Source organism: Schistocerca piceifrons, chromosome 7 (genome assembly GCF_021461385.2).
Source record: "Schistocerca piceifrons isolate TAMUIC-IGC-003096 chromosome 7, iqSchPice1.1, whole genome shotgun sequence".
NCBI classification, from domain to species: domain Eukaryota; kingdom Metazoa; phylum Arthropoda; class Insecta; order Orthoptera; family Acrididae; genus Schistocerca; species Schistocerca piceifrons.
The window spans coordinates 10,188,714-10,477,071 of NC_060144.1; the positions used below are offsets into that span (position 1 = coordinate 10,188,714).

The following is a 288,358-nucleotide window of genomic DNA, read 5'->3' on the forward strand; positions in this document are numbered from 1 at the left end:
ATGCCTTTGGCATTTTTAAAATTAATGTTATTGAGTCTTAAGTGTTGGCCTTCAGCCGATTCTGAATTTAAGTTGTTTTGCTCTTAAAGTGTCAGATTCTTTGGGCCTTCAACCTAATCATGGAACTGTTTTAGGATAAGGTTTTGCCTTTTAAATTTCTAATTTTGGTTGAGCTTTATTGGCTTTCAGCCGTTTTTAAATTAAAGTGGTCTTGCCCTTAAGGCATGAGAGTGTACGGCGCATTCAGCCGCTAATAAAGTTCCAAAACTAAAGTCGTGTTTTTTTTTATTTTTTTCTTGGCTCTTGTGATGTTTGATCAAATAAAAGGTTGTAAGTTCGAGTGTAACTAACAGCCGCTTATTTTGGCCACTTTCCACAACTTAAACTACCTGTCCTGTCCTGCGGGGTCAGCAGGCCGTCTCAACCACTGAAGTGGCAAATGACTGTGTTGTGGGGTCAGTGAAATGCATGCTACAGGGCGTCTATCTCGGAACTGTCCTTGAAGTAACCGATTTGTAACGGTTCGTTGTGTCAGGTTGCTGCTGCAGATGCAATACGATGCGCCAGAGCCATGCGTCGAACACGATCGTCTTCTCCCCTCGGTAGTGCCAGGATAACAAGGAGCAGTTAACAACAGCTGTGGGCCAGCATGTCTAACAACAGAATACAACGGCTTTATGACATCCCCCCCCCTTCCCCCAGCCGAATCAGTGCATGTATCCGGGCCAAACGCGTAACATCATAGTGGTAAGTCGGCTCTTACGGCCAAGCACTTTGTAAATTTGAGTCGATTTTGAAAGCACTGGAATAACATGACATCCTCTCTAAACCCGTGGGGTTTCATTCCGTTTCCTCGTCCCCTTCTGGGGCAGTGCAGATCACATTACTTTACGAAGTGAATCGCTGTGTTTCTGTTACAGACATACTCTGCTGTCAAGTCGCGGACTCATTTCTCCGCATCTGTGTGTTCACTGCCATCAAGGAAGACAATAACTTCTTACCTCGCTTTTCTGAGTAAAGGAGGCATTTGTGGATGTTGTTCTTTACCATCTCTGCCGAATACACTTGCAGAGTAACTTGGAGAGGAACCTGAGAGCCACTGCAGACGAGTTCTTGTCACACTGACATCATATCTGCTCTTTTTCCCTCAAGCACGCAAGCGAATCGGCTGAACTTCAAATGCTGGTGGGGTAAAAATAAATGTGTGGATGTGTATCTGAGTGGGTGTTTGGCGTTTAAGAAACGCCAAAATACGCCGCGCAAGTGCCCAGACATCGGACGCTGGACCACAGTGGAAGCGGTTGTGTCGTCCACTCCACAGCGGGTGCAGAGGGACGAATCGGCTAGATGGATGCAATGCAGTCGATATCGGTTAACTTGTTTGCCATGATATACCACGCTGATTGAACGTTGGATTCGAGAAAGTGGACGTGGACCGCTTTCCATATGTGCTGCCACAAGTACTGGGGATACTTAATTTCGATGGGGTTGGGTGGGCGGCATTGTTGTAACACTTTGTAAACTGTTTTCTTCTGTAATAACTGTATAAGGAGTGAAGACCGGTAGACATAACTGAAGTCCAGGAAAAATCGCCAGATATGATAAAAGTGGGATGGGATGGTCGAGATCAAAACTGGGGCAGAAAATGAGACCAGCGCAGTCTTGGAATAGGAGCCCAGTGAGACTTTGCGGGCAACGATGCCAGAGTTTGAGTTGGGAGCTGATGTACAGCGCCATGACTCTGATCGGCACATGTATTAATCCCATCTCACCATGGTCCTGTGGGAGTGCAAGGGAGTCATATTGCACTTTGAATAACACCCCTGAGCTGACGAAGGACGTCGAGCCAGGAGAGTTGGGACCAGCAGTATCTGAGCCACGTGTGGTGTCCGGGAGGCACGATAGATGTTGACATATTGGGGGCGTTCATCCTCAGTGCGCAGATAAGGAACAAGGCTGTTGGCATAGGCCATGGAACACAAACAGTGCCCGTGCAACATCTTACCTTCCAGAGACTGACGCAGTCCCTGGAGCAGGGGTTCCAAAGCGAAAACATATAAAATCACGGAAAGGGAGCAGCCTTGCCAGACAGATCGAGCTATGACAAGAGGTGGCGTGAGGCGGCCGTTGTACATGATTCTGGACGTTGCGCCACTCAAAAGGCTCAAAATGACTGTGATAAAATGGGGGGGGGGGGACCAATATGTTGAAGAACTGCCCGAAAATAGCAGTGGTCTACACGGTCGAAGGCTTGGCTGTAATCTAGCAATGCCAAGGCACCAGGGAGCCATTGGTGACGAGTCGTGTGGCCAGTTAAGACCTGTGTGACCTCCTCAGTGAAGAACGTATGTCAGTCATGATGGCGGCTAGAGCCAGACGGTGCGTAGATGTTAATGATACACATGCCAAATAAGGTGAGGGTCATACCCTATGCATTTGGGAGGTATGCGACATCCTCTGCAGGGAGCCAGTCGTGTAGGAGTATGGCGACGCCACTACTAGTGTCGGAGGCATGAGAAATGTTGAAGTCAGTGACGAGCACCTCGTGTAGGAGTGCAATATCAACATCCACAGAGTAGATGGTATCTCGGAACATGGCTAGTTTGTGAGGGCAAGATTCATTGTGGTGACACGCTATTGCTGTGTACGGTTCCTTGTAGTTGATGCAGAATGCGTGGTGGAAGCATCATGCAGGTGTAGACCCAGTAGGCCTGTCGCAGTGCACACGATTACTGGCAGGGCGCTGTCTCAGGCACCTCGGAGGGATGCTCTCGCTCGGACATGCTGGTAGTCTGATCTGCTCCTTCTCCAACATCATCAGTATAGGATACCGACGCCGAAGACATGTGACAGTCGTTTACTGTCGGAGTGGGGGAAGCAGGCATTGTGACAATGGCTGTTGGATATCTGTCGTCCTCAAGTACTGGCAACATTGAGTTCGTGTTCTGGACTGAGAGAGGATTCTTCACGGGAGGGGCGTCAGGAGTGGTCATACCATGTGACGAAGCGATATGGAAGGTTGCCATCAGACATCCAGTCGTCATCTTGCGAGATCATCTGAAGGAGGGCGTCATCGGAGCGTGTTCGTCGGCGTTTCTTGCGCTTCCTGGGCGACTGCTGTTTCCTAATGTGTTGTTTCGAATCAGAATGTGGTCGCCCATTGTCCGACGTTATACCCACCCGGGTAAAGGCAGCAATCAGCACGACATCTAGTTCGATGTCCGGGGTTCAGGCAGGGTCGTCCGCCAAGGTCCTCAGAGTGAATGTTTCCGGTGCGAGCACTGTTGGTGACGCCTTGCTGGTTTCGTCGGTGTGTTGTGATGCAGTGGGTGTCGTTGACGACATTTCAGGCATATCCTGAAGTGACGTGACAGGAAGGGACATGAACGTCGGTGCCGCGATCACTTCCCCCAGCGGTGTCTGTATCAAATGTCGGCGTAAACATTTGGACTGGATACTTCCTGGCCAAATAAAGAGCACGTTCATGGCTGGCCATCATACATGACATTGGCCTGCACACCGCCAATCATCAGGTACGAAGTAACATGTTTTGTCAGCTCAATTTTGATCTGCCAGACGCCATTTAAGAGGACATTGTATGTCCTATACCGTCAATGTTAAATTATCGAATTTTGTGACCCATTATCTTGGAAACTTTTTAAGGTGCCAACTTACAATTTTCCATAATTATTGAATGCTCCTTTCTATATACACTGAACTAGAATTATTACTAAAATTATTGGTGGGGCATGTTATGTTTGTTTTTTCAAAAAGTCAATTTTTTCACAGAATTTTGTGAATAAATGAACATTAAAATATCCTGAGTTGTTTTGTTTTTATTATTCTTGTTTCATTTGTGTTGAATCTCACACTTGGGGTGCTGTGTACATTTCATGTCCCTACCATCAGTACTTTTTTAGAAAACGGATCATTTATTGCAAAATATGTAGTTCAGAGATATTGAGGTTTAAAACTTTTTTATTACAAATCCTTGTACACACGTTTCTGCATCTTTTATGCACTAGCATTGCCCTGGCCCACAGTCTGTGTCTTCTTCAGTGTCACAACAGCCCAGTCCTTGCCTCCTCCTTTGCTTTCTTTCATCTTTTGTCATTTACTGAGCAGCTAACTCTGCTTCACATACACGAAACTCATCCAGTTCCCGCAGTCCTTTAGCTGAATTCTGTCCGAATCTTACCCCTAACTTCTCCAGAACCTTAAGTCTTTCATAGTTCCCACCATTAGAAGTTATTGCATCATCAGACATTGCTAATGTTAGAGTCATAAGGCCAACAAATACATTTTTAGGCACACGGCACCACGCAACATTACTGAAGGCCTCATTCACATTCTCGGTCTTGTGATATAAACACTTCTTTAGTATCTCAGGATTTGCCAAATCTCTGCAAATAGGTTTGATTGCCTCTATTACTGCCAAAGGAAGAGAATGTGTATGTGTAAATTCATGCAGGGCGCCAGAAAATTCAGCTTGATTTTATTTACACCAAGTGTTTGGTGGAGGTGGACACAAAGCATGACATGGCTTTTCATCAGTTGATATTCGATGAAAGAAAGTGCTCCAAACAGCTCATTTCATCTTCTCGAAATTGTCACAGTTATCTCTTAATGGCCTTCCCATAATATTCCTGTAATTCATCAATTACTCTGCCCGTTAGTCTTCCAGCACATTTTATTGCCTTGCCATCAGACAGTTTTGTGTTACCCAGCTTGGTTTTTAGGTTACGCAGACGAGTTCCCATCCTTTTCTTGACATGTCCTACACTCACAAGTTTTTGTATAGGAATATCATATGGCTTACTGTTTTGTACTGCAATGAAAGCCTTGCTGTCTCCATCACCTAAGTAATTCACATATCTGACAACCCTCTCCTTCTGCAAACGCCGGAAAATGTTAACTGCTCCTTTTACCTCCATTACTCCACTTGTGCCATCACAATGCTGCTTATGAAGTAATCTGTTCTGGTTCACTGTACAACCTTGGCGGTACTTACTGAGAACTTCAAAATCCAAAACTTTTCTAGTGTCAATACTTTTTACAGATGTAAAGCCATTTTTAGAACTAAACCCACGCTTTTGCCAGGATCCATCAATAGAAAGGCTGATTCCTGTGTCACCTTCATTTTGTTCAACAGCTTCTGATGTAGCAGCAACCATTGATTCTTCAGCCACAGCATTTACAGAGTCCCCAATTGCTGTTAGATATTTCGTATACCTAGAAGGTAGTTTTGGCAAATTCAACACAGTGCGGAGAACATTACCAGCCCTTGTACCTTTACCAATGCATCTAAGGCCATAGACCACTCTCACATTAGTTTCATACAATTCATTAACTGAACACTGATGAAGCATGAAATGTTGTTTCGTTTTTGCGCTTCTGACATTTAATAATTACTTTAGACACAACACCTATTCTAACTCCAATATCCTCATAAAGTTTTCCTTCGCCACCACAAAGACAGCAAGAGACAGTTTCAGAAAGAACTTGTGCAAGGAATTGCAGATCAACAATGACGTTGCCCATAATATCATTACTTTTACCACTGACACCCGTTTCTAAAGCTACTTTCCTTTTGATGCACTAGACGGCGTGGTCACTTCAGAAACATTATCGTGGTTTCCTTCACTGCTAGCACACATGTTTTCAAGTACTTCAGAAGAAAATGCGGGTCTCACATGTCTGTTACCCGCAAATTTGCTTTTCTTGAAGTTAATTTTACGCTTAGTCATTTTATTTACATATAAAAAGCAATAGAAGTTAGCTTACTACAAAAATAGAAGATAATCGCACTGCATTCAACGAAAACTAGTATCAGAAACAAAGGACTGATCTGTTTAATCGTAATGCCAACTTCTGAAAGGTAGCGGTAGGCACAAAACGAAGCAATTCACAGCCTACTGGACTGTGTAGTTCCCAAGATATGACTGCTCAATGGTGGCAGTATATGCGTAGCCGCGACAGTCACACGTCAGTATTCAAAATATTATTTGAAGGTCTTACAACTGTCTGATTTTAATGTACTATATACCAAAATGTCCAAATTATATTATGGAGTAGTAAACGGGAAATGTCAAATTTCAACGATTTCATGTACAATGTCCCCTTAACACTGGGTAGGTTGTAAATGTTTGCCACTTCTCCGCGAGGTGACACAAAACGTTTGAATATCGCTAGAAAGCGGCAAAGACCACCTCCTGAGGCACCTCAAACCGGAGCTCAAACACACGCAAAGTTCGGAGACCGAATCCCGCGTGGTCCACTGTCACTGCACCTACGTGTCCATCAGAGTGTTTCAATTTTAGTCCGGCGGCGTGTCGTCGGACTTCAGCGCATAGCGCCTCCGTCGACATCTTGATGTATACAACACTTCTTGTCATGGAAAAATGTATTCTGATCAGGTTCAGAGGGTTCAAACCCAGATCCTCTCGTACGAACTGTTCTACTTCAAAAGCTATTGGTCGTGGACGTTCGGCCTGAAACGTTACTTAGATCGTTGCACAGCGGTAAGTGTGCGCCATGAGGTACGGTGACAGTGGACCCTTATAAACACGAGAGCCGCGGCGCGGAAGCAACACACCACGGCTCAGAGCCGACCAGTTGTCCACTATCCACTCGCTCGCAGCTTTCGATTGAGTCTCACAAGAGTCGGGAGTAGTGTGCATCCACACTGAAATTACCTTCAGCGGTCTATGATCACAGACATTACTATATATATATACACTCCTGGAAATTGAAATAAGAACACCGTGAATTCATTGTCCCAGGAAGGGGAAACTTTATTGACACATTCCTGGGGTCAGATACATCACATGATCACACTGACAGAACCACAGGCACATAGACACAGGCAACAGAGCATGCACAATGTCGGCACTAGTACAGTGTATATCCACCTTTCGCAGCAATGCAGGCTGCTATTCTCCCATGGAGACGATCGTAGAGATGCTGGATGTAGTCCTGTGGAACGGCTTGCCATGCCATTTCCACCTGGCGCCTCAGTTGGACCAGCGTTCATGCTGGACGTGCAGACCGCGTGAGACGACGCTTCATCCAGTCCCAAACATGCTCAATGGGGGACAGATCCGGAGATCTTGCTGGCCAGGGTAGTTGACTTACACCTTCTAGAGCACGTCGGGTGGCACGGGATACATGCGGACGTGCATTGTCCTGTTGGAACAGCAAGTTCCCTTGCCGGTCTAGGAATGGTAGAACGATGGGTTTGATGACGGTTTGGATGTACCGAGCACTATTCAGTGTCCCCTCGACGATCACCAGTGGTGTACGGCCAGTGTAGGAGATCGCTCCCCACACCATGATGCCGGGTGTTGGCCCTTTGTGCCTCGGTCGTATGCAGTCCTGATTGTGGCGCTCACCTGCACGGCGCCAAACACGCATACGACCATCATTGGCACCAAGGCAGAAGCGACTCTCATCGCTGAAGACGACACGTCTCCATTCGTCCCTCCATTCACGCCTGTCGCGACACCACTGGAGGCGGGCTGCACGATGTTGGGGCGTGAGCGGAAGACGGCCTAACGGTGTGCGGGACCGTAGCCCAGCTTCATGGAGACGGTTGCGAATGGTCCTCGCCGATACCCCAGGAGCAACAGTGTCCCTAATTTGCTGGGAAGTGGCGGTGCGGTCCCATACGGCACTGCGTAGGATCCTACGGTCTTGGCGTGCATCCGTGCGTCGCTGCGGTCCGGTCCCAGGTCGACGGGCACGTGCACCTTCCGCCGACCACTGGCGACAACATCGATGTACTGTGGAGACCTCACGCCCCACGTGTTGAGCAATTCGGCAGTACGTCCACCCGGCCTCCCGCATGCCCACTATACGCCCTCGCTCAAAGTCCGTCAACTGCACATACGGTTCACGTCCACGCTGTCGCAGCATGCTACCAGTGTTAAAGACTGCGATGGAGCTCCGTATGCCACGGCAAACTGGCTGACACTGACGGCGGCGGTGCACAAATGCTGCGCAGCTAGCGCCATTCGACGGCCAACACCGCGGTTCCTGGTGTGTCCGCTGTGCCGTGCGTGTGATCATTGCTTGTACAGCCCTCTCGCAGTGTCCGGAGCAAGTATGGTGGGTCTGACACACCGGTGTCAATGTGTTCTTTTTTCCATTTCCAGGAGTGTATATATGAAGGAATGCGCACTCAAAAACACCATAATCAGTTTCTGGCATTTCCTATAGTTTTTGTTGTTTTTAGGCGTGAGGTTCTATTTTATATAGCACTTCTAAATATTTCGCGCTCTACACATTGAAATTCTATATAGAACATTGCTGTCAATTCTTCAGTTACAGAATTATATCAAGAGTAAAATGCTATATACGTTTTAGAACTGTTTACATAATACATGGACTATTAAGCTATACTTCGTTGGCTGTGCACCATCTTGTACCTTGAAAAAGGAAAACGTCTTTTACCTTGCCCCATGTGATACTTCCAAATCCGCTGACACTCTTTAGTGTCTTATCGATTTTACCTGTCATGAAATGTAAATTTGTTTTAGTTTGCTGTAGCTTCCATTATAAAATCCATTTAACTTGTAACTGGTTTTAATAATTCTTAGATTTCATTTACTGATTATTTTATAGGATTTGACATTGTCAATAAAATGGAAAAGCGTTCTTAATTATCAACACAGCATATATTTTTTATCGCGAGTTTGTAAAATGATGTGACTGGCTCGACTGTGCCAGAAATCATTCTCAAATCTAGAACAGTCAGAAAAAATTTTATTCATAAAATTTCTATCTACTTAAAATAAATAAAAGAGAAGAAAGTGACAAGGGACATACTAGAACATATCGTTACAGAGTTAACTCGTCACGTGTTGTACGATCGAGCACTGAGTTAATAGAACTGCTGTGTGTTTCCTAATGCTGGTATTCAAGATAAAAACAAGCGCGAATGTGCTAGAGAGCACCACTGTACGCACAACTCTGTAAGTGGATTTATGATATTAGGACAAAGTTAAATAATATATACAAAAACCTTGGCACACTAGCTTATGGTACTGAAAGAGTTCAAAAACTGATAACAGTAAAATATAGGGAGAGTATATGAGAAGATAAAACAATAATTGTGATGAGCAGGCTGCAAACTGATAATGGATGGTGCTCCTTAGAAATCCTTTATTTTTATAATGTACACAGTGTATGTACCTCCAACATCTCATCAGAAATATATTTACTCCCTGTTTTAGATCTGAAAATGATTGCTAGCACAATCGAAACTGGTCATATCGTTTTATAAACTCGCCATCCAGACAAATAAATATTTCACTAGTTATTAGTGTGTAGCAGAGTAATAATGTAACAGATAAACTATCATATAATTTACTGACAAGATTTTCTTCATTGCAACGATTCTAAATTTGAATCCAATATTTATTTCTTAGGTACATAATCGATGGAAGTAGGAAGTACTAAAATGTTCAAGTAAATTCGGGAATACAGAAATGCAAGTCACTGAGGAATGAAATCAATAGGAAGTGCAGTGAAGCTAAGGCAAAACAGCTGCATGAAAAATGTAACGAAATCGAAAAAGAAATGATTGCCGGAAGGACTGACTCAACGTATAGAAAAGTCAAAACAGCCTTCGGTGAAATTAAAAGCAAGGGTGGGAACATTAAGAATGCAAAGGGATTTTTCACTGATAAAAGCAGAGGAGAGAGCGGATAGGTGGGAAAAGTACACTGAAGACCTCTATGACAGGGAAGACCTGTCTGACAACGCGAAAAAAAGATAGTGGAGTCGATGTAGAAGAGAAAGGAGGTCCAGCATTAGAATCAGACTTTAAAAGAGCTTTGGAAGGCTTAAAACCGAGTAAGGCAGAAAGGACAAACAACATTCCAGTAGAAATTCTAAAATCTTTGGGTGAAGTGACAACAAAATGACCCTGACTTTCGAAAAAATATCGTCCACGCAATTCAGAGGACTGCAATAGCTGACAAATGCAAGAATTATCGCACAATCTGCTTAACATCTCATGCATCCAAGTTATTGACAATAATAATTCACAGAAGAATGGAAAAGAAAATTCAGGATGTGTTAGATGACGATCAGTTTGGCATTAGGAACGGTGAAGGCACCAGGGTGGCAAATCTAACGTTGCAGTTGATAATGGAAGCAAGAATGAAGAAAATTCAAGACAAGTTTATTGGATTTGTCGACCTGTAAGAAATGTTAGACAATGTAAAATTGTGCAAGATGTTCGAAATTCTGAGAAGAAAAAAATAGGGGTCAGCTATCGGGAGAGACGGGAAATATACAATATTCACAAGAACCAGGAGGGAGGAATAAGAGTCGGAGACGAAAAAGGAAGTGCTCGGATTAAAAAAAGGGGTGTAACACAGGGATGTAGTCTTTGGCCCCTACTGTTGAATGTATACATCGAAGAAAAAATGACCGAAATAGAAGAAATGTTCAAAAGTTGAATTACAATTCATGGTGAAACGATGCCAATGATAAGAGTGACTGATGACACTGCTATTCTCAGTGAAAATGAAGAGGAGTTTCAGGATCCGCTGAATGGAATAAACAGTCTAATGAGTGCGGAATATGTATTGAGAGTCAATCGAAGAAAGATCAAAGTAATGAGAAGTAGCAGAAATGAGAAGAGAGAGGAACTTAACATCAGAATTGGTGATCACGAAGTAGATGAAGTTAAAGAATTCTACTAATTGGCCAAGAGAAGTCTACGAGTACCAAACATAGGTTTTAGTATTAGGAATAAACTTCTTAGAATGTACGTTTGGCGGACAGCGTTGTATGGCAGTGAAACATGGAATGTGGGAAAACCGGAACAGAAGAGAATCTTAACTTTGAGATGTGGTGCTACATACAAATGTTGAAAATTAGATGAACTGATAAGATTAGGAGTGAGCAGCTTATGCACAGATCTGGCGAGGAAAGAAAAATATGGAAAACACTGACAAGAAAAAGGTACAGTGTAATAGGACCCCTATTAAGACATCAGGGAATAACTTCCACGGTACATGAGGGAGCCATAGAGGGCAAAAACTGTAGAGGAAGACAGAGATTGGAATACATCCAGCAAATAGCTGAGGATGTAGGTTGCAAGTGCTACTCTGAGATGAAGAGGTTAGCACAGGAGAGGAATTCGTGGCAGGTCGCATCAAACCAGTCACAATACCGATGACTCAAAAACGTTACATGACCATGTTGTTCCTCGGAACATGTTTTTAGAGTTGGAAAAACCTTAACTTTCTGTAGTATTTTTTGTAGTTTCCCAAAAAGACTGCCATCATTTAAAAATGGAGTAAGCAAATATATTACACTTATATTGTGGTGGTGACCAGCGGCGATATTCTGAGAAGTGTACCAAGACACAGCACTCTTACCTACTATGAGAATAATTTCCAGTGAAAACAAGACCACGCCGACCAGTTTTAGTCCACACATGGCCTTGAGAATGCAGTAATATCAACGCAAAGAAAATTGTAACACCCCACCCGTCACTTAGCTGGTTTATGCATGTGTTCACCCCAACTAATTGACTAACAGATCAACAGAGAGTGCAAACTGCCGCAATATGAGATAACGCAAAAAAGTAATATGGCCCTGTGACTCCTGACTGAACTGCGGTGACAGTGTTGACATTAATTTATTCAGAATTGATCACTTTTAATTAAAAAGGGGTGCACATTGATGTTTTATTCAGCTATTGAACACCAGATGCAAATGTGGAACATAAAATTAATTAAGAAAGTGACTTGGGATTTCAACTACTTGATTGAAAACAGAAGCAGTCGATTAGCACAAATTTATTTTTACTCAAGACCTTAAATCATGACACTACAATACTCTCCTTGCGTTTGTGTGGAGTAAAGCGTGATACCCAAAAGTAATTCCTATCGACTGACCCAGGCGTAATGCAAAGTGCGAGAAGAACTCTACAATACACGGCCCATGAAACCTTCATGGAAACTTTGCCGACGTGATCCAGCAAATTAATCAGTGGCCGGAGCGGGTGCAATATCACCGAATACAGCGTGGCGGAGCAGCGTCGTTGTGGGTAGTCGGCCGACCTCGTGGTGCTGCAAGACTGCGCCCATCTATTCACTCCTAGCTATCTTGCTCAGTACATAGCTGAACCAAAACTTCCTATCTCCAAGCTCAATCGTTCCCTTTGCTAAGTCCTAAACTGCAGAGATGCTCACTCTTTCTCAGGCAAGCTGAGTCAAGAACACCACGTCCGCACTCTAGGAAAGCTGGGAATGGAAGACCTCTACTGAGACTTCTTCCAGTCCACTCTTCACCTCGCTTTCCCCTCCACCAAAATCACTTACGCCAATTGCAGCGCAAGTCGCGTTAATTATGCATCACTTCCCAGCACCGACCAATGCCTGCCCTGGGAAGTGAACAAATTCCCACAAAATTTCCCTTCCTCTCAGCTTCTTCTGTTTAGCTCCCCCCAGGCCACCCATCAAGGTTAGTGTCTGCACAAACACCAAGTTTTCCGGAATTCTGACTCCCAGGAGAGTACTTCAAATTCCTTCGTCCTACATTCCCATCGGAGACCAGCGTATTTCATGCTGTTGCTCTTTACCTGATTTACTTCAGGCTCTGCGGACCGTGAATTCACCATGAAGTTGCTATAGTCACGAACACACATATTTTGACCTCTGTTGACTGTTCCTCCTTAGCTTTGCGCAGCTTTCTTGCATGTTTCACAGAAAACGGGACAACAGACATTTATCAACAGGCGTAAAGTTCTCCTTCTGTTTCCCGGTACAGCAGCATCGGGTTGGGGTCAACCATGGTGAGCTCATCTTAAGACGGCTGGAGGCCGCGCACCTTTACTGCTTTCTCAGAGCTTGATCCACCCTAAGCTGCCTATTGTCGCTTCCCTTAGCCGCTCCCCTGGCCGGCCACGCTTAACTCTAGATGCTTCCCTGGGGTAAACTAGCATCCAGTAAATCGACTCGTTTCCACAAAGTTTTCATGTTGTGTGACTTACTTTAAAACCATCACCCGACATTAATTATTCCACTACGTCCATACTATACCCTCTACAAGATGCATTGTGCCTTGTCAGTCATTTTGTTCAGCCCTACTGCTCACTCAATTTGAGTTAGGTGATCTTTAATGACTCCATGTAAGGGGCATAGTTCTTGCCATCTTACAAAATATGCCCTTTAGTTATAAACTGTTATAATGCTTCCGTCTGTTAAAATCTTGTCATGTGAACTCATATAGCGTGATGTTACTTTTTTAAACTGTTTGTGAACTTTTGAACATTAATGATAAAATGTTGATTTGTGCGACGAGTTTTGATAACTTTTCCTATGATTTTTCTGACTGCTATAAAATGTTATTGAAAGAACCTGCTACATGCTAAATTTTAATTCTGACCACCGAAATTACCAATTCTTTATCTGGGAAGATTTACTTTACAACATATGTGTAAAAACTGTTCTTTGTTACCCTTAAAATGATGGTGAGCTCAGCTTGTGTGCACCAATCTTTTCTTGAAGTTATTACAATTGTGAGTGATTAATCGAATCAATAGACCTACAGTTCTTACTGCTTTAGTTATCACTTACTTCCAGTTTGTTGTTGTTGGAACCAGCTGTTATCACACAGCCTTACGATTGATTGCACAGCATTAGTTCACTCTGTCAGCACTTCATGAAACAGAATTTTCTCATTGACATGTCGTTACTATCTTATGCGTTCAGTATTCTTTCGAAAATTGGTAAATAACTCAATTCTTCTATAGTACTCCCAGATCGTCACTTCCGACACTTCTGACACCTGTGGTCTCTCTTCCTTGGTGTGCACACCCTATACCGACCTCTTATGAGAACTGGTGAGGCTAATGAGCGGTTGTGTGACGTAAGTTCAGGATTTTAGCCTAACGGGAGGCATGCTAGGGTAGTCTGTGCAGTGGCGGTGGCCACTGTGTCCAGATTGTGTAATGGTCAGCACATCTGCCTAGTTGGCAGGAGACCCGATTTCGAAACCCTGTCTGGCACAAGTTTTTAACTTGCCCCATTGATATAAATCAATGCTCACTCACAGCCGATGTCTTCATTTTCTTTGTGTCTTCATTTATAGTGGCTTCAGGATCAAAATGGTGTCTGTTATTTTAGACGTGTCTGAAAGATCAGAATCACACATATATTTGCTTTTTGAAATTGCCTCATATTACGTTGTTCACATCACTTGGTAAGTTTTCAAACATTTTAATGGCTGAATACATCATCACTACTTTATGTGGCACAAAGGTTGAGGGATGAATGCTGTAACTCATTTCTCTTTCTAGTATTATATTTATTAATGTTGCTGCTGTTTTTCAGCTGCGACTGATACCTGACAATAATCCCCATAAAGGAGTAAATATACTGTATGTCAGTTGTACAGAAGCCCAACTGTTTAAGGACCTCTCACACAATGCAAGCTTTCATGGCAGCGGTCTAATGATGTCACGAAACGAACGTTGCGTGGATACGTATAACAGTTCTGCTTGCTGAGCTTGTTTCGGTTTGTACTGTTGACTGCATCTTTATAGCCTCTGATGACGTTTCCAGCATTGGAAGACGAAACGTTACACAGAAAAATAAATCATGATCATGCCCCAATGCCCATAAAACAAAAACCACTATGTTTAAGCATCTGTCTAGTATATGTTTTAGAGTGAACAGTACGTATTATCCTTATTACAAGCTTCTGCCTAACAAACACTTTCTCCTCAAGTGGAGTTGCCCCACAATAAAATGGTATAAGACGTAAGTGAATGAAAACAGGAAAACCAAGCCAATGGTTTAGCATTTTCGTCTGTAAAGTCTATTTATTATCCGTAATGCAGAAGTTTCAAAACTTTTACTTTTTAGTCCAGTAACTTGTGAATTTCAGCTGAGGTTCTTATCAATATATTTACCTAAGAATTTAAAAGACTCTACTTAATTTATTTATTTTCCCTCGTGCCCAATTTCTGATTGTATCTTGTAATGGTACTTGAATTATGTAACCATCACGGCACCTCACCTGAACCTCTCGATACTAGTAATATTCTGCTGTGTTTCTGTTAACTACATAACATATTTCTGAGACAACATTCAGATTTGATTTCATTTGTGATACATCGATATGTTTTATTGCAATGATATTATTCTTATGTGTATTCTTTCTTTTCTCACTATGATCTTTGACGTACTTGTAACTCTGATTTTTGGGCACGTAAGGGATTATTAGTAGTTGTTAGAGAGTCGGACCTTGAAAAAGTCAAGTCTTGGACCTCATGTTGGAAAGACGTATATTGTAGTCAGATTATAAAATGTGAACTTTAACAGTGAGGAAGATGTTTTCAAGTATGTTTTGTATTGTGAAGTGATGTTTTGTATGTTACGTGATATTGCAATAAAAGCAATTAAAAGGAAGTGTAACTTAAATTCGGAGTGCTGATTATTTTTTTTACATCACTATTGAGCTAACTTTGAAATGTTTAATCTTCAAGAATGGTTTGTGAAGCGCATCTACAAAACTTTTGAATATAGCAGAATAAAACCTAGGCCTTTTTGCATCTAAGCTTGGAATCATCACCACCTAGATTTTCTACGATTGAGCCATGATTTTACAACGAGACCAGCGTGGAAAACACGAAACGATGAGTGCCTAGTTTATTCATTATTACATGAAATGATTTTAATAACTGTGCTCTAATGACACCTGCCACATAATAACTTTGTTGTTGCCCGAAAATGCAGTATTTAGCTGAGCACCACCACAATCATTATTAAATTTTGACCTTTGTTGTGGTAGGGTTGTTAGAATCTACAGCACTGACGCAGTACAGAACTACATGTACTGTTTTATGTGCAGCCAGTTTCTACCTATGGCTTACCACATCCGTACATTTGTTGGAAAATGCTGTACACGTATTTATTTTATTTAATTGTGCGTCATTGGTCAGTTTCTGCCCTACAAGCCGCTCTCAAGCACTGTAGGTGCCAATACGTCTTAATGTATCTGGTTATTTAACAGCAGACTTGGCACTTCTGAAAACGAGCAAGAGTCAATCTTGAAACAGAATGTTTACTGAATATCGTAATAGTCATCGTAGAAACTATTAATACGTTTTTAAACATCATACGTGTTCACTTCCGTAGTTTTTTAAGGTTCCAGTAGCATCTACGATGAGCATTACTGAATCCAGTAAACATTCTGCTTTAAATTTCACGCCTGCACGTATACGATATGAGTCAGGAGGAAATGTACGTGTTTTGACGGGTGGTAGCATTACTGATTCTGAACAAAAAACATGATGTGGACATATGCCCTATTCCGAATGGTTTCCGAGATAGAACACTATTAACGTACATTTCTATTTATTTTCTGTATTATTCATTGTCATTGTTTACAATGTTCCACAGTAATATATAGGAAGTTGAGACGAACATTTTGATACAGGACGCTTGTCGTCTATCAAGTCGGAAAACTATCTCGAACTGGCATACAAAAAGTACCTAAGCTACAATGCACGTGCGTCGCGCAAGATTTTCAATATTCCTGCGACTTCTTTGCGCAAAGTGTTAGTCCTAGACAAAAGATAAGTAGGACCATTTTTTGTAGCAAATTTCATTTAGTTTAATTGTGTACTGAGACACGTTTTCGTTGGAATGTGCGGTATTCGAGTTATTAAAGAAAAACGTACAAACGTGATATTAAACGTGTTATGCCTCGCAAACCATTCGCAATAGGCCTTATGTCCATACCAAGTTTTTTTGTTCTGGATCACTAATATTATCGCGTCTAAAAGCATATAACATTCCTCCTGCTCGTTTTCAAGACTGCCATATCCGCTGTTAAAAACAACATATATTAAGTCGCAGTGACACCTAAAGCACTCGCCATTGACCTGTAGAGCGAAATACGTGTAAACAACAGCCACGGTGGAATCTGTTCAATATCTTTCAATGACAGTCCAGTTTGTATTTGTCACAATAATTTTACCTACATTTCCAAGTGGTAAAGTTTATTCATTAGGTTGTGCAATAAGGTTATCACGAAAACAATTATTCGACTGGATGTGGAGATGCGTGATGGTGCTGAAACTCGCAGTCTCGCCAAAGAGTAACAGTGACTCAGCTGCGCGGGAGCCACGACCTTAGTGCCTGGGACGAAACACAGATAGTGACAACAGTTACGCAAGGAGAGGCGGCCGCAGCTTATAAGCGACTGCGTGCGGGGGGTCCCGCAGTGCATCACGGACAGCCATGGTGAAGGCGCGCAAGATCGTGATCGCACGCGTATTCCAGGGGGAGCCCCGGATAGAGGACTTCCGCATCCAGGAGGAAGAGCTGCCGCCCCTCCGCGATGGGCAGATTCTCGTCGAGGCCGTCTACATCAGCGTCGATCCGTACCAGAGGGCGCTTAAAGACAAGCACCAAGTCGGCAGCACCATGATTGGATCCCAGGTAAAGTTTCTGTAATACACCTTACTGCTAAGGCCGGTATTACACTATCAAATTTCTTTGTCAAAGATTTGATCAAAGATGTGATCCAATATTCCGTCTAATATATTTGACAAAGATCTTTGACGTAGCGCTAGAAGGGGTATTACACTGTCATCAAATTTTTCGTCAAAGTTCAAGATGGCTGACAACAACTTGTTATTTAACCGCAGCAGTTCTACGTACTCCAATGGCATTGTGTGCACATGCGGAAAAGAAGTGGGGGGAAAAAATGGAACCATACATACGAGGTTGACAGTCTTAAAAGTCCTGGGATTACAACTTGATAATAAATTCAGTTGGGGGGAGCACACCACAGAACTGCAGAAAGGCCTTAACAAATCTGTGTTTGCAATTCGAGTGTTAGCAGACATAGGCAACATAAAAATGAAAAAGCTTGCATACTTTCATTCCATAATGTCATATGGGATAATATTTTGGGGGTAAATCTTGAAGTCAAACAAAAGTTTTCAAGGTCCAAAAGCGTGTAATACGTATTATTTGTGGAGTAAATTCACGGACCTCCTGCAGAAACCTCTTCAAAGAACTGGGTATACTAACTACTGCCTCTCAGTATATTTACTTCTTAATGAAATTTGTCGTAAATAATATATCTCTTTTTCCAACAAACAACTCAGTTCATACATACAATACCAGGAACAAAAATGATCCGCACAAGGACTTAAAAGCACTTACTTTAGTTCAAAAAGGGGTCCACTACTCAGGAACACTCATGTTCAATAATTTGCCAGCAAACACAAAAAATTTAGTTAGAAATAAAGATCAGTTTAAAAGGAGCCTGAAAGACTTACTACTGGCCAAATCCTTCTACTCCATTGGCGAAATTTTTAATAGAAACAAATGATGTATTGTATTTATTCATACTATTAGTATTGTTATTTCAGCTTAAAAAAATCGACATGTTCCACATCCACGAGGATCTCCTCAGCACGGATCTATGGAACGAAAAACTAATCTAATCTGGGTGAAGCCGTGGGTTTCACGACGACACGATAAAAGCATTCAACAAAACTTGTTACGTGAGCTTACAGTGGAAGACGTCAAGTCGTACATCAATTACTTAAGAATGGATGAGCATACATTTCTGTATGTGCTCAATGAAGTGTATCCTCCTATCACAAAGCACAACATTCACTTAAGAACTGCTACATCTTCAGAAGACAGGCTCACTATAACACGCCGATTCCTTGCTACAGGAGAGGGTTATGTTAGTTTGCGTTAGGTTAGGTCAGGTTAGGTCTCCAATCTTCTTAATCTATTTTTGTATTCAGGGTGGCTCACGTTGTAAAGCGCCTCATCAGCTTCAGACATCTCTATTAATTTTGTAGTTGTCGGCACACACCAATGGTATTTACCGGCAATGGTTATAAAAACACTACAGACGACAGAACGCTGCAGCGATGCTAGCGCTCCATGTGGTAACATGTCACATTGCAGTGAACAGAAGACAAGCGCTTTCTTTGATCAAATATACAGCGAGGCCCTAGATTTGATCAAATATTGGATGACATTTGACAAAGTCCGTATTACACTATCAAATATCTTTGACAAAGATATTGGACAAAGATTTTGGACAAAGAAATTTGATAGTGTAATACCGGCCTAACCCATTGAAAATAATACGCACTGATTGTCAGAGACTGCAATGTCTCTGACACATTATTACAAGAACGCTGTATGCAAGAACACACACACACACACACACACACGTAAATAGAATCACTGACTTTCTATCGGGCTATCACGGCTTCTGCATATCACTGAAAGCAAAATAAAGAGGATGTGGTGTGTTGAAGTCGATGAACCTGTTATAGCTACTTGCTTCGTAATTGCTTGGCTGATTTGCGGGAGGCGACCAAACAGAGATATAATCGATACCATCGGGTTAGGGAAGGAGGGAGAAGGAAGTCGGCCGTGCCCTATCAAAGGAACCATCCCGGCATTTGCTTGAAGTGATTTAGGAAAATCCTAAATCAGGATGGCCGGACGCGGGTTTGAACCGACGTCCTCCCGAATGCGAGTCTGGTACGCTAGCCGCTGACTCACCTCACTTGGGTTCGTAACAAGGACTGTTTACTTTTGAGCAGTGGTAGAGTAAAAAGTTTTGCAGAATTGTTGAGTGTAAGCGACCGTAATTTGTTATAAAGTAAAAACAGAAATCTTTTTAGACATTGTAACAGATATTTCACTTAAATCTTTTTCCTGCTGATTTATTTAATTTGATGATAAACGATGATGAGTGAGAATAATATTAATAGCTGTGTATCACAATTAAGTGGTCTAGTTGAAATGATTTCGTATAAACTAAAATACTTTGTATGTTACTAATTATTTCAAAGGATTATGTGACAAGTAATTAATTTTTTTGTTTATGGTATTTTGTACCTGAGTCAGCAAAAACGATGCTGTCGTAAATTGGATGTCTTATATCCTTATGTCGTTAAGTTAAATTAATTTATTTGTTAATGTCATTTTTTGTTCATCAGAACCATACAGTTCATTGGTATTTTCCTACGTCTACTAAGTGTCCATATATATATATATATATATATATATATATATATATATATATATATATATATATATCTTGGCCAGTGGTCTAGGAGTGGCGTCTTTGATTAGCAATCAAAACGCCCGTGGTCCCGCGTTCAAACAACGCCGCTGCCCACGGTGTGGGAAACTGTCAGCCACTGCGTTAAAGACACATAAAGTGCACGCACAGGACATGTGGTCTGTAAACTGAGAAAAGTTCCGTGATCTCAACAGTTAAACATTAGATATAGAGAATACAAATCTTAGCGACCAGCCTAGCAGGTGAATCGCTGCTCTCTATACACGAAGCAACGCAATACTGCGTCATTATCACGCTTTCTGGCCACCTGTTACTTGTTGGGGTGGGGTGGTGTATGATCTTGCCTGCTCACTAAATTACGGCAGCGTGAGCCTTCATATACTGCGTGATGAAACGTGATCTGAAATGTGGCAAACGCCACATATTGTGTCTTTGTGTGTGTGAGGGGGGGACGGGGGGGGGGGGGAGGCAATTGTAGCAGGCACAAATGAATGTAGCACGTAGGTTGCAGTAGTTGTGCTGACATGAAGAAGAGATATGTGCAGGGTAGACTCTCATGGAGAGCTGCATCAAATCATACTTCCGACTGAGGACCACAACAATAATGGACCACTAAATACGCAAAGGAATTACAAACTTTGGCTGCGAAGGGGGAATTTATTGAAATCGATTGGCGAACAGTGATTTGAACCCGGGCCTTCAGCTTACTAGGCAGACTCTCCGACCACTGAGCCATCTGGACACAGGGCTCATTGCAGCTGCACAGACTACCCTAGTATGCCTCCCGTCACACCCAAATTCTCAGCCTACCCACACACTACAAATACAGTGTCCCATCTCAATTATCCTCACTACTAGTGGCATTTCACCGATTCCCGTAAGCTGTACATCTGCACTGAAGAGGTCATTGGCAATATCGCCTTAATTTCTTCCGGAGATGTCTGAAAGGACAGGCGCAGTTTTCGATCCAGCAGCCATTACGTGTTAATACCTAAAGAAATTGCAGATCTTGGCTGCGACCACGATATTGATTGACATCAATGTAGAAATTTGAAAATTTGTAACGGGCTGGGATTCGAAACTGGGTCACGAGCTTACTAAGCTACATTTGTAGTGCGTGGATAAGTTGAGAATTTGGATCTGACAGTAGGCGTGTTAGGGTAGCCCGTGCAGTTGCGCTGACCAATGTGACCGGAAGGTGTAAAGTTCAAAGCATCCGTCCAGTAAGCAGAGAACCAGCTTTCGAGTCCCAGTCTAGCACAAATTTTCAACTTTCCCCATCGATTTGAGTTAATGCCTTCTCGCAGCCAGGTCTGTGATTTCGTTGTGTATTAATTCGTAATGGCTGCTGGATCAAATATGGTGTCTGCTCTTTCGGGTATCATTGAAAGAACAGACATCACATACAGTCCACTAAATCTTTGTAGTACAGTCAGGCTTCATTTTACCATAAACCACAGTTCGACTTAAAGGTTTCGAATGTAGAATGGAAAATATCAGGCCTTGCAGAGAATCGTGTCAATCGCTGCCAACAGGTGGCCCGCATCGTGGAGAGCCGTGCCGCGGGCTTCCCCGTGGGGCGGCACGTAGTGGGCTACTGGGGCTGGCGCGACCGCACCGTGGCCGACGTGGGGCCGGACACGCCCTACCTGCTGTCGCCGCCCATGCTGGTGCCGGACCTGGGGCGGCTGCCGCTCTCCCTGTCCCTCGGAGTGCTGGGCATGCCCGGCATCACTGCCTACTTCGGCTTCCTGGAGATCTGCCACCCCAAACCGGGAGAGATTGCCGTGGTCAGCGGGGCGGCAGGCGCTGTGGGCTCCATAGTGGGACAGATAGCACGTCTCAAGGGGTGCACCGTTATCGGCTTCGCTGGATCAGACGCTAAGGTAAGACAGTATTTCCATTTTGGATTTCGGCACTTATGACCCGTTAGAAGCTATCACAAAATGGTCTCATCAACTCTGTGACACTTGTTCAGGTTCCTATACAGTCAAGAGATGTACGAAGTAGAAATGAAAGGAAAGTGCGGTTAATCTGCAGAGGACTCTGCATATAGGACACTAACGCGACCTATTCTTGAGTACTGCTCCTGTGTTTGGGATCCATATCAGGTCGTATTAAAGGAAGACATCAAAGCAATTTTAAGGCGGACTGTTAGATTTGTTACTGACATGTTCGACTGGTAGTGTTACGGACATGCTACAGGAGCTCAAATAGGAATCCCTGAAGTAAGGTTACATTGTTTTCGAGGAACAGTATTAAGACATTTTAGAGAACCGGCATTTGGAGCTGACTGCTGAACGATTCTACTGCTTACAGCATACACTGAGCGTAAGGACGACGAAGATAAGATACGAGAAATCAGGGCTCATACAGAGGCTTATATGGTTCAAATGGCTCTGAGCACTATGGGACCTAACATCTGAGGTCATCAGTCCCCTAGAACTTAGAACTACGTAAACCTAACTAACCTAAGGACATCACACACATCCATGCCCGAGGCAGGATTCGAACCTGCGACCTTAGCGGTCGCGCAGTTCCAGGCTGAAGCGCCTAGAACCGCTCGGCCACTTCGGCCGCAGAGGCTTATAGACAGTCGTTTTACCCTCGCCTATTTGTAAATGGAACAGGGAAGGGAATGACTAGCAGTGGTATTTATGGCGGATTGCGGAGTGTCTAGATGCAGGTGTAGAGCATACACTGACGAAAAAAAGTGAAGCATCCAGAAGGACTGGTAGATATCACCGTAACTTTGTACACGTACACGCTGTTGTCGGGTGTGTAACTGATGAGAGCTCCTTTTCTCTTTGACAGGCAAAGCATCCATTTGACAGCATTCGTGACGCGTATGTTTCGTGTTGTTACCAGGCCAGGTATTGTATAAAACAGAATCAGATGACGAGTGAAGGACACGGAGATGTAAAGTACATGTATGAGACAGCGTTATCAGCACCTGACAGATGTCGGTGTAGATATGTGTGCCTGAAAGGAGCCTCTTTGTGGGTCTCTGTATGTCGGGCTGGTCGAATGAGGTAATATTTGGGTTTGTGGGGTTTTCGGATGTGACAGTGGCTTAATGTTGGACTAAATGTAAACGTGAGCTCAGCCACTCTCATTGTGAAGATGCTGGTTTACAATATCTGACCACTACAACGGAGGGATGCCGCACTGTGCACCAACCACATCATAATCCCTTCACATCTTCGCCTACCATCTGAGACCAAGTAATGGACTCCCTGCGACATTCTGTATCATCCTGCACCATTGGTTGGAGATTACCAACAGCCAGACTAGGCAGTTACCGTCTCACGCATGCCCTGACGTTAAGACCACAACACAAACGGATACGTTTGGAATGGCTCCTCGGCTGCGAAGCGTAGTCTGCTGAATGGTATTCCAATCTGTTCAGCAGTGAATCACGGTTCTGATCTACCCCGGACGAGCATCATTGGCGTTAATGGCGGAGAGGTTCCATTCTTTTGATGTTATGGAGAGGCCTGGCAGTGTTACTTGTGATGTCATGGTGTGGCGAGCCATCGGGTATGACTACAGATCATGCCTGGTATTGATTGAGGGAACTTCGGCGGGACAGTGGTATGTCAAAGACATCATATGTCGTTGTATGCTACCTCTCATCCTATAGTATTGTGGTGCCAAATTTCAACAGCACCGTGCCCGTTCAATCATGGTATGTGTCTCTATGAACGTCAATGTCATACTGAGGTATGCCCATGACCAGCGAGATTTCCTAATCTGTCCCTGACAGAACATTTGGGGAACTAGCTCAAAGGTCAACATCGACATAGCGCGAGAATCAAGGATAACAAGGACCAGTTAAAAGGAGATTGTGGGCAAGCTTGCCTCAGGGAACGATTCAACGATTTTATGACACACTACCCAACTGAAACAGTGCTCGCTTCTAAGCTGAAGGGGGGAGGGGGGAAGGAGGGAGAGGAAAGTTTCAAAGTCATACTAATAAGTAGGCTCATACAGCCAAGTTATTCGTAGAGCTGAGACGATTTTTTAATCGCTTAAATAATATCACATACTTTCTCAGCCCGTGAAGTTACGTTCCGTTTCTTTCTCTCCTTCTGGATGCTTGTCAGACAATGTGTGTGTGTGCATTGACTACAATATTTAAGTTGACGTACGGTGTTCAGTGCAACATTCTTGGCTGTTTGTGTGGTGTGTCACACATACAGAACTGTATTGAGTGATTGGCTGCTATAAGGAATGCTGGGAGGGTGAAGCCTTCGATCTGTACTCGTATTATTGTCAGTAAAGACGTATATGAAAAACAGAAAAGAGAGTGAAACTCGGGATGCGTTCATAGTCACTTCTCTTCAGTGAACATGTACAGGATATCTATTTGATGAATGGATGATGATGAATTTCATACAGCATCTTCACTCCGTATTTTCGAATGAGAGATTTTAATAGCAAGTCAGGGTATAAGGATAACATATGCTGGCTATAAACTGCACCCCACTCAAATTCTCTTTCTTATTCACTTTGTTAATAGTCTAACTTGAAGTTTGCAAATCGTTTTTCACCACAAAGGTGCTAGCCAGCTACCGCCTGCTCGACTACTGATGTAGAAGACCCATACCGGCATGTCATTGTAAGGCTGTCGTATCAAATATGTACAAAACTGTTGTTTATATTCATTGCAGGATTTACTAAAATGCTCTACAAAACAGAAATTTAATACTGAATGAGATGCAGATAGTGACACAGAAATTTTTTCTGTACTAATCATCTGGTGTCTGGTTGCACAATCGCACTATTCCCATATCATGTGTAACTTGCTTTCATCTAAAGTTTGGGAAATGTTCTCGGTGGTTTGTAACGGTTTTGTGATGGATGATACAGCAGAATTATTTTCATCGGCCTCTCGTATTTCGCAAGCAGAGCCAATTTCATGTAGCAAATATCCTGTAAAGAAGCTGTTTTTAATATATCAATGTTTAAAACATCATGTAACTATGACAACGCACAGTCGGTAAAAGTATCATGAGTCGCGAAAACGGTATGTGTATTATGACTAGACCACGGATTTTTAGGTCGCAAAAAAGTGTGTTTTAGGCACCTAAAATAGGCTCCTTCAGTAGTTCATTTAGGCTATATAAAACCTAAAATGAGCTCTAATAAAAATGATGCAGAGAAAATAAAAATAAATTAAAATACACGGTGTTGACAGTATGAACATCTTATTCGTCATTAAAACAAGGAGAATGAATATTTACACAGTTACAGAGCACAGCAATCTACAACATTAATGTTGAACATAACTCCAAATATTTTTTAGTTCCTGCAAGATAAAGAACTCCGTAAAAAAGATGTGGCAATGGTTTAATTAATACATTCGTAGTTTCACATATTCTGACCATAGTTGGCTTCACAATAAATAACCAAAATCTTTTCTAGGTTTTCTAGTGAAAAACTGTGGCGCTTGTCAGTCAGAATCAATTTATACGTTGAAAAAGAACTTCTACATCAACAGATGTGCCAGGAGTGTACTTCATTTTCGGCACATGTTGGACAGGAATGCTGCAGTCAGGAGTGCTGGATTTTCCACTATGTCGGCAGCTGCACACAACTCCTTCAGGCCAGTGTTCTTCTGCAAAACCGTTTGCACTTTTGCCCGTCTTTTTCCCCTACTTCACCTGGCGCTTCATTAATTTTCATTTTGACTTCTTCAAGCAAAGAAATATTGTCGTAGATAGGTCTCCCTGAGCCTTCTAATTGTGAAATTATTCTTGCCATAAATGTGTAGTAGGGCCCTGATGTAAGATAAGTCCCGTTTTAAAGAAAAATCTTTGAGTAACTCCATTGCTGCAGTTACGCATGCAGCATCCTCCGGTATATTTTCAACCATCTTCTGGACAGCTGAGAGATGCGTACTGTAGTATTCTGCTGCTATCAGCCACGTGCCCCAGCGGGTGACAACAGGCTCTGGCGGCAATGGGACATCTGGAAGCAGTTCTTTGAATGCCTGTATTCTTGATGGTGCCTTAACAAAAATTTTCTTCACCTTAGATATTACTTTATTTACTTTAGGAAAATGTAGCCCTACTTGCTCTGCTATGCGGTTGATCCCATGCACTACACAAGTTACGTGCAGCATCAATGGGTAGAATACTTTTAATAGTTGAAACGCTGCTATCATATATGCAGCAGCATCAGTGACGGCCAGAAGCACCTTATTCTCATCCACTCCGTTTGGGTATAGCACCTTAAGCCCATTGTTCACAAACTGTGCTGTTGTTTGTTGGTTAGTTTTTGCAAGCTGTTTTGAGTAAGTCAAACGAGCCCTGGATGGAGCATCTGGATCTAGCTTGCCAGTAATCAGGTTTGCAATGTAACGGCCAAGACTGTCAGTAGTTTCATCTACAGAAATCCATATACAAGATTCTCCAACATCTTCTCGGATTCTGTGCAACGCAGCATTGTAAGCTGAATCCACATAATTCTTACGTAAAGTGGACTCTGCAGGAATAGACTGATGGCAGCACTTCCCAAGAAAACCTCTGAAAATAGGGTTCTCTAGTTTCCGAAAGGGGATGTTTGCTGCCGCAAGTGCATTACACAAATCACTGCAGAACTTGTTTTTTCGGAGGATTCACCAGATTTATTGGTTAAAAGAGTTTGCTTCAATTTTGACTTTCGTTCAACATTAGCTTTATGTGCGATTCCATCTTCATGCTGAGTTAAGTGAGATTTTTTAACACTCGAAACCTAATACGAGAGAAAAGGGAAATGCAGTTTAGAATCGCATATAAAGAGTATTTCGTATTACTAAAGGATAGCAATAAAAAAGAATCCTAAGTGACAGGAAAATAAGAAGTCTAAGAAAAACATCAACTAACCTATAAAGAGTATTTGGTATTAACAGGGATAGTGATATAAAAAAATAAAAAAATACCGAAGTGTTAGGCAAATACGAAGCATGGGCGCATATCAACTAGCCACCTTGCTGCACGCTGGGCAGAAAATATTTTTTTCCATCTGTCGTATAGTGTGGAAAAACTTGGAGCCACTGTATTATATGATGAAATAGGCACTTTTTAGGATATTAAAGCCGAAATAGGCAAAAATAGGCACTAACGTCGAAATAGACTTTTTTAGGTCCTATAGAATTAACGCTATTAAGTGTAAATAGTTATGAAACGCATAAGTACAAATTTTTATGCAAATAGGAACTCAGGAACAAAATAGGTTTTTACCTAAAATCCGCGGTCTAATTATGACCATTCTGGAGTTAGTTAATACCGCAATTAACAACACAGGACATGCATAAGCACCTACTCAATAAATCACAATCGTTATCTCAGTCATTTCGACAGTTCTGTGTATGGACCAAAGAACGTATCTTTCAGGAAATTGATTGATGATCAAACATTTCTTGGGCCCTTGAATTTCCGAAATTATTTTTCTGTAAGCTCTTCCCGAGAACGCTTGCTACTCCTTACCCTAATTTTGTTTCTAAATGTTCTTTTACATACTAAGCGGAAATACGTTGTCAGATAACTGTGAATATGAGAACGGTGTCCCTCAAGCTAGAGATTTCGTTCATTCATGAAGTCTCAGCAACAATGAGTCATGTCCGGAACCATAAAACCACGATGGAGGCAGGCAGTATCGGGCGTCGCCGGATTCGGTATTAGGTCCTATACTCTTTTCATTGTATATCAATGATGCGTCGTCAGTTTTGTCCTAATGCAAATACCGTGTGTATTGTATATAAATGCAAAACCAATAAACCCGAAAACAGCTATCGAGCTCCTCAATACTAACTTGTGTAAATTATCAAAATGGGCGCAAAATACAGCATCCAAAACCCAAGCGGTACTGGTTGGTCATTCTAGGCTGATTAACCGGAAATATCGAGAATCCCTACCGTCTTTGATCCAAAATGGGAAAAATATCAACTTCTCTATCTCAGAAAAACGTCTACGAGTGAAAAATAGATGAAAATCTAACCTGAAAAGAGCGCATAACTGCAATGTGCAAAAAGACATCACTATATCTCCGTGCCATACGAAAATATAAAAAGTTCTTCTCTCTTTACCTGAAAAAGAAGTTGTGCAAACACCTATACTTCCAATTATTGACTTCAGCGATGTTATCCTGCAAGGTCTTGCTCAGGGAACGTCACGGCGCCTGGAAGTGGTTACGAATTCCTGTGTTCGCTATGTGTATGATATTCTATTCTTTGATGGTATTTCACCATCATATGCTCAGCTATCCCGGCTGCGTGCGGACAAGCGCAGAGATTTCCATACGGTCTATCTTCTCTGCTGTCTTATCAACGTCCACTGACCTTCATATCTCTCCTTGACCTTAATGCTCTTGTCTGAATGAAATAGCAGAAATACCCGTTGCCTAGAGAGCAAAATCCTTACTGACCCACTTCATAGTTCAGCCACTTTCTCGAAGTCCTTCTCAGTAGCAAGAACCCGACTCTCGAATAACCTCCATCATTACATTAGAGAACTGAATAACATCTCCAGCTTCAGAAGACTTAATGACACATCTACTAAAGCAAAAATAAGGATTACAATTGTCCCTGTACGTATTCGTTACCCTTGTACATCCTTCTTCCCAACTCGATATTAATCTTTTCCCTGTATTCTTAGCTGGTGCAATTTCCTTAAATATTTCAATGACGATATAATGTTTTCTATCTGGGTAAAGCGTTTGATCAAGTTTCACGAGAGATAAACTTGAGTCCTCTATTACCCCACGTTAAAATAAATTCCGTTCAGTTTAATATGCAGCTAGCAAGGAATCTTGTTGTTGCAGGTCATTGAATTATTATACCTCGCGCTAGAGAAAGCCAGAAAGAAAGAAAAAGGTAAAAGAAGTTTAGACTAACTATTGAGTGATATCTGCAAGTTATCTCTACTCAGTTTTGGAGAAGAAACACATTGCATTTAATTAGTTATAAAATGGTGTAAGATATCGATGTATTTCACTATTTCTGCCTGGGACTTCATGCCAGGTCGAGTTGCCGCACTACTCCGTGCAAAAGGAGGTCCGACACGAGTAGAAGTTATCCGATGACTTTTGTCACCTCAGTACACATACACACATCCTGACAAATTCGCCATTAGAGTGAATTCGAAATCTGAGACTGAACTGCCATATCTCGGTTTACGTGGAACTATCAACAATATGAATAAAGCTTATCATCTTCCATGTTTGCATTCAATAAATCTTTTCCTCATCGACTGTCTTTTACCATTGTTTACAGTCGAAGTCTTCAATTACAGTCGACGTCATCATCGTCCGCCGCCCCCCTCCCCCACCCCCGCATCACCCTTCCGCGCCTTTTTCTGTCCGTATGTGAAGGCTGATCTCTGAAACTACTGCAGGGACCGTGATACGGTATTCACTTATAAACAGACTGATTGACTAGGAGAGTTCGTACGTATAATTTATTAAATTACCGTTACGCCATAGAAGTCGTCCAGCCGCAGATATATAATACTCCGCGTGCGAAGCTGCGGTAGGGTCGCCAGTAGTGTAGTAAACATACAGCATGCAAATGTGATTTATATTAAAAGTTTTTACAATACGCAGCGCAAAGGAAAAGTGTTGGTCGTATTGTATTGGTAGGAAAGCTGGTCATTCGGAATGAGCTGGAAAAACGAAAGAAAAACGAAAACTTAATTATTTATACAACGTCAAAACTTCTTCTTGTAGTAAAATACACTGAAAAACCAAAGAAAATGGTACATCGGCCTAATATCGTGTAGGGCCACCGCGACCACGCAGAAGTGCCACAACACGACGTGGCATAGACTCGACTAATGTCTGAAGTTGTGCTGTAGGGAACTGACACCACGAATCCTGCAGGCTGTCCACTAACTCGTAAGAGTACAAAGGAGCGGAGATCTCTTCTTAACAGAATGTTGCAAAGCATCCCGGATTTGCTCAATAATGTTCATGCCTGGGGCGGAACTGTTTAAACTCAGAAGAGTGCTCCTGGAGCCACTCTGTAGCAATTCTGGACGAGTCGGGTGTCGCCTTGTCCTGCTGGAATTGCCCAGTCCGTCGGAATGCGCAATGGACACGAATAGACGCAGGTGACCAGACAGGATGTTTACGTACGCGTCACCTGTCAGAGTCGTACCTAGGCGTACCAGAGGTCCCATGTCACTCCAACTGCACACGCCCCACGCCATTACAGAGCCTCCAGTACAGTCCCCTGCTGACATGCAGGGTCGATCGATTTATGACGTTGTCCCCATACCCGTACACGTCCATCCGCTCGATACAATTTGAAACGAGACTGCCGGCCGCTGGTGGCCGAGCGGTTCTGGCGCTACAGTCCGGAACCGCGCGACCGCTACGGTCGCAGGTTCGAGTCCTGCCTCGGGCATGGACGTGTGTGTTGTCCTTAGGTTAGTTAGGTTTAAGTATTTCTAAGTTCTAGGGGACTTATGACCTCAGCAGTTGAGTCCCATAGTGCTCAGAGCCATTTGAACCATTTGAAACGAAACTCGTCCGACCAGGCAACATGTTTCCAGTCATCAGCAGTCGAATGTCAGTGTTGACCGGCCCAGGTGAGGCGTAAAGCTTTGTCTGGTAGTCATCAACAGTACACGAGTGGGCCTTTGATTCCGAAAGCCCACATCGATGATGTTTCGATAACACCACTTTCAAACTCACCTAAATCTTGATAACCTGCCATTGTAGCAGCAGTAACTGATCCAACAACTGCACCAGACACTGGTTGTCTTACATAGGCGCTGTCGACCGCACCGCCGTATTCTGCCTGTTTACATATCCCCGTACTTGAATACACATGCATGTACCAGTTTCTATGGCGCTTCAGTGTGAATGGCCTCTCTTTTGCAGGTGAAGTGGCTGAAAGAGGAGCTGGGCTTCCACCACGCGTTCAACTACAAGACGACTGACGCCAAAGAGGCGCTGAAGCGCGTGGCGCCAGACGGCGTCGACGTCTACTTCGACAACGTGGGCGGCGAGCTGAGCAGCGCGGTCATCAACAGCATGCGCATGTGGGGTCGCGTCTCCATCTGCGGCGCCATCACTGGCTACAACTCGGCCGACCTCCCGAAGGCAACCATCATCCAGCACGCGGCCGTCTTCAGGCAGCTCCGCTTGGAGGGATTCATGTACAGCCGGTGGCACGACCGCTGGGATGAGGGCATCTCGCAGCTCGCGCAGTGGATCAGGGAGGGGAAGATCAAGTACCACGAGACTGTCACCGACGGCTTCCAGAACACTCCTAAAGCGTTTGTCGGTATGCTGCAAGGCGAGAATCTGGGCAAAGCTGTTGTCAAAGTGTAATGGGCATCGGCGTACCGGACTTGGGTGCATTAGCAGAAGCACAGACAATTTGTCGCTGCATCCTGTACAGTGAACTACAAGAGATAGTATGTTCTTCACTGAGACATAACATTCTTCTGTGAATTATGTTTGTCTTTTTAGATTCTCCACTAGATTTTACACCATGACTCCAATTCACGTAAGCAAATAAAAATTAATGTAATAGAAACACTTTCGTCTGTTGTGTCCATTATTTAACAATACACCAATTACCACACGTGAGCGTGAAACTACGGAAAACGTCCAGGTATCTGCTTAATGAGTTCGTTTCATGTAGTGTTACTTCAAAATCTCTCAATAACAGCGCCGTTGGAGGCATGCAATTCCTTCTTCTGTGAACTGTGCAAGTACTGCAGTGTGGACTCTAATGTAACTCTGGCTATTTTTCGAGCCATTGTGGGCGTCGTCCTCCTTCAGCGTATACCAGATTAGGTATACGTTTTCCACTATTTTTCTACACGTTAATGACAGGATAGAAAACTATCTAGGTTAACATAATTGTGAAATAGTTGAGTCCCATGATGACTTTCTAATGGACGAAACTTTCGTATAGTTAGGACACGACATTCATGAAGCACCCACTTGTCGCTAATCAGGTCATCGAAATAAGAATATTGTATGCGCCTACGTCAGATTATGGTAACACGAACTATGTATGCAACTGTTTCTACTACAGTAAATATGACCAAGAAAAAACAAAATACTTTATATTTACAATACTTTATTCTTCTATTAACACCCAGTCACAAATATAACCGAGTCTCGTTAATAATATGCAATACATTCCTTGAAAGGAATTACAGATAATTTTCAACATACTTATAATCAAGTGAGACCACTGTTAATGTGTACTGTTTAACAGAACTCGATAGAGAAACAATGGCGAAGCACTAGCCAACATAAAATTACAGCAGTTACGATACACGCAAGGCGAAAACATAAAAGTGCAGCAAATAATGAAGGGAAAAGGGAATACAGATGTCTAGAAATGAGATTGAGTGAAAGTGTAAAATGGGTGCGCAGGAATGGCTAGAGGGTAAATGCAAGGCTGAAGAAAAAATGGTTCATATGGCTCTGAGCACTATGGGACTTAACATCTATGGTCATCGGTCCCCTAGAACTTAGAACTACTTAAACCTAACTAACCTAAGGACATCACACAACACCCAAGGCTGAAGAGGCAATGTAACAACGGGACAGACAGATGCCACCTATAGGAAAATGGAAGGGTACTTTGCAGATGTTTCAATATCAAAAACTCATACGGCAAGCCAGTTCTATGCGAAGAAGGGAAAGTTGAAAAGGTGGAAGTAATATGTAGTGGGCCTGTACGAGACAAACGAAGTTGAAGGCCAGATTATAGAAAGACGAGAGAATACAGGTTAAGGTCATGTGGGAGATAAGACCCTGCGAAATGACTTTGACAGAGCTCTGAAAGACGTAAGTGGAAACGAGACCCCTGGAGTAAAAGACTTTCTCTCAGGACTTTTGAGATCCTTAGGAGAGTCAGTCATTGCAAAACTATTCCATCCGATGTGCAAAATGCTTGAGGCAGATCAACTATCCTCAGACTCCAGGAACAATGTAATAATTCCAATTCCAAAAAAGCCAGATGCTGAAAGGTGCGAGTACCGCCGAAGATCATTTTAATAACTCATATTTGCAAAAAACTGACACGAATTGTTTACTGATAAAAAGGTAAACTGGTACATTGAGCAAGCTGTAAACCAAGGAGAAATTTGGAAAGGAAATTAAAGTTCAGAAAGAAGAAATAAGAACTTTGCGGCTTGCTGATTACATTGTTGTTCTGTCAGAGACATCAAAAGACTTGGAAAGAACATTTGAGGGAAACGGACAGTGTCTCGAAAAGAGATCGTAAGATAAACATCGACAAAAGTCAAACGAGGTTAATGTAATATAGTCGAGTTAAATCAGGCGATGCTGAGACATTAAAAGTAGTAGTTGAGTATTGTGATCTGGGCAACAAAATAACCGATGTGGCCGAAGTAGGGAAGATGCAAAATGTAGACTTGCAATAGCAAGGAAAGCATTTCTGTAAAAGAGGAATTTGTTGACATCGAATATAAATTTAAACAATAGTAAGTACTTTGTGAAGGTATTTGTCAGGTGTGTAACCTTTGCGGAAGGGAAACTTGGACGATTAGCAGTTAAGACGAAAAGAGACCAGAATCTTTTGAAATGTGGTGCTTTAGAAGGATGCTTAAGATCAGACAGCTAGACCGAATAACAAATGAGGAGGTACTGAATCAAATTGGGGAAAACAAATTTGTGGCACAATTTCACTAAAATGAGGAATCGGATGATAGGACACTTTCTGAGGCAGGAAGGAATTGTCAGTTTGGCTATGGAGTGAAGTGTGGGCGATAAAAATTATAAAGGAAGACCAAGACTCGAATACAGTAAGGAGTTTCCAAAGAACGTAGTTTGTGGTATGCACGCAGAGACAACGAGACTTGGATAAGATAGACTAGCCTGCAGCAGAGCAGCATTAAACCAGTCTTCGGCGCAACAACGTCGTACGTGCCTATAAACATCTCCAGCTTCAGGAAATCATCATCAAAAATGATAGACGTAATAGTAGACTGTTTATGGCATACTACCTGTGAGAAAGTTTAGTTACTCTCCCACGTTGAATTAAAATATAGTAACTGGTTTAAATCAAACCTTAGTAAACGATTGCTATTGTTATAATTCAGTTTTTTAATCTCACATATATATTACGTCTCTGGATACCCACTGCTACAATTTACGCATTCTTTAAAGAAAGGTACTGAAACTGATTCGAGCCATTCACTTTCCCATATATATGCAACTTAATCGCTTAAATATGAAATATCTGCCTGGCGGAAAACCCCTCTGAATATTCTTTTTTTTTTTTAAGTTTTACGACTGATTCATCGCCATCATCAGCATTTTGATAACTTATCCTTTATACAGGCCTCGACTAGCCTTTCGCATGCATTATGATATGCACGTTGTTGCTTCATTTCTTATAATGTGATCTTCCTGTCTTCCATTAGTTCTCCTCTTATACAGTGTATAACAAAAAGGTATTCCTCACACGTAGAGGTAGAAAATATGTCGTGTGAAAATGGGTCTGGAAACGCTTTATTTCCATATTTGTGCTTATTATTTACTTCTCTTCATAATCTCGTAAACCATGGAGAATAGCAGCAACAGAACCTACCAGCGTTACACGAAACGTTTTCTTACATGAAATATCCAACATACTTTCTTGGTTACTGTATGCAACAGTTTTCTAAATGAAATGTTCAAAATGTCCTCCCTTATAGTAAGATTACATACATCAATTCACCGTCGTGTTAAATCTCTCAAGCCCAGATGTCTCTGGAGGATTGCTTACCCCTGGAGAATTGTTCACTGTCTCACAGCCTTACACAATACGGGCGCGAAGACGTTGCATTTTGTACCGCGGTTCCGTACACATGAGCTTTCAAATGTCGCCACAAATAAAGATCTAGTTGGTTTAGGTCCGGAGAGCGTGGAGGCCAAAGAGTTGGTCCATCTCTGCCTGTCCGTCTGTCACGGAATGCGTTATTTAGAATCCTGCGAACATTAACACTGACAATGAGAAGTGGAGCAGCTCCGTGCGGCATGAAGTACGTGTTTTCTTGCAATTGTAAAGGCATGGACCTATGTTCTAGCAGAACAGATAGAATATTCTCTATAAAAGTACGGCAAGTTTCTGCGTTGAGCATGAGTGGAATAACTTGAGGCCCTCACAGTCAGCAACAATGCCGGCCCAATCACTGACAGAAAATGTTTGTTGACAATGTGTCTCCAGGAATACAACAGCGCGTCGGGGATTCAATGCGACGGCGAGTTATCCTTGTAAACGGCGGGCATTTTCTACATTTTGTTTAGGGAAGTATTTCATATTGTAACCGAGAGGGTATTTTGAAAATTTTATTTAAGTAAATGTTTCATGTAATGCTGGTACGTTCTGTTTCCGTGTTTTCCATTATTAATATGACTAAGAAGAGAAGTAGAAAATGAGGTCTAACATGGAAATAAAGGGTTTCCGAACCCACGTCCACATAACATCTCTTCATCCTCTACGTGTGAGGAAATTTTTCCTGAAAGTCTGACCACATTTTTTTCTTACAAACTGTATTTTGAAGTGCATCAAATAACTTCCTCGGCCCAAATGCCACCCATTCGCCTAGCAACGTGTTCAGACCACTTCCATTAAATTTTTGGTAAGTGTCATAATTACTACTTCCAGTCCAGTCTGTTCCCTAAACAACTTCTACCATTTTCATATCCTCTTACTAATGTCCAACCTACAGCTCCCCATTTCTCACATTAGTCCTTGCAACATTGACGAATTTCTAGACGGACTATGCAACAAGCGTTTCGCGGCCGTAATTCAACTATAACTTCTCACAAATCCGAAAAAAAAGGATAATTCACTCGATCAGACAACGAACTCAATTTCTTAAATGAACGACACACGTGACAAGAGAAAGAGAAGAGAAATGAGAGCTGGACACTGGCTTCACCTGCCTTCAGTGCACTTAAGTGGTATTTTATCTGACAAAAGTTAGCGCCTATTGAACCATTTTTTAGTAAACAAAGGGAATGCTTGGAGTAACGGCGCTACACTGCGCAACACTATTAAAAAATCACTTTTTCGAAACAACGTAATTGTCTCATAGAGACGCATAAATTTGAAGTTTGTCTCACAACCTTCCTCTGTAATCGTGCAAAATCTTGACGCCCTCCGACGTCAGCCTTGAGCTTGACGGCGTTTCAAACAGCAAGATGTCGACTTGTGCGGAAAAAAAGGCCACAGCTCAGAAGCCCGTGTGAAATGTAAGGTGGATTAATGACGTCACATTGGCACCAAATTTTACCACAACTCTGTCCATCGCCATTGTGGACGTGTCAGACGATGGGAAGGTCGTCACAACCGCTCTCTCCAACATTCTTTTGACGCATCTGCGATGGAGTGCAGAACCGCGACGCCCAGCATTTAAATCACGCAGTATTCTTATGGGTGACTAAGCAAACGTTTCAGAGATACCATCACTCGGAATCGACAAGAAAAGGTAGCTCGTGGCATAAAGGTTGTCAATGAAACCACCCCTTTCTTTGGAGTGTTGATTCCCATCGAAAACGACTGTTTGCAATACGATGATCAACAAGACGACGTTTTTGACAACGTTCGACGTGCTGAATCTTCCTCGACGCTTCAGTCCTTTTGTGATGACCTCATTGGGCAGCAAACCCATTGAACCTCGCTGGTAATCCCCTACAGATCAGCACATACGAAAATGTTAGCTAGAATTCAGTTATGTGCAAAAAGCTGTAGCAGCAAAGAAACAGCTCTCGAATAAAATGAAATATGATAGTGGATACCAATCGAGCAAAAGGAATCGCAGCTCAAGTTGTCAGTCTTATCGAGAAATATGCGTCAAACATTTCTCCCATCGCAGAGTAGATCTTTGTGGTAATCAGAAATACACACGAATGACAGAGTACACAACATGTACACTGGTGTACAAAATTAAAGCAACAAGCGGAAATTTTGCAAGGTTGCGTTTACTTTGCCACAAAACAGTGCAAACAGGTGATAGCAAAGTAGAAACAATGCAAAGAACACACAGCGAAAACATCTACAACTTGTATAACGGTAGACAAAGATGTTCGTCGTTTTTCCCAACTTAACGGATTTGCACACGCATTCCGACAACTAATTAATGTGCTCAGTACGGGGTTTGACCACCTCTGGCAGCAATATAGGCCTGCCAACGATAGGGCATGCTGTGAATTACACTCCTGGAAATTGAAATAAGAACACCGTGAATTCATTGTCCCAGGAAGGGGAAACTTTATTGACACATTCCTGGGGTCAGATACATCACATGATCACACTGACACAACCACAGGCACATAGACACAGGCAACAGAGCATGCACAATGTCGGCACTAGTACAGTGTATATCCACCTTTCGCAGCAATGCAGGCTGCTATTCTCCCATGGAGACGATCGTAGAGATGCTGGATGTAGTCCTGTGGAACGGCTTGCCATGCCATTTCCACCTGGCGCCTCAGTTGGACCAGCGTTCGTGCTGGACGTGCAGACCGCGTGAGACGACGCTTCATCCAGTCTCAAACATGCTCAATGGGGGACAGATCCGGAGATCTTGCTGGCCAGGGTAGTTGACTTACACCTTCTAGAGCACGTTGGGTGGCACGGGATACATGCGGACGTGCATTGTCCTGTTGGAACAGCAAGTTCCCTTGCCGGTCTAGGAATGGTAGAACAATGGGTTCGATGACGGTTTGGATGTACCGTGCACTATTCAGTGTCCCCTCGACGATCACCAGTGGTGTACGGCCAGTGTAGGAGATCGCTCCCCACACCATGATGCCGGGTGTTGGCCCTGTGTGCCTCGGTCGTATGCAGTCCTGATTGTGGCGCTCACCTGCACGGCGCCAAACACGCATGCGACCATCATTGGCACCAAGGCAGAAGCGACTCTCATCGCTGAAGACGACACGTCTCCATTCGTCCCTCCATTCACGCCTGTCGCGACACCACTGGAGGCGGGCTGCACGATGTTGGGGCGTGAGCGGAAGACGGCCTAACGGTGTGCGGGACCGTAGCCCAGCTTCATGGAGACGGTTGCGAATGGTCCTCGCCGATACCCCAGGAGCAACAGTGTCCCTAATTTGCTGGGAAGTGGCGGTGCGGTCCCCTACGGCACTGCGTAGGATCCTATGGTCTTGGCGTGCATCCGTGCATCTCTGCGGTCCGGTCCCAGGTCGACGGGCACGTGCACCTTCCGCCGACCACTGGCGACAACATCGATGTACTGTGGGGACCTCACGCCCCACATGTTGAGCAATTCGGCGGTACGTCCACCCGGCCTCCCGCATGCCCACTATACGCCCTCACTCAAAGTCCGTCAACTGCACATACGGTTCACGTCCACGCTGTCGCAGCATGCTACCAGTGTTAAAGACTGCGATGGAGCTCCGTATGCCACGGCAAACTGGCTGACACTGCCGGCGGCGGTGCACAAATGCTGCGCAGCTAGCGCCATTTGACGGCCAACACCGCGGTTCCTGGTGTGTCCGCTGTGCCATGCGTGTGATCATTGCTTGTACAGCCCTCTCGCAGTGTCCGGAGCAAGTATGGTGGGTCTGACACACCGGTGTCAATGTGTTCTTTTTTCCATTTCCAGGAGTGTATGTCATCAGTCTCATGTTGAGACACGGCATGCATGCAATATCTTCCGTTTCCTAGAAAACTTCAACCACCTGTGCTCTGTGAGGTCGAACATTATCGTCCACCAATACAAAGTCTCGGCCCACAGAACCTCGCAACAACCACACATAAGATACCAAGACCTCGTCACTATACCTGACAGCAGTTAAACCTTGCAGATTCACCCATACAATTTCATGAAGAGGGGCTCGAGTGGTCAACGTAGTCCCTGCGACAGTATTAGGGATCCCCTTCGATATCGCTCTCTTTCCACAGTGTTTGGATTCGAAATCGTTCTCCACGTTACCTCCAGAAGCGAATGCGTCGAGAATTACTCTCCAGACCAAATTAGGACTCATCTGCGAAAAGAACATTGGCCCACTGTTTGACTGTCCAGGTGGCGTTTTGACGACTCCATTCGAGACGTTCCCTTGTATGAGGATGCATCAGAGGCACACATACGGGTCTCCGACAATGACGGCTACTCAGCCGAAGCCTTCTGTACAGCATTTGTCTCGGTACAACACGTCCAGTAGATGCCGCGAGGTCACACGTCAGTTGCTGCGCAGTACTAAGGCGGTACCGTCGTGCCCTTACAGCCAAATAACGGTCCTCTTTCCGATGTCACATGTGGTTGACCCCTCTGTGATACAGTTCATAGAAACAACAGAACGATTCACGTTAAGACTTCGGGCCCGGTCAGTTTGCGACTGTCCTGCTTCCATTCTTCTTATTGCCCTCCGCCGCAGAGAGTCTGATAGGCGTCTTATCTGTGTCATACTGCACCGTCTGTGACTGTATACACGGCGACTGTGAAGTGGAAGCACCCGGCGAACACTAACCCCTTTGATAGATGAGTTGACGTCATCGTTGACACGGTTGTCCGTTAATTATAATACTATCTTCCGTGCAGAACACGATTGTACGGACATCTGTTGACATTTTGTATGACTATACCGTGAATTAAACACAAGACGGGCAAATAGCGGTTTGTTACTTTAATTTTGGACACCAGTGTGGTTGCCAAAGTCACCAATGAAATATGTGGAAGTATTGGTTCGTCATTACACAGATTCACTTGCGAAACAGCATCAACAGTCTCGAAGATTCTGTGCTACTGTTTGTCAGTAATCGACCGATCGAAACCACGTCTTGTCAGCGTGAGGGAACTGCTTCTGCCCGACCGCGTGCGATATCCACGTACAAAACATAATGCTACCCTTTGGGTGTTGGGGCACTCTCCAAATACGCCATCGCAAATCGAAAAGCTAGAATTGATGAACATCTATCCTATACCGATTCCAAATTTTGGCATACAGCTGGAAAAAGTATCCACAAACCAACATTTGTCAAATATATTACATTTCACGGTTACTGGACCATCGTCAGTGCGACATCTCGTACAGTAATCAAATCAACAACTACAACAGTGAAAGAAAACAAATTAACTTCAACCTCAGAACAGATTTTCACGGTTTGAAATACATGGCATCTATGAAAATGCAGTGAATGTGAACACTAGCCACGCCAAGGATTTGTTCCACATTATTACTGATGATTATCTATTCAGTCTTTATAGTATCAAGTCTACTGAACAGAAATTGGAGATATGAAAAGCTACGAAAACAAATGTGAAAGTTGTGATGAGGTATTTCCCATTACTTCGACCGGGGAAAAGTCCCGTGACGAAGTGGCGAATTTGAGCGTTTCTGTGTAAGTTTCCTTAAGGTACATTAAAAAGGGCCACAAAGGTTCATATTGGGCACAACATTGCCCGGCACTGTTGTTAGGCAGCCTAGTCGGCCACGCGAATTGCAGTCACATCTTCCACAACAATGCCAGCTACTGTTGTCCGGCAGTATTCAGAGGAATATATTTCCGGGTCAGATATGTTCACACGGGAACATTATAGCCGTGAAATGGAAGAAAGAGAGCTAGTGGAAGTAAGTGCGGCTCTCCTTCATTTGTATACCACAATGAAAAAAATGGGCATGAAAAAGTGAAATCCGGCTTTGTGGTTCCATTATTTTGTAAGTAACTTTAAGTCGTGAACTGATGCTGGATACATAGCATTCCCAGAATACTGAAACACGAGTTTAAATACATCGTCTAAAACAGGTAGTGCGAGAGCTGGCAAGGCCAACACGAATATGAAAGAAATATACCAGCCACAGCTAGACTTCCGATCACCCTTCACTTTTGGCTACTGGCGATTCATCCAGACATTTGATGTACACATATCAACAAAAGTTTTACATCGCCCCGATATGTTGTGCAGGTGGGTTGATATTGCGACTGTTGCAGGAGGTCGTCCGGGACGTTGTTTGTAAACATACACACAGTTACCATGAGCGCTACCTACAGGTAGAATGCCTTGTTTGAATGAACTGCAGCATTTCAGTTGAAAGTAAAGCACCGGTAGGGACGCATAACAGACGTCCGTGGAACAGTGAACATCCTTCGTGCCGAAAAGGACAATCGCGATGTATTGTTATGTGTGCCTCACTGCTTTTTTTAAAAACTAATTTGTGCCTGATTTTATTCTGAGAAGCTCAGTAATGTATCTAAATACCGTAAATGTAAATGTGATTCAAAAAGTACTTGAAGTGAAGTGATGCGCAGCTGGACAGCAAGAAACTCTTTAGCGCGAAAGCCCCGCAACGATAGTATTAGAGAATCTTTGAGTATGGACTCTACATGTATATTAAAAAAAGACAATTGATTTATTAAAAAAAAGAGGACTGTTAATCTGTATCTTGTGGAAAGAGGACGTGTTGCTAGCTCGTCGCTCAGAACGTATTGTTACATTTAATGAAAATTGATATCTTAGTGATAAAACCGAGTAAAGTATGTGTAAGAGTTGCCAAACATTTATGTATACGAATTTTCTGGAAGTGACGAATAGAAATATCTTGATTTTGGAAAAGGAGGTGAACTTCATTGTCGTCACTGTCTATCAATCGACAGAATTATAAGTGTAATGGTTCAAATGGCTCTGAGCACTATGGGACATAACATCTATGGTCATCAGTCCCCTAGAACTTAGAACTACTTAAACCTAACTAACCTAAGGACATCACACAACACCCAGCCATCACAAGGCAGAGAAAATCCCTGACCCCGCCGGGAATCGAACCCGGGCGTAGGAAGCGAGAACGCTACCGCACGACCACGAGCTGCAGGCATCCACAGATTTGTGAAAGCAGTAACTGTTTCTCAACTATGTATATTTACTTTGCAACTCTGTATATTGGAAGAATTTACCATTAAAAATTTGGAAATCACTGGACTAGGATGTACATTGTGATGAGACATACAAAAAGCATATTGTCGACTGATATTGAAAACCTCGTATTTCAGAAAAGTTGTGTGTGGTTTTCTCATTTAATATAGTTGCTTAACAATATATGTGGTTTCTTTTTTCCTCACTAGAGAGCAGCACATGGGTCATTACAACTCATTGTCTTACTAATAAGTTGAAATATAAGGTTTTCTGCCTAATAATGCAATAAAAATATTTTTGTTTTATTTCTGAGAAACACAGTTTTCATTCTAAGCTGATGAAATGATGCAGATGAGTCAGGGGCAGTACATCAGTCACCCCCTTTCTTCAATGTTTCTACGTACTGTGGATTAATGCATGTCACAGAATGCTCTACCCAAGGCTTATTGTGAAGTTCAAAGAGTGATGCAACCTTTACAAAAATGAAGTGAATTCTCAGTAATGTACCTGATGTCACCATCACTTGTATAGCTGAAGTTATGGTCCCAACTGCTGCCTGCACTCCCTTTATTATTATATGATCATCTTTTCCAAAATCTTTTGCCAACGGGTTTAAATAACAGGTGACGGCACTGAGCCCTTCACTTGGCTTAAGTGTACTTGTTACCTAGTAAACAAACAAAGAGTTCTGTACCATTTCAGTCATTCCTTGCCCACACTGCTATCATGTAGTAAAACCTTCATGGTCATCCCAGCCCTTTACTTTCTAGTCTTGTCTTGCATCTTAGGTCCTACACTACCATTCTGCTTTTGGACTTGGGTTATCAGAAGACTTCTGTACATTCACAAAGAAAGAAACTCTATCTCCAGAACATTTCTAATGATTTAGCAGGCTTGATTGTAATAGGTTTCTAGTCTTGCCCTTACATCATTACTGCTATCTACATTTTACAAATGTGATAGTATTTTCAGTGTAACTGCCAAATCAGATTGAGGTTTCAAGACTGGTTGCTGTTTTTGTAGCTTTGTGTGGTGACAGTAGCAATCACTGCATCTAAAATAATGGGCATCACTTTTTGTGGAGCCTATACCACAACATCCCTCACAAAAATAACACTCATATTCTTCACACTTATTTTCTTTACTGATGATTCTAAGGATGTTTATCAACATAAATGAAAACTGAGTCTTAAGCCAAAACATGCTGAACTAAGTTCTTCAATCAGATTATGAATGTGTTGGTCCAATTCAGGCTGTAGTCCATTATGACGCCAAGAAATTATATATCTCCTTTCATTTAGTGCACGAACATTAATGTCATTTTGTGGCACCACCAAATTATTCTCCTTTGTTCATTTGCTGTTGCATATTGTGAGTATTTGTAAGAGTAAAACCTGAGAAATGATGGAAAGTAGAATAAAATTTGACATAATACAGATACAGATGTGATTTGAAATGGAGCAAAGGAAATAAGTATGTCCTCTTCAAAGGAACCACACCAGCAATTAGCTTAAGCAACTACAGGAAAACGAAGAAAATCTATACAAGGGGATTTCAGTCAGACTCCTTATGAATATGTATCCAGTGCTTTCATTACTGTGCCACTTCATTTAGTATTACAGTTTAACCTGTTTGCTGTGAAGTAGTGTCAGACCAACACAGCTGTCATCTGGATGGTAACACAGAGTTTGTATTCTTCTGCTCACTGCAGATGACAAGACACACAGATTAGCATGAGCACAGGAACATTGCCTTAGGCAACACAAAGCACAGAAAAAGATTGCTGGGACTAATGAGTCATGGCACAAATAGGTACATGCCAACAGCAGGGTAATATGTTGAAAACCCTCGATCTTTGTCAAAAGGCACTATTCATGTGGTTATAGCGGTGGTCTCTAGTGGGACACATTTACACTGGATGAAATGGTGCCCTCAATGTCTGATTTAGAAACCTACTTCCTTACCCTGTGTATAAAACTGCCTGCAATAAACCACACATTGTGTGTGCTTTGTCTTTGTGATCACCTTCATATGTATTAGTCAAGTAATTAATAATACTGCTGCAAGCTGTGCTGCAGCGTAGTGATTAGTATCACTGACCCATGCACCAGCAATTATTTGTTATTTAGTGTTTCTCATTTCTGGAAAACAATGCACTGCCTGATCACTCAAGAGTAATACGAGAATGGTTTGAGAAACACTCCTTGTGAATTGAGAGTGCTTGTGTGGCTTCCTAAAGCAATCCAATGGAGCATACATGGTGCCAATAAGAGGGACATGCGCACTTCGACCACAGTTTCAACTGATCTCTACGGGCCTTATTACAATATTCCGCCAGCACAGCTAGCCATGCCACTGGAGGCACTGTTCCTATTACACTAGGCTGCCAGCACCACAGCCAACTGTACCACCAGCAGCACAACAACCACATGATGTTCAGGCTACAGTAGTTCAGCAGTTCTCACCATTTGAACAGTCTGCTTTCCTCACACACTTTTCTGCACACTATTTCATTTGCTTCAGTATGTCTAGTGAACTGCAGAGAGTCACTATGGAAAGGAGTGAAAATGTAGACATGCAAATGGTGAATACATGAAGCTGGAAGAAGTGCTGAGAGAAAGCTGGAAGTTATTGGGCACACAAGTGAATACTGAAGATTTCATTTGTGCAGTTGAACAACATCCTGCTATTTGGGACACCAGTTCTGAAGCTTACAGTAATTATCAGTTAAAACTAAATGCTTGGAATGAAATTATTTGTTCACTCCTACCGGATTTTGGGCAGCAGGCCTTGGTTGATGGGAATAACCTTTGTAAGTATTTAAGCATTATATTTATTTGACCTTTGTAAGTATTCAAGCATTATATTTATTCGTAAATCCTCGCAAGTATAATGTTTTCGTTATGACTACAGAGAAAACTGAATGCTTGTACTTCTACTTTTTTAAATCATAACATTATCCTTCTACATTATACTTGAGAGGATATCCTTCATTTTTCTCTATAACAGCAAAATAATTCAAAAGGTTATGAATTTTTAAAATAGCTGCCTTTATTTACTTATTTTTGCTAATATTCAAATCTGTGTTAAAACATCAAGCAGACTATGCCCACCAAACTATAATTATGATAAATAATATGTACATGTTCTCACTTCAGTGGTTGTGTTGTTGAGTTCATTTATTTAGATTCTGTCCGTTTTCCAAGGTACAGCTCTTGCTTCACTGACAAAATAATTGCAAAACTTGTCTCAGTTGATGGCCTTCACTCCATTCTTGTAAACCTTCGACTGACCAGGTATCTCCAACTTCGAAACCATCACATTCTCTGACAAACATATGCAAAACACAGCAACTCCGTATTATGGATTCACCTAAATGAAGGTCAACATTCAATGGTTGATGGAAAATTCTCCATTTATTGGCCAAGATTCCAAACAAACACACTATATTCCTTTGTGCTCTTCTAAGTCAGTAGTTATATACACATCTGGTGTGATGGCTTCTTTCCATCACAGTGGTGGGAGAGCACTGTCATTCCGGTTCTCAAGCCCGGTAATAACCCATTTGATGTGGATAGCTTTCAGCCCATCAGCCTCACCAACATTCTTTGTAAGCTGCTGGAACGTATGGTGTGTCAGCGGTCGGGATGGGTCCCGGAGACATGTAACCTACTGGCTCCATGTCAGGGTGGCTTCCGCCAGGGTCGCTCTACCATTGATGATCTCGTGTTCCTCGAATCTGCCATCTGAACAGCCTTTTCCAGATGACAATACCTGGTTGTCATGTTTTCTGATTTATGAAAAGCATATGACACAACTTGGCGACATCATATCCTTGCCACATTATACGAGTGGGGTCTCAGAGGCCCGCTCCCTATTTTTATCCAAAATTTCCTGTCGCTTCGTACTTTCCATGTCCAAGTTGGTGCCTCCCATAGTTCCCCCCATATCCAGGAGAATGGGGTCCTTCAGGGCTCTGTATTGAGTGTATCTCTATTTTTAGTGGCCATTAACAGTCTTGCAGCAGCTGTAGGTTTGTCCGTCTCACCTTCTCTGTACGCAATTGACTTCAGCATTTTGTACTGCTCCTCCATTACTGGTGTTGTGGAGCGGCACCTACAGGGAGCCATCCACAAGGCGCAGTCATGGGCTCTAGCCCACAGTTTCCAGTTTTCGGCCGCAAACTCGTGTGCCATGCACTTCTGTCGGCCTTGTACCATTCATCTGGAACCATAACTTTATCTTAATGATGATCCACTCACTGCAGTGGAGACATTTATTCTTAGGACTGGTTTTCAATGCCCAATTGACTTGGCTTCCTCACCTTTGTTGTGTTAGGCGGAAGTGCTGGCAGCACCTCAAGTCCCTCCGCTGCCTGAGCAACACCAATTGGGCTGCAGATCGCTGTACGCTGCTGCAGCTCTACAGAGCCCTTCTTCAATCCTGCCTTGACTATGGCAGTCTGGTTTATGGTTTGGCGGCACCCTCAGCAATGCGTTTACTCAACCCAGTGCACCACTGCGGCAATCACTTAGTGACAGGAGCTTTTAGGCCAGAGTCCCCTATAGCAGGTTAGTTGTGCACAACTGCTGTTCGTAGTTCTGCTGCACATCCGAATTACTGTCTCCTTTTCCCACCCATGGCGGTTCACCTCCTAAATCGGTGGCCCAGGTCAAGGTTTCCAATTGCAGTTCGTGTCCAATCCCTTCTTTCCAAACTGGAGTCCTTGCCTTTACCACCTATCTTGAGGTTCATTCAAACATACACCGCCATGGTGTACACCTAAGCTGCAGCTTTGCCTGGACCTTTCACATGGCCCTAAGGACCCAGTTAACCCCGCGGCTCTCCGCTGGCACTTTCTCTCGAATCTTGACATGTACCGAGGCCATGAAGTGGTTTACACCGACGGCTCGATGGCTGATGAGCATGTCGGCTTCGCGTATGTCCACAGAGGGCATATTGAACAGCATGCCTTGCTCGATGGCTGCAGCATTTACACTGCCACGCTGGTGGCTCTATCTTGTGCTCTTGAGCACATCTGTTCATGCCCTGGGGAGTTGTTTCTTCCATGTACTGACTTCTTGAGCAGCCTACAAGCTATCATAAAGTGCTACCCTCATCATTCTTTGGTAGCGACCATCCAGGAGTCCATCTATGCCCTGGAATGGTCCAGTCGTTCAGTGGTGTTTGTCTGGACCCCAGGTCATGTCGGAATCCCAGACAACGATGTTGCCGACAGGCTGGCCAAACAGGCTACACGGAAACCACTTTTGGATATCGGCTTCCCTGCAACTGATCTGTATTCAGTACTATGCCCCAAGGTTTTGCGGCTTTTGGAGACGAATTGGCATAACCTCAGTATGCACAACAAACTGTGTGCCATTAAGGAGACTATGAATGTGTGGAAGACATCCACACGGGCCTCTCGCTGGGACTCTGTGGTTCTCTGTTGGCTCTGCATGGCCACGCTTGGGTGAAATATGGCTAGCTCCTGCGCCATGACGACACACCTCAGTGTTGGTGCTGCGCCCGGCTGACAGTGGCACATATCTTGGTAAGCTGTCCTCCTTTGGCTGCCGTGCGACAGGCTCTTCAGTTACCAGACTCATTGCCATTCATTTTAGCTGACAGTGCCACATCGGCTAATTTAGTTTTACGTTTTATACGTGACAGTGGGTTTTATCATTCTATATAAGTTTTAGCATATGTCCTTTGTCCCTTTGTGTTCTCCACTCTAATGCTTTTAGGCTGGATGCTTTAATGTGTCGCAGAGTGGGTGGCTTTTCCCTTTTATTCTCGTGGTCGGCCAGCCGCAGTCATCTGCTCTCTCGTTTTTATCCCTTCTAACTGTTTCTTGCTTCACTCTGTGGTTTTCTTTTCCTGTTTTGTCCGTAGTAGTGATGGTTGTTCTTCTGTCATTCCTCTGTTTCTTCCTTTCTCCTGTCATTGTGTTGTACATCTCCTTTCTTTTCTTCTTTCCCTTGTGTAATTATTTTACTGGGAACAAGGGACTGGTGACCTCGCAGTTTGGTCCCCCCTCCCCCTTTTAAACCAACCAACGATACCCACATCCACGAAAATGCATTTGTAGTTGGCATCGCACATAGCGAGTAGCATGACTGAGAAAAAGTTTTTGTAATCATAATACAATGAACCACTTCCAGTTGGCTTGATTACTCGCACATGTTTTCTGCCAGTGGCTCCAATGCAGTGCGGGAAGTTTGTTTTTTCATAAAAACCAGCAGCTATCTTAAGCCAAAAATCTGTGGTAAGGTCTGGAAAGCATTATCGTTTAACGTTTTTCCAGATGGCATCTAAAACCTGTCTTACAAACACTGAGATTGCAGGTTGCCTTATTCTGTACTGGTAATGTAGATCTTGCATCAAAGTTCCCGTTGCCAGATATCTGAAACAAAATTAAAAAAAGCCTTATTCTGAACTGGTAATGTAGATCTTGCATCAAAGTTCCCGTTGCCAGATATCTGAAACAAAATTAAAAAAGCAGTTCAATCACTCTAACATCTCTGTATATAAAAAGGAATGTATGTAAGGAATGTATGTATGTTTGTCCTGTATGCGTTCCTAAGCCATTCATCTGATTGTGATGAAATTTTGATGAGTTGCCCTACGTATGCCCACGAAGGTTGACTAGCCAAAAAAAGAGAAATACGACACATTGTTGAGGAGATATGACATCATAAACAATGAGATGCCACCACGGGAAAATACCCAGATTTATGTACCCAATATTTCAGAATGAGAGCGCTTAGCGACTATTCTCTCTCTCACCTTCTAATGTACTTTTTTTTTCAGTGACGCTCATTCAGAAGAAGTGGAAATCCATCCGCCCATGTTACATGAGAGAACTTCTTTGGGTAAAGGCTATCAAAAGTAGTTCAGCTGCAACCAGGAAAAAAGAGTACACCTATTTTAAACAACTACGTTTTCTAGAAACTGTGGTGAAAAAAATCTACAACACACCTGGCCGAAGAAGAAATTGTGAATGAAGGAGAAAATGAAACTTCGATTTCGTTTGGTAATGGATCTACATGTAGGATCTCTCAGCACAAATCTAAAAAGAGAACCAGCAACAACAATGAGCTAATTGAAGTTCTAAAGAGAAAGATTGCACGAGAAGTGAAATTTCGCACTTTTGATGAAACATGGATCTACATGTAGGATCTCTCTATGTTAACTGGGAATCATAAAGTACTGTTGACAACAAATTAAAATTCTGGGAAGACATGATTTCTCTCGTCGCTGTTGCCCAAAAACCTGGTGAGCAAGAATGGTAGCAAATGGACCCTTCACTCCTCTGCCACCACCATCAATGCTACAGTATTCTATACAACCACAGCCTATGCAAATACATGCTTGCCACAATGGCTGATGGAAGAACAGAAAACAGTGTCTCATCCAGGACTAGTGAATCAACAACAACAAGTTCAATTTTTCCAGACTCAATTTCAACAATGCCTAAGTGCAAACATGGCCTTACAATTTCCTCCATGTGCGCAGGTCACATCAAATGAAGATTCTGATAGTCAAATGAGTGAACCTTTGTTCTTCAATATGTAGTGTGTGTGTGTGTGTGTGTGTGTGTGTGTGTGTGTGTGTGTGACATACAATGTACAAAACGTTTGGAAATAAATGTTCTTACCACTGTTCTTTTTGAAAATTAATGTTCTTATTACTGTTCTACTTTTAGTCATACTTTGAATCAATTTCCTTTTGACATAGTAAGATAAAAATATTGAACTAAAATATTCATATTTTTTAAAACTTTAACCGTTTTCAAAAGTAATTGATATTTCCTAAAGAAAAACATTTAATAACTTTCAATACAATTTATCGGTTTTCCTGGTAATATCAGCCTTTATTAACGACAATAACTCAAAGAAAGATGATTTAGACATTTGAAGGTAATTTAAAAATTGTATTTTAAACACAGTTCATCAAAAAGAGAACAATACAACACTTCAGATTCTCTTAACGATAGCATAGGGTGCACATGCATCTTCCTCACCCTTCGCCTTCTCCTTTTCATTGAAAGTGCTACGAGGACCATGCATGTATAGTTGTCCATGTTCCCTGCTCACTAGTGCACAGCAGACTGACGATTTGGAGGTTAAACCGAGCAGTGGTGGCAGACTGGCTGCACTGACTGGCGATCCAGTGTAATAGACTCCGTTTGACACAATGTCCCGCCAAGACTCTCTGCCACTAGTGGCGGCCAACGTGGTGGTGGGGGAAAGTAGCCAGTCAGCAGCCAGCTTCTGGTGGCACTACTGGCTGCACTAGTCTAATAAGCTCCGTAACAATCTATTCCCAATGATGAGTAGTGCCACTGGTGGCATGGCTGGCTGCCTAGTGTAACAAGGGCCTATGAGTTATGGGTGGTGTTGAGCACTAATGGATTAGGATGGTTCCCTAGCACTTTCATCTCATTTCATGAAATCTGAGCCATGACACAAGGCCACCATTGTAATGACCTGCACATTATTACACCTCTGCCACCACTAGTGCAGCATGTCACACTTTCTAAGTAGCATGCCATTTGGCAGAGACCTGAGGGGGAAGGAGGGAGGAAGACAGTAGTGTTTAACATTCTGTCAACAACAAAGATATTGGAGATGGAGCACGAGCTCAGATTAGGGAAGGACGGAGAAGGAAAGCAGCCATGCCATTTCAAAGGAACCTTTCTGGTACTTGTCTTAAGTAATTTAGGAAACCACGGAAAACCTAAATCGATATGGCTGGACACGGGTTTAAAATGACATCTGCCCGATTGCAGCCCCTGGCAGGCAAATGCTCTTTATACTGCCATGCACCAGCTCTGGTTGAAAGTGCTGTACCTGTCACTAAACTGTATTGTGCTGCTTATGTTTATTCTGTCACACCATTACCTACTAAATAGCTATTGGTTTCTCACGACAGTGTTTTTATTGTGTTCGGTGGTAGAACACAGGTTGCGATGAGTAGAACTTCCACGTGCTCAACTTCAGTGCACGATTTTTCATATCACTTATGGCTGCAGTATTTCAATTGCTTCTACAGCAGCAGCTGGTTACTAGTGCCTCCTTGAACTACGTCATGACTTTACTGACAGTACAGTTTTCACCATCTGCAGTGTACCCACCACCATTTTCCACTGTCCGACAGCTCTGCTACAGATTGGGAAGTTTATAACGACTGGCTCCACCGGCACCACATTGCATTCCGAGTGACGGGTGAGGATACTTGTAAGATTTCATTTTTCTTGTGGATTCCTCCTCATACGTACAAGCTGTTATGTCAATTAGCCCCCTTTGCTGCACCCAATTTCACACTCCTTGATGTCATGTGTAGTCTGTTGTCTTCTTATCTTTGCACCCATACCATGTCATTGCTGCTCACATCAGAATTTCCCCTTGCTGCAGGCAGCCATGTCATTCTCTGTGTCACTTTCTTTCTCAAACACCTAATGATACATATGCAGATTCCACGATTAGGGATGTGATCATCTGCCTAGCACCCAATAAGAAAGTTCACCAGTGAGTCCCTTAATAGGAGGACCCTTTTTTGGAACAAGTTATAAAAACTGTGCAGTCCTTTAATGTCTTCCACACTGTGAGCCATCAAATCGAAGCGATGCGGATGATGATTTCATTGATAATGAACTGCATTGCCACATAGCAAAAGACTTGCTGGGCGAAGAGGAAGTCGCTGCCATTCCTGTCAGGAAACCTAGCCACAACGGACAGCTCCATTTGCAACAACAAGGGCACTGTGCAGCACTTCCATTATGTCCTTCTTGCTTTGTGGAACATGCGAGAGATGCATGCCCGAGGTGAAGGGCATTGTGTCACAAATGTCACAAGAAAGGCCAAATTGTATCAGTTTGTTGTTCTCAGCCTTTGTCAGAACACATGGCATATATCTGTTATTGGTGAATTTACTGCCGCCACACTTGAACCTTCAGCTCGGGAACATTTTTTCCAGGCATGGTCTGTATCTGTGCTCTTACATTAACAAGTAAAGTATGATTTGGATCAGCTGGTGTCACTAGCTGTCGTTTGACCAATTTCAACGAATGAGTGGGCTACAGCATCAGTGATTGTCAAAAAACTGTCTTGTCAGCTCTGACTTTGCAGAGTTATTGTCAGTGCACAGTCTATTACTGATACATACCCTCTGCCTGAACTGATGAATTACTTGCAAAATTGGCCGGGGTCCAATTCTTTTCCAAAACCAACTTAGCAGAGACATACCTGCAGGTTCCATTACATGATGTCTCAGAACAATTGCTTGCAGTAAACATGCCTTTTGGTCTTTATCAATATCAATATTTACTGTTTGAGCACCTGGTCACAGTCTGCCACAAGTCTTCAAATCAACAGACAGCACTCTAGCTGGCACCCTTGCTGCCTTGTGCTGAAAGTCACAACTGGAAATACATCCAGCCAACATGACAAAATGTGATCATAATGACATATTGCAGGCATCACAAGCAGACACAGATCGTGGAAGGTCAAAGCTCCAGATTTATGAAGCAATTCCAACAAGTAAACGTAACAAAGACAACTCTGGGTGATTCTTTACCATTGCAGACATTGTTATCCCACCATCATGACACCAATTACAACCATCAGTATAGGTGGTCAGTTAAACTGTGAAAGTTTTGTCGACTGCTGTAATGCTACTCATGCTCACAAAAGAAATCTACTTGCCAGTGATGACCATAACAATTGTATGTGGTCAGGGAGAACTTTGGATCACTGACTGTCATGAGCACTCATAGGGACAGCTGAATAAGTCACAAAGTGCCACAACAAAGAATTGTGCTGCCTAATACACTTAACGCAATGGATGAAGCTACTATCACACTGCCAATAAGATCTGGCCAGAAATAGGAACGTTGGTGAATGTTAGCTGTTCTGCGACAATTTTCAGATCTATTGATCTGATGTAATTACATATTTCCTGGAAACATATTGAGTGTCAACTTTGTCTTTGATAAGGATGGAAGCTGAAAAAATTGAGGATGGATCTGGAGTAATGAATTAAAATTGCAGATGGATGCTGAAGTAATGAATTAAAATTGTGTTAGCCACAGTGCCAGGATGGTGTAGTGGATAGCACATCTGCCAAGTTAGCAGGAGACCTGGGTTCAAGTCCCAACCTTGGCATGAATTTTAATTCATTACTTCACCTTCCATCCTTATTAAAGAATTCCCAGATCCTTTCAAATCTGGAGTGGAGAAGAGACAGACCAAGCAGCCCATGGTAAAACTTTGTATTGATAGTGGGGATCATTCACCAATTAGCCAGCACTTGGAAGTGTATCGTTGTCTGAACAATGGATAACTTAGTAGGAAGTGGGGAAGATGCTGCAAGATGATAGCACTGAAACTTCAGAGAATTCTTGGTCCACTCCTGTTGTCCCTATGAGGAAGGATGGCACACGGTGTTTCTGACCTGAAGGGTTCATCAGGTCGATTGATGCGATGGGCACTGAGGCCCCATGAGTACATTGTCACAGTGGTACATGGAAGCAGACACAAATGCAAGGACACCAATCACCCTTCAGGGAACCCATTGCCCAAACACAGTAGTATGGATGAAATCTTGAGTTGTCACTGCATTAAATGACATTGCTGCTAAGCAGAGGGAAGATCAGCATCGCTGAAAACCACAGAAGTCTTTACAAATGAAGAACTGAGCAAAGAAGAATTCCAGCTAATAAACAGAACATTGTATAAGAAGAAACATGGTCTGATAGGGTGATAAATGGTTGCTCATCATCCAGTTCATCTATGGCCAGCTATCCGGAAGTTTTTCCATGATTCTCCAACATTTTGTCACCTGGGATTCAAGACAGAATCAGATGCTGGTATCACTGGCTAGGTATACCAATCCGTAAGACACTATATGAGATACTGTAAGGAATCCCAGCAATATAAGCACGTGCTTTAATTACCTCTGGGGCATCTAGTACCAATTCCACCTCCAGCTGCATCATTCTGTCAAACTGGAATTGATCTCTTGGGGAGGTTCCAAAGGTCAAGAAATGGGAATTGATGGGTAGCAGTTTGCACTGACTACCTCACCAGCTACACTGTCACCAAAGCTGTGCCAATACATGAGGCTTCAAAAGTTGACAGATTCCTGGTAGAGGGTATCTTTTTGAAGCATGGAGCACCCCATATGATGAGTCCTAATCACTGGAATGTTTTACAGCCGAGGCTAGTATTAGAAAACATTATGGCATCTACCACTGGATGACAGCTGCCTCCAACATACAGACAAATGGCCTCACAGAATGCTTTAAGACACTGGCAGATAACCTCTCAATGTACGCTGAGTTCAAACAGAGAGATTAGGATACAATACGACCTGTCATGGCATTCGTATATAACACAGTGAAGCAAGAGACTACAGGCTTTACAACATTTTTGCTGCTGACGTTCAAAAGACAGAAACAAGAATGAATACACTGTTCCTGTTTCAACAGGAAAATATTCACGATGACTATGTGAAAGACTTCATCACCAGGACTGAAGAAGTGTGCCCGACAGCTTGCATATGGTCCCTGAACACCCAGAAGCATGGTCCAAGAACACTCTAACACCACACGCTGTCCAGTGAGACCCAGTCTTGGAGACTTTGTATGGATTTTTACATCTGCGTGGGGAAAGGTACTAACACAAACTTTACTAAAATGTTACTTTAGAGTGAGAGCTGTGCTGCATGTAGTGCAGTGTAGCAGTTAACAGCATTAGCAGGCATACCACAGGTCACCAATTCAAACCTAACCACTAACGATTATTTGTTATTTAGTATTTATTCTCTCTGGAAAGTTCTCAAAATTTCTTATGTTTGTGGGTTCTGGAATAGAGGATGTTAATATAAATGCCAGCACTCTCTGTCCTGGTGTTCAATTCTGTTCCAGTTGTACATTGATGTGGGGGTGCAAAAGCGTGTGATAAGACTCATTTGTGGTGTAAATTAAGGAACACAATGTAGAAACCTGTTCAAGGAACTTTGTATTCAGACCACTGCTTCTCAGGATATTGATTCCTCAACAAAATTTGTTGCAAGCAATATATCTCTATTTCTAACCAATTGCTCAATACATAGACTAGGAATAAGAACAACCTACATAAAGACCTAAAATCACTTACCTTCATCCAAAAAGGGGTCCAATATTCAGGAACACACATTTTCAATAAATTGTCAGCATTAAAAACTTGGTTTCAGATAATGCACAGTTTAAAAAACAGTATAAAAGACTTTTTGATAGGCACTTCCTCCTACTCTATAGACGAATATCTTAACAGATACTGTTAAGCCAGCTTAAGTGAAAATGTCTGTTAGAGATAAGTTTTGACAGCACTCAGTCACAACAGTGAGGATTAGGTATTTCGTGTATGATAAATTTGTTAATAGTGAATAACAATGTTTCATTCTGACAGTGTGTTAATTCTGTAAATATTAGCTGTTCCAGTTTACCTCATTGTATTCACTTATTTTGACAATCTCCTGACAAATGACCAGGGTAGTAAATATTTTATGTTACACTTTGACATATTCCACACCCACGAGAATCATCTCATTTCTTGAGTCTATGGAATGAAAACTGAATCTAATCTAATCTAATCATAAAAAATGTGCTTTCAGTGCTAAGTGTTGTACTTCATTGGCAACCCTGCTTTTTAGTTTGTCTTGATTCTGGTTATGATGTGACAATATAGAATTCCAGAGCGAAGTCTGCATAAATTTACAGTAATCAATCTGGTTCTGACTTGTGAAACTGTTCAGCCAAACATAGAAAGACATTTCATGTCAGGATAAAATAATTATTCATCTTACATTTTAAAAACTGATAGACCATTTCAAATGGCTACCTGTGTACAAAACTGCACATCACATCCTTCAAAATTCACAATACCTGTATTACACAAAATTTCTTATCAACAGTATTGAGTTGTAATAAAATTTCCAACTTCCATAGAAATATAATACTGATCTTGCTTCATGTATCACAATACATATATGTTTATATGCAATAGAAAAAAAATAGGCCTTACAAGCCAAAAGCCTTTTTTGTTGTGCCTATCTGTGAGTCAGGATCTCCGCTATATGGTGAGCAGCAACTTTCCTTTTCATAATATTTTTACATTCCATCCTGGATTTTCCATTGTTTGATCAGTGAAAAATTTAGTTAACATGCGAGACATTAAGTAACTCTGTTCATAAGTGACTTCGAACACTTATTTTGATTCATTATAGTTCTTCTCATTCATATTGAAGCTAAATGACTAGATAACTGCAATACATCACTTTCTGCAAAATAAATAAATTAATAAGTAAGTCATACATTTCTGACTGCATCACATCCATACTGACTGAACAGTATCTTTGAATCATTCATTTCAACAGTGTTAGTTCAATAAAAGACAGTTTTTCAATAAGTGAATAAGTTTTTCATGATTTTTGAAATGCAACAACAGAGTTGCAGAGTGACTAGATGAAAATAATCATTACATGAGATCTTGGGTACGAATGTATACAAGTACTGAAATAAACTAAAACAAGTATACCACTTGATACAGTTTGATTTAGATCTTCTGTTGGTTTCTTTAAGTCTGACTTGGTTTAGAATGTATTACTTCAGCTGCTGATTCAAAATAAAAATTAAAATAAAAGTATTTTCTAAACTAGCAGGATGAAAATGTGTGAAAAATGTAGTTAACCTTCATATATGTAATCAAACCAGAGAATCTGCTTACAAATTAGATAGCTGGAGGCTGAAAAAGGAAAGGACTGCGGGTATACCAAAGCAAGTTGCTGATATTTAACAAAATAATTTCAAATTGCCCATCTGAAGATTTTCATTTTAAAAAACTTCTTGGTTCTAATTACAGCACTGCCTCCATCTAACATAAATTCTCATATAACTGTACACAGTTTGATCATCAAACTTGAAAAACACACAACATTATTTCAATAACACTCAAACTGTCTCTCTACTTTCATTAACATTTCAAACAGTAGGAATGAATCATAGTAAAAAGATCAGGACAAGGCTGACCAAATACTCTGGTGACAATTTTCTAGCAACAGTCATATTATGAATTACTTGACTTGTAATTCATTACTTCTCTTTCCTCATCGGGTTTTGTGTACTACTCAACAGGTGAATTTTGTATTACTGCCTCTGTCATCAGATAACTTGTTGTGAGTGATCATCTTTGGTGACTGTGAATGTCTTGTGATCAGTCATACAGTGGGGCATGACTTTCCATATTGTATAATAATAGGCTTTCCCTTTAAGACATAGCCATTAACAGTTTCTAATGCCTTTGTTGCCATGTCAGTAGCTGTAATTATCAAAATTATAATGAATCAGTTAATAATTCCACAAAATGAGAAAAATGACTTGTCAATGTGAAATAGGTTGTATATGCAACCTACTTGGAAAGGTAATGAAAGCTTGGCCTTTCATTCTGCCAGTCATCAGTCTGTAGATAATTCTCTTGTCTTCAGATGATTCAAATAAGTTAAATATTGATACCAGATCTGACTCTTTCACACAGCCAGGTAAATTCTTGAGAAACAGCACCTAGAAGTTACATTATTAGGGAGTATTTTGAATACTGAAAAGCCAACACAAAGTATAAGATGTTTAATGAGGTACGCACAATACTTACAGGTGATGGTAAGCCTCTGTCATAATTTTGGAATCGAGGTAGCTGTTTAATCTGTTCCAAGTTTAGTCTGTTATTCTGAATCTCACTTAATGAAACTACTTGTACTTCACTGCTATTTACATCTGACAACACAAAAGCTTGACCTCCACATGTATCTTTCTCTTTCATGTCAGTTTTATGTTTGGGCAATGCATTTAACTGCACTATTTTACCATCTTTTATGGTGTATAATGTTTCAGGTTTACAAGTATACACACGTGTTTCATTTATCTGTTTTGTATTTTTCTTGGCATTCTTACAATCTTCTTTTCCCATTGGGCTTTCTTTGACATCCCAAAGTGTTGAATGGTGATCGTAGTTGTAATGGCAGTGTGAATTTTCAACAGCAGAAGGGGCACTTGATTTTTGTGGATAGGTAATTTTCTCTTTCTTACGTCTTTTTCTTAAAGAACCAAACAACTCTTCCTCAAGTTCTTTCAGATGATGAATGGGATGATTACCAGGCCGTGGGTCAGAAATTGTAGCCTTGCAGGATAGTGCAAACTGCAACAACCTTGTGTGTAAACTTTCTGGCTTTACAGATAAACTCAATTCTTGTTCATGCCTTCCAACTGACAACCTGCAAACAAAATCACAAATGAGTAAATCTAACTAATGACCAAATGCTTCTTTAACAATCTCCATCCTAATGTACTGTGAAACATGCAACTCATCAGCTTTAGAAATTAATATTTGTTTCATAATGCTGTTTATTCTGAAGTTATGACACTGTCATGAAATTAATTTACTATGGACACAATTATTAAAATAAGAATTAAGTTGCCTGTCTCTGCAGCAATGACTATAAAACACTTACATCATACAATATTATAATCCACTACAGACTTCATACTTACTTAAAAAACTGTTAAGATTAAAATTTTGAGTAATAATAATAATAATATGGTAATATAGGTATGTAACAAAAGGGAAAGGCAACCACTCGCCTACACTGGACCAATGAATGGCACACACAAATGACATGGAAAGGATAGTTTGCTGCCCACCACTTAGAGGAGGCATTGATTCGCAGACAGGCACAATGAAGAAGAATGCTAGAAATGCTCAATTTTTCAGATTTTGGACTATGTCTCTCATCATAAGCATAAGCATAAACTCTCTCTCTCTCTCTCTCTCTCTCTCTCTCTCTCTCCTCCTCCTCCTCCTCCTCCTCTCTCTCAACCATCAACAGTGATACTTACGACACAACAACTCTACATTAACAACTTGCCTACAATTATAGCAGATAAAAATGAAGCTACCTTGTTTGCAGACTTTACAATTTAGATGTTGCAAATTCAGGCCAGGAAGTGAATAATAAAAGAAATATGCTCTGGAAGAAAGCCACCCCTGTTCAATAAATTGCAATAAATTAGAGTACAGCCTGTTTCTTAAACACAGTGGTGTCTATATTCACATTCAGATCTTCTACAAACATGAAACAATCAGTGACACAAAATAAACAAGATTTCTGTGATTTGGGATAGGTGTCAAGCTTCCATGAAAGCACATATTCATAACTTCCTGCAGAAGCTGCATGGAACTACATCTATGAAGTGAGATGGTGGCCTGTTTCTTGTCATGTTTTATCCTATTTACATACTGAATTTGCACCCTAGAGTCTCTGACTTCATTCACTTTACGATTTGGTGTTTGTTTGTTGACTTTTCACTCATACTGGATGTTGATTATGTGAGTCGTCATTGCCTGTAGCAATGTAGATTACTCATCTCTCTGTACCTAGTCTAATATTTCATTCTTGTTGTAGCTTTTCCTCCTAATGTATCCAGTCTGGATCATGGGATCTCTTCTTTGCTGTGGACAGAAACAGGTAGAACAGTTTGCACACTCTTGAGGAGCTCCCTGTCACTCAAAGTACAAGTTTTCACTTTAGTGGACCACATGGCCAGCTGAGCAAATGTTTCAGTGATTATCCTCCAGGTACCTTGAACAATGGGCAGTGGAATGGTCTACTGGTGTCTACAGCACAATGGGAGAGAGAGTGAGAATTCTGCTTGCTAATAAACCTTTGGTGGGGTCCTCAGCTGTCTACTTGGCATTATTGTTCTGTATTTTGGTCTCCAGACATCATTTCCAAAAGTGAAATATATAATCACACTTAGGTCTGTGAAATTTCCAAACCCTGCCCTTTCTGTGGCAACATTCTGTGAAACTCTACAAATTCTCCAGAATTTCTGACAAATAAGTCTGGCTGTAGAGATGGGGCGACACTTGGTTCCCATTTCTGTAAAGAGAAATCTCATCAGCGGATACATCTTTCATGTGGTAGTGGGAGCTCGTGAATGGACTTCCAGATGGCTCATTGGAGGAGCACTTAGGCCCTTTCTGGAACTATATAGAAAAGTTGTACCAGGGGCCTTTCTGATAACTGAGGGAAGGCTTTCAAAATTTAGAGAAGCATTCTTGTTCTGACTCTCATTCTGATTCTGTTTCTGAGGTCTCATGTGGACTCTGGACTCTGATTTGGATTCAGATTCTGTGTTTGTACACGTTTTTTTCACTTTTTTCTTTTGGCAAGTTTCTGAAGTTCTCCTGTGAATTAACTGGCATCCGCAATTGCTAATCAAGAAGATGACAAGATCCACCACACGGGATCATAGCACCTTGGCCCAGGTCAGCAACAGTTAGCAGCCACAGCAGCATGGTACACGGTGACTTGTCTGGAGCTGTCTCACTCGCAGTCATTCTATGGCCGCATCTGCAATGCACACCTCCAACTTTGGTGATTGTGAGATAATGAAGGGAAGAGCAGCTCACATCTGTTTTCTCACACTGGTATGCATGTTCTCTGCAATCTAAGTCTTGTTCCAAAGGGACGTCTTCCATAAACACTCATCTTTTGATTCAGTACTGGGTTAACTCAATGGAGTTACCCATTTGGTAATGATTCTTTCTGTTCCATATCCTTTATTTATTGATCTGCTGTGTGCTCTGTTTGGATTCATATTCTTCTTTTTCATATTGTTATGTTTTGCAATCATGGTTGAAAACTTTTTTGTGTCATTTATGTGTCTAGGCAACATGTAAATCATAATTGTCCAGCATCATGCTGCTGGTGACTCTGATAACCATTCATTTTTCTGATCATTGTTTTATCTTATTTAGTAAAATTCAGTCTCACATTTTTTGAAATCTCAATGATAATGTGTTTTGAGTAAATTGCACATTGTTTCAGTAAATCTAATGTTTACCACATCAAACTCTATCATTCAGCAACTGTTAAAGTAAATTAATCAATTGAAATGCCCAGGTCCTTCAACCATAAGCAATGATGAGGCCCCTGATGGGTCAGGATCTTATCAAATAACATTTCCAATGTTCATTTCTCAAGTAGCCTGTCAATTTCGTGGGGGTAATATATCATTTTACTTGATCTGGATTGATATAATTAGCAATAATCTAAACTGCACACCTATGGACAATATGATGAGCAAGTGGTCATGTTCATAGCACACCTGGATTCTGGTTACATTACAACATTGTTAAGGCTTTTGTGGCCACTTGTTGACAAATTTGACCATTTGTTTGATAATGTTCTGATGTTTTGCCAGCACAAGGGGGTGGCATTGTCAAAGCTTTACCCTCCATTGCTCGTGGTGGACTCCAGAAATGATGGATAAAGCTTTGACAATGCAAGCCACTCGTGCTGCCAAAACATCTGGAAAATTATCACACAAATGCTGGCCAAAGAACCTGAGACAGAAGCCAAAAGGCAATTTAATAAAAATATTGTCAGAAGTCAGCATTAGTCGTACACTGAAACTTGCTTCCTTTGCGTAATTTCAATATTTGATGTCATATGGTGTAGGATAACCAAACCAATAAAGTATGCTAAAAAACCAGCACAAGCATATTTCTAACAAGAAAAAGTCTTGTACATGAAATTAAGATACACTTTTAGCATTGTATGCTCTCCTATCGTATCTGCACTTGTCATGCTGTATCACACTAACTCATTGGTAAAAGAAACTATGGAAAATTATCAAGTACACCGCAAATCTGTATGAAATACAAGCCTGCGTATGTAAACATAAAGACTTATTAAGCTAACTATACCAAACTTACTGAGCTGATTTCTTAGATAGAGACATAAATAACCACAATATGAAATCAGAACTGATTACATAAAAGATAATATTATTTCTTCCGAGACTGTATATTTGTGTTAATTGAAGCCACTATAAATACCCATATTTAAGTGGACCATCCCTGAATATACATTATATGACATCTAAATAAACAACCAAGGCATCTAAATGTGTGATGTATTGCACAATAGGTAAACATGTTTGTAAGAGCTCTGCAATACTGACCACATGCTGATGAGTGAGAACATGTACCATGCAGTTTTGCAGGACTTGCACTTACTTGTTTATTAATCATGTGATCCAATATGTGATAGAGGTCTGGTCCACTTGAAAATGGTTATATTTCTGAAGCTGGCCAGTTTAAATAAACAAACAATCTTAGCAGAAATAATGCCACCTTTCAAAAAAATCAAAAGGCAAGTGGACAGAGGAATTTAAATTTGGTTGGGAGAGCTTAGATGATGATCTGTGCAGTGGTTGACCAAGATGTGTCACTACTCCAGAAATCACTGCAAAAGTGCACAAAATGGTCATGGAGGATCGCCGATTGAAAATACATGAAATTGCTCTTGCTTGCCAAATGTCATCTGAAAGGGTATATCACATTTTAATTGAAGAATTAGAAATGAAAAAAATCATCTGCATGATGGGTGCCACAACAAGACAATGCACGCCCACACACACATGCCGTCACCAAGGCAAAATTACGTGAACTAAGGTATGAATTGTTGCGACACCCACCTTATTCACCTGATATGGCTCTATCAGACTTCCATCTCTCCCCAAAACTGAAAATTTTTCTTGGTGAATGAAGATTTACTTCAAACAAAGAACTGATAGCCGGAGTTGACAACTATTTTGCAGGCCTGGAGGAAACACATTTTTGAGATGAGATCAAGGCACTGGAACATCGTTGGCCCAAGTGTGTTAATCTACAAGGAGACCATTGTAAAATAAAAAAGTTTCAGTGATGTAAGTACTTTTTTCTGTTCTGTTCTGAGAACTTTTCAAACCACCCTTGTACAATTCTCTTTTGCATAAGTTTGTATTTACTGTTTTCATGTGTGGGTTCATCTTCTGCCTAGCTTCATAAGCGTATATATTATAGCTATGTCTCAAGATACTTACCTTTTTTAAGATGCTCCCTTTTGTGAAAATTAGTATTGCGTATACACACAAGCAAGGCAGTGGCAATATTTTGAGAATTTTAAAAAGGGGTTACAGGAATCCTTGCATTTAGCTTTTTATCACCCTGATAATCTTTTACTGTATTTTAAATGTTTTTGTAAACTTTGTGGAATTCCTTTCAAAAATTATTCTGTACATAAGGAGTGACTGTATACTACAATGGTACATTGTCAGCACTGGTGAGCAGCTTGTATTCTGACTGAGGATATGTGAAATTAGCTGAACATTAAATGCTGTACAGACTTAAATAATTGAAATAACATATTTGTTACCTTTTCTCCACTTCCTGCTCTCGTTCATTCAGTCCATTGTTTATTTTTGAATGTATAAGTAACAGTTGTGATGAAAGGATAGATTTTTCAACTTTTTTGTATTTTTGTGAGAAATGATCCTCCCCAAGTTCATAATCTAGTGCCATTTCCACTTCTTCATTGGAGAGCCCAAATGACTTCAAATCCTCTATATGAGCGGCTTTCTTGGCTGTTTCTTCAAACTGCTTCAGCGAGCTTTTCCCAGATGTTAAATTTGTAAATGGACAATATTCAGAGGCTTTTTCAAAATGTTTTTTGTCTTGCAGTTGCCTGAAACATGTTATTGTTAAAAATCAAATGTAGATGGTTTGGCAGCATTCACATGACTCGTAGTTAATAACAAAAGAAATAATACACAACTGAGATTTCTTTTAAGTACTGGTAATGAGATTAAAGAATGTAAATTTTATAAAACCCATGAAGAAGGACAATGTAATGAAAAATACAGTCCAGTCTGTCTATAAGAAGTCCATTATCAGCAACTTAACTATTGTCAGTTTTATACATAAATAGTTAAATTGTTCTTATTCCAATTATTCTCCTAACTAATATAAAAGTAAACTGAAAAATATTCAGCAAACACTCACTCTTCTAATGTAATGTTTTTGTCCAACTGCTTAGTGACCAGCTCTTTGATAAGTCGGTCACCTGCAGATTCCACATGCTCGGTGGGTTCATCTGCTACTGTGGATTTAGTTTCATAGAGCTTTGCTCTCGTACTCTGTACCTTAGCCATTATCTAGGAAAAAAAAGTTCTATTATAATTAAAATTATTCATTATGTCATAGTTAATGTGACATTACAATGATCACAGGTATATTTAATGCAATTTAAACTATGGCTGATAAGGGATAAAGTCACATTACTCCAACATTACGTGAATCTCTCAGACCTTTTACAGTGCAAGTAAATCATGTGGAAATAAATAGGATAGGTTCAGAAATTAGAACAGATACATGCTATGAAGAAATTCATGAAATATTACACACATTTATCATAGAGACACTAGTGTAAGGATGAGCCAGATAGTAGGGGGTTTTATTTTATTTTTATTTGCTTTCAAAAGTTACTTTATTCGCTTGTTACAGTCAAGCCTCAGCCAGCAGCGTTGGCTGCCTGTAATTTTCTCATCCCACGATCTGGCAACAGAAAGTCAGCAAGCATTTCGATCACGTGCTTCCTCCGTGTGCTGATGAGATAACGTCGCCCAGGCAATGACGCTGACCAGGCCACACTCTGGAATTTTCCATACCGCCCCCGTGGGTTCCTTACACTAGTGTCTCTATAATAAATGTGTGTAATATTTCATGAATTTCTGACCAATCAGGGCAGAGGAAGCCGTGTGGCCATGTTGGATGTACCCAGCCACCCACCACCGGGCCACTGTCTCTCTGTCGCTTGCCCTGTAGCAGAAAACATCTTCTGCCCTTCCCAGTGCGGCGGCGCCATGGACTTTGTTAGCAGTAGCTGCCAAGCCATTCGGACGTGGCCATTCTGGCTCACCCTCACCACCCTAGGCTTGACCATGGGACCCATGCAATGCATTTACTTCCAATAAATGGCCTTTTATCTAAAACTGTCCTAATGGTTTATTACCGTCCACTGACTTCCACTCCTAAGCCAGCTAATCTTGTACAAAACTGGTGTCAGAATCAGGATACGTTCCCATATCGACTTTTTTGCTAATCCAAATTCTTTCCGCAAATGTAACTTACCAATAGCCCGATGCCACAGTATCTTGCACTTCAACACACTTCTATCGCCGAGCAGTTCACATGCATAGAATGTGCTAGCCAGCCGCCACGCTCTCCTCACACAGACCACGGCTGTGTTAGTAGAAATGCAATGGGCACGCGCTGCAGTGACGTGGCCACTTGAGTCTGCTGGAACTGGCTACGTAAGCCGGATGCCGTCACGTCATTCGCCGTCATGCCAGGGGCCTGCCGCACCGTGCCGGCGAACCAACGCCACCCGCCGTGGCATGGCGCGAGGGGTCCGCCGCCCCCACATACTAGCCGAGCCGCCGTCATCCACCGCCAACACACCTGCCACCGCCCGAGGGTCCAGCAGCCGCCCACCCGCACCTATGTCAGCCGCCAGCCGAACCACCGTTGCCCACTGCCATCACTCCATCACGCTCTTGTTGCTGCCAATGCATCGCGCTGATACAACCTTCATGTAAGCTGCAGCGTTGCTTCAAACATTAACATCACAAGCCGTCCGCCACTGGATTAGGTTATTTTGTGACCTCTCTTTTCTGTAATAGTCATTTATTGGGTCACTAGTGCCCCTAATTTTGCAAACATGTCGATGGGTACAAGAGCAATGGAACGGGATACTCCTGAAGAGGCAGCGCAGTGAAACCCGGAAAGCATGTGGGGGCAGGCCCCGTCACCCACCTGCACCCGTGACCAGAATAATACACCGGCTGAGGACCCGAGAAAGTAAAGAGATGGAATATGTTAGTGTAAGTGGCATACTCGGGAACAAAGTAGTTAAGATTTTAATTGACACTAGTGCACAAATTAGTGTATTATTTGTAGATAGAAACTATCAAAGGGTGCTGCAGCCACCCCAATTTCATATCAATGGCCTTGGTGAAGAAATAATTGTCCCTGCAGGTTCATGTGTGGTGAATCTGCAAATAGATGAGAATAATTACAGTCAGGAGATGGAAGTAGTAAGGCTAAAAAAATGCGATTTTGACATCATATTAGGGGATGACTTCTTACACCACTATCAGGGGATGGTGAATTATCAAACGCGAACTGTGCAGTTTGGTGAAACAATTCATCATTTTGGCAGTGTACCAACCCATCAGACACGAGGAAGCCGTGAAAGGCACTGTTCACAGTCTCTCATAAAACTGCGGATGTGGGGGATAAAAACTACTGAACCTGTAAGGATAAGAGGTGGAAGTGGAAAAATTCTTTGGATAAATGTCAAGAATCGGAAGCAGCCAAAGACAGACATTCTGGTGGATTCACTCACCCAGAATGATGTATTAGATCATCAATCAGCTCATATTAAGAGAAGTATTTGCTGAGCGGAAAGAAAACAGAAAGCTTTTGCAATAATGGTGAGTATAGATAACTTTGGTGTGAAAGATGTTGTAATACTGAAAGGTACTATTGTTGCTAGTGGACAGGAGATCTTGGAAGAAGCAGGAGGAGCTGAAATTCCACAAAGTAAAGATGTGAAGGGACGAAGGAGAAAGAAGTGTCCAGTCAGAGAAGTGCATTACGTCGTGTCATCATTGAAGAATCAGTTGATGGAAAAGTTGAGTCATTTAAGCATTGAGGAGAAAAAGATGTTGCAGCCACTGTTAGAGGAATTTTCTCGGTTGTTTGAAGAGAAGCAGTTTCTACCGGCCACGAATTTGGTTCAACACAAAATTCCGCCCGGTGAAGCATGGCCGATTGCGCAAAAGTCGTATCGTATACCATATCATTTGCAATCTGTAGTCGAAGATACGATTCAGCAGCAATTAGCAGCAGGAATCAATCAGCCCTCCTCAAGTTTGTGGGTGTCCCCTGTGGTCGTCGTGCCAAAAAAGCCAGTAAATGGAGAGAAAGCCTATTGTCTATGTGTTGATATGAGGGCAGTAAACCGAGTAACTACTCCGGACACATACTCCTTACCGCATATTGACGAAACATTAGACTTAATAGGTAACTAAGTTTTTTACCACCCTTGATTTGCCCTCTGGATATCATCAAATCCCTGTTGCACCCCAGGATTGCCCCAAAACTGCTTTTGTTGTATCTACAGGATTATAAGAATTTGTAAGAATGCCATTTGTTTTGAGGAATGCACCCACCATTTTTCAAAGATTCGCAGATCTGTTGCTGTGGAGACTGAAACCCACAACATGTTTAGTATATTTAGATGACATTATTATTTTTTCTAAAACTATAAAGGAACATGCAGAGAGACTAAGGGATGTATTGGAAAGGTTGGAAGGAGCTCACTTTAGTGTGAAACTGGAAAAGTGTGCCTTTGCCCGATCACAGGGACAATATTTAGGACATAGAATACGTGGAGGTGTCAAACCGGATCCCCGTTTAACCACAGCAGTAAAGGAATTTCCAACACCAACAAATATCAAAGAATTACAGTCATTTTTAGGCCTTGCAAATTATTACACACGTTTTGTGAACAATTATGCTACCATTGCTAAGCCCCGACTAAATTATTGAAGAAAGGAGTTAGTTTTACCTGGATCAAGGAATGTGATGAAGCCATGCAACAAATTCAACATGTTTTAACTAGAGCCCCTGTACTAGCATACTCCGATTTTGAAAAACCATTTATTCCTTCGGTAGATACCTCAGATTATGCTGTAGGAGCCATTCTGTCACAAAAAATCGATGGAGAAGAACGACCAATTGGTTATGCGTCTCAAAGCGAAATTGAATTACAGTACAACTGAGAAGGAACTCTTAGCGCTCATGTTTGGTGTAACCTATTTTCGGTGCTATTTGTATGGGAGAAAATTTACTGTCATTTCGGATCACACCACATTACAGTGGATGCTGAACCTGAAAGATCCTAGTAGCAGGTTAAATCGTTGGGCTTTAAAATTGAGCAAATTTGAATACAAGATAAAACATAAACCAGGCAAGTTGCATCAAAATACCGATGCGTTACGCTGGAAAGTTAGAGTGATCGTTACCAATGATGTTTCTATTGAAGAATTGAAGGAAGCACAGCAAAGAGATGTTCAATGTCAGAAGTATGAAACTTGGCCTGAATTTTCTGTCGACGATGGGATTTTGTACCGAAAAACCCCACTGGGTAAACTAGTAGTAATTCCGAAAGAACTACGTCCCAAGTTAATAGCACAATGTCATGATAGCCTGCAAGTAATGTCGGTTTTCATGACACCAATTGCCAAATAGCCGCCCGTTATTCCTAGGAAGGCAGACGGCGAGACGTGCAAAAGTATATACAAAATTGCTTGCCCTGCGTTAGGAAGTCATTGCCACCTCAAACAAAGGTACCTTTGCAGCAAGAGCCAGAAGCCACTTGTCCTTGGGCTTTAGTAGCAGTAGATATTGTTGGTCCTTTCCCCTTGAGTCCACAAAATAACAGATATATATTTTCCATCATGGATCATTTTTTCAGATTCTTAATTCTTGTTCCCATACCAGACATGTCCGCAGAAACTGTAGCTCATGCATATGTCACCCACTTGGTATTACCATATGGAAGTCCTGAAGCTGTACTTACAGATCAAGGCATGAATTTTATGTCAGCATTGTTTACAGAAGTCTGTCGATTATTGCGAATCAAAAAGTGGAGAACGACACCATTTCACTCGAAAGCGAACGGACACCTAGAGTGAATCCACTGCACAGTTACACGCATGCTTTCTTACTATGTCAATAAAAATCACACTGACTGGGACAGGTACGTCCAATACGTCACATCAGCATATAATAGCCATGTCCATGAAGCTACAGGATATTCCCCTTATGAAACGGTATATGGCCGACCTATGAATTCACGTTTTGAGATTGACAAACTGCCCCCTGGAATTAAATCCAAAGACATGAAAGGTTTGGCACAACGTTTAAAAGCCATTTGGAAGAAAGTAAGAGGGAACAATGCAAAAGCTACAGCCCAGCAGATAAAGAGGAATAATGAGAAAGCCAACATGCCCGAGTACAAGGTTGGAGATTTAGTCATGTTACGCAATCCAGTAGTATAAAAGGGGAGAACAAAGAAGTTTACACCTACGTATGAAGGACCGTATCGTATCACGTGGCTTACTTCACCAGTAAATGCGGAAATTCAGTTAGCAGAACGCACAGTGATCGTTCATTTTGACAGGTTAAAGTTATATAAGGATTCCGAGCCAACCCCGCTCGACAGTGAAACAGAGCCTGTTACACCAGTACCGCAACCAAGAAGGCAAGAGAGAAGGTAGTATAACCACCTAGAGCACAACCTAGGTGTGCTCTAAGGTCAAAATATCCCTACGGTTTACGCTCCAAGGACTAAGTCCAACATGTTGTTGTTGTTGTTGTTGTTGTTGTGGTCTTCAGTCCTGAGACTGGTTTGATGCAGCTCTCCATGCTAATCTATCCTATGCAAGCTCCTTCATCTCCCAGTACCTACTGCAACCTACTTCCTTCCGAATCTGCTTAGTGTATTCATCTCTTGGTCTCCCTCTACGATTTTTACTCTCCACGCTGCCCTCCAATGCTAAATTTGTGATCCCTTGATGCCTCAAAACATGTCCTACCAACCGATCCCTTCTTCTAGTCAAGTTGTGCCACAAATTTCTCTTCTCTCCAATCCTATTCAATACCTCCTCATTAGTTATGTGATCTACCCACGTTATCTTCAACATTCTTCTGTAGCACCACATTTTGAAAGCTTCTATTCTCTTCTTGTCCAAACTATTTACTGTCCATGTTTCACTTCCATACATGGCTACACTCCATACAAATACTTTCAGAAATGACTTCCTGACACTTAAATCTATACTCGATGTTAACAAATTTCTCTTCTTCAGAAACACTTTCCTTGCCATTGCCAGTCTACATTTTATATCCTCTCTACTTCGACCATCATCAGTTATTTTACTCCCTAAATAGCAAAACTCCTTTACTACTTTAAGTGTCTCATTTCCTAATCTAATCCCCTCAGCATCACCCGATTTAATTTGACTACATTCCATTATCCTCGTTTTGCTTTTGTTGATGTTCATCTTATATCCTCCTTTCAAGACACTGTCCATTCCGTTCAACTGCTCTTCCAAGTCCTTTGCTGTCTCTGACAGAATTACAATGTCATCGGCCAACCTCAAAGTTTTTACTTCTTCTCCATGAATTTTAATACCTACGCCGAATTTTTCTTTTGTTTCCTTTACTGCTTGCTCAATATACAGATTGAATAACATCGGGGAGAGACTACAACCCTGTCTCACTCCTTTCCCAACCACTGCTTCCCTTTCATGCCCCTCGACTCTTATAACTGCCATCTGGTTTCTGTACAAATTGTAAATAGCCTTTCGCTCCCTGTATTTTACCCCTGCCACCTTCAGAATTTGAAAGATAGTATTCCAGTCAACATAGTCAAAAGCTTTCTCTAAGTCTACAAATGCTAGAAACGTAGGTTTGCCGTTCCTTAATATTTCTTCTAAGATAAGTCGTAAGGTCAGTATTGCCTCACGTGTTCCAACATTTCTACGGAATCCAAACTGATCTTCCCCGAGGTCAGCTTCTACCAGTTTTTCCATTCGTCTGTAAAGAATTCGCGTTAGTATTTTGCAGCTGTGACTTATTAAACTGATAGTTCGGTAATTTTCACATCTGTCAACACCTGCTTTCTTTCGGATTGGAATTATTATATTCTTCTTGAAGTCTGAGGGTATTTCGCCTGTCTCGTACATCTTGCTCACCAGATGGTAGAGTTTTGTCAGGACTGGCTCTCTCAAGGCCGCCAGTAGTTCTAATGGAATGTTGTCTACTCCGGGGGCCTTGTTTCGACTCAGGTCCTTCAGTGCTCTGTCAAACTCTTCACGCAGTATCGTATGTCCCATTTCATCTTCATCTACATCTTCTTCCATTTCCAGAACATTGTCCTCAAGTACATCGCCCTTGTATAGACCCCTCTATATACTCCTTCCACCTTTCTGCTTCCCCTCTTTGCTTAGAACTGGGTTTCCATCTGAGCTCTTGATATTAATACAAGTGGCTCTCTTTTCTCCAAAGGTATCTTTAATTTTCCTGCAGGCTGTATCAATCTCACCCCTGATGAGATAAGTCTCTACATCCTTACATTTGTCCTCTAGCCATGCCTGCTTAGCCATTTTGCACTTCCTGTCGATCTCATTTTTGAGACATTTGTGTTCCTTTTTGCCTGTTTCATTTACTGCATTTTTATATTTTCTCCTTTCATCAATTAAATTCAATATTTCTTCTGTTACCCAAGGATTTCTACTAGCCCTCGTCTTTTTACCTACTTGATCCTCTGCTGCCTTCACTACTTTATCCCTCAGAGCTACCCATTCGTCTTCTACAGTATTTCTTTCCCCCATTCCTGTTGACTGTTCACTTATGCTGTCCCTGAAACTCTGTACAACCTCTGGTTTTATCAGTTTATCCAAGTCACATCTCCTTAAATTCCCACCTTTTTGAAGTTTCTTCAGTTTTAATCTACAGTTCATAACCAATAGATTGTGGTCAGAGTCCACATCTGCCCCTGGAAATGTCTTACAATTTAAAACCTGGTTCCTAAATCTCTGTCTTACCATTATATAATCTATCTGATACCTTTTAGTATCTCCAGGATTCTTCCATGTATACAACCTTCTTTTATGATTCTTGAACCAAGCGTTAGCTATGATTAAGTTATGCTCTGTGCAAAATTCTAACAGACAGCTTCCTCTTTCATTTCTTAGCCACAATCCATATTCACCTACTATGTTTCCTTCTCTCCCTTTTCCTACTGTCCAATTCCAGTCACCCATGACTATTAGATTTTCGTCTCCCTTCACTATCTGAATAATTTCTTTTATCTCATCATACATTTCTTCAATTTCTTCGTCATCTGCAGAGCTAGTTGGCAAATAAACTTGTACTACTGTAGTAGGCGTGGGCTTCGTGTCTATCTTGGCCACTATAATACGTTCACTATGCTGTTTGTAGTAGCTTACCCGCACTCCTATTTTTTTATTCATTATTAAACCTACTCCTGCATTACCCCTATTTGATTTTGTATTTATAACCCTATATTAGAAGAAGCAAAAACTTTGAGTTTCGATGACATTGTAATTCTGTCAGAGACAGCAAAGGACTTGGAAGAGCAGTTGAACGGAATGGACAGTGTCTTGAAAGGAGGATATAAGATGAACATCAACAAAAGCAAAACGAGGATAATGGAATGTAGTCAAATTAAATCGGCTAATGCTGAGGGGATTAGATTAGGAAATGAGACACTTAAAGTAGTAAAGGAGTTTTGCTATTTAGGGAGTAAAATAACTGATGATGGTCGAAGTAGAGAGGATATAAAATGTTGACTGGCAATGGCAAGGAAATCGTTTCTGAAGAAGAGAAATTTGTTAACATCGAGTATAGATTTAAGTGTCAGGAAGTCATTTCTGAAAGTATTTGTATGGAGTGTAGCCATGTATGGAAGTGAAACATGGACGATAACCAGTTTGGACAAGAAGAGAATAGAAGCTTTCGAAATGTGGTGCTACAGAAGAATGCTGAAGATAAGGTGGGTAGATCACGTAACTAATGAGGAGGTATTGAATAGGATTGGGGAGAAGAGAAGTTTGTGGCACAACTTGACTAGAAGAAGGGATCGGTTGGTAGGACATGTTTTGAGGCACAAAGGGATCACAAATTTAGCATTGGAGGGCAGCGTGGAGGGTAAAAATCGTAGAGGGAGACCAAGAGATGAATACACGAAGCAGATTCAGAAGGATGTAGGTTGCAGTAGGTACTGGGAGATGAAGAAGCTTGCACAGGATAGAGTAGCATGGAGAGCTGCATCAAACCAGTCTCAGGACTGAAGACCACAACAACAACAACCCTATATTCACCTAACCAGAAGTCTTGTTCCTCCTGCCACCGAACTTCACTAATTCCCACTATATCTGACTTTAACCTATCCATTTCCCTTTTTAAATTTTCTAACCTACCTGCCCGATTAAGGGATCTGACATTTCACGCTCCGATCCGTAGAATGCCAGTTTTCTTTCTTTTGATAACGACGTCCTCTTGATTAGTCCCTGCCCGGAGATCCGAATGGGGGACTATTTTACCTCCGGAAAATGTTACCCAAGAGGACGCCATCATCATTTAACCGTACAGTAGAGCTGCATGCCCTCGGGAAAAATTACGGCTGTAGTTTCCCCTTGCTTTCAGCCGTTCACAGTACCACAACTGCAAGGCCGTTTTGGTTAATGTTACAAGGCCAGATCAGTCAATCATCCAGACTGTTGCCCCTGCAACTACTGAAAAGGCTGCTGCCCCTCTTCAGGAACCACATGTTTGTCTGGCCTCTCAACAGATACCCCTCCGTTGTGGTTGCACCTACGGTACAGCTATCTGTATCGTTGAGGCTCACAAGCCTCCCCACCAATTGTAAGGTCCATGGTTCATGTCCAACATGCCATGTAATTAACTGGAAAAGCCTTTAGTGAAGCAAGAAAATTAATTGACGGGAAACCGCCATAATTGCTATGCATTTATTTAAGTTGTTTATTGTAAGCATGTTAGCGGTAAGTATTCATAAGTATTGGCAACAATTGGTAATAGAATTTAGGATGTCACATGTTAATGGAAGGGATTAAAGTTTTTGTAATCATTCTGTCTTGCATCACTTAATGTCTCCAGTAATGTTGTCGTAGTGGCAAAGGACTGACAGACACTCATTAGTAGTGGAATTAAAGGAAAAAGTTGTCCTCATCAGTAGAACACGCTGGGTTAGGAATCAATTAATCTTTCAAATGGATTCACACTTAACCTGTTGAGTCAGTGGATAGTAAACAGAAACAGCTGCTAAAGCTCTACCACAGTAACATGTTAGCAACACGCCTTTGTAACTGCCATTAGATCAGTGACAACATGCTGCCATCTACCTACAGTTTGAAATATGCCATAGTACGTATATGTTTATACTAAGCACTCACACACAGATAATAACAATGTTAAAGAGGGAAAAAACAATTCAGACACAAGAGAGACAGTGGTTTCAATTAGCAAGGATACATAAGTCTAAGTTAAACACCAAATATACTACTCCTTTGTCCCCCCCCCCCCCAAGTGCTATTTTATTGCTTTCACAATACTACGCTGAGGAGATGACAAGATAAGTATTACGATACTACGTGTTTCTGTATATTAAATGCCAAAGAGAAAGTCACTTGGTCAACACCATGCGAGACTGCTGCTCACAGTTTGTTCACAGACTGCAGGCCTCGCCCTTCCCTGCCACCTTGTGATGTTCCAGCTTACCCCTCCCTCTTCCCTGCAGGCCCCTCTGCCAAATGAGCAGCCATTAGAGTCCCCCCCCCCTCCCCTCCTCCCCCCCCCCCCTGCTCCCTTGTGATGCGTACCCAGCTCCCACCTCTACTGCCGGCGCAAGCAGCGTCTGAAACTCTCCCTCACCAACACGTCTTAGTTGTTCAGACCGACCTCTCGTCTACCTCCTGCACAAAGAGACTCCAGCCCCCACCCCCACTCTCCCCCTCCCTCCCCCCGGGCTACACGTCTCCGCAGCATGGACCAAGTTCCCACACTATGCTTTAGTACATTCATGCGGTTGCAGCATAACCAGCCAATCCCAGAAGATAGTTATGAAAATAAACCCACCAGCCTAATATTGCCCTACAGATTTCACTAGTTTTACCCAGGGATAGAAATCTATTCATGTCATCTATTTGAATTCTTAGTAAAGAACAAGAAACAAGAAAGTGAGGGAAAAAAGAGAAATGTTTTGTGTGTGTGTGTGTGTGTGTGTGTGTGTGTGTGTGTGTGTGTGTGTAAACACTGCCTAATCCACCCAGACAGGAGACATTGGGATCTCAAATTGGTCTCCAACTATGCTATATTGCCACCCTCGTAGTTAATAAACAGATTTATATGGTGTCAAGGAAGCCGGCCCTTGCCATGATATTTATTCGGTAAGTGACCGCTGTGTGGAAAACAATCAGTCAAAAGGATCGAGTTTGAAATGCCATCATAAAATAAAGTAAAGTAGATTAAAACCCGAGTTAATACCAATTCAGAATAACATCCCTAACATTATTGTACAGTTCAGAAGTTATTAGCTACTAGTTCCAAGTAAAGGATATCTGAGAGAATCAAGCCATCATCCCAACTCATGCAGAAGTATAAAAATTCATAAATTACATACATTTTAGATGAACAGAGTTTCTAAGTGAGTAAATTAATCATGATAGTTCCACAAACTTTAACAATTGCGTTATCTGAGCCCCTTGAAAAGAAGATCCTTCATGAATAACTGTCGTGAACAACATAAGCTACGTCTGGGAGAAATTCAGTGACCGCCCAGAGGAACATGACTCAGCACATCGAAAGGAACACCGCCCAGCCTCCACAAGAACAAAGGCCCATTCTACCCTCCACCCCCCCACCCCCACCCCCTGTCGGGACCCAGCCATCTGCTCTGTATCTAGCCCCAGGCAAAAGAAACGACATCGGAGAAAGCCCACACCCCTGCATCACCTGAGCCGTGTTGCCTAGTGCGGTAAATAATGTTAGCAACAGCAAAAAGTATCCAAAATGTCTACACTTTATACGAACCCATAACCTGCAAACAGTCACTCGAGAAGCCACCCTCGCCTTTATCTACGATATTAAGTACGCGAGTTACATTGGTAGTCGCCATTAGCGTCATAAAACAACCACTGAACCCGCCTTTCGCAGAGAATTATTCTAGAGTTATTTAGTGCTCAATGCTCTGCTAGTAGGACAGATCCAGTGGCCACGGCTACCAGCACTGATCTCACACCGGTTAGAGCTGGTCATATCTGTAAACTCAGCACTCTGCAATCGTATGAGCGCGTCACCTGCTGCATCTCCAGCACCTCAAGTAGCACTGATTCTCAAGACAGAATTCTTAACCACTGTATGACGAATACTTTGAATAACTTTATACACATTTTCAATACTAAGGAAACTGCTTTCCTTCCTATACACTCTACACATGACAAATGAACTCTAATTTTATTACAAACAAAAACTTCAACAGGTAAGTTATATTGGCGTCAACGAGAGGCAACCAGTACCGGTGTCAACGAATATTAGGAAGCAGGTAGGTAAGAGAGTTAACAAAAGAAACAACAAACAAAACTCAGAACAAATGGCTAGGGAACTGCCAACAGTCAACCTTACGTAGTTATGAGACCCAAAGTACAAAATGATGTAGGAAATATCTTACCAAATGTTGAATAATATTAAGGAAGGTAATGGCAATTATTGATCTGATAACTGAAGGAGGTGTACAACCACTTTAAATTAAAGCCTTGGTAATGGAAGTTTTAACATAACACTGCACTAATCTGCAGCATTACTAGTAACATTGGCACAACTTTGACAGCACACTTGTAGGTGGACATTCCAGAGACGTGTTGTTCAGTATGGAGATACAAACAAAAGCATACAAAGAAAAACGAGAATATTTACACTTATTTTGCTACAAAATGTAACTGGAGAAAAGCGAAGTTTTGTGTAAGGGAAATAATATTTTGCACTTTTGCTTCTGTCGCGGTTTTGCCACCGCTTGTGTCGCTACGATGGGTTGCCATTTACTTATGTTTAAGTACTGTTTTTATTATTGTTCATTTTACCTATGTTTTATTATCAATTATTAGAGAGTTTTGCTAGAACTTTACCAGCACCAGTAATTGTGTATTTGGGTCAATAAACCTAGTGTTTCCACGTGTCACTGTGTTACTAGAATGATGAGGATAATTATTTAATTTTTGGGATTCCAAGTATGCCAGAGTAAGTTCCTGAGTACTGCCAATTATTTAAGTGTTTATTAATAATGTTATAGGTAAGAAACTATTTTGAAAGGGTAATTTAAGATGTAACTATGCTTTATTTCATTTGTATTTGAATGCTTAATTGGAGGGACATGCCACATGCCTCCCCACATAATAGATAATGTAAACGCAGTGAATAACTCCCACACAGCAGGAGACTTTGGCCATACATCTCGTTTGTTAGATAAACCAGAGAACAGTACCCGCAAGTGCACGCATCTTGCGTGACGCGACTGGCAATCGCGTGGATCCCTAGCTGTCTATGTCATTCCCTAACTTCTCAATTTCGAGGCATAGTCCATCCTACCCACTTTCATCTTTTAACTTTCAGCAGAACAACACATGAAGAGTCATGCACAACCCGCAAGGGCACATACCTGATGTGATGCAACTGGAAATCACGTGGAGCCTAGCTGTCTATGTCACTTCTTGACTTTTAAATTTCGTGGCATAGTCCTACCCACTTTCATCTGTCAACTATCAACCAAACAACGTCTTTTAGAGTTTATTATCCAGGCGTATTCCAACACAAAACTATTCAGTTCATGTGAACTAACACAATTAGACTTCAATCTTTCATGTCGTAGAAGAGTTCACGAGAACAGTGTTCCGTGCTTTCTGACGACCGCTGATCAGGCACTATCAGACGTGAACCACGTCTAGCCTGCAGCTAACCACCAGTAAGCAGAAATCTCAGTTCAAAACTTGAGCTTTCTTTGACTCCACTGTATTTTCCGAAGGATCACCGGCTATTGAAGCAGTATTATTTAACCGTATGACGTGTCTCAGGACACTGCGATATACCCAAGGATAGATGGATTTGTAAGCAACTAGCTGGGTCCGATGAGGCCAGCACCTAGGAGTTATAGAGATGGCGAGTTTAGTCATCGCAAATGGTGAGAGGATGAAGATGGCGAATTTGGTCACAAAGTAAAGTTAGTTAGTTAGTTAGTTTTTTTTTTTTTTTTTTTTTTTTTTTTTTTTTTTTTTTTTTTTTTTTTTTTTTTGTGAGAGATTCGAGTTTTAAAAAGAAGTATGTAGCAGCTACCCTGGAGTCGCAGCATTGTCGTATACACAGTTAAGTAGGCAATACCATCGTGTCAACGATGTGCCGTGCACTATACCTTCATAAAGGAAAAGTCCTTCAGAAATTATGCTCAATTTAGTCATTTCTAATTCAATTCCTTGCGCTTTCTGTTTCCACTGTGGAAGTCTCTAGATTCTCACTGAGTTTTGTTTTTCTCCTCTCGTTATCAACATCGTTGACATCCAACAACACAATCTTTGTATCCGAGACTAGGAAACCAACCTAGCATACGAACCTATCTGTTCCTACAGGAAAAGTAATTCCTCCAGTACCTTGCATGTTGTGGTTAGCGCCCGCAGAGCGCCCAGCTGATCGATTTACTCTTTCAATTTTCGGTTTCGTAAATCAATCGCCTACCTATCTCTTTCATCTGTGCGTCATTGCCTCTTATATTTCCATACAACTACCATAGTATAGCAGCATTCATCCTGCACCCAGCCTACTCTCAGGCTATTCTACTTAGTGTAATCAGAGGTCCAATCAATGTCATGCTCTTAGACTGTCCACCCATTCTTGCCCAGTGAACGGTACAACTGCAGTTACACTCCCCCCCCCCTTTTCCCTGGCATAAGGGTTATGCAGAATTGCTTTACAGCACTGCTGTCCGCTACTTTTCCCTGGCATTGGGGTTAAGCAGAGCTGTTTTTCACTCACCAACACAAACAAGCATTCACATTAGTAACCCCAGATATTTGACACTGTCTTCCCACGCTAACACTTCCTACTATCGAGGATATGTGAGTTTCATAGTCCCAGGCAACGAGATGCCCCACCTGCACAAAACTGGTGTCATTTTTCTTTGTCATTTTCACACATGACTTTGTGGCATTTAGCAAATATAATGTTGCATGAGAAACTTCTTCTTATAATGTGAACATTATCACACTTGGATGGTCAGCCCAAAGAGGCATCTAACTTTGTTTATTTATTGATATGAAATACAGCAGATATCCTTGTCATTAGCCCGGATCGCCAAAGGCATACCACAATGTCCCAAAGTCAGTTACATGAATGCATACATGCTCATAATTTCATGTGACGCAAAATCGCCCTCCGAAACCATCCTACAGGATGAGAGATCAACCTTTTCCGGGGGAAGCACCAACCACCACCCTGCTCCCTAACTGTCGTTCACCTTATGGAACCCTGGTTCAGGGCTGTTAACACAAACCACCTATACGCAGTAGACCAACCTACGATATTAACCCTTCATTGCTATGAACACAACTTCCAGTCACAGACATATGAGATAGAAATCTCAAACAGTGGATTTCCAGCAAACTGTTCTTATTGTGATGTTATCACGCCACTAATAACCTTTCATGCCACTATGGCTTACTCCCTTAGTATTTGCGCCCATTTACCTACGTTTTTTCTGCCTGATAGCTCATTTGTGGTACCTCTGTCAACGGATCTGCCTACTTGTCCAATATATCAAATGATCACCTCTTAACATCAATTAATGACCTCTTAAAACATGAGGAAGGACAAATTTCTTACAATCGCCTGTTAGCACACTTAAATGAATGGCAGACAGCCACTAAACTACATACAACCATCATACCCAGTGCCACGGTAACCCCGGTCACTGCTATCTTATTATTATACTGATATGGACCTTGTTCAAAAAGGGATTTTGCGAACAGTTAAGACCATCCCCTCCAATGGTTCCAGAATCTCAGCCTCAGGGCGAATCTCGCCCATGACTCGAAGGAAAAACCTATCAGGCATGTGCCCTCCTTTACTTTTAGGAGTGCAACGGTGATATCAACTAATGTGAAAACTTGTGCTGCATAGTGAAGGGCTCCCCTAGTGCTATCCCCTTTTTAAATGTGTGTGAAACGTGTGAACCTCCCCTCATACCCCACTGCGCTGAGTTCCAGTGAATGGGCCCGGCCACCGCCACACCCCCTTCTCGCCAGCAGCTCGCGCACTACTGATGACTACACAACAAGCTGCCTCATGCCACTCATCCTTACGTGTTACGTCAATAGTGATATGTTCACATTTTCAACTTATTTAAGTAAAAAAGACACTTTAACTTCATTTCAGAAACAGAAACACCCGGGATGTATGCCCGATTCCAACTAGCACTTTTTTTAAGGTGATCACACTTGTAATTAATATAATTTTGTTTTGATGTTTTATAATGTTTATTCCTTGTTCTTGTATACACATAATATTGCTGAAGTGTGTAAGCCCCTTTGTGACCCCTAGGAGGTCTTAAAGTCTCTATACCCATCCATAGTTTAAGGCCCCTGCCGTCTTCTGTGGGAGCCTTTAACAATCAACTACTGTTTACATTTAAATGGCCATCATATAGAGTGAAATCACATATGTTCTCCACTGCCACAGAAGGGGTGTAAGGATGAGCCAGATAGTAGGGGATTTTATTTTATTTTTATTTGCTTTCAAAAGTTACTTTGTTCGCTTGCCTTTGCCGGCAGCGTCGGCTGCCTGTAATTTTCTCGTCCCACGGTCTGGCAACAGCAAGTCAGCGAGCATCTCGATCACGAGCTTCCCCTGTGTGCTTACGAGGTAGCCACCCACCACCTGGCCACTCTCTCTCTCTCTCTCTCTCTCTCTCTCTCTCTCTCTCTCTCTCCCCCCCCCCCCCCCCCCTCTCTCTCTCTCTCTGTCTGTCACTTGCCCTGTAGCAGAAAACATCTCCTGCCCTTCCTAGTGTGGCAGCGCCACGGACTTTGTTTTCAGTAGCTGCCACGCCATTCAGACTTGGTTGTTCTGGCTCACCCTTGCCTTCCTAGGCCTGACTATGTGACCCATTTCAGTGCATTTACTGCGAATAAATAGCCTTTTACCTAAAACTGTCCTAATGATTTATTCCTGCCTTCCACTCCTAAGTGAGCTCATCCTGTACACTAGTTTAAACATATGTACTTCATGTTAAAGAAGGAACTATCAAACTGGCACAGCTGTCAAATGGCATGAATTCGTCCAGATATGCTGATGGCCTCCCACTAGCATAGACAACTTTGCCAAGCACAGTCTCTGGCTATCTTTGCAAAGAGAAATAGGCCAAAGTAGCTCAGTTTTTAAGAAGCCTTTCAGCAAATGCTGCGTACTGTCTCAACATATCGGTCATGTAATGATCTTGGATTTCTCATGGTTTATGGTATTCTTAAGTGCACAAATATCATAGCTTCAGTCTGTGGTTGTGTGTTGCCTTGGAAAGTGTTGAGAACAGTTGGTCATTCTTGACAAACTGGACTTAAGAATTGTTTCAGTACAGCTGCTCTCTTGAGTCACTCACAAAATGAATCCACTAGTGAAGAGTCCTGGTTGTTGCTTTTTTTCTTAATAAACTTCAGTTTTCTTTTTGCATTCTAGCCAATATATTTGGCACAAAAGATGCTGTCCTGCAATATAAAAATCAAACAGTTCTCAACTGATGATGTGCACCACAGTTAAAGAAGTTTTTTTTTAAGATAATGGTAGAACTAGTATGCTTCTACCAAGATTAATTACTTGGCAGTAGGAACCTAATCTTCATCAATGTCAAATTGTTAAATATTATGGTAATAATGAAAATTTCAGGAAGGAAATAACATACGCCATTTGTATCTCCCTTCTCAATACTTCACTACGGACTCTTTCCAAGGGTGCCCATGTCTGGGGCAAGGGAGGGGGGTGGCGGGGGTGGGGGGGGGGGGGGGGGGGGGTGGGGGGGGGGGGGTGAGGTGCGTGGGAATGCCCCTTGGCAATCTGCTGCCCCTGCCCCCAACTCTCCAGGAAAGGAAAAAGTATGGCGCAATCATGTGTTTTTCTTTCAAGAAAGTGCCCGCACAAACTATTGTATGGGCATTCTTGACTCTTTTTTTTTTTTCCCCCCCTTACTCACATTTTTCTTACACATACTCAAGTTATGGTACATATAGTCAGTTTTAAAAGGCTCATGTTATATAAACAGTCAAATGTGAAACACTGTACCAAGATTTATTGAGAAATTATGTCATTTGATACTTATAGCACTAATGTGACATATTTGTACACTTTTTATTATAAAATTCCAAAGCTATACTCCTTCCATATGAAGTTTCAGTTATGATTGTTGTTGTTTGCAGTTCTCCACAACAGTCTATCCTGTTCAAACCTCTTCATCTCTGCATAACTACTGCAACCTACATCCATATGGACTATTTCTTGACGTTTCAGGATGAGATTTCAATAACACGGTGCCACAAATTTATTTTTCCCCAATTTGATTCAATACCCCCAAATTAGTTGCCTGATCTACCCATCTACTTTTCAACATTATTCTGTAACATCACAAATCAAAAGCTTCTATTCTCTTTTCGTCTGTATTTTTAATTGTTCACGCTTCATTTCCATACAGAGCTACACTCTAGAAAACACTTTAATTTACATTGGCTCTTCTAGAAATGCTTTTCATTCTATTGACAGTTGTGTCTACTTTGGTCACCATCACCTATTTTGCTACACATATACTAACTGTCTACTTCTAGTGTCTCATTCCCTTAGCATCAACTGATTTAATTGATCAACACACTGTTACCTTTAGTTTACTTTTGTTGTTCTCCACCTTATAACCTCTTTTAAAGACATTATCCTGTCAGTTCAATTAATTGTCCGAGGCCTTTGCCGTCTCTCAAAGAATCACAAAAAACATCAAGAAACCTCAGAGTTTTGATTTCTTCTCTCTGAAATGTTAATTCTCTTTCCTTACCTGCTAGCTTGATTTAAAAACTAAAAGTCATGGGGAATACGAAACAAACCTAAATCATGGAGAATACGAAACAAACCTACCTCATTCCCTTCAAAATTATCCCTCCTTTTAATACTGACTCCTATAAATGAGCTAGCACTGTGTCTTTTTTGTACAAGTTGTAGACATGTTCCACTCCCCGTGTTTTAGAAAGGATACTAGGAAAGTTTTGCAGTATGATGTAACAACAAGTCACAGGAGGCTGATTGCTGCTGTGTTCTGAGAATATTTAATATTTGCACTGTGGCCACTGTGCCAAGTCTGTGGGCGCAATCGTTCAGTAGCAGGATTGGTTTGAAGTGCTTACTGTGGCGTTGTGGTCACAAAGTGAGATTCAGGCAGTTTTGCAGTACAACTTTGCACATGGTTTAAACTTAGACCAGTGCTTTGAAGAAACGACTCTTGCACTTGGTGATGTGTGTGCACTTTGTGCAACTATATTCACATAGTACAGAGAATTCCAAAGAGGAAATTTCACTCTGGAGGATGCGAAGAGGATGGGAATGCCATGATCATCAGTTATGGAGGAAAACATTGGTGCTCTTGGAAAATGCTAGACGAAGACAGGCAAGTAACCTGTAAGCAGATAGTGGATACCTTGAGGCTACGTGCACCAGTAATTCATTTCCAATTCTGTGTGATAATTTGCAAGTAAAGAATAAAGAAACTTTGTTGTCTCTGTATGCCATGTAGACTACAGAAGAGCAGATGACACAATGTGTGAGAGATGTTAAAGAAGATTTCTATGGGACAATCTAAGTGTTTGAATAACATTGTGACAGGTAACAAGACTTGGATGTATTATTATGTAATGCTAAGATTCAAAACAATGTTTGGGTCTTTGAAGATGATGACACACCTGTAGCTGTCAGAAAATCCTGATCAGTAAAGAAGAAAATGATAGTTGTTTTTTTTTCTTTTCCTCCAAAGTGAATGGAATTGTGGAGTGTGTTGTTTTGGACACTTAGAAGACGGTCATGGCTAAGTGGTGCATTGAGCAGTGCCTGCTCAAAGTCATCCAATCTTTGAAGAACCTGTGACCGAATTGAAAAATGGACACTAGGTTCCTCCATCATGACAACTCTCCAGATCACTGCACCAAAACATGCACCAAATATTTGCAAGGTACAGGATTGAAACTTCTTGAGCACCTTCCTTACAGTCCAGACCTTGCACCTTGTGACTTTGCACTGCTCCTACATGTGAAAATGAAGTTGAAGGAGTGCAGTTTTCAAGTGATGAGGACCTCCTGAGGGCTTGGGACAATGAGTGTGACTTACTCCCTACAGAAACACAGAAATTACGTCAAAACAATTAAATAAAGGTGTATTGCATAACATTCCTAGTTGTTGTTGTTGTTGTGGTCTTCAGTCCTGAGACTGGTTTGATGCAGCTCTCCATGCTACTCTATCCTGTGCAAGCTTCTTCATCTCCCAGTACCTACTGCAACCTACATCCTTCTGAATCTGCTTAGTGTATTCATCTCTTGGTCTCCCTCTACGATTTTTACCCTCCACGCTGCCCTCCAATGCTAAAGTTGTGATCCCTTGATGCCTCAAAACATGTCCTACCAACCGATCCCTTCTTCTAGTCAAGTTGTGCCACAAACTTCTCTTCTCCCCAATCCTATTCAATACCTCCTCATTAGTTACGTGATCTACCCACCTTATCTTCAGCATTCTTCTGTAGCACCACATTTCGAAAGCTTCTATTCTCTTCTTGTCCAAACTGGTTATCGTCCATGTTTCACTTCCATACATGGCTACACTCCATACAAATACTTTCAGAAACGACTTCCTGACACTTAAATCTATACTCGATGTTAACAATTTTCTCTTCTTCAGAAACGATTTCCTTGCCATTGCCAGTCTACATTTTATATCCTCTCTACTTCGACCATCATCAGTTATTTTACTCCCTAAATAGCAAAACTCCTTTACTACTTTAAGTGTCTCATTTCCTAATCTAATCCCCTCAGCATCACCCGATTTAATTTGACTACATTCCATTATCCTCGTTTTGCTTTTGTTGATGTTCATCTTATATCCTCCTTTCAAGACACTGTCCATTCCGTTCAACTGCTCTTCCAAGTCCTTTGCTGTCTCTGACAGAATTACAATGTCATCGGCCAACCTCAAAGTTTTTACTTCTTCTCCATGAATTTTAATACCTACGCCGAATTTTTCTTTTGTTTCCTTTACTGCTTGCTCAATATACAGATTGAATAACATCGGGGAGAGACTACAACCCTGTCTCACTCCTTTCCCAACCACTGCTTCCCTTTCATGCCCCTCGACTCTTATAACTGCCATCTGGTTTCTGTACAAATTGTAAATAGCCTTTCGCTCCCTGTATTTTACCCCTGCCACCTTCAGAATTTGAAAGAGAGTATTCCAGTTAACGTTGTCAAAAGCTTTCTCTAAGTCTACAAATGCTAGAAACGTAGGTTTGCCTTTTCTTAATCTTTCAATCTGCAGTTCATAACCAATAGATTGTGGTCAGAATCCACATCTGCCCCTGGAAATGTCTTACAATTTAAAACCTGGTTCCTAAATCTCTGTCTTACCATTATATAATCTATCTGATACCTTTTAGTATCTCCAGGATTCTTCCAGGTATACAACCTTCTTTTATGATTCTTGAACCAAGTATTAGTTATGATTAAGTTATGCTCTGCACAAAATTCTACCAGGCGGCTTCCTCTTTCATTTCTTAGCCCCAATCCATATTCACCTACTATGTTTCCTTCTCTCCCTTTTCCTAATGACGAATTCCAGTCACCCATGACTATTAAATTTTCGTCTCCCTTTACCACCTGAATAATTTCTTTTATCTCGTCATACATTTCATCTATTTCTTCATCATCTGCAGAGCTAGTTGGCATATAAACTTGTACTACTGTAGTAGGCATGGGCTTTGTGTCTATCTTGGCCACAATAATGCGTTCACTATGCTGTTTGTAGTAGCTAACCCGCACTCCTATTCTTTTATTCATTATTAAACCTACTCCTTTATTACCCCTATTTGATTCTGTATGGTTCATGGGGGGGACTTTCCTAGTACCCTTTATATATCTGTTACCTTCCACATTTCAAGGAGTATATTCCAGTCAATACTCTCAAAAGATCTCTTTCAATGCTATAAATGAAGGTATGCCTTTCATCAGATTATCATTTAAGACAGGTTGCCTGCCCCTACATTTCTTTGGAACCCAAAATTAATCCCTGCCCCCCAATCCAACACAGCTTCTAGCATTCTTTTGTAAACAATCTGCATTAGTACCTTGCAAGCAAGACTTACTGAACGGATGATATTCACACCTGTCAAACTTGCCTTCCTTGTAACTGTGACTGTTACATCATTCTTGAAGCCTCTGTCTTCTATATCCTGCATACCTAGTAGAACAGTTTCGTTGCAGTTGGTTCTCCCAAGCATCTCAATAATTCTAAGAGAATGTTGCCTACTACAGGTGTCTTGATTTGACTTACATCTTTCAGTGCTCTGTCAAATTCTTCTCGTTGTGCCATACCTCCCACCGCATTATCACATAATACTTCTATTTCCATAAATGGTCTTCAAGTTGCCAAAGTTTTAAATTTTGCATATAAGAAATAATTCATGCAGGATAACTGTATAAACATGCCATCATCTGACCATCAAACACACTCCCTCATGGACTGCATAGTAATAAGCATCCCTGGCCTAGAGAAACAACTGGACAAGCTGAAAACAAATAAGTCGCCAGGTCCTGGTGGAATCCCAATTCAAATTTACAAAGAGTACTCTACAGGATTGGCCCTTCACTCAGCTCACATTTATCGTGAATCTCTCACTCGGTAAAAAGTACCAAGTCGTTGAAGAAAGCGCAGGTGACTCTTGTATATAAGAAGGGTAAAAAACTGGATCTACAAAATTACAGACCAATATCCCTAACATTGGTTTGTTACACAATACTTGACATATCCTCAATTTGAAGATAGCAAATTTTCTTGAGACCAAGAAGCTTACGTTCACAAATCAGCATGGTTTTAGAAAGCATCACATGTGGAGAAACTCGGCTTGTTCTTTTCTCACATAACGTAGTGAAAACTATGGGTGAAGGATAACAGGCAGACTCCACGTTCCTAGATTTCTGAAAAGCATTTGACACAGTGCCCCAACGCAGACTGTTAAAAAAGGTATAAGTATATGGAATATGTTCCCAGAAAAGCGAATGGCTCAAAGACTTCTTAAGTAACAGAACCCAGTATGTAGTCCTTGACAGTGGGTGTTCGTCAGAGATAAGGCTATTTTCAGCAGAGATCCAGGGGAGTACGATGTGACCACTGTTATTTTCTATATACATAAATGATCTTGTGGACAGGGCAAGCAGCAGTCTGCAGCTGTTTGCTGATGATGCCATGGTATATGTCAAGGTATCATAGTTGAGTGATTGCAGGAGCATACAAGATGACTTAGACAAAATTTCTAGTCGGTATGGTGAATGGCAGCTAGCTCTAAATGTAGAGAAATGTAAGTAATGTGAATGATTAGGAAAACAAACCCATAATATTCAAGTACAGCTTTAGTAGTGTGCTGCTGCTTGACACAGTCACATCAATTAAATAGCTAGGTGCAATGTTGGAAAGCAATATGGAATGGAATAAGCACATAGGGATTGTAGTAAGGAAGGTGAATGGTCGACTTCAGTTTACTGAGAATTTTGGGAAAGTGTGGTTTACGTGTAAAGAAGCAGGGGGTGGGGAGAGGGAGCAGGAGGGAAGATGACATTCTTTTCAAGGAACACTATTGAGAAAATTTGCAGAATTGGCATTAGAAGCCAACTGCAAAGCGATTCTACTGCTGCCAACACACATTTCACATAAAGATCACGAAGATGCAATACATTAAGTCTTATACAGAGGCATATAGACAGTCATTTTTCCCTTGCTCTATTTGTGAATGGAACAGGAAAGAAAATTACTAGTACTCTAGTACTGGTACCTTCTGCCACATACTGTACGGTGACTTGTGGAGTATGTATGTATATGAAAAAGTTTCATTCTATGTATAGATCTTCTAATGTTCCATCCACCTTCCAGCAATCCGTTCATAGCTTAGCACTGTATTGTGATCTCGGCTTCTGATAGTCATGCAACTGCATCTCTTTTCTCCGAAGGTTTCATTAAATTTCCTATTCACAGCATCTGTCTTTCCTGTAGTCACACATGTTTCTAAGCCTCTGCATTTCTCCACTGCCACTTGCCATTTTCACCTTCCCATCAGTCACATTTTGCCTGGTTCACTTATCCTCTTTCACCGATTAAGTTTCTAATTGTATCAAAGAAACTAATTAATTATGGATGTAAAGACTGGCCAGTTCTTACCACTTGTGTCTGTCATCTCCAGCTCTCACCTCCTCCCATTCTTTTTTAACCTTTCAAACCTATTCTGCTTTCACTCCCAAAGAAGGAACTAATAGTTCCAGAATGTAGGACAGTCTCATCACTTTCACTTTTATGTGTGGCTATGGGTAGTACTAAGCATTTTTCCTCCTAGTTAGTAATTCTGTCTCAAAATGAAATATTTTGTGTGTTATACAAGGATTTCTACATGTCATTGTCTTTTTGCCTATTTGGTCCTCCACTGCTGTCACTGTCTTGTCTCATAAAGCTATTCATTCACCATCTACTATATTCTTTTCTCCTATTTGAGTCAATCATTGACTAATATATGGTAAGTAATAGTGGTGCCTTTCAAACTTTCAACAACCTCTGATTCAATCTGTTTATCCTTCATTTTCAAAACATCTGCAATTTAGTGAGTGTTAATCTGCAGTTCATAACTACTAAATTATGGTCAGTGTCAACATCTGTTGTTCTGTTTAAAATCTGTTTTTGAAACCTATGTCTTATTAGTGCATAATATTACCAGTGTCTCCAGGATTCTTCTCTGTACAACCATTCATGATTCTTAAATCAACTGTTAGAAGTTAATACTAAAACAGCTTATTTAGAAAAACAAAAGGTATGGCAAACATTAGTTTTGATGGTCTTTAGAAACCAAATTAATGCATTATGTTCTACTGAATAAAGTTCTGCCCTTATTTTTTAAAATTGTTCTTTGGTTTATATTCTCTTTATTTAATCTCTGTATCTTTATAACTACTTATTCAAAAGAAAGAAAGAAAGAAAATAAAAGTAGTATATAATTTTCACAACAAACACAGCTCTTAATGAAAAACTATGCAAATCTATGTTAGTATTTGTAATTTTTCTAAAATATTAAGAATGAATTTATTGATTTCACAGGTTTCCATTGAATGTAATGGGACAGTCGTGAAACATTGACTGGTTGGTTTAGTCTTTTTCATCACCAATATGCACTAAAGTGTACTATGTTCAATAAAATACTAATACATATTTTGTCCCCAAACTTCGTGAAATCTTTTGAACCTGATGCCACAATAACAACTTTCATGTCAGTTTCATTAATTATTTTCCCACGCTGTTTCTTATGTGGCTTCATGATGCTTGAGTGACACCATTCTACTGTTTTCCAAAGTGGAAAAGCTGATATTATAACTTCAAATTGAACAAATATATTTCAAGGAAGACACAATACATGAAAGTCACAGATCAAGAGCAAGGCGTGTGTACACTTTAACAGTCAAATCGTAACTGAGTCCGAGTCTAGCGGCCGCTGGCTGGCTGGCTGGCCGGCGCAGCTGCTGCATGACTGGCAGACAGCGCCAAATGTGGAGGATGTGCGTAACTGCGCGGCGGCACTTTGAAAGATCGGCGAGTCACAACATATTAGGGATCAGTGAGTCACAATATATTAGCGCACACAGATCTTGGGGCTGGCCTATGGAGATAATTCACTGAATCAGTTTGCACTGCTCTGCAATACTTAAGGATGAGGTAGATAAAGTAACACAGTGAAACCCCTATTTTACATTTTCATGTGGTCGAAACTCAAAACGCAAAATTGAGGAAAATGCAGACTCGAGGAAAATGTTAAAACCCCAAAATATGAGTAAAAACATATGTAATTGGCATATGTGATTAAAAATTGTTATCCTCTCATACACATTGTATAAAACCTGTATAACTGAAGGAAATGAAATGTACAAGACAATATTTATGGAATAATTTGTGGTAGTGAATTTCATCAGTTCTTAAAAAATCACGGATATGTAACAGCATGTAAAAACTTGTCAAAAATTGAAATTGATATATGAGTAGATGGTAGTCAACCTATTTTCTGACATGCTATGACCACAAATAATACGTGGAAACATTAAAACGAAAACTGTGAAGTATGGTAAAAGGTGTCAGAATCTAATGTGGGGAAAGGGGGGGGGGGGGGGGGGGGGGGAGGTATGTTTTCCTTCTGTAGCTAATGACAGTGCAGCATATGCTGGTGATGTGAACACTATGACCTCTAGTGAATTGCTTGTAAAATCTCCATGTTCATTGTGCCAAGCAGTTGATGTGGTGTACTTTGCAGTATCGCCAACATGTGCTGTTTGCAGTTTGAACTCGTTGCTTGCGGGTTTCATGACAGCACATACAAGGTCTGTTCAAAAAATTCTGGAACTTTGTCCACAAAATTTTTATGCGCTTATCTTTTACTTTTTGTGCATGGTCTCCTTCAAAACACTCTCTTCCTCAACTGATACACCACTGCCAATGCTGTTTCCACTTTCAGAAGCAATCTTGGTATGCCTCTTGCCAAATTGCGCACAGCGGCGTCGGTGAATTTTCTTTTATCTCGTCTGTCATTGCAAATCTTCATCCTTTCAACTTGGTTTTCACTTTGGAAATAAAAACAAAAAAAAGTCAGCAGGGGCCAAGTTTGGAGAGTATGGAGGATGAGACAGTACAGTGAATTATTACTATTATTATTACTATTACTATTACTATTACTATTACTATTACTATTATTATTATTATTATTATTATTATTATTATTATTATTTCTATATTTCTCAGACCTTAGGTCTGGTTAAAAATGGAAAGTAACGCGGACCTTCATCAAGCATGACTTCCTTTTAACTGTACGGTATATGTTACATTGCATTTAGGAACTTTCGGGTAATTGAACATGTATCAATAATTACAGATTTCTGTAGTCGTATATGTAAGTTTGGATGTAGCTGTATTGCGTTGATGTACTGGTGGATATTGTGTGGTATCACTCCTGTAGTTGATACTATAATTGGTATAATGTCAACTTTATCCTGATGCCACATGTCCTTGACTTCCTCAGTCAGTTGGATGTATTTTGAATTTTTTCTCCTGTTTTCTTTTGTATATTTGTTGTATTGGGTACAGATATTTCAATTAGTTGTGTTAATTTCTTCATTTTATTGGTGTGTATGATGTCAGGTTTGTTATGTGGTGTTGTTTTATCTGTTATAATAGTTCTGTTCCAGTATAATTTGTATTCATCGTTCTCCAGTACATTTTGTGGTGTATACTTGTATGTGGGAACGTGTTGTTTTATAAGTTTATGTTGTAAGGCAAGCTGTTGATGTATTATTTTTGCTACATTGTCATGTCTTCTGGGGTATTCAGTATTTGATAGTATTGTACATCCACTTGTGATGTGATCTACTGTTTCTATTTGTTGTTTACAAAGTCTGCATTTATCTGTTGTGGTATTGGGATCTTTAATAATATGGTTGCTGTAATATCTGGTCTTTATTGTTTGATCCTGTATTGCAATCATGAATCCTTCTGCTCACTGTATATATTGTCTTTTCTTAGCCATGTGTTGGATGTGTCTTGATCAATGTGTGGCTGTGTTAGATGATACAGGTGCTTTACTTTCTTCGTATTTGTTGATGTTATGTGATCTAAAGGGTTGTAGAAGTGGTTATGAAATTGCAGTGGTGTAGCCGATGAATTTATATGAGTGATTGCTTTGTGCATTTTGCTAGTTTCTGCTTGTTCTAGAAAGAATTTTCTTAAATTTTCTACCTGTCCATAATGTAGGTTTTTTATGTCGATGAATCCCCTTCCTCCTTCCTTTCTGCTTAATGTGAATCTTTCTGTTGCTCAATGTATGTGATGTATTCTATATTTGTGGCATTGTAGTCGTGTAAGTGTACCGAGTGCTTCTAGGTCTGTGTTACTCCATTTCACTACCCAAAATGAGTAGGCCAATATTGGTATAGCATAAGTATTTATAGCTTTGGTCTTGTTTCTTGCTGTCAATTCTGTTTTCAGTATTTTTGTTAGTCTTTGCCTATATTTTTCTTTTAGTTCTTCTTTAATATTTGTATTATCTATTCCTATTTTTTGGTCTGTATCCTAGATATTTATAGGCATCTGTTTTTTCCATCGCTTCTATGCAGTCGCTGTGGTTATCCAATATGTAATCTTCTTGTTTAGTGTGTTTTCCCTTGACTATGCTATTTTTCTTACATTTGTCTGTTCCAAAAGCCATATTTATATCATTGCTGAATACTTCTGTTATCTTTAGTAATTGGTTGAGTTGTTGATTTGCTGCTGCCAGTAGTTTTAGATCATCCATGTATAGCAAATGTGTGATTTTGTGTTGGTATGTTCCAGTAATACTGTAGCCATAATTTGTATTATTTAGCATATTGGATAGTGGGTTCAGATCAAGGCAGAACCAGAAAGGACTTAATGAGTCTCCATGGTATATTCCACACTTAACCTGTATTGGCTGTGATGTGATATTATTTGAATTTGTTTGGATATTAAGTGTGGTTTTCCAATTTTTCATTACTATGTTTAGGAACTGTATCAATTTAGGATCTACTTTGTATATTTCCAATATTTGTAGTAACCATGAGTGGGGTACACTATCAAAAGCTTTTTGGTAATCAATGTATGCATAGTGTAGCGACATTTGTTTAGTTTTAGCTTGATATGTCACCTCTGCATCTATTATCAGTTGCTCTTTACATCCTCATGCTCCTTTGCGACAGCCTTTTTGTTCTTCATTTATAATTTTGTTCTGTGTTGTATGTGTCATTAATTTCTGTGAAATGACTGAAGTTAATATTTTGTATATTGTTGGTAGGCATGTTATAGGGTGATATTTAGCTGGGTTTGCTTGATCTTTAGCTTTCAGATAAGTTATTCCATGTGTAAGTGTACAAGGTGCATTCAAGTTCTAAGGCCTCCGATTTTTTTCTCCGGACTGGAAAGAGATAGAAACATGCGCATTGTTTTAAAATGAGGCCGCGTTCATTGTCAATATGTCCCAGAGATGGCAGCACCGTACGGCAGATGGAATTTTACTGCCAGCGGCGAGAATGAGAACTGTTTTAAATACTTAAAATGGCGACGTTTTCCTTACTTGAACAGCGTGCAATCATTCGTTTTCTGAATTTGCGTGGTGTGAAACCAATTGAAATTCATCGACAGTTGAAGGAGACATGTGGTGATGGAGTTATGGATGTGTCGAAAGTGCATTCGAGGTTGGGACAGTTTAATGAAGGCAGAACATCGTGTGACAACAAACCGAAACAACCTCAGGCTCGCACAAGCCGGTCTGACGACATGATCAAGAAAGTGGAGAGAATTGTTTTGGGGGATCGCCGAATGACTGTTGAACAGATCGCCTCCAGAGTTGGCATTTCTGTGCGTTCTGTGCACACAATCCTGCATGATGACCTGAAAATGAGAAAAGTGTCATCCAGATGGGTGCCACGAATGCTGACGGACGACCACATGGCTGCCCGTGTGGCATGTTGCCAAGCAATGTTGATGCACAATGACAGCATGAATGGGACTTTCTTTTCGTCGGTTGTGACAATGGATGAGACGTGGATGCCATTTTTCAATCCAGAAACAAAGCGCCAGTCAGTTCAATGGAAGCACACAGATTCACTGCCACCAAAAAAATTTCGGGTAACCGTCAGTGCTGAAAAAATGATGGTGTCCATGTTCTGGGACAGCGAGGGCGTAATCCTTACCCATTGTGTTCCAAAGGGCACTACGGTAACAGGTGCATCCTACGAAAATGTTTTGAAGAACAAATTCCTTCCTGCACTGCAACAAAAACGTCCGGGAAGGGCTGCGCATGTGCCGTTTCACCAAGACAACGCACCCGCACATCGAGCTAAGGTTACGCAACAGTTTCTTCGTGATAACAACTTTGAAGTGATTCCTCATGCTCCCTACTCACCTGACCTGGCTCCTAGTGACTTTTGCCTTTTTCCAACAATGAAAGACACTCTCCGTGGCCGCACATTCACCAGCCGTGCTGCTGTTGCCTCAGCGATTTTCCAGTGGTCAAAACAGACTCCTAAAGAAGCCTTCGCCGCTGCCATGGAACCATGGCATCAGCGTTGTGAAAAATTTGTACGCCTGTAGGGTGATTACGTCGAGAAGTAACGCCAGTTTCATCGATTTCGGGTGAGTAGTTAATTAGAAAAAAATCGGAGGCCTTAGAACTTGAATGCACCTCGTATCGGGGAATGTGTATGGGTCTGCAATGTAACTGTTAAATAATTTATGATATGAATATAATAGAGGGAAACATTCCACGTGGGAAAAATATATCTAAAAACAAAGATGATGTGACTTACCATACCAAAGCGCTGGCAGGTCGATAGACACACAAACATATACACAAAATTCCAGCTTTCGCAACCAATGGTTGCTTCATCAGGAAAGAGGGAAGGAGAGGGAAAGACAAAAGGGTGTGTGTGGGGGGGGGGGGGGGGGGGGCGCGCGCTTCTTCCCTCTTTCCTGATGAAATGAAGCAACCGTTGGTTGCGAAAGCTTGAATTTTGTGTGTATGTTTGTGTGTCTATCGACCTGCCAGCGCTTTCGTATGGTAAGTCACATCATCTTTGTTTTTAGATATGTTTAAATAATTTAGTTAGATGTGAATGTGTTGCGGTGAACTCCTTTAGCCAGAAATTTGCTATTTTATCTTTTCCAGGGGCTTTCCAATTGTGAGTAGAATTAATTGCTTGGGTGAATTCATGTTGCAAAATTATCACTTCAGGCATTTGTGGTATCATCTTGTATGTGTCTGTTTCTGCTTGTATCCACCGTGCATGCCTGTTATGTTGTACCGGGTTTGACCATATGTTGCTCCAGAAGTGTTCCATGTCTGTTGTGTCTGGTGGATTGTGTATTTTAATGTGTGTGTTATCCATTGTCTGGCAAAATTTCTTTTGGTTTGTGTTGAATGTTTGGTTTTGTTACCTTCTATTTTCACTTTTTTTGTATCTTCTAAGTTGTTTGGCCAATGCTTGTAATTTCTGCTTCTTTTCATCTAATTGCTCTATCGCTTCTTGTTGTGAGATTTTACCTAACTTTTTTCGTTTTTTTTTCTGACATTTCATTTCTTATAAATTGTGTTAGCTGTCCGATGTCTTTACTCAGTTTTTCTATTCTGATCTGTAGCCTGTGTTGCCATGCTGGTTTTGTGGGTTTCTTCTGTGTGTTGGTTGGTTCTAATCTCTGCCTAGTGTGTACATTTAGTGTAGTGGGTGTGCCTATATAAACCAGTCATTGCAACTCTTCCATAGTTGTGTATTCATTTATTTTGTTGTGTATGATTGTGTTGATAGTTGTTATTGTTGTTTCGACTTGTGGGTTATTTGGTGGTCTATGCAAGAATGGTCTAATGTCTGTATTTGCGTCTTTGTATTCTATATATGTCAGCTGAAATTTTTCTTCTATATCTAACGTGTGTCACTTCGTGTTCTATTTGTGCTTGTTCTGGTGGCTGTCTTAAGATTTCGTTTTCCTCTGATTGTTTAATGGATGCGTGTTGTTCTTTGTTTGTTTGCTCTGGGATGTTTGAGTCCATTACTGTATTTTCTTCTTCTTCTGATTGCACATTATTTTGGTCTAGTATTTGTTGTACTTGTTGTTTGATGTTTTCTAATTCTGACTGGGGTATCCTGTTATTTTTTATTATTACACGGATCTGATCAGCTAGTCGTTGTTCTGTTAAAAAATTTAATTCTGGGTATCTGGTAATAAATGTTGTGTATACTTGTGATCTGTATCCAGTTGGTTCCTAAGTTTGTTGCTTGGTAATAACAGAACATGAGGTGTCGATTAACTTCATCTGACCATCTCATCCTCTGTCTTTGTTTTCCTTCTAGGGTGGTTGCAGGAAGCATATCCTACAAAACACCTCTATTTGGATTTAAATCATTTTCAAGTTGGCTAGCAGTGTCGTTACCATTGTGGGCGGGCATAGGGTTCAAGCGTCGTCCCCGACCATGACGGCGCTTGTCCGAGGCTTCTTTAGTTCTGTCCTGAACCAACTAATCACACTAAAAGGGGGGTTAGCCCTATTAGTGGTTTGTTCTTTTCGTCGCCTTTTACGACTGGCAGAACATACCGGAGGCCTATTATTATTATTATTTTATTTTTGCTATAGTTACACACCAATAGGGATGAATGTGTGGGTACACTATCATGATGCAAGTGCCATGAATTGTGTCACTACATTTCGGGCAATTTCCTTCTCACATTTTCTCGCAGGCATTGCAGCATATCCCGCTAGTACCATCAATTAACAGTTTATCCCTGTGGCAGAAATTCATGACAAACTAATCTTTCAGAGTCAAAGAAAACTATCAGCATGGCTTTGATATTTGACCTAACCTGACGAGCTTTTTTGGCCTTGGAAAACCTTTTCTGACACACTTGAAGACTGAACCTTGGTAACAACATCTTAATAATAGACTCACATCTCATCAACAGTTATGATTCTCTTAAGGAACATATCGTTCTGATTTGTGCCATCCAGAAACTCTTCACAGACTGAGGTGAAGGTCTTTCTGGTCTTGACTCTTGACCCATGCGACGAACTTGGTGGCAACACAACGCATTCCAAGATGCCGTGTCAGGATTTCATGACATGATCTGATTGAAATGTTACTTTCTTCCGCAATCTCTTGAACAACCAGTCTTCAACTAGCATGCATAATTTCACTGACATTCCTGACATGAGTGTTGTAGGTAGACATTGGAAGGCATCCTGGACGAGCATCATCTTCAACTTCCGTCTGGCCACTTCTTAACTGTTTCAACCATTCGTAACACCGAGTATGGCTTAAGCACTAATCACCGAAGGCTTCCTGGATCATTTGATGTGTCTCTGTAAAGGTTCTTGAGCAGGGCCGGTGCAAGGCACGTGCGAAATGTGCGGCCGCACGGGGCAGCACTTTCCGAGGGGCGGCAAATCTGTCCCCCCCCCCCCTTTTTTTTTTGGACAAACTCAACATTCATGCCCAAGAGGGGATTCGAAACCAAACATATGAGGGAGTGGCTTCGGGAACTGTGGCATGGCACCTCGACTACCTGCTGGCCGTCCCTGTTGAACAAGGGGAGGGAGGAGGACTAATTTCTTCCTCGCCATTGTGGCAGCACCGTCGTGTTTACGCCAGAGGAACAGAGGGGGAGGGGGGGGGGGGGGAAGCAGTCTGGCGTACACGCCAGTATTGTTATGAGTGGAACGCCGCCAGCCTGTTATGTGCCATGCATTTACTCACAACTAATTTTGCAGAAGACGAAATCTAATTTGGAAATTCAAATGCAATGTTCGATACTGCGGTTACATGTTAAGCCTGAAGCAATTTTGCTAAGGCCTTCAATGGTAGTTTCCGAGTGTTTTATTCTTCCCAGATTATGGAAAAAAAAAAAAAAAGGTTGAACAATTACTACAGTCAAACATGTCCAACACCTACAATGGCTAGAAGTATTCCGAATGGGTAAATACGCTGTGAGTAATTACAAGGGATAAAGACATTGCTAATAAGCCTGGCAGTAGTTGGGTTTTGACATATTTTTGAAAATTTTTGGTATCCGTTTCTGAGTGATAGTTGAACGTTTTGGTTTTTGAGCCATGAAAGACCTGTCTCCGCCTGCATGAACAACAATTAAACTCTGACCGGCACTTTTGTTTGACAATACTACTCGCACACTATTACTTTGTCAACATTTATTTACTGTATTATGCGTGTGAATCCATGTTTCATCTTAGTAAACTACTGGTCGCTTTGATTCTGATGAAAACATGAGAAAGTATGGTCTTTTAGCAACAATGCCCTCTCGTGCGCACAAAACAAAACGTTAATTTTGACACCTTCTAAAACAAAAATCCATAGACAGAACATTGCTTCTAAGTGATTCCTTGCTAGCTTTGAAGCTCATTTCTGTTTGACAAACGTTGTGCAGTTTTCGCAAAGTTCGTATTTCTTTCTATTGTTCACAATGCCATAGAAATTGCTGCCTGATAATACATTTGTCCACATCATTGGTCACAGACTTATTGTTTTGTCCAGGAGACAAGACTCGATGGGGTATACGATGTCCGAATTCGGGAGCATTTCCAGGGATTTCTTCCAGTGCCCAATTCTTCAAGCTCCACTTTGACGCAGGTCGTACTCAAGTTCTTGGAAGATAAAAAAATCCTATTGTGTAATATGAGAGGGTAAGGATATGACAATGGAGTAAATATGAAAAGAAAGAAATCTGGTCTCTAGAAAAGAATTTCAGATATGAACAAAAGAGCATTTTATGTACCATGTAGCAGTCACTCATTGAATCTTGTTGTAAACGATGCTAAATATGCTGTTTCCATGTTTTTGACAGTGAAAAGCTTGTATGACTTCTTCTCGTCCTCCGTTCGACTTTGGGATGTCTTGAAGAAGTATCTGCCTAACCTGTCGCTGAAGCCACTGAGCAACACTAGGTGGTAAAGTCGCATCGATGCACTTACTCCCCTGAGGTTTCAAATTGGAGGCGTTTATGACGCACTGGTTCAGATATCACAAGAATTCGAAGGCATTACCGCTCATGATGCAATGTCACTTGAGAATCAAATAAAATATTACACCTTTCCCACTTCTCTGGTAATCTGGTACGACGTTCTGTTTCACATCAGTGAAGTGAGTAAGACCCTCCAGACCATTGACATAAATGTTGCTGAGGCCCTTCGAAATGTTTGAAAAAACGAAAGCACATTTTGAGACCTGCAGAACAGAAGAAAAGTTTGTGTATTTCTTGACAGATTCCAAAGAATTGGCTACAGAATTAGAGCTAGAAGAGCTAACATAACCACGAATAAGTGTTTCCCGGCGACGAAGTAAGAAGCCAATACACTTTACCTATGAAGGAAGGGATGAGACAATAGAAAACCCAACAAAACATTACAAAATTGAATTCTACTATTATCTTTTAGATATAGTAACCACATCTTTGGATGAGAGATGAAATCAACTGAAATCTCATTGTGATTATTTTGATTTTCTCTACGACATTGGCGAGCTGAAGAAAGCACCTCCTGGCAGCCTGGACACAGTGTCGAAACCTCGAAGCGATTTTGCAAGATCATGAGTCAAGTGACATTGATGCACTGGAGTTGAGGGAAGAACTAAAAGTGCTTTCAACATTGTTGAAACCTGGAATAGGTCCAAAAGAGACTCTGAACTTTACAGGAAGACGTAATTTTTGCCCTAATGTTAACATTGCTCTGAGAATTCTCCTAACACTCCCAGTGACAGTTGCGAGTGGAGAGAGGAGTTTCTCAAAACTGAAACTGATAAAGACATACAGCTGATAAATGATAGCCAAACTCATTTGAATGATCTTGCAACAATATCAATTGAGCACGAGCTTGCAGTGGACTTAAATTACACAGATAGTGTGAAAGAGTTTGCACAAGTAAACGCCAGGAAGGTTCGATTTCTCTAGTATTTTTTAAAATTTTTATATTATGATCAGTGTCTTGGTTATTGTTGTTTCTTATTTTGTTCAACATTGAATAGTTATTGTAAATATTATTGTTCAAACCAAATTATCGTTAAATTGTAAATATATTTTGTTTTCCATTGAATACATTATGTGTTCACAACCACTGAAAAATGTTTATTTACTTTAACTGTACGGCCTTGCCACAGTGGCTACACCGGTTCCCTTGAGATCACCGAAGTTAAGCACTGTTGGGCGTGGTCAGCACTTGGATGGGTGACCACCAGGCCGCCATGCGCTGTTGCCATTTTTCGTGGTGCACTCAGCCTCGTGATACCAATTGAGGAGCTACTCGACCGAATAGTAGCGGCTTCCATCAAGAATACCATCATAATGACCGGGAGAGGGGTGTGCTGACCCTACACCCCTCCTATCCACATCCTCCACTGAGGATGACACGGCAGTCGGATGGTCCCGGTAGACCACTTGTGGCCTGAAGATGGAGTCGCAATAAATAAACTGTAAGTTCATGCCGTGCGGAATTAGCTGAGCCGTCTAAGGTGCTGCAGCCATGGACTTTGCGGCTGGTCCCGGCAGAGGTTCGAGTCCTCTCTCGGGCATGGGTGTGTGTGTTTGTCCTTAGGATAATTTAGGTTAAGTAGTGTGTAAGCTTAGGGACTGATGACCTTAGCAATTAAGTCCCATAAGATTTCACACACATTTGAACATTTTGGTAAATTCACAAGGCTTATTAAAATTAGCTAGATTTCTTCAATCAGGTCTGTCTCCATTTTTCAGTTGGTGCCCAGCGACTGTTTTGTACAAATCTGTGGAGAACGTCACCAATCAGGCGCACTCTTTGTTTTTATTTTTATTTTCCAGATCTACATAGATTTCGAGCACAGTGCGGCTATTCTCAATGCTTTAAGTTATGTCTACATCTATACCGTCATGCTAAACATAACTGTCAACATGACGGTTTAGATGTAAGCACATATTAAAAGCTCTGGGGCTGGCCAGTCAGTGGCCGAAACCTAGGTAGATCTGAAAAGTAAAAACAAAAATTGCAGTTGATTGCTGACATTTCCTACAGATTCGTTTCGTAAAAAAAAAAAAAAAAAAAAAAAAAAAAAAAAAAAAAAAAAAAAAAAAAAAAAAATGTGGGGGGGGGGGGCAATTTAGCAACTCGCACGGGGCGGCACTTGGGCTTGCGCCGGCCCTGTTCTTGTGTCACACAAAATTTAATGTAGATGCATTGCCCCCCTAACCCTGCCATCTTGAAATTGGCATACTGGTTGACACAACAGTCTACACATTACAGCACTCAACAATAACTAACAGGCATAAAACAGTGAAAATTCAGGCTGTTACACTTCAAACACAGGCACATGCAGGGATGCCAACTGAATTTCGCTCCAACGCACCATTGGCACGAAATTATGAATGTTCCAGAATTTTTTCAAACAACATCGTACATACAAACAAGCAAGTTTTCCTTCGCATGTGTTACTTATTTAAACAACGAATGTGAAATAAAGTTTAACCTGCTGTGATTTCAATGTCTATGCGTCCCAGAACCTGTTACATTTACAACAATCTGTCTGCCATCACAACGCACTAAATACCATTGAGGACTGCAACAAAGACAAACAAGCCATTGCACAACTGTTCACTGAACACATGGAATAACCAACATTGGCTGCAATCAGTAGAGGCACAAATGTTCCGGATTCTGTCGACAGGTTGCAAGCAGAACTGCAGTAGGTAGTGAAGGGTGTAAGAGGTAAACTAATCTTTGTGGAAGCCGTTGTCACTGGATACCGATCACATCAGCCGTACTTTGGAACAAGCCATCAAGTAAGCTTGGCTTGCCAATTATCACTATATGCTAGAAGCCACTGAATTAGCATGACATCACCACACTATAGAACTATTGGCTGCAAGTGGAAAAGTTTTAATCTGGCCTTGTTTACTGTATTTCACAGTTTTCAGCTTATTTCAGCATGTAGCTATAAATTGGTGCTATTTCCCAGGTGAACATAAATTGAAAGAACCATCAAAAATGCGCATTTTAAGCTATAATTTGTGGCCGTAGTTTATTGGGAAATGATTCAATTACCTCCTACATCATTAGCAAAAGTGATGATCTTTTCAAGTCCTCCTGGTGCCCTACAGAATACCTAGTGGCAAAACCCACTCTTTTTCCTAATACGTCTAGTATATGACATAAAATTTTGAAATTCTTTTCTCGTTTGTTTGTGATTTCATTATGTCAGTTGACATTATGAGTGTTGTGAAATGGCTACCTAGGAGGAGAAGAATGAAATTCTCGCACTGACTTTGATTTATAACTTCTGTGCCTGTTTATAATCCAGTACTTTAGGAATTTTGAATGTTTCATAAGCTAAGGTCTTTAGACGACTTGTGTGTGTTAGTGTGGTGTAGTGGTTGCGCTGGCTTTTAGGTGAAGTAACAAGTCACTAGCCAATACGAGCTCACTAGCCAGAAATGGCCGACATTTCCTCAATTCTGACCACACACATTCTTTGAGACTCAGTATTTGCATTTAAAAGGTTGACGAATTATATTTTTGCTGAATACAGTACATTGGAAATACATGAAAAAAGACAAGACTGAGTTATAAGTGGTACAAGAAAAGTTGGCGGCTGTGTCCCTTTGTCACGTACTGACCACACACATTCTTTGAGACTCAGTATTTGCATTTAAAAGGTTGACGAATTATATTTTTGCTGAATACAGTACATTGGAAATACATGAAAAAAGACAAGACTGAGTTATAAGTGGTACAAGAAAAGTTGGCGGCTGTGTCCCTTTGTCACGTACTGGCTCAGTCCAGATTGTCCATTACTGCTATAACCTAGCAGTAGTTGTATCATAATTGCACATTGAAGCTAAACATTGACAGTTGTGATGGAAATGCCAATTATGGATTACATCAGCATTTCCTCTCTCATGTCTCCCCTCTTGTGCAATGGCCTAAAATATTGCCTTTACTTTGGCATCACCTTCAGTGTGAACCCTCTGTCTTTTGTGCAACTTATAACTTGTTCAGGCACATCAAATGTCAACAGTAACAATACAGGATAAAGTCAAGCGGGATGTCAAATATGAATGTAGAATCGAGGTAAACCTTACTAGGAAAAGGCATAAAACTGGGGAATTTTTTGCATTGATCCTATGGGTTTTTCACAAGAGCTATGAATTTATGGTGTAGAATCAGAACAAAAATGTAACATCGGAGAACGTAAAATCAAATTTCCACTGTATAACATTTTAACTACTGGCTGAAAATGAAAAAAAAATGTGGGAGCACATTTCCAGGGATCTCCCAGTCGTGCTCACAAAGCTGGATGTCACATGACGTGAGGTCAGCATGACTACAGTGCCAAATGGGTCTGGCAGTTGAAGGAATGGGAGAAAACAGTGTGTGTCAACCAGTGAGCAGTTTCGTAGCATTGTGGTGGTGTCTCCCATTGTACCCTGGTCCAGAGACAATGTTTGATGGCTTCATATTGGGAAGAATAATCAGGAAAACAGAATGAGGATGATATGCGACAAGTGTAACCCAGCAGTTTTCTATTGCTCACAACACTGTTTCACGTGCATGGGTAGCACTCCAAATCGTGGGCACTGCTGCTCACAGGAGAAGAGGTTGGTCAACCACTGTCAACTATAACAACAGATGATCACTACATTGTGCAACAGGCAAGAAGGGACCCATGTCAAACAGAAGGTGCAATTGCAACCACATTTAACAGAAAGCAAGGCAGACAATCTCATGCTTCATCATGGCACGGCAAATGTATGGTGGTGGTCTCTCTGCCCGGCGATCAGTTTGTTGTGTTCCATTGCACCCACACATTGGCAATGCCGTTTGTGATGGTACCAAAAGCACTGGGTCTAGACCAACAAGGAAAAGGCTATTTGCTCTTCTTGAATGAGTGCAGATTGAGGCTGAGTAGTGATTCTGGATCCACCCTCACATGGAAAGTGGTGGGAACATTTAATGTAAGCAGGAAAATTGCCGAACATGAGCATTTTGGTGGTCTAGGTGCTATGGTGCACAGAGGCATAAAGTTGGGTGGCCGTACATATCTTCAGATTGTTGAATGCAGTACATTTTCCAGTCAGTGTTATTGTGATACTTGACTCCTCCTCCATGTGCATCTTTTCAGGGATGCTTTCTGCCCCAACTTCAGTTTTACGCATGACAATGCTTAAACATAACGAGGTATCTTGAAGAGAATGACCACCTCAATGCCAACCAGTATGGATGTCGAAAACATCGATCATGTGAAACCTGTCACTTTTCTAACATGGCATATTGAAAGCTTTGGATAGGGTAGATGCAGTGTTTCTTGATTCCTGAAAAGCATTTGACTCAGTACTCTCAAAAGTACAATCATATGGGGTATCAAGTGAAATTTGTGACTGGATTGAGGACTTTTTGATAGGGAGATCACAGCATGTATCTTGGATGGAGACTCATCAGATGTAGAAGTAACTTCAAGTGTGCTCCAGGGAAGTGTGTTGGGATCCTTGCTGTTAATGTTGTATATTGATGACCTTGCAGACAATATTAACAGTAAAACTAGGATTTTTTCAAGTGATGCAGTTATCTATAATGAAGTACTATCTCAGAGAAGCTGCATAAATATTCAAACAAATCTTGATAAGATATCAATGTGGTGTAAAAACTGGCAACTTGCTCTAAATGTTCAGAAATGTAATATTTTACACTTCACAAAATGGAGAAACATAGTATCCTATGACTATAATATCAATGAGTCACTGTTGGAATCAGCCAACTGATACAAATACCTGGATGTAACATCCTGTAGGGATATGAAAAAGAATGATCACATAATAGAGAAGGAAAGTTGCCACTCACCATATAGCAGAGGAGACGTTGAGTCGCAGATAGGCACAACAAAAAGATGCTCACAATTAAAGCTTTCGGCCATTAAGGTCTTTGTCAACAACAACAACACACATACACACACACACACACACACACACACACACACACACACACACACACACACACACACACACTCTCTCTCTCTCTCTCTCTCTCTCTCTCTCTCTCTCTCTCTCTCTCTGCAGTCTCAGCCAACTGAAGATGGTTTCAGTTGCCTGAGGCTGCAGTCGTGTGTGTGTGAATTGCGTTTGCATGTGCGTTTCTTGTGCCTGTCTGCGACTCAGCAACTTTGCCATATGGTGAGTGGAAACTTTCCTTCTCTAATATTGTTACATTCCTTCCTGGATTTTCCATAGAATGATCACATTAGTTCAATTGTGGGTACAGCAGGTGGTAGACTTTGGTTTATTCGTAGGATACTGAGGAAGTGCACTCAGTCTACAAAAGAGATTGCTTACAAATCACTCATGTGACCGGTTCTAGAATATTGGTCAAGTGTCTGGGACCCTTACCAGACAGGACTAACAGATGATACTGAATAGACACAGAGAGGGGCAGCACGAATGGTCACAGGTTTGTTTAATCCGTGGGAGAGTGTCACAGAGATACTGAGGGAAGTGAACTGACAGCCTCATGAAGACAGACGCGAACTATCCCAAGAAAATCTATTAACAAAGTTTCAAGAACCGGCTTTAAATGATTACTCTATGGATATACTACAACCCTCTGTGTATCACTCACGTAGGGATCACGAGGATAAGATTAGAATAATTACTGCATGCACACAGGCATTCAAACTATCATTCTTCCCGTGCTCCATATGTGAATGGAACAGGAAGAAACCCTAATAACTGGTACAATGGGACATACCTACTTCCACACCCCTCATGGTGGATTGCAGAGTAAGCTGTAGATACAGATGTAGAACTGCATTGAACAGTGCAGGTTGAGCAACTCTTAGAACAACATGGTATTAGGTAAATGGACTGGCCTGCCAGTTCCCTCAACTTAAATCTCATCAATGGGTAGACGTATTGCAGCACACCCACACGAACCATCGACCATTGAGCAATTGTCAACCAAACACCTTCCACGATAACTCCTCACCAACCTTCTGGCCAGCATGGGGTGTGTTGTAGAGCATGCAATGCTGTACATGGTGATCACACACCCTATTAAGAACCAGGCCCCGTCTTTTGTAATGTAAATGGGACCATCGTGAATCACAGGTGCAATTATTGTTTTTCGATAATAGTGTCATGACTATTCACCCCATTGCTTATTTCTTTCAGTTACCTTCTGGACTATACTGTAGCAGTTTTTTCTATGTACATCAAATTTTCATCCAGCTATGTTACTTGGTAGTGACATATCACGTGAAAGTTACTTTTGTATCCTCAGTATAATTGTTCAGACATTTGCTCATGCCATGTATGCTGCTACAGAATCTGCCCAAGTTTGACTGTGAACTATCTATTGTAAATATGTTGGACATCCATCTGTTACTCAGCCTATTGCCCCATTGAGCAAGTCAAAGCCTCTTATTATTCATAATAATCCTGACATAAGAATTGTGTGTAGCTTCTGGCATGTCTAACAAAACATGAAGTATATCTAAAAACAAAGATGATGTGACTTACCAAATGAAAGCGCTGGCAGGTTGACAGACACACAAACAAACACAAACATACACACAAAATTCAAGCTTTCGCAACCAATGGTTGCTTCATCAGGAAAGAGGGAAAGACGAAAGGATGTGGGTTTTAAGGGAGAGGGTAAGGAGTCATTCCAATCCCAGGAGCGGAAAGACTTACCTTAGGGGGAAAAAAGGACAGGTATACACTCGCATACACACACACATCCATCCGCACATGGTATGTGCATACACACACACACATCCATCTGCACATACCATGTGCGGATGGATGTGTGTGTGTATGGGAGTGTATACCTGTCCTTTTTTCCCCCTAAGGTAAGTCTTTCCGCTCCTGGAATTGGAATGACTCCTTACCCTCTCCCTTAAAACCCACATCCTTTCGTCTTTCCCTCTTTCCTGATGAAGCAACCGTTGGTTGCGAAAGCTTGAATTTTGTGTGTATGTTTGTGTGTCTATCAATCTGCCAGCGTTTTCATTTGGTAAGTCACATCATCTTTGTTTTTAGATATATTTTTCCCACATGGAATGTTTCCCTCTATTAAAAACATGAAGTATGCTTGATAAGAAGTCTTGAGACACGCCTTTTCATTTGTAGTCCTAATTTTATGTATGACAGTGCAGCCACTAATGTTAAGGAAAACTGGTGCTTTGAGTTACATGTTGTAACTGCTGTTTATCTACAAGTACCAAACTGAGATTTATGAAAATCATGTAAGTAAATCACTAAGGAAAGAAAAGGGGAAATAACTTGACCCTGTAATGACAGGAGCAGGTTGTTATTGTCATCTCAAATCAGTATATACAGTTACTGCAGATATTGTGGTGCTAAACTGTTCTGCATCAAGTTCACACTACCAGCTACGCAAATAAAATTTAAGTGCAGATCTAGGTATCGAGCTAGGCCATAGCAGTGTGGGGAATGTGAAGTTATTACTTCAAGTAGGGCTTACCAATTTTAAAGCATTGCAGAGAAATATTATCATTTAAATGTTGATAAAGCAGCTGCACAAATAACTACATTGTTGCACATCCGTGTGACTGAGCCAAATGCATTTACAATTATAATGTACACCATCAAAACGTAAGGCCTAATTTTCATGTTATGTGAACAAGTTACAAATAGTATCAGAAAATTAGATTCTTTATTAGCATTGTCACTCAAAACTTGAAATGTTATGTACAGTGATGCCTGGTGTGGTACTTATCTGATAATTTGGGATGAACAATACTTTATGCTGGATCATTGCTTATCAAATTTTTATGAACACCAGAACATTCTATACAATATGATTGTAGTTTGTATTCTCTTCAGAATTTTTCTGAATATTTTTCCAATTACACACTGGTAGCACATTTTCATTTCCAATGCCATTAAGCCCCAGAGCCATCTCAATGAATATTACATTTCAAGTCAGTAAATGCTTTTGTTGGTTTTGGATGCTAAAGAAATTAGTGAATGAGAAGACTTACAACACCCAGGTAAAAATGAGCAAATATGTTAAGAAAACATTATTTAAATGTGAATCATTCACTCTGCTGTGGAGCACATGCTGTTTTGAAACTTCACAAACTGTCCACCATGAACTACGGGTTGTTTCAGAAATGAAGCTTTCAATTTGCAGCACAGGGTCTGCCATCTTGAGACATTCAGACAGATTTAAACTATGGGCAAGACCAGAACTTTAAATCGTAATCTTGGCTTTCGCAGCATTCCAGAAACAACCCCCAGTCATCCATAATTATCCTCAGAAATTTGTATCATTATGGAAAGGCTCTTAAGATACTTCAGTGGAAGTCTAGGGGGTATTGGTACCAACTCTGTACAAAACAGTCTTTGCCACAGGGAACTGTAGATCAGCTGCACAAGTACAAAATAGAGCTGCTGTCCTCTAATTACCAGAACAAAATAGGAGAATCTAAATTCTACTTACTTCTTAGATTGACAGATAACTCATTATAACTTGTTTCTGATTTGACAGTGGTCTCCATCTTTGCTTAAATTTATTTTATGGACGTAAGGCCAAGGTCAAGGCATAATTCTCTGCCTAACATTTTGTCTCCCACTGCTGGAGACATCATTAGAGGTTTTAATGACTCAGAAAGCAGTTACAGACTGGAACAGGCTCAATAAGCTGAACTTTTATATGTATGCATGTCACGAACTGACTGTTGCTCGGATACTTATAAACAGTTTAGCTTACTGAGTTTCTTCGAGTCTGTAACTGCTTTCTCAGCTGTTTAAGCCTCTGTGATTATGTTTCCAGTGCTAGAGCATGAAATGTTAAGCAGAAAATTGTGCCTTGGACCTCAACCTTACACCCATGAAACAATTCTCAGCAGTTACACAAATACCAGCCCTAAACACCTGCAATCTAAGTCTTTATATTTTATTTGTCCCTTGACCCCGTATAACAGGTCCCTAATCCTGAATAATCTCATTTTTTGCTATTTTCTGTCTTACTGAAGAAAGCTGGAATGTATGTTTTCATTTTTCGCACACTTGGATAATATAAACTTTTTCTGTTTTATTTGATAGTAGTTTCATTTCAGAGGTTGTTTTTCCCACAGACATTGAAATATTAGCAGTTGATGCCTGTATTAGATGATTTGACAATTTCATCATTAATGGTTGTTACAGCAGAATATTATTAAACTGATTGACACAGCAAAGAATTGGATGAAACATGTGAACACCAATGATTATAGCTACCAGTGGAAGAAGAAAGTGGAATTAACACGCAGCACTATTCGCATTAACCCCAACCTGCTTTCATACCTTACTACACATCGCACAGGGTTGCTTAATAGAAAGGTGAGCCAGACCCTGAATGAATTTGCGTGCTGATATAAAAACATTCTCCGATACACCACCCAGGCTGAGCACAGTTCTTAGATAGTACTCCATCTCAATATCATAATTTCCAATAAAGACCAGGTAAAACATGAAGACACACCCACAGATCAGCTTTCACTGGGCGCGTGACACAGAGGAATTTACTCTCTGAGGATGGCATATGTTTGTAATGTCAGGTAGGGCATCTGGTCACAAAATTATAATAAGAACAACTGTCAAATCAGAGACGGACAAACGCCCACTGTGAGTGGACTTACTATAGATGGGACAAACACTGAAGGAAAGAAAGATATGTGACTAAAGCTTACTATACTAATGAAACCATACACCGAGTTTCATGAAGTGGTAACATGTCCATAGATGTGAATGTCCTCCTTTTGCTTTAGTACTTCTAGCTGAACCTACAAGGAAGTGAAACATGGACAATAAACAGTAAAGGCAAGAGAAGAATAGACACTTTTGAAATGTGGTGTAACAGAAGAACACTTAAGATCAGATGGGTAGATCAAGTAATGAAGTACTGATGAGAAAAGAGCTTTAAGGCACATGACCAAAGGAAGTGACATGCTGAGGGGACACACCATATGACATTGATGGATGTCTGAAAGGTAAAAATTGTACAAGGAGACGAAAGCTTGACTACAGCAAGCAGAGCATGTGGCTATAGGTTGCAGTAGTTATTTACAGAAGTAGAGATTTGCAAAGTATAAACTAGAATGGAAAGATGCATCAAACCGGTCTTCAGATTTAAGACTACAGGAACAGTTCAAGATCATATTACAAAACATTTCAATTTTACTGTTACCAATCGGACTTGTCATTTTGATGGTGAAGGACTCTGATAATTACATTACACTCGCTACACACAAAGAGAAAGCTTAAGTCACTTTAACAATCTGTAGCAGGCCTTCTTTGAAACATGTTTGTCAATAATCGCCTTGCGTAGCTACAACGTGTAAGTGAAGACAGCCATGCATGAATACCCACCCACCTCCCCACGGGTCGTAACCCCTGCAACCCTTATAAGATAAAGATGTTTCAGTAGCTGATTAGTGTTTTTTGTCTTTTAAAAAAAAAAAATCTCATGGGATAGAACGAACAGATCAGAAAGATAAATATAATAAACTAAAACAGAATTTCGAGGAAACAGATAATTAAAATAAGTAATAAGTGTTTTTAAATTAAAAAAAAAAAAATCTCATGAGATAGAACGAACAGATCAGAAAAGTAAATAAAATAAGATAAAACAGAACTGGAGACAGCCACACTCAAACCAAACTCCGCGCCTTCATGACGTCACACACAACAACACCCTTACGTCACGGGTCAAAGCCGACGCGTTGGATCGGACGCTTCTGTCGACCCGGTATTAGTCTCGATCAATGACAATGTAAATATTTGTGTGTTTTGTGAAGCAACATTGGCGCAGCTTCCTGTAAGATGTGAAGAGAAAACAAGGGGGCATGTAAACGGCTGGTTGTAAGTACCCAATATGAGGTCAGCTGAAAATGTGTTTTGTAGCAAAGATTTTAAGTAATTGTGCCAGATTTTGATGTCAATGTAGTCACTGAATGCAAAATATTTGGAAAAACAATAGTAATAGTCAGAAAAGTTTGCAAGATATTCCCCACAACAAATAATAGTGGCAAGGTACTTCGTGAAAATAACTATTTCGACATCACAACTACTACCACTAGTCATCATGCCATGACAAAAAGGTGGGGGGGAGGGGGGGGGGGGGGGGAAGAGAGAGAAATACATTCTGCATGAAATGTTTGTTGCAACAAGAATTATAGTTATTCTCACAGCATCACATTTGTTGGTTTTGCCAACTCACAAGTAAACTGTCACTTTCCAATCCAGCCTAGACTTCAGATTGCTCCACAATAGTCACCAACACAACTGTTCTTTATTCAGCTATGTCACTAAATAAATTTCTCAGCCAATAAGAGGGACAGAGAGCAAATGCCATGTCAAACTACATGCAGTGGGAAATAACTGAAATACTGTAACTTACTTTTGTATTATATTTTTGAACACATAGGAAAGTATTAAAACTGTGGTGGCAGGGAGTCAAAAGAAATCTTTCACAACTCCAACATAACCATGAATGACCTCTGAATAGTGTCAAATGGTTTGAATATTGGCACTCAGAATTCATTGTCTTCCCTTGATTTCCTAAAACTACCCTACATTTATTATATAAACAGCAATGTTGCCAACCAACATCCCACAGAGTCAAAGCACTCGGATTAGAACTGCTCCTATTTGAAGCATTACCTGTATAGTAATAGCACAAATGTAGACATATATGGATCTGCTGCAGGTCAATCTTTTATCACAACCTCTATTTGGCATTCACATTCATCAGCTTCACCAACTCACAGACAAACTATCCTCTTCCACACTAACCTAGGCCTCATACTCTCACCACAATCAGTATTTCAAAGGATGTGCAGAGAGGGGGTGGGGGAATGGGACAACTGAAGTTACACTATGCACAGAACCCTTAAGCATTCCCCTCCCCTGCATTTTTCAATATAGCATGAACGTAAAAATTAGTCTTCGCTACCCATCAATCTGTTACCTCAACTAGATTTTCTACTTTCATATCCCTAAAGTTTGCCAGCGCACAACCAAATAGTCACTGTCCGAACTAACCTAGACCTCGGGCTGCACTACAGATAAGTTGTCACAATAACTCAAGATGTCAGATGGTTCCAATACTTATTTCAACAGTTTCCCTTTTGTTCTAGCAGCATCACTGATTTTTGATAATACATTGATCTACTGTTGCATAGTCATTCAGACATAGAACTTTCAGACATAGAACATCAATACAGTCCTTATTACTTTCCTATTGTGCTCTGATTGCACATCATTTAACTGATGACACTGTCAATGTAATTCTAAGTGTCACAAGGCATAAGGATATTAAAGGACACCAAATGCAGTGCAGTTCAGGCAAACACAACTTGCAATATTTGACTGGTTAATCTTTTTGTGACATTTACTGAAAGACAAATACAAAAATCAAGGATATACATACATATATATATTTCACTTTTAGTTTTGATTCTTGCACTTTCATATATATATTTATCTATGTATGTAAAAAGAGAAACAACAGATCACAAATGAGCTGGTTGTTACAGTCAATGAGCGAAGCACTACTGGGCATAAAGGTAACAGTCTGGTATTTATGGAAGTTTAAGACATTTTTACACCTTAGGGCTAATATTCAGTCTTAAAATTACACCACTTCATGAAACAATAACAATGAAATAGGCACATAAAGCACTTAAGTTTCAATAAGAGAATGTTGTTATTTTTCATCTTGCCGTCTTCTCTTCATACTTTTCTTTTTAATACCTCTATTAATAGAGTCACCATTATTTCCTGTGCTACTTTCAAGTGATGCAGTATCCAACAGTTTGTTGATAGCAAACGTATATAGGTCTTTATTAATTTTTTTTAGAGCTATTACTTCACCTTTTATGCTACCTGCTTCTGCTACTGCAACCATAGGTACTGCGTCGAACAATGTGGGCGATTCACATAAATCCACCTTATTCATAATTTCAATGCATTTGTTTTCACTGTCAACGGATTTTTGAAACCCATTCAATACAACAGTAGGTTTCCAGTCTTCTATAAACATTTGTTTTGGGCAAATGGTAAAAAAAGCATTGTACACAGGCCCCTTATGTTGCAACACCCTTTTGCATTGTCCACTTGGAATGTCCCACACGATGACTTTCATGTCTGTTGAACTTGAGAGCAGTGTCCGACCACCAATTGACGATGACAGACAGGTAATCATTTTATCATGTCCAACAAACTTTTTTGGTGTTTCGTTAACTACATGGTGCACATCTCGAGGAGGATGGCTGATATTGAATTCCTGAATCTTTCCACTATTAGTTCCAACAAAAACAACAGAGTCCGTACCATCAACAGTTACAGCTGTTAGTGGTGCATCAAATAATAAAGACAACAACAATTTACCTGATGCCAGGTCATATATTTTACATGTTCGATCAAAAGACACAGACACTAGCAGAGCTCTCATGCCTCCTGGACCAATGAAAACGTCTTTGACCGGCAGGCTATGATCAAAGAAGGTGTATCGTGGTTCTGCTTCTCCTGGCACCGAGTACATTTCATTGGCGAACTGGGAAATCAAGTAAGCGAGAGGCCACACAATTACTCTGCAGTCTTCTCCGCCAGTAACAATGTGTGTACCGTCATCAGTAAACTTTAAACATGTGATATCCTGGAAGTGACGATTTGCCACTGCCATAAGCCGTCCTGATGCTATCTGCCAGATATGGAGTCTCTCAGCTATTCCTGCAGCACAGTACTGAGCATTGGGAGAGACAGCCAATGCGTTTACACAGCCTGAACACAACATCCTTCCAGTGCCCAAATTTATTGTTTCTTGGCTATTAAGTGGCCACGCATGTATGAGTGGTCTTGCGTTGTCAGCCGATAACAAATAATCATTTCCCAAAAGACAAAGCGTATGGGGCGCTGAGACACCGCCACCTTTATAATACATTAACGAAGTTCCGTTGTTGGGATCCCATACACAAGCGTTCCACAACTGACCTGAACCATCACTTGTTATGACTACCTCAGTTGTATCAGTCATTACAAAACTCTAAATAGTTGTGTCTAACGATGACGATTTTCAACGTTCGCACTATACAGTCACTACAGTACACTTACCACGTGCAGAAGCAAGTCGCATTGGTCCACTGCTGAAGTTTGTTGTTCTGCTTTTCAGCTGTTAACAGTACAACAGTAAACCAACCTTTCCATAACATTGTATCTGAAATAGAACAGAAAACCAGTTCTCCACTCACAGAGTAGGTTTTAGGATCGTAAATGCAGAAATTTATATTTACTGCTATATGAGTAGAAAAGTTATACAAAATTAAAACTTTATATGAAGTACAATTGAATCTAACATTGAAAGTCAGTGCAGGCATAGTTGGATAACCTGCATTACAAGAGTAAATTAACCAACGAAATATAATCATTGTGTGTGTGTGTGTGCCTGTGTGGTGTATGAAGTGGAGATTCGAAACATGTTTAAAAAGTGAGGGAGATCGACTGCTATTTCTGATAAATAACTATATTCATTAGCATAGTTTATGCATTGCGATCACTGCTCAAAATTCTCTCTTCTTCATTGTGTGTGTAAATGTTCCATGTCTCCATTTTCAGATTCGACGAGAAAGAAAGCGTGACGGGAGTGCAACAGCTCAAATCATCCGTACAAAAAGGGATCAGAACAAAGCTCGTAGATCAGTATCCATACCTGGAGAATTACGTTGACTCGGTCCTTCCAAAGAAGGATACATATCGGATTGTCAAATGGTATGTTCTTACACAAAATTTGCTGCGTGGTTACAATCGTCATTCTAGAAATTTTGTAGGCGTGATAAATCGAGAATAAATGTAAGGTAACTACTTATCTACCTGCCTTCCGTTGTTGTGAATTTCAGCTTGTAATCTCAGGCACATTTACTCTTCAAACTTAAAATCCAAGTGACCAATACTATATATAATCATAGGCTTGAGATTCGTTGATTATAGAAGGAAGTAGCATTAACAGTCGTAAACACGAAAGTTCAACGGTAACTGTTTGTGACGCGTACATTGTGATTTGTTATGCGTTTAGAGAAGGCGTAATATATTGCTGCATGACAGTTAGGTCACTTGAGTAACGGTGCTCCCAGTTGGCTTGCAGTTTCCAGTACAGTTGATATGTATTAGCATTTAGAAATGAATTATTACAAATTTTGTCAGAATTTGTTTCCTGCATCCTACACCGTCAAATTTTTTTTCCATCGCGTTCAGAATACAGAATTAAATATATAGAGTGAAAGCATAAGTATAATAACTATTGCAATTTGTGGTCTGTTGTCAATTACTTGTGGCATTTTCGTACAGGTAATGAAAATACTTAAAGAAACAGTTAGTGGGTAATAGACTATTTGATTCAACTCGCGTTTTTATACAACCTTCTTTTTTTTTTTGTAATTTGTTGTTTCTTCGCTATGCTTGCTTTGATCAACTGAGGTGAGTGGTGACAGTCTTACAACGATCATTGGTTTTATACAAGCAGGGTTTCTCATTTATGTCGAGTGTTATGCCGTAAGTTAAGGAGCGAAATTTGTAGAATTTGATGATGAACATGGATTTGTCATCATTTCATGGTATAGCTTGAATAGTAACAAATTTAACCCTGTAGTGTATGTTACATGCAATATTGGGTGTATGTCTGCAACAAACTTTTGGATATTGACTAGATGATTTGGTAAATATTAAGCACATGTTCATTGACTAGTGTATCCAGTGTACATTTTGAACCTAGATGCCATCTGTTTGTCACTACTGAAACTTTTCTACCCCAAAAAATAATAGTTAGTAAGGCAGTAGTGTAAATCTATGTAGGGCTACGTTCAACAGTTCTTTTCATTAGCTCAACAGCTTTGTATCACATGTATATTCCGTCCTTTTTCAGTGTCATCCGGATGCTAGGGTAATATTTATTTTGAAACTTTAACGTCTCATTTTTCAGTATTCCATGTTTCCATTCCCAATTCTTCTTTTGTTGACATACTTCATTGCACACACTAAATTTTCAACCTTATATACTATCTCCGACTGTTTACTTTCCTTCATTTGTGGTTTCTTTGTATCCTTGTGTTCCTTTATAATTTTATCATGAGATTTCTCCTCTTTATTTTTAAATATTGCATAATTTCTTTCATGTGTCTCTATCCCCAGTAAAGTTAAGCTCTTTCTCTCAATCTGTACTTTTGCACACCTTGTCAGATTGGTTCAAGTGAAAGTGCCAATAAAGTTGTACTAGCCTACAAAGAGAACCCCGAGGAAGTCAGAGTGGTATGAGGAAATGGGGGTATGCAGAGAGGGGGGGGGGGGAGAGAGAGATAGAGAGAGATAGAGAGAGAGAGAGAGAGAGAGAGAGAGAGAGAGAGCTTTATGCATTGCTTCATTTTGATTCTCAGTTGTCTAGGAATGCTTATATCATAGGCAATTTCAAAACTTGTATTTTCTCATAAAAATAATTGATTTTTCCTTATTAGTTGTGCTATTTTTATTTAGCCATGACCACATAGAAATATTGGTCAATACTTCTGGTGAGCTGCTGTTTTTCCGGCACCGGGAAGGTCCATGGATACCGACATTACGACTTCTGCACAAGTGTGAGTACTGACATTTCTTTTATTATTAATTTGTACAGTTTTGTGTTAAATGTGTGTACTCTTCTGTCTGTATATGGGCTCAGCTCAAGCATGCAATTGTGCTCCTTGGCTTCATAAAGATTTGTTTGTCACTTGAAGAAAAGTGACTCACTGATTGTGTTTCGTATTTTGGCAAAATGTAAAATACTTGCAGCTTGTACCTACAGTCTGAAGATGCACACTGCCTGGTTGAAACCAGTTACAGGGACAAAACAGTGCATGGGAGCTGCCAGCTTAATACAAGGAAAATGTAGGTCATATATACCAACATACGAGAATCCACGTGTATTTAATGAGAAGAGGATAGGTAGGCAGCCATGAACTTGTTGAAGGCACTAGCCCACACACATATGAAAACTTTATTCAGGATGGCTAGGCGCGGCATGATCCTTCAGCCTCCCAAATCTGATGCCGGAGACTTAATGAAAACACTGCGTCATTCAGTCGTACCCAATGTTCAGTTCTGTTATGTTGGTACTTACTTGGAACACCTTAGCTTATTAGCAAGAAGAATAGTTATACACTGTTCATTTAATTTCTCCAAACTTTTCACTGCACTTACATTACACATTTGCAGAAGTCTTTAGGACCACAACTGTGCTGACACATCTGTTAGTTTCATGTCTGTTTTTCTGCCTGTTTGAAAAACCGATTTGTCATATGCTTATGATTAGAGACTTGTACACAGAAAAATTATGACCCATCAGTATTACGCACAAGTGATAACCAATTAATGTATTATTATTAGTATTCTTCTTCTTCTTCTTATTATTATTATTATTATTATTATTATTATTATTATTATTAGTTGTAGTAGTAGTAGTGATGTCACCATGCTCAAAACTAGTAGTAGTAGTAGTAGTAGTAGTATTCCCTCTGTGAGTTCACTAAGAAAACTTTTAAGTGTATAGTGTACATTATTTAAGAGGCAGGCTTTGACGTTAGGCTTTGATGTTTTAAATAAATGTCCTGTAGTTCTCTATTAGCTCCTTGGGCAAATGTTCTACAACTTTGATACCTAATATAAAATTCTGTTTTGAATTGTTTTGTGTGGTTTTCCGTGATAAATATAATTCCAAACAGGCTGCTCTTGTTCCATGATTGTGTGCAGAAAGCTATTTGTGACTTCATGATGTGCTAAACAGATAGGAACATGAAGTTTCTTGGTGCAGTAATGATAGCAATTTTTTTAAATTATGGAACTAGTACCAAATAATGTCATTACAATGAATCCATCCATCCATCAAGATTACTGGAGACTGGGATTGCATGTGTACACTTCGGCCAGAGATGTCACCATGCTCAAAACTTCTGTTTCGAGTGAATCTAGCATGATGATCAAAACATTGATCATAACACCCACAGAAATAAAATTACCAAGCAAACCAATACACAGACTAAATCCAGTGAAATAACTGTGACAACCATGGGGGAAAACCACACAAAAATGCCAAAAATAAAACCCAAAAAATTATACAAAATGCACCACGAGATCGTGGTATTCCAATCTCCATTTAACCTATATTGCCCAATCCTAGACTATACTCCGTTCATCATAAGAATAAACCTGATGTAAACAAACACAGTGAATGGGCAGAAGCCGCAGCACTAGTACCCTGGTGGTGTTACACTTTGGAAGTAGGTCCTACTTATGTATTAGATATATTATTACTAAGTTACATTAAATAAAACTCTTAAGATATTCAAAGGTATTAACAGCCATCAATTTTTTCTTAATCACACTTCAGCTATGTAATTTTTATTGCAAAAATTATCTACAGTCACAGCCGCAGCACTGTTGTGCTCTGATTGTCGCACTGTTAATACGTAACATGAAAATGGTCAAGGCTGCTTTCTTTTCCATAATGAAAGACACATGTGGAACACAGTTAAAAAGTGCTGAGAAGTAGGTTGTTGTTAATGTTTTTCATAAATTTACGGTAATAATTGGCTTTGAAGTTTCTTGAGGGAATGTATTAGATATAGTTGAGACACAAATACACATTGCATGTATAGCAGAATCGGTAGCGTATTATAGTCTGTCTGTAAACTCATGAGCGAGCAGCGCTTTTGGTGGGGGAAGTGGCCTTTCCCTGAAGAATGCTGCCACCGGCCTACAGGGGCACCCAAAATCTGTTGCCCATCGTCTGTCTAGCGTTGTAGATGGGCGTGCGGTGATATATGTTGTTTCTGCTCGTGAGATCTTAGTTGCCAGTGCCGGTGAGTTAACTTTGTATACTTATTGATATACTTCGATATCCGGAAGTGATGGATAATTGTCTAGTATTGCAAGAAAATGTGTAGAATACGAAGAAGTGGACGTATTTGCAGAGTAACGAGCGTTCGATCGTCTCTTATGTTATTACAGCATGTATTAAAGAGGCGACCCAAAAGGAACTGTTGGCTAATGTTACCAGTCCCAATCAAAGGACTGCAATTTATGGAAACGTCTGCCTCACCCAATAGGACGCATAAGTAAGGAACAGAAAAAAAAGCCGCACGGTTTATTGGAATCGCCACGAAGGAAAATTAATAATTTTGGGAGGAAACCCATCGTTATAGACAATTTCAAAATCATGTAAAACCTTTGATGCTTATGGAACACTAAATCTCGGTCACTATTCATCGATTTGAAGACATATTGCTTAAAACATGTGTGCAATAGCTATTCTAAACACTGCTGAAATTTCCTTCGAAACATGTGCACAGATTCTGGACTTCTAAGCAAAAAGCTTGACATACGAGGTGCATTCACATATTAATTTTTATTTTTTTGGTAAGAACTTTATTTTTTAATCTACAGCAATTTTATCCTCTTCAAAATATATATTACATTATATACAATTATGCCAGTGCTTTTTCCAATTCTCGGAACACTTTAGGAACTGTTTCTTCGGGATAGTTTATAGGTCTCTTAATTGTGCATTTTTAATCTCATCCATGCTTGTAAAACTGCTGTCTTTTAAGGCCTGCTTTGAAATGCTTATACCACTTGTCTGCCCTTGGTTTACTCATAACAGGCTCACCAAAAGCAATATTTACCATTTCTAAAAATTTCATACACTTTATTCCATTCTTATAACAAAATTTATTCCATTCTTATAACAATATTTAATACAGATTCTCTTAATTTATTTGTATGGTACCAAAACACATGTAACCTTTCTGACAGCAGACAACAGAGTAAATACCCAATATGCGTAACATTGTACACATACTTTTGAGGCATGTTTATGAAGACAGTGACAAAAAAGTAGTGCAAATCAGACTAATACAACACACAAAATTATAAGTTTCTGCTTACTTTTTAAACACTCTTCGTGTTGGAAGAATTGTTAAGTTTCAGTGCAGTTCTTCAAAGAAAACTTCTACCTTTTAGTAGAAACACAACATAAGAACAAGCCTTAAATTCTACAGACTGATTGCATTATATGGCGTTCGTTTTACAAATAGCAATAGAGTAACATACATTCACATGAACAGGCATTTGGTTCTGTGTTTGTAGTATAATCCTGACTTCCGTTCTTATGTTAGTATTATTTAATCTATAATGTTGTGTTTTGGAGGAAGCTATTGTTTTTTGTTTTCCTTATGGTCTTAATGCATTTGTCTAAAAATAAACGCAGCCTAGACGTATTTGTACACAGCATCGCCACAGGTTTAAAGCGCGTGCCACAGCAGGGACGGTACTACATTGTGAAACAGCCTGTAGAAGCGCCCTATGACATATCTGGGTAGGCAGAGTGGGGACTCGCTTGCTCGATTTTCAGTTTACCGACAGACTATAGATTGGTAACAACACACTATGGTTTGGTGGTACAAGTCTCGCCTCAGTCATTTTTTTCTCGTTCAATATGAAATACCTGCATCTCATAATTTTTTATGAATAATGCATGTCTTCATGTTTCTAACTACATATTGAATGCAAAATTCCTGTTTTAATTTCAAATATAAATTCTTAATTATCGATAATTTATGAAAGAACATTAATAAAGGTTGCTTAAATTAAGAAAACATAAGTTTAATTTTTTTAAGGCAAAAATGAAAAACCAAATACTCTTTATTTGGATGTGTGTATTGTTTTATACGGCTGAAAGCAAGGGGAAACTACAGCCGTAATTTCTCCCAAGGACATGCAGCTTTACTGTATGATTCAGGACTGAAGACCACAACAACAACAACATTGTTTTATACCACAGATGTAGATAAGTTGTGTAAAAACTTGAAAAACAATCATTTTCACAGCATCAAGCACACCATACAAATACTACCTTTTACATTTGCCACTGTACCATTATGATATGAACCCAACAGAACTGATCTGGAGCCAAGTTAAGGGATTCGGCCTCAGAAATAACAAGATAGTTAAGCTGCCAGACATACTGGAACTAACGCCTGCAGCTTTTTCACGTCACACCGAACACTGGTGGGGGGTGGGGGTGTAGAATGGCAGGTCGTGAAAGAAGAGGAGAAAATGCGGCACTTTAATGGCTTCGTCGATTCTGTTGTTGATCGACTTGTTATCAACGTAGCAGATGGCAGTTCCAGAAATGAAATGTTTTTCTCAAATTCGGATAAGAAAGGAGCTAAGAGATTACCAGACGACTGACTGCAGTTAATACCTTCAGTGGCTTCAGTATTCACCAGTATGGTGAAATACCTGCAGTATGCTTTTGCATCGCTCGTAGCTTACTCAGGAAAATTACCTAAGTTGGGAATTTTCATCTCACTAGTTTGTAATTAGAATACTTTGTCAGGTAGGAACAACAGCATTTTATACTTTCTGTCTGGTCACCCAAGAAGCGCACAGTAGTTGTGCCGAATATTATTTCATTCCCTTTAAAACTTAAATGACATTCAAGGCTATATTGTTTCTTTTCGGGTATCGTTTATGTCTGAACTACAACTGCTCACATCATTGCAGGTTAGTTGGACTGCTGGCTGGCCAGTGCTGTCCAAGTTTAATGAGTCAGTAAAGCTGTTGTCCTGCGTTATCGCTTCACCTATGTGCGTGTAACACAGCATAAAACGTATCCTTGTGATCGTACTTGACTGTACTGGCCAAAGCTTGGCTTCCGCTCCATGCGAAACAAGAGATTCAAGTAAACACAGAATAATACATGGCGTAATGTTTACATCAGGTTTATTCTTATGATGAAGAGAGTATGGGATACCTCCCTTCCCCCCCCCCCCTCCCCCCGCCACCCCACCCACCCACAACTAAAAAGCTGGCATCCCAGTCTCCATTTCACCAGTATACCTCAATCCTAGACCATGATACCAATGTGTGTAACACCATCCCCCTCCCTCCCCCACTTTCCACAACTTCAAAAGCTGGTATCTCGATCTCCAGTCCACTTTTATAGCTCAACGCAGTTACGGTATTGGCAACTTTAATGTTGCAGTTAGTAACTGAATGTGCCATGGATGATGGGAAGTGAACATGACAAATGAGGAGTCGGTTAGCACAAGACTGTGGAATCCACGAGAAAATAGTTTTCGATGAATGTCATAAGTGGAGCAATGCCTTTTAATTAAATTTTAGGAGAAGGTAGGTGGTTCAGTGTTTTTAATTATATCATAGGAGATGGATAGGGGATCAGTGTTTTTAATTAAAACATGGAAGGAGGTAGGTGGATTAATGTTCATAATAGTCGCACTTTAGACATACACTACTGGCAATTAAAATTGCTACACCAAGAAGAAATGCAGATGATAAACGGGTATTCATTGGACAAATATAATATACTGGAACTGACATGTGATTACATTTTCACGCAGTTTGGGTGTATAGATCCCGAGAAATCAGTACCCAGAACAACCACCTCTGGCCGTAATAACGGCGTTGATACACCTGGGCATTGAGTCAAACAGAGCTTGGATGGCGTGTGTAGGTACAGCTGCCCATGCAGCTTTAACACGATACCACAGTTCATCAAGAGTAGTGACTGGCGTATTGTGACAAGCTAGTTGCTTGGCCACCATTGACCAGATGTTTTCAATTGCTGAGACATCTGGAGAATGTGCTGGCCAGGGCAGCAGTCAAACATTTTCTGTATCCAGAAAGGCCCGTACAGGACCTGCAACATGCGGTCGTGCATTATCCAGCTGAAATGTAGGGTTTCGCAGAGATCGAATGAAGGGTAGAGCCATTGGTTGTAACACATCTGAAATGTAACTTTGACTGTTCAAAGTGCCGTCAATGCGAACAAGAGGTGACCGAGACGTGTAATCAATGGCACCCCATACCATCATGCCGGGTGATACGCCAGTATGGCGATGACGAATACACGCTTCCAATGTACGTTCACCGTGATGTCGTCAAACACGAATGTGACCATCATGATGCTCTAAACAGAACCTGGATTCAGTCGAAAAAATGACGTTTTGCCATTCGTGCACCCAGGTTCATCGTTGAGTACATCATCGCAGGCACTCCTGTCTGTGATGCAGCGTCAAGGGTAACCGTAGCCATTGTCTCCGAGCTGATAGTCCATGCTGCTGAAAAAGTCGTCGAACTGTTCATGCAGATGGATGTTGTCTTGCAAACATCCCCATCTGTTGACTCAGGGAGCGAGATGTGGCTGCACGATCTGTTACAGCCATGTGGATAAGATGCCTGTCATCTCGACTGCTAGTGATACGAGGCCGTTGGGATCCAGCACGGCATTCCGTATTACCCTCATGAACCCACCGATTCCATATTCTGCTAACAGTCATTGGATCTCGACCAACGCGAGCAGCAATGTCGAGATACGATAAAATGCAATCGCGATAGGCTACAATCCGACCTTTATCAAAGTCGTAAATGTGATGGTATGCATTTCTCGTCCTTACGTGAGGCATCAGAACAACGTTTCACCAGGCAGCGCTGGTCAAATGCTATTTGTGTATGAGAAATTGGTTGGAAACTTTCCTCATGTCAGCACGTTGTAGGTGTCGCCACCGGCCCCAACCTTGTGTGAATGATCTGAAAAGCTAATGATTTGCAAATCACAGCATCTTCCTGTTGGTTAAATTTCATGTCTGTAGCATGTCATCTTCGTGGTGTAGCAATTTTAATGCTCAGTAGTGTATTAATAAACAATGATCCACCTACCTTCTGCCATGATTTAATTAAAAATATTGATATTACTCGGCTGTTATGTGGGCACCTAACAGTACAGTTGAAATTTTATGTCATATTCTGTTTTATATGACAACATTCCACACAATATATTCCATTGTGCCACAATGCTATTTCGTAGTTTCACATCATGATGACTGTAGCACAACAAATGACAATAGCGTACCTCGCAAACACATCACCACAGCACAATTAAATGGCTAGAGTATGCCACCTCTTCATACACCGCACTCTCTACAAAAACATTTCACTTCTGCTCAAAAAAAAAAAGCAATCACCACACACACACAGCAGCTTGATGAGGTCACACTACACGGTGCAATGGGTCACTGGAGGTGGTATCCTACAATCTTGTATACCCCATGCATGATACTCCGTACATCACACCAAAATGGAGAACTTTCAGGCATGTGAAATGAATCAAGGCTTGGGTTAACGAAAGAGGACACTCTTAAAATCTTAGTCTATACACTAGATTAATAATAAACTATCACTATACTGCTTGATACTATTTCTACTTATTCCATGTGAATGTAACCCAGTAAATTTGCCATGAAGCAGCTACTTCTGGAAAAAATGACTCTGCTTTCTTAATTTCATTACATAGATGGTGGCAGGTTTTTTTTCTGAAGTACTGGCTTTCCTGTTAAACTACTAGGTTAAATTTAGCCAGAATAAGCACAAGTAATAGCGTAAGGGTGAAATCAAATAAAATTGCTGTTACTGCTACTAATCATCATGCAGTGGATGAAGTCAGAGGTAAAAGTAATGAATGAGGTCCTCTTTCATTAAATGAAGACTGCTGGCTTAATAATGTAACATGTAATTAAAATACATAAATAAATATTGAGCTACATAAAATATTGGTGATTTTTTATTTCTATAGATCATATCAAAATCAAAAGAGAATAAAATTGATTTTTGATGATAACCAGTCATCAGATAATGTGGGGGGAAAAACTTTTCCATTACTTTCCAATATCACTGTACACATAATATCTTATTCCACTGTTGACTCAACAGCTTTAAACAAGTAATCAGTTATCAAAAGTTAAATTAAATGAAGTTTCGCTCTTGGTTCCTTAGAATATGAAAGCACAAATACAAATTCAAGACATAGGAAAGCAACTTGTGAGTCTTCCAAGACAATGACAATATGTTCAAATGAAAAGAATCACTTTCAATAGGATATAAAGAAAATATTTTCAAATAACTGTAATGAACAAGAATTAGGACACTATCTCATGCTGTTTGGAAAACAAATTCTCAGGAATTATGACAAGACGCTCGCATATAACCGCTCCTGGATTTTTGTAGCACGGAACCCATGGTTGTGGTAGTGACTGGCATACTTTAATGTGATAATTTTCAGAGCTATCATATTCTCTGTGTAGTTATTTAACATAGGGATTTAAGATTTTGGCTTTCAGTTATGGTACATCCTTGATGACATGCTGAGGCAACACTTATAGTAGCATTAATAAAGGCTGCTTTCAGAACAGATCTTTCGCTTTGCTAGAGTGTGTGCTGTGTTGAAATTTCCTGGTAGATTAAAACTGAGAGAAACTTCCTTCGCATGGGGGAATGCACTAACTGAGGAATTCAGGCACAACTTAAAATCCATCCTCATTGCTGTTATAACCTTAAGGTGAACAAATATATTTCAAGGAAGACACAATACATGAAAGTCACAGACAAGTAAACAGAGTAAGACGTGTGTACACTTTAACAGTCAAATCATAACTGAGTCCAAGTCTAGTGGCCGCTGGCTGACTGGCCGCTTAGGTGGCGCAGCTGCTGCATGACTGGCAGACAGCGCCGCATGTAGAGGACGCGCGTAACTGCGCGGCGGCACTTTGAAAGATTGGCGAGTCACAACACTTTTCCCCCCTTTGAAATTGTTGCACAGGTCTTGACGGAGGTGGCCTGTAGATTGCTAACCTCCATAGGTGTTGTTTGACTGGCCATAAGGTCTCGAGGAGGAGGCTTCCCGTACGGACGGAAGTGTCCCCGATGATAAAAGGTCGAGATGACAGGAGACGTGGGGGTCGAATCTGCTGGGGCCCTGTGCACCAATCGGCCCGTTGCAGCAAGTCTGCTTGTTATAACAGGCGACATGGGCGATGTGTCCGCGTCCGGAGGAGGAGGAGGAGGCGAGTAGAGTTGCTCCGACATCTGGTTCCTGCATGGGCATGTCTCTTGGTGGCATCAGTTCTTGTGCTGGCACCGATATGATGGTGAGAGGACTGCATTGTGAGGAATGAGAGATTACAAGTAGAGCCGAAGGTGGTGTAGCGGCATCCAGAACAGGCTTTGCCGGAACATGAGGCCGAAGCTGGTCCGAATGATGCACTGCAACACCCGTGTCTGTCTGGGTTTCATACAGATGTTGGCCACGGTGTCGTAAGATGCGGCCAGGACTCCATTTTGGCCGCCTGCCGTATCCCCATACCCATACAAGGTCAACGGCGGTGAACCAGCCAAGCGAAGGCACCCACGGCCGGGAGGTGGCAGGCTGCAGAAGATGAAGCAGCGAGCGGGGCTGTTGGCCATGTAAGAGCTCAGCCGGGCTGTGGTCGCCCGTGGGAGTGAAACGGTAAGAAGCCAGAAATTTGAGAAGCATATCATCAGCTGCAGAAGAAGTCTGGACTTTCCTCATCTGAGCCTTAAATGTGCGGACCAGTCATTCAGCCTCACCGTTTGACTGTGGGTGGAACAGAGGGGCCGTGACATGCATGACACCGTGACGGGCACAAAAATCTGCAAAATCAGAAGAGGCAAATTGCGGACCATTATCAGTGACAAGAGTAGAGGGAAGGCCTTCCAAAGAGAAAATGCGAGCTAGATCATTGGTGGTTACCGTGGTGGTAGGCGACGTGCCATGGACAATGAAAGGAAAGTTAGAGTAGGTGTCAATAACGAGAAGCCAGTAGGTACTTAAAACAGGTCCCGCGAAGTCAGCATGAATACGCTCCCAGGGCTTCTCGGGCGAAGGCCATGGTGACAAAGATGACTTCGGGGCGGCGGCCTGTGACGCACAAGGGCCACAGGCAGCGACCATGTGTGCGATTTCTGAGTCGATGCTGGCGCGCCAGAGATTTTGTGTGAGAGACACCCCAGTGCCCTTGGTGAAGGACGCACAAGACTGAAGCACGCAAAGACGCAGGTACCACAACACGCGGTGAAGCATTTTCGGTGGAAAGGAGGATAACACCATCCCTAGCCCTGAGGCAGTAACGCAAAGCGTAGTAGTTCTGCAACGGATCAGAAGTCTTAGCGGACGGACGATCTGACCAACCCTTCTGAATACAGTGTAAAACCCGGGAGAGGGTAGGATCAGAACCCATAGCAGCCGGCAGCCGGTCCCCGGTGATAGGGAACCCGTCCACAACCCGCTGCTCGGCAACGTCCAGGTGGAAACACAAAAGTTCGTCCCTATCGAATGCCTGATCAGGACCCATGGGAAGGCGAGACAGAGCATCAGCATTTGTGTGTTGAGCCGTTGGCCAGAAATGAATCTCATAATTGAAACGAGACAAGTAAAGAGCCCAACGCTGGAGGCGGTGTGCAGCCTTGTCGGGAAGTGACGTTGATGGATGAATAAGGAAACAAGTGGTTTGTGATCCATAACAAGATGAAATTTTGAGCCATAGAGAAAAACACCAAACTTATGAAGATCATAAATAATGACCAAAGCTTCTTTTTCAATTTGAGAATACTTTTGTTGGGCACCCGTGAGCATTTTGAAGGCATAAGCAATGGGTTGTTCAGAACCGTCAGAAAAACGGTGCACAAGGACTGCACCGATCACATATTGAGAGGCGTCTGTGGCAAGAACAAGATATTGGCCAGGTCGATAAGTAGCCAGGCACGGGGCCTGTTTCAGCATAGTCTTCAATTTCTGGAAAGCTGCATCGCATGACGCGGACCAGTGAAAAGGCACGTTTTTATGCAACAGGCGATGCAACGGCTGAGCCACCGAAGCAGCAGATGGTAAAAACTTGTGATAGTATGCTATTTCCCCCAGAAGGCCTGCAGTTCCTTAACAGATGTAGGGCGAGGAAGGGCATCGATCGCAGCGACAGTTTGCTGAAGTGGACGAATACAGTCCTGGGAGAGTTGAAACCCCAAGTACGTGATAGATGCCTGAAAAAAATTTTGATTTCTGAAGATTACACTTAAGACCGGCAGCCTGTAAGACATGAAAAAGTGTGTGGAGATTTTGGAGATGTTCGTCAGTGGTGGAGCCAGTGACAACAATGTCGCCCTGGTAATTTATACACCCAGGGACAGTGAGTAATAATTGTTCCAAGAATCGCTGAAAGAGAGCAGGGATGCTGGCAACCCCGAATGGTAATCGTTGGTATTGATAGAGGACGAAAGGCGTGTTAAGGACAAGAAACTGCCGGGAAGCAGTGTCGAGAGGAAGATGATGATAAGCTTCTGACAGGTCAAGTTTAGAAAAATACTGGCCTCCAGCAAGTTTAGTGAACAATTCTTCAGGTCGAGGCATAGGGTAAGTGTCGATAAGGCATTGAGCATTTACAGTGGCTTTGAAATCGCTTCAGAGACGAATATCACCATTTGGCTTAGCAGCAACAACAACAGGAGAGGACCACTCACTGGAAGTGACAGGAAGCAAGACCCCAGAAGCAGTGAGACGATCCAGCTCCCGTTTGACCTGATCACGAAGGGCAACAGGAATGGGCCGAGCCTGAAAAAACTTAGGCCGAGCAGTGGGTTTGAGCGTGATATGAGCTTCAAAGTCGTTTGCACGGCCTAACCCAGGAGAAAAATGGGACAAAAATGTCATCAACAAGGAACTGAATTGAGCGTAAGGAATAACATCAGAGACGATATTGAAGAATCGTCTATGGAGAACCCAAAAACGCGAAAGGCATCGAAACCAAAAAGATTCTCCGCGTTACTATGGTCGACCACAAATACGCGAACAGTGCGAACGACAGATTTGTAAGATACCTCGGCATCAAATTGTCCCAAGAGAGAAATCTTCTGTTTATTGTAACTTCGTAATTGCCGAGTGACAGGTGACAGGATTGGAGAATCCAACTGAAGATACGTTTGAGCATTGATGATAGTGGCAGCAGAACCAGTACCCACCTGCATGCGAACATCTCAACCAAGTATTTGGACAGTGAGGAATAACTTCCCTGAAAGGGAAGTAGTACAATTAACAGACAACACAGAATGAGAATCAGCGTCATGTTCATGAACATGAACATCATGTATGCGGTCGGATTTGCAAACGGATGACACATGACTCTCTCTCTCTCTCTCTCTCTCTCTCTCTCTCTCTTTTTTCTCACACGGATGCCTCTATTTGCCCTCCAGCAGCGCGAGAAATTTCAAAAGACTGAGCGATGGATAGGACTTCATCTAGAGTCGGATTTCCCAACTGAAGGGCACATTGTCTAACTTCTTTATCGGGCGCCGAGATCGGATAATAGCATCCCGTACCATGGAATCGGTGTAGGATTCTTTGTGAACTTCAGTAACAAATTGACACTTTCTACTGAGGCCGTGATGCTCAGCAGCCCAAGGGCGATAGGATTGAATCAGTTGTTTTTGACAACGATCAAAGGCAACACGGGAGGCTACCACATGTGTTTGCTTTTGAAAATAGACGGACAGAAGGGAGCACATTTCAGCAAAGGACAAAGACGCAGGATCTTTCAAAGGAGCCAATTGCGACAACAACCGATACATTTGAGGTGAAATCCACGAAAGGAACAGAGACTTACATGTTTGTTCATCCGTGTCATGAAGTGCCAAGAAGTGCTGTCGAAGACGTTTTTTGTAATCAGACCAGTCTTCAGCCGTCTCGTCGTAAGGAGGAAAAGGAGGGAGGGACGATGGCGAGAGACGCCCCGCATTTGATACCGCGACGAAATCACGAATTGCATTTGTGAGAAGCATTTGCTGTTCTATGAGACCTTGCAGTAGTTGCTCTAAAGTAGCCATGGAAACCTGTGGGTCAATGATGGAAAAGAAAATTCACTACCTCGTCGCCAGTTGTTATAACTTCAAGTTGAACAAATATATTTCAAGGAAGACGCAGTACATGAAAGTCACAGATCAAGTAAACAGAGTAAGACGTGTGTACACTTTAACAGTCAAATCATAACTGAGTCCGAGTCTAGCGGCCGCTGGCTGGCCGGCTGCATGTTTGGCAGACAGCACCGCATGTAGTGGACGCGCGTAACTGTGCGGCGGCACTTTGGAAGATTGACGAGTCACAATAATTGCTTCATTTCTCCCAGTACCCCTCTCCTTCCCTCTCAAACTTCAGGACTATAACTTGTGGAAGATCTTGCAGAGAAATCCTGTTGCTACAGCCTAAAGAATGGTTTCCCGAATGAAACTTCCTCTCTGCAGTGGAACATGGGTTATTTTGAAACTTCTACATCTACATACATACTTAGCAACCCACCGTACAGTGTGTGGCCGAGGGTACCTTGAACCATTACTGTTGTTTTTGTTGTTGTTGTTGTGGTTGTGGTCTTCAGTCCTGAGACTGGTTTGATGCAGCTCTCCATGCTACACTATCCTGTGCAAGCTTCTTCATCTCCCAGTACCTACTGCAACCTACATCCTTCTGAATCTGCTTAGTGTATTCATCTCTTGGTCTCCCTCTACGATTTTTACCCTCCACGCTGCCCTCCAATGCTAAATTTGTGATCCCTTGATGCCTCAAAACATGTCCTACCAACCGATCCCTTCTTCTAGTCAAGTTGTGCCACAAACTTCTCTTCTCCCCAATCCTATTCAATACCTCCTCATTAGTTACGTGATCTACCCACCTTATCTTCAGCATTCTTCTGTAGCACCACATTTCGAAAGCTTCTATTCTCTTCTTGTCCAAACTGGTTATCGTCCATGTTTCACTTCCATACATGGCTACACTCCATACAAATACTTTCAGAAACGACTTCCTGACACTTAAATCTATACTCGATGTTAACAAATTTCTCTTCTTCAGAAACGATTTCCTTGCCATTGCCAGTCTACATTTTATATCCTCTCTACTTCGACCATCATCAGTTATTTTACTCCCTAAATAGCAAAACTCCTATACTACTTTAAGTGTCTCATTTCCTAATCTAATCCCCTCAGCATCACCCGATTTAAATTGACTACATTCCATTATTCTCGTTTTGCTTTTGTTGATGTTCATCTTATATCCTCGTTTCAAGACACTGTCCATTCCGTTCAACTGCTCTTCCAAGTCCTTTGCTGTCTCTGACAGAATTACAATGTCATCGGCCAACCTCAAAGTTTTTACTTCTTCTCCATGAATTTTAATACCTACTCCGAATTTTTCTTTTGTTTCCTTTACTGCTTGCTCAATATACAGATTGAATAACATCGGGGAGAGGCTACAACCCTGTCTCACTCCTTTCCCAACAACTGCTTCCCTTTCATGCCCCTCGACTCGTATAACTGCCATCTGGTTTCTGTACAAATTGTAAATAGCCTTTTGCTCCCTGTATTTTACCCCTGCCACCTTCAGAATTTGAAAGAGAGTATTCCAGTTAACGTTGTCAAAAGCTTTCTCTAAGTCAACAAATGCTAGAAACGTAGGTTTGCCTTTTCTTAATCTTTCTTCTAAGATAAGTCGTAAGGTTAGTATTGCCTCACGTGTTCCAACATTTCTACGGAATCCAAACTGATCTTCCCCGAGGTCCGCTTCTACCAGTTTTTCCATTCGTCTGTAAAGAATTCGCGTTAGTGTTTTGCAGCTGTGGCTTATTAAACTGATAGTTCGGTAATTTTCACTTCTGTCAACACCTGCTTTCTTTGGGATTGGAATTATTATATTCTTCTTGAAGTCTGTGGGTATTTCGCCTGTCTCATACATCTTGCTCAGCAGATGGTAGAGTTTTGTCATGACTGGCTCTCCCAAGGCCATCAGTAGTTCTAATGGAATGTTGTCTACTCCCGGGGCCTTGTTTCGACTCAGGTCTTTCAGTGCTCTGTCAAACTCTTCACGCAGTATCATATCTCCCATTTCTTCTTCATCTACATCCTCTTCCATTTCCATAATATTGTCCTCAAGTACATCGCCCTTGTATAAACCCTCTATATACTCCTTCCACCTTTCTGCCTTCCTTTCTTTGCTTAGAACAGGGTTGCCATCTGAGCTCTTGATATTCATACAAGTGATTCTCTTCTCTCCAAAGGTCTCTTTAATTTTCCTGTAGGCAGTATCTATCTTACCCCTAGTGGACATGCCTCTACATCCTTACATTTGTCCTCTAGCCATGCCTGCTTAGCCATTTTGCACTTCCTGTCGATCTCATTTTTGAGACATTTGTGTTCCTTTTTGCCTGCTTCATTTACTGCATTTTTATATTTTCTCCTTTGCCAATTAAATTCAATATTTCTTCTGTTACCCAAGGATTTCTATTAGCCCTCGTCTTTTTACCTACTTGATCCTCTGCGGCCTTCACTACTTCATCCCTCAAAGCTACCCATTCTTCTTCTACTGTATTTCTTTCCCCCATTCCTGTCAATTGTTCCCTTATGCTCTCCCTGAAACTCTCTACAACCTATGGTTCTTTCAGTTTATCCAGGTCCCATCTCCTTAAATTCCCACCTTTTTGCGGTCACATCAAATGAATTCGCAATTGCAAATAAGAACTACCATCAGCTATAGAATGGAATGATGACAATGAAAATTTGTGCCGGACTAGCTGCCTTACCATTTGGCTATCTGTGCACGACTCATGGCCAGACCCGAACTTCCATATCTCGTCAAACATGCGTCCGAGACGCAATCAGAATAACACCGGCGCTGCAATATCGTACATTACTAGTCACTTCCTTTCTTGTTCCAGTCGCAAATACAGCGAATGGAAAAACGACTACCTGTACAACTCCATAAAATCCCTAATTTCTCTTATCTTCGTGGTCTTTACGTGAAATGTAGATAGGCAGCAGTAGAGTCGATCTGCAGTCGGGTTCAAATCCTGGTTCTCTAAATTTTCTCACTAGTGTTTTGTGAGAATAATGCTGTCTCCCCTTCAGGGATTCACATTTGAGCTCACGAAGCATCTCCGTATTACTTGTGTTGTTATCAAACCTACCAGTAACAAACCTAGCAGACCGCCTCCGAATTTTTTCAATGTCGTCCTTTAATCAGAGCTGTTGGGGATCCAGACACTCGAGCAGAACTCAAGAATGGGACGCACAACTGTTTTATACGTGGTCTCCTTTAAGGATGAACCACACTTTCCGAAAACCGAAGTCGGACATTCACCTTCCATACTACTGTCCTTACATGCTCATTCCATTTCATGTGATTATTAATTGACATGACTGTGTCAATTTAAGTGTGTGGGAAAACTCCTGAGAAGCTCAGAAAGTAATGAGATTATGGTTGGGCAAATTTAATTATTTAATCCATAACCTTCAGTGTTTGTGCAATACACTTTCCCTCATTGCTTTGAGTCCAGGCATGTATCTTCTGAATTTTCTGAAGATAAGACAACCAAATTAATTTTTTGACATGTTCATCCCTAAGTCTGCTATAATCCGTAGTGTGGATGAGGCAGAGTTTAAGATGATCTGTAATGTGTTATGTGTAGCCTTGTTCTTATCAGTATAAACTACTATCAATTTAGAATATTCGGTTCCATTTATTGGTTTTCTCTCATGTATTATTCCTAACAATCAGCAGAATGGAGAAAGAAATTCCCTGAGTGAGAGCATAATTTAACAACTGACCATGATGATGGTAATTAAGGGCAGAAGATACCGTGAAAATTATGATAACATGAATTTTTTGTTGGTCACAAAATAATTTGAAGAATGCTTTCTTTGAAAATATTTTAAACCAAAGCCTTGTTTAAAAGTCCAAAATGTCAGTTGAAGTGGCAGCTTGCAGACAGTAACATTTGTTGCTTTGTGATTTCTCTTCTTTGAATTCACAAGCCTATGTACTTTTTGCCCCATTACTGTGAGCATTTAGCTATTAGCTCTATTTGTTGCCTTGCATTCAGTAGTTTACTGTAGCAATAATGTAACACGTGTATTTTTTGTTTATGAGCAAAGAAATGCTGAAATTGACATCCAGAGTTTCCAAGAAAAGGTCTGGAAAACCTGAAAGAAAGAAAATAATGAATATAATGAAGACAAAGATGAGGTGACTTACCGAACGAAAGCGCTGGCAGGTCGATAGACACACAAACAAACACAAACATACACACAAAATTCAAGCTTTCGCAACACACTGTTGCCTCATCAGGAAAGAGGGAAGGAGAGGGGAAGACGAAAGGAAGTGGGTTTTAAGGGAGAGGGTCTTTAAATATGTCTGCTTGTGTCTGTATGTGTGGATGGATATGTGCGTGTGTGCGAGTGTATACCTGTCCTTTTTTCCCCCAAAGGTAAGTCTTTCCGCTCCCGGGATTGGAATGACTCCTTACCCTCTCCCTTAAAACCCACTTTCTTTCGTCTTCCCCTCTCCTTCCCTCTTTCCTGATGAGGCAACAGTGTGTTGCGAAAGCTTGAATTTTGTGTGTATGTTTGTGTTTGTTTGTGTGTCTATCGACCTGCCAGCGCTTTCGTTCGGTAAGTCACCTCATCTTTGTTTTTATATATAATTTTTTCCCACGTGGAATGTTTCCTTCTATTATATTGAATATAATGAAGACAGCATTAAGTTTGTATATGGCTTGTGTACTATTGGAAAGGGGTTAACAACAGGAAAAACTTTAGGTCATTACAAACTTGGTAAAATTTCTGGAATATAATTGTTTACTGCAGGCTGCTTGCAAATCAGTGGCAGTGGAATCTATCATAGATGCAGTGAAAGAAGCTGTGAATTTAAAAGATGAGTGCATAGCTCTAATGTATTAAAAAAAACTATAAGTGCAATAAAATTTTAAACTCAGTTTCCCATAACTTTTGTTTTTAACAGCCTAATGTACATTTTCTCTGAAACCATTTATCCCAGAGTAATATCTGGTATTGGGCCGTGCGGAAGTTGAATGCCCACCAGAACAAATGGATCTTGGTGGCCAATAGAGGGCAGGGTCGCTGCAGTGCTGTACTTGCCTAGCACAGGCGCCACTGTCTCGCCGTGTGAATAATACACCACCTAATAGTGCCCTCACAGCCGCCATAAATACCGCCATGCATTGATCGCTCGGTCATTCGTGTACTTCGTCTGATAGCGTTCATTACTGTCTTCACCATACTACTGACTACTTGTCACCAATTTTGTCTGATATTGGCTTTCCTCTCTGGTCGATTTGGATTGTGGCTCGTGCTTGATCTGTTGACAGCATTGTGTTGAAAGTTTGTCTCATTTCATTGTAGCGTAGATTGCTGTTGCCATCCTCTTGTTGGGTCCGCCATATGTCTGCCCTGTTGCTCAACTCTTGCCATGGATTTGAGTCCCGACCGCAGGTGGTCTTCCCACCTTGCATCGTCGTCATTTCTCACCTGTTCTCTGATGTGTGCACAGGTGTCAGGTGACTCATGGACATAGAGTAATGAAAGTCTAACAGTCAATTTTCTTGGTATATGTGCATGAAATGGCACTTCTTTTTAGCTTACTAGCTGCATTAAAAAAGGAGTATTGAAACATTTTTCAGAATGGCGATTTTAACATATTATTCATAAAAAATCATCAGCTTGTTAATGAATAGTGTAAAAGTACACACAAGAAATTCATTTTTCTCCTGTTATTACTTCCTAAGAAAATGTGCACTGAACATTATTAATTTAACATGGCGTAGATAGACAAGACCTTCTCCCCTTAATTCATTTGGAGAACACACAACATACCCGTAGTAAGTAGTACACATCGTACTGTTACTTTACTTTCCATGTGAGAAGAGCGTTATCGATCATGTCTATCCAAACCATGACGGATAGTGGTAAACCATAGGCAAGTGTCAGCAAGGGATGGGAAGGAACACCAAATACGTTCATTGTGTATGTGGAGGAAGGAGGGGGGGCGTCACTTAATCAACATGATAAAGAGGCTGTTCCGGCAGCCATTGAGATAACAGGGTGCAGCATGCCTCAGAGAAAATTGAGAATACCAGACTTGCTTAATAAGTTTCAATGAATCTCACAATTTGCACTATTGGAACTAGAACTGATCATGGCCTCCTGGTTCTGCATTGTGTTATAGTCTTCCAATAATATGTGACAAGCTAGCCTGTGACTTCCTAGACTTGAGCCACACCATTGAGAACATTATGGTCCCCTTGAATGTGTGAACTATATGTAGGAGGCTGCTACCCCTGGTAGACGACTATGTGTGGGGTGCATACATGGATTTTTAGGTGAGATGACTCTCGATTCAGTCAAAATAATGATAGTTGTCAGAGACATAGGCAAGAGTATTACAATTCCAGGGATTAACTGCCGAAGCATTCACAGCCAGTTTCTGGAAATCCGGGAATTTCAAACACGTCAGAAAATCGGAAATATATGGGAAATTTGGGGGGGGGGGGGGAAACCTGAAAAATTCTCATTTTTGTCTCAGTAGATGAAATGGTTTATTTACTGAGGTGTCATGCATCATAACTGGCTGGGTGCAGTCGACTACGTGCGCAACTTCCCTACTACCCTCATTACTACTACTTCTCCCCTTCGTACCATTCCCCTCAGCTTGCAGTCAGTGTTGCCACCACTTCTAGCTACTGGCCTAGAAGCTGCCAACAAAAGGCAGGGAGGCATGAGAAATGGTTTGTTTTGATCTGATTCTCAGAGACTGTAGACGCAGTGGCTAGAGAGGGCAGTTGTGTGCGTAAGTTTTTGTGCGTGCATGCACGCTCTTGTTTTCTGATAAAAGCTATGGCTGAAAATTTAGTTGTGAGAGTGTGATTGTCTTTTCTACATGCCTATCTATGGTTCAGCAATCATCTTTATGGTGAATTGCCACCTGTCCTCATTATTATTAATTCTCAGAGTTTTTGAGCAAGTTATCTGTTGCATGGATTGATCACCGTGGTCTCATTTCATCAACATGTTGTCTGTGGCTCATTAAAATAGCTGGCCACACCTTTCCGTGATGAGCCAAAACCGCAGGCTGTTCCTGCGGGTATCTCTAATGGATTGGGCCTGCTAATCTGGGGCCATTCAGTTTCCTCTAATGTGCAGGCTCTGCCCGTTGGATCTAATCTCACCGATCTGCCCGTAGACCAGGTCTGTCTGTGTGTGGCGTAATGCAGCGGATTTTCATGGTTTATCCATGGACCGAAGACTGCAGTTGTCCTCAGAAGGCCAGAGGCCATGGGCAATGGAATTCAGGAATTGCGATTGTCTCACCACAAGTAAGTTGTACAGTGTGGTGTTTTATAGAGATTTATTTGTTCTAGTACATTGTGGCACTTGAAAAGTACTTTATACGTTAGAAAGTATGGATGATAAGAAGAAGAAAATTGTATCAGCCGCTGGCAGATGGGGTGCCATGTACTCGTATACTTCTTGAAAGAAAAATCACTGAATACATGTAAAATAATAGATATAACTTGGTGGGTAATAACCGACAATAACAAACATAGGCGAACCAACTAACTATTATCAGTCACCTACAGTGCTGGTTTACACAATCCCTCGCTGCCTGAGGTTTTTCTGAGGTTATTTCTGAAATCACTGAAGGTACTTTAAATATGTCTTGTGATTCCAAGGAAATGCGTGTTTTTGTCAGCAAATGTGTTTCATTTTATTAAAACAAAATAACATAATTGGGCTTAATGAAACACGCATACCATTTGGATTATTTCCTCCATGTGTTGTTGTTGTTGTTGTTGTTGTTGTTGTTATGGTCTTCAGTCCTGATACTGGTTTGATGCAGCTCTCCATGCTAATCTATCCTGTGCAAGCTCCTTCATCTCCCAGTACCTACTGCAACCTACATCCTTCTGAATCTGCTTAGTGTATTCATCTCTTGGTCTCCCTCTACGATTTTTACCCTCCACACTGCCCTCCAATGCTAAATTTGTGATCCCTTGATGCCTCAGAACGTGTCCTACCAACCGATCCCTTCTTCTAGTCCAGTTGTACCACAAACTTCTCTTCTCCCCAATCCTCTTCAATACCTCCTCATTAGTTATATGATCTACCCACCTAATCTTCAACATTCTTCTGTAGCACCACATTTTGAAAGCTTCTATTCTCTTCTTGTCTGAACTATTTAGCATCCATGTTTCACTTTCATACATGGCTACACTCCATACAAATACTCGATGTTAACAAATTTCTCTTCTTCAGAAACGCTTTCCTTGCCATTGCCAGTCTACATTTTATATCCTCTCTACTTCGACCATCATCAGTTATTTTGCTCCCCAAATTTCAAAACTCCTTTACTACTTTAAGTATCTCATTTCCTAATCTAATTCCCTCAGCATCACCTGACTTAATTCGACTACGTTCCATATCCTCGTTTTGCTTTTGTTGATGTTCATCTTATATCCTCCTTTCAAGACACTGTCCATTCCGTTCAACTGCTCTTCCAAGTCCTTTGCTGTCTCTGACAGAATTACAATGTCATCGGCAAACCTCAAAGTTTTTATTTCTTCTCCCTGGATTTTAATACCTACTCCAAACTTTTCTTTTGTTTCCTTTACTGCTTGCTCAATATACAGATTGAATAACATCGGGGAGAGGCTACAACCCTGTCTCACTCCTTTCCCAACAACTGCTTCCCTTTCATGCCCCTCGACTCGTATAACTGCCATCTGGTTTCTGTACAAATTGTAAATAGCTTTTCGCTCCCTGTATTTTACCCCTGCCACCTTCAGAATTTGAAGGAGAGTATTCCAGTTAACTTTGTCAAAAGCTTTCTCTAAGTCAACAAATGCTAGAAACGTAGGTTTGCCTTTTCTTAATCTTTCTTCTAAGATAAGTCGTAAGGTTAGTATTGCCTCACGTGTTCCAACATTTCTACGGAATCCAAACTGATCTTCCCCGAGGTCCGCTTCTACCAGTTTTTCCATTCGTCTGTAAAGAATTCGCGTTAGTATTTTGCAGCTGTGACTTATTAAACTGATAGTTCGGTAATTTTCACTTCTGTCAACACCTGCTTTCTTTGGGATTGGAATTATTATATTCTTCTTGAAGTCTGAGGATATTTCGGCTGTCTCGTACATCTTGCTCACCAGATGGTAGGGTTTTGTCAGGACTGGCTCTCCCAAGGCCGTCAGTAGTTCTAATGGAATGTTGTCTACTCCCGGGGCCTTGTTTCGACTCAGGTCTTTCAGTGCTCTGTCAAACTCTTCATGCAGTATCGTATCTCCCATTACATCTTCATCTACATCCTCTTCCATTTCCATAATAGTGTCCTGAAGTACATCGCCCTTTTATAGACCCTCTATATACTCCTTCCACCTTTCTGCTTTCCCCTCTTTGCTTAGAACTGGGTTTCCATCTGAGCTCTTGGTGTTCATACAAGTGGCTCTCTTCTCTCCAAAGGTATCTTTAATTTTCCTGCAGGCTGTATCTATCTTACCCCTGGTGAGATAAGTCTCTACATCCTTACATTTGTCCTCTAGCCATGCCTGCTTAGCCATTTTGCACTTCCTGTCGATCTCATTTTTGAGACGTTTGTGTTTCTTTTTGCCTGCTTCATTTACTGCTTTTTTATATTTTCTCCTTTCATCAATTAAATTCAATATTTCTTCTGTTACCCAAGGATTTCTACTAGCCCTCGTCTTTTTACCTACTTGATCCTCTGCTGCCTTCACTACTTCATCCCTCATAGCTACCCATTCGTGTTCTACTATATTTCTTTCCCCCATTCATGTCAATTGTTGTCTTACGCTCTTCCTGAAACTCTGTACAACCTCTGGTGTAGTCAGTTTATCCAGGTCCCATCTCCTTAAATTCCCACCTTTTTGCAATTTTTTCAGTTTTAATCTACAGTTCATAACCAATAGATTGTGGTCAGAGTCCACATCAGCCCCTGGAAATGTCCTACAATTTAATACCTGGTTCCTAAATCTCTGTCTTACCATTATATAATCTATCTGATACCTTTTAGTATCTCCAGGGTTCTTCCATGTATACAACCTTCCTTTACGATTCTTGAACCAAGTCTTAGCTATGATTAAGTTATGCTCTGTGCAAAATTCTACCAGACGGCTTCCTCTTTCATTTCTTAGCCCCAATCCATATTCACCTACTATGTTTCCTTCTCTCCCTTTGCCTACTGTCGAATTCCAGTCACCCATGACTATTAAATTTTCGTCTCCCTTCACTACCTGAATAATTTCTTTTATCTCATCACACATTTCTTCAATTTCTTCGTCATCTGCAGAGCTAGTTGGCATATAAACTTGTACTACTGTAGTAGGCATGGGCTTCGTGTCTATCTTGGCCACTATAATACGTTCACTATGCTGTTTGTAGTAGCTTATCCATACTCCTATCTTTTTATTCATTATTAAACCTACTCCTGCATTACCCCTATTTGATTTTGTATTTATAATCCTGTATTTACCTGACCAGAAGTCTTGTTCCTCCTGCCACCGAACTTCACTAATTTCCACTATATCTAACTTTAACCTATCCATTTCCCTTTTTAAATTTTCTAACCTACCTGCCCGATTAAGGGATCTGACATTTCACGCTCCGATCCGTAGAATGCCAGTTTTCTTTCTCCTGATAATGATGTCCTCCTGAGTACTCCTCGCCCGGAGATCCGAATGGGGGATTATTTTACCTCCGGAATATTTTACCGAAGAGGACGCCATCATCATTTAACCGTACAGTAGAGCTGCATGCCCTTGGGAAAAATTACGGCTGTAGTTTCCTCTTGCTTTCAGCTGTTCACAGTACCACAATAGCAAGGCCGTTTTGGTTAGTGTTACAGGGCCGGATCAGTCAATCATCCAGACTGTTGCCTTTTGAAAAGGCTGCTGCCCCTCTTCAGGAACCACATGTTTGTCTGGCCTCTCAACAGATACCCCTCCGTTGTGGGTGCACCTATAGTACGGCTATCTGTATCGTTGAGGCACGCAAGCCTCCCCACCAACGGCAAGGTCCATGGTTCATTCCTCCATGTAAAAACAGTTAATTATCAAAGACGTTCATGTTAGTACTTAAGATTTTTGCTCGTATCATGAGACACCATCTATTTGCTAGTTCTTTTCTAGATATTTCCTCATTTGCACAATTGTTTCTTGTACTGTGGCTGAAAAGACAAATTGTCAACTTACACCTTAATTTACCCTTGAGATCTCAAAAAATTTGTCAGGGAAAACTCCTAAAACTTGTCTGGAAATTGGGGAAATATCAGGGAATTTCACTTGGGGAAACTTGTGGTAACCCGTACAGCAAATTGTTGAGAGTTTGAAGTACTCTTAAAAAACAGCAAAGCTCGTATAATACTAGGTATCAAAAACTGGTTAAAACCCGAAACTGAAAGCACTGAGATTTGGAAAATAACAGAAGACTAGACTAGTAGTAAGTTGTGGTGTATTTGTCGCAATAGACAAGAAAACCATATTCACCAGGATAGAAATTAAAGCCACATGTGAGATTGTCTGGGCAACAGTCACAAGTAAACCTCCCCAGAGATACACTTCAGTTTTGATCGGCTTTGATTATGAGCAAAATAAGAGAGGCAGATTTTTTAATACATGTATCAGCTGTTAAGGAGATGAAACATCCCCTTGAAACAAATTGAGTTTAATATTTCTGAGTGAATACCATTGAAACAGAAACAGATTAAAAAAGTTCTATGGTTTTTAATGTACATTAGCGCCCATATTTGTCAAAAAAGTAATTTGTTCGAAATTCCCTCCCATTCAGCACTTTTTGACCCAAACAATTCTGTGCTTCCTTCTTATTGCACATTTTTTTACAATAAAGTTACAACAATAATGTACAAACCATTTCAGATATAACATATTTAAATAAAGATTGAAAATAAAAAATACATAAATGTTAAAAAGAAAACACAAATATATCACAAGGTACTTTTTATTTTATTAAAAGAAAAAAAAGTAGAACAATGTATATACAATATAAATTTGGAATATATATATCTGGAAATGACTTATTAAACAACACAATATGGCAAATGGCATTGATAGTGACACATACCGGGAATGTGTAAGTGGTGTAGAGATATTTTTACCTTATTTCTGACAAATACATCTCTGAAACAGCACTGTATCACATTCGATTGAATTTGCTATTAATGATAATATATGTTTTTCTGTTAGTTGAAGGTTGAAATGAAAAACAAAATAGTGCGGGGGAGAGGGTTTTAAAAAAAATGGCTTTTTCAACAAAATGGGTGCACCATTGTAACATACATTTTATTTTAAATTTTTCTGGTATCTGTTACTGTTTCAACAGTATTCATTCAGAACTATTTAAAAAAATTATTTTCAAGGGGGTATTTCACCCACTTACTAAAAAAAAGGTGTGTGTTATTTTGCTCTACACTACAACATGTTCGAAGCCAATCAAAATAGAAGTGTATACCTTGGGTAGGTTTACTTGTCCGTATCAAGTGTGGGCACAGAGTCATAATCGGATGCTTGTATCAAACACCTGACTTGCCTCCATATTTAACCAGGAACTCAGTTCACTAGTATGGAAGTTCCATAATCATACCATCATCGGAGGAGGAAACTTTAATAATTAAACAATCAGTAACAAAGTGGTGTCCTTCTCTTAAAACTATTAGAACAGATGGTTTGGAGCCCAAGTCTTCATGGAAATTATTGGATCTAATGGCAACAAGCTGATCACTTTGAGGATATATCTACATAGGAACTGATAACACTGACAATTAGGCAGTGGTAGCAACAATAATTACCAAATTACAAAGGGCAACTACAATAAGTTGAAGGGTTTACATGTACAGAAAACTACACTAAGTGATCAAAGGTATCCATACACCTGGCTGAAAATGACGTACATGTTCTTGATGCACTCCATCGGTAATGCTGGAATTCAGTACGGTGTTGGCCCACCCTTAGCCTTGATGAGAACTTTCAGTCTCGCAGGCATACATTCTATCAAGTGCTGGAAGGTTTCTTGGGGAATGGTGGTTCATTCTTCACAGAGTGCTGCACTGAGGAGAGGTATCGATGTCGGTCAGTGAGGCCTGGCACGAAGTTGGCGTTCCAAAATATCCCAAAAGTGTTCTATAGGATTCAGTTGAGGACTCTGTGCAGGCCAGTCCGTTACAGGGATGTTATTGTCGTGTAACCACTCTGCCACAGGCCATTCATTATGAATAGGTGCTCGATCGTATTGAAAGATGCAGTGCCATCCCCGAATTGCTCTACAACAGTGGGCAACAAGATGATGCTTAAAACATCAACGTAGGTCTGCTCCATGATAGTGCCATGCAAAACAACAGGGGGTGCAAGCTCCCTCCATGAAAAACACAACCACACCACCGCCTCCAAATTTTACTGTTGGCACTACACACGCTGGCAGATGACGTTCACTGGGCATTCGCCATACCCACACCCTGCCATCGGGTCACATTGTGTGCCATGATTAGTGAATCCACACAGCGTTTTTCCACTGTTCAATCGTCCAATGTTTATGCTTCTTACACCAAGCAAGGCGTCGTTTTTCATTTACCAGCGTGATGTGTGACTTATGAGCTGCCGCTCGACCATCAAATCGCAAGTTTTCACACCTCCTGCCTAACTGTCATAGTACTTGCAGTGGATCCTGTTGCAGTTTCGAATTCCTGTGTAATGGTCTGGATAGATGTCTGCCTGTTACACATTACCACAAGTGACACCAAATCACCTGACCACGTTCAAAGTCCGTGAGTTCCATGGAGCGCTCCGTTCTGCTCTCTCACGGTGTCTAATGACTACTGTCATTGATGTGGAGTACCTGGCAGTAGATGGCAACACAATGCACCTAATATGAAAAACATATGTTTTTAGGTGTCCGGATATTTTTGATCACACAGTGTAGATAAAGATGCAGTTGCATCATATCTCAATAAGGAAATTGAAACATTTATAGCTTTAAAGGAGCATGCAGAAGAACTTTGACTCAGGTTTAGAAGAATCGTTGTTCATACATTTCGTAGATATGTACCTAGTATGGTGAGAAGGGCCCTCGTTGGTATACAGTCACTGTAAAGAAACTTTTAAGAAAGCCTGTAGATATTAGGTGCAAAACAAAGCCTATAGAGCGGCAGATAGTGATTCTGACTGAAATGATTTGGCTTTCAAGAGGGCAAAGCATGAAACCTTCAGCGACTACTATAGCAGAATATTACTGAAAGATCTCTAATGAAACGCAAAGAATTTCTGCTCATATGTAAAGGTTGTTACTGTCCAGACGCTCATGGACGAGACAGGATCTGAAACTGAGGATAGCAAAGCAAAAGCAAAAAAGCTGAACTCATAAGGGGACTGCGCCCACTTGCTGTCACCAGTTTCATTCAGATTTATGGTTTTTCCATAGATTGACCAGAAATGTAAGTGACAGAAATGGCAGCCCCAGATGGGCAAGCATTTGGGGGGGAATGGCATTTTTGGCATGGATAGGGCAAGGCATAAGCCATTTATGCTAGTGTACATTCCAGTTAGCCATTTGTGCCATGGGAAGTGTCTGGAGTTGTAAACCAAAGGTCATCGGATCAAGTACCTGTGCAGAAATCTACTTTTTTCCATTAGTTACACTGCAAATAAATCAAAATACTGCCCAAGATATTCTATTTACTAATATTTTTATAAAAAGCATGAAAAGGAAAGGCAAAGGATAAGTTCGGATTGTAAATAAACTTTCACAAAGGGACTGCAAGACTTACATGAGAACTTTTTATATAAAATTACATACAGGCACTTTATTATTTTACAGTTGATGATTTATGTGTGCCAGGATGATGATTATAGTAAGCACAGGGTGTAGTGGTTGTTGACATCTTGCAATCATTATAAAATTGCATTTTTACAGTTTCACAAATGTTTTAAAGTTTATATTGAAAAGAAACTCCATTTACATTGATTGCACAAATAGTTCGACAGCAAACGATGCGTAATGCATCATTTTGCCAATTATTGAAATTGGTGGGGATGGCTGGTGCTGTAAGATGTAATGTATTTTGATGCAGTCTTCTTGAAGTGTGATGGCTGATTTTACCTGCAGCATGACCCTATTATTTGCATTCAGCTGCTGAGGGCTGCTCGTTGGTTGAAATGAAAGTAATGGAATACAAAGTCCTGTAAACTTCAGTTACAACCCTTTCTTGGAAAGTTATTTGTGAAGTCCTTGAAGAAATACAACCCTTTCTTGGAAATTTATTTGCAATCCTAAATTTTACTTTGTCCATCCTTCTCACACCTTTTATGAAAATATTAATATGTACAATATATTGAGAATTGTTTCAGTTTATTTGCAGTGTAAGCAAGTTAAAAATTGAAAATAAAAAATGTTCCCATTTAGCCGATCGACCCCACGACCTTCAGATTACCATTCTGTACTGCACCAACCACTGGCCAGAAACAACTCTGGCATAATGGTCTCGACCCTCCCCCGACCCACAGCAAAAATGCAATTTTTTTCAAAATGCGTGGCCATCTGGAGTACACGCTTCTGTCATGTTCATTTCTGTCCACACTCTGCGCAAATTAAAAAATTTGGACAAAATCGATGTAGACAAGTAGGGGGATCATTTTCCAGATGTTCATTTACAAAGGAAAACCTAGTAGTATTACCTCGATTTAATTCCCCCGCTTCAAGTGTGAGTGATATAATATTAGTGTCATTGGTGTTGGGAAACGGGGAATTGCTAAAATTGAACAAAACTCCTAGGACCCAATGGAATACAAATCAGATTCTATACCAGTTTGTGGCTGATTTACTTTCTCTGTTAACCAACATGCCAACATGCTGTCTATAAGAAGGGTAGCAGAAGTGATCCATGAAACTACCAATCCATAGCCTTGACATCCATTTGTTGTAGGATTATAATGGAAATTCCTGGATGGAATAATATGTAAAATGAAGACAATCACTTACCTATAGCTGAGTGATGTGTGGTGCATAGAAACAGTATTTGCACTATTTACAGTATCCAAACAGCAACACCAGTGGCCATGGCGAGACTGACTGTTGATTAACAGTAGCAGTTGCCTGGGCAGATTGGGGGGGGGGGGGGGTAGTGGGAGAGTCGAAGGCAAGTCTTTTAGCAGATGACTCAGCAGCTGCGCAACAAGGTAAGAATTGCAGAGGGGGCATATGTGAGGCAGAGAGAGAGAGAGAGAGAGAGAGAGAGAGAGAGAGAGAGAGAGAGCGCGAGCGCGAATATGCCCACATGAGGGAGGGAGGAAGAGTGATGGGAGAAGGTAGTACACAGTCTGGAGGAGGAGAAATTGTGTGTACAGAATAGAACAGGGGAAAAGTGAGATGAGGCAGTGGGAAATAGGTTAGTGGTGGTTTAGACCAGGGGGATTATAAGAGCACATGATATGCTGGGGACACCGTTCACACCTCTGTAGTTCAGGGAAACTAGTTCTGGAAGGAAGTATCCAAGTGACTCACATAGTGAAGCAACTGTTAGTCATTTGTGTTGTGGTCTGCAGCACGTTCGGCAACTGAGTGTTTAAGTTTGCTGTCGTCCTTTCACACTTGGCCCTGCCTTTTATAGAGTAGGAAATGACTGCGACTGGACTGTGGTAAGAGGTGGTGGGTGGCTGTGTAGTGTTAGCAGTTAGCCAACACTACGAACACTACCTGAGTGAGGAAGCCGACATGCACGCGTTAACCCACGCAGGCTAGAGATAGGTCTGAAACAGGATACGTAATGAATGCTATAAAGAAAAGTACGTAGCTGCTGGAATACTTAACTTTAATCCATCATTGTTGTACATCGCTCTTGACGATACAAGTGAGACTCTGTAGATACATGCAATGTTACTAATGGCGCCTTGCTAGGTCGTAGCCATTGACTTAGCTGAAGGCTATTCTAACTATCTGCTCTGCAAATGAGCAAGGCTTCGTCAGTGTGCATCGCTAGCGAAGTCGTCCGTACAACTGGGCGAGTGCTAGTCAGTCTCTCGAGACCTGCCGTGTGGTGGCGCTCGGTCTGCGATCACTGACAGTGGCGACACGCGGGTCCGACATGTACTAATGGACCGCGGCCGATTTAAAGCTACCACCTAGCAAGTGTGGTGTCTGGCAGTGACACCACAGGCTGTATGGGGAAGATCTTGCACTTATGTCGATCAAAAGGGAATGACTCATGGGGTGCGGGACTGGAACAGAGATATTCTGAAAGTTGAGTGAGCAGTGGAACACAGTTTTGGGTAATGTATATAGGGTTTTGGATAGGATACCATCACTCATCTTAGGGCATAGTGAGAGGTAGTCAGTGTCCTCATAAAGAATAGGGTTGAGCTTTTCAAGGCCTGGGTGAGACTGCGTGATTGAAGCTCAGTTACGTCCTTCACCAGGTTTCTGACTGCCTCTCACTGTGCCATTCTATCCATGTCACCCAAAGTTGTGTTCTGCTGCCAACGCAATCTACAGAATGTCCTTGTCTATCCCTATTTGAATCCTGCTCCCAATCCTCCTGCACCCTCCCCCCCCCCCCCCCCTCGAGTCATACACTTGAGATAGAGTGAAGTGCGAGACCTGTTCCTTACCCCCCACCCACCACCTCTTACTGCAGTCCAGTCACAGGCATTTCCTACCCTGTAAAAGCCAGTGGCAAATGCAAGAGCAGCTATCTTATGTAACAACTATTCTGCAATTACTGTGCAGCGTTCTATGTGGGCATGACAAGTAACAAACTGTCTACTTGCATAAATGGCCACTGCCAAACTGTGACAAAGAGCAAACTTGACCGTCCAGTTGTCAAACATCCTGTGCACCACAATATAAACGACTTACAAAGCTGCTTCACCATGAGAGCCGTTTGAAAACCACCTTCCAGCACTTGTTTCTCTCAACTACGCAGGTGGCAATTCTCTCCAGCATATCCCACACTCACACAACCCCCTGGCCTAAATCTCCACTAACCTGTTTTCCACTGCCTCACCTCACCTTTTCCTTCTCTCTTCCCCTCCAGATCGTATACTGTGCGGCCCCCCTTCCCCCATCCCCCATGCTGGTACTCTCTCTCTCTCTCTCTCTCTCTCTCTCTCTCTCTCTCTCTTACACGCTCTACCATCTGAATTCCTTCTGTCTTTTTGTGCAGCTGCTGTGCCATCTGCCAAAAAACCTACCTCACACTATCCCGCTATCACCTCCTTGCCTCTTGCGTCCTTTCCTAATCTGGTCAGGCAACTGCTGTCGATAATAAACAGTAAGTCTCACTGAAACCACTGGTGTGCAAAGTTGTGTGTACACTTCTGCTAGAGAAAGAGTGAGAGCTCGAAAGCTAGTGTAAATAATGTTTTCTGCTTCATGTTCGTATGTGCCACATTTCAGTTGACTATGGGTGAGAGGTTGCCTTCCCTTTATTTTATATATTTGTTGTTGAATCTTAGAACATGTTCTGAGCTTAAACTGAAGGAGGCGTCTCAATCGGTATCACCTCCACGCAAACCAGTTTATATTTTGAAAAAATAAGATGTGTGAAACCCAACTTCCAAGGCAGTCATGTGGATGCTGTATTTCTTGACTTTCATAAAGAATTTGGCTCAGTACCACACCTATGCATAATATCAAAAGTACAATCATATGGAGCATCAAGTGAAATTTGTGACTGGATTGAGGAATTTTTGGTAGGGAGGACACAGCATGGTATCCTAGATGGAGAATCATTGACAGATCTAAAAGTAACTTCTAGGCATGCTTCAAGGAGGTGAGTTGGAGCTCTTCTTCTTCATGTTGTATATTAATGATCTGGCAGACAAAATTAATAGTAACGTCTGATTTTTGTAGAAGATGCAGTTATGTATGATGAAATACTGTCTGAAAAAAGAGCTGCAGAAATATGCAGTAAGATCATGATAATATTTAAAAGTGATGCATAGACTGGTAACTTGGTTTAAATGTGCAGCAAAATAAAGGTTTGCACTTCACAGAATGGAAAATGTTTCTTATGACTACAATATCAGAGTCACAGTTAAGATCAGTCAACTTTTACAAATACAGTCGAACTTTCTTGTAATGACATCGGTTACGACGACAACTCAGCTATAATGTCGTGATTTCTGTGGTACAGCCATATTCCTCATAAGGAACATTCTTCTCATCCTTGCTTAATATAGCAAATGTATATGCATTTACCTTGTATATAATGTGATTTTCAACCTCAGTTAGCTACAAGATTTTCCAAGAATCAGTGTACTGTAGAATGAAACCTGTTGTTGTAATATGGCAATGTGACATAGTCTTCTCTCTGCCCTTCTATCAATGATGGGTGTTGTATAGACCCCTCACCTCATTGCTGACCTAGCACATTCATACTACAGTAGTGATGGCAGTTGCAGAACTCGCCAAAGTACGCATGATGTCAGTTTCCATAGCAGTTTGTTGCGAAGTGCATGCATTTTAGAACAGCATGGCTAGTAAAAGAAAAGTGAAAGTGATTCATGAAATTGAGAACAGAGCTAAAAAGGTTGATGTGTGTCATTAATTTGGCCCTGTAATTTCCACAGTCTAAATGATTTGTATGAACAAGGATAAAATCATTATTGTGTTTGAACAAAATGGATATAAAATTAAGCAGTTACGAAAGCTGAACAGAGCAACATGGTTGAAGTGCTGCTTAAGTGGTTTAAGCAACAGAAAAACATCAGTGTACCCATTAGTGGACCTCTTGTTATGGTGAAAGCAGAATAATTTGACAATAAATTAAAAGATGAGAAATTCGTGTGCAGCAGTGACTGGATTGACAGATTCAAGCAACGTCACAGCATTATTTTTGGCAAAGTGGGCAGTGAAGCCAACAGTATGAATACTGGAACAACCCAACAGTCGCTCACTGCCACATGGCCTACAGTTTATAAAGGATGTGCAGACTGCGACATTTTTAATGCAGATGAGACTGGCATTTTCTTTAAATTGACACTTGTCAAAACTCTAAAATTCAAGGGTGAAAAATGTGTTGGTAGCAAGTTGTCTAAATGAATAACAGTTCTGGTTTGTACTACTCCAGATGGAACCGAGAAGACAAAATTGCTCACGATAGGTAAATAAAAAAATCTAGGTGTTTTAAGCATGTAGAAAATCTGCCAGTGCACTTCAGTGCTAATAAAAATTCCTGGATGATTTCCAAGCTCTTTGAAGTTGAAATAAGATGTTGGGATCAGGGCTCAGAAAAGGAAGAGACTGCTTCTTGTTGACAACTTTCCAGCACATTGTGCTCTCTCTCATCTGGAGAATATTAAGCTGCTTTTTTTTTTTTTAATTTCTGCAAATATGATAAACTTATTGCAGCCAATGGACCAAAGAGTAATTGGGAGTGTGAAATTCCACTGTCACAAGCTCGTGTTAGTGAAAATGATGCAATGCATTGAGAAAAGCAGTTATTCTATTACACTGATGGGTGTGATCAGATGCATTACCAGAGCTTGGAACCGGGTCACAGCCTAAACCATCAAGAAGTGTTTCTGTCGTGCAGAAAGTACGACAGAAGGAATAAATGCCATATAAATGGAAGATGTGTTTGATGATGCTGATCTGCTGCTATCTGCAGTATTGCCACAAATCAACTGTGATACTCCCACGAGTGTGACTATGAAATGCACACAATAATAAATGGTGACCTTGTTACAACTGAAGTGAAGTGCAAACTAAAGATGAAACTAAAAATGAAGTGAAGAATCAGGCCCACAGTGACATGAAGTGACCTACAGAGGTGAAGAAGAAGAGGGAGAAGGAAAGAAATAAAGTGCCTTTCCCTACTGTGAGTGATGCTTCAGAAGGCATTAGAATTGTGAACATATTCTATGAAGCTAGGGGAGGAGAACAGTGGAATTGCAAATGAAGTAATGAATGTAGAACATAGAGCATGTATTAGGCAAATAGATTACTTCACTCCTAAATAAAGAAGTTTGTTGAGTACTCAGCATACAGCTGTATACACTGTATTCATGTAAGCTTAAGGATGGATACAATATGTAAAATAAATTTATTTATTTATTTTTCCCCCCATTTGCCACCGATTGAAATATGAATCTCGGTTGCAATAATACTTGTTTATAACAACATAATTTTCAGGGTCCATTGAGTGTTGTTATGAGCAGGTTCCGCTGTACCCAGTTGTAACAGTTTGTTGGCATATGAAATAGGACAGTCACATAAGCTCTGTGATAGATAAAACACTTGGCAGACTTCGGGTCATTTGTAGAATACTAGGGGAATGCAATCAGTTCACAAGGGAGATTAGTTAGAAAACACTTGTGATCCAGTCTTACAGTATTGCTCTAGGGTACATGACCCCTACCAAATAGGTCTAACAGTTTATTGACCATATACAACGAAGGGTAGAATGAATGGTCACAGGTTTGTTTGACCCATGGGAGAATGTCGCAGAAATGTAGAAGAAATTGAACTGGCAGACACTTGATGATAGGACACAAACAATCTGGAGAAAGCCAGCTTTAAATGGTGAATTAAGGGACGTATTAAAATGCCCCATATATCGCTCCCATATAGATCGTGAGGAGAAAATTATAGTGCCGACAGTGATGTTCAAACAGTCATTTTTCCCACAAGCCATTTTTCAGTGGAACAGAAAAAAGCCGTAATAACTGGTACAATGGGAAATACCCTCTGTGCCACACATTTCACAGCGGTTTGCAGAGTGCATGTGTAAATTTACATTTATATGCTCTTCAAGCCTCTTCCATTTATTTCTGTAGAGTGAATTAGTTATAGGTTCAGATATGATCCTTAGTCGTCTTAGATATTGCCTTTGTAACCTAATTCTTGGTCTTTTTTGTCCTTTCATTCGAACTATTGTTTTGTGGAATGTTATTGTGAGTAATCTTTATCTCCAACATTCTTGCTTTGTGATCAGGACAATTGAACCTTCTCTTTACTGCTAATGAAGGTGACTGTCATAGGCACTATGGAAGTTAGCACTAAGTGATCTTAATCCTTAAGATGCTGATATAGCTGTACAGCATTCTGTTAGCTGCTGATACAGACATGTGTACCTAGATCTGTTTTGTTGTGTTTACTGAAAAGACTCCGTATTGTTAAATGACACTTGGACTGTCACCCGTGGAGAGTGAAATGGAACGTCAGGACGACCGCAGATCTGTTCTGTTAATTTGTTTATTCCAGCCTTCAGCTGTAGTACATCAGATACCGCTTGGTGGAGGTGTCCAATTGCCTCTCATGGGAAACAGTAGATGTCTGGTGTTGTTGACAGTACAAAGAGTGGGGCCAAGCATGACATCACTCAATGTTGCTGTCAGCAATGTCTCTGGCTGCAACAGTGATTGACACCATGGCAGCACAGCTGACGATAGCCATGAACTTTGTCCTGCGAGCAGGCGGGTTCCTTGTGACTGAGGGCATACTGCCCTGTCTCGTGGGCAAACAGCAGGGATGTTGTTCCGGGTGCCTCAGGCTCATCATGTAGGCTGTGATACTGAGATGAGAATGCTTTAGTACATGAATTGCTGAATACTTACATGCCTCAGACTATGTTCGTTTAGGGCTTGGGGCATACACTCTAAACATTTCTGTGGTGACAAGTGAGGAAAGGCTTTCATCCTTCTGCATAACACTCCTGCCTGCCTATGGTTGGCTCTGTTGCAACTCATTTCCACTCTGGCATATTTTTGACCAAATACGGTTGATACACTACAGTACATACTTGATGTGATCAACTATATTGAAAGTCAATCCATCTGCCTTGAAAGATGTATCACTTCAGATTTTCTGTCTTCCCCTCATTATCATAGTAATGTTTTGTCAGCTCTTTTTAATAGTTTTGCATAATTCAGTTTTATTCTGTTTTGGAACTACAGCAGAGTCCCACTAATCCGAACCCCTGGAACCTGAACATGAAAAATGTTAGTGTAAGTATGGAAAACTGTGCAGTACACTGCTGTACATACACACTATTTTAATTTACACTGTACAGTAAACATGTATTAGAAAAATTGGCAAGAAAACATTAGGTTTAAACAAGGCATAAAACTGAAAGAAAAGCTGTCAAACTTACTAAAGCACATTTTATCCCTACTTTTTAGATGACAAAAACTCATTGCTTTTTGGCGTAATGAAGACAGTATGTTAATGTGACGCATAGTTTTGCGCCATTGTCTCATAAACATAAAAAATCAGCAAGTGTAACAGTGGGCTGTTGCTCCAAATAATGTGTAGTGCGAGGTCAAGGGCTTCTGCTGCGTCACTATGTGGCACCAGCTCTCCTTTGTTGCATTCAGGCTCATTGTCACTTCCGTCACAGTAGTCAACTTCTTCCTGGTCTTGAGTCACAGCAGAACTAAATCAGCGTCAGTAAGGTTCTCCACACATGCCCCATCTGCTGCCATCCACTCATCGGTGTCTCCTTCACTAGCTGCTTCACATCCAGGGATTGTCTGTATCATTTGTAGTAGATTGTCCTCTTCATTTTTCAACTAGGTTGTCCTGAAATTCAAGGGATGTCTACAGTTTTCTCCACGATTTTCTCAGAGTATTTTCTGAAATATCCTGCCATGCCACAGCGGCCCAATAAACATCATCTTTCACATTGGTCTTTTTTATTTTGTCCACTAAAGGAATGCTATCATCTTGGATCACCATTCTTAAAAATTGTTTTCTGTAAATCAGTTTTAATGTTTGCAGTATGTCCTGGTCCATCAGCTGTAGAAGTAGTGTAACATTCGGTGACAAAAGCTTCACCAAAATTTCTCCAACACACAATTCCTCAGTGTTGGCGTGAGATGTCGCGTTATCAATCAAAATGATTGCATGGGGAAACAGTATTTCCCTTACAAAACTGTCGAACAGAGGGAACAAACTGGCTGTGAAACCATTCTTTGAACAGTTTACCATCCATCCATGTTTTTTTTCTTGTTGCAATAATATAGCAGATTTGCCGGTCAGCATTAAAGGCAGCTTGTGATTACCAGTAGCATTGCAGCACACTAATAAAGTCACATGATCTTTGCATATTTTAAAACCAGGAGCATGGTCTTCTGCTTTTGATGCCAGGCTTTTTGTTGGCAATGCCCTAAAATTAAGGCCAGTCTCGTCAGCGTTATAAATTTGTTGGGGAGAATACTTTCCCTCTCTTATCATTTTTTCAAACTCATCCAAGTATTCCTTCGCTGCATCATGGTCAGAAGAAAGCTTCTCTCCAGTAATTGTTAGCTGACAGATTCCATGATGGTTTTTTGAATCTGTCCAACCAACCCATACTCGCACTAAAAGACTCATCACCATTCATTAAATTGTTCGGGTAAACAGCTTTCTCCTGAACCAGTACTCCACTCAAAGGAGTTCCCCTTTCTCTTTCCTGCATAAACCAAAGGAAAAGAGCTTCATCCACTTTATCGTACTGGGACTGTTTCGAGGTCTGCCGAATTTTGAGTGTTTTTCCCAAAGACAGTGCACAGGACTGTTCAAGCTTCACTCGGTTCTTCTTTCAATCACAAATGGTTGCTTTACCAACACCCAGTTCTGTTGCCAGTGTAGATACATTCTCACCATTTTTTATCTGCTTCAGAGCGTTCAGTTTTTCAGTGAGAGATAACGTTGTATGTTTCTGTTTATTCGTGATGAAAATCCGTACACCACTACACCTGAACAAATACAATACAACTGTTACATTTGCCAGCAATCGCTAAATAACATAACCAAGTGCTTTGCGAGCCATCTGGCAGTGCACTGACCTCGGACACTACAAAGGTCTCAACAATGCACAAAAACTGGGGCAGGCAGTGAGAGTGAGCCATTGTTTCAACACTTGTTCCCATTTTTACCATGGTGTACCTACTTATCTGCTTGGTATACTTCATTCTAGAAACTGGTCACTGTAATTCTGGCTAATCTGAACAAATCGGTAATCCAAACAAGGTCGGGTCCCAACTAGTTCTAATTAACAGGACTCTACTGTGCTTATGGTATACTTCATTCTAGAAACTGGTCACTGTAATTCCGGCTAATCCGAACAAATCGGTAATCCGAGCAGTGTCGGGTCCCAATTAGTTCAGATTAACAGGACTCTACTGTGCTTATTAATGCTGCACCATTGATGTAGGCAAGTCTAATAATGTTCATATTCTGTAACTAGATTTGTTGTGTATTAGTTTTAGTAAATCAGTGTCCTCTAAGATGAGGTTTATAATACATGTGCAGTGGTGGTTCCTTGTCTCTGTCCAGTTTAGACCTTAAAATTATCTGATTCTTCTACCAGTGGCTTTACATGGCATAAAGTTTTGTCTATACACATAGTAACCAATTTGATTAATCATGAGTTTATTTAAAATTCTGTCATTCTGCGAACAACACTGTCGTCCCCACTGGGATTAAGTATTACTCTGTTATGTGTGTATGTTGTACGTTGGAGAGAGGTGGAAGAATAAACAAACAAATTTTATAGTTTCACACAATTATAGCTTTCGGCCATTAGGGCCATTGTCAGCAGTAGACACACATACGTGCGCGCGCGCACACACACACACACACACACACACACACACACACACACACACACACACACACACGTGCGCCAGTCTCAAAGAGCTGAAACTACACTACGAGCAGCAGCACCAGTGCATGATGGGAGTGGCGACTGGGTGGGGGTAAGGAGGAGGCAGGGGGAGGGATAGTATGGTGGGAGTGGTGGACAGTGAAGTGTTACAGTTTAGACGGAGTGCAGGAGAGAAGGTGCGTAGGGGGGAGGGGGTAAGTAGCGGAAAGGAGAGAAATAAAAAGAAATTAAAAGACTGGGTGTGGCGGTGAAATGACGGCTGTGTAGTGCTGGAATGGAAACAAGGAGGGGGCTGGATGGGTGAGGACAGTGACTAACGAAGGTTGAGGCCAGGAGGGTTACGGGAACGTAGGATGTATTGCAGGAAAGTTCACACCTGCGCAATTCAGAAAAGCTGGTGTTGGTGGGAAGGATCCATGTGTCACAGGCTGTGAAGCAGTCATTGAGATGAGGGATATCATGTTTGGCAGTGTGTTCAGCAACAGGGTGGTCCACTTGTTTTTTGGCCACAGTTTGTCAGTGGCCGTTCATGAGGACAGACAGCTTGTTGGTTGTCATTCCTACATAGAGTGCAGCACAGTGGTTGCAGCATAGCTTGTAGATCACATGACTAGTTTCACAGGTAGCCCTGCCTTTGATGGGATAGGTGATGTTAGTGACCAGCCTGGAGTAGGTGGTGGTAGGAGGATGTACGGGACAGGTCTTGCATCTAGGTCTGTTACAGGGGTATGAGCCATGAGGTAAGGGATTGGGAGCAGGGGTTGTATAAGGATGGACGAGTATCTTGTGTAGGTTCGGTGGGCGACAGAATACCACGGTAGGAGGGTGGGAAGGATAGTGGGCAGGACATTTCTCATTTCAGTGCACGACGAGAGGTAATGGAAACCCTGGCGGAGAATGTAATTCATTTGCTCCAGTCCCGGATGGTACTGAGTTAAGAGGGGACTGTACCTCTGTGGCCGGACTGTGGGACTTTCAGAGGTGGTGGGAGACTGTAAAGATAAGGCACGGGAGATTTGTTTTTGTACAAGGATGGGAGGATAATTATGATCAGTGAACGCTTCAGTGAGACCCTCTGTATATTTTGAGAGGGACTGCTCATCACTGTAGATGTGACGACCACTGGTGGCTAGGCTGTACAGAAGGAACTTCTTGGTATGAAATGGGTGGCAGCTGTAGAAGTGGAGGTGTTGCTGGTGGTTAGTAGGTTTGATATGTACGGAGGTACTGATGTAGCCATCCATGAGGTGAAGGTCAACATGTAGGAAGGTGGCTTGTCGGGTTGAATAGGACCAGGTGAAGAAAATGGGAGAGAAGTTGTTGAGGTTCTAGAGGAATGTGAATAAGGTGTCCTCACCTTCAATCCAGATAGCAAAGATGTCATCAATAAATCTGAACCAGGTGAGGGGTTTCGGATTCTGGGTTTTTAGGAAGGATTCCTCTACATGGCCCTCAATAGGTTAGCATAGGATGATGCCATGTGGGTGCCCATAGCCGTACTGCAGATTTGTTTGTAGGTAATGCGTTCAAAGGAGAAGTAGTTGTGGGTGAGGATATAGTTGGTCATGGAGACTAGGAAGGAGTTGTTGGTTTGGAATCCATAGGGAGTCTGGAAAGGTAGTGTTCGATAGCAGTAAGGCCATGGGCATTAGGAATGTTAGTGTACAGGTAGGTGGCATTAATAGTGACAAGCAGGGCACCGTGTGGTAAAGGGAATGGAATTGTGGAGAGTCGGTCGAGGAAATGGTTGGTATCTTTTATATAGGAGGATAGGTTCCAGGTAATAAGTAGAAGGTGTTGGCCTATGAGAGCAGAGATTCTCTCAGTGGGGGCACAGTAACCGGCCACAATGGGGCGTCCTGGGTGGTTGGGTTTATGGACTTTAGGCAACATGTAGAAGGTGGGAGTGCAGGAGTGGTAGGGGTAAGTAGAGAGATGGACTCTGGGGAGAGGCTCTGGGATGGGCCTAAGGATTTCAGTAGTGACTGGAGATTCTGCTGGATTACTGGAAGTATCTGACAGCTGATGGAGTCCTTCTGCCACATAATCCTTAAGGTTCTAAACAATGGTGGTGGAGCCTTTGTCAGCAGGTAGGATTATAAGGTCGGGATCAGTTTTTAGATAATGGACTGCGGTTCTTTCTGCGGATGTAAGGTTAGTTTGCATGTTGAGGGATTTGGGGAATGATGTTGAGACAAAGTTAGAGGTTAAGAAATTCTGGAAAGTTAACAGGTGGTGGTTTGGAGGCAGTGGGGGTGGATCACGGTTGGATGGAGAAATGAACTGAGTAGGCAAGGTTCAATATTGGTCTTAGGTTGAATCTGATTGGTCAGGTTGGTGGCGAAAAAGTGTTTCCACTGTAGGGACTGGGAGAAAGAGAGAAGGTCTTTAACTAGTCCTGCATGGTTGAATTTGGGAGTTGTTTTTGTTGTGCCTGTCGCGACTCAGCATCTCCGCTATATGGTGAGTAGCAACTTCCCTTCTCTGGTATTGTTACATTCCATCCTGGATTTTCCATTGTTTGAAATGTTGTGGTTTCATGTATAACTGGTTGTTGTTGTTGTTGATGTTATAGTTTAGACAGTGTAATATTGCTTTCTGTCTTATTTTGAAATTATCATACTTTTTCATTTGTTAGCACTTGATTATAAGGAGATTCTTCGTTTTTTACATTAGAGCATTGTTGAACTAGCTAGCTAGCAGTTTAAGATACTTTCTTATAAGTTACAGGTTTCTGGGATTTTGTTTTTTTTTTTAACTGATGTGAGACATCAGATAAATAAGAACCAGCAAGTAGTTCTGACGAAACTCATAAGATTTTACCTTTCATTGTTGGCTATGCCAGCTTGATTTATGTGTGCGTTACTCATCCATCGATTTTGTCAGGCACCTAGCACACATCATGATGTATGATCGTTTCTTTGTTACAGATCCATTCCTTTTGCCATGGGAGCAGGTTGATAAGGGAGCTATTCGATTTGTCCTTAGTGGTGCTAACATTATGTGTCCGGGACTTACATCTCCAGGAGCCAAAATGACTCCAGTTCCAAAGGGAACAATTGTTGTATCCTTTATTTCATATAAAACTGTGATTTAATGAATTTAAGTTACTGGAAGTAAACGACTTGAACATGTTACACAAGCCAAATATAACATCATGTGCCATTATCGTTGCTTAAATGATGTTATTGTGCTTTCAGCTGTTTGTGATTTATTGTATGATTGCAGTTTTAGCACTGTTCCAATTGTGGTATTATGCCATTGTCAAGCTTCTATAAACATAATACAATGTAATGAGAACAACATAAAGTGGGTTTAATAGTATGTACAACCAATTTTGTAGTTTGTTGACATTCGTATATGAACAAGATTTTGATTGATAGCTTTACATTAAGCAGAAATAACAATGTAATATGAACATCAAAGAAAAATTTGTCAGTAGTACTATAGTCTGAAAAAAATTAATTGAAATGATAGTTGACACTTCACGCATTGGAGCTGGTTTCCTCCAACAGCAATTATTGGTCAGTTCACTTCCAGTTCCTTGTCTGGCTTTTTTCCTTGATGTGTTTGGAAGCCAGATCCTGGGTCTGGCCTTCTGAAATTTTTTGTTTCCAAATCTAATCAAAATACTTTAATTACTATTTTTATTCAGTTAATTGGTTTAAATATATTTTTTTCTTTCATTGCTTATACTTTTTGCCTATCATTTTCACCATTGTATTGACTTTTTACTTTACTGTTATTTTTCTTGTCGTCATTCTTTTTTTCGTTTGGAATCTATCTGTGTCATCCATAATCAGCAACCAGGTGCCAACCAGGAGTGCTCATCGGTTGGTAATGCTGCAGCTTGTGTAGCAAGTTTAAGGATAGTATTAGGTAACCAATGACAGCAAGAAATTAAAGTTTGCTTTTACCACTGAGACAAAAATTTTTACGCCTTGAGTTTTCTTGTAGAGGTTAGCTTCAATTGCTGTGAACAAAGCAATTATGATTGTAGTTCTGCTGCAGATTGCTGACAGCCTTTTCATGGATACATCGCACACCACAAGGTTGTGGTTAAGACAAGTTTAAATTCAGGACTGCAAATTGCGTCATTTGCCATATTTCAGTCATTGGTCACCTAAAAATGGGTTGCCGACAGAGCATCTTGCATTTCCATTATACGGTGTGCCAGCCACTTCCAACAGTACTTCATGTTGTACATTAACAGCATTATTTTGTGATGTGACCATTTTGTTTGTGTGTCGGTAATGATTGAGCAGTAGCCAGCAGCCAATGTAGCAACATTGAAGGGGCAAGAGATAGACATCAACTGTCAAGTAGTTTTAATCAGACTATAGTCAGTATTCCATTTCATGTACTGCAGTTTTGAGTAGATTATACAGGGCTATTACAAATGATCGAAGCGATTTCATAAATTCACTGTAGCTCCGTTCATTGACATATGGTCACGACTCACTAGAGATACGTAGAAAAACTCATAAAATTTTGTCCGGCTGAAGCCACACTTCAGGTTTCCGCCGCCAGAGCGCTCGAGAGCGCAGTGAGACAAAATGGCGACAGGAGCCGAGAAAGCGTGTCGTGCTTGAAATGCACTCACATCAGTCAGTCATAACAGTGCAACGACACTTCAGGACGAAGTTCAACAAAGATCCACCAACTGCTAACTCCATTTGGCGATGGTATGCGCAGTTTAAAGCTTCTGGATGCCTCTGTAAGGGGAAATCAACGGGTCGGCCTGCAGTGAGCGAAGAAACGGTTGAACGCGTGCGGGCAAGTTTCACGCGTAGCCCGCGGAAGTCGACGAATAAAGCAAGCAGGGAGCTAAATGTACTACAGCTGACGGTTTGGAAAATCTTATGGAAAAGGCTAAAGCTGAAGCCTTACCGTTTACAATTGCTACAATCCCTGACACCCGATGACAAAATCAAATGCTTTGAATTTTCGGCACGGTTGCAACAGCTCATGGGGGGACCAAGCAGCAATCGGTATTGTAATTGTAAACTGTCGAAGCTGCGTTGGTAAAGTACCGGAACTTCAAGCGCTGATAGAAAGCACCGAAGCTGAAATCGTTATAGGTACAGAAAGCTGGCTGAAGCCAGAGATAAATTCTGCCAAAATTTTTACAAAGGTACAGACGGTGTTTAGAAAGGATAGATTGCATGCAACCGGTGGTGGAGTGTTCGTCTCTGTTAGTAGTAGTGTATCCTGTAGTGAAGTAGAAGTGGATAGTTCCTGTGAATTATTGTGGGTGGAGGTTAAACTCAACAACCGAGCTAGGTTAATAATTGGCTCCTTTTACCGACCTCCCGACTCAGCAGCATTAGTGGCAGAACAACTGAGAGAAAATTTGGAATACATTTCACATAAATTTTCTCAGCATGTTATAGTCTTAGGTGGAGATTTCAATTTACCAGATATAGACTGGGACACTCAATTGTTTAGGACGGGTGGTAGGGACAGAGCATCAAGTGACATTATACTGAGTGCGCTATCTGAAAATTACCTCGAGCAATTAAACAGAGAACCGACTCGTGGAGATAACATCTTGGACCTACTGATAACAAACAGACCCGAACTTTTCGACTCTGTATGTACAGAACAGGGAATCAGTGATCATAAGGCCGTTGCAGCATCCCTGAATATGGAAGTTAGTAGGAATATAAAAAAAGGGAAGAAGGTTTATCTGTTTAGCAAGAGTAATAGAAGGCAGATTTCAGAATACCTAACAGATCAAAACGAAAATTTCTGTTCCGACACTGACAATGTTGAGTGTTTATGGAAAAAGTTCAAGGCAATCGTAAAATGCGTTTTAGACAGGTACGTGCCGAGTAAAACTGTGAGGGACGGGAAAAACCCACCGTGGTACAACAACAAAGTTAGGAAACTACTGCGAAAGCAAAGAGGGCTTCACTCCAAGTTTAAACGCAGCCAAAACCTCTCAGACAAACAGAAGCTAAACGATGTCAAAGTTAGCGTGAGGAGGGCTATACATGAAGCGTTCAGTGAATTTGAAAGTAAAATTCTATGTACCGACTTGACAGAAAATCCTAGGAAGTTCTGGTCTTACGTTAAATCAGTAAGTGGCTCGAAACAGCATATCCAGACACTCTGGGATGATGATGGCATTGAAACAGAGGATGACACGCGTAAAGCTGAAATACTAAACACCTTTTTCCAAAGTTGTTTTACAGAGGAAGACCGCACTGCAGTTCCTTCTCTAAATCCTCGCACAAACGAAAAAATGGCTGACATCGAAATAAGTGTCCAAGGAATAGAAAAGCAACTGGAATCACTCAACAGAGGAAAGTCCACTGGACCTGACGGGATACCAATTTGATTCTACACAGAGTACATGAAAGAACTTGCCCCCCTTCTAACAGCCGTGTACCGCAAGTTTCTAGAGGAACGGAAGGTTCCAAATGATTGGAATAGAGCACAGGTAGTCCCAGTCTTCAAGAAGGGTCGTTGAGCAGATGCGCAAAACGATAGACCTATATCTCTGACGACAATCTGTTGTAGAATTTTAGAACATGTTTTTTGCTTGAGTATCATGTCGTTTTTGGAAACCCAGAATCTACTATGTAGGAATGAACATGGATTCCGGAAACAGCGATCGTGTGAGACCCAACTTGCTTTATTTGTTCATGAGACCCAGAAAATATTAGATACAGGCTTCCAGGTAGATGCCATTTTCCTTGACTTCCGGAAGGCGTTCGATACAGTTCCGCACTGTCGTCTGATAAACAAAGTAAGAGCCTACGAAATATCAGACCAGCTGTGTGGCTGGATTGAAGAGTTTTTAGCAAACAGAACACAGCATGTTGTTATCAATGGAGAGACGTCTACAGACATTAAAGTAACCTCTGGCGTGCCACTGGGGAGTGTTATGGGACCATTGCTTTTCACAATATATATATAAATGACCTAGTAGATAGTGTCGGAAGTTCCATGCGGCTTTTCGCGGATGATGCTGTAGTATACAGAGAAGTTGCAGCATTAGAAAATTGTAGCGAAATGCAGGAAGATCTGAAGTGGATAGGCATTTGGTGCAGGGACTGGCAACTGACCCTTAACATAGACAAATGTAATGTATTGCGAATACATAGAAAGAAGGATCCTTTATTGTATGATTATATGATAGCGGAACAAACACTGGTAGCAGTTACTTCTGTAAAATATCTGGGAGTATGCGTGCAGAACGATTTGAAGTGGAATGATCATATAAAATTAATTGTTGGTAAGGCGGGTACTAGGTTGAAATTCATTGGGAGAGTCCTTAGAAAATGTAGTCCATCAACAAAGCAGGTGGCTTACAAAACACTCGTTCGACCTATACTTGAGTATTGCTCATCAGTGTGGGATCCGTACCAGATCGGGTTGACGGAGGAGATTGAGAAGATCCAAAGAAGAGCGGCGCGTTTCGTTACAGGGTTATTTGGTAACCGTGATAGCGTTATGGAGATGTTTAGCAAACTCAAGTGGCAGACTCTGCAAGAGAGGCGCTCTGTATCGCGGTGTAGCTTGTTCGCCAGGTTTCGAGAGGGTGCGTTTCTGGATGAGATATCGAATATATTGCTTCCCCCTACTTATATCTCCCGAGGAGATCATGAATGTAAAATTAGAGAGATTAGAGCGCGCACAGAGGCTTTCAGACAGTCGTTCTTCCCGCGAACCATACGCGACTGGAACAGGAAAGGGAGGTAATGACTGGCACGTAAAGTGCCCTCCGCCACACACCATTGGGTGGCTTGCGGAGTATAAATGTAGAATGTAGATGTAGAAGAGGATGCATTCAGTGCGAAACTTGTTTTCAGTGATGAAGCAACATTTTTTCTTAATGGTGAAGTGAACAGACACAATGTGCGAATCTGGGCGGTAGAGAATCCTCACGCATTCGTGCAGCAAAGTCGCAATTCACCAAAAGTTAACATGTTTTGTGCAATCTCATGGTTTAAAGTTTACGACCCCTTTTTCTTCTGCGAAAAAAATTTACAGGACACGTGTATCTGGACATGCTGGAAAGTTGGCTCATGCCACAACTGGAGACCGACAGCGCCGACTTCATCTTTCAACAGGATGGTGCTCCACCGCACTTCCATCATGATGTTCGGCATTTCTTAAACAGGAGATTGGAAAACCGATGGATCTGTCGTGGTGGAGATCATGATCAGCAATTCATGTCATGGCCTCCACGTTCTCCCGACTTAACTCCATGTGATTTCTTTCTGTGGGGTTATGTGAAAGATTCAGTGTTTAAACCTCCTCTACCAAGAAGCGTGCCAGAACTGCGAGCTAGCATCAACGATGCTTTCGAACTCATTGATGGGGACATGCTGCGCCGAGTGTGGGAGGAACTTGATTATTGGCTTGATGTCTGCCGAATCAGTAAAGGGGCACATATCGAACATTTGTGAATGCCTAAAGAAACTTTTTTAGTTTTTGTATGTGTGTGCAAAGCATTGTGAAAATATCTCAAATAATAAAGTTATTGTAGAGCTGTGAAATCGCTTCAATCATTTGTAATAACCCTGTATATAGCACTACAGATTGACTCATCTGAAAGTGTGCACTCATAATACATTAGATTAAATGTCTAAAACAACTGAGAAAATTTTTATTTCTGAGGACTGTTTGTTCATTGAGTGTGTAACGTGGTTGTTCTTCGAAGGTGCGATAAAGTTCAATTTCTTGTAGAATGCTCAGTAATCTGCCTTTCTGTACCCTCTGTATTACCGTCAAATATTCCTTGGTTTTATGATTGTAGTTTTGTACATGTGCACTAAATGAAGATTTACAGCTCTTTATTAAGTTTGTGTGCTCTCTCATTCTGGTGGAGAAACGTCAGCCTGTTTGACCAACATTAGATTTAATAAATCCCTCACTGTGTAAATGGTTCTGTTTTGTGAGTGGTGTGTCAGACTATTCTCCCAATATCACACTCCAGCCATATGTTTACATATTGTATCTCCGTTCTGTTTCGTAATCGACCACTAAATAACATCAGTAGCTAACTCCAAGCTTATATCTACAAGTAGCTCATTTATCCCGCAATGTCACATTTTCCGACAGTTTACCGCAACAAATCATACTAAAAGATGCATTTTGGAGAGATATTTAATGAGGAGTGTATTAGCATTATTGCCTGCTTTGTCTTTGATGGTTTCATTTCTGTACTTCAGATGTTTAATGTTTTGTGCATCCACACCATGGCGTTTGAGTTTGCATAACAAAACAGTGATGTTTCCATGGTGTCATGGATATTGTGCTGTGATCATCTGACATGTGCAACTGCCTTGTTAATTTATATGTACCACATTTATCATATGTATATTTGTGTGTTAAGTAAATACGGATTTAAGTGATACAGGACATTAAAGATGTGCCCAAAACATGTCATTTGTAGTATAGTTTCACGTGCTGAAGTGTCAGAAAATTATTAATGCACTTTTGATTCCCTTAATTCATTTGTTTATAGATGAAATCAGCTCCTCTCCACTTATAGACTGCAAAATGGTGTATGGCCATGTTATAGAAATTTGGCTGATTCAGTAGTTATTTTTTTGAGAACACATCTTAAGCATATAAAGTTTGTCCTCATTCGTTGTATTACTTATGAATGTTTTCACTCACTTTAATGTAGAAAAGCAGCGATCTGCATGTCCTGTCATGATTGGGAAGATTAATAGTATCTGCAGAAGTTTGACACTTCCAGGAAAAGCTTTTCCCATATTATTTGCATAAAGTAAGTTCAGCAAGGTTAAAGCACCTGACACTTTCATAAAATCCTTTCCACTGTACAACACATTCAGTTCATGATGTAAGTGTGAAGACTCTGGTTTAATCAAATTGATAACTGCTTTCAGTTCTTTCTGTAGGAAACAACTTTAAGTTTAAAAAATGGTGACTGTTCAAACAGTGGTGCAGTTGACAAGTTATCATTAAAATTTAGTCTCTCACTGATCTGAGTTGCGATGTGGTAACAGATGTCTCGTGCATGCACCTTTCTTGATTCAGTGAAATGCCCCAATTTTGCAGTCAGTTCTGTCTGTTCTCAGTGATTGTTAATTTATGATGAGGCCCTAACATTCTGGAGAGAAGCTGCAAAGCGAGATATGTATTAAACAGTTTTCACTGCATCGTTATTCCTTTGGATTAGTCTACTGAACAGAGTGCCACAGTGAGGCATGACTTTATCAGAAAATGTATCCAGAAGAGGAGATCTGCATCTTCAGGAAAGACTTCAGTCCCCTAACGTTGTGTATCATCCTGTGATCATAAGTATCACCATCATTTTTTTCCATACACACAACAATTTCCTTTTGGCATTTGCTTTTAGTAGTTACATTCCATGATTTGAAATTCCATGTGATTGAATGAGGAATAGGTTTCTTCACGCTCTCGTCAAGAATGGCTGTGCGTTTAGGAGACTCTGGGAAAAAGGTAAAAATTCCTTCCCCATTCCGGCCGGAGTGGCCGCGCGGTTAAAGGCGCTTCAGTCTGGAACCGCACGACCGCTGCGGTCGCAGGTTCGAATCTGGCCTCGGGCATGGATGTGTGTGATGTCCTCAGGTTAGTTAAGTTTAAGTAGTTCTAAGTTCTAGGGGACTTCTGACCACAGCAGTTGAGTCCCATAGTGCTCAGAGCCATTTGAACCATTTTTTCCTTCCACATTGCTGAAGAATATCTGTACCTGCTTGTTGCGTAACACACAACATTCAGTAATTAAATTTATTTAATGTGGATAACTGTGAATAAAGCGAGTATTTTCATAACTTCTTTAATTCTGATTTGAACTTCACTTTTGTGGCCACTTATAACAGGAGCATCGTCATAACACCGAGCTATCAGTTTTTGAGGTGTTTCGTTTACGTTCATTTTCTCTAGCTGACTGAGAACAGCTGCATAGTTCAAACATTGTGACCAGTTGTGACAAATTTGCACAGACTGTTGTTTTGTCGATTTGAGTGCATAGAAATTTTTCTTCGACAATTCTCTCCTGATGAGATTAAGGCGTAACTCATTCCAGCAGTTCATTTTGAATTGTTTTGGACAGGCCTAAGGAAACCCCATTTTCTGATTTTTCAATGTGCTGCCTAAACACACTGTTCCGTTCTGAAATCTGGCTAACTAATCTCGAAAAACTCCAGAGTTTGTAGAGAATTTCCTGTTTTGTCATGGCCCCTTAAGGCTAGCTCAAATTTGCCACAGAATTTAATGCAGTTATCTGTTCAATCAATATATAACAGTTTTTTTGATATATTTTTATTATAAGTCTTTCCATTAAGGTGTTGAGCATTATCTGTTTGGCACATAATGGCAGCTTTCCCATTGAAAATTGAATAAAACCATTTAAATATTTTTCTCTGGAATTGTGTTTTTTCACCTTTGTGTGAACATTTTTTAAGTTTGTAAAGCTATTTTCAGTCCAAGCACTCTGACTAATATGTGTCACAAGATAGGTGAAACAGAAAAAAATGTGTTTTTCACTTCATAACCACTCAGCAGCATTGTACAGTGCTGTGTTAAAACTGCATGCATACCCTTGCTTGGATTTCCTCTGTTTTTGTTCATAACCAATGCTGAGATTTGGTCTGGGTGCTCAAAGTTCCTTCGTTTTCATCCTAACCATATGTTCCAAATTTTTACTTGATAAATTGCACATGGAATTCACATTGTGTTGTTTTTGAACTCTTGGTATGTTGAAGTTATTCCCTAAAAAGTAAAATCTGAAAACACAGTCAGCAAGCAAGGAAAATAAAGTAGCAAGATATATTTTGTGAAACTCACTAGGTGGTGATACTCATGTAACTGTACTCAGGTGCACTCTGGCGAGACATTTGTGAACTTATTCCAATAATGGATGAAATAGGCAATTGCAGAAACAAAAACTCTATCAGAACAATAATACTAAAAATTGTTTCGCACAGTTCCAGTGTTGTTGTTTCACAATTGCAAGCCCATACCTATTCCTTTCTTATAGCTTCATCTAAAAGAGTGATAATTTGTATTGTTATAGATCCAAGTAAGCAGCAGTAATGTAAAATAAACAGCGAGCTAGGTGAGCAAAAATTACTTTCCGTGGAAGAAAACTACCCATATTAAGGGCTAGTAACACAATCCTATAATGAGGCAGTTGTCTATGAGATAATTAGTAATTGAATAAGCGGTTGGCTTGCTCTTTAGTGCTATGAGTGGGTTATTACTATGGGGTAACATATGTCTGTTGTAAGAGAATGATATGATAGTTCATTTCAGTATTGCTTAACTAAGCAGTGCTTTAGCTCATGTTATTTAAGTTTGTCTTATTGCTGTTTATTTAAACCAAGATTAAACAGTCATTTTGCTCATTCACGTCTAATCTGGTAACATAAAGACAGCTATTCTTTAGCTGTGTACAAAGTATGCCACACGCCCACTCGTGTTATGAAAAACAGTGCACCTGAGGGTTAATGGCACATCAAAGCATAACAGAGGTATACAGAAATAGGAATTTGATGATAAAATGTTGGGAACTCTGTTTGTGTCCTTTTAACTGAAGGAGTGGGATGTGAAAATTATTTGCAGGTTGGTAGGACTTCCTTTGGCTGAAACACCAGATCCTTCAGGATGCCCATGAGAGCTATACTCTGAGAAGCCATGCTTCCAGACCTTCTCTACATAGACCTGGGTGGCATTTCAAGGGGGGCCATTTCAATATGCACCATGGGGTGACTCCTCAGAACCTTTAACTACGAATCGCGCCTGCGGTGGACAAAATGTATACCAGAAGATTGCATAACAGATGCAACAATATAGATAGTGAATAACATTAACAGTATAAACAGAAACAGAAAAAAGAAATATCTTGCTTTACATTATTATGGTACCATATTGGACAGAATACACGATAATTTTTGTAAAACTAATGTACAAATTGGATTCTGCACAAACGACAAAGTAGGGAGAATAGTTTGACACACCACCCACAAAACAAAACCATCTACATCCTCATGGATTTATAAAATCAAATGTGAAAATTTCTATGTTGGGTGAACAGGTAGATGTTTCTCCACCAGATTTAGAGGGCACACTAACATAAGTAAGAATTGTAAATCTTCTTTTAGTGCACATGTACGAAACTACAGTCATAAAACCAGCAGCTTGAGGAATCTTTAAAGGTACTACATAGGGCAGAGAAAGGCAGATTATTGGATGCTCTAGAAAAAATTGAATTTTATAGTGCATTGGAAGAGCAACCACAGTACATGTTCAATCAACAAACAGACCTCAGAAATAAAAATTTTCTCAGTTGTTTTAGACATATACCCTAACGTATTATAATGCACCTTTGCAGATGTGTCAGTTTGACATGATGTATACAGGTCACTTAAAATTTCAATATGTGAAATGGAACATTGACTAATTTTGCTCACTAGTTGTTCTTTGATGTGCATGTTGCATTTTTATCTGTACTTAATGTAAACCTACATGTCAAAATCTTGTAAATATATGAATGTCAAAGAACTACAAAACTGGTTGCACAAACTGTTAATCCCATTTTTCATTGTTCTCATTACATTGTGTTATGTTCATAGGGGGCTGAAAAAGGCGTAATGCCAAAATTGCAATTGTAAAATAAAACACTAACAGCTGAAAGCAAGATGACACCATTTTAAATATATGCATATGACAAGAAATTAATTGTCATTGTGGTAGTGGTGTCAAAATTTTGAAGAGAAGAGATAATTACAGCAAAAAAATTATGAATGTAAGCCGTCAAATGAATTATTTTGCACCATGGGTTTTTGAATGTGTCTTGCAACATTACACATTATTACAAGGGCCACCAATTTAAGTTTTATGAAACCAAAGAAAGATTTTTTTTACAAATTATTGTATTGTTTCTCAGAACTTTTGCATATATTTGGACCAATACTACAGACATTTCTTCCATTCTGATGTTGGTCCCTCAAGACAGTAGTTCCCTGTTCACACATCTTTTGTTTGAGAGACAAAGAGAGAAAGTTGTTGGGAATTTATCTGATGAATATAGGCAATCAGCCATTAATTCAATATATTTCTCCATCAAATAATTGATTGTTTTATATGCTGTCTTACAGTTGACATTGTCACGTTAAAAATGTTGCACAGTTTTGAATGTTTTTCCCGATCATTGACTGCTTGCTCATGAACAGATTGCTTGTGAACTACTTAGCGACGTTAACTATTCTTAGATCCTCTAAAACGAATGGTTGTTACATCTCCAATGCAACTAAAGAAACAGGTGATTTTTTTTTTCATGGAAGAGCTTAGTGAATCAACCTCTTTTATTGGTTTCAGCTAATCTTGGAACACCAAAACAGTAGATTGTTGCTCTGTTTCTGGCTTGTATGAATTTGTCAAAGTTTTATCTTGTTTTATTTTGTTGTATACGGATTTTACATTTCTTCAGTGAAATGTTTTTGAGGATTACTTAATACTGATAGAATCCAACCTGTTTTTGAGCTTTGCTGAAATTGTCTTCAGTCATGTTGCACATAGCATTTGTTTTTGTTGCGGTCTTCAGTCCTGAGACTGGTTTGATGCAACTCTCCATGCTACTCTATCCTGTGCAAGCTGCTTCATCTCCCAGTACGTACTGCAGCCTACATCCTTCTGAATCTGCTTAGTGTATTCATCTCTTGGTCTCCCTCTACGATTTTTACCCTCCACGCTGCCCTTCAGTACTAAATTGGTGATCCGTTGATGCCTCAGTACATTTCCTAGCAACCAATCCCTTCTTCTAGTCAAGTTGTGCCACAAACTCCTCTTCTCCCCAATTGTATTCAATACCTCCTCATTAGTTATGTGATCTACCCATCTATCTTTAGCATTCTTCTGTAGCACCACATTTCGAAAGCTTCTATTCTCTTCTTGTCCAAACTATTTATCGTCCATGTTTCACTTCCATACATGGCTACACTCCATACAAATTACTTTCAGAAACGACTTCCTGACACTTAAATCTATACTCGATGTCAACAAATTTCTCTTCTTCAGAAACGCTCTACATTTTATATCCTCTCTACTTCGACCATCATCAGTTATTTTGCTCCCCAAATAGCAAAACTCCTTTACTACTTTAAGTGTCTCATTTCCTAATCTAATTCCCTCAGCATCACCTGACATAATTCGACTACATTCCATTATCCTCACTTTGCTTTTGTTGATGTTCATCTTATATCCTCTTTTCAAGATACTGTCCATTCCATTCAACTGCTCTTCCAAGTCCTTTGCTGTCTCTGACAGAATTACAATGCCATCGGCAAACCATAAAGTTTTTATTTCTTCTCCATGGATTTTAATACCCATTCCAAATTTTTCTTTTGTTTCCTGTATTGCTTGCTCAATATACAGATTGAATAACATCGGGGATAGGCTACATCCCTGTCTCGCTCCCTTCTCAACCACTGCTTCCCTTTCATGCCCCTTAACCCTTATAACTGCCATCTGGTTTCTGTACAAATTGTAAAGAGCCTGTATTTTACTCCCTGTATTTTACCCCTGCCACCTTCAGAATTTGAAAGAGAGTATTCCAGTCAACATTGTCAAAAGCTCACATAGCATTTATAATTGCTGAAATAGCAATTGACTTTGGTTGACCCGCACAAAACTCATCACTAGTGGAAGCAGGACTGCAACAAAATTCTGCAAATCCATTATAAACAGATTTTTTGAAGATGACAGATCACAAAAAGTTGAACAAATGGATTTAACCGATGACTGTCTGTAATCACCCTGTCCCTAATACTTGGATATGTGCTGTGACACTGTTCCACCGGCATACTACACTTCAAATATTGTGCCAACAGCATCTGCATGGGCCAGCCACCAGAGGCTGCCTACAGTGGGCCACGTAACTTGTGCACATTGCACAGCATCTGTCATGTAATCTAGTCGAGCCCTCCTCTTTATAAGTGTAGGCAGCAAGCTCTCCCTCTCATATTGTGCTCATGCTTATTGTCAGTAACTGCTTGTATCAATACGTGGATTAGTTATGTGTTTGTGTCTCATGTTCTCAACTGTTGTTCGCTTGTATGTGGAAGAAGAAGAGACTTTGACTCATTGGGGCTGTGCTGTTGTTTGTGTCTTACACTACCACACAATTGGCGAATAGTGTGGTATTTACTTCCATGTGCTCAGTCTATTTGGTCATTCCTTCTGTACTTCTTTCCATGGAGGCAGTGCGCCAATCTCTCCTCAAACTCGTTGGCCACATTGACTATGTAGGCTTCCGCTCTGTCAGCATGCCTGCCGCCCTTTACCCCTTACGACAACACATCTGAAGACTGGGAGGCTAATGAGAAGTGGCTTCAACAACACTTCTTCACCTTGGTGTCAATAATATAAACACTTGTAAGACTTTGTTCCTTTTATGGATTTCTTCTTGGAATTACCAGTTATTGTGCCATTTAGCCCCACTCCAGAAATCTGTGTTGAATTGTTCTACAAAATGTATAAGTTGTCAGATTACCATTGTAAATTTGTGAATTCATTGCAGTGTGTGTAGAGTTCTATCGTGGTCATACACAGGCCTTCCAGTCATACAGGGCTTGGGTAGCCAAACTTCATTGTCTCCATGCAAATGTCAGTTTGTTACCAATGCTCATCATGGTTCTGCTGTCCGTGATGTCATCATTCAGTTGGCTTCTCACAAGGTTGTGCATCAGTATGTGCTACAATGCAAGAATCCATCTTTGCCAGAAGTGTTAAATATTACTTTATCTTTCGGGGGTATCTCGTGTCGCTGGTGATCAGATTGAGGCCTGGTGTGACATTGTTGCAGTGACTCCTGTTTCTGATCTTTGGAAGTCAGTCAATTCTCAATGGGGAGCCGTAAAAACATGGCCTCTGCACCACACTGGAGAGTGACTTGTCAATCAAAGCATTTCCATCTTGGCAATAATGTTCCGTGCAACACGACAGGGGTGCGTGGTCTAAGCGCTGGGCGACTTGCAGCAACTGTAGGACTAAAAGACATATCATTGTGTTTTGTTCCCACGCCCAATGCGAATGTGGACATGGATGTTAATTGTGTCTCTCCAGTGCTTATGAATCATAACAAACTTGTTATTGAAGTGGGAGTGATGAACAAAGTGTTCAGACTGCAGGTGGACATGGGTACAGCAGTGACTTAACTGAACTCAACCACTTTCATGGATATGGGATCTCTGGAATTGTCTTCAGTTACTTGATGTTCCGTGGGTTACAACAAGCAGTGTATTCCAATTTTGGGGCAATTTACAACTTCCTCCAGGCGCCCCCCTGCGGGTCCGGGGTAAGAATAGGCCCGAGGTATTCCTGCCTGTCGTACGAGGCGACTAAAAGGAGTTTCAACCGTTTCGGCCTTCCATGTGATGGTCCCCCTTGGGGTTTGACCTCCATTTTTCAAAATTCTACAGAAGTATGAGCCTTCTGGGGAAGGACACCTTACGTGGTGTACCACTGGTCCTAAGTGCACTAAGACCTTGGCACTCAGTATTGTACCGGCGTTGTAACCATACCCATTATTCCTCAAATTGGGCCTAAATGCCTGATGGGTTGTCCAAGTTACGCCCATAGTGCATCTCCATCTGCCCCAGCGATCATGTTGGACTTTCCATGGCACCAGAAATCCAGCACGGTAGCCAGCCCGTTGTGGTGGGGTCGTCATGTACCCCCTAGGTTGTAGCCCCCTGCCAACACAGGGATCGTACTGCCGATACCTGAGCTGCACCCTCCCCACGTCGGCCAAGGAGTAGATGCCCGTCTCCTTGGGGCATCAGGACTCCCGGCAATGGTCATCCTGCCAGGTGGCCCTTGCTGCGGCTGGGTGGCGCCCGTGGGGAGAGCCCCTGATCGGAGTGGGTGGTATCGGGGCGGACGTTTCGCAGATGAAACGTCAACACGTATCAGGTCGCTCTGCGGCCGAGTCTTTCAAAAGAAAAGGTACCGTTTCTAGTCCTGGTTCTCCTGCCCTTTCCCCCTTGGCCACTCCATGGGAGGAGGGACAGGCCCGCCGGCTTGGGGCGAAGTACTTCCCCCGCTATTTGGTCTGTTCTCGAACCGATGGGGGGACATTCGCCACCTCCAAGCCCATGTTCTTTGTTCAGCACATTGAGGACATCTTCGGGGAAATCGAGGCTCTCAGCAAGATGCGTTCAGGGTCCGTACTTATCAAGACCACCTCCGCCACACAGTCGGCGGCGCTCCAGGCGTGCGACCGCCTAGGGGACATCCCAGTATCCATTGTCCCACATCTGGCACTAAATAGGACGCAGGGGGTTATTTTTCATCGTGACCTCCTGCTACAATCTGATGAGGAGCTCAGGGCCAACCTGGAGCGCCGAGGTGTGCATTTCGTCCGGCGAGTCCAGCGCAGCCCCAAAGACCGTCGCATCGACACCGGGGCCTTCATCCTCGCCTTCGAGGGGGACGTTCTCCCGGAGAAGGTAAAGATGATGTGCTACCGGTGTGACGTGCGACCGTACGTCCCGCCTCCTATGCGCTGTTTTAGGTGTTTGCGCTTTGGGCACATGTCGTCACGGTGTGAGGCTGAGCCCCTTTGTGGCGATTGTGGCCGTCCTCTTCATGAGGAACATACATGCACCCCACCACCTCGGTGCATTAATTGTCCTGGCGTCCACTCGCCTAGATCCTCAGACTGCCCCGCCTATCAGAAGGAGAAGAAGATACAAGAAATCAGAACTTTGGATCGGCTCTCTTATTCTGAGGCCAGGAAGAAGTATGACCACCTTCATCCCGTGCCATTGACCACTTCGTTTGCCTCAGTTGTGTCCACTCCTTCCGCGGTATCCTCACCCCTATCCTGTCCCCCCTCCGCCTCCTCCGCCCGTCAGGGGGCTCTGCCCCCGCCTCCCAAATCCCTCCCTTCCAAATCCTCCTCCCCTGTGGCCCCCACCCCCTCTGCCCCAGGGGCCACCCTTCCTCCTCCTCCTCCCCCCACACCACCTGAGAAGCGATCCTCTTCTCAGGCGTCCATCAGGGAAACGTTCCGGACCCCAATTTCCGAGGTCCGGCGTTCCAAAACGGACCCCACGCGTGAGGACCTTCTTCGGGTCCAGCCCACCATCCCTGTGCCTCCTCGGCCTTCCAAGAAGGCCTCCAAGAAGAAGTCTCTATCCCCCTCTCCACCCCGGCGCGTTTCGTCTGACGCTTCATCCGTGAGTCGCTGCTCCCGGCCGTCCTCAGTTTCGCCGGGACGCTCTGCTGCCAGGCGCTCCGCCGGCCTTTCGTCGGCGAATGATGCGGCCCCTTCTACACAACCAGGGACAGTGGCCGCAGCTGGCGACGAGTCGATGGAACCGGATCCGCCTCCCGTCGGTTGTAGCGTTGTTCCCTCGCAACCTGGCCCTCCGCGGCCGTCGAGGTGACCAGCTCTTCCCCCGTCTCGTTCCCCCAACTTTTTGACTAGCGATGGCGTTGTTTCATTGGAACATAAGAGGTATTCGATCTAATCGGGAGGAATTACGACTGCTCCTCCGCCTGCACTGTCCACTCGTCCTTGGTCTCCAGGAAACCAAGTTGCGCCCGACTGACCGTATTGCCTTTACCCACTCTACCTCGGAGCGGTATGACCTCACCCCTGTGGACGGTATTCCAGCTCATGGTGGGGTCATGTTGCTCGTTCGGGACGATGTCTATTACCGTCCCATCCCATTGACCACCCCACTCCAAGCAATAGCTGTCCGCATTACTCTTTCTGCTTTTACTTTTTCAGTTTGTACCATCTACACTCCACCGTCATCTGCTGTTAGTCGGGCTGACATGATGCACCTGATCGTTCAGCTTCCCCCGCCGTTCTTATTGTTTGGCGACTTCAACGCCCATCATCCCCTTTGGGGCTCTCCTGCATCCTGTCAAAGAGGCTCACTCTTGGCGGATGTCTTCAACCATCTCAATCTTGTCTGCCTCAATACCGGCGCCCCGACTTTCCTCTCGGACTCTACTCATACCTACTCCCACTTGGACCTCTCGATCTGTTCTACCACTCTTGCCCGTCGGTTCGAGTGGTATGTCCTTTCTGTCACCTATTCGAGCGACCACTTCCCCTGTGTCGTCCGTCTCCTGCACCACACCCCATCCCCACGTCCTTCGAGCTGGAACATACTGAAAGCTGACTGGGGACTTTACTCCTCCCTGGCGACTTTTCTGGACCACGATTTTCCCAGTTGTGACAGTCAGGTCGAATACCTCACGGCTGTTATCATCCATGCTGCCGAACGTTCCATTCCTCGTACTACTTCTTCTTCACGTCGCGTTTCCGTCCCCTGGTGGAACGAGGCTTGTAGGGACGCTATCCGTGCTCGACGACGTGCTTTACGCACCTTTCGCCGCCATCCTACATTGGCTAATTGTATTGAATACAAACGACTCCGAGCGCAATGCCGTAGAATCATCAAAGACAGCAAAAAAGCTTGTTGGGCCTCTTTCACCAGCTCCTTTAACAGTTTTACTCCCTCTTCCGTCGTTTGGGATAGCCTGCGCTGGCTGTCGGGCATTAAGGCCCACTCCTCGGTACCTGGCCTGACATCAGGTAATGAGGTCCTTGTTGATCCTGTGGCTGTCTCCAACGCCTTTGGCCGCTTTTTCGCGGAGGTTTCAGGCTCCGCCCATTACCACCCTGCCTTCCTTCCCTGGAAAGAGGCAGAAGAGGCTCGGCGACCTTCCTTCCACTCGCTGAATCTGGAAACTTATAATGCCCCCTTTACTATGCGGGAACTCGAACGTGCGCTTGCACTGTCCCGATCCTCTGCTCCGGGGCCAGATGCCATTCACGTTCAGATGCTGGCACACCTTTCTCCGGCGGGCAAAAGCTTCCTTCTTCGTACCTACAATCGCGTCTGGACCAAAGGTCAAGTCCCCAGGCGTTGGCGTGACGCCGTTGTTGTTCCTATACCCAAACCCGGGAAGGATAGACACCTTCCTTCTAGTTACCGCCCCATTTCTCTTACAAGCTGTGTCTGTAAGGTGATGGAGCGCATGGTTAATGCTCGGTTAGTCTGGATTCTTGAATCTCGACGGCTACTTACCAGTGTCCAATGCGGCTTTCGTCGCTGCCGCTCCGCTGTTGACCACCTTGTGACCTTGTCGACATTCATCATGAACAACTTTTTGCGAAGGCGCCAAACGGTGGCCGTGTTCTTCGACTTGGAGAAGGCTTATGATACCTGTTGGAGAGGAGGTATCCTCCGCACTATGCACAGGTGGGGCCTACGCGGTCGCCTGCCCCTTTTTATTGATTCCTTTTTAACGGATCGAAAGTTTAGGGTACGTGTGGGTTCCGTATTGTCCGACGTCTTCCTCCAGGAGAACGGAGTGCCTCAGGGCTCCGTCTTGAGCGTAGCCCTTTTTGCCATCGCGATCAATCCAATTATGGATTGCATTCCACCTAATGTCTCAGGCTCTCTCTTTGTCGATGACTTCGCGATCTACTGCAGTGCCCAGCGAACATGCCTCCTGGAGCGCTGCCTTCAGCGTTGTCTAGACAGCCTCTACTCATGGAGCGTGGCAAATGGCTTCCGGTTCTCTGAAGAGAAGACGGTTTGTATCAACTTTTGACGATATAAAGCGTTCCTTCCGCCATCCTTACATCTCGGTCCCGTTGTTCTCCCATTCGTGGACACAACTAAGTTTCTAGGGCTCACGTTGGACAGGAAACTGTGTTGGTCTCCACATGTCTCTTATTTGGCGACCCGTTGTACACGTTCCCTTAATGTCCTCAGAGTGCTTAGTGGTTCATCTTGGGGAGCGGATCGCACTGTTCTGCTTCGCTTGTATCGGTCCATAGTCTGATCGAAGCTGGATTATGGGAGCTTCATCTACTCGTCCGCTCGGCCATCCCTCTTACGCCGCCTCAACTCCATCCACCATCGGGGGATATGTCTTGCGACCGGAGCCTTCTACACTAGTCCTGTCGAGAGTCTTTATGCTGAAGCTGCAGAGTTACCATTGACCTACCGGCGCGACGTACTGCTGTGTCGGTATGCCTGCCGGCTGTTGTCTATGCCCGACCACACCTCTTACCAGTCCTTCTTCGCCGATTCTCTCGACCGTCAGTACGGGTTGTATGTGTCTGCCCTGCTGCCCCCCAGAGTCCGCTTCCGTCGCCTGCTTCGACAATTGGATTTTGCCCTCCCTACCACCTTCAGAGAGGGTGAGAGCCCGACACCACCTTGGCTCCAGGCTCCGGTTCATATTTATCTCGACCTCAGCTCACTCCCGAAGGAGGGTACTCCGGCTGCAGTGTATTGCTCACGGTTTGTCGAACTTCGTGCTCGCCTTGCCGGTCACACCTTTATTTACACCGATGGCTCCAAAACTGACGATGGTGTCGGCTGTGCCTTTGTCGTCGGGGCCGCCACCTTTAAATACCGGCTCCTCGACCAATGTTCCAGCTTTACGGCCGAGCTTTTTGCTCTCCATCAGGCCGTTCAGTATGCCCGCCGCCACCACCATTCATCGTACGTACTCTGCTCTGACTCACTCAGTGCTCTTCAGAGCCTTGGAGCTCCCTATCCGGTCCATCCCTTGATTCAACGGATACAGCAGTCCCTCCATTCTTTCGCTGATAATGGTGGTTCTGTCAGCTTTTTGTGGGTTCCCGGACATGTAAGAGTGCCTGGGAATGAGGCTGCGGATGCTGCAGCCAAGGCTGCAGTTCTCCTGCCTCGGCCAGCCTCCCATTGTGTCCCGTCATCTGACGTTCGTGGGGATGTATGTAAGAGGCTTGTGTCGTTGTGGTGGGATGCTTGGTCATCCCTCCAAGGAAACAAGCTCCGGGCAGTAAAACCGCTTCCAACTGTACGGACAACATCCTCCCGACCATCTCGGCGCGAGGAGGTCCTTCTGACCAGGTTGCGGATTGGGCATTGCCGGTTTAGCCACCGCTACCTGCTCTCCGGTGACCCAGCCCCGCAGTGCCCTTGTGGTCAGGCATTAACAGTGCGCCATGTTTTATTGTCGTGTCCCCGTTTTAGTCAATTTCGTGTTGTCCTGTCCCTGTCATCTACTTTACCGGATGTTTTAGCTGATGACGCTCGAGCAGCTGCTCGTATTCTGCGTTTTATAACTTTAACTGGCTTGTCCAAAGATATTTAACCTTTTTACTTATTTTATCTGCATCTTCGTCACGTCCTTCTGGTGTCCCCCCATCCCCTTGAGTTGTAACAGATTCCATGTGCTCTAACAACAGTGACTGGGCCCTAATGACCTCAGCAGTTGAGCGCCCTTAAACCCAACCAAAAAAAAAAAAAAAAATCCACCAGGCGTAAATCTGTGTTTCCTTGACACTTTTTTTGTAGTGGATAACACTGGCACCAATAATTTGTTTGGTTTGGATGCTTTCAGTGCTTTTGGTTTTTCCATTTTAGATATGGTGCACCTCGTGTCTGAGCAGGTCCTTAACCAGGAATTCTTCTGTGTTGCCGTTTCTTTTCTCAGATGAAGTAGGTTGTGTCACTAATTTTGCAGCCCACATTACCCTGAAACCTGTGGTGCTTTTTCTGTGCACACCTTATTTCGGTGGCTTTGCACGGTCAAGTGAAACCAGAAATGGACAGGTTGAGGTCGTTGTGGGTCATACAGCCTACTACGTAGGGTGAGTGGTCTACCTCTGCTGCCGCCCCCCCCCCCCCTTCTTCGTGGATGTTAAAATCTATCTGGTTACAATATAATAGAGGGAAACATTCCACGTGGGAAAAATTATATATAAAAATAAAGATGAGGTGACTTACCGAACGAAAGCGCTGGCAGGTCGATAGAAGCGCTGGCAGGTCGATAGACACACAAACATACACACAAAATTCTAGCTTTCGCGACCAACGGTTGCCTCATCAGGAAAGAGGGAAGGAGAGGGAAAGATGAAAGGATGTGGGTTTTAAGGGAGAGGGTAAGGAGTCATTCCAATCCCGGGAGCGGAAAGACTTACCTTAGGGGGAAAAAAGGACAGGTATACACTCGCGCACACACACACATATCCATCCACACATACAGACACAAGCAGACATATTTAAAGACAAAGAGTTTGGGCAGGGATGTCAGTCGAGGTGGAAGTGTAGAGGCAAAGAAGTTGTTGAAAGACAGGTGAGGTATGAGTGGCGGCAACTTGAAATTAGCGGAGATTGAGGCCTGGCGGATAACGAGAAGAGAGGATATACTGAAGGGCAAGTTCCCATCTCCGGAGTTCGGATAGGTTGGTGTTGGTGGGAAGTATCCAGATAACCCGGACGGTGTAACACTGTGCCAAGATGTGCTGGCTGTGCACCAAGGCATGTTTAGCCACAGGGTGATCCTCATTACCAACAAACACTGTCTGCCTGTGTCCATTCATGCGAATGGACAGTTTGTTGCTGGTCATTCCCACATAGAATGCTTCACAGTGTAGGCAGGTCAGTTGGTAAATCTCGTGGGTGCTTTCACACGTGGCTCTGCCTTTGATCGTGTACACCTTCCGGGTTACAGGACTGGAGTAGGTGGTGGTGGGAGGGTGCATGGGATAGGTTTTGCACCGGGGGCGGTTACAAGGATAGGAGCCAGAGGGTAGGGAAGGTGGTTTGGGGATTTCATAGGGATGAACTAGCAGGTTACGAAGGTTAGGTGGACGGCGGAAAGACACTCTTGGCGGAGTGGGGAGGATTTCATGAAGGATGGATCTCATTTCAGGGCAGGATTTGAGGAAGTCGTATCCCTGCTGGAGAGCCACATTCAGAGTCTGGTCCAGTCCCGGAAAGTATCCTGTCACAAGTGGGGCACTTTCGTGGTTCTTCTGTGGGGGATTCTGGGTTTGATGTGATGAGGAAGTGGCTCTGGTTATTTGCTTCTGTACCAGGTCGGGAGGGTAGTTGCGGGATGCAAAAGCTGTTGTCAGGTTGTTGGTGTAATGATTCAGGGATTCCGGACTGGAGCAGATTCGTTTGCCACGAAGACCTAGGCTGTAGGGAAGGGACCGTTTGATGTGGAATGGGTGGCAACTGTCATAATGGAGGTACTGTTGCTTGTTGGTGGGTTTGATGTGGACGGATGTGTGAAGTTGGCCATTGGACAGGTGGTCAATGTCAAGGAAAGTGGCATGGGATTTGGAGTAGGACCAGGTGAATCTGATGGAACCAAAGGAGTTGAGGTTGGAGAGGAAATTCTGGAGTTCTTCTTCACTGTGAGTCCAGATCATGAAGATGTCATCAATAAATCTGTACCAAACTTTGGGTTGGCAGACCTGGGTAACCAAGAAGGCTTCCTCTAAGCGACCCATGAAAAGGTTGGCGTACGAGGGGGCCATCCTGGTACCCACGGCTGTTCCCTTTAATTGTTGGTATGTCTGGCCTTCAAAAGTGAAGAAGTTGTGGGTCAGGATGAAGCTGGCTAAGGTAATGAGGAAAGAAGTTTTAGGTAGGGTGGCAGGTGATCGGCGTGAAAGGAAATGCTCCATCACAGCGAGGCCCTGGACGTGCGGAATATTTGTGTATAAGGAAGTGGCATCAATGGTTACAAGGATGGTTTCTGGGGGTAACAGATTGGGTAAGGATTCCAGGCGTTCATGGAAGTGGTTGGTGTCTTTGATGAAGGATGGGAGACTGCATGTAATGGGTTGAAAGTGTTGATCTACACAGGCAGAGATACGTTCTGTGGGGGCTTGGTAACCAGCTACAATGGGGCGGCCGGGATGATTGGGTTTGTGGATTTTAGGAAGAAGGTAGAAGGTAGGGGTGCGGGGTGTCGGTAGGTTGATGGAGTCAGGTGAAAGGTTTTGCAGGGGGCCTAAGGTTCTGAGGATTCCTTGAAGCTCCGCCTGGACATCGGGAATGGGGTTACCTTGGCAAACTTTGTACGTGGTGTTGTCTGAAAGCTGACGCAGTCCCTCATCTACATACTCCCGACGATCAAGTACCACAGTTGTGGAACCCTTGTCCGCTGGAAGAATGACGATGGATCGGTCAGCCTTCATATCACGGATAGCCTGGGCTTCAGCAGTGGTGATGTTGGGTGTAGGATTAAGGTTTTTTAAGAAGGATTGAGAGGCAAGGCTGGAAGTCAGAAATTCCTGGAAGGTTTGGAGAGGGTGATTTTGAGGAAGAGGAGGTGGGTCCCGCTGTGACGGAAGACGGAACTGTTCCAGGCAGGGTTCAATTTGGATGGTGTCTTGGGGAGTTGGATCATTAGGAGTAGGATTAGGATCATTTTTCTTCGTGGCAAAGTGATATTTCCAGCAGAGAGTACGGGTGTAGGACAGTAAATCTTTGATGAGGGCTGTTTGGTTGAATCTGGGAGTGGGGCTGAAGGTGAGGCCTTTGGATAGGACAGAGGTTTCGGATTGGGAGAGAGGTTTGGAGGAAAGGTTAACTACTGAATTAGGGTGTTGTGGTTCCAGATTGTGTTGATTGTCCGATCAAAATTTATTTATCTGAAGCCCATTTACAGATTCCATTGAATGAGGATTTTAAATGACTCTTTGTGATTAATGTGCACTTCTGGTTGTACTAATATTATCACCTTGCATTTGGTCTGACCAGTGCCCCGGCTAAATCCCCCCCCCCCCCCTTCAAACCCCCCCCCCCCCCCTCTTGCCCCCCATGACACTGCTTCCGATGGGCATGACGTCACACCAGTTTCATTTGGTTCATTTGAGTAGTTGTCAGCAGGCTTATGCGCATATACGGTTGAGTCGCGTATGAGCAGTACCTTCTCCTGCTTCTAGCTACTTGAAGTGTGGCTGTTACCTGTATCCAAGGTAACTAGACAGGAGCCATATAAGCAATAGCAACAAGCAGCCAGATGCTACCCGGAAACATTTTTCTAGCATGCCCAAGCTACCAGATTCGCACATGCGCAGAGCAGTCAGAGTTGTAGTGGTGAGTGGTAGTCTCCACATGAACCGTGTTTACATTTTGTGATTTTGCTGTTTCCTCTTGGTTTATACCTCTCAACTCAAATGAAAACAAAATAGATTTCTGTGTCCAGGAGCTATGAAGCGAATTAAAATACATTCACATTCTCAAGGAAGGCTAAAATATGGTATTAGTTTCAGTTTTCTGATTTTATTTCATTTCCAGGTTTTTGGCAGTTGGGCATTAATTGCCTGGCAGAACACTGAAGTTATTTTCGTCGATTTGATACAAAACTTTGGCTTTAATTAATCTTTTCCACAGAGACAGTCAATTTATTTGAAACACTATTGAATAGTGTCAGATGTTTGAGGAATTTCAAGTGCATGTTGTCATCATTTGGAACGTGTGGCATTATGCCATAATAAAGAACTAAACATGAGATAATACGTTGGTACTCCAAGAAAATTTGTATCCTGAAAACCACTCTGAAAAGTTTAACATCAGCTTGTGACCTATGTCTTCGTGAATCTGGATATATGAAAAAAGCTCTTTAAGTCGAATTATGCATTTTATTAGGGTTTACGAAATTCTGATGCTCTTGAAGTATCCTCTGATGTCCTGTTTCGTCTGTGACGTAATGTAAGGTCTCCTAATGCTATGTATGTACGAAAATACAGTGTACCTACATCATCATAGCTGCGGAGGCACAGTAACGCCGTTTTCTGGCGCTCTCTGACAACTGCTGAATCGTGGGAAAATATTGCGATCGGTTTTTTGAAAAGCGTTACTTTCAAAGTACGTTTCATTTTACGCAATATGAGTTATGTTACATGTGCGAACATGCTTTGAATTTCTTAAATCACAGAGCATTTGATTCTCATTTAAAGCTTAACACTTTGAGGGCCAGCCACTTAGAAGAATTTCGACCCAGAAGATCATTTACGAGGTGCATTCAAGTTCTAAGGCCTCCAATTTTTTTTCTCCGGACTGGAAAGAGATAGAAACATGCGCATTGTTTTAAAATGAGGTCACGTTCATTGTCAATACGTCCCAGAAATGGCAGCACTGTATGGCAAATGGAATTTTACCGCCAGCGGCGAGAATGAGAACTGTTTTAAATACTTAAAATGGCGACGCTTTCCTTACTTGAACAGCATGCAGTCATTCGTTTTCTGAATCTGCGTGGTGTGAAACCAATTGAAATTCATCGGCAGTTGAAGGAGACATGTGGTGATGGAGTTATGGATGTGTCGAAAGTGCGTTTGTGGGTGCGACAGTTTAATGAAGGCAGAACATCGTATGACAACAAACCGAAACAACCTCGGGCTCGCACAAGCCGGTCTGACGACATGATCGAGAAAGTGGAGAGAATTGTTTTGGGGGATCGCCGAATGACTGTTGAACAGGTCGCCTCCAGAGTTGGCATTTCTGTGGGTTCTGTGCACACAGTCCTGCATGACGACCTGAAAATGCGAAAAGTGTCATCCAGGTGGGTGCCACGAATGCTGACGGACGACCACATGGCTGCCCGTGTGGCATGTTGCCAAGCAATGTTGACGCGCAACGACAGCATGAATGGGACTTTCTTTTCGTCGGTTGTGACAATGGATGAGACGTGGATGTCATTTTTCAATCCAGAAACAAAGTGCCAGTCAGCTCAATGGAAGCACACAGACTCAACGCCACCAAAAAAATTTCGGGTAACCGCCAGTGCTGAAAAAATGATGGTGTCCATGTTCTGGGACAGCGAGGGCATAATCCTTACCCATTGCATTCCAAAGGGCACTACGGTAACAGGTGCATCCTACGAAAATGTTTTGAAGAACAAGTTCCTTCCTGCACTGCAACAAAACCGTCCGGGAAGGGCTGCGCGTGTGCTGTTTCATCAAGACAACGCACCCACACATTGTGCGTCATTACTTAAAATTTTACTAACACATTTGTGCGATGTATCAAAGTGCAACACACGCAAAAAAGACAAATATTGTACGTGAAGGCTTAGCTTTTCTTGTGGCTACACTATGTACATTAATTTATATCATTAACTTTTCCTATTGTATGCTCCAAATCACATCATTTACTTGGGACACATTCTGAAAGACAAAAACCGAATTTCGGAAATGGTTTTCTGCTGTCATGTTGACTTGTTAAGGTCTGAAGCGGATTTGCTAGCCCAGTTAACTATGGGGCCTGGAAAACAGCAGATGTAGTTTATAATTTAGTCAGCACAATCACTATTTCTCTTCAACTAGACAAGATATAAACAGCTTCATTCTAAAATTTCTACTTATCCTTCACTTTACAAAAGCCACTCCATCAATATTAGCCAAAATTTTTAAAAACGAGATGAAACCTGACAGCCCAAGCACACTTCGGTACTGGCTGAATTTACATGGGAGCGAAAATTGATTGTGGAATTGGAAAACTGGCAGCCAGGAGGGGATTTCCAGAATCGATTTTGAAGTGTTCACATGACCACCCAGAAGCGATAGTAGGAGATCAGTTTACGAAATTTTGGATGCCCCATCTAAACGCAATGAATATCTGCTACCATCGGCTGGTGAGATCACGTACCATGAGCTAAGATTGGCTTACAGAAGTGCATCGCGATCTTGATTTAAATGCTTTGGAAACTAATGTTCCGTGTTTGGTGAAATTCGAGTATATACGTTCGTAATACGAAAATATGCAGCATACATGTTGCTGCAAATCAAATATCTTTCGAAAACAAATTCTTTTGTGGGGTTCATTTCCTAAAGGGGTGGGAGGTTCTACACAAATGTATAGAACTTTGAGCATTCAAAGCATTGATAAGCTTTCTGATTCTGCGGGAAAGTATACTCTCACTTAACACAGAAAAAGTGTATTTTCATCTGGGAGAAAGTGTACTTTTTAACTGGGAAAAATCCAGAAATTCTTTTTGTTGTCCACGTACATGTTCCATAGATTATTTTAATGGTTCCTTTATCAGAATGATGTGGAATGAATCAGTTTCCAGGATATAACATTCCATCCTGGATTTTCCATTGTTTGAGTTTCCAGGATATGTTATACATGATTAGTGGATCCCAGTTTTTAGGTAGAAATATATCAGTGGAATAGGAGGAGATGCTAAGGAGAAATGATTTTAAATTAGATGTAAAACTTGCTTTGCTACTATCAGACATTTTATGTTATTCGGCAAATGACCAAAAATATTTGTTGCTGCATATTGCATTCCCTTCTAAGACACCGACAACTTTAACAATGGGTAATGAAGGTCATTTTTCCCTCTAGTGTTGTAGGTATGGACATCACTGTTCTTCTCAAATTGTGATGGATTATTTATGATGTATTTCCTTAGTGCGTATATGTATTGTGACGGCACTTTCTCATGTCTACATCAATTGTTGGTATTTTTTCAAACTTGGAGGAGTCCATTTTCAGAGAGCCACGTAATAATTCTTTGGAAATATCATTTAGCAACTCTTCTGTTGCTTTCTCCCTAGTGGGATTTATGGTAACATTAGTACTGTTTGCAAAAAGTGGCAGTTTTGCTTGTGGAAGGTAATTCATGTATGTAAGGAATGGGAGTGAACCCAGATTTGAACCCTGTGGGACTCTTTTTGTGATTCCTTTTTTTCCCCAAATCACTAAAATTTTTACCTTTCCAGCATAGACTTATTCAGCACAACCATTTGCATTCGTTCAAAACCAGCTGTGCATATAGCAATCAAGTCCATAAAACTTGAGTGTTTCTAAGAGAGTAACATCATCTACACAATCAGACTTCTTGGAAAGATCTAAAAAATAACAACTGGCTGTATACAATTATTTAAGGTTGTACTGTTTGATGAGTAAATGTATAAATAGCATTGCTTTAAGTGTACTACTCCTCTTGAGTACATCGCCTTCTCGAATAGTTTGGAAAAAGTAGTCAGTAAAGAAACTGAACAATAATTTTTTTAACTCTGTCTTGTCACTTTTCTTATGAAGTGGTTTAACAATTGCATTGTTAAAATTTGACATTGTTTATTAAGTTGGAGCAACTACTCAGAGTTCTGTTTGAAATTCCAGCAACCCAACCTAAAACGTTTTTTTTTTTTTTTTTTTTTTTTTTTTTTTTTTTTTTTTTTTTTTTTTTTTTAGAGTGTTTATAATTTTATTAATTACAGTGAAGGATTTTGGTACTACTTCTAATTGGTTATAGTTTTGTGGAATGACGTTTTTAATATATTCTCTCACTTCTTCAAATGAACCATTTAATCCTGTATTTGCTGCTACATTCAGAAAGTGGTTGTTAAAAGTACTGGCAGCTTGTGAATTATCAGCTACAACATTGTCATTTAGTTCAATTGTTATGGAATCTTGTACACTGACTGACTGTCAGTCATGTTTCCCGTTTCACAATGTCCAATATGGTTTTAATCTTGTTATCTGTGTTATTTATTTCTGCCTGGACATGCATACTTCTTGTGACTATAATGACTTTCCTTAAAATATTACAGTATGTTTTTGTAGTATGCAAGTAATGTCAGATCTTGATTTACTCTGACCTTTAAACAAATTTCTCTCTTCCTCCTGTTAAGATTTTAATGCTCTAAGTTATCCTTGGATTACTTGTGTGTATTTTTAAATGGATGTTCTGGATAATTTTTTAGGGAAGCAAGTTTCAAAAATTGACACAAATTTGCTATGAAATATATTGAATTTGACATTAGCATCTCTTTCTACTTATACCTCATCCTTCAGCAGTCCTTTCAGCTCACTCTTAAAACATTGTATCCTGTTCTTCAGTAGCGCTACAGCCCCTGGTGAGCCTTGGCTTCTTCAACAATATTCCTCCACACTTCTCAGTTATTTGCTGCTCTTTTCCACCTCTGGACTCCCATACTGGTAAGATCCATTATTATGTCGTCAATCCATCTTCTTCTAGGTCTCCCTTTTTGCCTAGCTGAATGGATTGCACTTTTCATCATTTTCTTTGTAATTCTATCCTCTGCTATTCTCTGAAAGTTGCTAGCTGTGATTTCACAAATTTTACTTTGCCCCTACCTTGAATTAACTCTTAAATTTTGGCATTGTAGTGTATTCTCCAGCCTTCTTCCTCCCTTATTGGCCCATAGATTTTGCATATTGTTTTCCGCTCAGTGGTTCTTAGTGCGTTTTTATCATGTTCTGTCAACCTCCATACCTCTGAACCATATGTGATAACTGGACAGATTAGAGAATTATATATTAGCAGTTTTGTTTTTCTTGTAACAAGGCTATTTCTGAAAAGTTGCATGTTTGCAAAGTAAGCTCTGTTTCCAGCTTGTATTCTTTCCCCTATAACCTTTCCAATACTGTTATCATTTGTTATCAGGGCTCCCAAGTAGTTAAAAGAGGACACACTTTTGAAGTATTTCTCATTGATGTTTAGGTTTTTAGAGGTTCTTCTGGCCTCAGATTGTGACATTGCCATATATTTCGTTTCGTTTTCATTTACTATGAGGCCAATTTTTAAGGCTTCTGTTTCCATTGCCTGGCATGTTTCTTGGAGTGTATTGATATTTCTTCCTACTATAGCAACGTCGTCAGTGTATGCACATATCTGGCTAGTTTTCTTAAATATCGTGCCTTTTTTGTTGATTTTATTTAGTACACTATGCAAGGCTATATTGAATAGGACAGTGGAGAGACTATCACCTTGCTCCACACCTTTAATAAAGTCAAAGCTTTCACTTGTTCTGCTAAGGACCTTTACTTTTTGCTCTTGTCTCTGTCATTGTCATTCTGGTCAGTCTTATTAGCTTAGCACATATACCAACGTCTTCCAGTACTCTGTACAGTTCTTGCCAATTTATGCTGTCAAAGGCACGTTTGAAGTCGATGAATAGGAAATGCAGATCTATATCGTATTCATAGAACTTTTCCATCATTTTTCTTATCACAAATATTTGATCAGTTGTTCCTTTGTCTGGTCGAAAGCCACACTGGTATTCCCCTAGCATGCCTTCTGTACACTTCTGTATCCTTTCGTTTAATATACTTGTGAAGATCTTATAAGCTGTGCTTATGAGTGTTAAATCTCTATAGTTTTCACGTACTGTTGTGTCCCCTATCTTGTAAAAGAGGGATTATTGTTCCAGTTTTCCAATTATCTATCATAGTTTCCGTTTCCCATGTATCTGATATTAATGTGCGCAGTTTCTTTATTACAGCCTCACCACCAGTTTTTATTAATTCAGCGATTATGCTGTCATCCCCAGGGACTCGATTGTTTTTTGACCTACGCACAGCCTGGGAGACCTCTTGCAGCGTTAAATGATAATTAAATCAAGACCCTAAGCTGTCGACAGGCGTTGATATACATCAACGGGGACAGTTGTAAATGTGTGCCCCGACTGGGATTGGAACCCGGGATCTCCTGCTTATTTGACAGACACACTATCTATCTGAGCCACCGAGGGCACGGAGGATAGTGCATTGCCCTACTATTTTGCTGCGCACGAGTTGGAAAATTGACTATTGCAATTAGATTGAAGCACCAAAATAATAATTCGGTTCATTTTTCCTGTCCGTATTGTTTAAGAAATCTATGATGAAATCTCCGTGCACTTTTAACTGTTTCTTCTTGTCTGACAGGTAGCTAAATAATGTACTTCGATTTCTCATAAATAGCTGAAAGTTTCTTAGAGGGGATCTGTAGACAGTTACAATTATCAGAGAAGTATGCAGCAGTAACAACTCACAAGCCCATGCTTCTAGGTTCTGATCAACACAAAAACGGTTCTTTCAATATTTTTGACTCTGTGTCCAACTTTTATATTTCAACTTCTCCTTTATCCATGTTAACTCTACACGAAAATGATATAAGTCTATAATCCTTGATAACTTCTCTATCCCTGTGTTTAGAGAGGCCCGGTTTACTATATTGTGCAGGTTGGAATTTGTTTAGCTCGTTCATCATTGTTTGATTGACTTGTGTGATGATTTGGCTATAACTAAAAAAAAATGTGACCAATCTCTGCATAAATCACACAGCGTCTGTTTGTATGCAGTAACAGAGCTGAGATACCCATTGGATTGTGGAGGTCAAGGAATTACATATAGAAAAAGTATTATTATTATTATTGTTATTATTACTATTACGAATTTATTTTCAAAGAACAATTTGAATGTAAGCTGCAGGTTCTTCCCTAGTTTCCAATACGCATCCGGTCGCTTAGTTTACGTGAGACATACCAGTACATGAACTTTGTACTTGGTGATCACTGAAATGAAACTCCAATGTAACTTTTATTTCATTAAATAAATTTTGTTATTTTGTCTTAGTTGTTAATGATTTAAATCTTCATTTTACAATCATAAATTACTCTTTCTATACATATTTTAATGTCAGAAACTCAGCAATGGAAACTTGCAGCATGTCTGCCATTAACACTCCAAGATTAGGGTGTATATTAAGTCCGGGAACACTTTCAATTATTTATTGCACAAGAACCAAACATTGTACAGATATCATACATAATATCATTTTGAAGAGAAACCCTGAAAGTTTTTTTTTTCCATGTATACCACCACAGCGTAGTTTGGTAATTTGCCAATAGCGCTAGTTGCAAACATGGCGAGTTAGGTGCGGAGTGAGCTTTCTGTGTGTTGGAGTTCGACAAAAACACCAGATCTCTCTCTCTGAGTGACTTTTTTCTGTGGGAACACATTAAAGGTCTTGTGTAAGTACTGCCTCTACCAAGCGATGTAGCAGAGCTCGAGGAGAGAATACGGGAAGTGACTGCCACAGTCGACGATGCCATGCTGGGATGGGTATGGCCAGAATTTGATTACCATATTGACGTCTGCCAGGTCACTCATGGTTCGCATATTGAATGTTTGTAAAAAAAATTCAGAGTTTCTGTTCATAATGCAATATGTATGACATCTGAACGATGTTTAGTTCTTGTGCAATAAATAATTAAAAGTGTTCGCGGACTTTATGTACCCCCTGTACATCCATCTCCTCTGAGATCTCAAACAGAAATAGTTTAGTACCTTTGTTAATTCCACAAATCATACTGGCTCAGAATACTTCAGAGCGTGACGCCGATTATTAGTGTTCGGACTCAAAGTAGTATGTAACTTGACTCTAACCTAAAAAATGTGCCCCTCTGATTCCAATATAATAGGGATATTGTTTTGTGTGCTTGTGGGCTCCCTTACATTTTCTGCAAGGTGCTCAGCTAATCTTTTCTTCCTCCTCCACCCATCCCTCCACGAGTAGGTCCCCAAGAATGTTCCTTGTTTGGCTCCTTTACACTGTGTCCACCATCTGGTTTTGGCTACGGATGCATCTCTTTATCTACTTGGAGACATCCTTGCACATCTATGTGAGGATGGTTCTGAACATCAAATAGCTTAAGTGTCAAAAAGTTCATCTCTGCTCAGCAGTGTTACTCTCAAATTGAAAAGCAAGCACTTGTTATTGTCTACACCCTCAATAAGTTTCATGTCTTCTTCTATGGATCTAAGCTACACCTTATTACTAACATTGAGCCCTTGGCTTCATTGTTTAATCCTTCTACTTCTTTGCCTGTCACAGCAGTACATCGCCCCCAGGGTGGGGCCTCTTTTTTGTCTTTACTACACCTATGAAATAAATTTTCAGCCTGTCCAATGCTGATGCGTTATTCCAGCTTCCAGTGTGATCCTACTTTTGAACTGGATGCTCTTTGTTTCCACTTACATGTTGGGGCGCAACATACAGTAGATGGGTTTCCTGTTATAAGTTTCTGGATCGCAGCTACTGTTGCTGCCAATCTGGTTTTGCATCATGTCATTCACCTCATTCAGCATGATTGACCAGACAATCCACCATGCGGGTTTCTGATCCTTTGTGTAACTATTTTGCAATACGTCATGACCTTTTGCTATTTGATGGTGTTCTCTTAGCTACAAACAGGCTGTCACCAAAGGTCGTGATCCAGGTTGCTCTATGCCAAGATGTGCTCCAGCTCCTACATCAGGAACATTGGAGGATGTTGTGGACAAAGTAATTGGCCCATCGGCATGTGTTTTGGCCTAGTATTGGTGGCCGATGTACATCTTGTCACGTACTGCTCTGTGCGCTACCCCCGTGGGTGACCATGTCTCTGTGGCCCATGAGAACACATCCATGTTGATTTTACAAGACCCTTCCTAAATTCTTACTGGTTATTGGTTCTCAATGCTTTCTGTAAATTTCTGTATATTATCCGCTATCTTTCAACTTCAGCTGTGCCTATGATTCAAGACCAGTCCAAAATTTTTTGTATTGAAGAATTGTCTTATACATTTGTGACAGATAACAGTCCACGGTTCGTGTCTCAGACCTTCCACGATTTCTGCACCCATCAGGGCATTCACCACGTGACTGCTCCTTCTTTTCACCCCTAATGTAACGTCGAGGCAGAATGTCTTGTCTATATGTTCAGTGTTCAAATGAAGAATTTTGTCACCGACTTGTCCGCAGACAACACCTTGATGTGCTAGAATTCCTTCAGATATATGCTGAAGGGGGGATCGGAGTCTGGTCAAGGCGCTCTGTGGTCATCAGCTCTGCACCCTCCTTCATCTGCTCATGCTACCACACCAATGCCCATTAGTGCAGCCCTCGTCACAGTTCACTTCTGGCTCTGTTGTCTGGGCTTGGAGGTTCTGTTTCTGATCCTGGTCCGTAGCTGCTGATGCCACCAATCCTGTATACTGTGCATTGCTGATGAGCTTATGGCATGCGACCGTGACCATCTGCATCCTCGCACTAGTGTGTGGGTCGTAGGTCTACTGCCGCCGCCTCCATCTCATCCTTTAACACCTGTCCCGGTCTCGTGGGGCACCCTTGCTGCAAGGGGGACCCACCCTCTTGTGGATGTTGCTGCCCTCTGCCCTCCTCTGGGGTCCAGCGCCTCAATGTGTGCTGCCAGCCCTTCCTGCTATGCTTTGCTATCACCAGTGATTCCACTGCTGGCGGGGTCAGTGCCCTCGGATCCTTCAGAACCAGTGCCCCTGGCTGAGCAGCTAGCACGTTTACTGTCGGTACAGTTCCACAATGTTCAGGAACCAGAAGTCAAAATGCAACAAGTGCCTTTGCCGTCAGTCTTCTCTTATGGTGCTTTTTGGGGGAGTGGCCAGTGCATGTCTCCATGTCTTCTGCCCTACTCACTGGTTCTGGCCCAGAATCTTCTACCGCCACCACTGTCATTGTTCTCATATTGTGTTGGTCGCTATTGTCAGCAATTGCTTGCATCAACCTGGAACTGAGATTGTTTCTATGTTTTCTATGCTTGTCCCCCCATTCTCAACTGTTGTTATCTTGTCTGTGGAAGGAGAATAAACTTTAGTTCATTGTGGCTGTGCTGTTGTTTGTGTCTTACAGTACAATATGCTGTCAAGCTAGACTTTTACGAAAATTATAAAAAAAGTTATCCATTGAAAACCATCATAAAAAATGTAATTTTTCTCACAAGAGAGTTTCTTTAAATGCTCATTACAAAGAAACTACTCTGTGATATGATATTACTGTAACAATAACATATCACATACTTTAAAACAAAAGTAAATGTCACATCTCAGTACTGCCACACAGTGGTTGGTTGTAAAAACGTAGATGGCCCTCAAATCTCATATTTAAATAAATTCTTGTAGACAGAAAAGATAACTACAACAATTTTAGTTCATGGTAATTGAAACATTTTCTCATAGTATGTCTGTTTCATGGAGCTCCATTTATGCAGATATGTTTATTGTGTATATATTTTTCTTAACAGTAATCTAGGCTGTGATGGCCGAAGGCAAACAGCATGCATTAGCAATAGGAATTACAACATTATCTACAGAAGACATGTAAGTATTTACCAGTAATGATTGGATCAATAATTCTGCAACGCTTAAAAGCAAGATTAAATTCAGTATGCAGTGTAGAAAATTCATATTTCGTGGCAGTAGTCAGTGTCATTGGAAACAGATTTTTATCTGGAACAAACACACACACACACACACACTCTCTCTCTCTCTCTCTCTCTCTCTCTCTCTCTCTCTCTCTCTCTCTCTCTCTCTGTGTGTGTGTGTGTGTGTGTGTGTGTGTGTGTGTGTGTGTGTGTGTGTGTGTGTGTGAGAGAGAGAGAGAGAGAGAGAGAGAGAGAGAGAGAGAGAGATCTAATCCTTCTCAATTCATTGAGCTACCTTCTTTCAGCTGTCACACTATCTTCATCTGGACAGACTGTCACCAAGTCTATCCTATACAGCCCTGCTATGCATAGGATCTGCAGATGCTGTGGGAAACAGGAGATACCAAAATACACTGATTAACCTTGCAAGAGTCATTACAGACAGATAACATCTTGCCCTGGTAATTCGCAACAAAGTTTCTGATACCATTTTTTATGACACCAATAAACCAATCACCACCACTGTGAGCAAATCATTGACTTATAGTCATCTGATGCCACAGACCTCAACAAAAATCAAACCCATTTTCCTTCAGGGTAGTAACCACATCTTGTGGTGCCCTCTGATGAGAGATACTCCATTAAAAATCATACTCTCATACCCCAAAGTGGTGGTCTATCACCAGCTTGATATATGCAGTGCCCTAGTGCCTGTGCTTGATACAATCCTAGTCCTATGTCCCATGGCTGTGGATGACCCGAGTGGAAGACTTACAATAAGGCCTGATTATTGCTTTTTGTTCTCTGTTCTTTCTTCAGGCAGATAAGGGAACAGTACCGGAAGCTAGTTTTGATATAAGGGAAAAACAGTTTTCAAAATGGCTACCTTTATTTTCTTATCTTCCAGATTGTAACTGATTTCAGATTATGTGTTTCCATTAGAAAATGTCCACCATGAGATTGAGCATAAAGGTGACTTTAAGATGGGACTGTTCACAGAGTAAAATTGACAGGTCTGATGGTAACATCTTGTCTCATACCACTGCATAATTATGACAACTTTAAAGCTGAAAACTAGTTCATGTGTTATTTTTCTCTTTGTGCTTATACCTGCTCATATTTGATATATAGAAATTTCTGCTAGCTAAATTTCACTGTAATTAAAATCTTCTGGGTTATTAGGCCGCGTCATGTTTCTTTTACAATTTTCGACGTTTCGACCCCTCTGCGGGGATCTACCTCAGGATCTTTTGGTGTTCACTACTGCTGGAACACTCACACTAACACACGTAAAATGAGTTCGCCAGTTGGATGTGTGGAAAGAGGGAGTGGCCCTTCAATGGTGGGAGTGCAGGCAGGGGTAATAGCATTTTGTGAAGTGGTGAAAATATACTTTTCGTGCAGATCACATGCAATGACAGAGGTCATATTGTAGTGAGAAAAACAGTCGTCTGCCTGCCACTCTCTCATTGGCAGTGCATAACCATCAGCTGACAATCTATACCATTTGCATACTGCTGCCAGAAACACGTAAATGCATCACTGGCACCAGTCTAGACTTATACTGTCTCCTGCAGAAATGTAAGAGGGTGCTTTGAAAAGTTCTCAGAACGGAATAGAAATAAAGTACTTACATCACTGAAACTTTTTTTATTTTCCAATATAGTCTCCTTGTAGATTTATGCACTTGCTCCAGCGATGCTCCAGTGTCTTGATCCCATCTTGAAAAAGTTTCCTCCAGGTCTGCAGAATAGTTGTGAACTTCAGCTATCAATTCTTCGTTTGAAGTGAATCTTCATCCACCAAGAAAAATTTTCAGTTTTGGGCAGAGATGGAAGAATGACAGAGCCATATCTGGTGATTAAGGTCGGTATGGCAACAATTCATACCCTAGTGTAATTTTGCCGTGGCAATGTCACGTGTGCAGGTGCACCTTAAGATTCGCAGCACCCATCTTGCAGATAATTTTTTCATTTCTAATTCGTCAATTAAAATGTGGTATACCCTGTCAGATGACATCTGGCAAGGATGAGCAATTTCACGCACTTTCAATTGGCAATCCTTCATGGCCCTTTTGTGCACTTCTGCAGTGATTTCTGGAGTAGTGACAGATCTTGGCCAACCACTGTGCGGATCATCATCATCTAAGCTCTCCTGACCAAATTTAAATTCATATTTCCACTTGGCAACAGTTGAATATGAAGGAGCACAGTCCCCCAGTGTATTCTGGAAATTGGCTTGAATGTCCTTTGCTTTCATGTTTCTTTGTGAAGTGCTTAATCACTGCTCGAATCTCTATTTTTTTTTTTTTTTTTTTTTTCCTTCTTCGCAAATCACTATGCGAGAACAACAGAGCCATGTCACTGCAACAGCTCTCTTCCAAGAGCACAGGCATGGCACGAGTTTACAGGCAACGGTCCAATGAATATCACATGAACAACTTATTGCGCAAGTGCTGACCTCTCATGGTGATTCCGAGAACTTTTCAAACCACCCTCATATGCTATTGTTAAGTATTTGCCCAATTTTAAAGTCAATTTGATCCCAAGTGCAAATGGATTCAGATAAAGTGCACTTTAAATGTGGTAAATGTTCATAAAAAGTCGAAGTATGCAGTAAAGATCCCCATGATTGGAGCAAGATGAGATTTACTCCCTGTTCACCACTCCCCTCGCCATACTCAGAATAGTTCTCCGCCAAGCTGGTGTTACCATTCCCCCTCGAAGCCCTTCATAGTGCTGCACTTGAGCAACAGTGAAACTTGGATGGCTGTATCTTCGAGGGTGCAAATCGTATGAAATTACAGCAACTAATACGTAAATGAAAGTTCGCAATCATGATTCAGTCCAATTCTTGAACTTTCGCTTGTCCTATGATCTAGCACTATCTCTTGGTGCTATCTCCACAGCTGGTCTTTCTGCTATAATTTTTTCTTGCAATAGCAATTGCAGTCAGTTCAATGTGATTTGTTTCATTTGTTTACCATTTACTTTGCGGTTAATTTTCTTTATCATTTCATCTGAATGTAATCATGTTGTAAAGCTGATTAAAAGCTGGTAAGGTTTTCCACTGGTGATCGGTACCTGAACAGATACCAAATTTTCCTTAGCAATGCACTTCATAAATCATTGCATTCTTATAAGTAAATGAAATACTGACTTGGGTTCAGAATCATGTAATTGTTTTTGAAGGACAAGATTTTCGCCTTCAAATGTTACCTTTACATAAAAAGCAGCATAAATTTATGTATACGGAATCCCAACATGTATGAGAACTTCTATTGCGAACCTAGTCAAATACAACAAAGGTTTGAGAGTTGAAAGAGTTTAATGCTATTTCCTCCTGTATTTCAATAAATTGTCAATTTTTTAAGTAAAGCATTAGAAATTTGTAGTGCCTAGTTCATAGTTTCTCATGTATCAAACCCTTGTACTAGTGCCACGAGTCAGATGTCACATGATTGATCGAGCAAGATCAATGCTGTATTGAGCACTTCTGCGTATTGAGAAATCTCAAGCCTATTTGAACTAAAGTATTATTCGCTAAGCTCTACCCTTTAGAACAGAACTCTTCTAAGTAAATTTCTGTGAAACCACAATAACAAAAGTCAATAAAATTCTTCTGGGTTTGAGGGTGAGGAGGAAGGGAATTAGGAGTTCATTTAATGATCTTTGCATTGCATGTTGTCATTGTTGGAAATGGGCGTTTCCCATTTGAGTTTTCTTCACTGCTTCCCATTGTTGGAAATCGGCGAATAAGACACGGAGCGGCAACAACAGCATAGCATTGTTTACTAACTGCAGCCGCAGGAATATGTGTGTACAGGCTAGCAAAGCTTTGTTGCGAGAAAGGATCCACCACATTCGTGCTAATCTCGACGCAAACAAAATAAAACTGTGTGAACTGCACCTCTTTCTGAGTGGGAAACTGGATGAGGATGACTGGCAGAAGATCAACAGGTTAAACTTTTAACGAGTCACAAGGTCAAGTGAAAGTACCAGTAGTCGCCAGGTGACGAAGTTCGACAAATTGCAACAGAAAACAACAGATGAAGGACCGATTCTAGACACGCAACGAACAGTGGTGAACCTCTCCAGCCACACCTTGAGCAGTGCAGCCACAAAAATTTTGGCCAAAGGGATGAACTATGCAATCGCACCAGAACTAGTAGTACTGAAAGAATACATTATTGAATCAGTGGAGGCCTCCGTTAGTCATCTACCACAACCAGAAGCAGAGAAGATTCGACAAGAAACCATAAGAGTCTTGGCCCACTCAGTCTCTGAAGCAAAACATCAGTAAGGAGGAATGTCATGCCATCAAGAAGCTGAAGAACAACTCTCAGATAGTGGTAATACAGGCAGACAAGGGAAATGCCACCGTAGTGTTGGACACAGTAGATTACAAGTGGATGGAGGATCTTTTGAATGAACCCATTTACCATAAACTTAAGGGAGATCTGATGGCCAAGATAATGAAATCGATGCAAGCGCTGCTGAAGCAAACTAGGATGAAATTTGACTTGAACCGAAGATTCATTCCACAAGTGCCACAGGCACCAAGAATATATTGTGTACCAAAGATCCACAAAGAAGCCTTTCCATTACGGCCGATAATGAGTAGTATTAACTCACTGACCTACAAATGTGCGAAAGAATTGGCTCTGAAGCTTAGACATTTAGTGAGCCATACAGATTCATATGTCAAGGACTCCACCCATTTTATAGCACTTTTGAAAGAAAAGCATGCATCGGATATGGGTCTGATGGTCAGTTTTGACGTGAAGTCTTTGTTCACGAATGTACCCGTGACGGACACCATGAACATCTTAGAGGAACGCACAGCACCTGATATCTGCGAGCTAGTGCGCCACTGTTTGACGACCTCTTATTTCAGGTGGAAAGGGGATTTGTATGAGCAGACGGATGGTGTAGCTATGGGTTCCCTTCTTTTGCCGGCCGCAGCAGACATTTTTATGCGATAGTTTGAAGAAATAGCACTCCAGTCCACACCATTACACTCAGAATGCTGGCTGATGTGTTAATGACACCTTTATCTGGCCACACGCAGAAGAAGAGCTTCAGAAATTTCACGAACATCTCACCCAGCAGCACAGCAAAATTCACTTTACCATGGAGATAAAAAAGAATGGGGTATTGCCTTTTCTCAATGTGGAAGTTTACCTAAGCCAGAGGGGAAGCTTAGACACAGAGTTTATAGGATGCCCACCAACACGGACAGGTACCTGCATGCATCCTCCCACCACCATCCTACGCAAAAGAATTCTGCCCTGCAAACTTTTAACTAAGAGAGCCTACAGTATCTGTGATGAACACAACCTGCAAGCTGAATTACAGAATCTCAGGTCCATTTTTGGAGCTAATGGCTACGACATAAGGATGATACACAAAACCATGGCGCTGAAGGAGGAGGGCAACAGGGAAATGCAGAACAAAGCACAGAACACTGTCATGCTACCGTATGTACGGGGGGTTACTGAACGTCTGGGCAAAATTCTCCGTCAGGCAGGCATTAAGCTGATTTTTCATAGCAACAACAAAATAACAGACATTCTGTGCTCGACGAAGGATGGAATTGACAAGTTTCATGCCGCCGGAGTTTATGAAATCGGGTGCGAATGTGGACTGGTGTATGTAGGTGGGATTGGGCATACTATAAGCACAAGGTTAACTGAACACGAGAGATATATCCGCCTCAAACAGTACAACAAATCAGCGGTGGCAGAACATCAGGAGCAGTGCAGGATGGAGATCGAATTTTGAGAGGCCCGCATACTGGCGAAACAGCCGTTTACTTTGAGGAGGAAGATTAGAGAGGCTATAGAAATAGCCAAGTGACCTGACAATATGAATAGAGAAGAGGGGTAGTGGCTTCCAGTGTCTTGGCTGCCAGCTGTGACAGCTTTGCAGAAGGACAGCTCTTGCAGAGCAATAGATGCGTGGTAGGTCACAGCGGTGGAGGGTATACAGAGCACTGACGCGGCCTAGTCGATACTAGGCAGTTAGTAAACAATGGTATGCTGTTGTTGCCACTGCGTATCTTATCCGCCAATTTCCACCAATGGCAAGCAGTAAAGGAAACTCCAATGGAAAATGCCCATTTCCGCCAATGACAACACACAATGCAAAGACCAATAAAATGAACTCCTAATACCCTTCCTCCTCACCCTCACATCCAATGACAGCACTCCTCCATAGTATATAAGTATCCAAGCTAGTGCTCTTTCATCAGTTAGCAATACACCCTGAGGAAGGCACCTTCCAACAGTCTCTGAAACTTCAGAATTTTACAGATGACGAGGTGACTTCAAACCCAGAAGAATTTTATTTACTGTGACAATGACCACGGAAGCCTACGTTTACACCTCAATAACAAAAGTTTTATCTGTAAATGTAAGAGGACCAGCATAGTAATCTATTAACCACTGTAAGAAAATTTACCTCAGCAGCAATAGTTTAATCTGTGAATATAACACGACACTGTATTTTTTTCAAATGATGAAGCTAGGAAGAAAAAACTTGGCGTATCATCAGGTAAATACAGTAATACATAATTTCCAAGTAATCTCTAGAGTTCATAGTTTGCAGTTGAGATTATATAATTTTTAACAGAATACACAAGCCCTCATAATCTCGAGAGCTTGTAGTTTGCAGTTGGGATAATAATTTTTAGCAGAAAATTTTAGCAGATTCCCTGTCTTCCTCAGGTGTGTCGAATACAGAAATCAGTTGCTTGCTGTCTTGATTAAAATAAATGTAAATGTAAATGTCATGTGACTAGGGCCTCCCGTCGGGTAGACCGTCCGCCGGATGCGAGTCTGTCGATTTGATGCCACTTTGGCGACTTGCGCATCAATGGGGATGAAATGAAGATGATTAGGACGACACAACACCCAGTCCCTGAGCGGATAAAATCTCTGACCCAGCCAGGAATCGAACCCGGGCCCTTAGGATTGACATTCTGTCACACTGACCCATCAGCTCCCAGGGGCAGACGCTGTCTTGATTACAAATAAACTGTGAACTGGGCAGGTTGTATAGTGCTCATTTACATTAGTCTTTATATTCTAGTGTCAACAATGTTGTTCTGTTGCAAGTCCAGTACTGGGTATTTCTCCTGTCTTTTGAGGTGATTTCTGACAATGTGATTGCAAACTTGATTACTTAAACAAAAGTCTCTGTTGCTGTTGATTGGGCATAACATCGTGTCCTTTAAATCCTCATATGAAAATCTTCATGCACATGATATCCAGTTTATGGAGGCCTGAGGCACCATTTATACGTAACAATTTTAAACAAGTCACCCAAAGTTTCTTCCAGCTGATGTATATGCTGCATATGCATGCTTTAGAACAATTGCAGTGTTTGATATCTCTCTCTCTCTCTCTCTCTCTCTCTCTCGCTGTGTGTGTGTGTGTGTGTGTGTGTGTGTGAAATATAATTATATCTCCTGTGTATATATTGTATCATTAACTCTGCGTGTCTGTTAATTCTTTTATATCTTTCTTTTTCAGTGCAAAAGTGAACAAAGGCATTGGAGTAGAAAACTATCATTATTTAAATGATGGCCTGTGGCAAATGAAACCTGTAAAATGATATGTGTTCTGCCTATTTATGTGAACTGCCTTTTAAAAAGTGTTGTTGAAAACCAGCTGCGTGTAAATAAATTATTGTTTCTTGCTGCTGTCAGTATTTTTGTTAACAATAAATATTACATCAGTCCTTTATATGTTTACATAATTATGAAAAATGGTAACAGTGTGGAACAGCTAACAGTGTGTAGCTAAAACGCCACATTTTTGAACAGTGTGAAGGAACTATCCAGCTTTCAAAAAGGGTGAAAAAAAGTCGTGCTTCTAACTCGGACCTGTAGACATATGAAGAAGGCTTACAACACATGGACATGAATGTTCAAGGGTTCTCGAGGGCATAAAGTGATGTAGCAGTGACTAGAGTGAAGCAAATGACTGGAAGTGTTTATTAGTTAATTCCTTATATACTTATGAAAGTTTTTAATTGCAATGGATGAGTCAGTTTGCAGGCTACATATGTAAGATTTGTGTGTACGGATAGATGCTGTCCATTTATGGAATACAATTATCATAGTGACTTAAATTTCATAAAAGATAGTGTTTCTACAGTACACATGCTACTAGTTTTTAATGAAGATTTGAATATGGAATAGGAGCAGTTGTCAACAAGAAACAATACTCTTTAGATTAATATTATGGAAAGGATAGTCGATACTCACCATATAATGAAACTGCTGAGTCACAGACAAGCTCAACAGAAAGACTGTCAGAAAATGAGCTTTCAGCCAACAAGGCCTTAGTTAGAGATAGAACATTGTGCACATACACCACGCAAATGCAACTCGTGCCTGTGACTGCAGTCTCTGGCTGCTGAGGCCACAGTGCAAAAGTTGCATTAAACTGGTTTTCTTTCAAATATATTCACATTTTTCCACACTGATACGAGCATCAATTTCTCTCTGTGGATCACAAATCCATCAATGTTTCACTGTAACACAGGAACCAAATTAATGACAACACTCCTCCTCTTTCTTCTGATAGTATGGCCTCAGCAGCCAGAGGCTGTGTGTGTGTGTGTGTGTGTGTGTGTGTGTGTGTGTGTGTGTTATATCTTTGATGAAGAACTTGATGGCCGAAAGCTCATTTTCTGGCAGTCTTTTTGTTGTGCCTATCTGTAACTCTGCATCTCCACTATATGGTGGGTAGCAACTATCCTTTTCATAATATTGTTACATTACATCCGGGATTTTCCTTTGTTGAATTTTACTCTTTCGACTAATATTTTTAGAATTTAACCCTGAAGTGCTTCCCAGGAACATAAGGCAGGCTTTTCATATATGAAGATGAGACCGTATGTGCCTAATCATCTGTGCTGGTTCATGCATTAGCAGTGTGTTTGTACAGCATTGTTGTAAATGCAACACATTGAAATATGCTAAAAATGCGTATGAAAGGAGCAGGAAACTCCCCACCTCTTTCTACTGTAGACATCTTGGGTCAATTCATTGTGGAGCATATATTTCCTGCTACTCTGAAAGATGATGATGCAGAAAGTTGTCACCAGATAACAACCCTGTGTTAAAGTGATGGTGTATACATTTAAAACTGTCTTGACTTTTTCTCTTAAAATGTCTATTGTGTGATTTACTGTCTCAACACCAACTTAAGACAATTACTCCAGCAACAACTGCATATGAATGTGCAGCTGTAAATGCTCACTTACAGTGAAACATTCTGCCCCTCAAAACTAGTCAGTCATATCCATTGCAATTCTACCAAAGCCATACACATTTTTCAATGGATTGAAAAAGCAAATAATGCATCTCATAGCAATCAAAAATCATGCAAAAAATGGGAAAAGCACTACTAACAACGAAACAAAAAGTATTATAAATCCAACTAACCCAAAAACTCTTTCTGTTGTTGTAATGGACTAGTTACATTATCAGAAGGAAGAGAGAGAGGGGGTCTCATCATTAATTTGACCCTTGTGTTACAGTGGAACATTAATGAATTTGTGTACAGTGAAACATAAATGGATTCGTGATCCACAGGGAGAAATTGATGCTCATAACACAGTGGGGAAAATGTGAATATATTTGAAAGAGAACCAGTTTAAACCTAATTGTAATTCTCTGGGGTTAAGGAGCTACAATCTCTAGTGGAACAATACCAGTAGTGGGGAAAAGGTAAGTATAGAATTATATGTCAGTGTTGGATACAACTCCTCACCTGTCTCCTTCATCACACAGGAAAGCTGTTTCTGTTGAAAACTTAATCTTTGCATCGATCTAGAGAACAGTGTGTTCTTTGAAGTAGCCACTACATAATCCTTTGGGCAATATAAGTTGGAAAGATGTCCTTGAAGAACTATCCCTAATAGGTTTCGTCCTCAGGGGTCCGGCGTCTTGTAGGTATGCGCCTGGTGATTGTGGGGCTCAGAGCCAATGCAGTACCCCCCACCCCACCCCCACCCCGGCCTGTCCCTCCTTTATACTAGATTGACCACACTGCAGTGTTAAGTTTTGATTGTAACCTGGATGTTCCTTAGATTCAAGTTTGGATTATTTCCTTTGCTTTCTTCTGTCACAATGTAAAGTCCAGTCCTCACTTCCAGGTCATTTGGAGGAGGACATCTTATGTAGCACCATGTCTGTAGTGTACTATGATTGCTCATGCAATGTCACTACTTGGACAGCTATTACTGCAGAAATGACAATGTGGTAACCAATATGACATGGTGGGGTCATCATGTACTGTCTCGACTGTAGTCCTCTGACAACACGGGGCATGCGCTCTTGTTGTGAGGTATTAGCCTGTCAACTTGTGCAAGCCAAATGGTAGATACCTGTCCTATTGGGGCATGGTAATTTTGAGAAATGTTCATCAAACCAGGTGGAAACTAGAGTAGATGGCATCACAGTGGACACTTTGCAAATAAAAAGAAGTACCCTGTCAGTCCAAAAAAATTTTGTGTACATATTTGTTATTACTAGCGTTTTGCTGTGACTGATTCTCCTCTTCTTGCATTCTGAGGGCACTGCACACACATATTAAATATTCTTTGCATAATTTCGGTTTTTCAAATGCATTTTCACTTCACCCACAATGTTGTTGTTTGCCCTAATCTTGTTGCCATACATTTGTTTCCGAGTGAGTTTGATGGCAAATTTTGTTTACCCCTCTCTCTCTCTCTCTCTCTCTCTCTCTCTCTCTCTGGTTAGGATACAACAACAACAACATTGGGTACACATTGTTTTGCGAAGTGAAAAGGCGTTTGAAAAACTGAAATTACACAAAGTTCATTTCATATCTGTGTGCAGTGCCCTCAGACCACAAAAGGAGATGGATCAGGCACAACAGAACATGAGTAATAACAAATACATACACAGAACATTTTGCCACACCAAAATAATATTTTGAAGAATCAAGGGATGTGTTAACTAGCCCAGAAAATTCACATTTACATCGTTTCCTTAGCATATGACACAGTAAAGTGCAGGACACTATACAAATGGTCCTGGACAACCATATAATGTAAAATCAAGGAAAGAACAAAAACTGTCTTTATGCCTCATTTTGTTAAACCAGTTACAACCTAAAATGTGTTCACTTTATACAGTTTTTCAGTAAACAAAACCCACTGATGATGGCACAGAGGTGCCAAAACATGGGTGGGTAGGAAGAAAAAAACAGTGTTTTGCATAAAAGATGGGACCTATATCCAACAAGTTCATCTGTTTCATTTGAGGTTCATCCACCGTAGTGCCACCTACTCCAGTTTTTTAATGCCTTCGGTGAATTTTGATCCTTAAATTACAAATCATCTTGATATCAGATAGAATAGTAGAAAGTAGAATTCTAATATCTGGTGCAGCATCAAGCTTGTTTCTGAACCTTATCTTCATTGAAGTGTAATAAGAAAATCATCCTTCCATAATTATTCAAAGGTAAATGGAAGTAAAACAGTAGTAACTTGTTTTGATAAATTCAAACATTTCTCTGATAATTTGCCAAGAAATTACATAATGGATGATCTTTGTGTTTCAGCTTTAAATCAGAGTATCTTATCATGTCAGTTAGTTTTTCATAGTCTCTTGCACTCAAGCCTGCTGGCTTAACTGTTACGGAAAATGGATTTCGAATTCAGGAATTATCCTCACTAATCTTTAGAAAATATTGCAGAAGAGTTTTTCCTGAGTCGTGAGAGTGCTCCATAAATGGCGTAGAAACTTCATCTGTTTAAAACTTTTTCATTCAGTAAAGTGGCAGAGCAATTAAAAGCGTTTTCTTGAACTGAAATAATCCAAAATTTCAATTTTCTCTCAAAAGATGCAATTTTTTTCTCTTACATTAAAAATTGTAATATGCTTTCAGTGCAATAACAAGTTACTTCCATTCCACTTTGCAAAAATGTGTGCTAGATATGCAAGTTTTATCAACCATAAAGGATTGCTTTATAATTCAATAAAATTTTGTACTGAACTATTTTTCACATTAAAGGAGGACACCTACTCATTACAAAGTTCATAAAACCTCAATATTGTTTTCTCCATGAGCAGCCATCGCACATCTGTATGTCATAAAAATTTTTCACTACCCATTTTGTCGCACTAAATTTTAAACTATTTGGACTGTACTGGTTGAGATTTTACGTATTTTATCATTTTGGACATTTCATCCATAACAGGTTTCAAATCAGTAAGCACATTTTTTGTTATTAGAGCTCGTATACGCAAAATACAATGACTGCTGGTAACACTTGTACATTCCTGGAAATTGAAATAAGAACACCGTGAATTCATTGTCCCAGGAAGGGGAAACTTTATTGACACATTCCTGGGGTCAGATACATCACATGATCACACTGACAGAACCACAGGCACATAGCCACAGGCAACAGAGCATGCACAATGTCGGCACTAGTACAGTGTATATCAACCTTTCGCAGCAATGCAGGCTGCTATTCTCCCATGGAGACGATCATAGAGATGCTGGATGTAGTCCTGTGGAACAGCTTGCCATGCCATTTCCACCTGGCGCCTCAGTTGGACCAGCGTTCGTGCTGGACGTGCAGACCGCGTGAGACGACGCTTCATCCAGTCCCAAACATGCTCAATGGGGGACAGATCCGGAGATCTTGCTGGCCAGGGTAGTTGACTTACACCTTCTAGAGCACGTTGGGTGGCACGGGATACATGCGGACGTGCATTGTCCTGTTGGAACAGCAAGTTCCCTTGCCGGTCTAGGAATGGTAGAACGATGGGTTCGATGACGGTTTGGATGTACCGTGCACTATTCAGTGTCCCCTCGACGATCACCAGTGGTGTACGGCCACACCATGATGCCGGGTGTTGGCCCTGTGTGCCTCGGTCGTATGCAGTCCTGATTGTGGCGCTCACCTGCACGGCGCCAAACACGCATACGACCATCATTGGCACCAAGGCAGAAGCGACTCTCATCGCTGAAGACGACACGTCTCCATTCGTCCCTCCATTCACGCCTGTCGCGACACCACTGGAGGCGGGCTGCACGATGTTGGGGCGTGAGCGGAAGACGGCCTAACGGTGTGCGGGACCGTAGCCCAGCTTCATGGAGACGGTTGCGAATGGTCCTCGCCGATACCCCAGGAGCAACAGTGTCCCTAATTTGCTGGGAAGTGGCGGTGCGGTCCCCTACGGCACTGCGTAGGATCCTACGGTCTTGGCGTGCATCCGTGCGTCGCTGCAGTCCGGTCCCAGGTCGACGGGCACGTGCACCTTCCGCCGACCACTGGCGACAACATCGATGTACTGTGGAGACCTCACGCCCCACGTGTTGAGCAATTCGGTGGTACGTCCACCCGGCCTCCCGCATGCCCACTATACGCCCTCGCTCAAAGTCCATCAACTGCACATACGGTTCACGTCCACGCTGTCGCGGCATTCTACCAGTGTTAAAGACTGCGATTGAGCTCCGTATGCCACGGCAAACTGGCTGACACTGACGGCGGCGGTGCACAAATGCTGCGCAGCTAGCGCCATTCGACGGCCAACACCGCGGTTCCTGGTGTGTCCGCTGTGCCGTGCGTGTGATCATTGCTTGTACAGCCCTCTCGCAGTGTCCGGAGCAAGTATGGTGGGTCTGACACACCGGTGTCAATGTGTTCTTTTTTCCATTTCCAGGAGTGTAGCTACCTGCAGTATATGTGGTACAGTTCCCTTGTCTTTTCTACCACGGCTGTAGCACCATTTGTACAAACATCAGTACACTTCTCCCAGATGATCTCATGTAGCCATTAATTCAACTGAATATATCTTCTCGCACTGTTTTTATGTAAATATGCACTCCCGAGTAAATCATCAATACTTCTATCAAATATATAACAAACAGATACTAGTAGTACAGCTAGTCCTGTGATACTGTGGATTCATACATTTGCAGTGTATACCCACTGGAAAGCCCATGTTGATAAATTAACTCCGTATTATGGCAGCGATAAGATGTCTGATGCATCATGAAACAGTATTATTAGATAATTGTACCACATCTATTTTTTGGCAGTCTGCCCATTATTAACACGTGACACTGTGTCTTTGACATGTGGCTTAATAAGTTTTTCTCCAGTTGAATGAGGTTTACCATTAAGCACAGTATGGCAATGTACACAGTAAGATGCTTCTGTTATATTTTCATTTTCAGGAATTGCAAAAGTAATTGAGAAAGTTGTGCTGTCTTTTTAATAAAGTGATAATATTTGCCTTCGTGATTAACATCCATTGTTTGTAAGTGCCTATGAAGAACCGTTTGTGAATTTTGCTGCATCTGAATCCAAATTTTAAATATCTTTCATCGTGCATCTGTTTAGGTCTGTTTGTACAGGACATGTATTCTTTAATGGGAGATACATTCTTGACTCTTATCTTTTGAGGAAATCCCAGTTTGTGGATCCTTTCCTTCTTCAGTAGCAGATATATCAGATGACTCACCACAACTCCCTCCCCTCAAAGTTCCTCTCTTTAACCACAGATATTTTTTTTTGCAGTATATAAATTCTGTAAAAAGGAAAACAATGTTGTTGCAATGCTTTCATTATGTTTTAAATAATATATTTAGAAAAGTATATAGCCCATAACTTGTCAAAGCTAAGTAGAGGTTCAGTCTCAAGCCAGCACAGGAAGCAGAAAAAGAACATGGCCACCACGTGGTGTACACGGAGGTGAGAGGGAAACTTTCCTATGTTTGCCTTTCAATGATGATCTTTCACCATTTGCAGTATAAATTAAAAATGGATGTAACAAATTTCATGAAAGCCCATCACAGAGGCATTAACATTTACACACACCAGTTATTTCTCAGTTGACACATACAATATGGCCTCATCACAATAGTGCCATATCTGTTGGCTCACTGAGGTTGGCAGTTGTCAAAAACATGAGACAGTGGATGCAAAGTGTACCGATATGTGCTATGTTCAAATTCAGAACATTGCACACTGCTGGTAGCTTCCTTGGCGTGTTAGCCTGATCATTTACGTGAGCAAGCCAGTGTGAAAACCCAATTGCAAGATACAAAATTTCACTACGTATCATTATGTGTGTTGTAATTTCAACAATAAATCCAATTCTCAGGTGAATGCTTAGTTGAATCTAGAAAAGAAAATGAGAGCCAGTCTATTATTTATTTATATATAATTGTGCAACAAGAACAATGATAAAATCGGTAGGCATGCATACTTAATATGTACCAAAATGCCGCGCATAAAAACGGGATGTTCCAGTGCTCATACCTTGATTTCTGTTGGTGCTAAAATGGCAAGAACAAGTGTTTTGGGTAGCCCCTAAGCTAGAGACCATATGTACACCCAACAGGAGGATCCTCTTAGTGTCACTGTCCTACAGTACAGGGGTCAAAGTATGAATAATACTCCTGCTTAGCTAAATCGAGCAAATCAGGTGGTTCTTTTCGCATTTCATGTGGTTTACAATGGGCTTGATGGGATGTGGAGGCACCATTAGTCCATCGGCACTTTCTTGTAAAAACTGCAGAAAGTTTTTTTACTATATTTTCACCATCATGAGCAGACCAAAACCTAACTGCAGATTCTGAGAAGCCTATGCACAGCAAATGAGTGTAATTTTTACACTGTATCCTTAAGATCCCAATCTCGAATAACCTTGAAAATTTTCTACATACATATCTTTATGGAAATGGAAGAGGAAGTAGATGAAGATGAAATAGCAGATATGATACTGCATGAAGAGTTTGACAGAGCACTAAAAGACCCAAGTCGAAACAAGGCCCAGGGAGTAGACAACATTCCATTAGAACTACTGACGGCCTTGGGAGAGCCAGTCCTGACAAAACTCTACCATCTGGTGAGCAAGATGTATGAGACAGGTGAAATACCCTCAGACTTCAAGAAGAAGATAATAATTCCAATCCCAAAGAAAGCAGGTACCAAACTATCAGTTTAATAAGCCACAACTGCAAAATACTATCACGAATTCTTTACAGACGATTGGAAAAACTGGTAGAAATCGACCTTGGGGCAGATCAGTTTGGATTCCCTAGAAATGTTGGAACACGTGAGCCAATACGGACCCTGCGAAATATCTTACAAGATCGGTTAAGGAAAGGCAAACCTACGTTTCTAGCATTTGTAGCCTTAGAGAAAGCTTTTGACAATGTTGACTGGAATACTCTCTTTCAAAGTCTGAAGGTGGCAGGGGTAAAATACAGGGAGCGAAAGGCTGTTTACAAGTTGTACAGAAAGCAGATAGCAGAAGAGTCGAGGGGCATGAAAGGGAAGCAGTGGTTGGGAAGGGAGTGAGACAGGGTTGTAGCCTATCCACAATGTTATTCAATCTATATATTGAGTAAGCAGTAAAGGAAACAAAAGAAAAATTTGGAGTAGGAATTAAAATCCATGCAGAAGAAATAAAACTTTGAGGTTTGCCAATGACTGTAATTCTGTCAGAGACAGCAAAGTACCTGGAAGAGCATCTAAACGGAATGGACAGGGTTTTGAAAGGAGGATATAATATGAACATCTACAAAAGCAAAACGATGATAATGGAATGTAGTTGAATTAAACTGGGTAATACTGAGGGAATGAGGTTAGGAAATGAGTCACTTAAAGTAGTAAATGAATTTTGCTATTTGGGAAGCAAAAACACTAATGATGGTTGATGTAGAGAGGATATAAAACGTAGACTGACTATGGATAGGAAAGTGTTTCTGAAGAAAAGAAATTTGTTAACATAGAGTATAGATTTAAGTGTCGAGAAGTTTTTTCTGAAAGTATTTGTATGGGGTGTAGCCATGTATGGAAGTGAAACATGGACAATAAATAGTTTAGATAAGAAGAGAATAGAAGCTTTTGAAATGTGGTGCTACAGAAGAATGCTGAAGATTAGATGGGTAGATCACATAACTAATGAGGAGGTACTGAATAGAACTGGGGAGAAGAGGAATTTGTGGCACAACTTGACTAGAAGAAGGGATTGGTTGGTAGGACACATTCTGAGGTATCAAGGGATCAACAGTTTAGTATTGGAGACCAGCGTGGAGGATAAAAATCATAAGAGGGATACCAAGAGATGAATACACTAAGCAGATTCAGAAGGATGTAGGCTGCAGTAGTTACTTCGAGATGAAGAGGCTTGCGCAGGATAGAGTAGCATGGGGAGCTGCATCAAACCAGTCTCTGGACTGAAGACGATAACAACAACAGCAACATCATCAACAACAACATCTTTATCCATATCCAAGATACAGAGATTCAAAGTTATCTTACCTGTACAGTTCATGAAGTGATGTAGTGCAGAGAAATATGCTGTAAAGCATCTCTGTTATCATGTTGTAGCACTGAAGCAAATGCAAAATTTTTTTTCATGTAAAATCCTAAATTTGTCTGACCAATACATTTCTTTTCATGTGAGTCATATGACCTGTTGCAGCAGGGACAACAAGAGAACCACCAGAAAAATGCTCCTTATGGAGCACAAAAAATGTGAATACATTCCTGTGTAATTAAAAGATTGAAAAGTGGTGTAGCAGCTGTCTCGTTCTACCTTCCTCAGCATCTTTAAAATTTTCTCCAAAATTTTGTCATGCGAACATATTCACATTTTTTTATGCTGAGAGAGAAAACACAGGCAGTAGCAGAAAGGTGGAAAAGTAATAAATACTGGAAGATGTTAAACAGTCTTTGTGGTAGAGAAAGAGTGAAGGAGACAATGGCAGTGGGAGAGGTAGAGACAGACATTGTGACAGTGGAACATAGATGACAGTAACAGGACAATGCTAGGAAAAGAGTGAAGAAGACAGTGTGAGGGGGAATAAAGAGAAAGAGGAAGTACATGTGGATGAGAGCCAGTGATGATGATGATGATGAGAAAGAGTGTATGACAGTTACAATGAGGAAGGGATATATACGATAACAACAGGACAGAACAAAGGGGTCTATGGCTGTGACACAGGAGACAAGGAGACACAAAGAGATAGTGACAATAAGTTGGTCTGAATGATTGAGTGACAAAGGGCAGCTGGGAGTGGACGGGTATGGGTGAGTGACAGCGATGAATTAGTGGATGTGAGTGAGGTAGGGGAGCTTGTAGGAGTTTGAAGTGAGTTGTGTGTCACAAAAAGCACAAATATGTTCGCATGTCACAATTTTTGGGAAAATTTTTATACGGGCTGAGGAAGGTAGAATGAGGCAGATGGTGCCCCACTTTTCAGTCAGACTCTTCTTAAATAAATGGGATCCTATTTGCATTTTTTGTGTACCGATAGGAGCGCTTTTCCACTAGTATTATATGTAAATGTGTTATTTACTGAGTCATATTCCAAATAATAAACTGTTATGCAGGTTGTGCATGGTATTTCATTAAAGTATTTTGTGCTTTACTTTATTTCTGACTTTCAGTTAACTGTAAATAACTTTTGTTTCCAAATTGAATTACATTATTTAAAAAAGTCAGAAAGCCATTTTAAAGCAGTGAATATTGTACTGAGTCTGAGTGTAGATGGGCATAAGTAAGTTGCCAAATCTGGTTCTAACATACCAGCACATATTTTGGCAACTTCTACTGTACAGTTATAAGAAAATTGAGATCAATTAACACTGGGGGAATATAAGATGTTTTGTTTTGTTTCTCTGCAACTGTGAACATCCCAAGGGTTAGTTTTCATTATTTCATAGCATTTATTCAGAGTGATATGATTGTGGGGTGCCATATTTTAATTATATGGGTTTCCAGGTATACTGAGTGAAACAAAGTCTCCTGTGCCCAACCACAACCTCATGCCACTGTTGCAACAGACACTATCAGATAATAGGAGTGTCTTCTAATAGCACATATGAATTAAAGCAAAAATGTATATAGCAAACATAGATGTGTGCTTCTCATCCTACTACATATATAAAAGAGAAATAGAATATGAAAGAAAAAATTTATTTTGGATGAGTTTATCAAGTATTTTAATCAGGTTTATGAAGAATGTATCAATAATATTGTCAACAGTACTGTGCTGCTGTGGTAACTGGCATGGAATGCTGCCAACAGAGGAGAAAGAACCAAAGCAATTGCAGTTCTTGAGCGAGTTGGAGGTGTGGTGAAACTTCTTTTTCCCTCCATAACTCTCTGCTGACAACACAGTCGCACCATACAGACCACCTGGGTTTCACAAAAGAGCATTACGGAAATACTCTTGTTCAAATTTGATGCTTATTTGTAGTTATGATTATGAAGTGAGTTATATAGAAGCTGTTGTAACTCAACTACTCAGTAAGTAGAAGAGAGATGACATTATAAACATCAATAGCCTGCTCGGTTAGCTGTGCAGTCTAACACGCTGCTTTTTGGGCAGGAAGGCTTGCTGGTCTCCTGCACGAATCCGCCCGGCAGATTAGTGTCGAGGTCCGGTGTGCTGGCCAGTCTGTGGATTGTTTTTAAAGTGGTTTTCCATCTGCCTCAGCAAATGTGGGCTGGTTCCCCTTATTCCGCCTCAGTTACATTATATCGGCAATTGCTGTGCGAACACTTTCTCCATGTATGCGTACACTATAATTACTCTACCACGCAAACATTGTGGTTACACTTGTCTGGTGTGAGATGTTCCCCCAGGGGGCGAACTGCACAATAACCCTGGGTTCGGTGTGGTGGGGTGAAGTAGACTGCTGTAGCCTGTTGTGGGGTTGTGAACCGCTGAGGGCTACAGCGGGGACGAAACCTCTCCATCGTTTCTAGGTCCCCAGTTCCATACAATACAATACAATGAACGTCTATTTAATAAGCAGGCAGGCAGGCGGCATGAAACCCTACTGTTAGTTCAAAAACAGTGGTAGTTGTTCCAACAGTGATGACTTCCAACTTCTATCAGCCATTATTAGTAAGAGAAAGAGACCAAGTTATTGGCAGCAGCACAGTATAAGCTATTTTCAGAAATGAATATAAGCTAGAAGAAATGTCTAATGTTACTGGCAACCATGTGCACAGTGACATTTTGTGGTACCAACAGGGAGGTCTGATGCTCCTGTCTGACAAAGACTGTGGTGTTCATTTTGTACAGGGAGGCAAAAAGAAAAATGGATTTGACACAGGAGCCTTATAATGGCATTTGAAGGATATGTGTTACTGGATGAAGTAAAAGTCATGGCATATAGATGTGACTTTATATCTTATGTCCCACCTCCCCTGAGGTGCTTTTAATGTTTCTGCTTTGTCTTGCTGTACATTATAAACTGTCTGTGAAAGCTGAGATAGACAACATGTTGGTCACACTGTGCACAAGTTGCCTAAACCATCATTCTCCCTGTAGCAAGTTTGATTGATTCTTAAAAAGAGAAAGAAGGTACAGGAATATAAAACATTTGATCACCTGTAATAGCATGAAGCCCCCAAACCCCTCCCCCCCCCCCCCCCCAAAAAAAAAAATATGACACCTGTGCACAAGTTGCCTAAACCATCATTCTCCCTGTAGCAAGTTTGATTGATTCTTAAAAAGAGAAAGAAGGTACAGGAATATAAAACATTTGATCACCTGTAATAGCATGAAGCCCCCAACCCCCTCCCCCCCCCCCCAAAAAAAAAAAATATGACACCTTTATGCGTTTACCGTGATCACAAGTTTCGCAAAGATACAGATAGCATTGTCCCTGTTCAAAGTTGTGAACTACCTATTAAAACAGTAAACTGTTTGAGGGAGAGGTTATTACCCAGCACCAGTGCCAAATGTGTGGACACCCCTCTGTTTATGCAGCTGGTGACCCTATGTCCTTCTACGGCATCGCTAGAAGAAAGATCACTTGCTGGGAAGGTGTCTTGCATTTTAACTAATCCACACACAGATAACAATTCAAGGGAGAAAGAAGTACATTTAGAATGGACCAATTGTCCTCTTACCGGGATATACAATTTGAAAAGCCTTCACTAGAATTATAAGACAGTATCCCAAAGAAAAAGAGAAGGGAAAGAAAATATGTAAACGAAAGACGTTGACAATACCATTCGACCACACAGATACATAGTTCCGAAAAACTGTATTTTTCATACAAATGAAAATGTTCTTTAATGAATGACATTACATGTAGGTGTACAATGACAGGTTTCAAAGGGAAGCAATGAGTTATAAAATTTTGTAGATGACCATTTATGAAATCCTGCGTATGTCATGAACTGGACTTTGACTAAAACATGCTGTAACTTGGTCATTTTTTAGTTCCTATGTGGATATGTAGTCCAACCATGTATTTCACATGTGGGCAGGAATCTTGACGGATGTGACTGGAACACAGTAGATGTATTCATCTCATACCACTGGTGAGCACTTTGTCATGTGACGAACTCCTGTCACTTTAAGTTTCCAGCGAAGTAACATCTTATTCTTCCCAACTTTATGACCTGCTAATTTCTGTTGAATTCAGGGCCACTATAGCCATCCACTTTCAGAAGTACTGTGAACACAATAACGTAGGACGGAGGCTGAAAGTTCATGTTTCATTGTTGAGTATCCAAAGGTACACACAATAAAGGGAAACATCCCAACCAAAACACGACAGCCAGGCTACAAATGTAGTACTGCTCTCAAATGGATGATCACTTAATTAATAGCACAGAAACAGATGCACAGAAAGCCTTTCTTTTCCCAAAGAACTGTTCTTAAGTTGCCCAAGTTTACTTGGGATTTTAAGTTTCTTTCAAAATAATAAAAATGTGGCAACTCAGGACGTTATTTTTAAGGGGTTACTGAACACACAATAGAATTTTAAGTTATCACAGTCATGTGGCTGAACTCAAGCAGCTGATGTCACTGTTCTACACACTACACGTTACACTTTAAGAACACAACTACCACAGTTTTAGTAAAAATTGAACTAATGAGATGAGGGCTCAGGATGCGTTTGTACATTGGTACAATTCTCCACATTTAGCAAATAGGTACTACTGAAGACCACACTAGAGACCATAGCCATTGGAATACAGATGTCTACTTTGGTAGCGGTTGGCAACTTTACCTCCCCTGAGGCACGTATATATGCTGTCAGAAGATGGAAGAACTATATCCTTGGAGTTAATTCTGATTCTATTACATAGTAGTAGCTAAAATGTGAGAGAAACTTGCCATGGTTGCCAAAGGAAGTAATACCAGAGTAAGAAAATAGAATATAGAACAACTGAAAGATAGGTCTACTGTTCAGAAGTACCAGAACAGATTGACACAGGAGTTACAAACAAAAGATGGTGGAGATGATATAAACAAAGAATGGAACTCTATTAAAGATGGAAGCAAGGGGACTTAGGAATGAAGACTGGTATGATGGTGAATGTATACAGGCAGTGGAATAGAAATAGGAAGCAAGGCTGAAATGCCTGGAGCAGAATACTAGATCAAATCAGGCATTATATAATGAAAAGAGAATAGAGGCAGAGGAAAAAAAGAGAAGCCATGAAAAGAATGATTGAGGAGATGGAAGAGCAGTTCCAAAGGAATGAAAGCAGAAAATTCTACAAGAAAATTAAAGAAGGAACTCAAGAATATAGGCCAAAAATAACAGCTTGTAAGAGGGAAATTTGCTGACAGATAAACAAGATGTTCTGGATAGATGGAGAAAATACTTCAAAGGAATTTTGGAGGACAAAGGAATGAGCAGCCACTCTATTACACCGCAAATCCAAAAACAGAGGAACCAACATTAGAGGAAGTACAGGAGCTAGTGCATTGTCTAAAATAATTATAAATCACCAGGAGCTAATTAAATAACTGCAGAACTGCTAAAAAGTGGGGGAACTGATCTTCGTAAGCGGATCCACAAACTTATTAAGTTGATACGGAATCAGGAAAGAATCCCAGAAGAATGGACCTTAGGTGTAATTCAACCTGTATACAAGAAAGGACACAAGACCTGTTGTTCAAATTACCAAGGAATTATCCTGCTGAATCTAACCTACAAGATCTACAACAGGTTATTACCATATGCAGAAGAGATTCTGGGGGAGTATCAGTGTGGATTTCAGCCTAATAGATCAACAACAGACCAGATATTTGTGTTGAGGAAAATACATGAAAAGGCATATGAGTATAACATTGAACTTTATAACCTCTACATAGACTTCAAGCAGGTCTTTGATAGTCTTAATAGAGCACAAATGCTAAATGATTTGATGCTGCTTGGTATACCATCAAGGTATGTCTCATTTATTCAAGCAACATTGGCTGGTTCCAAGGCTGTAGTGTGAGTGGATGAAGAATTGAGCAATTGGTTTAGCATTAGTAAAGGAGTCCGACAAGAAGAGACACTCTCTACAATGCTTTTCAATCTGACTCTTGAAGCATTCATGTTGAAGTTTCAGATATCTGGTTACACAGGCACAAAGTCAACTCAGATATGCGGATATGCTGATGATGTAGCAATTATTAGTAGAAGAAGGGTGTCACTAGAGAGGACAATATGTGAGCTGAAAGAAGCCACAGGACCTAGAGGCCTTTCTATAAATGAAACAAAGACAAAGTACATGAATTTCACCAGGAAGGAAAATAATAACTTGGACAGACTATCAGCAGATGGTTTCAATGGTAAACATGTGCAGAACTTTGACTATTTGAGCTCTAATATTAACAGCACAAATTCCATGCCAACTGAAATAAAACTGCGCATCCTAAGTGGCAATAGAGAAGCTTTCACATGTTTAAGACATTGTTGGCCTCTAGGTTATTAAATAGACAGCTGAAGCTGCAACTATATAAGGTCATGCAAAACATGGATGCTAATGAGTGTTGATGAGCAGCAGCTCAGGTTATTGCTGCATAAGATCTATGGGGCAGTTCAGGATAATAATGGTATCTGGAATTCTAGGACGAATGCTGAGCTGGTCTGCCTCCTATAAGGAGCTGACATTGCAAGAATTATAAGAAGTAGAATAATAGCCTGGCTTGAGCACATCCACAGGATGGATACTGGAAGAGCAGCTAAAAAGATTTTGGAATGAAGGCCAAATGGAAGAAGACAGGGAGGAAGGCCACAAAACAGTGGATAGATAATGTGGAAGAAGATATAAAATGTCTCAGAGTCCGAGGTTGGCGGAGAAATGTGCTGAAGAGGGCACAAAGGAGGAAACGTGTTGATGAGGCTAAAACCCACACAGGGTTGTGTAATACCATGCGAAGAAGAAAAAGAAGAAGAAGACACATGAATAAAAGTTGGAGGGAGAAAGGAGTACAATTAGAATGTAAGAACTATTACATCAATTAGACCTCCACAATTACATGTGGGGCAGTGAAAATCCAAATAGTAGAGGTTCACTAGTCCTCCCAGATTTTAATGTTTGTCTGATGAATACAGGAACTCCAATCTATTTTTGGACCAACTGGATGAAGCTGTTCGTATTTTTTTGACATCAAATTGTGACAGATGATCAAATGCTTTATATCATTATATCTTATTTTCCATCTTAAAAATCAGGCAAACTTATAACCAAGTAGTGTGTTGGTCTAAGTAGTTTTTGCACAGTAGTGGTTGTTCACAGGGTGATTGTCTTGTAGAGTTCTGCCGCCGTTTCCAAAGATGTTTTCTGAAGTACAGTGAGATTACTGTATGTGTGATCAGAAGCACCTCTTATCATCATATCTATATACCATGACTTTTATTTACTCCAGTTAAATTGATCCTTCAGATGCCAGTTGAAGGCATCTGTGTCAACCCAGTGTTCTTTTGGGCCTCCGTATGTGTCATGGAAAATGTATGCTGCAACGTTCCAGGTGTGTTTTGAGATCTTCATGAAGCTGGAGCCTTATATCCATGGAAGTAAATATCCAGGGTCATATTAAGGCTATTTTGTGGGGTAATAGTAACAGGGATATTTCCTAACTTGATACGAGTCTTTTTGACATGGGTGAAATATTGGCCATATACCACACCAAAATGCCAACTTCAAAAAATTTCTATCCAGATTTTACTTTATATCGAATTTTAAGAGAGATAGTTGCTTGCTACTCACTGTATGACACGCGTAAAGCTGAAATACTAAACACCTTTTTCCAAAGCTGTTTCACAGAGGAAGACCGCACTGCAGTTCCTTCTCTAAATCCTCGCACAAACGAAAAAATGGCTGACATCGAAATAAGTGTCCAAGGAATAGAAAAGCAACTGGAATCACTCAATAGAGGAAAGTCCACTGGACCTGACGGGATACCAATTCGATTCTACACAGAGTACGCGAAAGAACTTGCCCCCCTTCTAACAGCCGTGTACCGCAAGTCTCTAGAGGAACGGAGGGTTCCAAATGATTGGAAAAGAGCACAGATAGTCCCAGTCTTCAAGAAGGGTCGTCGAGCAGATGCGCAAAACTATAGACCTATATCTCTTACGTCGATCTGTTGTAGAATTTTAGAACATGTTTTTTGCTCGCGTATCATGTCATTTCTGGAAAGCCAGAATCTACTATGTAGGAATCAACATGGATTCCGGAAACAGCGATCGTATGAGACCCAACTCGCCTTATTTGTTCATGAGACCCAGAAAATATTAGATACAGGCTCCCAGGTAGATGCTATTTTTCTTGACTTCCGGAAGGCGTTCGATACAGTTCCGCACTGTCGCCTGATAAACAAAGTAAGAGCCTACGGAATATCAGACCAGCTGTGTGGCTGGATTGAAGAGTTTTTAGCAAACAGAACACAGCATGTTGTTATCAATGGAGAGACGTCTACAGACGTCAAAGTAACCTCTGGCGTGCCACAGGGGAGTGTTATGGGACCATTGCTTTTCACAATATATATAAATGACTTAGTAGATAGTGTCGGAAGTTCCATGCGGCTTTTCGCGGATGATGCTGTAGTATACAGAGAAGTTGCTGCATTAGAAAATTGTAGCGAAATACAGGAAGATCTGCAGCGGATAGGCACTTGGTGCAGGGAGTGGCAACTGACCCTTAACATAGACAAATGTAATGTATTGCGAATACATAGAAAGAAGGATCCTTTATTGTATGATTATATGATAGCGGAACAAACACTGGTAGCAGTTACTTCTGTAAAATATCTGGGAGTATGCGTACGGAACGATTTGAAGTGGAATGATCATATAAAACTAATTGTTGGTAAGGCGGGTACCAGGTTGAGATTCATTGGGAGAGTGCTTAGAAAATGTAGTCCATCAACAAAGGAGGTGGCTTACAAAACACTCGTTCGACCTATACTTGAGTATTGCTCATCAGTGTGGGATCCGTACCAGGTCGGGTTGACGGAGGAGATAGAGAAGATCCAAAGAAGAGCGGCGCGTTTCGTCACTGGGTTATTTGGTAACCGTGATAGCGTTACGGAGATGTTTAATAAACTCAAGTGGCAGACTCTGCAAGAGAGGCGCTCTGCATCGCGGTGTAGCTTGCTCGCCAGGTTTCGAGAGGGTGCGTTTCTGGATGAGGTATCGAATATATTGCTTCCCCCTACTGATACTTCCCGAGGAGATCACGAATGTAAAATTAGAGAGATTAGAGCGCGCATGGAGGCTTTCAGACAGTCGTTCTTCCCGCGAACCATACGCGACTGGAACAGGAAAGGGAGGTAATGACAGTGGCACGTAAAGTGCCCTCTGCCACACACCGTTGGGTGGCTTGCGGAGTATCAATGTAGATGTAGATGTAGACTGTATATCGGATATGCTGAGTCATGGATAGGCATTACAAAAAGACTGTCAGAAAGTAAGCTTTTGGCAAACCAGGCCTTCATTGGAAATAGACAACATACATACACACACATTCATGAAAATGCATCTCACACACACATGACCACAGTCTCTGGCTGCTGAGGCCAAACTCAACTATTATGAAAAGGTTAGATTGCTACTCACCATATAGTGGAGACCATGAGTTGCAGATTGGCACAACGAAAAGATTACACTCCTATCCTGCTATCCGTCCCCTTTCCCACCCCAGCCTCTTCCTTACCTGCACCACTCAGATTGCTCATATATGAGGGGGTCTACTTTAGACAAGACCCTTCTGACCAAACGCTCACTTGTTTAGCAGTCTGCTGGCCGGTGTGGCCGTGCGGTTCTAGGCACGTCAGTCTGGAACCGCGTGACCGCTACGGTCGCAGGTTCAAATCCTGCCTCGGGCATGGATGTGTGTGATGTCCTTAGGTTAGTTAGGTTTAAGTAGTTCTAAGTTCTAGGGGACTGATGACCACAGATGTTGAGTCCCATAGTGCTCAGAGCCATTTGAACCATTTTTTTTTTTTTTTTTAGCAGTCTTCTTGTTGCTCATGTCGTGACTCAGCATCTCCACCATATGGTGAGTAGAAAGTTGTCCTTTTCATAATACTGTCGTTATTCCATCCTGGTTTTTCTTTTGCAGAATAGGAACGTGACAGTGCACTAGCACAAAGCAAATATGCCTCCCTAGCCCCATACATTCACAGTCAAATCCTTCACCATATTAGTGACCATAATGAAGTATCCTGTTCTATGCTCATAATGACGTTTTTATGCATATTATTTTATGTGGTTTCTATATCTCTAATTTACTTAGAAGCAGTAAAATTGCACATGTTCAAAGTAAACCAATACATTTCTTGTTTCATCAGGTTCTCTATCTCATTTCTGGCAGTATTGCAGACTTGAAACAAAAATGAAGAACCCCACAAGGTTCAGTTGCCATTACAAACTGGAATAATGTGTGAGAAAAATAAGGAAATTGTCTGTTTTGGAACATATTGTAATTTTTGTTTCAGTATACTCACTTCAAGTTTGTACATGTGAAACAGTAGTCACACTTTTTGGAGTAGTGATTTTTTTAAAAAAGAAAAAAAATCTGCCAGCTGACCTTTTGCATTTGCTTGCTGTATTGAATATAATGCAGGACACATGTGTTCCCTTGCCCACTTTGTGTAATCAACTACTTGTGTTGTAACTGTGTATGTCCCTGAAAAGTTGCTAATGATTGGAAATCCTTACCCACCGGCTGTCTCAGTGAAACCACTTACATAGTTATGTTAATGAAATTATATTGTCCTTATGAATTCAGCTGTGGGTGTGGTTTCCGAACTTGTGAAGTACATATTTGATATCCTCATCCATTCAAAATGTAATCAGACTTCTCTCCATAGTGTAACTGTTATCTGTCATAGTAATGGAGCATAAGATATCCTCAAGACATGCCAGATACAAACACCATGTTACAATGTCAGTATTCGGAAATCAAAGGATTACTCATTTATCCTCTGATTGTTTCATTAACAAGGATTCCATGAACACTTGACCATTCTCTTCTTGGAGATTTGTGTATGTGCTTAAGATTCAGACATACATTTCTTTCAATAATGGATACAGTTCTCAAAAAGTGAAACAATATAGCACTCCATATGCAGTGCCAACTCTTTTAAAATTTTTATTTTAGCATTACTCCACATTATACACCATTTAAATTTAGTCTTGTGAATATTACAAAATGTCCTCTCTCATTTTGGTGAATTTAATTAAAATAGGTTTATCAGGAAACAAGAGGTCGCCAGTCAGTGTACTGAAATAGAATATTAAAAAAAAAATTACTTTTTGTTGATTTAGACATTTAATAACTGAAAAGTGTCTTAAAGAGCATTTAATTGACTTTGGGCAAAGAACGCCATAAAAGCCCAAATAATTGTGTCATGTTAAAAATTTTATTCTGTATTCATATTATTCATATTTGGAAACATACAGTAAATAATACTAACAGCAAAATTTACACTTGTGTCCACAGGTTAATCACAACTGAGGTAAATAATAATAATAATAATAATAATAATAATAGTCTCACAACAAGAAGTGATAGAGCAATTAGATGAAAAGAAGCAGAAATTACAAGCATTGGCCAAACGACTTAGAAGATATAAGAAAAGTGAAAATAGAAGGAAACAAAACCAAACATTCAGCAGAAACCAAAAGAAATTTTACCAGACAATAGATAACACACACATTAAAATAGACAATCCACCAAACATAACAGACATGGAACACATCTGGAGCAACATATGGTCAAACCCGGTACAACATAACAGGCATGCACAGTGGATACAAGCAGAAACAGATACATACAAGATGATACCACAAATGCCTCAAATGATAATTTTGCAACATGAAGTCACTCAAGCAATTAATTCTACTCACAATTGGAAAGCCCCTGGAAAAGATAAAATAGCAAATTTCTGGCTAAAGAAATTCACCTCAACACATTCACATCTAACTAAATTATTTAACATAATAGAGGGAAACATTCCACATGGGAAAAATTTATCAAAAAACAAAGATGATGTGACTTACCAAATGAAAGCGCTGGCAGGTCGAAAGACACACAAACATACACACAAAATTCAAGCTTTCGCAACAAACTGTTGCCTCATCAGGAAAGAGGGAAGGAGAGGGAAAGACGTAAACCCACATCCTTTCGTCTTTCCCTCTCCTTCCCTCTTTCCTGATGAGGCAACAGTTTGTTACGAAAGCTTGAATTCTGTGTGTATGTTTGTGTTTGTTTGTGTGTCTTTCGACCTGCCAGCGCTTTCGTTTGGTAAGTCACATCATCTTTGTTTTTTGATAAATTATTTAACAGTTACATTGCAGACCCTGATGCACTTGCATATGGAATAACTTATCTGAAACCTAAAGATCAAGCAGACGCAGCAAACCCAGCTAAATGTCGCCCCATAACATGCCTACCAACAATATACAAAATATTAACTTCAGTCATTACACAGAAATTAATGACACATACAACACAGAACAAAATTATAAATGATGAACAAAAAGGCTGCTGCAAAGGAGCACGAGCATGTAAAGAACAACTGATAATAGATGCAGAGGTGACATATCAAGCTAAAACTAAACAAAGGTCGCTACACTATGCATACATTGATTACCAAAAAAGCTTTTGATAGTGTACCCCACTCATGGTTACTACAAATATTGGAAATATACAAAGTAGATCCTAAATTGATACAGTTCCTAAACATAGTAATGAAAAATTGGAAAACCACACTTAATATCCAAACAAATTCAAATAATATCACATCACAACCAATACAGATTAAGTGTGGAATATACCAAGGAGACTCATTAAGTCCTTTCTGGTTCTGCCTTGCTCTGAACCCACTATCCAACATGCTAAATAATACAAATTATGGATACAATATTACTGGAACATACCCACACAAAATCGCACATCTGCTATACATGGATGATCTAAAACTACGGGCAGCAACAAATCAACAACTCAACCAATTACTAAAGATAACAGAAGTATTCAGCAATGATATAAATATGGCTTTTGGAACAGACAAATGTAAGAAAAATAGCATAGTCAAGGGAAAACACACTAAACAAGAAGATTACATATTGTATAACCACAGCGACTGCATAGAAGCGATGGAAAAAACAGATGCCTATAAATATCTAGGATACAGACAAAAAATAGGAATAGATAATACAAATATTAAAGAAGAACTAAAAGAAAAATATAGATGAAGATTAAGAAAAATACTGAAAACAGAATTGACAGCAAGAAACAAGACAAAAGCTATAAATACTTATGCTATACCATTATTGACCCCACTCATTTGGAGTAGTGAAATGGAGTAACACAGACCTAGAAGCACTCAATTCACTTACACGATCACAATGCCACAAATATAGAATGTATCACATACATTCAGCAACTGAAAGATTCACATTAAGCAGAAAGGAAGGAGGAAGGGGATTTATCGACATAAAAAACCTACATTATGGACAGGTAGACAGTTTAAGAAAATTCTTTATAGAACGAGCAGAAACTAGCAAAATACACAAAGCAATCACTCATATAAATACATCGGCTACACCACTGCAATTTCATAACCACTTCTACAACCCTTTAGATCACATAACATCAACAGATACGAAGAAAGTAAATTGGAAAAAGAAAACACTACATGGCAAGCACCCGTATCATCTAACACAGCCACACATCAATCAAGACGCATCCAACACATGGCTAAGAAAAGGCAATATATACAGTGAGACGGAAGAATTCATGATTGCAATACAGGATCAAACAATAAACACCAGATATTACAGCAAGCATATTATTAAAGATCCCAATACCACAACAGATAAATGCAGATTTTGCAAACAACAAATAGAAACAGTAGATCACATCACAAGCAGATGTACAATACTAGCAAATACAGAATATCCCAGAAGACATGACAATGTAGCAAAAATAATACAACAACAGCTTGCCTTACAACATAAACTTATAAAACAACACATTCCCACATACAAGTATGCACCACAAAATGTACTGGAGAATGATGAATACAAATTATACTGGAACAGAACCATTATAACAGATAAAACAACACCACATAACAAACCTGACATCATACTCACCAATAAAAAGAAGAAATTAACACAACAAATCGAAATATCCATACCCAATACAACAAATATACAAAAGAAAACAGGAGAAAAAATTGAAAAATACATCCAGCTGGCTGAGGAAGTCAAGGACATGTGGCATCAGGATAAAGTTGACATTATACCAATTATACTATCAACTACAGGAGTCATACCACACAATATCCACCAGTACATCAACGCAATACAGCTACATCCAAACTTATCTATACAACTACAGAAATCTGTAATTATTGACACTTGTTCAATTACCCAAAAGTTCCTAAATGCAATGTAACATATACCGTACAGTTAAAAGGAAGTCACGCTTGATCAAGGTCCGCGTCACCTTCCATTTTTAACCAGACATAACATCTGAGACAAGAAAGAAATAATAATAGAAGGAGAGAAGATGAGCAACCCACTGTAAAAGACAATTAGTACTCATCCCCCCCCCCCTCCACCACCCACCACTGTATTGAAACGGAGAACTATTTTGTATACGCACATGGTTTAAAGCAGAAAAGAGCAGAACTCTTCACCCATACTGGTACTGCCCACGATAATTGCAGTTTCGATGTGGTCTGAGTGTAATCTCTTGGCAAAGTTTACAATGTTATGCCATACAGAAGATTCACTTGGACCTGGTTTTGTAGGCTAAGATACTCAGGTGCCTTGAAGAAGATCACAGATAAACAATTGTCTCAGCAGTGTTGCAGTCACCGTAATGTTCTTGGCAGCAATTCAGACAAGTGAATTACTGTCATAGGTCAGCATAATATTGACCAAGAATAATCACTGTACAACTTATCATCACTGCACAACAAGGTGCAGAAATATTTATACAAGACAATTGTCTGTAAATTATAATGAGCCAAAATTTTAAGTGTTGTTGATAAACTCACATAAAATGTGAAAAACTATCCAAGCTTTTGAAACTATTACATCCTTCTTCAGGAAGGGTGTCAGAAAGGGCCAGCAGGTTACTCATAATCCAGTATGAAACAGACCCATTCATTGTGAGGCGCAACCTTATCACACTCAGGTTTCTCATAAACCTGTATGTTAAGAGGTTCAGAGCCATTGGTCTGTATACCAAATGTCTTGCAATTTGTATCCCAGTTCTTGCCATGCAGAGATCAGCTTGTTTACTGTGGAATCAACAGTTCTGAGATTAGCGCTGGCCGGAGTGGCTGAGCGGTTAAAGGCGCTACAGTCTGGAACTGCACGACCGCTACCTGCCTCGGGCATGGATGTGTGTGATGTCCTTAGGTTAGTTAGGTTTAAGTAGTTCTAAGTTCTAGGGGACTTATGACTACAGCAGTTGAGTCCCATAGTGCTCAGAGCCATTTGAACCATTTTTTGAGATTAGCGTGTGAATGTAACAAAGGAAGTGCTTATCACAGGTGAATCCCATTTTAGTTTGGAAAATGATTGTCACCAGACACTCATAAGGAGAAAAACTGGTAGACACTATAATTGTAGGAAAACCATAGAAAGAGGCCTATTTGATGGTAATTTCCTATTTTATGGAGGCATCATTTTGGAAGAGCATGTGGAGCTTCATATTTTTTTAAAATTGTTATTTAGTGAAATACAGTGAATCCTTAACTGGTATCATATGATACTGTAATGTAACTGGTATCATGGTGTGTGCCAGACCCCTGAAGTTTACTGTTGACTTATGCCATATTGTTTTAACTTTGCTGTTGTTTATTGAACTCAGCAAGCTATAACATAGATTTACAAACATATGACAGCAAAAAATAGATTAAAATATTAATGAAAAATTTGATAATAGAGAAAATATGTAAGCAATGTTCTGAAAAAGTGGACTTTCCTATGTTTCTCAAAAACTTAAAAAACAAGTTTTGTTGTTATTGTTGTGTCGTGCTAGTCTTTCATAAACCACCAAGAATTGAGAGTTCATAAACCAAATTACTGGAAAATTTCTAGGATCGATACACATTCTGATGTTAAATTTCCAGTCTAACAACGAAAATCATCAATTATTGATAGTATAATGTAAATGGATAGATAAAAAATTCTACTTACCGTGCAGTGGAAACACACACACACACACACACACACACACACACACACACAAAAGGATTTAACTTTTAGCTTTCGGAGCCAGTGGCTCCTTCTTCTGGCGGTAGAGTTGAAGGGGAAGGAAGAGGGGTGAAGGAAAAGGACTGGATCAGTTTTGGGAAAGGAGTACAGTTGAGGAAAGTCACCCACAACCATGGGTCAGGGGAGACATGTTGGACAAGCTGAGAAGGAATGACTAAGGAATCTTGCAGTTTACATTTTCAAAGTATAAATTTTTTTTAGCAGTTTTATTGTTTGACCACTGTAGAATCTCATCTAAAAAGCCTTGAGTGAAAAGCAGATCCCACAATTGTCTGACACTTGAATTTCTATCCAAAGCACTGCCTCTAGACCTCAGGCCAGGAATCTGCAACAAAGTTTGTTTTCTTGTCCTCTCAATAGTTGGTAGTTATGTTTTTCTCCATCTGAAGCATTACCCCTTACCATAAAAGAAGGAATCATGGCAATATGATTGTCTGTACTTGGATCATCTTCATCTGCACCTGTGTCCTCCATTCCAGCATCATCATCAGCATCCACTTCATATTATCAATTCATACCATCATCACTTCCTATTTCATAACCTTGATCAGTATCACTGTCATCCAAAACTTCATTAATCATTTTTTACCAAATACAGTTCGAAGTTTGGTTCATTTCCTTCCAGAACTCATCGAAAGTACATAGTCTATTTTTGCTGTTTTGTAATGGTGTGATGGATCTGGTTGTGACTTCATGTGCTGCAAACTAATTACATGACACTGTCAGTAATAAATATAATATATTGCATTATCAGTATCACAATGATCCCGAAATTTTGGTAAAAACATCCAACAAAAAGTAATCACACAACTTGTATCACATGTCAGCGAGATGTAGTGATGACTTCACCACACATTTACTCGAGGTTAAAGAGTATGAGCATCACCCCACCTTCACTGCAGCAAGTCAACACTCAAACTGAAATGTACATAGAGAGCAAAAGCAAAACAACTCCAGAAAGGGAGGGGTGGCCATTAGGAAGTTTGACAGCTGTCCTACAGACATATGATACCAGTTAAGTGTTAATGCCCAGAAGTATTGCACTGTAACTCTGCTCAATGCAGCTCCTTGCTGCCCCTTCAGCCTCTCATGACATACCTGTGGTTCCACTAATATGCAAGAACATAGTTCCAATAAACAGAAGGTAATATGTAACGTGCTGTGACTGGGGCCTTTTTTTCCCCTCCTGTAGCAGTTGCTACAGTACTGTGACTGTGGTGCGCAGATTGCAGATTTCAATATGTATCAGGATTGTAGATGTGGTCCGAAAATTAATGAAACATTAACAATATAACTTTATTTTTTGAAGTTGATAATTAAAATTTTGTGAATACTCCTTGTAAATATTCGATACAATATTCCAAATGTGTGCTCTGGTTCAGACTATGCATCCATGCACGCAGCCCCACAATCCCAAAGACACGCAGTGTTCTCATGCTGTACAGTCTCAAATTTCTGTAAGTCACCTACGAGACCCGAGCCTTGCCCTGTATGACTGGAGCTGTATTCATTCAGGTCCCATCAGGAAAGATAGCATTCAGGGATGTGGAATGAGTCATGGTACACATTAACAAAAGACAAGAAATCATCAAAACTTAATCTATATATTGTATTAATAATAAACTATCACTACAATGTTTAATGCTATTCATACTTACATTATTTAAATTTAATCAGATACCTTGTGAAGAAAGCTACTAAGTACCATGAAAAAGCTCCTGCCTTCTCAGTTATACTACAGGGTGCCCCACTTGTAAGCAGCCCCCCCCCCCCCCCCCCCCCACACACACAGAAAAGTATTATCAAAGTCTTAATTAAAAGAGGATAAGAAACCAAATTTGTGCTTGACATACCCTTATGGTGGAGAAATGAAGCTACGAGTTGCTGGAAGTGGCCTCCCTGCACCCGTATACTGCGTGTTCGTGACTGCCAGAGTATTGGGTGTCACTGATTGCATTTCAAAGTGACTGTTCTCACTTCAATGGTGTGTGGTTTCCTCTTGAACACATTGCCTTTAAGGTGATTCCACAGAAAGAACACAAGAGAGGGTCAAGTCAGTTGATCTTAGGGGACATAACCCTTTGGCAATCATCCTGTCAGGTAAAAATGATTTCACTGCAGTCACTCTTGCTTTGGACATATGGCATGTTGCCCCATCTTGCTGGTGCCAGCCAAATGTCAGATCCTTGTCATTGAACTAGTCCACAAATACATGAAACACTGGTACACTTCATTGGTGATAGTAGTGTTAAAAAAACATTGACCTAATGATACACCACTGCAATAACGCACAGGACACTCCTACCTTCTGTGAATGAAGGGGTTCCTCAACAAATGCTACACTGAAACATGAGATCCACACACAGTTCCCAGAACCTAATTGTTGGCACATTTCACAGATGCTGCCACATTAAGTTAAATGAGAACATCTCCCATGAAATCCAGTACTCTGGCAGCAGCATTCACAAATGTGCAACACCATCTCGAACTGTGTATAGAGGTGGGAGGCAGTCACTTTCGGCATCCCTTGTAATGTATCTTCATTTTCAACTGTAAATATATATATGTGTACAAATTTGGTTTCAAGATTTTTCATAACACTGTTCCCAGGGCCCCTTATGAGTGGGATACCCTGTATATAGCTGCTGTTTATCTGATTTTAGTAGTTTGATATATACTTGCTTAATGGTATGTTAAAGAAAATATATTTACCAATATTATGAAAAGGAAAGTTGCTACTCAACCATATAGTGGAGATGCTGAGTCACATTCAAGTGCAACAAAAAGACTGACACAAATAAGCTTTCGGCCATCAAGGCCTTTGTCAGAAATATATGACAGACATACACACACACACACACTCACACAAATGCAACTCACACACATGCACACACGACTGCAGTCTCTGGCAGCTGAAGCCACACTGTGAGCAGCAGTGCGTGATGGAAGTGGCAACTGAGTGGGGTTAAGGAGGAGTCTGGGGCGGGGAGGGGAAGTGGTAGTATGGCAGGGATGAGGGACAGTGAAGTGTGGCTGGGGAGCACGCAGGGATGAGCAAGAGAGAGGAAGGGCAGCTAGGTGCAGTCGGGAGGTTAGATGGATGGCAGGGGAGAGGTGGGGGGGGAAGCAGAAAATGAGAGAAGTAAAAGGACTGGGTGCATTGGGGGAATGAGGGCTGTATAGTGCTGAAATGGGAACAGGAAAGGGGCTAGGTAGGTGAGGACAATGACTGACAAAGTTTGAGGCCACAATGGTTACGTGAAAGTAGGATATATTCCAGGGAGAGTTCCTACCTGCACAACTCAGGAAAGCTGGTGTTGGTGGGAAGGATCCATATGGCATAGGCTGTGAAGCAGCCATTGAAATAAAGGATTTCATGTTGGGCAGCATGCTCAGCAACAGCGTGGTCCCCTTGTTTCTTGGCCACAGTTTGTCATGGCCATTCATGCAGACAGACAGCTTGTTGGTTGTCATGCCCACATAGAATGCAGCACAGTGGTTGCAGCATAGCTTGTAGATCACATGACTGATTTTACAGGTAGTGCTGTCTTTGATGGGATAGGTGATGTTTGTGACCGGACTGGAGTAGGTGGCGATAGGAGGATGTATAGGACAGGTCTTGCATCTAGGTGTATTACAGAGATATGAGCCACAAGATAAGGGGTTGGAAGCAGGAGTTGTGTAGGGACAGACGGGTATATTGTGTAGGTTTGGTGGAAGTTGGAATACCCCTGTGGGATGGGTGGGAAGGATAGAGGGCAGGACATTTCTCATTTCAGGGCATGACAAGAGCTAGTCGAAACCCTGGTGAAGAATGTAATTCAGTTGCTCCAGTCCTGGGTGGTACTGTGTTATATTACATTCTTATATATACAGCTTATTTGTGACACTCTTTTTGTTGTGCCTATCTGTGACTCAGAATCTCTGCTATATGGTGAGTAGCAACTTTCCTTTTCATAATATTTTTATAGTCCATCCTGGATTTTCCCTTGTTTGATATATTTACCTATAATACAATATGTAATGGTAACAGGTTATGCACTATCTAAAGTTACCCTATACAGAAATTAACTGTGAGTACATAGAGCACTTACTCTGTCCTATTTCAGTACATTCCTACTTGTTACACAGGTATACAGTGAACAACACTAGTACTCGCCATGTAGCTGATAGAAATTTTCAATCTGTGGATATAGATATTCAGATAATTTGTAGAATTTTCTTTTGAATTGATAGGGATTCCCAATTTCTTGCCTTAACCTAGATGGGAGCATGTTGACTATATTCCCACCAGAATAAATAAATGTAAATGTCATATGACTAGGGCCTCCCGTATGGTAGACCATTCGCTGGGTGCAAGTCTTTCGATTTGACCCCACTTCAGTGACTTGCACGTCTGGGGATGAAATGATAATGATTAAGACAACACAACACCCAGTCCCTGAGTGGAGAAAATCTCCAACCCAGCCGGGAATCGAACCCAGGCCCTTAGGATTGACATTCTGTCACGCTGACCACTCAGCTACTGGGGGCAGGCCCCACCAGAGTAGATAACTTCATTCTGAACTCTAAACAAGGAAGCAAAGTCTGCATGAAAATTATTTTTGTGTTTTTTATTGTAATTCTATAAATCACATTTCAGCTGAATTTGGTTTCTATAATCAGCAAGAAAAACCATTAAGGAATAAATGAATTTGGAAATGAGTTTAAGAATTCCAAGGTCCTTAACAAGGTTCCTCCAAGGTGTTTGGTTATGTACTTTACACAATATCCTCACTGCTCCCTTGTGCTGAATAAACACTTTATTTACCTTACTGAGTGTAAATCTAAAACAGCACCTTAAGATTTTATCAAACCCATGGATTTTCTTTTTCCACTTAAAAAAATTATTTCTTGATTAGATTACTGGAAGCCTCCTCCACCACCCAGAGAATGCTTTCCTTCCATTACCTGCTTCACCCCACCTGATCAGCCAGTTTCATCTGTTGCAACCCCGAAAACTCACTTTTCAGTTTCTACAGAACCAGAACAAAGCATATCTACAACCCACAAGTAACCTGCAAACCCAGAGAACAGTAAAAGTTTCGGCCCATTCAAATGACCCACCATCAGTCTTACATCCAATTTCAGTTGTACTGGATGGGACAATGATAGTTTTTCTTCCCTGGCTCATTGCATGGGTAACTCTATTTTGCAGCATATCTTGTTGGCCAAATATGACCCAAAAATCTATACTGAGCTGCACACCAATTAGTTTGTACCTGGAAGCCATGACTGTCCCCAACATCCAACCAAATACATCTTGATAACTCTCCAGGAGTTACTCACCTCTGACACTGTCTCACTGCCCTTGTCTACTTTCCTTCCAAATGACATCAGCATAGGAAGAGTAGTCATTTTCATCCTCAAAATTCATACCAACCTAACCACAGGGTAATCATTGCTATGTCTATAGCATTCCAAAGACACGTATCTCTTGTGTCCTGTTAAATAATGAGAAACTCAGTATCTCAGCTAGGAATGGTAGGGTTTTTGCTTGGCAAAATGTATTGCTGAATTGGTCCTTACTACTCTTCTAAACATTTAGTGGCAAATGATCACCTATTAGTGACATTTATAAAGTTAGTGAAGTGAATAGCAATCACAGGTTTTCCCAAGAGAAGCCAGGATTGTTTTTAACCATAATTGTGTTTTTCAACCCATACTGCAGATGATGAGGCATCATCCTTAGTTTTAAACATCTTTATAGCCAGAAAATGCTTCAGTTTTTAAGCACCTAATGATATCTGTGTTTCTTTTATTGGTTGCTTGTATGAAAGATAACTCTTTCAGTCCTATACCTAGAATGTATCAGCAATAATCTAATGCATCTGCATTTGATTGTTTACTATTAGTTCTATAGTTAGCTACTGCTTTTAAGAAGTACTCATTGAATTTGATGGGTACTTATTTCAATGTGCCATCATTAATTCAGAGCTGTTTCCTCAGAAATGTCTCAGCATTTTGAATTGTTTCTTATTTAGCAGTGCTTCATATATTCTTGCTTTACTTTTTCCTTTGTGTATAGAGCATTTTTTCCTTCACTGTCTACTTTCTGCAATACAGTTTTGATATTTCTTTTTAACTTCTGCTTACATTTCCTGAGAATTATGTCAAACCCTCAACAAAAGGTATTTAATCAAAGGTATTATTCATCCTTACTCTATGGATCTTTTGAACTACAGACTGTGATTAACACAAACTGCTTCTTTGGGCAGGTGCGTTATGTATAAAATACTTTTAGTAAACTTATGGTTAACTTTCTTGTGTGATATTAGATTGGCATACTCTTAGTACAATGGCCAAGAAATGTTAATGATTATTTGTTTAATAATAGTTTGTAATTAGACAAGTTTGGCAGATTTAGGAACTGTGACCCATTTATAGATGATGAAATGTAATACAATGTGTAATAGTAATAGGTTATGCAATGTCTAAAGTTGCCTTATACAGAAATTAATTGTGAGTATGTAGGTCACTTACTCCGAGCAAGCTGTCAAATGTGAAGAACAAAGTATAGAGTTATTTTTCCTAATGTGTTTCATCTTCTGAGTTTTCATTTTGTCAATATCCTTCTGAAGTTCTTGAATAAGTTTTATTACATCTAGGCACATGTTGACCTATCACAAAGAGATCTTGAGACGTAAATCAAAAACTATATTTCATGTATTGATTATATAACATAGTAAATAATTTATATGTTTATATAAAATGATTATAAATTATATGAGAATAAAATGGAAAAAGCACCAGTGAAAAAAAGGATTGATGTCAGTGAATAAAGCTGAATTTTTCTGTCATTTCACTCTCAATCTCTATAGGACTTGCAGTAAACAGGTTTGTACTCCACCACACCCAAAGAAAGCTGTAGATCATCTTAAAGGAAATGAACAATTTGTAAATTATTTCCATTTCGTACACAAAATGTAAATATCATGGTTCGTGTGGTGTGGAGAGTTCTGGACGAACATAAATACTTAGGAGTAATAGTAACAACTCACTGAATAGTAGAGATGATGATTCATCAATGTCACATACAGTAAACATGACTGAGAACACCAGTGAGGACATCTTTGATTTCAATGTCTACTTTACAATCTGTGTCATCGGGATCGTTCCCCCCATCAGTTTCTTTGAAGTATGTGAATGGCAGTTGTCCTCACAACACAGCCTTCATTCCTGTAATCCTCCTGACCTCCTGCCTTACACCCACCTCCACTCTTCACCTTATCTTTAGTCCTAACTTCACTCACCAAGCGAGGTGGCGCAGTCGCTAGCACATTGGACTAGCATTTGGGAGGACGACGGTTCAATTCTGTGTCTGGCCATCCTGATTTAGGTTTTCTGTGATTACCCTAAATCGCTTCAGGCAGCAAACGCCAGGATGGTTCCTTTGAAAGGGCATGGCCGACTTCCTTCCCCATCCTTCCCTAATCCGATGAGACCGATGACCTCACTGTCTGGTCTCCTTCCCCAAACAACCCAACCCCTAACTTCACTCATCCTTCCTGAAAGTTTCTGCTTTCTTTGTTCTGTTACTTACAATCCATTTCTCCAAGCTCTGTGTGTATGCGCACGTGTGTGTGTGTGTGTGTGTGTGTGTGTGTGTGTGTGTGTGTGTGTGTGTGTGTGTGAGAGAGAGAGAGAGAGAGAGAGAGAGAGAGAGAGAGAGAGAGAGAGATTGTGGGGGCAGTCAAGCAGTCAAGCTGGGAATTAAATTTTATGAAAATTTGTTAATGATGTGACAGTTTATTCGTCCAACAGCATCTGTGATGTACTGTGGTGAAAATATTGAAGCAAATAACCTGTACATAAATGATGTGAATAAATACACTAGTTATTCACTATGTATCCATTTTTTGTTGCAAAAAGTTATAATTAATAATCTGAGGTTCAAAAAATACTTCTCAGCATCACTGTAACATTAACAACAATAGAAGAAAAATTGTATCAGTGCCACTATGAAATTTCTGTATGAGTAAAATTATATTCCTTCAAAACTTTTATGTCTTCTCAAAATGATTCCCTTCACACTGGTGTGTCCTGTCAAACTTACTTAGAACTTTATGATATGTATCCTCAGGAAATAATATCAATTCCTTTTGCAGGCTACTACAACAGAGGCTTTTCCAAAGGTCCAAACACTAGCACATTGTTGAAGCAACCAATAATACAGTATTATTTGTAGGTCAGCAGCTTGTATTTAGTCCAGTAGATTTTAGGATAGCTGTACAATATGCGGCAATAAGTACTATCATTAACCAACTGTTATCAGATACCTGAAAGTGAGTCTGAACAGAATGATACATCAAAACACAATGTAGCATTAAAATACCATATGGTGCTGAGAAGTATCATTAATATTAACTGAGTATATCGATTTCCATCACACACAGCAACTAGACAGTCTGATAGGGTCTTAGTCAGATTATCTGGAGCCATTCAGTTTGTAGAAATTCTCATAACTGTGAAGGGCATGTGGATGAGGATTCACACAGCAAATTCATAGATATAGATGGTCTCACAAATATTCCATTTATTTAATATCCAGAAAAATGTTTGAAGTCATCATCTTGCTTTCCAGTGCTTTCTGGACACTTCTAAATATGTAACAAGGCAAGTCATCTTGCTGAAATATCTCATCCTTAGCATATGGTCATACGGATTCATAACTAAATCAGCCAAAAGCGTCTATTACATGGAATAATCATCCTACAGAGCAACAAAGATATTTCAATGGCCACAAAGCTGCCTATCTTTTGTTCTTCCAGTGTTTGAAGACTGTTTGCTACTTGATGTTTCTCATTGGTCACAATTATATTCATTCATTCTGTCGTAACATGAACTCTCACAGCCAGTTTCAGTTTCTTCATCTTTATTTACTGCATTCTCTTAGAGCCCATATCTTGTTGTATGACCGTAACTCATGCTATGATAGAGCTAGGCACAATGGCATGCATTAGCATACCAGGAATTGCTGATTATTATGTTCACATTTGGAGTCAGGTGGCCATGGCTGTTTATTTATGTATTTATTTATTTATTTTATCCATCTTTCAGCACTAACAAGCAATCGATGTCATCAGAAGAGTTACAGCTATTTGTACATTATGTTTTACATACCAAAATATTACATAGTAAAAATATAGCAATGTTGTAAACTATTTGCTTACAACAGCCTCTACACCTAGATCCATACATAACAGTAAGCCATAATTTATCAGCATTAACATGCAATCAATGTTGTCAGAAGTATTATAGCTATTTGTACATTATGTTTCATATAATAAAAATATTACACGGAAAAAAAAAGACAGTGTTGTACCCTATTAGCTTATAGCTAGCTGCCTCTACATCCACAACTATACATAACAGCCTTAGTTTATCAATAAATTAGATCATCTTTACAACTATTCTGAAATTCTTCTACACTGTAGAAAGTATTTTTCTTCATCCACACTTTGGTTTTAGTCCTGAAAATATCCATTGAAACCAATTGAGCCTGTACAGGTAAAGTGTTGAATAATTTTATGCCTATGTATTCATAGCTAGATTGGGTTTTCTTAAGCCTGGTTGTGGGTATATCAATCATATTTGTTTGTCGAGTATTGTGTTGATGATCTGATTTCCTTATAGTGTAGTGGTTTAAGTTTTTCTTTTATGTTTAATAGGCAACAATATATGTAAAGAGATGGGACTGTGAGAATTTTTAAGTCTCTAAAATAAGGTCTACATGAGGTCTTGTTGTCAGTGATTCCGTAAAAACATCTAATTGCTTTCTTCTGCCAAGTGAAAATTTTTTTGGCTCCTGGAGAGTTACCCCATAAAAGAATGTCATATTGTAGATGGCAATGAAAGAAGGCATAGTATGACTGAAGCAATAAATCTTGTGTAACACATGTGTGTAGTTCGGCTAGTAGGTAGATAACTCGTGATAGCTTTCGACATACATAATCTGTATGTGTGTCCCAAGTTAATTTTGAGTCAATGTGTATTCCTAGTAGTTTAACAGATGATAACTCCATGTTACTGTTTGATAAACTGAAGATTATCTTGACAGTCTTTTCATGGTTCATAGATAAGTCATTAGCTTTAAACCAGATATTAGATATTTTGAGACACTCTTCACTTTCCTCCTTCAATATGTTTATATCCTTTCCAGAATTAGCTGATGTTGTGTCATTAGCATAGAGGATAGGTTTACAGGGTAAGTTATTCAGAAAGTCATTTACAAACAATATAAATAGTAGAGGGCCAAGCACTGAGCCCTGAGGAATACCTCGTTTTATACATAAAGTCTGTGACTGTTGGTCATTATGCTTTACTATTTGTTTTCTATTGCTGAGGTATGATTCAATTAGTGAGAGTTCCAAGTGTTTGATTCCATAGCAACACAGTTTATCTAATAATAATAATAATAATAATAATAATAATTTGTGGTTAACTGAGCCTTACTCAAGTCAATTAGAATGGCTTCAGCAGATAATTCTGACTCAAATGCGCTTAGTACAAAAGAGATATGGTTTTCAACTGCTTTGACTGTTGATAAGTTTGACCTGAATCCATACTGAGAATCATTTAATATATTATTGTCTGATAGGTGTATGCACATTTGCTGCAGTATGCAATGTTCTATTATTTTAGAGAGAATAGGCACAAGCGAAATTGGTCTATAATTATTGATACAGGACTTGTCACCCTTTTTGTATAATGGTATGACAACTGTTTTTTTTAGACATTCTGGAAAGTGTCCACTCGAGAGCATCCAGTTTATCAGTATGCAAAGAGGATATGTTATGAGATCTACAACTTTTTTAATTACATAGTTTGACAGGCCATACACATCTTCAGATCTAGAGTATCCTAATTTAGAGGTTGCTTTAATTATATCAGTTACTTGTACTTCTCTCCATTTACAAGCTGACACTATGTTTGTAATGTTTTGTTGAAAATTTCTGCCAGATATGGGGTGAGAAATAGGTGTATGTGTTGAATTGGAATTCTGGTTGCTGTGGGTTGGAAGGCTAAGATTGGCAGAGTTGACAAAAAAGTGATTGAAATCATCAGCAGTGACGTCAGCAGCATCTGTGTTGTCTTTGTAGTTTATATCCATACCTAGCTCTGCTTTTATTACTTTCCATGCAGCCTTACATTTATTGTGTGATTTTTTAATGAACTCACCATTTGCCTTACACTTGGCTATTTTAATTTCAGATCTATATTTTCTTTTCAGGTTTTTGTAAGTTTCTTTATCTATTGCTCCCTTTTTGACCTTATCGTGACAAGTAATTACCAATAGTCTCAGTTTTTGTAATTGGGGTGAAAACCACTTCTGTAAAGTTGATTATCTAGGTTTCCTAACTTTTTTGTTCTTTTGTTTTTTAACCAGTGGACAGCATGTGTGGAAGATTTCAGAAGTGATTTTGAGGAATGTGCTGAAGGCTTCATCAACATTTCTGGAGGAATGTATAACAGTATTCCAATCTATAGACTTAAGTTCTTCTCTATACTTGCTAATATTTGTATCTGTAGATAGTCTGACACACTGAGTTTGTTCCTTGTCTTCTTTTGGTTTTTTAGTAATTAGTTTCACCCATATACCTCTATGGTCTGACAGGTAATCAACATTAAATAAGCCTAGCTCAAAATCACATTTGTATACATTTGTTATTAGATTGTCAAGACAGGAGGAGTGCCTTGTAGGACTTTCATTAGCACAAAATAGATTATAGGATCTTAACATGTTTACTAAATTAACATTTGTGGCTGTCATTTTCCTAATGTCTATGTTTAGATCCCCAAAGATTAAAATTTTGTATTTAGTATTTTTTTGTATACTGATCACAAGTTTTTCTAAATGTTCTATAAATTGTTCTACATTACTTTCAGGAGTGTGATATAAAGACACAGTTATGAGCTGTATACTAGGTATAATAAAAGCAGCTGCTTCAAAAACACCTTTAATGCATAGGTCACTAACTTCAAGAACAGAAAACTTTAAGTGTAGATCATTGCTAATATATATGGATGAACTCCCATAGGATTCACTGGGTCTGCAGAAGTATGTAGCTAATCGGAAACCTGATGGTTCATACAGTTTTATATCCTCTTCCTTTAACCAATGTTCGTTTATACATAAAATCATTCTTTTGTTACTTTTTAATAGTATACCAAGCTCATCAGCTTTATTTTTCAGAGACCTGACATTTAAGTGCAGAAATAAGATAGAGTTACTGTCACAGGAGAGGAGGAGTACAGTATTATGGGGCAATGGAGAACATTTAATTGTTTTTTCAGCCCTGGAACCTATGTTAGGTGGCGGTTGGACTTCCTTGGGATAAACCATAAAAAATCTTCATTTCTCTTTGGTAATTTTTTGGGTCTGTTTGAAACATGGTTGGAAGTTTGTTTCACTTTACTGTCCACAAGTTTTATAGGAACATGTTTTCCCAAATCATTTGGTATCACTTCATCATGAGACAAAGATGATACTTTACTTACTGTGACTGGTCTATTCTTTTCTGCTACTCTTGAAGGTGATGGAGGAGGAGCTGGTACTGTTTCTGCTGTTGGTGAAGTTGGTTTAGTTGCTGCTGGTGGAGGAGTTGTTTCTGCTATTACTGGTAAAGGAGTTGATTCTGCTACTGCTGGTGTGGGAGATGGTGCTGCTGCTATAGGAACTGGTTCTATTGCTGGAGGAGCTGCTTCTGCTGTTGCTGGTGGTGTTTCCTCTGCTACTGCTGGTGAAGGAGATGGTGTTGCTGATGTAGGAGCTGGTTCTAATGCTGGAGGAGTTACTTCTGCTGTTACTGAACGTGGTTTTCTGATGCTGCTGTTGATTCTACTTCTGTTAGTATTGCTTCTTTAGGTACTTCTGCTGCATTTTCTGTTACTGTATCTGATTCTGCATTAGTCACTCCTAGAGATACTTTCTGTGATGATGATACAGGTACCACTGATGATGTTGTTGGTAAGTATTGCAGTCTCCGAATAATTTCCATTAGCTTTAATGTAACAAGTTGCTTTCCAAGGCCATTTAAGTGCAGCCCGTGAGTAGTGTGGAATCTGCGTCCAATGATATTAATATTAACAACAGAAACATTTCTATATTGTTTGCATATACTGGAAAAAAGTTCATTGGCGGCACTAATTTCCTTGTTTACACCCGACCAGGACATCAAGTCTTACCTTTGTGGTATATTTATGAGGATAACATTTGTATGACTTAGTTCAGATAAACACTTGTTTAATTCGCAGCAGGCTTTAGATGTATCATTTTGATAAATGTCATTAGATCCACCAAAGAGGACAACAAAATCTTTCGAAGGCAGCTTTTTTAATTCTTCAGAAAAAACTAGTTTTCTTATTTCTGAGAGGGGCGCCCCAGGCTTTACAAAGCTCATCGATTTCACATTTTAAGCTTTATTTATGCGTGAGACAATACCGCGGCTGTGGCTATCGCCTAAAATGTAAAGTTTTGGAACACGGTCGGGAGTTTTAGACTGATGTTTTCTTTCACACTCGCAACAGGTTACACCACTGTTTGTGTTTTTCCCGCACTTTCTACAAACATAAACAACAGAACTGTTATTAACAAAAGTTACAGTATCTTGAGGTAAAACGCTAAGCCTCTTTGCTTCTTTTTCATACTGTTCATGTTCGTGATGTTTTATAACTGAAAACTCTTCCAGTAGAGCACTGATAACTTGTCTTTGGTGTTTCTCATATTAGGTTTTTGGCCTAAGTCGCCTTTGAAACAGCTATTGCAGAAGTGTCTATAAAAAGTAGGTCTTCACATGAGTGATGACAACCAGTCCCTGTACTGCATGACATATTTTTGGCTGCATCATGCAGTATGGAGAATTCCACTATTTATACACTAACCCCTAGTGGAAACATTTCCTAAAGAGAATTCCTAGAAAATTCACAGCTAAATAAATAACAAATTAATGTACTTTAATTTCTTAACAGCTCATCATTAATAAAATAAAATAAAATATTTAATTTCAGAAAAGCAGAGGGTTGCATCCCAGAATAACCAGAGGACATATACAACATAATAATCTACATGAAACAGTGTTAAGCTCAAAGAAGTGGCAGAAAACTGTGAAGAGAATAACAAACAGATTGATTACAATACTGCTGCACAGGAAAATCATTAAGAAGTGTATGAAACTTATGGCACTGAGGTCAAGGATGTTGAAACACATGTGACTGAGCTAGAAAGTGATGTTCTACATGAAACAGAAACTTTTCATGAATCCAGTTGAGGAAAGGTAGACAATGTTATCAGTAATAACGGAGACCAATATGAACGCAAAGGTGGCAAATTTAAGATGTTTGATGAAGGTATAAGTCTGCATCTAATAACTTTTACTAAACTGCTTGAAAGTCTGTTACTAGAATTGTGTCACTGAAAGGCAGGTTCTGTGATTAGACAGCTAGAAGTAAATGCTTGGACACAGGGTATGAAAGCTGGAGCAACATGTAAAAGGTACAAAGAGTCTGTTGTCTATCCTCGTCCTCATTACAGGTGGGTCTCTCCCATCCTGGAGTTTGAGTGCCTGACCTTCCTTTTTAACCTTCCCTCTCTTATCATTGATGATGGAACTTTTAGTTCTACAAGCTATGCAGAGTATCTCTTTTACTTTTATATGTGTTTTTAGGTTGTACTACATAATTTTCCTCCTAAAGATAAGTAATGGTGAGCAACTTTGCCTCATAATTTACAAAGAATCTATTATGAGGCAGAATTACTAGCCATTACTTGCCTTCAGAAAGTGAAATGTTAAGCACTGCCAGTAGACACACACAAAAGTAAACATGATGACATTATCTTAGCAATCTGAACTATTATGATCCTCCTTGGAGAGAAGGTAGGTAAAGAGTGGGAATGTTAGAAAGGAAACACAGGTCACTCAGAACGAAACAGAGAGACTTGTCTGTAGCGAGGTCTTTATTCACCATTTACCATTTATACAATGGAATAGGCTTCATCTTTCTTAGACATTATCAATATACTTAATTATGTACACAATTACAGACATCTTGCATACATTTTAAAACATGTTGACAATCTGTACATCAAAAAATTCTTTTACATTATATAACAGATTTTCAACCAGACAGCTGAACAATTTTTTAAATAATTTATAAGGCATGGAACATCTGAAGATAGTAATCCATTAAAGATTTTTAGGGAGTTGCATCCTGGGAAGTGGGCTGCTTTTGCCATTTTGTGTCTTGGAATATCCATTTTAATTTTTTTGCTTGTGCTGTACTGGTGTATAGAACCTCTCATTTGAAGTTCTTTTGCACTTAGTTAATTGTCTAGTGAAGAGACATACATGTACAGATTTACAATAATAAGTACATCAAATGTATTAAACAGGGGTTGACAGTGATTTCTTGCTACAACCCTGTAAATTTCTGTTATGTCTTTTTTCCTATCTTAAATATTTTGCTTATATGTGTAGAGTACCCGAAAACCAGTAGGTCCATAAGAAATGTGGGACTGGAACAGTCCAAAATAGATCAGTCCTAAATATTATGAAGTGCCAATAGCCTTGCCACAGTGGCAACACTGGGTACCGTCAAATCACCGAACTGAAGTGCAGTCGGGCTTGGTTAACACTAGGATGGGTCACTGCCCAGGTCCACCGAGTGCTGTTCACACACAGGGCGCACTCGGCCCTTGTGACACCAATTGAGGAGCTACTTGATTGAGAAGTAGTGGCACTGGTCATGAAAACTGACAACGGCCAGGAGAGAGGTGTGCTGACCACACGCCCCTCTGTGTCCACATCTGGTGACACCTGGTGTCCACATCTGGTGATACAGCGGCTGGCTGGTACTGTTGGGCCTTCGAGGCCTGTTTGGACAGTGTTTGTGAATATTACCAGGTGTACCAGTATGAAATGAGCGTTAAGATACAACTGTGTCGATAGGGAACATTTGTTGTGAACGAGACTTAATTTTTTTTTTGTTTGGTTGGTATGACATCTGTCAAAGATATTTAGTATACATCAATTCATGGAACAAACAACATCATATGTTTTTATCTTGTTAACAATGTCGAATTTTGTACCAGAGAGTGATGATTTGCAGAAAACATTATTTTTTTGTTTTCATTTGAAAAAAAGTGCTGCAGAGTCACATCGAATGCTTGTCGAGGCATATGGTGATCATGCTCTATCAGAAGCAACATGCAAAAGATGGTTTCAATGGTTCAGAAATAATTATTTTGATGTAAGAAATGAAGAACCTGGAAGACCACCAAAAAAGTTCGAAGACGCCGAATTGCAAGCAATATTGGATGAAGATGATACTTTGAGTCAGAAGCAAATGGCAGCAATGCTAAATGTTGCACAACAAACAATTTCTGATCGTTGAAAGCTATGGGAAAGATCCAAAAGTATGGAAAATGGGTGCCACATGAATTGAATGAAAGACAGATGGAAAACCGAAAAACCATTTGTCAAATTTTGCTTCAAAGACATGAACGAAAATCAATTTTGCATCTAATTGTTACTAGCGATGAAAACTGGATTTATTTTAAGAATCCTAAATGGGAAAAATCATGGGTTAATCCACGACAACCATCAACATCGACTGCAAAGCCAGATCAATTTGGCAGGAAGACGATGCTCTGTGTTTGGTGGGATCAGAAAGATGTGGCATATCATGAGCTTCTAAAACCTGATGAAACTGTGAATACTAATCACTATAGACAACAAATGATCAATTTGAACTATGCGTTGATCGAAAAAAGACCAGAATGGGCCAGAAGAATGGCAAAGTAATTTTTTTACACGGCAATGCACCTGCACACAAAGCAAAAATGGTTCAGGATACAGTCAAAACACTTGGCTGGGAGCTGATACACCACCCACCGTATTCACCAGACTTGGCCCCTTCCGACTACCATTCGTTTTCGTCAATGGGACATGCATTGGCTGAGGAACACTTCGATTCCTACGAAGAAGTCAAAAAGTGGGTGTCTGATTGGTTTGCTTCGAAAGATGAACATTTCTATTGGTGTGGTGTCCACAAACTGCCAGAAAGGTGGTCAAAATGTATAGAAAGCAATGGTCAGTACTTTTAATAAAATGTTTTTACTTTTCAATTCAAAATTACTGTTTCATTTTCACAAAAAAACGCTCATTTCATACCAGTGCACCTGGTATGAAGTTACTAAATCTCTCAGTTTCCATGTTAGGTATGTTTCCATTGACTTTTTTTTTTCCAGATATAACTAAAGTGTTCTTCTCATGTCAACTTGGAGTTAATATGGAATCCTAAAAGTTTAACCATTCTGTTTTTTATATTGTTAGATAGTCCTAACAGAAGAGCATGTTTCTTGTCAGGTTACATGAAAGTTCATTGCAAGACAACCATTTCTCAGCAATATCTAGTGGTCCCAGTGAAATTTGTCATGATACTGATATGTCTTGATGAATTGCAATTGTCATTGTGTCATCAGCAGAGCAGATCACAGATTGTTGAACGTGATGTGGGAAGACATTCATTGCAATTATGAAAACGAGTGGCTCAAGATCAGATCCTTGTGGTGCTCCTGTCTCAACAATTTTCACCAGAGAATGTCTGTTTCTCGCTGAGCTGTATTGATTTGCGTTAATTAAATGCAAAGATATTACTTTTATTGACATATAATGTACACCATAAAGCAGCATTTCATAAGGAATACAATCAAAGGCTTTACGGCTTTACTTAGGTCACATAGAACAAGTGAAGTCTTGCTCTTATATTCAAAAGCAGTGATTATCTGGTTTACAATGTTAAGAACTGCTGAAGTGGAATTTTTCTGAGCCTAAAACCAATTTGATTGTCTGAGGGGAAGTTATTTTATTCAATAAAATAGCTTAGTTGATTGTATATAACAGTTTCAAGTATTTTGGAAATTATAGGAACTATTGATGTAGGTCAATAATTTTGGGGAAGAATTTTGTCTCCTTTTTTAAAAACTGGTATAACTTTTGAAAGTTTTAATGCCTCAGGAAAAATTCCAGACTGATGACATCTGTGAAAAATTGTGCTAGAGGTTCACAGATCAAATCAATAGTTTGCTTGATAATGTAGTTGGATAGTGGGTTATTATCCATAGCTTTAGAATTGGAGAATTTTTTACTGCCTTTATTATAACAGCATACGAGGGAGGACCCAAAAGAAACCAGACTCTGAGGGTGCTGCCACTCATACAAGTAGTGCAGGGTTCTCAAGCTAGATGGTGTTAGTAGAGACCTTCATGAAACAGCTGTGCAGATGGCGTCAGTGTAGAGCTGAATGTGCAAGTGTGGTATTGTGTTTCTCTGACTGTTGGCAGGCTGCCTCTGCAAAGTCGTTAAGGCAACTTTAAAAGAAAAAATAGGATGTGTGAAATTTTGTTTCCTGCTTTAAAAAACTGCAACGGAGACACACCAAATGCTTCAGGAAGCTTTCCAAGAGGACGCTATGAGCCACACACAGGTTTTCGAGTGGTTTGGGTGTTTTAAACGTGGTGAGATGTGTGTTGAAGACCAAGTTCGTTCTGGACACCCTTCAACATCGCGAAATGAGAAGAACATTGAAAAGGTCAGCCAAAAGATCAACAAGGATCGTCGCCAAATGATCAACCAAATTTCAGCATGGACAGGAATCAGTTGGAGCTCATGCCAGCGGATTTTGAGTGAGGATTTGCACATGAGACGTGTTGCTGCTAAATTTGTTCCACGCCTTCTCACACAGGAGCAAAAAACCATCTGCATGAATGTGTGTCAGGACTTGAAAACAGAGATTGCACGTGATCCAAACTTCTTGAACAAAGTCACTACAGGGGATGAGAGTTGGTGTTACGGGTATGACCCAGAAACCAAGCAAGCTGTGAAGACGATGATCATTGTCTTTTTTGATGTTCGTGGAATTGTGCATCGGGAATTCATACCCCCCTGGCCAGACTGTTAACCAGCACTTTTACTTGGATGTTTTAAGGCATCTGCTAGAGGATGTGAGGAGGAAACGTCCGGAACTTTGGCGATCAGGTGACTGGTTTCTGCATCATGACAACACTCCAGCACACACAGCCTTACGAGTGACCCACTATTTGGCATCTCAGAGGTGGTCTGCTGTTCCCCACACTCCGTATTCGCTGGACCTAGCCCTGTGCGACTGTTTCCTATTTCCACGAATGAAAAAAACGCTAAAAGGGGAGCGTTATGAGGATGTGGAGGTGGTAAAAACAGCTTCGCAAAGGGCACTGGACAATATCAAACTTGAAGAGTTGCAAACATGCTTCCAATAGTGGGAAAAAGAGACTTGACAAGTGCATCGCATGTAATGGAGAGTATTTTGAAGGTGACTGAAGTAATTTTGTAAAAAGGTTGCTCAATAAATTTTTTATGACAACAATCTGTTTTTTTTTGTCCCCCCTTGTATGTGATAATTTTCCACTTAAAATACTGTTTCATCGTCAGCTGCATCTGAATTGTTCACATGCAGACATGTCAGCCGATTTGATTCTGTTGCCAATTTCTTTCACTGAAGACACAAGGAATTCATTCAATTGACCTGGTTCAAGTGACACTTCTTGTGTGTGGTTACGAGAGTGTTCTTGTGTGCTATCATAATCTGCAATGTCACTTTGGATGTGTTTGGAGCACTTTCTGTAAACCTTTCATAGGCTAATTTTTTTCATGAAGAAGCTTAGTTTTATAATTTTTAAATATATTTCAGATACATCCTATAATCTATATCAGCCTGTTTAGTGTCTGTCCTACAGTTATTTTTATATAAAGTGCAATATCAACATTTGTTCCATAATGTTTTTAAGTTCTTCAGTATACCGCAATGGTAATTTTGTTTTATGTTTACCTTTAAATTAGTCTTTTTTAGAGATAAATAAGTGTACCACATATCAATATATCTGCAAATTAGTTTTCCAATATGTGTTTCATGCAAAAAACCCACTTTATATAACAAATTCACAAACTCACCTTTCTGACCTTTCACCAGAGTCACTTCATTTTCTTCATGGATGATATTAGTGGTGAGACATGACAGTTTGCTGTAGAGTGTGAGGAGTAATGGTTCATGGTCACAAAAACATCCATCCACATGACTAACACTAAAAATCTCATTAGAGAAGTTAACAGTAATATTATCTAAGCAGATGTCTACATGGTAATCTATATCATTGCTTTTAACAGGAGGATCTCAGAAAAATCTAATGCCTCTGAGGCTGTAATGTATAAAATGCTGAAATTTACAAATAAATACTGGATACTGCATAATGATTTATAATTAAGTAAGTGGTTTCGTTTTTAATAGCATATGAGTTACATACAAAATTCAAATTTATGCATGACTTAGCAAATCCAGTCAGGTAAAATGCATACACTCCTGGAAATTGAAATAAGAACACCGTGAATTCATTGTCCCAGGAAGGGGAAACTTTATTGACACATTCCTGGGGTCAGATACATCACATGATCACACTGACAGAACCACAGGCACATAGACACAGGCAACAGAGCATGCACAATGTCGGCACTAGTACAGTGTATATCCACCTTTTGCAGCAATGCAGGCTGCTATTCTCCCATGGAGACAATCGTAGAGATGCTGGATGTAGTCCTGTGGAATGGCTTGCCGTGCCATTTCCACCTGGTGCCTCAGTTGGACCAGCATTCGTGCTGGACGTGCAGACCGCGTGAGACGACGCTTCATCCAGTCCCAAACATGCTCAATGGGGGACAGATCCGGAGATCTTGCTGGCCAGGGTAGTTGACTTACACCTTCTAGAGCACGTTGGGTGGCACGGGATACATGCGGACGTGCATTGTCCTGTTGGAACAGCAAGTTCCCTTGCCGGTCTAGGAATGGTAGAACGATGGGTTCGATGACGGTTTGGATGTACCGTGCACTATTCAGTGTCCCCTCGACGATCACCAGTTGTGTACGGCCAGTGTAGGAGATCGCTCCCCACACCATGATGCCAGGTGTTGGCCCTGTGTGCCTCGGTCGTATGCAGTCCTGATTGTGGCGCTCACCTGCACGGCGCCAAACACGCATACGACCATCATTGGCACCAAGGCAGAAGCGACTCTCATCGCTGAAGACGACACGTCTCCATTCGTCCCTCCATTCACGCCTGTCGCGACACCACTGGAGGCGGGCTACACGATGTTGGGGCGTGAGCGGAAGACGGCCTAACGGTGTGCGGGACCGTAGCCCAGCTTCATGGAGACGGTTGCGAATGGTCCTCGCCGATACCCCAGGAGCAACAGTGTCCCTAATTTGCTGGGAAGTGGCGGTGCGGTCCCCTACGGCACTACGGTCTTGGCGTGCATCTGTGCGTCGCTGTGGTCCGGTCCCAGGTCGACGGGCACGTGCACCTTCCGCCGACCACGGGCGACCACATCGATGTACTGTGGTGACCTCACGCCCCACGTGTTGAGCAATTCGGCGGTACGTCCACCTGGCCTCCCGCATGCCCACTATACGCCCTCGCTCAAAGTCCTTCAACTGCACATACGGTTCACGTCCACGCTGTCGCGGCATGCTACCAGTGTTAAAGACTGCGATGGAGCTCCGTATGCCACGGCAAACTGGCTGACACTGACGGCGGCGGTGCACAAATGCTGCACAGCTAGCGCCATTCGACGGCCAACACCGCGGTTCCTGGTGTGTCCGCTGTGCCGTGCGTGTGATCATTGCTTGTACAGCCCCCTCGCAGTGTCCGGAGCAAGTATGGTGGGTCTGACACACCGGTGTCAATGTGTTCTTTTTTCCATTTCCAGGAGTGTATAAGCAGAATGTTGCAGCTAATATTAAAACTGCAATTGAAATTTTGTGTGTAAGATGGTACAGTGAAAGTACATTTGGAATCAATTAAAACTGTGTAACACTGTTCTTCGGCAATATGGAAGTTACAACCAATCTATAAAATTAAATATTTAAAGAAGTTTAGGGAAACTTTGGCATGGGAAACAATAACTGCATCAAGGTATCTAGTACTTTCATAAAAAAATGAAGGTTGGCTCTCTCTTTCGTATTGTATACACCATTCTACAGGATCCACTGTTTTCATGTTGTAATGCACAACAAAAAGCACACTGTCACTGTTAGATCAAGTATATTTTCTGGTCAAAAGCACAAGGCTTAACAATGATTACGATGTTTGGGGTGCCCTGTGGCAAGATGGTTACAAACAATTTAACAACATAGTGAACTGTACATGGAGCCAGAGCTGAATGAGAGCTGGTGCCTGACACCTAGATGGCGGACCTATGGGATACCATACTTCTTTGCCCACAGCGGAGCAACAAGATGCATCTTGTTGCGATGAACCCCATCTGGCATGCCTTCCCAGCAGTGCTGCGAACCAGATCAGCATCATCCAGGTTGTTGGATGGGCTCTCCTAGTCGACACGGGCAGGAGTGTATGCCCCGACAGCATGGTCGGCGTCACTGCATCTCTGCCAAAAGTAGCGAAGAACATGCCATGTCCATCATTGGTCCCAGCATAGAAGGGAACAGTAATGGTGCGATTGATCCTGGTGGGACCGGTATTGCAGCCTGGTCTTCTGACATCCAGTCAATCCGGGGGTGGCATAAAAACAAGGAAGATGAGAGCAGGGCCATGAGTGTCACATAGGGTGGAGAGCCCATAGGCAGAACAGCTAGAGAGCAGGAGGGGAGGGAGCAGAGGGTGCAACAGAGGAGAAACAGAGGTCAGTGGCAGTGTCATGGTAGGCAGCAGCTGGAGGGTCCAGAGGAGTGGATAGTTGGGTTTCTCTGCTGCAGGTAAAGTGGATTTTGATGGCACATCACTGTCCACTCCCCTGTGGCCAGAGTGACTGCACAGAGGCCCACTGCTGCTGACTATCATCAGAATCCACCTCCCCTGTGCCCAAACATATGTGCTCAGGTGGAAATAGGTAAACAGTACCACAAACAGCCTATCAGGCATAGGCACTATGTGGAGAACCATGTTCGATTGACGGCCATGGAGGAGTTCTGTTGCTCTCTTCTGGATTATTGGAGTTAATCTGTACAAACTGAAAGAAAAAGTAAGAGCCTCATCCATAGAAGCACTGGCCACATACTTTTTCCACATCCGTTTTGAATGTGTGAGTGAGCCTTTATATGCCTCACCATTTGACTGAGGGTGGAAAGGCTGTGCTAGCAGGTGGTGAATGCTGTTGCAGAGGCTGAACTCAGTGAAAATGTGGGAACAGGAGTGCAATGCATTGTCCGACACAAGTGTTAGAAGGGGACCTTCAATAGCAAAGATTCTGCCAAGTGAAGCAACTGTAGCTTCCACATTCTTGGACCAAAAGTTCATCACGTATGGGAAATCAGAATACGCATTAATGACAATCAGCCAGATAGTATCCAAGAAGGGCCCCACAATGTCAACATGAACCTGTTCCCATGGATTGGAGGATGTCAGCCAGGAAGATGATGTCTGGTGGGGTGGCACACTGAGAACAGCTGCAAATAAGGTGTTTGACCTACCTGTCTGTGCCCAGCCAGGACTCATAATGCTGGCCAAGCAGTTTAGTGAATGAAACTCCACAATGGCATATGTGCAAGGACCATATTTTTGTCAAGCACAAAGGTTCCAGCAGGACCATCTGGACAGACCTCTGCTTAGTGGTGAGGAGGATAACATCATCCACCAGGATGAGCCAGTGGTGGAGGTGAAAATAATGCACATCAGGTTGGAGTCTCGACAGGAAATGCAGTTGGACCAGCCCTGTTGGATGTACCACCACATTTGTTGTAAGATGATGTCTTTCACAATTGCTGCAGCCACACAGGTCACCATGATAGAGAAAGCATCCACTACCCGTTGAGCCTCTTCATCCAACTGGAAACACAAGATCTTGTGTAGATCAAATTCCAGGTCAGGTCCCATCAAGAGACAGGTAAGGGCATTCACATTGCTGTGCTGTGTAATATTGTGGAAGTGAATTTTTTTCAATGGTGCCTGCTAGAAAAAACACCCAGCACTTGAGGTGGTGGGCAGTTCTTTCAGGTAACATCGCTGTCAGACAAAAGAGAAAGATTAATAGTTTATAATCCATGATGCGATGGAACTTAGCTCCTCATCGAAAAACATTGAATTCCCTCAGAGCAATGGTAATCACAAAGGCCAGTTTTTCAACCTGTGAATATCTCTTTCACTTGGTATTGAGTGTCTTTGATGAGAATGTGATCAGATATTCTGAGCTGTCCGCATATCTATGAGCCAAGATGGCCTCCAGACCCCAGTCTGAGGCATCTGCTGCCACCACCAACTGTTTACCTGTTTGAAATGTAGTAAGACATGTGGCTGATATGAGGGCCTGCTTTAATGTCTTGAAAGCCTATTCACATTTTTCCAGGAAGACAAAAGGGATACTCTTTTTCCACAGATTGTTTAGTGGGTGCGCAATCAATGTCACACCCAAGGGTGAATTTGACGTAGTATGAGATCTTCCACAAGAAAGACTGGAGCACCTCATGATTTCCGGGTAGAGGAAGGCCAATGATGGCATCGACCGGCTTCTGTGTGGGTTGACTACCATTGCAGGAGATAACGTGCCCTGGGTATTCCACTGACGGTTGAAAAAAAAAAAATTCATATCTCAATATTGCATTTGTGGCCTGCTTACTGCGGGGTGTGAAACAGCTGTTGGAGGTTTGCTGTTCTGCTACTGTGGACCCCTTCACCACAAGGTCATTGAGGTAATTCATGCATCCTGGGTTACCCTACAGCAGTTGTTCAAGGATTCTTCCAAAACTGGCTGGGTACAGGCCACACAGAAAACTAAACAGTGAAGCTATATAATCCAAGTGGTGTGCTGACTACAAGGTCTTTCATTCTCTGTCCACAGGTAATTGTAATCAAGCTTTAGAGACAATGATTGTTGAAAAATGCTGCTCTTGCATGAGTGCAGAGAAAAGTTTGTCAGGTTTTGAAATGTGGTGCTAGTTGATCTTGAACCAAGCACTGACTATAACTTTAAAATCTCCACAGAGGCATAATTTTCCTCATGGCTTTTTTATGACAACCAATGATGTCACCCACAATGATGTCCAAGGCTGCAGCGAAGAAGCAGCAGTGTGTTGACTCCTTTAAGGTGATCTTCATCACAAAGTTCTTAAGTTGCCCAGACTCCCAGAGAAGATCATAGAGTACTCCATACTGCGGTCATCTAATTCTTGAAACACCATTTGTTCCAAGACCAGCTGGGTGGAGTCCTTGATGCAAATCCGAAAGCTGAAAGAGTGTTGAGGCTGAAAATATTCTCTGTATCCATCCTGTGAACCACAAGTAACATGATATGGTATACAACCTGCTTGTATGACACCATGATCATGATTTGTTCTTTAAGTGGACTATTTTCTTGTTAAATGCCACTAAGTGGTGAGCTGTGGAGTTCAGGGAAGGTGCTCCAAGCAGGAGATTTATTTGTAAGTCTAACATGGGTACATAGGCACCAGTATAATTCTGTAGCTGAACTTGTTTGCTACACAAAGTGTGTGACACTAACAGCTGGTGAAGGGATACTGCCAGGTTTGAGGATTCTTACAAAATCACATTAATATTTAGTCAGTCCTGATGAGGTGCATGTCATTTATCCTGAATACTACAGTTTGACACTAGATGATCTTGCTTCTGTCATGGCTTGCACTGTACCCTTTTATTTGGTCAGTGATCTCTGACATGTTTTCAGAAACATTCCAGGCACAACGAAAACATGCAGTAGTTGAGGAGCCAAGATTGTTTTCCTTGTTTATGAGACTGAGCCAGAGGGCAGTGGTGCTTGCTCTCAGCAGTTGTCACATTCACTACTTTGGCTTGGTCAGATTCCTCTTCTGAGTCTGAAGTGACGACTGCCACCTTGCCCCCAAAAACTAACTGGCGGCTCACAGCCCAGGATACTTTAAAGGATTGGGCTCCTTTTAAAATGTCCTGCAAAGAAGTGTCTTCAAATTGTAGGGCTTTCTGACTCTCTTCCTTACCCAGAGCCCCCCGAGCCAATGGATCCCGAGTCATCACTTCAGCATATAATTCCTTTTTGTACAATAGTCAGAAAATAGCTTTTCCTTCTGAGTTGCTGCAGTTCAGCTGCCCATGCATGGTATGATAGATTAGGCTGTTTATGATACTGATAAAGTTCCACATGGGAGTCAATGACATGGCAGAATGGTGAAAGCAGGTAGTTAATAAAGCACACATTTTGCCATTGGTCGAGTGCACCAGTGCTGTGAGAGGGGCCAGTTTGCACAAAAGCTGGTTCGCATTTGGTGAGATCTGTGACAGAAAAAGTTTTATGATCATGGCTCAGTCTGTGACATGAAACATAATGAAATACTGCTGGAGGCACTTCTCATATGCCTTCCACTCTTCTGCTGTCTTGTTATAAGGTGGAAATGGTGGTGGAGTCATGGCCAAATGCTGGCAGAGCAGTCCAGACAACAAGGCTCCCTCATGTTTCTGTGCCTATAACTGCAATGCTTCCAGATGCTTTTGTTTCTCTAACTACTGTTGCAGAAACTGCTTGAGCACAACTTCTGTTGATGCACCCGTAAAGTAGCCTGGGGTGGAGGGTCCAAGGTTGCAAATTGAACATGAAAAAATACCCACAATTGTCAGCAATTACAATGTAATGCACAACATGAAAAAAATCACTGCTATAACAAGTATATTTTTGATCACAAGTACAAAGCTTAACTATGAGTACAAGGTTCAGAGTGCCCTGGGACAAGATGGTTACAAACAGTTCAATAATGAAGTGTGTTGCTCACAGAACCAGAGCTGAATAAGAGTGAATGCTGCATGTGATTGACTACCTAGATGTCTTTGGCAGGTGGCACTGAATGCACCTGTGCAGATGTTGTGTGCTCTCACTCAGCGGCCGTATCTCCACCAAGTGGGTACTGTCGGAGACGGTGGCCAGTAACTGACATCTGGGTGGTAGCCCACTGGGTTACTACAATAATTTGACCAATAATTTAACTTTGTGCTGGGACGCTTTTCCTCTCCCCTCAGCAAATGGCTAACTTAAGGGAAGAAAGGTGTGTACACCCTCTGTCAGCAGTGTGCGATCCGTACCAGATAGGGTTGATAGAAGAGATAGAGAAGATCCAACACAGAGCAGCGTGCTTTGTTACAGGATCATTTAGTAATCACGAAAGCGTTACGGAGATGATAGATAAACTCCAGTGGAAGACTCTGAAGGAGAGATGCTCAGTAGCTCGGTAGGGGCTTTTGTTGAAGTTTCGAGAACATACCTTCACCAAGGAGTCAAGCAGTATATTGGTCCCTCCTACGTATATCTCGCGAAGAGACCATGAGGATAAAATCAGAGAGATTAGAGCCCACACAGAGGCATACCGACAATTCTTCTTTCCACGAACAATACGAGACTGGAATAGAAGGGAGAACTGATAGAGGTACTCAAGGTACCCTCCGCCACACACCGTCAGGTGCCTTTTGGAGTATGGATGTAGATGTAGATGTCTGTGAATCGAGTAAACTTCATTGTGTCTGTTACAATTTTTACTATTTATGTTTCATATTTTCTGAGGTGGAGTTTGAGGATTACCTCAGCATTTACTGAAACTGGTGTGGAAAACTGCCTAAAGAATCACCCCTATGTTGGCTGCTGTACCACACCAACTGTCGTTAATCTGCCGTGCAGATGCAGATTCAATTTGAGTATGGCACACCTCCATGCCTTGCAAGGCAGTACACTGGTGTTAAGCTATGCGAACAGGGCAGTTGTACCTGCCATCAGCTGAGAGTGCTAAACATCCTTTCAGCAGTGCACATTATTGGTGGAATTGCAGCTGATTTCTCCTAATGTAAGGAAAAATGTTGTCATCGAACTCAGATTTCTTCACTGTTTCATCATAGTCTTTGTTTCCCCATAAAGCATACCAGCTTCTGTTTTCTGCATCAAGATTGTCTTTATAATAAATTTCAGAAGTTTCTTTCATAGCTTTGACATATATGGCATTACTTATATTTTTCACAATGGTGGGATAATTTAAAATTTCTTTCAAATTTGTTAATCACAATTTGAGTGATGTAACTAGAGTCTAAGTAAGAAATAAAGGAAAGAGCTATGGCACTCTGTAATAATCAGGAATGCTCAAGTGATGAGTTTGTCTTTCAGAGTTTTGGGTATCTGGATGTCAGTTTCCTGAAGATCACTTCTGTTTCTTACTTGCATGAAAATCTCAACAAAGACGTGTTTCAATTCTATTCCTTATATGAAAAAAAACTCTAATTTTTGTTTTGTTTATAAGTTGGTGCACAGAATGTAAGTCAAAAGCCATAGACTAATTTCTTCGCAACCAGTTCCAAACACAAAGAACACCTTAATGTAATTTTGAGGCAAATTGTGAATGTTACAGCATCCATCAGGAAGCTTATGAACATTTCTAATTTAGTCTCATAATTGCTATAGAGACTACTTAGAACTTATTTGATACTTAGAATATTTTTAGAAAACAGTCATATTGACATATTTTTTAGACCACCATATTTCTCACAATGGCTGCAATTTTCTTCACCCATAATTCTTCCAAACCTGATTTTTTTTGCAGGAAGGAAAAGTTTTATTTATGTGGTAATGCTAGGAGGTGACTTTTTAATGATTTTAGTTGCAAGATTTATATAAAAATATGTACCCTATTCCAAAATATACCTTTTACACTTCATTTTACTACTATAACTAATCACAAAATATTCTCTACTGTAATAAACAGTAAAAAGACCATTCAATAATTACCATGCACAATAGCAATAACAATATTCTGTTATATAGTGGGATATAATGAACCAACCACATCCATGTATTCTGGTGATCATGAACCACTGTGCACTATCATGAGCTGATGCAAACTGCCACATTGACTTCCTGATATTTTCATAATGATGCCCAACAGTTGACAGCACTTTTGCATGATGAAAAAGTTGAACATTCACAAATTTGTACCTCAGGTTTCCTTTGGGAAAAAAATACTTCTGTTGCTGCTAAGACACAGTAAAAGTTAATGTACACAATTTTAGCCAGAAGGTCTAAAAGGGTTAAAGTATTCTCCCTAAAAATTCTGATTACTTACTGTATCATTTCAGTTGTGTTTCTAATGTCTGGCTTATTACTGATGTCAATGAGCACTAGGTTCATCTTAAAGGAAGCACATTGAAAATACCCAGGTTTCGAAATTTACTTTTGATGCTTCATTGAATAAAAGCTTTGAGGTTTGTTGACATTGTAATTCTGTCAGATATGGCAAAGGACTTGTAGGAAGAGTTGAATGCAACGAATACACTCTTGAAACGAGGTTATAAGCCAAATATCAACCAAAATAATGGCAATGATGTGTAGCTGAATTGAATCAGATGGTGCTAAGGGAATTAGAGTAGGAAATGAGACACTAAAACTAATAGATTGGTGAGCAACAAAATAATTGATGCTGGCTGAACTAGAAAGGATATAAAATGCTCACTGGGTAAAAAAAAGGAATTGTTTTCTGAAGGCATTTGTCTCAAGAATAGCCTTGCATAGAAGAAAATTAGCAGTTCAGACAAGAAGAGGACAAAAGCACTTGAAATGTGGTGCTGCAGAAGAATGTTGAAAGTTACGCACAATGTGTAGGTAACTAATGAGAAAGTACAGAATTTAACTGGTACAAAAGAAAAGCATTGCACAAACCGAGTAAAAGAAGGGATCATTTGACAGGACACATCATGAGCCATAATAAATTGTTAATTTGGTTAACAGATGAAAGTGTAGCGGGTAAAAATTATAGCGAAAGACCAAAGGTTGAACAGGGTAAGCTGCCTCCTTATGGATACCCCTTCTCCTAACAGTTGTGACTCTTTTTGTGTGATCGATTACCGACCATGTAATCAAATTTTAGTTGGTCTTTCTGTCAAGTTATGACCAATATATTACTATAAGCACAATATTATTTGGCACTTTCTTAGGAGCAGAGAGAGCACTGGAAGTTGGATGACTTTGGTGCAGTACGGATTGTATATGCACATTGCCAGCATGAGCTAGGAAACAAAGAGGCATGCCATAGCAGTGAGTGTGAAAGCTGCTTGCCCTGTGAGAAGGATGTTGGGATTCTTCCTATTGTTTGGAATACTTCATGAAAATTGCACAGCCTACCCTTTTTGCACCAAATGTGTAGGTCCCTTTCACATGGGAGCTCATTGACATGCAGTGAGTCACTTCTTGCAACTGGTTCATCTTTATAAATTTATTTAATTGACCTCTGATGCTGGCCTTTTAGCCAGGAGAGGTATTCTATGACACTGTTAGTCTATATCATAATTAAACCTAACTGTTTTAAATTAAATACCATTTAAACTTGATGATGCAATCCTTCAGTGAAAATGGGGGAAGTCAAGCTGTTATTGCACTTCACTGTTTACATCATGATAATTACCGGCAGGTCTCTACATTTCATGTCGAAATATGTTGTTCACATAGGTAAAGCCCCTGGAGGTTGTGCTGCCAGATAGCTGCTCATCTGATGACATGTCTTCAATGCACAAAGCTGAAGTCATGCTCATGATAGCTGAACACATGCCTGCCGGTGTGTTGTATGGAATTAGTAAGTTATGAAATATTACCCATATTGAAAGTAGTTGTGACTATGACAAGTGTTGCCATTATGAAGCAACACAAAATCAGGAAACAAAGAATTGATGCCATGCAATACCTAGTTCTAGATTAAGTTTATGAGCTTTCCATTGCTTTCACGAGATGTTACGAGCAGATCCTGAGATTTTTCAATTCCCATCATGTGTCATTGACGTCTTTTGATGAACTTCAAACTTGTGGTTGATACATGGTGTTGAAAAAATCTGCAGCATAGTGCATAAGTTATACACATTTGAGTGGTAGGTACCACGTTACATATTCAACTTTCTTTTTTTGCAATGATTTTCTTCTCCTATGACAGTAAGGTCTCAAAATAACTGTCATGTAATCTACACATTTTACCATACTGTACACAAATGATATACAGTTGGCTGAAACAATAGAGGTGCTGACTTTGTGATGTTCACCAGAACTGCATGTTTAGGGCAAAGAGGTAACAGACATATAACTGGTAACAAGGTACCCAATGCCTCAAGTGTGGAGTAAGGATTCCATTTGACTCTGTGTAGAGTGAGTAATGGCAATTCAGTTGGCTAGCTATGAAATGGCCAGAGTGTCAAAGATGTGTACCTCTCAGGTGAAACGATGCATGAGTGGCCAACTACACATTCCTAAAAGCATGCAACAAAGTGCGTGCTAAAGCAGAGGGGAAGAGTTGTGTGTGATTGATGATACTACATGCACAGAGAGGAAACTGTCATGGTGTCAAATCCTAAAATGAAATCACAAAGTCTTGTTTTCTCTGCATTATACACAGTACCCATGAACAGCATGAGAAAAAGAAAACAACCATTATGGATGAAAAACTGAAATAGCAGACGGGAGGAGAAAGGAAGGCTGGCATTTCTCTTAAAATGACTTGTTTAGAGGCCAAATACTCATTTTGAAATTAATGGACAAGTGTCGATTCTTTTATTTTATTATATTTATTTATTTAGCCATCCATAGACATTTTAAAATGTGTAGATGTTGTCAGTTTGTGACAATCACATATTTATATAGATTTTCATTACATGTAGTTACACATTGTGAGATGTAAGTTATTTACAATCATTTTTGCTCCTTATCAAGACATTACATATAGTTAAACATTGTGAGACAAAAGTTATTTACAATCATTTTTACAAATGAATCCATTTGTAGTGTAAAAACAGTGTTCCTGCAAATACAATTTAAGATTTTTCCTAAAGCAGCATATGTTCTCTTTTTTTTTCCTGCCACAGTTTATTATACAATTTCACACCTTCACACAAGAAACTATTTTAAGCCTTATGTTTACTTTTCCTGTCTAGGTGAAGACAGTGACTTGTTCTTGTACTATTGTTATGAAAACTGCTATTTGTACTATAATTTTCTGTATTTTTCTTGATATACACTATGGTCTGGAATATAAATTCACAAGGAGCAGTTAGAATTTCTAACATTTTGAAAAGTTCTCTGCAGTGGGATCACTTACTGCTTTTCTTTATAACTCTTTTGTATTTTAAATACTGCTCCTAAATTCTGAGCACTGTTTCTCCAGAAAATTATACCATAACTGATTACTGAATGAACATAACTAAAGTATACAGTTCTCAGACATTCATCACTGCATGCAGATGCAAGGACTTTAAGTGCATAACATGTTGTGGATATCTTTTTCGAGAGTTTCATATCATGTTCATTCCACTTCATTTGACTGTCAATGTGCAACCCTAAGAATTCTGTTGCAGGTACATCATCTATGGAGATGTTATCTAGTTTTAAATTTAAGGGACTCTGTTTCCTATTCATTCTGAAGCATATTGTATTTGTTTTCTTTATGTTGAGGGTTACTTTGTTTTCCTGTGACCATTTGTGACATCCCTCAGCACTTCAGTAGAATTTTCCAGTATTTGTGATGATGTCTTACTGGTGATTAATATGTTACTGTATCAGAAAACAATATCTTCTCTCCATGGCTGATATGTTGTGGGAAATCATTTGTATATACCAGAAACAATACTGGGCCTAGTACACTTCCTTGAGGGACTCCAGTATTGATATATATGGTGGATCCAATAGGCCTACATGTTTATCAAGGTACTTTGATCCTCTGGAGACATGTGTGATCTCTACTGACTGTACTCTGTTTTCTAGACATGAACAAAACCATTTGTTAACCTCTCCCTTTACTCCTAGTGACTCTAACTTATGCACCAGGTTGTGGTGGTCAAATGAATCAGATGCCTTAGACAGGTGTAGGAAAAGGCCAGTTCTCATCTAGTGCTTCTAAAACTGTTTTTGTGAATTGTGCTACTGTGGATTCTGTGCCCCTGCCAGGCCTGAAACCATACTGGTCATTGCAGAAGAGGTTGAATATCCTTAGATAGCTCATAAGCCTGTTTTTCATTATTGTCTCTATCACTTTGGAAAAGGATGTCAATAGGGCTATTTGTCTGTAGTTCTCAATGTTTTCTACATCACCTTTCTTGTGAACTGGTAAAACTTTTGCAAGCTTCAGATAGAGAAACAACAAGTTTTGAAGGATTCATTTATGATTTCTGTTAGTGGAACTTTGATACCATTTATGCATGTTTTCAGCACACACATTGGGATTTCACAGAAACCTGCTGAGTTTTTGTTCTTTAATTACCTTATAATATTCCGTACTTCCTTCTCACAAGGGAACCTCCCCATCGCACCCCCCTCAGATTTAGTTATAAATTGGCACAGTGGATAGGCCTTGAAAAACTAAACACAGATCAATCAAGAAAACAGGAAGAAGTTGTGTGGAACTATGAAAAAAATAAGCAAAATATACAAACTATGCGCAAGATAAGCAACATCAAGGATAATGTGAGCTCAGGAGTGCCGTGGTTAGCGTGAGCAGCTGCAGAACGAGAGGTCCTAGGTTCAAGTCTTCCCTTGAGTGAAAAGTTTAATTTTTTATTTTCAGACAATTATTATCCGACGTGTTTTTCTATGGAGGAATTGGCTGACCTATGACCTTGCGATTAAATGTTTTCAGTTCCCATTGGAGAGGAACGTCCTTTCGTCTACTAATCGCACGGTTTTGCAGTGCGGTCGCAAAACACAGACACTAAACTCATTACAGTGAACAGAGACATCAATGAATGAACGGACAGATCATAACTTTGCAAAAATAAAGGTAGTAAACTTTTCGCTCAAGGGAAGACTTGAACCTAGGACCTCTCACTCCGCAGCTGCTCACGCTAACCACGGCGCTCCTGAGCTCACATTATCCTTCGTATTGCCTATCTTGCTCATGGACTATTCAGTTTGTATATTTTGCTTATTTTTTTCCGTAGTTCCACACAACTTCTTCCTGTTTTTTCGATTGATCTGTGTTCAGTTTTTCAAGGCCTATCCACTGTGCCAACTTATAACTAAATCTGAGGGGGGTGCGATAGGGAGGTTCCCTTGTCAGTAGTTGAAAGCAATACCACTGAGTTAGCTACATGCTTCTGTGTTGATTGATTAACTTTTTTTGTTTTTGTTTTTTTTGAAAATATTTCTGTAACTTTGTTGCAATGCTGCTAAAGTAGGTATTCATATAATTTGCTAATTCTTTTGGGTTACTTGTTAGATTTTTTCCTTGTTCTTGATTTGTGTGTTTGTACACCTCTGCTTCACAGATCCTGTTTCTTGTTTCACTACTACCAATGTAGCTTTACTTTTATTATTGGTTAGATTTATCAACCTATCATTGGCTGATTTTTTTGCAGTATTGAGTACCCTTCTGTAGTGAAAAAAATCTGGATCACTATTGACCTTTTTAATGGAGTTTAAGTATTTACAAATTTGAGCAGATTTTGTAGTTCCTTTAGTAATCCATTTATTTCTGGTGCGTGTTCCAATAGGAATTAATGCTTTGTGGAATGTTTCTTCAAATTTTAGTTTAAACTCAGACATGAAATTGGAGAATTTCCTATTCACTTCAGTTTCTGTATAAACTCTTTCCCAACTTTCATGTGTTAACTATAAGGAAAATATTTGCAAAGCTGATGGAGAGTACACTCTTTTATATAAGTGCAGTTTGGATTCTTTTTTTACACAAGCTTTTACTTTTATAATCTGACATAGACGGTCTGACAGTCCCAGAGTTTTAACAAGTACATCACAGTTTTCTCTGCCTACATCTGTAGCTACATGTCAATGGTAGATGACGAATGTGTGGTTATTCTTGTTGCACAGCTGACTAGTGATGACATGCCACAACTGCATAGGATATTCATAAATGTGTTACTGGCGTCATCTGTTTTAGCTGCATTTATGTTGAAGTCCTAGCACAAAAGGATATTATGTTTCGGAGTCAATGATGGTTCTAGGCTTTGTATAAGTTTTAAAAAGAACATCTCTAAATTACCACTGGGAGAACGGTATACACATAATACTGTTAGTTTTTTGGGCATAGGCCGGTATTACACTATCAAATTTCTTTGTCAAAGATTTGATCAAAGATGTGATCCAATATTCCGTCCAATATATTTGACAAAGATCTTTGACGTAGCGCTAGAAGGGGTATTACACTGTCATCAAATTTTTCGTCAAAGTTCAAGATGGCTGACAACAACTTGTTATTTAACCGCAGCAGTTCTACGTACTCCAATGGCATCGTGTGCACATGCGGAAAAGAAGTGGGGGGAAAAAATGGAACCATACATACGTGGTTGACAGTCTTAAAAGTCCTGGGATTACAACTTGATAATAAATTCAGTTGGGAGGAGCACACCACAGAACTGCAGAAAGGCCTTAACAAATCTGTGTTTGCAATTCGAGTGTTAGCAGACATAGGCAACATAAAAATGAAAAAGCTTGCATACTTTCATTCCATAATGTCATATGGGATAATAGTTTGGGGGTAAATCTTGAAGTCAAACAAAAGTTTTCAAGGTCCAAAAGCGTGTAATACGTATTATTTGTGGAGTAAATTCACGGACCTCCTGCAGAAACCTCTTCAAAGAACTGGGTATACTAACTACTGCCTCTCAGTATATTTACTTCTTAATGAAATTTGTCGTAAATAATATATCTCTTTTTCCAACAAACAACTCAGTTCATACATACAATACCAGGAACAAAAATGATCTGCACAAGGACTTAAAAGCACTTACTTTAGTTCAAAAATGGGTTCACTACTCAGGAACACTCATGTTCAATAATTTGCCAGCAAACATAAAAAAATTTAGTTAGAAATAAAGATCAGTTTAAAAGGAGCCTGAAAGACTTACTACTGGCCAAATCCTTCTACTCCATTGGCGAAATTTTTAATAGAAACAAATGATGTATTGTATTTATTCATACTATTAGTATTGTTATTTCCACATCCACGAGGATCTCCTCAGCACGGATCTATGGAACGAAAAACTAATCTAATCTGGGTGAAGCCGTGGGTTTTACGACGACACGATAAAAGCATTCAACAAAACTTGTTACGTGAGCTTACAGTGGAAGACGTTAAGTCATACATCAATTACTTAAGAATGGATGAGCATACATTTCTGTATGTGCTCAATGAAGTGTATCCTCCTATCACAAAGCACAATATTCACTTAAGAACTGCTACATCTTCAGAAGACAGGCTCACTATAACACGCTGATTCCTTGCTACAGGAGAGGGTTATGTTAGTTTGCGTTAGGTTAGGTCAGGTTAGGTCTCCAATCTTCTTAATCTATTTTTGTATTCAGGGTGGCTCACGTTGTAAAGCGCCTCATCAGCTTCAGACATCTCTATTAATTTTGTAGTTGTCGGCACACACCAATGGTATTTACCGGCAATGGTTATAAAAACACTACAGACGACAGAACGCTGCAGCGATGCTAGCGCTCCATGTGGTAACATGTCACATTGCAGTGAACAGAAGACAAGCGGTTTCTTTGATCAAATATACAGCGAGGCCCTAGATTTGATCAAATATTGGACGACATTTGACAAAGTCCCTATTACACTATCAAATATCTTTGACAAAGATTTTGGACAAAGAAATTTGATAGTGTAATACCGGCCATATCTATAGCAGCTATCTCTGATGCTGACACTTCAAAGTCTTTGTCTATACTTAACAAGATAGTATCATTTATGACTAAATTCAATAGCGTTCTTAATAACTACATGATCCTCCACCATTCATTGTGTTTCTGCAATAAGAACATGCTTGGACATGTGAGGGTAAATTAATATATAAGATTCCCGTCAACGCTCGGCTAGGCTCGGCATAGGTTTGCAGTTTTCTAATGGTCCATTTGTGTAGAGTCTCATACACACTTAACATCACACACAACTTGTACACTTTACACATCGAAAATATCTTATATAAAGAAAACAGTGTGTGAAACTACACAAATGGACCATTAGAAAACTGTAAGTACAAATTGTTCTCAAATTTTAGCCACTACCTCACAGAAAGAATTGATACCCGACTAAAAATCGCGTTTCTTATGTATTACAGTAAAAGTCAACAAAATGAAGCAGACTCACACACACTGACAACAACAAAAGAAATGGCTTAACACACATCAAAAAAACGCACTTGAAAATGGGAATTATTTCTCTAAACGCGTCGTGCGAATAGTAAAATAAAGAAAAATCGTGACTGGTAGCAGAAGATTTATTTATTTATAGACAAACCTATTGTATCTACAGTCGCAGGCTTTCAAAAATCATTTATAATAGATCAAATCAGATTAGATTAGTTTTTCGTTCCATAGATCCGTGCTGAGGAGATCCTGGTGGATGTGGATCATGTCAATTTTTTAAGCTGTAATAACAATACTAATAGTTTGAATAAATACAATACATCATTTGTTTCTATTAAAAATTTCGTCAATGGAGAAGAAGGAGTCGGCCACTAGAAAGTCTTTCAGGCTCCTTTTAAACTGATCTTCATTTATAACTAAATTTTTTTATGTTTGCTGACAAATTATTGAAGATGAGTGTTCCTGAGTAGTGGACCCCTTTTGAACTAAAGTAAGTGCTTTTAAGTCCTTGTGCAGATCATTTTTGTTCGTGATATTGTGTGTATGAACGGAGTTGTTTGTTGTGGAGTAAATATACTGAGAGGCAGTAGTTAGTATACCCAGTTCTTTGAAGAGGTTTCTGCAGGACGTCCGTGAATTTACTCCACAAATAATACGTATTACACACTTTTGGACTCTGAAAACTTTTGTTTGACTCAAAGAGTTACCCCAAAATATTATACCATATGACATTATGGAATGAAAGTAGGCAAAGTATGCAAGCTTTTTCATGTTTATGTTGCTTATGTTTGCTAACACTAGAATTGCAAATACAGATTTGTTAAAGTGTTTCTGCAGTTCTGTGGTGTGCTCCTCCCAACTGAATTTATTATCAAGCTGTAATCCCAGGAATTTAAGACTGTCAACCTCGTATGTGTGATTCCTTTTTTTCCCCCACTTCTTTTCCGCATGTGCACACAATGCAATTGCGGTATGTGCATCTGCTGAGGTTAATAACAAGTTGTTGTCAGCCATCTTGAACTTTGACGAAAAATTTGATAACAGTGTAATACCACAGTCTAACATAACAGTCGCGACACTTCGCCTCGATTTTGTTGCCTTCAGCGCCAGCAGCGCTCCAAGCGGCTGGTAGGTTGAACTGTGAGTTCGGCGCGATCGTGAAAGCGAATAGTGATGTTTATTTTGATTTATACAATGATTTTTACCATCGGGAGCATTTGTAGCGCAATAAATTGCAGCAACAACAGGAAGAAGACACCACAGCTGTCTGTTTTTAGGTTTCCTAAGGATCCTGGGAGGTATATACCATCATGTTACTAAACTGTATCGTCAGGATTCACTTGCAAATGTATGTGTATAAATGATGAATGTTTCGTTTTAGGAGCAAAAATATGGCTAGTTAATAGCAGACGAGAAGACCTTATGAAGAAAGACCCGGTTTACCTGTATAATAATATTAGGTTTTGTTCGCTACATTTCGAACAAAACCAGTTAATGGACGCAGACAATATCAAACTTGCGTGAAATGCAGTACCCACACTGTTTGACATTCCAAATAAGCCACCTCAACTGACGATGAAGAGGAAACTGCCACAAAGATTCGACAGTCAATCTAAAGCTGTAAAACAGTCCTATGACACAGAAGCAGCCAGTTCAACTCTCCATGTATTAGTGCCAGATTCGTGAGAATCGTCAACACAGACCTGCTTTGACGATGAAGTGGTTAGATTAAGTGCAGCTGTTCGTGTCTTACAAAAGCGTGTGAAGTGTCAGAATGTCCAGATCGCTAGACTTCGAGCGAAACTGTCATGGGACAAGGAAAGTGCCTACAGACAGATTGTTTGAAAATTATTCAAATTTTTGATTTTTCGTGAAATGTAATGTAATCAGCTCATTATAATGTTTTCAGCATATTGCTCCAACTATTTGTCAGTTGCTTAGAATAATATAAAGATGAAGGTTGTACTTGTGGCAACAGGCGACAATGACAAACACAGTAGGCCTACAGAACGATAAACGAGCTGTCCATCGCTTTTGCATGTCTGTGCTTCTTACATGTGAATCTGTGTGTTTATATTCTTTTGATATCAACGTGGTAAGCTGCAATTCTGCCTAATGTCACGGTGTTTCTTCACGAATGTGTTGTAGCTTGCCACACTATTCATGGTTTTTGTCCACACTTGCGCTTATTTTAGAATCATTTTTAGAAACATATATGCCTTATGATACTACATAAACTCTTGGAGGCAAGAAACTAACTCGAATAATTCGGAAATTACGTAGGAAATGGATGCAAACAAACATTATGCTTACGACGTGTCTGACGTTCACCTTACCTGCCGCTTGGAGCGCTAGTGTCGCTCCATCTGTCAAACGGCAACAACTTTTACAGCAGTGAGTGTCGCGACTGTTATGTTAGACTGTGGTAATACCCCTTCTAGCGCTACGTCAGAGATCTTTGTCAAATATATTTGACGGAATATTTGATCACTTCTTTGATAGTGTAATACCGCCTTAAGAAGATGAAAGTAGATGCTAAATGTTGCCAACTCCAGGAGAAATGGGCTGAGGATTACTTCTTCACTATGTACAACAATAAACCTGTTTACTTGTTGTGTAGTGAGTCATTATCTGTTGTGAAAGAATATAACATGAAAAGACACTTTTCTACGGAACACACTGCTCAACAACAGCTTAAAGGGCTGCTGCGAAAAGACAAAATTAAGTTATTAATTTCCAATTTGGACAAGCAACAGGAAATATTTGACAAACCAAGGACACAGTGCGACAATTTGGGTAAAGCTAGTTTTATAGTGAGCAGAAATATTGCTGAGTGATTAAAGCCTTTTTCTGAAGGCGAATTCGTGAAGGAGTGTCTCTTGGACATTGCTGAAAGTACTATGTCCTCATAAAAAAAGTGTTTGAACAAATAAGTTTGTTGCGAAGACAGTGGTTCGACGAACTGAGATCATGGCTGGTGACATTAAAAAAAGTTTGTGTGGTTGTGCTGCCACATTTGAAGCATTTTCCTTGCTTTGGACTAGATCACTAATTTGTCAGACAAAGCTTAATTAGCGATTTTTGTTCGTGATGTAGATGTGGACTTCAAAATAATGGAAGAATTATTAGCATTACAGCCGTTAAAAGGAACCACTACTGATGACCAAGTTTTCACGAAGCTGAAAAAATCTTCGAAACCTTCAACTCGCTCGAGTTTGTTCTGATGGAGCACTAGTGACTGTCGTTTCACGAAAAGGTTTTATTGGCAGATTAAATGAAAAACTTCTGAACTGAATATTGACAAAGAAAGTTTAACAATTCTTCACTGCATTATTCACCAACAAAATTTGTGTGCTAAGTCTATAAAATGAAACAAGTCGTGGACATGGTTACCACAAGCATCAATTTCATTATGCCCCACGCAATAAATCGCTCCCAGTTCAAACAGTACTTGGACGACCTGTGCTCTGAACATGAAGATTTAGCTTGCCATTGCGAGGTGAGATGGCTGAGTATGGGCAAAATGCTAAAACGTTCTTATAATCATCACAAGAAATAGCAGTTTTATGGTTATCAAAGGGAAACCATCGGTTGAAGTAAATGATCCTCAATGGATTTGCGATTTAGCATTTTTGTTTGACATCGCATCTAATTTAAATGATTTAAATTACAAACTCTAGAAACAAGGGCAGTTAATTCACGATTTATACAGTCATCTGAAAGCTTTTCAGACAATGTGGGAAATGCAGATGAGAACTGGAAACTGTTACCACTTTCCTGCAGTATCAGCTCATGAAAATGTTGATTATGTCACTTATGCAGAAGAGCTGCATCATTATTAGTGCAATTTACCACAAGGTTTCCTGATTTCAGGAATGCAGACATCATCTTTGCTATACTTGCTAACCCAATAACATGCGATGTAGAATAGGCCCCAGAAAACCTTCAAATGGAACTTATTGAATTACAGTAAGATTTGCCTTTAAAATGTAAGTGTGAAGAAGTAAATCTGGCCGAATTTTATAAAACTTATTTGACCGAAGAGAAGTATCCGCAAATGAGATCATTTACAAGAAGGAAAATTTGTCTTTCTGGAAGCACATATTAGTGTGAACAACTTTTTTTCCCTTATGAAAACAAATAAATGCAGCACACGTACGAGGTTAACAGACGACAACTTGGAAAATACCTTAAGACTCAGCATAAGTGACATAAATCCAGATATCAACACTTTTGTGTTAAAAACTCAAACTCAGAACACACATTAATCTGCTGTTGAATAGTTTTTAAATCAATAAACCACAGTAAATACATTTAGTTTAACTTTTCAGCTCTCCTAAATATGATAGAAAAATTTGTATGTTTAGCGTACTGGATTTAGACAAAACTGCTATATTTCACACGGGTTTCTTTACAGTCACATGATCTTGAAAAGTTTTATTTTGGGGTAGGAGCTCTTGTGATGAATTGTAAGGAACCAAGATGCCGAAATATAAAAATAGGAAGATAGAGTGTCGTGTATTTTCACAATCACGGACGAAAAAATTCCACCTTACTCGCTGGGCAAGCTGCTGTCACGTCAGGTGAGTTTCCTTTTGGCTGTGTGGCCGAGTTTTTGTATTTCACTATGTATGATAGTATTCATGTTCCCTTGAAAAGCTTTGGGGTGAGTCCAAATACATTATCTGAAAACCTGCATGTCACAGATGTCTTTGAACTTACGCATTACAGGCGCTGTTATCAGCCGCGCGGGATTAGCCGAGCGGTCTGGCGCTGCAGTCTTGGACTGTGCGGCTGGTCCCGGCGGAGGTTCGTGTCCTACCTCGAGCATGGGTGTGTGTGTTTGTTCTTAGGATAATTTAGGTTAAGTTGTGTGTAAGCTTAGGGACTGATGACCTTAGCAGTTAAGTCCCACAAGATTTCACACACATTGCATTACACATTGCACTGCGATGTTATCGCGTCACATAAGTACTGTCTTCTTAATGACTATACAGTCTGTAAAACCTCTGCTGTCATTGGTGTGAGCGGTTTCAGCCTTTTCGTGCAGTGTAAACAACATACGATTTATGCTTACCATTAGCAATGATACAAATTTCACCTGGAAGTCAGGGGACCCTCACACGTTCAATACTATTGTCAATACACCAATATAATAATCGTCCGAGGGAGAGAGTTATATTATTGTTAACACTAGAAATATCGAGGAACGGTACTGATCCATCCAAAATTTTCTCAGTATTACCAACAGGTATTGAGCGTGTGACGACAATTATTATCAGTTTGACAAATCTCCATTCTGTGCACATGTTTACAGTCCTTTCCCGTATAAACATTAGCAACTAATTCTTGTCCGTTGTGGACGTATTAGAACCCTGCAGCTGTTGACACTGTGGATAATTTATAATGAATTAGATGCAACTAGTTACTTTTATAGGAATTTATTTCACCATAATGACATTTCAGGATGCCTGGCATCCCATCTTCACATAATTTCATTTGTTTACACGTCATGAGCACAGCTTCTTTACTAACAGTATTGCAGAATTTTCTAACGGAAGCTTTAAGCCAGCTATTGCAAAAAGTCATAGATAAAGAAACATTGTGTACGACGCGCAAATAAATGAAAAAGTGAAGATTGGGTGAATATAAACAACAATGCTATCTTCGAGTCATAATTTGGTGGCACGGCTTGCTGGAAAAGGGGTGTCATTCATATCGGTCCTTTACCCTGTGCCCCGCCGAGTGGCCGCGAGGTTTGAGGCGCCATGTCACGGATTGCGCGGCACCTCCCGCCGGAGGTTCTAGTCCTTCGGGTGTGGGCGTGTGTGTTGTTCTTAGCATAAGTTAGTTTAAGTTAGCATAAGCATTTCGGAAACTGCACGACTTGCCGTGTTTTCGAGGAGTGCTGTGGTAAGTGTGTTCAACACGTGACGAAATCAAGTTGAAATAATCTAGTGTGTAAGTCTACGGACCGATGACCTCAGCAGTTTTGTTCCTTACGAATTCACACACATCTGAACATTTTTCGTTACCCTGTAAACATTAACCTCACAGACCCATTAGTTTTGGCTTTACGTATTAGGAGCACTGCTGTCACGTCATGTGACAATGCAGCTTGCGAGCTGATATACGTATGTGAATCCAGCCCACGGGTCACCAAAGGTTGCCCATGCTGGCTGTACACTGATCAGCCAGAACATTATGACCGTCGACCTACTATCGATATAAGCGTGTCCAGGCGATAGCAGCGTCACCTGGCGAGGAATGACTGCCAGTCAGACACACGCACGATGTATGTAGTATCAATGAGCATGCTGTCCGTGTTTGGAATGGGGAAGGCGCGCGATCCATCTGAGTTTGACAGGGGGCAGATTATGATGGCCCGGAGGCTCGGCATAAGCATTTCAGAAACTGCACGACTTGCTGTGCGTTCGAGGAGTGCTGTGGTAAGTGTCTTCAACACGTGTCGCAATCAAGGTGAAATCATATCCTGATGTTGTGGACTTGGGTGGCCAGCTGTCATTACAGATGTCGATCGTCATAGGCTGTGCAGACTGGTAAAACAGGTCAGGCGGCGAACTGTGGCAGAGGTACATGAGACTTTAATGCTGGGCAGGGTGCAAGTGTCCTATCGATTGGCTTCCACAGCCAACGACCCACGCATGTGCCAATGTTAACACCACAACATCGGTAACATGACTGAAATGGCCACATGATCATTGGCACTGGACATTGGCACACTGAGAGAGCACTGCACGGTCTGATGGATCCCGATACCATCTTCATCACGCCGACGAGAGGGCGAAAATCCGTCGTCTTCCAGAGCAACAGCTCCTCGACACCTGTACTGCGGGACAGCAGCTCCATTATGCTCTGGGGAACATTCAGGTGGGCATCCACAGGTCCAGTGCAGCCCGTGCAAGGCAGACCACGTATACCTCTTCATGACGATCATGTTTCCCAACTACAGTGGCATTTTTCAACAAGATAATGCGCCATGTGACAAGGCCATAGGTGTGATGGAGTGGTTCGAGGAACATGGTGGCGAGTTCCAGTTGATGTGCTGGCCCCCCAACTCGCCGTATCTGAACCCAATCGATCACTTCTGGAATGTGATTGAATGTGTCGTCAGAGCTCTTCGCCGCCCCCCTCCCCCCTCTCCCCGGAATTTACGGGAATTAGGTGACTTGTGTGTGCAGATGTGGTGCCACCTTCCTTAAGCGACCTACCAAGGCCTCACTGCTTCCATGTCGCAGTGTGTCGCCCCTGTTGTCTGTGCCAAAGGTGGGCCAAGCCGGCTGTTAAGTGCGTGGCCACAATGTTCTGACTGATCAGTGTATGACATTAAAACTGTACCGGCTCAGAACCCAGCAGCTTGAGTAGCAACCCAGCGCCATACCATACCACAGCTCGTCTTGCAGCGCTGCTGCTAACCAAATGTTCAAATGTGTCTGAAATCTTATGGGACTTAACTCCCAACGTCATCAGTCCCTAAGCTTACACACTACTTAACCTAAATTATCCTAAGGACAAAAACACACACCCATGCCCGAGGGAGGACTCGAACCTCCACCGGGACCAGCCGCACAGTCCATGGATGCAGCGCCCCAGACCGCTCGGCTAATGCCGCGCGGCTGCTGCTAACACAACAAAGTCAGCAGACGCGCCACTTCCACAGTTGACGTTTCCGTGAGTCGATGGAACGAGGACATCACATAGGCGCTGTCGTGACCCACGAGAAATATGGGGCCTGAAACGAACTTGAAACTGCTTGCAATAATTACCATTTATTGCGATTTGAACTGCATTATAAGTAAAAATCTAATACACAACAAAATTATCTTCAAGAACAAACCGAAATCATTATATTTGCTTGACAGCTGCTTCTGCTCAATAGAATTTTTTAATATGTGTAAGATATGTGCGTGTGTTGTGTGTTTGACGATAGTTTAAGTGTAATCACTGTGTGTAAAAAAGAATTAGCGGTAGAAAAGATTAATGTAAAAGACTATCGTAAAAATGGTCAGTAAGTTGTCATATTTTTCGTTGTTAACAGGGATTATGAGTGTAAATTAACACGTTCGATATTACAGTGAGAGACCGCATTTATAATCCATTGAACACAATTAACCATCATCTGTGAATAACTCCAGGGAATCTGACCGATAACATCGAAAACCACCGATATCTCGACAAGTAACAGTTACTATCATTTTAGGCCTTAGGTAGTTCGTGCTTTGAAAATGACAGAGGTTTACAATATGGCGGGAGAAGCTTAACTTCTCCTAGGGCAATATGTTGAACATTACAGTCCGCATAATTAAAAGTATACAAAGTCATAATCAAAAAGGCTAGGAAAATGGTTCAGATGGCTCTGAGCACTATGGGACGTAACATCTGAGGTCATCAGTCCCCTAGAACTTAGAACTACTTAAATCTAAATAACCTAAGGACATCACACACATTCATGCCCGAGGCAGGATGCGAACCTGCGACCGTAGCGGTTGCGCGGTTCCAGATTGAAGCGTCCAGAATCGCTCGGCCACATCGGCCGGCAGAGGCTAGGAGGTTCTGATTATTATATATGCTACTGATATGTTGACAAACACATTTTTCTTAAGCCACGAGTCTTTAAAACTAAGAAATATCGTTACTTTCTTCCAAGTCTACATTGTAATACCATTGTCACTTTTATTTGAGTCTGTTTTCGAACAATCTGATTTTAAATTTCCGATGATAGCGTCAAGGCTTATATCCATCATCACCTCCCTGTCAAATTCACCTTTCTGAAGCTTTTCAGCATGCCACACAGACTGTGCCCACGGTACAGGTGGGATGATGTCTGTTGCCTCATTGTCTATTGCCTCATGCACAAGTGATTCACTGTATGTTGTCCTGAATGTTTTGTGTTTTTTTCTCCCTCATAGCCTTAAAATCCTTTGCCCAAATTAACTCCATGGGGCTACAATGACAGTGACATGCCAGTAAACGCAAAACTGTGTGATCCCATTCACGTGCAAGGAAGTCAAGTTTGTACGTTCTGTCATCTGAAGGAGATCGGCACGGGTCTGGTTTATGCGGTGCTTAATATTTTTATTTTTAAGCCGGGCAAAAATATCCACTTTTTCTCGTGTTTGTACTTGATGTTTTCTCTATAACAGTTGAATTATAACTGGCAATGACCGGTTTCGAAGCAAGGTATGACAAGAACTGTGAATCACATAATGAAACTGACAGCGTTCATTGCCGAATGGTAATGACTGCTATTTTTCTTGCACGTAAATATTTTTTTTACACAGGCGTACACAGACATACAGAAAATTCATACATTTTTATAAACAAAAATTAAAACCAATAATCCTTGAAAGATTAATATCATACGAATTTTTTCAAAATATTTAAAGGTTACCAAAAATTTTCCCTTTAACATTAGAATCAACGATCTTTCAAAAATTTACAATGATCCAAGGTATTTAGAATAATCACTGCAGTTCTAGATTGCCAAAGTTTTCTTTTCCTTTAAATATTAAAACCAATCGATTTACAAGTTTAAAATCACCCAAGGTCCTCTTTTAGACCAAGTAAGTTTAAGTTTAGAATTTTTTCGCGTCAGTGCACTGTAACTCGCCATAGGAACACTGAAATGCGAATTACTTAACGTCAGTTTGTAACGGTACTTTGACTACCGCGCCTCCGCCAGTACAAAGATATGATTTACAATCGCGCACACAGAAGGGCGCTGCGCCAGCGACAGATTCTTATAAATAATTTTGATCTTTTTTTGCGTAGGTGCTTGTTTTTAACAACCAGTTGATTACTCTCTTGTCTTCATGCGTTCAAGACGTGTATTTTTCGGCGCTGTGTTAAATATGCTTTTAAGTGGAAATTAAAACTATATTACGAAAGGAAGTTATTTCAGTAGTGATTCGCAATGGTTATCGCCAAATTTATAAATTAATCCTGACAGTGACAACTTCAAGAAATTTTCATCAGACGGAGAACAATGAAAACAGGTCATCCTACAAGAAAATTAAGATGTATTCCAGATGCAGCCACGAAGACTATATTATAATAAATACTACGTTTCTAACAAAATTATAAGGTAAATTTCAACTTATTTCTGATGCTATTTCCTTACAGTCGCTTTTTGTAGTGTTGCCGACCCGGTCTGCCACGCACGGTCAAATTACAGCACTATCTCAATCAGTAATACGAAGTCCGCCTTATCCGTAACTTATTCCATCAGAATTCAAAACCCAATCAGACTTTCTATTTTGTATTTTCACGGCAGAACCCCGAGGAAAGGAAACACTACAAGTTCCACCAATCCGCTTGTAAGAAAACCAACGTTACGGTACGCGGGTCGTTCAATAAGTAATGCACCACATTTTTTTTAAAAGCCATTAATATACATAGACAAACGTCCTTGTTTGTGTTTCACATTTGATGTTTATTCTGTGCGCCGGTGAATTTTCGAACTGTTCTGGCAAATGGCAGAACCGTAGTACAGCGTCAAAGTGACATCTATGTACGACTTACGTTACGAGCAGCGCGCTGTTATTGAATTCTCGTGTGCAAGAAAAGAAACTGTGGTGAACATTCATAAATGTTTGTGTAGAGTGTATGGCGATGCTGCAGTTGATAGGAATACAGTTGGGCGATGGGTAAAGAAAGTTACAGCCTGAGGAAACGCAGAAACAGAGCTCCATGACCAGCCATGCCAGGCTAGGGGCGTCCTGCCACAGCCACTGCTCCAGACGTCGCCTCATCCACCCAACATTCCAGACCTGGCACCCTCGGACTGCCGTCTCTTTGGGCCGCTTAAAGAGTCGCTTCGGGGAACACACTGTGAAGATGACGAGAGTGTCGGCCACGCAGTGAAAACATGGCTACGCCTACGGGACTAGAGCTTCTGTCATCAGGGAATACATGCTCATCCACAACGTTGGCGTACGGTCATGGAACATGATGGAGACTACGTATAAAAATATGACACGGACAAGACATATTGATGTATATTGTCACAAAGTTCTGACTCTTAACGATAAATATTTACTGAGAAAAAAATGTGGGACATTACTTATTGAACGACCCTCAGGTAGTTATAGAAGAGGCAATAAAAATTTAACTACAATTCACTGAAGCAAAACGGGCACTATGCGGCAGCACACAAATCAACTTTTCGTCAGTATCAGATACATCAGCACATGGATCACTTTGCTACAGTCCCAGGATAAGGACAAACTCTGTAAACGACAAATTATCACCATCAGTCTTAACGAACTTTACGTCCACACTGTCTAAATGGTTCGAACGGCTCTGAGCACTATAGGACTTAACATATATGGTCATCAGTCCCCTAGAATTTAGAACTACTTAAACCTAACTAACCTAAGGACATCACACAACACCCAGTCATCACGAGGCAGAGAAAATCCCTGACCCCGCCGGGAATCGAACCCGGGAACCCTGGCGTGGGAAGCGAGAACGCTACCGCACGACCACGAGCTGCGGACACACCCTGTCTCTTGAACATAAGGCAATCTGGAACAATACAGTTAAAGCGTAATGGGATAGATTGACAGCTTTGTAATCACAGAAATTAATTAACTCCCTAACATGCAGATTCCGGCCAGTGGGTCGGCCGAGATGGCCGAGCGGTTCTAGGCACTACAGTCTGCAACCGCGCGACCGCTACGGTCGCAGGTTCGAATCCTGCCTCGGGCACGGATGTGTGTGATGTCCTTAGGTTAGTTAGGTTTAAGTAGTTCTAAGTTCTAGGGGACTGATGACCTCAGATGTTAAGTCCCATAGTGCTCAGAGCCATTTGAACCATTAGAAGCGACCAGTGGAAGCTGAGAACGTGTATCCACAATCACGAAGTGCCCTGAAGCTGCACGGTGCAACACGATTTATGCATTTCGGAAAGTCTGCATGAGAAAGGTAACCGATTAGCGACACGGAAATTTGCATAACACTGCCAGCGTACAATTTCGTGGAACTACAGTGAACGATAAGCCCAACTCGCTCTTCGGCGCAACATCCAATGTGATGTGCCCTGGAGAGAAATAGGAAAATGCTGCCGAGACTTGGTAACTGAAAACGGTTCAATTTACAGGAGGATCCTGCATGAGACCGCAGATCGGTCACAGACGGACGACTCACTGTTCTAGCAAAGGCGAATGAACCAGTTCAAATTCACAACTGAACGTCGACGCTCAGCAAAAGCAGTAGAAGTGCGAGGCACCAGTCCCGCTGTGACACGCTCCCCCGCCATCCGCCGACTGAACTGCAACCTCCGAGCTCCAACGACGCCGCAGCACTTGCCGGACTTGGAATGCGCCCCCCCCCCCCCCCCCCCCCCCGCCCACCCGTTCACGTCTGACACCGCCCTCTGTCGTCCAGTCCACCAGTCCCCACAGGCTTGGCTGCCGCGCACTTAAAACTGCTACCCGCGCCCGAGTCATCTCACCACAGAACAGTTCCTCTATGCGCAACAAATCGATACGGTCGCATGTATGCATCGCAGAAGTACGAACCGAAGATCATACACCGGTTACTCGACACTCGTGTGTCTTTTGCATCGAGTTGCTGTGTTCTGCTTTCTTTCTTCTCGAAATCACTTTGTCGGCCAGCCACGTGAGCCACGAAGTGCACAGATGCAGAAATCGTTTCCGTTTGAAGGCGTGCGTTTCGATTCCGTGCAACGTGCGTCACCAGTGAGGTGGTAGCCAATTTAGGCAACCTCCACAACTCGCGCAATGTAAAGCGATGATGATGATTTGATGGCTGAGGGCGTTAGACAGCAAGGTCGTCAGCGCCCTTGCATTAATGATATACCGACGAGCATCGTGAAACTCTATTAAAAATTCACTACTCGGTGAAGTGCTTTTCGCGAGAACAAACCACAGAAATGGTGAGAGTATTCAACTGAGTGACAAAACGATGGATATCTAATGAACTTTTCGTATACCAGACGAGTGCGAAGTCGAAACAAAATCTTGCAATAGGCTATATCAAATATTATAACACAGAAGAATGTCTAAAGAATAACTCAAACTTAATCCAGAACTTTGGTTTTTTTGTGGTTAAAATAAAGCCTTTATGAATAATGGAACAAAACTTTCCGACTAAACTACACTTGACGTACAGTGCTTTGTCGCTGGCTGGGAAATTCTTAGTTCGTATTTCTTCATACTAAACACTCGTAAGTGTGAATAATACTGTGTAGTCATTCGTATATATGAACCTGAAGCTATATACCTTACATTGCTAATACATATTTTGTTGCATTAGCGCAAAAGTGCTTCCCCGTTAATTATGAACTGCGGGACATATTGGGTCAAACAAGTACGGGACAATGTGAGAGTTTGATATGAAGGAAGGATGATCTTTCTGTCCTTTCTTTGCGCCTGTGAAGGTACACGAAAAGGTGGTTCGTACTGCAACGTCAGTACCGGTATTTCATGACATTACAAAGTCATTTAATCACAATAATCTTTCGTGCTATCAATCACCAGAAAGAACAAATACTGTGCAAGCACTTTTTCTTTGTCTGTTTCAGAGGGCGCGTGTGGGGGCCGGAGCAAGCAAATCCTTCAGAAATTCTACACGTGTAAAGGAGTAGTTTGCAGGTAGCAAACACAAACTCCATCCCGGAGTGCAGCCACTAAGCTTTCTACTTCTTACCGAGCAGCGACCCTCGCTATGGATAGTGAACTTTGCTTGCGAGGAAAAGTCGTCGGTAATTTTCGCGATGGACCAGTGGACCGGGAACCGCCTAATTACTCGTTCCAGTGCAAAGAGCTCTGTCACAGCGCAGGGAAATGAAACTTGGCAGTCACCAACAGCGCTACTTCACACTATATTGTTTGAACTCACAGGTTGCCAGTGATCTAGCGGAAGACAGTACAAGCCGCATCTACCGATACAGAACTAAAGGTAGTATACCAAGAAAAATACGTACAAATCATACTTGAAAGCGGCACACTACCTTATGACGTGCGAATTTCTTCGAGTTGAAGTGCTCTACAGTTATGACCGGTTTGTAGTCAAAGACATCTCGGAGGATTCGATAAACGGTTTTTAAATTAATTTGTGCGTGACCGCGATGTACTCCTTGAGAGGCGAGGAAATTCTGAATAACCTCCTTCACTTCTGTGTCATACGAAAAAAGTATATGATCATAAATTGTAGAGTATATGACAGCGTCTCCATCACAGAATCTGAAAAAGAAAATGCAATATGGTTCAATGCTTCTCAATTTTCTATTCACACGCCAAAATACAGTTTACTGGCTTTCTATAACACGCATTTTAACACTTTCTATCACTATTCCCAGACGTTTGCGTTTCGTTCCCTCCAAAATCAACATCTAGACGGGTTTCAATTGCTGATGCAGAAGAAACACTTCAGATATTCGGAAATGTGCTACTTACCTAGAATATAACAAATCTGAGAAAGTAAACCCTAGTGCTCGAAGTTTATTAATTAATTTACCGATATCCCGATATTTGTCGGATGCTAGCATTGTACAACTTAAGTGTCAGAGACCGTCACTAATAACCAGTACATCGACAAAACTTACAATTAGAGTACAACATACATCAGAGATAATATACTCGTATTCTTTGGATTTGCTTGAGTCAGAAGCAAATAACAGTGTCGCAACTATACGCAGACAGCAGAACGGTTTAGACGGGAGATGAATTACAAAATAAATATATTAGAACGATCGTTATTGCTTTCTAATCATTAGGTTTAATAATGAATAGGAAAATAGGAATGCGGGTAAGCTACTACAAACAGCATAGTGAACGCATTATTGTGGCCAAGATAGATACGAAGCCCACACCTACTACAGTAGTACAAGTTTATATGCCAACTAGCTCTGCAGATGACGAAGAAATTGAAGAAATGTATGATGAAATAAAAGAAATTATTCAGATTGTGAAGGGAGACGAAAATTTAATAGTCATGGGTGACTGGAATTCGAGTGTAGGAAAAGGGAGAGAAGGAAACATAGTAGGTGAATATGGATTGGGGGACAGAAATGAAAGAGGAAGCCGCCTTGTAGAATTTTGCACAGAGCACAACATAATCATAACTGACACTTGGTATAAGAATCATGAAAGAAGGTTGTATACATGGAAGAACCCTGGAGATACTAAAAGGTATCAGATAGATTATATAATGGTAAGACAGAGATTTAGGGACCAGGTTTTAAATTGTAAGACATTTCCAGGGGCAGATGTGGACTCTGACCACAATCTATTGGTTATGAACTGTAGATTAAAACTGAAGAAACTGCAAAAAGGTGGGAATTTAAGGAGATGGGAACTGGATAAACTAAAAGAACCAGAGGTTGTACAGAGATTCAGGGAGAGCATAAGGGAGCAATTGACAGGAATGGGGGAAATAAATACAGTAGAAGAAGAATGGGTAGCTTTGAGGGATGAAGTAGTGAAGGCAGCAGAGGATCAAGTAGGTAAAAAGACGAGGGCTAGTAGAAATCCTTGGGTAACAGAAGAAATACTGAATTTAATTGATGAAAGGAGAAAATATAAAAATGCAGTAAGTGAAACAGGCAAAAAGGAATACAAACGTCTCAAAAATGAGATCGACAGGAAGTGCAAAATGGCTAAGCAGGGATGGCTAGAGGACAAATGTAAGGATGTAGAGGCCTATCTCACTAGGGGTAAGATAGATACCGCCTACAGGAAAATTAAAGAGACCTTTGGAGATAAGAGAACGACTTGTATGAATATCAAGAACTCAGATGGAAACCCAGTTCTAAGCAAAGAAGGGAAAGTAGAAAGGTGGAAGGAGTATATAGAGGGTCTATACAAGGGCGATGTACTTGAGGACAATATTATGGAAATGGAAGAGGATGTAGATGAAGATGAAATGGGAGATATGATACTGCGTGAAGAGTTTGACAGAGCACTGAAAGACCTGAGTCGAAACAAGGCCCCCGGAGTAGACAATATTCCATTGGAACTACTGACGGCCATGGGAGAGCCAGTCCTGACAAAACTCTACCATCTGGTGAGCAAGATGTATGAAACAGGCGAAATACCCTCAGACTTCAAGAAGAATATAATAATTCCAATCCCAAAGAAAGTAGGTGTTGACAGATGTGAAAATTACCGAACTATCAGCTTAATAAGTCACAGCTGCAAAATACTAACACGAATTCTTTACAGACGAATGGAAAAACTAGTAGAAGCCAACCTCGGGGAAGATCAGTTTGGATTCCGTAGAAACACTGGAACACGTGAGGCAATACTGGCCTTACGACTTATCTTAGAAGAAAGATTAAGGAAAGGCAAACCTACGTTTCTAGCATTTGTAGACTTAGAGAAAGCTTTTGACAATGTTGACTGGAATACTCTCTTTCAAATTCTAAAGGTGGCAGGGGTAAAATACAGGGAGCGAAAGGCTATTTACAATTTGTACAGAAACCAGATGGCAGTTATAAGAGTCGAGGGACATGAAAGGGAAGCAGTGGTTGGGAAGGGAGTAAGACAGGGTTGTAGCCTCTCCCCGATGTTGTTCAATCTGTATATTGAGCAAGCAGAAAAAGAAACAAAAGAAAAATTAGGAGTAGGTATTAAAATTCATGGAGAAGAAATAAAAGCTTTGAGGTTCGCCGATGACATTGTAATTCTGTCAGAGACAGCAAAGGACTTGGAAGAGCAGTTGAATGGAATGGACAGTGTCTTGAAAGGAGGATATAAGATGAACATCAACAAAAGCAAAACAAGGATAATGGAATGTAGTCTAATTAAGTCGGGTGATGCTGAGGGAAGTAGATTAGGAAATGAGGCACTTAAAGTAGTAAAGGAGTTTTGCTATTTGGGGAGCAAAATAACTGATGATGGTAAAAGTAGAGAGGATATAAAATGTAGGCTGGCAATGGCAAGGAAAGCGTTTCTGAAGAAGAGAAATTTGTTAACATCCAGTATTGATTTAAGTGTCAGGAAGTCATTTCTGAAAGTATTCGTATGGAGTGTAGCCATGTATGGAAGTGAAACATGGACGATAAATAGTTTGGACAAGAAGAGAATAGAAGCTTTCGAAATGTGGTGCTACAGAAGAATGCTGAAGATTAGATGGGTAGATCACATAACTAATGAGGAAGTATTGAATAGGATTGGGGAGAAGAGAAGTTTGTGGCACAACTTGACCAGAAGAAGGGATCGGTTGGTAGGACATGTTCTGAGGCATCAAGGGATCACCAATTTAGTATTGGAGGGCAGCGTGGAGGGTAAAAATCGTAGAGGGAGACCAAGAGATGAATACACTAAGCAGATTCAGAAGGATGTAGGTTGCAGTAGGTACTGGGAGATGAAAAAGCTTGCACAGGATAGAGTAGCATGGAGAGTTGCATCAAACCAGTCTCCGGACTGAAGACCACAACAACAACAACAATCATTATCTCTCTCGTCTACTGTTTCTCACTATATATTTGACGATGAGTACGTGAAAACACAAAAAAATCATTTCCCAGACGAAATCAATCAAATATCGTAGTTAAAAGACTAGAACGGCATCCTCTCTTGTCTCATTTACTCTTCAGTTCGGCTCTAAACTATATAGGTGTTTCAGAAATTCATATTACGGAGACAGTACCGAGATCTTAAGTTAATGACCTACTCTCAGCAAAAAAACATAGCTTAAATGCCATGTTTGTCCCAACGTATCCGATGGAAACAAACCAATATGAAAACTGAGTGGGATAACCAGTTAGCCTAAATCCAAGTCTAGAAGCAGCATACATCGAGTGCCGGGACACGTTCTCCACAGTGAACCGTGTTTCGGTTCAAGACGTCATGTTTGCATCCACATCTACATTCATACTCCGCAAACCACTGGGAAGTTCGTGGTAGAAGGTGCTTCCCATTGTTAGTATTTATTGGTTAGGGCGGGCGCTGCGTGTTTTCTTGGATGGACGACGCTGATGTTTGTTTTGTGTGGCGCTCCACTGCGCGGTCTTCAGCACCCGTACGAAATCCCAGTTTGTACACAGTCCAATTTTTTTACACAAACCAATCGAGCCTCTGTCACGAATGAGGATGATAATGATGAAATGATGAGGACAACACAAACACCGAGTTACTGGGCAGAGAAAATCACCAACCCGGCCGGAATCGAACCTGGGACCCCGTGATCCAGAGGCAATAACGCTAGCCACTAGACCACGAGCTTCGGACTTCTTGAATGGAGAGTCATAGAGAGATGTAGAAGTAACTACAGGTGGGCCCCAAGAAAGTGTGCTGGGATCTGTGCTGTTCATGTTGTACATCAATAACCTGGTAGAGAATATTAACGGTAACTTAAGGTTTTTGGAATATGATGCACTTATGAAGGACTGTCTGAAAAAAAAAAATCTGCACAAATAGTCAGTCGTGTCTTGACAAGATTTGAAAGCCGTGCAAAGACTGGCAACTCTCTTTAAATGTATAGGTAAGTAAAACTGTGTACTTTACAAAACGAAAAAAAGATGTAATATTCTATGACTACAATATCAGTGAGTGACAATTAAAATTGGTCAACTCATACAAATAGCCAGGTATAACAATTTGTAGGGATGTGAAACAGAACGATCACACAGGCTCGGTCGCAGGTAGAGCAGGCGGCAGACTTCAGTTTACTGGGTGCGACCCATCCTAGAATTACGTTCATAAATGGGACTAAAGGGGGATATTGAACGTATACAAAAAAGTGCAGCACTAATGGAGACAGTTTTCTTTGACCCATAACAGAGAGTCGAGTGGCTGCTATCACGACGTATTGTATCGAATTGCCTACTAGTTCTAACAAGTTTTCAGAACCAGAAATTTGATATACCACGTATATGCGAAACACACAGAAGCAAGTCTGGGAGGCATGAAAGAAATACGTGGAAGTAACTGAGGAAACGGACGGTGCAGCAATAACGTATAAAACGTTATCTCGCAGATTTTCTCGGGGCAGTTGATTAATGGTGTACTTCCCGATATTATGACGAGTCGTTGTTTCCAATTTGTGCACAATGTTCCGATGGCGGACCCATCTGTCTTCTTCATGTGCTGCAAGTTTTGCTACTCGCTGACCTAACTCCAACCCAGCGGTCATCTTCTGGAGCTGCGAGTTTTACTGCTAACATATACTTACAGTACCCGAAGAAGGCGGGAGGGCCAGCCGTCGATATATTTCCCATAAAATGGAAGCCAGAATACCGAGAATCACACAATTAGTGTATAAAATTCTTACAGTGGTCATCAGCAATGCGGCAGGAAGCCAGTATCGCCAACCGGTGTTGTATGTACAAAGAAGAGATCCGAGACCATGTATATCTACTTCTGCATTCATACTCTGGAAACCACTGTGAAGTATTTGGCAGAGAATACTCCCCTTGTACCAGTCATTAGGGTTTCTTCCCGATCCATTCACGTATGGAGCACAGGAAGAATGACTAGGTAAACGCTTTCTGCGCGCCATGGTGAGTTACGGAATGACAGGAGCAAAGTAAAAGTGGATACAGGCATCAAGGTGGTACATGGCAGAAACCAAGTTAAAAATTATCTTAACCTTAAATGTGTGACAGTAACAGCTAAACGAATTTTGAAACAAAAGTGAGGAAGTCTGAAAGACTTGTGTTCGATTTTCACAAAACGGACACCATTCATAGAAATTTGGCAGAAAATTCGACGCCTTACATACAGGGAACACTACGAAACGGTTGGCTTTTCCATCACAGAACGTAACAGAGAGATCGTTGCCGAAACTGGCACCCCCTACGGGGAATCCTGAACTGTGAGAAATGTGTGAGGATGCTACTCACGATGATCTGCAACCGCATAGCCTAACAGAGACGGACAAAGAGCACCGGTACATACGAAAGATACAGTTCGGGGACTTCGACATCTTTCACAAATAAAAAAATAATTACCTTATAGGATCACTGTATCGTTATGTCGTCCATAAAAGAAAGGAAAATTGTACCAATAAGGAAACTGCATAAGGACAAAAAGGCAACGTAGACTCTAGACTGTTATAGGTCGGTAACGCTGTTAATGTGCATATCCAAAACATTAGAACGGATGATTAAGTGTGTATTGCAGATGCTTCATTGTTAGGTTTGAAAGAGAAATTGGTACAAAGAAGTTCTAATACACTTAACAATCGGCATTCACAAATGGATAAGCGAATTATTTGCAATTTTCACATATCTGAGAAATGCCTATGAAAATGTATCGCAACCAGTGTCAACACATAAAGTAATTAATTATGCTCTCCTCAAAAGTTTCATCCAACATTTACAGGAGATACTATAGCACCGACAAGTCCTGCCCTAATGCGAGGTTCTGTTTTGTACCCACTGCTGCAAAATATACAGAGCAGTGAAATACGTCTAGTAGTGAGAGACAGAATACTGCAATTTGCTGACGATCTGTGCATGTGTGTAGCAGGGGAGACATTAAGCTAGTGCTTTCAGCTGTTAGGGAAACTGCTGGAGGACTTCCAGTCTTAGCTGATAAGTGACTCTTTTCAAATATCTCTTACTAACTATTTAATTATTCACCTGACCCAGACATGCAACATTTAGTCTGTGCTGGCGTTAAATGTCGCAAGCACACCGGTCGGCAAAGAGGCTGCGAGACGATAAATAGTAGGTGCTGGATAAAGCGGTCCTATCAGGACAGAGGCCAAGGAGAGATTCACAAGCAACGCGCCGCCAACGCCCTCTCGACTGTCAGTATTTAGGTCGCCGCCACTGACCGGAGTGCCCAGTCAGTCACAGTCTCTGGCTCAGAGTCAGTATACTGCCACCAGATTCGAGTACATAGCGGGACTTGGACGTCGCCAGCAGTGAGGCAAACTTGGACTATTTAGGAAGAGCCTGTACTACAACACACGGAGTATCTTAAGGTAAGTAGCTTTCTGTTCTCGTAAATAAAGAAGCCTGTTAATACACGTGTGCAGTCTGTGTTGTAGAACAAGGATACCAGCCACCAAACAAAATCCTCTTCTTGCTTCCCATGGTACAAGACTCTACAGTGGCAACGACGGCACAAAAGAGTCAACTGAAAATAGGTATACATGGTATTCTTTTCCAGTGAAGAACTCTGTCAAGTGCTAGTAAGTTCATATTTCTCTCTCTCTCTCTCTCTCTCTCTCTCTAATTATCATACACATAAAAATAAATTATGCTGCTTTATTGAATAGAAACATAATAATTGCAATACAAGATGTAGGAATGATTATTCCATGAATTTTTGGGAGTGCAGCCGGATGACGTCCACTTCCTGTCACGATATTTCGGCTAACAACAATTCACCCGTGTTGACGTGAGTGTGTGTTGCATTGGTGACTGCTAGTTCACATCACTAACTTTATACCAACAATTGACGCGGACACGCACATGCGAAGGCAACCGCTACATGAAGAACCTCTGTCGAAGTTTCTCACCCTCTTCGAATATTGCTTCATCTGCGGCGCGCAGGCGTTATAGTGATGCTGCATACGCGATCGCTGTCGGAAGTTGGGCTCGCGGAGTTAAATTACAGATGTCAAATTAATGAAAATAGCGTGTGTTAGTTATAAAATGTTTTCTTTCTTAAGATATTAAAGAAATCACCGGATCTCATGCCTTATCTGGTTAAAAAGATCTTCCACCAAACGTATTTCCACCGATTCCTTAATAACTGTATCCTAGTAGGATCTCATCGAAGTTGATCGTCGGTAAAGTAGATGCCAGACTGAGATTCATTGGAAGAATCCTAAGGAAATGCAATCCGAAAACAAAGGAAGTAGGTTACAGTAGACTTGTTCGCCCACTGCTTGAATATTGCTCACCAGTGTGGGATCCGTACCAGATAGGGTCGATAGAAGAGATAAAGAAGATCCAACGGAGAGCAGCGCGCTTCGTTACAGGATCATTTAGTAATCGCAAAAGCGTTATGGAGATGGTAGATAAATTCCAGTGGAAGACTCTGCAGGAGAGACGGCCAGTACCTCGGTACGAGCTTTTGTTGCAGTTTCGAGAACATACCTTCACCGAGGAGTCAAGCAGTGTATTGCTCCCTCCTACGTATATCTCGCGAAGAGACCACGAGGATAAAATCAGAGAGATTAGAGCCCACACAGAGGCATACCGACAATCTTTCTTTCCAAGAACAATACGAGACTGGAATAGAAGGGAGAACCGATAGAGGTACTCAAAGTATCCTCCACCACGCACCGTCGGGTGGCTTGCGGAGTATGGATGTAGATGTAGAAGTCAAGATGTCCGTGGCAGAGTGATGGATGGAATGTCCTGTGGAGATACGGTGTTTGGCTATGACTGACTTACTGGGCTGTAAACGCGAGTATGGCGTTTATGTTCAACGTATCTTTCACGTACTGTGCGTCTTGTCTGGCCTACATAGGAATTGCCACACTGGCAAGGTATTTTATAGATTCCAGCCCTCCGCAATCCCTGATGGACCTTTGCCGAAACGGTGGGCGGGAGGTTAGCTCGGCATGGTGTTTCCTGAAGATTATGCCTAATTTCGACGAAATATTGTCGACATATGGGGGGAAAGACCCGGACTTGAACCGCTTTTCTTCCTTTCAATCATGTGGGTGGTTACGTTTCTTCCTCCTTAAAGCTGTGCAGATCTGATGTGGAGAGTCTTTGAACCAAAACTGTAGGTGTTCCAGCTCCCTTGCAAGGACACAACATGTGCCCAGTACACCAACGTTCGATGGACGTCCATAATTTTTGATGAGTAATGGCAGCTAAATGCCTCAAAATACAGGTCTGTATATGTGGGCTTACGCTAAACTGAATGCCCCAGTGATCCATCCACTTTCCGACTGATCAAGACATCCAGGAACGGCTTCGACCGCCCTTCTCCACTTCTATCGTAAATTTAGTATTTTCAGGGATTGAATTCAGGTCTGCAGAAAGCCTGACGTTTCTCCTTCAACTTGGGTGACATTACAAATGTACCATCCAGATATCGCCAGGAGACTTTTGGTTTCAGTTCTGCCGGATCAAGTGCCTTCTCCTCGAAGTCTTTCACAAAAATGTTTGCTAATAGAGGGGAGAGAGAACTTCCCATGGAAACACCGTCAGTTTGATCAAAATATTCACTGTTGAATAAAAGAGCGTGATGAAACAGCGCCGTTATATCGGCTTCAAGAATCAATGTAGGAATGATTATCCCATGCAAGCAACATACAGCTTTTCTAACTGGCCGATAAGTGGTGGTCGCTTTTTTCCGCAACAAACTACCAGTCACCATAAAGACATTCACAAATAAATTAAAATGTCATTTAAGATAAATATGTCAATGTAGCAATCAAGGGAATATATAATCTAGACATAAAACTTCATAACAAAATTGTTGTGGTCTTCAGTTCAAAGACTGGTTTAATGCAGCTTTCCATAGTACGCTATCCTGTGCAAGCTTCTTCATCTCCGAGTAACTACTGCAATCAACATCCTTCTGAATCTGTTTACTGTATTCATCTCTTGGTCTCCTTCTACGATTTTTACCCTCCACGCTGCCCTCCACCACTAAATTGGTTGTCCCTTGATGCCTGAGAACGTGTCCTACCAACCGATCCGTTCTTCTAGTCAAGTTGTGCCACAAATTCCTCTTCTCCCCAATTGTATTGGCTCTGAGCACTATGCGACTTAACTTCTGAGGTCATCAGTCGCCTAGAACTTAGATCTAATTAAACCTAACTAACCTAAGGACATCACACACATCCATGCCCGAGGCAGGATTCGAACCTGCGACCGTAGCGGTCGCTTGGTTCCAGACTGTAGCGCCCAGAACCGCACGGCCACTCCGGCCCGCCAATTGTATTCAGTACCTCTTCATTACTTACATGACCTACCCATCTACTCCTCAGCATTCTTCTGTAGCATCACATTTCAAAATAAGTCCCATAGTGCTCAGAGCCAACATTTCAAAAGCTCCTATTCTCTTCCTGTCTAAACTGTTTATCGTACATGTTTCACTTCCATATATGGCAACACTCCAAACTCCATACAAATACTTTCAGGAAAGACTTCCTGACACTTGAATTTATAGTCGATGTTAACAAATTTGCCTTCTTCAGAAACGCTTTTCTTGTCATCGCCAGTCAACATTTTATATCCTCACTACTTCGACCATTGAGCCGTGGCGCCATTAAATTAGTTGACTGTTCTGTCTGGCACCACTAGCTCAAGGGTAATTTCGACTATCCCTCTTGCGGCCCCGTTGCCAATATTTATGAAGAAGAGTTGGTATCTGTGGGTTGTGTCCTCAGAAGCTGTTTGCTGGGTTGACTGGCCCGAGAGAGGAGGTACCAAATTTGGGGATTGGTGGTAGTGTCGCGGCAAGAGGCGGTCACGAGATCCGAGCGACCGAAGCCACGAGCTACACAAGGAGGGCCTACGCGGAGTAAGGGTACCGGAGTACTTCACCGGGCTCAGCGTCGGCTACAAGCAGCAGGCCGACATCCCGTCGGCTGGTTGGCAACATCCGTGTCGCACGACCGCTCGTGGCCTGGCTGCCCCCTTCTACCTGGCTGTCATCGGCACCACGCAGCAATCGCCGCGACGCACCGTGGATCCATGGAGCTGCTTGCTGATAAAGGAGAGTAACATTCTATAATACTCGTAGTGATTGGTGTCATTGTCTACCCAACCTCCAAATTTTTTTCTGGTTTGTACCCGACCCTCAGACTTTTACTCGGTCGGTTCTTTTGTCGTAGACATAGGTCGTAGTACTGTACTAAGACACTGGTTGTCGTTTAAAAATTTGTGCCGATTTCCTTTCTAGTTTATACCCGATCATTAATGTTCTAATGAATTAGATCCTGGTCGGAAATACAGTCGGAACAACTGTACCAAGACACAGGTTGCCGTTAAACAAACAGGGGTCTTGTGGTTAGATTTAGATTCTAACCGGTTCAATTCCTTGATTGTAATTGCATTTATTAAAAAAAAAGTCATCTGTCTGAGTAATTGAAGCACTCTTGTCATCAATATTACTTATATGTTTGCATGTGTTGCACAAGGGCATTGAATAAGAGGAACTGTGTCCAGCGTGGTAGTAAACACCACTGACTATC

At 41.1% G+C, this 288,358-nt stretch overlaps 4 protein-coding genes across 5 annotated transcripts; 2 read left to right on the forward strand and 2 right to left on the reverse strand.

The window, feature by feature from the left end:
- Window positions 1–17,239: 17,239 nt before the first annotated feature.
- LOC124804924 (prostaglandin reductase 1-like) lies at window positions 17,240–31,627 on the forward strand. The gene is made up of 3 exons (XM_047265300.1): window positions 17,240–17,471; window positions 21,636–21,986; window positions 30,967–31,627. The coding sequence occupies exons 1-3, from the start codon at window positions 17,271–17,273 to the stop codon at window positions 31,417–31,419; spliced, it is 1,005 nt and encodes a 334-aa protein (XP_047121256.1). The 5' UTR covers window positions 17,240–17,270; the 3' UTR covers window positions 31,420–31,627.
- A 24,945-nt stretch (window positions 31,628–56,572) lies between these two features.
- On the reverse strand, window positions 56,573–113,600 carry LOC124804608 (RNA-binding protein 41-like). 2 transcript variants are annotated; one of them, XM_047264806.1, is made up of 6 exons: window positions 113,516–113,600; window positions 63,866–64,017; window positions 63,240–63,548; window positions 57,623–58,250; window positions 57,396–57,543; window positions 56,573–57,301 (listed from the first exon to the last, which is right to left on the reverse strand). In XM_047264806.1, exons 2-6 carry the CDS (start codon window positions 64,012–64,014, stop codon window positions 57,201–57,203), a joined length of 1,335 nt encoding a protein of 444 aa, XP_047120762.1. In that variant the 5' UTR covers window positions 64,015–64,017; window positions 113,516–113,600; the 3' UTR covers window positions 56,573–57,200. The 2 variants fall into 2 exon arrangements, with proteins under 2 accessions (XP_047120762.1, XP_047120763.1); XM_047264807.1 differs by having other exon boundaries at window positions 56,769–57,301; window positions 57,632–58,250; window positions 113,516–113,599.
- Window positions 111,779–113,532, reverse strand: LOC124804609 (WD repeat-containing protein 18). The gene has a single exon (XM_047264808.1). It carries the CDS (start codon window positions 113,436–113,438, stop codon window positions 112,110–112,112), a length of 1,329 nt encoding a protein of 442 aa, XP_047120764.1. The 5' UTR covers window positions 113,439–113,532; the 3' UTR covers window positions 111,779–112,109.
- Window positions 113,601–113,741: 141 nt separating the features above from the next.
- On the forward strand, window positions 113,742–200,217 carry LOC124804611 (malignant T-cell-amplified sequence 1 homolog). The gene is made up of 6 exons (XM_047264809.1): window positions 113,742–113,888; window positions 114,017–114,169; window positions 115,925–116,025; window positions 157,718–157,851; window positions 192,402–192,469; window positions 200,048–200,217. The coding sequence occupies exons 1-6, from the start codon at window positions 113,878–113,880 to the stop codon at window positions 200,127–200,129; spliced, it is 549 nt and encodes a 182-aa protein (XP_047120765.1). The 5' UTR covers window positions 113,742–113,877; the 3' UTR covers window positions 200,130–200,217.
- Window positions 200,218–288,358: the final 88,141 nt, after the last annotated feature.

Coding starts and splice junctions, on each gene's coding strand:
- LOC124804924 (XM_047265300.1), top strand. CDS start 17,271: ATGGTGAAGGCGCGCAAGATCGTGATCGCACGCGTATTCCAGGGGGAG. Junction 17,472..21,635: donor GCACCATGATTGGATCCCAG/GTAAAGTTTCTG, acceptor CGCTGCCAACAG/GTGGCCCGCATCGTGGAGAG. Junction 21,987..30,966: donor TCGCTGGATCAGACGCTAAG/GTAAGACAGTAT, acceptor TCTCTTTTGCAG/GTGAAGTGGCTGAAAGAGGA.
- LOC124804608 (XM_047264806.1), bottom strand. CDS start 64,014: ATGGCTAAGGTACAGAGTACGAGAGCAAAGCTCTATGAAACTAAATCC. Junction 63,549..63,865: donor AAAAACATTACATTAGAAGA/GTGAGTGTTTGC, acceptor AACATGTTTCAG/GCAACTGCAAGACAAAAAAC. Junction 58,251..63,239: donor GAGCAGGAAGTGGAGAAAAG/GTAACAAATATG, acceptor TTTTGTTTGCAG/GTTGTCAGTTGGAAGGCATG.
- LOC124804609 (XM_047264808.1), bottom strand. CDS start 113,438: ATGACTGATACAACTGAGGTAGTCATAACAAGTGATGGTTCAGGTCAG.
- LOC124804611 (XM_047264809.1), top strand. Junction 114,170..115,924: donor ACATATCGGATTGTCAAATG/GTATGTTCTTAC, acceptor ATTTTTATTTAG/CCATGACCACATAGAAATAT. Junction 157,852..192,401: donor TTCCAAAGGGAACAATTGTT/GTATCCTTTATT, acceptor ACAGTAATCTAG/GCTGTGATGGCCGAAGGCAA.